Raw genomic sequence first — 288,358 nt, forward strand, 5'->3', positions numbered from 1 at the left:
TCGGCAAAAGTTTGTTGTTGTTTTGTGTCAGTTTTACGTCGCCACTTCCATTTTTCATCATTGTTCCACAATGTTTATCATATGTTATACTATACTTACACTGCTTACCGTTTTCATACTTTATATATCTTAGCATATTCATTCACACTGTGCATACTGCTCAAAGACTGCTGTGTATATCTAGTGTATTCATCATACCCCTCACTGTTTATTCATCATTCAATTCATTCTATATTTTATTCTGTAGATTGTGTACATTACTTTTCACTTTACTGCTTGTTGCACTCCTGGTTGGAAGCTAAACTGCATTTCGTTGTCTCAGTACCCGTAATATGTGCAATAACAAAAAAGTTGAATCTAATCTTGAGCAGGAACAAATGTATTTACTTAGTACATATCTGACATTAACGATTAAACACATGTGTGCATTCTTTATAAATGCAAACCGAGTCAAGCCGACTCCGGAGGTGGCGGTATGCACCTTAAAGTGGTTTGCAATCCGCCAAAAAACCGAGAGAAGAAGAAGGCGAAGAAGTAGAAGATGAAGAAGAAGCCGACTCGGAGCTGTCCGACTTCAGACGAGCTTTTTGAGACCTCCCCCGGCTGCGATCGGCTATTCTCGTCTACTTTCGAGGCGAGCCGCAACGCGTCTCAAACAAGCCTATTTAGCTTACGCAGCCCGTGGAGAGGAACTGCGCCGCCTCGCTCAAGGCTGCGGGCGTCTTTGTCCCGCGAGATTCCAACGTCTCATGTAGGCGAGCCTCCAGAGCAAGTCGGACAAAATGACGAACCATCATGCAACGCACTAGCAAGACGTTGATCGAAATTGCGCAGGTCTGCGCAGGTCTTGCTTGTCTCAAACAAGCCTACTAACTCGCAGAGACGAGCTTCTTTCATTTAACCCTTCACATTCAAACAGAAACTGAATAGGCAGATTCGAAGGATTTTTTTCTTTGGAAATGTTATTTTAAATACAATTAAATCAAGTTATTTTGGTAAAACTAATGAAAAATATAACTAAAAAAAGAAATTAAAAAAGAAATTAAAAAAAAATATTATTATTTTTTTTTAAATGTTTTTAAATATTATTTTGTAGAATATTTTAGGCTCGCCACTGCTACAGTGGGCCTATTGAGGCGTTTTGAGCGACGTGGGTCAAGCCCCGATCTAGCCCCTCTCTCTCACTGTCTAGTGAATGGGTGCTGTAAAAACTAGAGTATTTTTCTATTCAATGTGTGCGGCAAAAAAATAATCACTTACTACACTTAGGGGCACTGTGCTGGCATACCTACCAGACGTCCTCTCATAATTCAGAGAGCTGATTGGCTGTAAGTACGTGTGCCGCGAAAAGTGTAGTTTTCACCCTGTAGCGAAGAGGAGACGAGAGAGAGGAACGTATAACGATTAAAATCAGTAAAACGGTAAATAAATGAATGAAGTTGACCATCACTTCAGCTTTGATGAGTTCATTTTATGTCATATCTTTTGTTGATCTTCTGTGTTTTGCCTACAGCAGGCTATTGCTCTGCTGGATCGATTGATATTGTGATCTCGGTGATGAGTGTCTGTGTTTTCCTTATACCCACCCCCCTCTCTCTATTTGAACCATGGATAGCCTACAGCTATTTGTTTACGTGTTTAAAAAAGCTCCAGAAGCTTATACACATCGAAGTTGTTCGTGAAAAAACAGTAAAAATAATTGAGAAGGCTACATAGCCCTACACTATTTTTTTCTCCTTTATTCAATAACATATTAAGCTATGTAGCCTACATGTACACACAGAAATAAATATAAAGAAAATTGTGGGAAAAAAAACATGTGATGTAAGGTTTCCAATCTCCAATGTGCAATGTGTGACGTCAATTTTGTTTTATCACACCGGAAGTTACTTACTCATTACTCAGCAGATTGTTTTCCTCTTGTTCTGTCAGCCAATCACATGTGATGAAAGAAGGCTGCCGTTTAGTCAAAAGTAACGATTGTACTGTGGCTGCCTCGAGCTGTTGCTAGGCGACACGGTGCCCATGTCAAGTTCAGGCAGAGCAGATACATCTAAAATCCCGTTTGAACAACAATTTCAAAATAAAAGTCCCATTCAGCTCTCCTAAAACTATTAAAATCGGTGTACAATATTATAAAACGGTGTGCTCACAAGTCACAACATTATTATATAGACCTTTGCAAAAAATAGAAAACAGGTAGATTAGGCTACTCCCTACATTTTACTTTTATAAGAGCTAGCCTACATTAAAGCAAGGACCTTCCCATTTAACAATAAAAGGTCCCATAGCCTACTGTCAATGTGTTCCACCAATGATATGCGATAGAAATTGTGGATGGATGGTTTGTTATAGTGCCACATTCAATTCAATGTATTGCCATTACAAAAACACAATGCCATCATTCCAAGAACTTGTAAATATGATGAATATATATATCAATGTAAAGGATAAGATAAGATAAGATGAACCTTTATTAATCCCCAAGGGGAAATTCAGTTGTACAAAGCAGCAACAGGGTAAGCGTGAAAAAAAAAAAAAACAGTACAGCAAAGATTCACACAGATCAATAAAAATGTAAAATGTCATGACAAATTGACATAACTGTAATTCTCTGTACCCACTATACAACTGTCGACAGGGATATAATAACCACCCTTAATATTTATTCAGGCATATACAGTATGTTTCCCAGATGTCTAGATACAGCATTAGGCCTCTGTGAAATTCGAATTGTTCCCCTGTGACACAAGTGCAATTTAGAAAAGCGACAGACTGTGGCGCCAGTGTCCCAGTTTAAATGAAGGGTAAGCCTCAATCCAAGCAGAGGGTTCCGTCTCTCTGAAGTCATCAATGGCACTGTTTTATTAGGCCTACCTAGATTTACCTGCGTAAAAAAAAAATGTAGGCCCAATACTTCTTTTGTAAAATAATAGTGGTTTGGTTTCATTTTAGGACCAATTTTAGAACTTCCTGAACGTCTCCTTACCCACTGAGGTTGAATAGGCCTATATTGAATTAAGTGAATCTAATTATTTATCATAGATGAGCATAGCAAATTGCGTGGTTTTATTTTTTGTTGCGGACTCAGCAGTCACACAAATACAAATAGTAAACTGTCTTTTTTAAATTTATTTTTGAATCATGCGCCAGCAAGTTCCAGAATAATTTGGTAATATTAAAATGATCCAAAACACAGTGGAAGACCTTGATGTCAATCTCTTTTGGAATTGGAGCTCGACATTTGAACACACCATGCTTCCCCCATTTTTAAATCCACCTGTTCACGCGCATTCCTGTGCACGCGGCCGCTGATAGGTGTGTGAGGAAGCCGAATTTTTGAAGAGCTCGTGCAGGGAGACACATCATGCTGAGCTCCTCCCGCCGCCGCTGAATGGATTATCTTCAGTTCCACCTCTCCTCGATGCTTCTCAGCACACACTCCTAGCCTCACTCTGCCTTCCCATGATTCCATGACCAGCGCGTGGACACTGCTCGCGGACCATGTCAGTGATTTGAGCCCCGCTTTGACTCCCCATCCCCGCTGCTGCTGGCTGGACGCACGAGTCTTCATGCGGGGAGGTTTTCCTGCAACAATTTGTTTTCTGAGGGTCGAAATCATGGTGCCTGTACCGCATCGGCTCCAAATGGCACTGTGAGAACTTTCCTCCTCCTCCCCCCCCCCCCCCCCCCCCCCCCCTCCCCTTTATTTTTTTATTTTAGATGTTTGTCATTGGGATCGTGCTTCTTTGGGAAATTAGCCACCGTGTCCCCTTTCAATTATGTTCACTTTTGCTGCCTTCTGCTACATGCTGTCTCTGGTCCTCTGTGTGTCCCTGATCTTCTTTGCAATATGGCACGTAAGTACCTCAGCATGACTTTTGTTTGATGTCACCAGCTGATCGTATTGGATGCATGCTTTATCGCGTGCAGGTGTGATATTTGTGTGTAACAGTGCCACATAGTCCAGAGCCCTGGGCGTTTATTCATTCATTTCAAATGCATATGCTCCAGCTGTTACAAATGAAGGATATTTGTGGCTGATATTTCCTTTAATACGACAGGTACACCTGTGTCTTCAGCTCTTGCTCCATCATTCAGACGTGCATCCATCTTTTCCCCCAATTTGTCCCAATTTTACCCTTTTTCTAATCTTCATTCATGCTCACCCAATTTCATATGCAGAAAGGCTTGTCACATTAAATGGCCTTCCTTCTATATCATTTACAAAATCTAATACTGTTACCCCCAGCCCCCCCCTATCATTTCTCTGCTCTGCTTCCTCTGCCTTTAATCAAACCTCGGCTGAGCTGCTCACCAGTTTCAGTGTGACTGACTGCGTTATTGTATTTGAATATTCTAATTATTTGCTCGAGGAGCGACATCTCCATCATGCAGAGCCTTATGTAAAGACAGATTTGGGTCAGGTCTTACAGCCTACAGCCTATTGCCCCCCAATCTGCCTTTTGCATGGAAACAGAAACAGACCTGATGCACTTGGGATGAATGATCCTCCGGCAATTATAACTAATAGTCGGTCAGACTGTCTGTCAGATAGTGGCCCATGTGTTTGTTTACAGAGCAGAAATAAAGAGGCCAGGACAGTGAGAGGGCATGCAACCATGGAAGAACAGACACAACTGAGAAATCATGCAAAACTATATAACCCCTCAATGATGCTACTACTAAACTGATGAGGAAAGACCTCGCCGACTTGCTATAGATAGACAGAAACCCTTTCTATTCTGCCTTTTATGTAAAATTCAGCACTAGTGGAAGGATCACAATGAAACACATTATTCTGTAGCTTCAGCAATAATCCATGGCACCAAGCTTCATTTTGCATTCTGCTTAAGACAGCAGAAACGGTCGAGATGCCTCCACAGATGATTCCCAGTTGCGTTGAGGTACAGACGCGCAGAATAATAAGCTGGTGCTCCGTACCGTGAGGGAAAGTCATTACGAAGAGGTGGAGGTGAGAACGTGTGGAGCTGTGGAGGAACCGAGGCTGCACATTAACACCAGACACCTGCCAACTGCTGGGGAGAGGCTGGCGGTTACTCTTTCACTTATATCAGCCACTTTGGCAGGTAGCCATCTCTCCGTCAGTGATTTTCTTTCTTGGATTTCACAATCTCACCTAGTTTCAAAACCACTGCTGCCTGGACAAAAGGTTAGATTTGAATGCCTTGAGCTGCTGTGCATTGCTTAAAAGAGCAAGTGTGCTGAGTCCAACTACCCAGGGTGAAATCCAAGTACCCAGGGTAAAGTCAAGCTATAAATATAGTGAGTCAGGGTTCGGGAACATAAAAAGACAGAGGCAATGAAACAGGCCAAATTGAAAAGACAAAATTAATAATGAACTGCAATGACTCAAACATATTACCAGTCCGGTCGGCAGGTAACATGAGCGGCTGATTAATGGAAGTCAGGGAATGACAAATGACCGCACACAGTCAGACTTCTGTCTAATTAGCCACAATCAATCAAACCATATACTGCCAACACATTTAGCTTGTTATCTACTCCTCCACTCATTTTCAGGTAATGATCAATGTGACGTAAATGTATTTTGAAGTAGGAAACACACTGAGTCCTCTTCCATCCCATTTACACCCACATGAGGCTATTTAGCGAGACACCTGTAAGACAAATAAAGTAGTAGTCAGGATTCTTTTGGCATATTTCAAGACGGATCCCACACTTTAGTGATTTCAGACCCCTTTATTATGTAGGCCTATGTAATATTAAATGCCATCAACGTTAAAACGATAACGCTTGAGATAATCTGAAAACGATCAAGCGTTACAAAATCAACACAAACTAATCACATTGCCAAGTTGACCCGAAGTTATTCCCATAATACCACCACGGATGTTTACCATTTATTGCATGGCCGTGAAAAGGGTGGAATTGACCAAAAAGACATGTGTTGAACTGATTGGAGCCATCTTTACATCAGTTAGAACCATCACTACCTCATTGTAACGGCACACCTGCGCCCGTTCGCTTTAGTTGTGAAAACAGATAAAAAGGCATTTTTCTGAACCATGCGGCAGTTTCTTGAAGTTCCTCAGGAGTGTGAGAGAGAGGACAAAAACAGATAGTGATAGTGAACAGATAGTGGTTACAGTATAGCAGCAGAAAGAATGCCCTATGTAAGGGTGTGACACATTATACAGAGAGGTATCACTGTTCGTGACAGTGGCTTTCTCCATTCTTGGTCGAAAAATTGTCTGACTTTGTGGCATAAATTCAGAAAGCAGGTTATAATAAATATGCAACAAAGGCTATACTTGTTTATTCCCCCCCCCGCAAAAAAAAGAAGTCAAAACTAGTATTGAATCTTGAGCTCAATCATGATCAATCACAGATTATTATTGTGATTAACTTGATTAGACTTTTAAAATTGATTGACAGTACCAATACTGTTATATAAATAAAAGGGGGCTGGCATATTAAATATCTACTGTATATTCAGAGCAATTGACTGAAACTAATGATGATGCAGGAGAACTGGATCTGCTGTCACAAACTGAAGGTTTTAATTTAAAGGCAAACAGAAAGGTAACAAATAGGTGAATACAAGTATGGAGTCACATGTGCCAATATATATTCTTCCAACCGCTTTTCGGGTCTTCATATTTACCAAATTCTTGACCTGGTCATGAACATATTTGCGAAAAACAGAGGCAACACCAAAAGATTAAGATGGATGTCATCTCCCTGGTGTGACCTAGCGAAGACCTACCTAAATGATTTCTAATAAATCAAAAATATGCCTAAAATCTGATGTGTGAATATATACATTTAGGTATAGTAGTAGATAGGAATTAGCTAAAAGATTACGTGACACTTGAAGTTGACAACAATTAAATATGACATGCCTATGCTATGGATAATTAGCATGTTCCAGTATTATCCCTGTGGGGTATAATGATGATCCACTTCAGAAAAGATACAGCAATTGTCAGAATCATCCTGTTCATCAAATGAAGTTCAACAGCACCGTCACCCATGGGAGCACTCACTTAAGCGATTACGAAGGCATTTTAATTAACATACGAGGTGAACTGTGACCCCCCCCTGAGCTCTCCGGCTCATCGCTAAGACACTCGCACTCTGCTGGAGTGATTCTCCTCCCTTGGAACCGCGGCCCCTAATGTGCTCTAAGTGTCATTAAAGCTGGGAGCGAGCCACACACTCCACCGGTGCTCCTCGGATGGATGGGAAAGCCCCGCGGTGCCGATATGATGCAGAGGTTGTTCTGGCAGCGAGACAGAGGGCAGAATGTCAAAGAATCAGTTACGCTCCCAGATGGGCTTTCCATTATACTGCAGCAATGGCATGGAAGGGGCAGTGGGATTTGAAAGCATGATTTGTATTGATAATGCTGATTCACTGATGATACCTCTCCTCTATGCATGCTAACGAATGTGACCGTTAGCTTAGCTCTCCTGAGGTCCGTAAGAGGTTGGCACACAAACCCTGTAACAACAAACGTTCTTAAACTTTGGTTTTAAATGTGAAAAAAATGTTTTTAACAACGTTTTTAATATACTGTAGGCATATATTAAGTTTGCTGTTGTCTTTAATTGTGCGTAAAATGATAACGAGTTAAGATCTGATTGAGCTAACTAAGTCAAGCTAACCGTCCCTGGTATCTAGCTTTGTCATTAGACATGACGGTGGCAAGAAAGCTGAATGTATTACACACAAAATCAAACTTCATTATTCAAGTGATTGGTTATAACCTAAACATCTTTATTAAATTGGTGCCCTTTAAAAAAAATAGTATAGTCACTTTATTTTAATAATTGTTTTTGTTATAGGGAAGTAAAAAGGCAGTAAAAGTATCAGTACTGGAGATACTAGCATTCGTTAATTTATTTGATAAAATAAACACACTTGTGGTGTTGTAATAAATAAATGCATGACAAACTGTTAAGAGAAACCAAAGGGTTGTCATCAACATCATTTCTGAATTATTGGCATGAAGTTCCACAATTGTCTGACACTTAGCTAAAGCATCAACAAAGCAGCTGTCTCTGAGAGCTGCTATGATAATTTGTGATACAGGGCAAATTATCTCTACCACTATCATACATAGGATTATCCACTTTAAGAAACTGACAGCACATGGTTCAGCAAAATGCCTTTCTTTTGTTTTCAGCGAATGTGTACAGTTGTGCCGTAAAAGCAATTTTCTTAATGATGTTGAGTGGTCTCCAGTCAGTTCAATGCATGTCTCTTGGACTGATTCCTCCACTTTCTTTGCCTTTTCACTACCATTTGATTCATGGTCAACATCAGCCCTGGAATTACGGGAGCAGGGAATGTGATTAATATGCGTGAAATTGAATTGAATGCATTTAGGTTTCCAGATTAAGCGTGAGCACTAGCACGCTAATGTTGACAGCCCTAGATACTATGCTAATGCTTCAATACATATTTTCCAGTTATACAATGACAGGGCTCATTCTGACTGAGAATACATTACCTGTGTATACTTGTTGTAGGAGTAGATTGGCTGATACAAGTTTTGAATGCGGGATCTTTTGCGTTTGATTTAGTTGAGTGTAGTATCTAACTTTGCACAAGTAAATTAGTTTAATACTTTTTCACAACTGCCAATACGTTCTTAGAGACAGAAGGACATCTACACAATAAAGTGGTGCACGCATCTATCGATCATAAATCTATGGATTAGATTTATGATTCGAAAATTATAAAAGCAGGGTAGACATGTGGATATTATCCGGCTGAACAAAACGTGCATTTATCTAACAGGTTCGTTCCACAGACCTTATTTCGAGCTATTTTCCAAAATCCTATGGAGAAATCCCATTGCTTTTTTGTCGAGGGAACCCATGCGCAGCTTACTTCCGGGTTTTAGGACGCGTCACTGCAGCTCTCTATTGGACCCTCTTGTCGGTTAATATAGCCTGGCAATGAGGGTGTAATGTTTTTATTCCTGAGCTTTTCTTCTCTTTACCCTCTTCCTTCCACCCACTTTCCCTTTCTGTAAATAATCTCTGCAAAGTAAATGCTGGTTTAAACACCACAGATCATGATTGTATGCACAGTTCAGGATGGATTAGCAGGATAGCAGCTCTGCTAGCATCGCACTTGGCATCGCTTCCTCGCGAGCATGACTGTCCATCAGGCTGAGATATTGACGTGGCATTCCCAGGTTTAACAGAAGTGTCATGTGAATAACCATTCACACTGAGCCACCATAACTCCCCCTGATCTGTGTTTGTCTCTCTGGTGTTCTGATGTGCAGGAGGGAGAGAGAAGCTAAGGGTGTGTGAAAAGTGGAGAAGGACTTAGAAGGAAATGCATTGAGATGAAATGTAAAGGATTAGCGTTTTGAATGACAGGAGGTTTATTTAGCCTTAGACACAGATTTGAAAGTGTGGGAGAAAGATTGAAACTGAGAAGCCTACCATGCTTTGTGCTCATTTCACTCAAACTGCCAAAGACCTAAGAATGTTCCCTTGATCTGTGATGCTTATGAAAGCTACATGAGTGATGGTATGATAAGGTAGAACAGGGGGAAAGGCCAGAAAGACTTGCTTATTTGGAGTTTGCACAAGAGAAGATTTGACTGCTGGATAGATGACTGGAGCAAAATGATGATCAGGCATGAAGAAGCAGGAAAACAGCTGATTTGAAGATGCGCATGCAGCACTGCAGATCAAAGGAAGACAGGAGTAACACAATTAAACCTCTGTTTGGAGTATGAAGCTTCCTGGTGGGTTGAGACGGATCAAGCTTTTCTAAGAGACAATGTTGACAGCATGGGATAAAAACGCGGAATAGATGAAGAGAGATAAAGAGTGTAATAATGAACTAGAGACAGAAGAACAGACCACTTCACAAGTAACGCTTTGTGTTGTGGGGAGGGCACTCTAAGTTCCTACGGTCTTCATCTGGATTATTCATGTCTTAATAACAGCAATGAAATAAAGATGAAGTACCTCCAGCTCTCCCCTTAATGTAATTATTACAACTCTTTGCCGCTTTATCCAAAAATAATGCTCTCATTCAATATTTACGTTACAATACATAGGGATTCAATATAGGAGAAATGGAGGATTTTGAATCCTCTTTATATTCATGAGCTACTATACAAGGCCCAGGGAGCAGGGTGGGGGTGCGGTGAATATCTCAAGGGAACCTTCGACAGAGCCCTGGAGACAAACCGTCTCTCTGGTACCTGACCCAATGGAGATTCTAGACTAATTTTACTGGGGGGGGGGGGGGGGGGGGGGGGGAGTTCTATGCCTAGTTCAAGGACACCTTTGTCAGTTACCCTTCGTTTCCCAAGCCAAGTCCCCTATGAACTGAGCCACTTGACTACAGTCTTAGATTTCATACAGCATCTCAGATGGCAAGATAATTGTAGCTAGCCTTCAGTTAAAGACGGTAAGTTGTACATTTTCTAATGATTTGTGGATAGTTTGGGTCCACTTTATTGAGAATGGTCTTTAAATGACAATGCTGATTTATTAGAAACGCAGTCTTTGTTTAAAGTTCCCACCACAAATGATACTGGTTGATATTGTATTTATCAAAAGAACACACATGTTTACTGCATTCATTTCTGATAGGATCTTTTTTAGCATCCTATGTATTTTCATTATGCTCAATTGGTATTTTCTCTTATAACCATCAATGTAGCCGCATATGTGCTTTTTATTTGGCTTTGCTCCTTTGTACATCCAGTGGAGCCATAGATACAGAATTTTCTGGAAGGAAGATATTTTACGTAATTCGATCTTGTCACATTAAGAACGAGGTTACAGAAACTGTGCTAGCAGTCATTATTAGTCTTAGTTTGAAAGTTCCATCTATCATATCTACTGGTTAATATTTTATTTATCACAATAATTTCAAGGATTTTGGTACTTGGAGGCAATGCTCTCATAAAGCAGCCAGGTTCTAGTGTTAATGACAACTTCACCTTGTTCTGAAATTCAAAGATGTGTCGCGTGGTGCCAATTGAATTCTTTTTCAAAGAAAAAAACAAAGGCAATCAGAGATTTCAGGCAACATTGATACGACATTTTCTTGCGGAGCTTGATCTTTTTGCTAGAAAAAACCTTTGAAAATAGATACAGAAAAATGTTGTCAAAGGTATTTGAGATGGACTTAGCTGTTAAGATTGTTGTAAGCCAACTGTTGCAATAACAACTTACAAACTCCATTAAGCCTTTGTTTACAAGATAGGGACTAGAAATCTGAAATAAAAACTGTTGACATTCCCAGTTTTGCAGTGAATATATATTATATTAAATCTTATTATTTATTACATAAAAAAGGGGGGCAATAACAGTTTCATGTATTTTGACTGTAAACTGTGATGCAGGCTGGCTGAATTGCGTACTAATTAACGTCATAAACCTTGTGAAAAATCTGAAAATTGACTGTAAATGGTCAAATATTGAATACACAATAAAGAAAATAGCCAAACTACAATTGTTCATTAGTGTTTTTAGAATATATTATATCTTTATTATCCAACATGGGGGAATGCAGGTAGTAGATGACGAAGAGTAGCAGAAGAGGAGTGATATTAAGCTGCCCTGTATGTTGGCCAAAACATAACTGACAATTGACAAACTGGTCGGCTCTATGGCTTGAGCTTTCTTCCCATTTGAAATATTATTTCGTCTCACGGTCTTTGTTTAACACAATAAGAAACGTCTTCAGAAAACTGCAGTATTTGGTCGCCCTATAGGCTTCAACCGGAAGACACCAAATGTTGATATTAATCTCTTTCTGCAAACGTGTACAAGTACAGCAGGTCAAAGTTTTACCAGGAAGTCATTTTGAACACTGTTCACAACAGACAGTTTGACTAACCACTGAATTGTTCACCTTTTCTTATTCTTCCTAGTAAGTAAGTAACGTTTATTTATAAAGCGCTTTTCACAGACAAAGTCACAAAGTGCTTGACAAAACAAGTAAGAGTGATTAACAATTGTTAACCCACTAGGTAACCCTAATCTGTATGAACCTGTATATTACGTGTGCTTCCTGCCATGTCAGACAACTTTATAAGCAATATCACATACTTTTAGGGTAAAATATTATTTTTACCAAAACACTAGGAAATGTAAGCACTTCTTTGGAGGATGCTCTTCTGTGGCCTTGAAAATGCCATGATGTTTATTAAATACAAAGGAGGACAGAATTAATGCAAATAAAAGGGGTATTGACATTCAATAAAGGGCAATGGCTTATTTCTGAAAGCACAGTGTCATAATGAAAGGAAATTGGAGGGAATATAAAGAGGAAGAATGTGCTTTAAAGAGTAGGAAATGGCAAGAAGAGAAGTGGATTCCTGTCCTCTTTTGTTACACAGCATTTATCATAGTCGTAGTGATTATCCACCGTGCTCCCCTGAACGGTACAAACTAGGAAGTAGCTTGGGCTCAAGGTGCCCTAGTAAGACATCAGGGGGGAGAAATGCATTGCTGATACAATTGATCGTAATCTCAATGAAGCAAACAGTCAACATGGCTTCCTGGCACAAGGCACCTGAGGCTATAATGGAGGTGGTGTTCAGTGTATGGTTGGGCTGGCTCTGCATCGATCCACATGTTCATTAAGCCCTGCTGCATCCTCATCCATCATCCTGACTCCACGCTCTCTATTGTTCCAGAGAGGCAAAGAGTGTGGGATTATATCAATGATCCTAGTCATCACTTTCTTTTGCTCTTTTATTCCTATTTTAGTGTCATCGCACTAGCTCTTCACATTTAAAGAATGACGGATCATTGCCAATTTGGGTTGTGCTGGCTTTCCTTTTAATTTGTATTCATAGGCTGAATTATTATTATTAATTATTATTCATCACACTGATGATGTTACTAAAGACTTCTGGCAGTTTAAGAGAAACCACCGCGCAGGTCGTATCACATTTTGAATGGTGACTTTAGATGATCAGGTTCCCAAAGCCCTGACTGTTTCCATTAACCAACCTTATCACATATGCATTGCTTGGATGAATCACTATTCCACATTTTTCTTTTCTTTTCTTCTTTATATTTAGTCTTTTGGCCAACTGATCACAATTGACAATGTGATCAATTCAGGGATTTAGAGTGAACTGTATTAGCATTGATTTTCTTTGCGATTTAGACTGAAAAAAATACACTGTCTCTTTTCAGGTACAGTGGTTGATAATAGTCTGTGCTGACAGAAGGGCAAATGAATAACAGCATTGAAGCAGGTGGATTTACCGGAACATATATTGTTAGTTTATTCAATTGGCTAATTAAATCATTCATTCTTTCGATCCTATATATAAAAATGACCTTTTATGTCCTTATAGTTATGACATCAGGATAAGATTAACCATGTAAAAGGTTGATTTTTCAAATAGTACAGATAACTAAGGTGGCCGACGCAATAGCGCTACAACGGCCAAAAACACTTCCATAAGGAGAAAAGTGCTGCCCCTTTCAAAACGATGCAAAAAATAAGAACACAAATGGATAAAAAAAACATGCAAATAAAGAAACATCTTCACCAACTGAACAACACATGCGAAGCATTCATAAAAACAATCACCAACTTGATGAAACATGTGCAGTGTCTGTTGGCAGAGTTGTTATGTTTCATAATTGTAAATGTTTTGTCAGAATATTTGAAATGACTAGGCTAGCTACTAGGGCTATGCATCTTCACTGGTCTCACTATTCGATTACGATTATCCTGTCTTCGATTCGGTATACCGATGCATCACGATGCATAACAATATGTTGCATCCTCAATTTTCTATATTACTGCACATGGCTTCTTTTTCATCAATGAATACATGAATACATACAATGTTTCCATGGTAATGCAACTCCTGTCATTGCTTTTTGGACCCAAACAATGATCCTGCAGTAATGTCAATGCAGGACTATTTCTTGGACAGTATATGCTCAATTTAAATTCTGTCTAAGAACCATCACTGTAGCTGCATATGTGCTTATCATTTGGCTTTGCTGCCTTGCAGAGACAGCGGAATCATGCATACAGAATTTTCTGGAAGCGAGAGATTTCCTTTCATTTGATCTCGTCACAGTAAAGGAAGGGGGTTAACAGAAACTGTGCCGGCAGTGTTTATTAGCATCAGGGTACTGCCTTCTCCAGCTGTCTCCCCCTGCCAAGGTGTTCAGCACAGATACCGGCCGTTAGCGGTTTAAACACAAGCCAACCAGCGCATGGACAGCCGCCGGTGACCACTGCCAGCTAGAGGAAGCCTGTATTTCCATTGGACAAAAAGCACATTTTTACTTCCCGTTTGTCATGTGAGTTCGACTTTGTGTTTACCTGCTTCACTCAAACTAAACATGATAGAAAGTAGGTGGGGCTTATTTTATGTAGATACCAACCACATTTTCAATCAATTGATCAATCAATCAATCAAAAATACTTGAACCATATTAGAATAAAATAAACACATTATATAGATATAAGAAGTATAATTAAACATGTGCAATAAAAGTCCTTTTAGCCACAGGGACACAATGAACTAAGGGACTCTTAGGCACAGAAACGAGGCAGGACGTCCTCCACAGGACAGGGACCTTCTGAAGACTCGGGCTAATGGTGAAGACTTGGTGAAGCTCTTGGTGAAATCCTTGTCGGCCTAAACAGTACGGGAGTCATCAATGAAAACTTTAATGGAAAATGTTGTTGATGTAAACGTTGCTGATAGACACGTTTCCAGAACAGTCTGGAAGCCATCAATGGAAACGTTGTTGTCAGATATATTCTGGTGCAGCCATGTTTCCTGGAAGCACATTCAATTACAATCAAGATATTCCGTGTGACTTCTAGCTAACAGCATTAGCTCCTCCAATCCATTAGCTAATGAGCTTAGCTAGTTGCCAATGATCAGAGGGGGAAACACCCCTTATATGTCATTTTCTCCATACATCTGTGCCAAGCTCTCTTTCTTCCTCTCTTCTTTTAAAAAGCCTGTCCTGTGTGAAAACACCATAATACATGCAATGTGATTCATGCTTGATATAAACTCACATTTCTTCTGATTTCCCAACATTTGATTGCTGACAAAATAATTTATCACAAGCCATAAGGACCAACCCTGGCTTCTTCACTTTCAACCGACTTATTCCCACTCTTGATTACTCTCCACTTGAGATAACATGACTATTGTATGCCTCTCGTTGGGGAATTCGGCAGTCCATGTTGTAAATGTTGCATAATGCAGAGAAACAGAAAGACTGCATGTATTGAATGGAGTTGAAGATGAATGGTTGTTAAGAATATTTACTCTTATAGAGTAGGCTTAAAATCCCAATGAATAATTGAGACTTTAAATAATTAAAGTGGACCTTATAGTTGTTCACACTAGAGTGGAGGTTCCTCCGATTGCGGTTGTTGTTGGTATTTAATCTTTTCATTTCCATTTTAATGCCTTGAAGGTTGGAAGGAAAAGCTTGTCTTTGGTTGGTCATAGCTACAACTGATTAAATGACAGCAAAAATTAGCATACATTTACATAATTACAGTAAAAGATAACTAATAAGGCAACACTATGCTCCCCTATATTTCCCTCACAGACACACCGCAAGGTTTCAGTCCTGAAACACACTCCGTCATTTGCCAAGAAAGGAACGATGGTTCCAGCTTGTTCCTTAAATGTCTCATATGCAGGCCACTACTGTGATATATTATCTTCAGCAACTAAAAAAATATGCCTTTAGTACAAGGCGACGGGTTCATAGTAAAAAAGTACATTTATTAATAAGATAACTCTTAAATGTAGCACTTTCAGAGCGCTAATTATGTTTTAAATTCAGTCGGAATGAGCAGAGGGTGGCTCGTAGAAACTCAAGCAGCATTTAAATTTATCGGCAACACCTTACATTACTCAAAACAAACAGCGCTGGTTCAGAAACAAAACCCGTATTTACATTTTATAATGGTAGCATATTATCCTAGCAAATGTGCTTCTTGTTTTTCTGCTGCATAGTAAGCTGTTATTTTCAGGCTTTGGGAGTAACTGATTACATGTTGGATTACTAGAACATTTCTACCAATTTGGGATTACTAGCAGGAATTACAATGATACTTAAAAACTAAAAAGAGCATATAGTGTTTGTTGTAAAAGTGTTAGGGCTGGGTCAAAAGTTCAGGACCTACAATGGCAGAGACCAGATGGATTCAGTCTTTTAACAAAAGTTTAATAAAGGAAAAAAGGAGCAACTAAAAAAGAATCCACAAAATGAAGGTGGATCTAGTTCACGCTGGTGGCGGCAGCAGGACTCAGGCTGGCTCGAGCAGACACTGGAAAAACAGAGGGAAAAAAAGGTTACTCTTCAACAAAAACAGCAAGAGAAAATCACACTAAGCTAGGATACTACGACGTTCAGCTCTACCGAGTGAGACGGAATTATCTGGCACTGGAGTGTGAACATGACCAGGGTTTTATGGAGGAGTTGATTAGATGAGTACAGGTGCTCCTCATTGTGAACCAGCTGAGCCTTCTAACGATCACCACCCTGCACAGGAGCGAGAGAGAGAAGAAAGAGGGGAGGAGGAGAAAGCAAAACACCTAAACCATAACAAAAAGGATCGGATTTGACTACTTCTCTGTAAGCTGTGCTGTTCTGTAGGCTCATACTTTAAGTGTGAATCTATACGCTTTCTGCCTGAATCTGCTTTATGGTTTTCACTTTCTTTGGTTCATTTTTTTATTCAGCAGGTGAACCTTTATGTTCATAAAATAGTGTGTGAGAGCTTAACTGTGTGTATTAAACTAAGACGGAGCATTTTCTGTAGCTCAGATTTTATTTCTGCTTTTTTAAACTGTAGTATGTGCTCATATGTTTCAGTGTTGGTGTGTATAGTCTACTGCTAATATGCTTCACGAAAGGCATTCAATTATGAGTCTAAGGATAAAAAATGCTAATATTATTATAATAATAGTTTTCCTATAAATAAGATCATTTTTTATACTAAATACTTTTCTAAGGTCACATTGTTCTGTTCTCTTACATAATGCACTTTTTTTCTTGTATTTATTTGCATTGCAATTGATATTGTGGTAAAGAACAGTTATCAGGTTACATTACTTTTATATAAGTTGTTACTCAGATAACATTTTTTTTAGGTAACTTATTGTTACGGAGTATATTTTTAAAGTTATTATTTTGTTCATCCTGTGCTGTGCGTAATTGATGGTCAGTAGGTGCATGTTAGTGCAGTTAGAAACATAAAGTCTTCAGTGGTGTTTGAAACAAGAATAATGTGTTCAAATATTAGCAATTTTTTATCCTGAGCCTCATATATTGAAAAGTGAGCGCATTGATAGTCGTACTGAGATGAATGATCCTTTAAACCTGCTCAGCTTTACACTCCATTTAGTCTATGATGTTCTTCTCACGTGCTGCACATAAAGATATAGAGGCGTGATGTTTCTGCTGCACTTTAATGTGTGTGTCTATCGGAAGTGCAATAGAACGTACAGTTCTAGGCTGGGATTTACGCACTCATGAAGGCTGTTTGTGTGTTTGAGCGCTCCTGTCGGCCATAAAGAATGGCCCGAGGGAGGCTAACACACTGTAACAGAGCAAGCCAATGAGCCAGGATCACTGCCAGGATCCGTTGGGAAATAACATGTAAAGAACTGCTTGTCAGTGTGGGGGCGAGCCCAGGGAAATAACCTGGGATTGGTGCAAACCCCTGTCTTCTCTCTGATGTTAATTCCCCATACTGGGCTAATGTTCACATGTACAAACCCACATTCCACTTGTTGCCTCCGTTTCTTCCTCATATAGCACGGATAACATTTTCATAGCACACACACTATAATCTATATATCTATTTGTTCTTACTCACACACTCTGTAACACTCACGTTATACTGTTCCCCTGGGGGAGACACATTGTGTAGCTCATATGCAGATATATGACTGACACACTCATATCTCTCTCTCACACACTCACACACTCTCTCTCTCACACACACACACACACACACACACACACACACACACACACACACCTTCGGGACCAACTAGTCAAGCAATGACATTTGTCTTGTGCATTTGTAGTGCCATTGCCTTTATTGCAGCACCGATGGAACTGTTGCGTGTTTTATCTGCCGTTCATCATTACTTGTTCTGGTTATTACTTCCTTTAGTGCAGACGTGAGTGGGCGGCAGGATCAAATGAAGCCAATTCAAGATGTTTTGATTTATTGCGTGTAAATGTTGTGCATCTGGGCAGATTTGATGCAGCATTTTAATTGGAGCAGATGTTAATGATGAGGAGGATGAAAAGGTGATACTGTATACATGGGAAACTTAGATACAGCTATACATATGTAAAGGGCTGTTTTGCCCTTTTTATTAAGCTGACACTTTTTCATCCAAAGCAACTGACAATACGTGCAATAAACCATAAAGATACACTAAAAAAAAAAATACACCGGCTCTACTAAATAAATTGAGGTAACAATTTGCGTTGATCTTTTTAAGTATTTCCAATATAATCGATTATTAAATTAATCCGAGTACCCATTTATAATCTGATTACCTCAATTAGTTCAGTACTACAAACATAATTTGCTTTAATATAAATATATCTATACATAATATATTACAAATAATGAACTTTGACTGCATCTGTGAAACAAAGGATACAGGAGGACACAAACAGCTAGATAATCAGTATGCTATGCATGCTACAGTAGCTTAAAACAAGTCGCTAATGTACCTTAGAGCTTGTGTTACACTGTATATGCAGTAAGCAGCTGTTGTAAATCAAGCTGAACAAAAATGGCTACTTACCTGGTAACTTGATAGATTATTAGGTTAAAATCCTGTTATTCCACTGCTATCAAGTATTCCACTTCCAGGATGAACGCAGATTTATCCAACTAAACATGCAGTCAGCAAAGTCTGGGCAAGTCCAAGCGTGTGTTCAGTTTTGAAACTATACCGTTGAAACTCAATAGATATAAGTTACTCTAACTTAGTATATCCCTATAGTTGAGTTAATGCAGAAACATTTTTTTTCAAAATCATTAAATTTGTAAGTTACATTTCTTTTGTTCTTTTTCAGTTTGACTGACTTATTCAAATGAGTTGTAAACTAACTAAAATAAGTTGAGGTACAAAAACCAAAAATGTTATGTTGAAAAAGTATATATTTTTAAGTGGAATTTACTATCCCCATCAATCGTTTTTTAGAGTGTACAAACTCAGAACAACAAAAAATGCAGGTATACTGCTAGGGATGCAACGATGCATCGTGAATCGGTAAAAAATCGGTACAGATGCGTTAAGATTAAAATCGGTTGAGCTAAAAAAATGAATCGCGATGCAATTTTTTGAACAGCTCAGGGAGTGAACTCATTTTGATTTGATTCGCTGGAACAGCAGTCTGGACATGATTGAACATTATCTAGAACAACAACTTGCCATGGCAGCTGCTCTCCTCAGTGCAGACGTCCGACGAAATGCCCGTGAAATCGACACACTGGATAACACGGACATCCGTGATGCCGTGTAGTGCTGCCGGCAGAGGTCGCGTTAACCGAATATCAATGACGGATTTTTTCTAACGATGACGGAAAAATCTGAAAGCAGTCCGTCATTTTGACGGATTAGAACACAACTCGGAACAGCGCTAAAATGTCCACCAGCGGCCCACATTATATTACATCCTTAGTGGCCAGGTAGACTGAGGGCGATCTGTACTCTACTGTAGTCTGTAACTATTATGTAGTCATTCTCACCCCTGTCCAGTTGGTTGCGAGTGTGTGTGTACCGTAATTTAAGGACTATAAGCCGCACCTGAATATAAGCCGCAGCAGCGGCATACCACTCTCGGTTCCACTTTTACTTTTGCGCGCTACCTGTCTCACTCTTTCCGGCCTCCAGCTTTTCCTGCTGGAACCCGCCGCTTAAAGGTGGGGGTCCGCGGACCGCCCATAGAGTTAAAGGTGTTGGCCGTTAGCTGTAAAAATCCATAGATTAGCCGCACCGTTATATAAGCCGCAGCGTCGAAAAATAGGGAAAAAGGCGCGGCTTATAGTCCGAAAATTACGGTATATTAAGTAGCTATTGTCTAGTCTTGTTTTTGACCTCGTTGATTACCTCGTTGTTTAACCGGCTTTAGCAATCGCAAAATGTCACGGCAGCTGATCGTCCGAAGCTTTTTTTAATAAGCCCAGTAATTGTGATGGTGTGGATACACGAGGTGAAAAAAGAGGGATTGATGTGGTGGAGGATGAAGGACAAGCCAGTCAGACTAAAACTGACAATGTTCAGCCAGCTGCAGAGGGGCAAGCAAGTGGCAAGGAGTTCAAGCGGGAGCACTGGGTTCAGTGGGAGCAAGAGTTTAAGTGGCTGAGGAGGGAAGATGGCAAAGTGTTCTTCGATATCTGTAGAAAAGCTGAGATGAGTAACGGATTTGTCCAAGGGTGCACGGCGATGTAGAAATCAGCATTCAGGCTACAGCAGGTCAATTGAGTTGTTCTTGTAAATGTGTTGTTCATATTCTGATTGTAATTGTCTCATTTAAAACGATGGCATGGTTCATATTTGCCTGTTTAGGCACAATGGTCGTGGTGTTTTTTGCGGCCTCTGCCCTTCTCTGCTGTGCTGCCAGTGCAGGAACAAAAAAATCATTCATGTTCGTGTTGAAAAGTGACCGCACGGTCGGTGTCTCTGTTCATCTTTTTTTTCTCTCCATGCCCTTAAAAGCTCTGTATGAATCATAAAAAAAAAAGAATGAACATTTGCTGCTCAGTACCCAAACATAAATATTAAATATGTCTCATCTCATCATTAAAACATGAAAAATAAAATGACGGGTAATAATGGATTATGACGGAAATTTTACGATCCTGTCCGTCAAGATGACGGACAACGAAAAAGTCTAACGCAACCACTGGCTGCCGGAGCGCACAGGAACGCTGCTCCGGCACTTCAAACATTGCACTACCCATAAGGAGCTGTACACATGCTGCAGTGTTTGCGTGGCTGTGTCTTTATTTGAAAGCCCAGTAATGATCTATCATACTGATCATACAATAAAGCCATCGAAAATAATGATACAGTACTTATGGGTCTCTGTGTTTCATTCAATCTCGGCTCTGTGTGCGTGTGCGAGCGAGACTCGCAGGGGCGGTTTTTGGGGGGGGCCGACCAGTGCCCCCGTAACACTGACCAGGTGGCCCCCCTTAAAAAAAAGGTTAGAATATTACGATTCATTGGAACTAAATTAAATCAGAGACCCGGATGTACAGTATATAGGAGATTACACTGTTCATTACCTTTATAAAAGCAAATACTGTTTATGTTTTTTAACTAAATTGTCGCTTGAGAGCAGATGTGTGGACTCGAGTTACATGACTTGGACTCGAGTCAGACTCGAGTCACCAATTTGATGACTTTGGACTCGACTTGACAAAATCACAAAACACTTGCGACTCGACTTGGACTTGAACACCAATGACTCGGGACTTGACTTGGAAAAAACCAAAACTGTAAAAATAAAAGCAGCATCTGGCTGCATTTTAATGATATTGGAGAAAGCAAAGCTGAGTGCAGGATTTTTTTTGGGGTAACCACTCAGGATTTATTGTCAGAGGTGGGAGAAGTTCATATCTTGTACTTGAGTAAAGTACCAGAGTGTAGGAATACTCAGTTACAATAAAAAGTCCTGCATTCAAAATGTTACAAGTAAAAGTAGAAAAGTATTATCATCAAAATATACTTAAAGTACCACGTACAGAGGAATCTAGATTTGGGTGTTCTTTTCCCCATAGAGACCGCCTCGCTGCACATTATCACTTGCATAAAGATAGATTGTGGGTCCCTTATAACATGTTGTAAACAGTGGAAATAAACATTCTGGTTACCTCAACATCAGGGATCTTATACATTAAACTCCTTCTGAATCAAACCGTCACAGTAGCATTACCTTACTGATCCCTCTCTAAAATAGAAGAAAACACGTTACTTTACCAGCAGAGAGAAAATGGATTATTACAGTATTAATGTGACTAATAAAGAGCAGTTTGATTATTAAGTATTATTCTGTAGATCGATGTCATTACATTTGGTGAAAAGCACATAAAGACTTGTTGAATACTCGTTTTGTCAAAGTTTAGGACTTGGACTCGACTTGAGCAAAAAGACTTGAGACTTGATTCGGACCTGCAAAACAAGGACTTGGTCCCACCTCTGCTTGAGTGTTGAGAGCTGTATCCATAGATCTAGTCTCTTATACATACATCTCAAGCTGCACTTTATTTTTATTTATTTGAAGGGATTGTTACAGAAATATGTTTCAGTCATTTTAAAAATTAAAAATAAATCGTGAGAAAATCGCATCGTGAACTTAAAATCGTATCGAATCGTGAGTTGAGTGTATCGTTACATCCCTATATACTGTGTTGAGTTTAATAGTCAAGTACAACAGGTGGGTTTCCAAATGGAAGATTTGTATACTTTTTATTGCCCTGATAAATGGGGAGCTTGGTATCAATTTTGTGTTCGGCCAATTGGCTGATGTAGAGTGCACATGCTGCACTGTAAGGTTTAACCATGTCCTGGATATAGAAAGGGCCTGATCCATTTACATCAAGGTAGGCCAGGACCAGTGACTTGAAGTGGATTTGGGCAGCGAATGGTAGCCAGTGGGTGATGGTGAAAAAACAGCGAGGTTAAAGCCAGTCGTGCTGCTGCATTCTGGGAGATCTGTAGAGTTCGGATGGCACTTGCAGGTAGACCAGCCTGGAGGGAGCTGCAGTAGTGAAGGCGTGACACATGTTGAACCTGAAGTCACAGAGCAACAGGTTGGAGGAAACAAGTGATAAAGAGAACTGGAATGTGGAGAAAATCCAAATGTGGCTGTCTTTTTGTCAACAAATCATTTCAAAGAAACAAAAAGAGTTAGCACCTCTCTCAGTGCTTCTTCAGATACCTTCTCAAAGATTGAAATCTTTAAAAAAGGGTTAAAAATATTTTTGAATCATTTTAAAATTGCATGGAACTGCAGAAGAAGCAATGCTCTTATGGTCAGCGTCTGTCCGATGTACTAATTAGAAAAAGGGTACATGGTGAATGTATTATGGTCATGAAAACAGCCACATTCAGCTACTAGCATGACTGTTGACTCTTTTATTACTTAATTACATTTTAATAAAATGTAGTTAAGTCATTTTTGTCTATCTATTTCTTTTTGTTGGTAGCTCTTTGTATCATCTTATGGCTGTTGAAGAAATAAAACAGACATTGACAATAAATAGTGTATTATTTGTGTCGTATTATCTCAACATAAACACTAGCCATTTTGTTAAAGTATTGAAAAAAACCTGTCATCCTGGTAATATATTTATTTAAAACAATGAAGTGGCTCATTTATGTTAGTTTTTTGAACAAAGGAGGGCTAAAACAAGGGATAATAGGGATAATTGCACTTGTGGTGGTGTTTAAATATGCTATGATAACAAAGGATCATCTAGCTTCTGTGTGTAAATAATACCCTGCATTCTGAATGCTGGATTGCTGGTTGGGAGACATAAATCAAATTGTATTTATACAGCGGAATATCACAAATTTGCCTCAGGGGACTTTACAATATTTATAGCATACGACACCCAAAGAGAACCTCCACCCCCTGAAGACAATTAAAGGTTGAGAAGAGATATATCTCCAAGGACGGATATTTGTACGTGCGTAGAGAAAAAACAATTTCATAAAATTACAATATAGAAAAATGATAATGTGAACATATACGAACAAAGATTGATCCAGGTGGCGCACCAAATAATGACAGTGTCGTTAAGCAGGAGGCATGATGATGTGCTTCGACATTCCACGTGGTCTCTTTATTTGTACTGATTATAAAGTCCTCACTTCTTCTCCACTTTCCAGATCACAGCCTTTGATGAGCTCCAGGCCGACTTCAAGGTGCCGATCGATCAGGGCAATCCACTCCATGCGGTACGTTTCCCCCCCGATGTATTTTCACCAAACACTCTTTTTATTGTCTTGGTTTTATATGTGGATAGCAATTGTAGGCTTATATTGAAATCTACTTGCTAAGACAAACACACATTTCTCTGCCTCGCTATTTGTCTTCCCCAGTCTACATCCCCATGCTTTCTCTTTTTCCATTAATGTTGAATCAAGCAGCTGGCAACATGCTGGTTGTGTACGCCTTCCTCTCTTCTGTTCCTGGCTTAAAAGCAGACTCCTGTTATAGGACTTGAGGCTACAGCATGAAGTATGAATGATAAGGTTTTGCTAACATATTCTTGAATCCAAATATAGATGAAGTAAAGTGACAAACCAAATATAAACATCGGATCTACAGTTGGTTTCCAAGCCAATCCATCTCCACCCTCGCAGCTCAAGACTCAGTTCAGGACACAATTTCCCTAAAGCTGTCTATATTTTGGCAATCTGCATAAGCAGGGGTTAAATTGGGCCAGGGCTGTCTGGGTCTCAGCCTCGGCACATAGACAATCTCTCCTACATCATTAGGCTCACGTGTTGTAAATAAAATGCCTTTAAAATGTGTATTCCGCTACAGTGGCCGACCTGTGCAAACGTGCTACAACGGGCTAAACAACTTCCAATAAGGAGAAACACGCTGCACTTTAAAAAAAACAATCACAAATGTGCCAAAACACATGGAAATAAAGAAACATCTTCACCAACTTTATGGAACATGCAAAGCATTTAATACAATTGCTACATAAACTAAACGCTGCAAATAAAGAACACTGCAAGAAGTTCAAAACTCAACGGAAACGGGGACAATGCACACAGCTGGGACCGGAGCACTTGTTCACGTTTGAGTATTATAAAGTAAAATGTCCCCTGGTTTCTGTTTTGAGCTTATTGAGTGTTCTTTTTATTTGCAGTGTTTTGTTTATGCAGCACTTTTAGTAAAAGCTGCGCATTTTTCGTAAGTTGGTGAAGGTTTCCTAAATGCTGCGCATGCTTTGTCAAGTTAGTGAAGATTGCATGTGCACATTCATGTTTTTATATTTACGTTTTTGTAAGTACAGCGTGACTATCCAAATGGAAATATTTTGGGTTGTTGAAGCAAATTTGCACGGGTCGGGTATAATGGGCTTGTTCCCTGTTCTCCCCTCACTCGCATCTCGTTGCTGCACGGGGCGGTTGAGGGGGTTTGCTGTGATATCAGCAAACTATCCGACCCCGTTTGTAACACGGAGCTCCTCTCCTTTACCGTGCTTTCCGAGTATACGATAGCTTATGATCAGTGTCAACATCAAATGTGTTTACAATAGGGCATTCAATCGATTAAAAAAACATAATCTAGATTAATTGCTAATTTCCATAGTAAACTCATGTTTAAGTTTCAAATGTTCCTTAAAGGGATCTTTTTAAGATGTTGTACTCTCAACATAGAAGTATACAAATATGATTGCTTTAAACTAAAGGACTATTGTCTATTATTATCAGTGGCGTTTTTATATGTACAAAAGTGGTGGGGCATGAACAACTTAGATGTGTATAAGCTTCTGGTGCTTTTTTAAACACATAAACAAATAGCTGTAGGCCAGGGGTCTCCAACCTTTTTTAGGGTGAGAGCTACTTTCAAAAAATAAAACAAGTCGTGAGCTACTTTTACTCCTCTTTTTTTTGTTTTTTGCAGTGTATATATTTAGCACATTTTAACATTATATGCTTACCTTTAAACGTTGTGTTCTGTTTGGGTCTGTGGGACCCGTTCTCAGTGTTCACTAAAATAAAATGTATGCAATTTAATTATTTTAACCTGCTTTATTAGGGGGTGGACCTCACATCCTCTAGGGCAGTGGTCACCAACCTTTTTAAGCCCAAGATCACCGACCATTGCATGGATGATGTCCGTGAGCAGAAGGCAGGCGTTCACCCTCATCAAGCACCGCCGATCCCTCGATGGAGAGGGACATATTGGGAGGTGTGGCGTCTTCTTTTGCTGCACTTCATGGGGGACATGGATCTTCACGACACTCAGCATAGTCTTTTTTCCACGATATCTTTGGCTCCATTCTGTCAAACCATGTAAATCAGTGTTAACATACAATACTGTAAACCTTTCTGTGAATTTACTAAAAACTGATTGGGTTGAGTTAGCTATTTAATTTAGTGTTTAAGTAGCCATGTTCTTTTTAAGCAGAGGGGATGGGGTAAGCTTCAAAGGCTTTATTATCATATGCAGTAGCTACAGTGTGGATATGGGAATATATATTAATTCTTATTTGTTACGGTCAAAGTATGACCAAACGTAAGGAGGCTCAGTTCATTAAATGTTTGCCTTGTTCCCAACAGGAAGTAAACCTGATTAAATAATTGGGTTCTACGAGTTCAAACTATCAATTCTCCTGAAAAACACATTTTGAATCAGAATATAAATAATATATACAGTTAAATTAGATTCCAATGTACTTTATCTAAAGGTTAACTTAAAAACTGGAGACTGAAGAGGTTTTTCACATACTGGCAAGATGTAGCCTACTTACCTTTAGAGAATAGAGATATTCATGTACAAACAGAACAGCAGGCACATTTTAACACAAATCAAGCAGAACATTTACCTGGTTCTCTTTAATCAGCTCCTCTGCAGACTCTTTCAGAAGCTCCATCAGGCGGGACGTGGTGCTGTTTAACCAGGGTATATGCAGGAATCCTGAAGTCAAATTTAATATATTTTAAGACCTTTTTTAAGACCCTTTCCATACATTTTAAGACCTCATCGCAACTTTGAGTTCTAACCGGTTACATTGGCAACACACTTTACTATATTGATTGTAAGATAACAAAACTAAACAGAGTGCAGACAGACTACTGAAGCCTCCTTTCCACATGAACTTCAACCTCTCTGTGAAGGTCAGGTTTAAAGCAGTATGCTGCTTTTTTGCTTCTGTACTCTGTGCTCTTTCATTCCAGTAAAACTCCTCAGAAACCATTAGAAACCAGTATTTGACCAATAAACAAAACAATTGACAAAACTTTGAACTATGAAATATGTTAAACTTTGGTAAGCTTCAGCGTGGTAATGCCATATAGGAGCTCCCTCACAAATACGAGGGGGTTAAATTGGGATGGGGCTGTCCGGGGCTAAGCCCTGGCACATAGGACGATGCTCTGACGTCATCACCCTCACACATTTGTCATATGTTTACAAAAGAGGATATATATGTTAAGACTTGTCTCGTTCTTAATATAGACTATATTTAGGGTCTATATGTGTTGACTTTACTTTGAAATCGCAGATCTCTGTGACCGGATATAGTTTGGCTTAGACCCCGGCCCCATAAGGACGCATACGGTAAAACGCATACGCAAGCGCAAAAAAGGCTTCCGTTCACACGCATTCGATTCATTAACGTGTCCGTTCACACTAGACCACTGGAAATGCTGGAAACGATGTAGTACATATGTCAGGCCTGTAAGTGGCGCTGCTGCCGCCCGAAATACACCAAAAGCAGCGAAGAAGACCCCGGAGCATGGTTGCTCTTCTGTTTATTCTCCGCGGTGGAAGGCGTGTTCTCCTGCTGTATCTCTCAGGTAGTCCACCAGCAGATGAAAAACACCCACCTCTCCGCCTCTTCCAAGGAACGAGGGGACCGTGCGGGAGTTTCCGTAAAAAAAATGTTCCGCCGGTCAACATGTCTGTTAAAGTTTAAATCTTCCGTACAAAATTAGAAAAGTGCCGGTCAGAGGTCTTCTTTGTTATTTATTGAGCTTTAAAACAAATTGATAACGACTTTGTTCTCTGTATAATAATAAGAATATTTAATAAACAGTGACTGCCTCTCTTTTCCTCCCCCTCTTCTGACAGCCCAGCAGCAGCAGCAGGAGACGTGGGGAGAGGGACGCGGGCTATTTCATCGTTATCAGAAAATGATCATATAGGGCTTGCACACGGAGCCGTTGGACCCCCAGAGCGTTGCGTATGCCGGTCTACCCACCTTGGGACCAGTGGCGTTTTCTCCTGGAGGCCAAGGGAAGCCAGGCTTCCCCTGTTTTTTCGGATTGAAGTTATAATTTTAATAAATAAATAAAAACACTTCGTTTAGTTTCGGAAATTCTTTGTTGTGTGTTGCTGCCGGCCCGTCTCTCCCCCATTCTCATTGAGTATTTTACAAAGAGTGAAACAGTGCCCCTCTAGATGTTATGGTGAAACAGTAGATTGTACTCTCTGTTGCGAGAGGAGGCCAGCCGAAATTTGCTTCCCTTGGTGAAAAAAAATGGAGGGATTGCCCCTGCCAACCTGTGATTGGTCAGGGCCATGCCAAGGGAAGCCAGAGGCGGTTGGCTTCCTTTGCCTCACAATCCAATCAAATCGCATCAACTTAGTGGTGCAGTGACGCGTCCCAAAAAGCGGAATTAAGCTGCGCTCGGTTTCCCTCTACAAAATAGCAATGGGATTTCTCCATAGGATTTTGGAAAATAGCTCGAAAAAAGGTCAGTGGAAAACGAACCTGTTAGGTAAATGCACGTTTTGTTCAGTAGGATAATATCCACATGTCTACCCTACTTTTATAATTTTCGAATCATAAATCTAATCGATAGAAGATAGATAGCGTCACTGCACCACTATTACCGCCGTTAGAAAGTAGCAAGCAACGGAAGCAAGTGCAATTATGGAGGGTGGAGATTTGGAGTATTTAATCAAAAATAATTGTACTAAACTTCGGCTGCAGCAGCAACAACAAATACAATCTGATGACAGGCCAATGCCCAAACTGGAGCTGTGTACAGCGAGGAACAAAAGAGCGAACCGGACGTAAAACGTTAAAGGTCTCCTGATTTAGTTTGTGAATGAATGCTTATTAGAGTTTCGGCTGGAGAGTGCGTGCGGACCTGTCGGTCAGATAACAGGCGTGTGTAAGTCCTGCATCTGTATGATACAAATGTGTGTAAAATGATACTGGGCGCTGTAATCACTCATCTGGTTACGTTATTACATTGACCACCACACGCCCCCCCACCCCAAAAGAAAGGACGTATTATTGGCTTCCCCTAATTTTTCCCCCACGCCACGCTACTGCTTGGGACCTGTTACCGTAGTCGTTTAGTTCCCCCCCCCACAGAGCGGAGCAAGGCAACGAAACTTAGAATAATAAGCAGCATTTTACGGCGCGCTATGCATGGGGCCGCCTTGTGGGGTTTCCCGACATGTCGTTTCAGTAAATTAAAGGGTGTTTCATGTTGTCGTTGCTGTGAACCTTCTTAATACCTTGGAAAATGCCGTTTAATACTTTTTAAAAGCCTTAATTTTTGCTAAATTGATTTAGCAACTTTTAATACTTTTTAAGACCCCGCGGGCACCCTGTTAACAGACATGTCGATTATTGTAACGAAAACATATTACTGTAAATACAGAAAGATACTGGAGACAAAGAGTATACCTTAACTTCAATGTAACGCGCTACGGAAGGAGGCACCAACAGTTCAACTTCGCAGTAATCTTCCTGGATCACCCCTCTGGCCGCATCACAGACTGCCCCACAGAGCAGAGTCCATGGCAGTGAATGTGACATACCCTTCTTTAAGGAATCTGGTGCCGCTATCTGTCTCAGTGTACACAGGAAATAAAAGCACACATGTGCATAATACACAGTCGGATGCATGTGAGTGAACGGACTTGACTTCCACAGTAAAAGGAAAACTCAGTTTGGCAACACACTGCTAACTACCGAGCAGGATTTGAAAATGTAGCGCGAACACCATCAACAGAAAAATTCTTCTGAACTACTAGTGCGGTGCCCCACTGCCACATGTGTTTTATTCAAAACGGTGAATTTCGCCAACTGTTAACTAATTTGAAGCAACTACTAAACCTTACATGTTGTGTGTGCCTCGTCCATGACAGCAGGCTAAATTAGCAAGCACGCTAACTATCTAAATTGCTAAGCTGAAACACTGACGTTAGCTAACATTTGTTTGATATCCATATTAAGCTGACAAGCTAACGGGGATGTACAGAGTTAATAAAGTACAAAAATATACTTACATGATTCAAAATCCACGAGTATTCATATTAAACGAGGGTCGGTGCTTTCATCTCCTCTAATGGAACCGTCTGCATTTTTTCAAATATCTGTACCGTGCGCAAACTCCTCTGACGTCATCGGGGGCGTCGCCCAATTTTACTCGCATTGCCCAGATACATTTTACTAGCTTTTCGCAGGTTGTAGGTCAACACATTACTTTAGTTAACATTTACTTGGTGCTATGATTTAAATGTACTTATCAAAATGAAGATACAAAATTACTCCATAAATTCAAGTAACACATTAAATAATAGGAGATATTTTGAGTAAAAGAAAATTATTAGTAATTTCTTGTATAATTTAAACACATAATCATTTCGTTTTTATCAGTGTGTGTTGGTGTTTTGTTGTTTTGTTTCTTTCCGTTAACCGTCAAGTGGGAAATAAGTATTTTTTGTGTTTCTCTTAGTATCCTAAGACAGTGTTATGTTTGGCTGTGTAAAAAAAAGAAAATGTATTATGAAGGGCCATACATTTCAATTTATTTAGTTTTTTTTTTAGAAAGGGGCAGGTCATATAAGATTTGTTCTTCTCCCTGCTCCTTTTCGCTCAATGGTGTCTTGTAGAGACATGTTTTCTTGGCAATTATTGTCAGTGTTGGGACTAACGCGCTAAAAAGTAAATACTTGTTGCGGTAACTAATAGCGTTACTCGTTACCTATTCCCATTAAGTAACGCCGTTATAGTTACTGTGATTTAAATGGGTGCGTTACTGCGTTACATTATGTGATCCAACTGAACCGAATCTCCCTGCGGATGTAACTTACAGACGAATACAGTGATGTCCTCTCACAGTACCATGGAAAAGGGAACATTTCAGGGTAAGCCAATCAGAGACAGAGTTGGGCGGGTCTTGCCTTATGGGGAAAATACACAGACACACGAACACTTGCTAACACACACAGATACACGGCAACGCCCACCAGCACACACGCACACACAATGGCAGATGCAAGTATCAGCGAGAGCAGCAGCGCATTTACAACTTGGAGATATAACCACTATTTTCAATTTGTGGGGATAAAGGACGCAATTTTTTTTACGGTATATTAAATCAGTGCACTACTTAGAACTTGCTTGTTGAGGTTACAATAAAGATGCCTGTCAACATGTCTAAACCATAACATATATTTTGTGTTTTATTGTTCCACTACATTTCATTATGATAATTGCTACAATGATGGGGAGTTGTCTTTTCTCTTACTGTGCCACAGAACAACACAACAACTTGTATTTTTATTGTTATTATTTTTAAAGTAAAGTAAAGTAACGTGTTACTAGTTACTTTTATAATATAGTAACTAATAAAGTAACTAGTTACTTTTGAGAGCAGTAACTATAACTATTACTAGTTACTTTTTAAAAGTAACTTGCCCAACACTGATTATTGTATATTATTTGTTTTTATAATTAATTTATATTTTTAATATATTATAAATAAATAAATAATATTTTTATTTTTAAATTTTATAATAATATTATTTATATTATCTTTTATATGTATTCTTATTTATTTTTATTTATTTACTAGGGCCGGGACTCGATTAAAAAATTAATCTAATTAATTACAGGCTTTGTAATTAATTAATCGCAATTAATCTCATTTTTAATCACATATAAATATTTGACCTGAGAAAAGTGAGAAGCAATTTTTTTCACATGGATTTTAGTGTACCATTGAATAATGACTGAATACATAAGCTTAAGCAACAAAACATTGTTTATTTTTTTCAAGGTGGTACTTAACCAAGACCAACAGAAAAGTGCAATGTTTGCCATAAAGTGTAGCAATAGCATATTTAGGAATATAGTACATTTCAGAGATTCAGGTAGCCTATAGGTAGGTAGACCTTCTGTAAACTATAACACTTTGTTTTTTAAGTATAACACAATACTTTCAAGTACATTCAGAACATTGGAAACCCTGACTATTAGAAAACATCTCTCTGTTGCTTCAGAGGCCAAAACAGACTTTGTTGATTTACCAACAGTTGATTTAAAAAATCTAATACATTTCAGTCCAACTCTCTCAATAAACTTGGCCAAAACAATAAACAGTTCAACATAAAGTGCCAGTTGCACCAACAACATAATAAATAGTTCAACATAAAGTGTACTGTACCATTTAAAATAAAAATAAAAAAGTGCCAGTGATTGACCTCAATCCCTCCTATTCTTCCAATATCCTGATGAAAAATAAAATCTCTCTGTTGCATAGGCCAGTGGTTCCCAACCTTTTTTTTACCAAGGCACCCCTGAAAATATTTCTCGAACCCAAGGCACTCCAACTTTTTGTAGATTTAAAAACCACTTCAGAGCTTAAAATAAAAACCATAAATACACCATAAATTGGTTTTCAAATGTGTATTTAATTGAAGAGAACATTTTATAGAACAAATAATGTATTCACACATAATAACAAGAACCAGACTAAAAATGTCAACACCATTTCTATGATGAATTCAATATTATAAACAGGCCTACTAAGTAGGCTCTTTTGTTTTGGCTGAAAATAGTAGGCCTACCTGTGTAAAAACACGAATACATATCAATACAGTTATTATTTTACATTTGGATTTCAAAAGAGGCAGGTCTATGATCACTTAGATTAAATAATAACTTAATAGAATTGGAGGGATGAAACAATGCCCTCTGACCTGTGGTCATGTGACTCATCAACCACATCCCAAATATGAAACATTCTGCATTTCGCTATCCAGATAATACTGATTGACAAAATCATAAATCATACATTTATAAGAAAGGCACACAAATTAACATCCAAACATAAACATTTCTCAGACCGTTACACGGTGCTAGTGCGACACTTGTGCCTGCTTTTGTGAGCAGAGTCTCTTGATGCGTGGGGGGATAGTGGACAGCGCAACGCGGAGGTCCTGCTCCGCTGACAGCCGGGTCCGGGTCTTTTTTTTGACATATGCGAGTGAGGAAAACGCCAGCTCGCACAAGTAGGAGGTTGAAAACTGTAAAAGCACCTTGATGGCACTCTCTGAGAGGGATGGATACTCTTGTCCCACAAGCAGCCAACATATATCCAGACGTAGTTCCCCGTGCTTCAGTTTCAGGGAGCGGTCCATAGATAGCTCTGCGAGTTCATCCTGAGCTCTGCTGTTTAAACTTGTGGCTGATATTAATGTTATTTTAGACTTCTTTTGCACTGCTGTTCCATCATGTTCTGTCATCCCTGCCTGTATTGTTGAGGGCTGGGGTGCTTCTTTATTTATTGTCACTACGTAACGATCCATCTTGAAATTATTTGGCGCGAGGATAAAAAGCTGCTCTGCAAACCGTAAACAATGACGGCTGACGTAAATCTTGAGAACTTAAGCTGTTTAATATTTCTAAATCTGAGCAATATATGTTTTATTAGCTTATGAACTCCATTGTACATGTAATAAAATAAAGTGTATTTGAAGTGAAGTTTATCAAGTGAGAAAAAAATGTGGAACATAAAAATACGTTTTTTTGCGGCACACTTGGACAGTGCTCGCGGCCCAGTGTGCCGCGGAACACCGGTTGGGAACCACTGGCATAGGCCACTGTTTGATCAACGCGAATTGGGTGTGGGTCCTTGTACTCCGAGTCGGGCTAACGTCCACGCTAGCTTCCACGCTAGCTGCTATAGGTTTTGCATTGAGGTGATACTTGAGGCTTGATGTGCTGCGGTGATATGCAAATTCCTTTTTGCATAATTTGCAAACAACCGTGCTCTTATCGATGCTTCCATCCGTCCGTTTTTTAAAACAAAATGTCCCATCCACGGGGCCAACCAAAGCGGTCTCATCAGCTTGTTCGTTCATGTTTGACTATTGTTCACTGTGGTTTGTTGTTGTTTGAAATCATGAACGTTAGTTGGTGCTCCAGTATAATCGGTACCCCTGAAACTCATCCAGTGAGAAACGTTCCGCGGTGCAAAGATAAGTGCGATTAAAATGCTTAAATTTTTTTAACGCGTTAATTTTTGTGTAATTAGTTAATCTTAATTAACGCGTTAAAGTCCCGGCCCTATTATTTACATAATTGTACATTGAGTTTTGCGTACCATGAGCGGGACAAATACAAATGAAATTAAAATCATTTAAACTTGTTTATTCTTATCTTATGTTACCTAGTTAGGATTCTATCTTTTCATTTATGCATATTTTACTAATCAATCCCCTTTTAAACTGTTTTTTTGTTTTTTTACTGTCCTATAGTACACATTGGAATGATTTCTTACTTTATCTATATTAAATAGATAAAGGTGTGCTCTCTCTCTAATTCTCTCTTGTGGGGGACACAAACGGGATTTCGAAAAGTGCGGGGGACATGTCCCCCCTGTCCCACAGTGGAAATGGGGTAAAACTCTGCCCCTCATGTGCTGTATAGGCTGGCATGACTAGGCTGTTCAATGGGGCTGATGTGTTGAGTAGATTCTGCCAGAAGGAAAATCACGGTCACACTCCTTATGAAGCGGGGGAGGTGCTGCTCCACATTGCTTTTCTTCCCGACTGCAACGCTGGTCCCGCAAATCATGCAAGAACGTGATTGGTCGATATTCATTGTGGGGGTGGGGGGAGGAGGGGTGTTAGATAGATATAGAGTTGTAGTAAGTAGATAGAGTTTGCTATGATTGAGGTTTTGTTTATGCATAGGGTAGATTCTTTTAACTACATTTCCTTTTTTGTTTTGTGTATTTTTTACATTTTGGATTTGCTTGGCGAGCTATTTTTAGAACATGCCCGCGCCGTGTTGGCTACCCCTGCTGTAGGCTATCCATGGTTCCGATAGAGAGAGGGGGCAGGGGGGGTCCGGGTATAAGGAAAACACAGACACTCATCACCGAGGTCACAATATCAATCGATCCAGCAGAGCAATAGCCTGTAGGCAAAACACAGAAGATCAACAAAAAATATGACATAAAATGAACTCATCAAAGCTGAAGTGATGGTCAACTTCATTCATTTTCTTTCCGTTTTATTGATTTAATCGCTATACGTTCCTCTCTCTCGGCTCCTCTTCACTAAAACTACACTTTTCGCGGCACACATGCAAATCAGCTCTCTGAATTATGAGATGACGTTTGGTAGGTACGCCAGCACAGTGCCCCTATGGTGATTATTCTTTTGCTGCACACTATGAATAGAAAAATATTCTGAGCACAGGGACGGGAAGTCAGTCAGAGTTGGTGGTGCGGCGTGCGGATGCGATTTTTTTTTAAATATTGAAGTTAAAAGCATCAATCTGGTGCACTTTGAGGGAAAAATTAAGAGATCTATGGATACATCTCTCAACACCCATATGAAACAGAACTGTAAGCAGATTTTCTTTTTCTTATATTTTACAAATCACTCCCCTTTTAAACTCTATTCTTGTTTTATCATATAGTATTTCATAACTGTTTTTAATGTATTCTCTCTGTGTTACGACTGATTAAACGGGTATGAACTCAAATGCACAACTCACAGAATTTAACAAAAAAAAGGTTTTATTCAAACCAAAGCTCAACGATAGTGGTACAAAAACAAAATCACTCTTAAAGAGGAAAAACACTAGGAGCATGAACAACAAAAATACTTAAACAAGACGTGGCTCAAAGCTCTGCTTGGGGTTAATCCTGGATTGCTAATGCTGGTGGTAGTCACAAGGAACGAAACGAACTGGCACAGGACAAAGGGAGACGAGGACAATAAATACACCAGGTAATGGAGAACAGGTGGAAACAATCAGGGGCGGGGTCGACAATCACAGGAGTGGGAGACACACAAGGAAGGGAGGTCAGAGTATCTGAAACGAGAGGGAAGGTTACTATTAAAAAATAAAGGGGAAAATCACTAGACCCAGACAAAAACTAACTAACATAATTTGCGAGACATGACAGTACTCCCCCCTCTAGGGACGACTCTTGACGGCCCAGGAACCTGAGGGTGCTGGCGAAAAAAGTCATTCATGAGAGTTTGATCCTCAACAAATCTTGATGGGATCCAGGAGCGTTCCTCTGGTCCATAACCCTCCCAGTCAACCAGGAACTGTCTCCCTTTGCCTCTGTTCCGGACTGCCAACAGGCGCTTGACCGTATAGACCAGGCCACCGTCGAGCATTCGGGGGGGTGGAGGGGGTTTGGCCGCGGGAACCATGGGGCTTTCCTTTACCGGCTTCAGTCGTCCCACATGGAAGGTGGGATGAACCCTCAGAGACCTGGGGAGACAAAGGCGAACAGAGACAGGGTTAATTACTTTGGCCACTGGGAATGGGCCTACGAACCTAGGTGCCAATTTTCGTGACACCACATGAAGGGGAAGGTCCCTGGTAGAGAGCCAGACCCTCTGGCCGGGCCTGTACTCCGGAGCTGGCCGACGCTTCCGATCTGCCGCCACCTTCATGCGTTCCCCACTCCTTAGAAGAGCCCTGCGGGTGGCGGACCAGATCCGGTGACAACGTCGAACCAGGGCATGGGCGGACGGGACTGTGACTTCCTTCTCGAGGTCCGGGAAGGTAGGAGGTTGATACCCATAGGCAGCCTGGAAGGGAGTCAACCCAGTAGGGGCCGTGGGGAGCGTGTTGTGGGCGTACTCTACCCATGTGAGATGCCTGCTCCAGGAGGAAGGGTTCTGGAAGCTGAGGCAGCGGAGCCCAGTTTCTAATTCCCGATTAAGGCGTTCGGTCTGGCCATTGGACTCCGGATGGTACCCGGATGACAGGCTCACCGACGCCCCGATGAGGTTGCAGAACTCCCTCCAGAAGCGTGAGATGAACTGCGGACCCCGGTCTGAGACAATATCTTTGGGGAAACCATGGATACGGAACACATGAGTCATCATGATCTCTGCCGTCTCTTTGGCAGATGGCAGCTTGGGTAAGGCAATATAATGAACCATCTTAGAAAAACGGTCCACCACCGTGAGTACGGTGGTGTTACCTTCTGACATTGGGAGCCCAGTGACGAAATCCACGGAAATCTCAGACCAGGGCCGGCTGGGAACCGGAAGCGGCTGGAGCAGCCCCATCTGTGCCCTGGAGGATGTCTTGTTGCGGGCGCAGACAGGACAGGCCTCCACATACTCCCGGACCTCACGCTCCATGGATCTCCACCAAAAACGTTGCTTGATAAAGAATATGGTCCTCTTGACGCCAGGATGGCAGGTGAGCAGCGATGAGTGAGCCCAATGGACGACCTGTGGACGTACAGTAACAGGCACAAACAGACGGTTTGGCGGACAACCACTAGGTGCTGGGCTCTCACCGTTAGCTTGCTTCACCACAGATTATATTTGCCAAGTGACCGCCCCTACCACACGGTTCAGTGGCAGGATGGATTCAGGCTTCTTGGCAACCGGCTCGGGGTCAAACAAACGGGACAGGGCATCCGGCTTGGCATTCTGGGACCCCGGCCTGTAAGACAGAGTGAAGTTAAAACGGTTAAAAAACAGAGACCATCTTGATTGGCGAGAATTTAGTCTTTTAGCCTTCCTAATGTACTCGAGATTCTTGTGGTCGGTCCACACTATAAAAGGGAGCTGAGCCCCCTCCAACCAATGTCTCCATTCCTCCAGAGCAATCTTTACCGCCAACAACTCACGGTTCCCCACGTCGTAGTTCCGCTCTGCAGAGGAGAGTTTCTTGGAGAGAAAGGCACAAGGATGAAGTTTGTTGTCTTCCTTGGACCGCTGCGACAGGACAGCCCCCACCCCTTCATTTGAGGCGTCAACCTCTACAACGAAATGACGAGTTGGGTCGGGGATGATGAGGATGGGGGCTGAGGTGAACCTCTCCTTGAGACGGCGGAAAGCCTCCTCGGCCTGAGGAGACCATACAAAAGGCGCCTGAGGGGACGTGAGAACATGAAGGGGAGAAGCAATGGCGCTGAAACTTCTGATGAAGCGCCTGTAAAAGTTAGCAAAGCCTAGAAAACGTTGCATCCCCTTGCGGTTGTCTGGCGTAGGCCACTTAGCCACCGCACTGATTTTGGCCGGGTCCATCTGGATCAGACCAGGAGCTATGATAAAGCCTAGGAAGGATACAGTCTTAGCATGAAACTCACATTTCTCTGCCTTCACATACAGTTTGTTCTCCAGGAGTTTTTGGAGGACCTGACGTACATGGTGAACATGAGAGTCTTTGTCAGGTGAGTATATTAAAATATCGTCAAGATATACAAACACAAAACGGTTTAAAAACTCCCTTAAAACATCGTTAATGAGTGCTTGAAAAACTCCTGGAGCATTGGTGAGACCAAATGGCATGACGAGATACTCATAGTGCCCTGTGGGTGTGTTAAAACCAGTCTTCCACTCATCCCCCTCACGAATTCTCACCAGATGGTAGGCATTACGCAAGTCTAACTTGGTAAAAATGTTAGAGTCTTGAAGTTGTTCAAAAGCAGTAGCCATGAGGGGGAGAGGATACCTGTTCTTTACCGTAATGTCATTTAAAGGAGAATAATCAATGCATGGCCTAAGGGACCCGTCCTTTTTTCCCACAAAGAAAAAACCCGCCCCAGCCGGGGAGGAAGACGGGCGGATCAGACCTGCACGAAGAGAGGTGTCAATGTACTCCTTCATAGCCTCCTTCTCCGGACCCGAGATGGAGTATAACCTACCCTTCGGAATTGGAGCCCCAGGTAACAGATTGATGGCACAATCATACGGCCTATGAGGAGGAAGGGAGGTGGCGCTCACTTTACAAAATACCTTGGCCAGGTCATCGTAACAGGGGGGAACAGAAGTTAAATCTGGGGTTTGATTCTTGCGGTCCAGGCTATGTTGAGTATTAGTAACCCGATCGGTACTACATTCCCCAGAAACCCCTCCTACTGCCATGTTTCCCACACACTTAAAACAATCCTGTGAACACTCCTGCCCCCACCCCTTAATTTTACCTGACCGCCAATCAACATAGGGGTTATGCTTGGTTAGCCAGGGAAAACCTAGGATGAGAGGATGTTGAGCAGAATTAAACAGGTGAAACGACATGAGTTCACAATGATCATCAATCATGATAGTGACGGGTTCGGTCTTGTGTGTGACATGAAATAGAAGTTTGCCATCCAGAGCACTGGCTTTCAAAGGGGACGACAAAAGTTCAGTATTAAGTCTCAGTTCATGAGCTAATCCCCAATCCATCAGGCTTTCGTCAGCCCCAGAGTCAATTAACACTTTTTGAGAGTTACTTCTTTCATGGCAGATTACCTTTATGTTGGTCAACTTGCGGGGAGGAAAGTCTGCCGTGGAAAGACGGCTCACCAGTGCCCTCCCTTTCACTGGTGAGCCCCGTCTTTTACCGGGCATCCAGAGAGAAGATGACCTTGTTGACCGCAGTAAAAACATCTTCCCTCCAGCAGGCGGCGCCGCCGCTCCTCCGTGGACAGCTTGGCACGTCCCAGCTGCATTGGCTCCTCGGCCTTGTTGGGGGACGCTGATCTCTGGGATGGAAGGAAAGAGGAACGTGGCATGGCAGTCTCCTGAGAGTGAGAAGAGTAGGAGTGCCCTCTAGGGTGGAAATAGGGTAGCGCAGCCCTGTCCTTCTCCCGTTTCCTCTCAGCAAGTCTGTTATCAATCCTTATGGACATGGCAATGACAGAGTCTAGTTCCACTGGCAGATCCAAGGGTGCCAGCTGATCCTTAATAGGGTCAGAAAGCCCATTAATAAAGGCATCGAACAAAGCAGAAGAATTCCAGCCACTATCGGCCGCAATGGTGCGAAATTCCACTGCATAGTCTGACACACTGCGTCTTCCTTGACTTAACTTGTAAAGAGCCCGAGCTGCTTCCCTGCCTGGGGACGTGTGGTCAAAAATGTTCGTCAGGGAGTCCGTAAACTGTCCCAAAGACTCGCATATCGGCGAGTCACGTGACCATTCAGCCGTAGCCCACGCCGCCGCTCGTCCGGTGAGATGGGAAATCATAAAAGCCACCTTGGATCTCTCCGTGGGAAAGGCTGTCGGTAGTTGGCTATAATGTAAGCTGCAATTCACCAGGAATGGACGGCAGTCATGGGATTCCCCGGAAAACTTCTCAGGCGGAGCCAGGCGGATTGACAGGGTGTGGGAAGCGGGCGCCGGGTCCGCATTCGCTTCGGGTCCGGCCGGAGGTGGGTGTGAGGGCTCAGTCTTGAGGTGAGCGAGCAGGTGGTGGATCTGCCCCGCCAGGTGGTTAATCTGGTTTGTAACAGATGACTCGAACTCCCTCTGGCTGTCTGTGACGTGTGATACTCCCTGCTGGATGGCCGTTAACTGATCCTCCTGTTGAGCGAGGCGGCCTCCCTGAGAGCGAAGCGCTGCTCTCAGCTGTTCAGAGTCGGCTGGGTTCATGTTTAGGCCAGTTCGTACTGTTACGACTGATTAAACGGGTATGAACTCAAATGCACAACTCACAGAATTTAACAAAAAAAAGGTTTTATTCAAACCAAAGCTCAACGATAGTGGTACAAAAACAAAATCACTCTTAAAGAGGAAAAACACTAGGAGCATGAACAACAAAAATACTTAAACAAGACGTGGCTCAAAGCTCTGCTTGGGGTTAATCCTGGATTGCTAATGCTGGTGGTAGTCACAAGGAACGAAACGAACTGGCACAGGACAAAGGGAGACGAGGACAATAAATACACCAGGTAATGGAGAACAGGTGGAAACAATCAGGGGCGGGGTCGACAATCACAGGAGTGGGAGACGCACAAGGAAGGGAGGTCAGAGTATCTGAAACGAGAGGGAAGGTTACTATTCAAAAATAAAGGGGAAAATCACTAGACCCAGACAAAAACTAACTAACATAATTTGCGAGACATGACACTCTGGCTGTCCATCTCATAATGTTCACATAGAAACTAGCTGTCATTAGGAATATCATTCAGAAGAATTATAATTTCATGCAAAAATCTGTCTCAAAAAGAGGTTGCACATTTAAATTCAGGTGTTGTTATGGCAACGTCAGTGGCCAAACAGCCACATTTACAGCTCAAATACTTCAAACATGCTGTCGGCACGTAAAGCAGTGGCATGCCACCATTTCAGCTGACTTTTTCTCAGAAATACTGTCACATAACATCCATATATTTCAGTGCTAGGTTGATGCTTAGCTAAGCTAACTATGAAACACTTTAACTGACAGGACTCAGGATCAACTGTGTACTCTACTTTAGCTTCTAGCTTCATGTCGAACAGTAAGTCAACATTTTCCAGAGCTTTCTTTGAAATCATCAGGTAACGATAATAAATATTATTGTATGACAAAGTGTTTATTTAATATCTCTGGCTAGCTATAGCTACTTGCTAATGGTTTAACTTACCCCCGCGATTCAAAGTAACGTCAAAGTAGTTATTTATGCTTTGCTTACATGTTCGCATAAATTGGAAGTTTACTGACATTTACATACCTTGTTTACCTGGCACAAGTGGTGGCTCTTGGGTTGTTGTGTGAGCCACCACTTGAGAATTGTCGTATTTTTTAATATTTTTTTTCTTATGTCCATCTTCAAAAACTCTTGAGTCCGACTGACAGTTTAAACATTGTCACAGGATAGGTACCTGTCAGCCAATAAGACACGTTTATTTCCATGCAACTCTCTGGTTTGTCTGGTGTCTTGCCTCTGTTGCATTCACTGGACACGGGAAATTACAATTCTGCCGTCCTCTCATGATGTGGTTCAGGTAAAGAACGGTTAATGGATTATATTATTCAGGGAGAATTGTCCGGGGCTACAGAAAAAACATTCGGGGCTTTGGTCCTGTATAATAACGTCATATTAAATGCAGCCATTTGGTCTTTTGCAACAGCTTTTGAGAGCAGTGCATTCATCGGTGTTCGTTTTAATGCTGCCAGTTTGTTGACGGCCTGTGTGTTGATGGGACTTCTCATGCTCCCTAAATGTTTCCCCTGCCTTTCACCAGTTCTTAAATCCTCCTTTCACAAATCTCCCATCCCTGATCTTCTCTGCACTGACAAGCTTCCTTTCTATAGCAGAGCAACAGAAGAAGCACACCGCATTCCCCCGTCCCTGTCGGAGCATGTAGTTTTTACAGCACCCATTCACTTAGAGCAGGGGTTCCCAACCTTTTTTCGCAAGAGCCCCCCCAAATGACTCCTGTTGGAAGTTGCGCCCCCCCCCCCCCCCACACACACACACACACACACACACACAAGGGGGGGGGGGCGCAACAGCGGTAATTCAAGTTTAAAAGTCTAAAAAATGCTACAACTAGCGTCAAAAACTGGATGAATGTGAAGTATTTTGTTAAAGGAGGACAAAAGCGTAATTAAGGAGCACTATTGGAGTGACTTTGATGGTTATTGGACTCAGGATTAATTAATTTGGATTCCCGCTGTATGAAGAAATTAAAGGACGGCGCAAGTGGGAACAAATCACAAAGGGATTAAACTGTTTAAAACACATGCTCAAAGTAAACCGGATTTTGCCGATGTGTTTATGTGGATTCAAAAGTCGAGACCGATCTGATCGGAGCACCTGTGACAAATAATCCAACTGAAACCGGCATGGTTTGGACACTTTACGGACAGAAGAAACATTTCTATTAAAGAAAAAATTATACTTTTCTGTCTTTTTATGCCTTTATTAGCTAACTAATTTTTATTAAAATTAATTAATCAATTATTGTTTATATTTTATTGTAATGTAACTACAAGGCTTTTAGTGACAATCATGTATTGCCTTACAATTATATGTAAAAAAAAAGAAAATGTAAAAAAAAAAAAAGTCTAAATATGATATTTGGCCTCAAATCATCTGAGGCCCCCAGGTTGGGAACCACTGACTTAGAGAGTGAGAGAGAGGGGCTAGATCGGGGCTTGACCCACGCCGCTCAAAACGGCTCAATAGGCACACTGTAGCAGAGTCCTGCATCGGGTCAGGTACCCGCAGGACCCAATGCAGGACCCGCAAAAAAAGTGATTCGCGGGTGTTATTTTTTCAAATGCTTCTTCCGGGTTCGGTTCTGGGTAAAACAAAGATGATGCGAGTCGGGTCGCGGGTGTTGCATAATAAATATATTAAAATAATAATAATTTAGTTTAATGTTTAAATCCTCAGACCTCTCCCCCGCGGGACCGCGCATAATCATAACCTCTGCAGCGCGCCACATTCGAAATGGCTGAGGTGAAGTGGAGCTCGGAGAATACAGCATTGTCAATAACTTCCTCAAGAGCAGAATCCAACGTCTGGGAGGCTTTGGTGCCATCCTAGATGGAGAAAATAACCAACATCCCACGCTTTTTGAGCCAAATATACAACTGCGTGTGTTAATAATTGCACGTTTTCACTGCTCATATAGGATATGCGGGTTCGGGTCGGTTTGCAGATCTTGTGGCGACGGGTCGGGTCGGTTTGCGGAACTAATTGGCAATATGTGCGGGGGGCGGTTTCGGTATTGCACGTCGCGGGGGCGGGTCTTGAAAATCAGACCCGTGCAGGACTGCACTGTAGACCAGGGGTCTCCAACACGTCGATTGCGAGCTACCGGCAAGGTAGGATTTTCACCGTCGGCCATGACGGTCTGGCCGTGAAACCCCGAAAATAATTGTACGTCCTATGGCCACCATGGCCTGTGTGCCCCTGATACTGTTAAAATCTCGAAGTTGCTTTAAAAGTTTCAGAACAGTGGTTCTTAACTGCATTATGCTGCATTCACAATGGACGCGATGCAAACATTCTCATCGCTCTAACCGCTGGATTTTCACCGCGGCTTTCAGCTTTGTTTACTCCTGTCATTCAAACAGGAAGCGCTGGAGAGGGGGCGGGGCTTATATCCGTCTAAATACTGTGGTGGAAACCAACTACGACAAAATTAACCTATTTTACCATGATTTAATTGTAATACACGTTTCAAAAATGATGCCGAAGTAACTAAATACTGATAACGGTTAGTAAAAACCAGCGCCATATAGATAGAAGAGTTACGACAGCGGAAGTCCAAAAACGGTTATCGTCACGTGGTTCATGTAGACGAGGATTGTTCCCCGGAAGTTCATGGCTGGCAATGTGAATGCATTGATAACAGGAGATAGAACTACGAATTTTGGTAATTATTAGGGAATAAAGGTTTTGATTTGCAATATTTATACAACAAATCGATATGTGTATGTATTTACATCAATATGTTTTAAAAAATAAAATAGAATTTGCTAATATTAAGTGATAATATTAGGATTAGTCTGAACAACTAGTTTACATGTTAGGCTAACAGTGCCTTGGTTAAAGAGCCTGTTGCTGTTTATAGCTTTGAATTCTTTAAAACCAATATTATCTTCTTAAACTTGTATGGTAGTCAGGAGCATCACTTTCTAATGTTTATTGATATATTTAGAGGGAGGGGATCTAAAGGAATGCTTCAAAATTCAGATTAGATTAATTTCTAACATTTTCTTAAATTCATGGTAGTTTCAGTAATCCCATGGTAATTGAGGACACAAGTTATCTAAATGACTAATGTCATCTTTATGGCTTTCAGAAAGGAGAGGAGACCGACAGGTGACTATCAAAGGACTAGCAGCAGCAGCATGATGATGATGATGATGATGTTCAATGTGTTGTTTAAGGAACATCCATTGCAAATAAAGCGTCTTTGGGTCTAGAAAAGCGCTATATAAATCCCATTTATTATTATTATTATTAAATACATGGAATTCAATAAACATTGAATAGCATATCATGCGGTTTGACTGTGCCTTTTCCTCCGTGTTGTCCTGGTTTGCTGTGCTGCCTCCTAGTCGCCACCATGGTTTGCTGTGCTGCCTGGGGATGCTCAAATCGCTCCGAGAAAGGAGTACGAATGTACGGCTTCCCCACTGACACAGAGCGGAGGAAAAAATGGCTGGCTCAAGTCAGCAGGAGCAATTTCACGACCAACAGCAAAAAAATATGTGAGGTTATTATATACAAACACTGCATTTGCACTTTTTCACAAAACGAAAACCACACCATTGGGAAAGCTTAATGTTTTGTTTAATACAAAAAAACAGGAAAAGGCTTGAAAAACACAGAGTTGAGACTCAGGGTGCAGGGTGAGGGTCTCAATGCAGGTATTCAGGCTCCATTAAATCCCCCTCTGGTTCTTGTGCTGAAAGAGGGAGTAACAGACAGGAGAATGGGTTATACACACCTTTATAGCACCTATTGGATGGGAAATTGCCTTGGGGAGATAAGGTGTGGTCTTTGTTCCCAACTGAAGTTATGGAACTTTATTATTTGTGAGTTTAACAAAGTATGACAAATGGCATCAGTAACAGATGTGATATGAATTTCTATAAAGTTGTCTCACATTCTTGTTCATATTTTATATACAGTATGTAATGAGTATAACATGTCCAGTAAGTATAAAGTGTTTCCTAATACCGTGTATTCAAACACTATGGAATATGTATGTGGGCAGACAAAACTGAGTTGTTCTCTGTGTGAAGTAACCTCAAGTCACTCCGCAGGCACATTTTGATGCAGAACAGTTTGTCAAGACAAAAAAGGGCAAGACTAGGCTGAGAGCAGAGGCTATACCCACCATCTTCGTGCATCGCCCTGTGGTCAAAAAGAGAAGGGCAACTGCACCACGATTCACCCCGGGACCTGTATATACAAAGCCCATAGCTCATGATCACAGCTACAGTGTGAAAGGTGACACAGGTATAATAAGTATGAACTCTTAGTAACAAAAGTCATATTTCTTATTTTTAAGTGGTATAATATTTTAAATGTTCGAAAATCTACAGTGCCATGTCTTCTACTTACATTAGTCTCAAAGATTGAGGGAAGAAGGGATGAGGAGACTGAGAGAAAGGAAAGTGAGGGTGAAGAAAGAGAGGACATGGCTAGTGAGGAGAGACAGGGAGGGTGGACACCACCCACTCAACCAGCAGCCAGTCAGCATACGAGGGAACCAACAGCCAGTCAGCATACAAGGGAACCAGCAGCCAGTCATCATACGAGGGAACCAGCAGCCAGTCAGCATATGAGGGAACCAGCAGCCAGTCAGCATACGAGGGAACCAGCAGCCAGTCAGCATACGAGGGAACCAGCAGCCAATCAAACAGATCTATTAAAAATATTAAAGAGAAAATTAAAGAGCCAAGAAAGAATCACCAAAAAAACAAAGTCTGCACTAAGAAAAATCAGGAAGGAAAATGCAGCTCTCAAGAAAACAATGAAAATTAGGGACAACAAATATAAGAAAACGTTTTAAAAAGACCAACTTAAGGCATAAGGCAGACTCACCACAAAGGGGATGAAATGGAGCAATGAGACAATTAAGAAGGCTTTAAAAATGTGCTTTGCGTGCGGACCAACGGGTTACAAAACTCTGCAGGAATTGCAGATTCTCCTTCCAGGAATAAGGACACTGCAAAGAAGGATGCAATGTGTTAAGTTTGAGCCTGGTGTGTAACAGCTAACATCACTGCCCCTCCACCTGCCAACATCACTGCCCCTCTACCCGTAACATCACTGCCCCTCCACCCGTAACATCACTGCCCTCCACCTGCCAGCACCCAGCCAGAGGAGCGCAAACAACAAAAACAAGCAAGGTGTCCCGTCATGTACCTGGAAGTTTGGGTTGGCAAAATGGAGTAAGAGAGGGACTTGAAAAACCTTGGTGGCTCTCTACTCATGTTGTTACAGTTGTCTTGGTTACAGCTCTCAAGTTTTTTTTTTTGCCATTTCCACATCTTTAGAAAATATGAAATAAATGAAGTGAAATCAACCTCTTCTCTGGAGAACAAACTTTGATTTCTCTGTCTTGTGAGTTTCCAGTCTTGCTGTTTTGCTCCTCCACCTGTAACATCACTGCCCCTCCACCTGCCATACAGTAGGTTACTAACAAGATGACTTATATAATACAGTGATAGAATACATGTTTAGTATGCTTACTTATATAAAACAGTAGTATTAAACTTACCTTGTGTTTTCACTCTCACTTAAGTCCCTCTCCCTTTGCCATCAATCCAAAATCAGCTGAGCTGTAACATTATACAGACAGGTAATAATCAACATAATCACAAGGACACAATATGGCTCTGCTAAAAACACTCACTCTTACACGCACCAAAATTATATTTATCTAATATTTAACTCCCTCCACCCACGCATACTATCCCGTTTAGAAGCCCCTCTTCTCTAATTCAACAACGTTGGACAAAATGACATTAAGAGAACGGAATTTACAATCAAAAGGCTGTTCAACGTGTGTTGCTAACTTGATCCGTTATCCTAGCTTTATCTGTTATCTGTAAACGTTCCCTAAATCTACTAATTTAGGGATAATCCACTGACATCCTTTAATACACATGTTAATTTGAATCAGATGTACTGATAATATCCGCAATATAAATCTTTAAACTTCTTCTTACCTTTAAAAGTCCGTCACGAACGGTCTATTATGCTGCAACTCTACAGCTCTGCTAGCCTTGGCGCTAACTTCCGGGGAACGATTGAGAGGCTCCACGATCCGCCATTGCTGTAAAAAAGTGGTCCATTGGAGTGAACGGAGATGACATAACTCTCAGTCTATACGGCGCTGGTAAAAACCATGCTTTGACAAGTGTGCATGCAAGACGGCAGGCGAAAAACTTTTAAAATGCGCGTTCTCTGAATGGAGCGATCTCCATTCGATCTGAGGCCTGTACTACAAAGCCGGTTCAACATAACCTGGATATGTTTGAGTTAGCCGGTTGGCCTAATCCAAAACATACGCACTCTCGCTAAGCGGTCCTACAACGCTGGTTATCAAGTGGATTATTGATGTGTCGGTCGCGAACGAGCCGGCTCTTTTAAGTGAACGACGGGAGCCGGCTCACGCCCGCGAACGAGACGGTTTTTGTTTTTTTGTTGTTAAGTAGCCTAATACAAGACAGAATGATATGAACTCTCTGATACCACCCAATGAATGCACTCACTTGCATGTAGAACCACACTACACAAAGCAGATAGCAACACCTATAAAAACGTAAGCATAGACATTTAAAAAAAGGGGCTACTGTATCGACATTTTAAAATTATATTTAAAGAAAAGGCCCCAACAAAACAGCAGGGCTCTATTTCAGTATTAACCATAGAAAAAAAGACAGCAACAGCTTACGTCAAATCTTTCCTGAGCCAAAGGATAATCATAAATAAATAACAGTGAAAATAAATATATTGCAATGCTCAAAACAGCAGCATCCAACAGTCTCTAATCATAAAAAAACATAATACTAATAAATGTATTGCAATGCTCAAAACAGCAGCATCCAACAGTCTCTAATCCTTGGATATTACATGTCACTGCATGCATGCACGGAACAGCTGTAGCGCGGAGATCATCATATCATTCTGTCTTGTATTACTTAACAACAAAAAAACAAAAACCGGCTCTTTCGCGGGCGTGAGCTGGCTCCCGTCGTTCACTTAAAAGAGGCTCTTTGAGCCGGCTCGTTCGCGACCGACACATCACTAGTCTGCACTCACAGTGCCGCGGACTGTACTTAATGTTACTCTGATCCGGTTACTTATGTTGTGGCAGATATTTAAGTAAGCTTTCTTAACGCTAATATTATATTAGTCAGATTGCTCTGAATATGGGAGGTGATATTCTATTAATTTTCAAGTTCACACAGTCGGTGATTTTTGCCGGCCGTCTTTCCTGCAACAGCAGTTTTTCTGTATTTCCTTTCTCCTGTAATATGACTTGATCGCTTTAAACTCTGCACACTGAGCTCTGATTGGTCAGCAGGCAGTGCTTTCACTGAGTTTATCTCTTATCCTGCAACCTAACCTGGTCCGGAGCAGGTTATCCGCTCAGCATAAGTTACCATGGAGATCAAGCTCGCTAAAAAGAGAACCAGCGTCGTAGGACCGGAAACCCATAGTTTTCCCTGAAGTTAGCCCGCTAAGCGAAAATCCTGCTTCGTAGTACAGGCCTCAGATCAGGCTAAACTAACCTGTATCTGCTCTGTCCAAACTCACAACAACCTCCTAAAGAAAGAATTAAAGCAGCGACTGTATTCGCCATGACACAGACAGTCTGTGGTTTGTACGTGTTTAACTTTTGTCTAGTTTCTGAACAGATATGAGGAGCTTTGAGGAGTTGATTAAAGAGACTCTCACACACACACCGAACATATTGATAGAATTTTAGATTTTTTGATTTGATTTTGGATTTGTGAATGGGAGAAGTAGTAGATGGAAAACATACCAAACACTAATTATTCAAAGTAGAGTATTTCATTTTATACACGGTAATACTAAGGAGGCATAGGCCTATAATGATATAATGTTTGACATTATTGATAAAAGAAAGTGATTTGTTTTCCCTGTCATTCGTGTGTTTTTCTTATCAGAAAGTGAAGTGATTTATTTATTCGTATGCTCCAAATCCAAATGTTTCCCTCAATGGCCTCTGTGCCCTGGCATGTGGCCTTTGCGCCCTGAAAAAATGTGTGACACCAAAGGCCAAATGGCCTTGCCCCTAAAATTACGAAAATCCAAGCCTGGCTACCGGTAGCTCGCAAGCCCTCAATAAGTAGCTCGCCAAGCAAATCCAAAATGTAAAAAATACACCAAAAAAAAAGGGAATGTAATTAAAAGAATCTACCGAGTGCATAAATGAAACCTCAATCATAGCGAACTCTATCTACTTACTACAACTCTATATCTATCTAACACCCCTCCTCCCCCCCACAATGAATATTGACCAATCACGTTCCTGCAACAGTTTAAAAGGGGAGTGATTAGTAAAATATGCATAAATGGAAAGAATGCTGACTAGGTAACATAAGATAAGAATAAACAAGTTTAAATGATTTGTTATTGGGTGTGATCATATTGTAAAGATTTTTGGATTATTGAAAAGTATACAGCTCTCTTTCATATGAGTGTTGAGAGCTTTATCCATAAATTCATTTTGTGCTCAAAGTGGGGTGCATGCCCCCGGACCCCCCTAGAGATGGTGTCTCCCAACCTTTTTTCCCAAGAGCCCCCCCAAATGACTCCTGTTGGAAGTTGCGTCCCCCCCCCCCCACACACACACACAATTGGGGGGGGGGGGGGGGGGGGGGGGGGGGGGGGGGTAGTTAAAGTTTAAAAGTCTCAAAAATGCTACAACTGCTGTCACAAACTGGATGAATGTGAAGTGTTTGGTTAAAGGAGGATGAAAGCGTAATTAAGGATCACTATTGGAGTGACTTTGATGGTTATTGGAAGACACTTTGATGGTTATTGGAAGAAATTAAAGGACGGCGCAGCAGTGGAAACAATTCACAAAGGGATTAAACTGTTTAAAACACATGCTCAAAGTAAACCGGATTTTGCCGATGTGTTTATGTGGATTCAAAAGTCGTAAATAATCTAAAAAACATTTTTTTAAATGCTCTTATCCAGACAAGCCTGGTTTGGACACTTTACAGGCAGAAGAAACATTTATATTAAAGAAAGAATTATACATTTCTGTCTTTTTATGCCTCTAATAGCTACTAACTTGAATTTTTATTAAAATTAATTAATTATTTTTTTATATTGTATTGTAATGTAGAGACAAGGCTTTTAGTGACAATCATGTATTGCTTTACAATCATATGTAAAAAAAAACAAAAAACGAAAAAGTCTAAATATGATATTTGGCCTCAAATCATCTGAGGCCTGGCGCCCCCCCTGCGATCTTTGGCGCCCCCCCAGGTTGTTAACAACTGCCCTAGAGCATGTGAGGTCCACCGCCAAATAAAGCAGGTTAAAATATAATTAAATTGCAGCAAACAGCACACAAAGGTTAAAGGTAAGCATATCATAATGTTAAAATGTGCTAAATATATACACTGCAAAAAAACTAAGAAAAGGAGTAAAAGTAGCTCACGACTTGTTTTATTTTTTGAAAGTAGCTCTCATCCTAAAAAAGGTTGGAGACCCCTGCTGTAGACACTAATTAGAAGAACACAGACTAAAACAGCAATGTACAGACGAATCAGATGATTAAACATGATCTTAAAATATATTTTATGATGTGTTTTTTTAAAAATTTAATTTGCATTTTTTGGGAATTCTTATTTGAATCTTTCTGCTGACTGTACCTACCTGCCCCTAATGACCAGTCGCCACTGATTAATATTGCAACAATCAGGGACGTGCACAGACATTTTGGGGGGCGGGTGCTCAAGTGAGAAAAAGAAACTTCCCATAATATATAGGATTTCCTAAATACCGAGGTCCAAATATGTTAGGGGGGTTCGGGGGACACCCCCCGAGATTTTGGGGATTTTCATGATCTAGTTAGGTGCTTTTTAAGTCCTGTGGGGGGTCACAAATTGGATAATATATTGATTTCAAACCATGTCAGTGGGCTGCAGCATACATTAGTTTTGAAAGAATTAAGAATCAGTTGATTGTTGCTATTAATTATCTGGACATGCAGAAGAGGATAAAAATGATCACAAAACATTGTCAACATTCATTTTCCATGTCTCTCGCCTTTCCATAACCTGCATCCTCTCTTCCATCTTCTTTAGTCTCTCTGTCTTCTACCTGTTCATTACTCTCTCTGTCCTCTACTCTTTCTCTTTGTTCAATCTCTTCCTCGTTGTTCACTTTTTGCTCCTTCTCACTTGTCGCTCCTGCCAGTGAATTAAAAGCAATTCAGCAATTTAGTGAATTTCACTTGTTTGTTTTCATTCTTTTTTTCATTTAAATCTGTTTTGTTTGATTCTCAAAAGAGAACAAAGATGTAAGCAAATTGTGTTTTATACAATTGTATGTTATTAAGACATCATAACTTCAATAGATGTATGTTGTTTTACAATTATGCCTATTGTAAATTAAGACTATTGTTATAGATATATATATATAGATATATATATAGATAGATGGGTAGATGGGGTTATTAAGCCTACATTCTTTTTGTGTGACTGTGCAGTTCCTCCCTGACTTCCATCACTTTCTCTCTCTCTCTTTCTCTCTGCCTGTCCTGTCTCTTCCTTACCAAAGCTGAGCTTCGACTGACGTAGTCTTTTCATTATATCTGAGTCAGTGTAAAAAGAAAACAATACAATGTTATATCTCCATTGTTTTACTCAAATTTAAATGAAAGAAAAGCATTACAGCGTTTGTTAAAAGGTAATCCTTCTGACATTGGATGAATTATTAACTTTAGCTCTCTAGCTAGTTTATTCACGCAATTTAAACCAAAGTATAGCTGCAATATAAGTTAGTGTGCATGTTGTCGGACGTCCACTGACTAACGTAGAGCGTTCACACAGGATCTGCTGGTCATATGATGTCCTGATGAACAGAAACACAAGCAGCCCGCTGGACTCAGATCTCTAGATACCTCATAACTCCTCCGCTGCTCCGATTCAAGTCAGGGCTGCGGTGGTTTGTTGATACATGTCGTCTTCTTCTGTTTGCTTTAATCGAGGCTACGTAGTTATGCAGCGCCCCCATCGGCAGTAAATAGAAGTACTACAAAGAACCCCGTTTAGTGCAATTATTTCACAAGTTTTGTATACACAGCTCGAAAAATATTACCGAGGTCCGGACCTCGGTGACCTCAATGGTAGATACGGCCATGTTTATAAGAAAATGTTTTATAACAAAAACTTAAATATAGTTGCACATCTCTGACTTACTGACCAATTCATTTTAATACCTTCACACTCACGCAATTGTTTAATACTCAACAGAATTCTACAAAAAAAGACAATGGTCTTCTTTAGTATTCACAATGCACAAGAGCAGACAACAAACTTGTAAAATTAATAGTTATTAAATGAGCAGCCAACAATCAAAATTATGAAGTTACTGTTTAAGGACATTACAGGCAAAAAGATAGTTTTTTCATGTAGGCCCTACTTGTTATTTTGGTCTATTTTGCTTCCATGTTTTCTTTCACTCGAATGAAAATAAAACTTCCAAGAAACACATATAAATGGTGTTCGTTTTACTACCATGTCTCAATTTATCTACTGTATAGATTTAAAGCTAAACTGCATATTTAAACATGACATTTCAGGGGGAAATACTGACTTGATGTAAGTAACTATCTGGAGAAGTTGTGATCTGCTTGTGTTCTCATTCATAACACTCCGTTCGATGTCTCACTAAGGGCTGCCCCTCATCCGCGGAGCAAACAGAAGCATCAATCTCATTACGCCAATCCTGATTGGCAGGTGATCTTGACGTCAGCGTCAGGGAATCCACCCACTATAAGTAGCTTGCGCTACGCCGCATGCGTCATTCAAACACCTCTTCTCGCTTCAGAGCACATCTCTATATTGGTAGCTGGGCTAGCTCACACAGTCCACAGACGGAACCAAGCTAACCAAGCTAACTTCGGTCGACGGGCGCTCGCCGGCTACTTTTATACTTCTGCAAGAAGTCTGTCGGTACTAACATACCAGTTAGTACCACATTCGACCTCACCTTTTTTATTTTCTCCGGAAATCGAAAGGTAAGGTTTTGACTTCAAGCTAGCAGCACACCACATTGCTAGCTTGTCTCCCTCGCTATCGACACCACGACGGCGAGAACGTTTTTTCTTCTCTTCTCACACCAGAGAAGAAAGGAATTAAGAGACTATTAATTAACACACCAGTTAATACTCTTTGGAAATAAATCTACACCGTCGCTTTTCACCGGATTAAGGACGAGTTGGAAGATTTTTTCCTCGGCAACTTTCCTGTTGAGAGCGGGCCCTCTCCACGCCGTCACCAAGGCGGGCAAGATGGACGCCTCTCTCCCTCACATCAGAGGAGTCAGGAACTCGGTTGCTCGGCTCTGCGACTGCGGGTTAAAAATTTCAGGCACAGACACACACCAGGTCTGCTCGTCCTGCCTCGGGCTGGAACACGCCCAGGAGGCTATTAACAACCCCAGCTCGTGCGGACATTGCTCCGCTCTAGCGCGCCAAACTAGCTTGTCGAGAATGGACCTCCTCATGTACACTGATGCGCCGGATGGCTATCAGGACACGAGGGCGTCCACTGCTAAGATTGAACCCCGCACTGTGTCGGTCTGGGGCTCATCTACAGCGGCAGCTGCAAAACCAGAGTCCCGCCATGTGTCAGGTTGGAACTCGGTAGCGGCTAGAGACATGAGATTGGGGCCCCACGCTACACCAAGCTGGGGCCCCCGGCTGGACCTCACCATGGCTGCGCTCGCGGATGATATCCTGGAGTCGGAATGCGTGGAGAACAAAGAGGATTCCTCTGAGTTCCTAATCTCTGACTCGGATGAGCAGGAAGAGGATATCTTCAAGCCATCAGCTCAAGCTGCAATGCCGGGAGCGATTGCTGCTCCCCCGGGCGATAGCACACCAGCTTCGCCCTGTCTGGGTATGGACCTGCAGGGCGTGTGTCAACGTGCCGCGTCCAGGCTAGACATTCCATGGCCTGAAATGGCCAAGGAGACCTCTAGGTCCCGCTACGAGGGGGAAAATGTGCCCCAAGCAGCGAGGAGAAAGAGGCAACTCCTTCCAGTCTTTCCGGAGATGCTGGACGAGGTGTCGGTCTCCTGGAGAGACCGTCCCTTCAGCAATAAGGCCCCAATCCAGGGTGCCTCCTCCCTGGACTGTGACGGTATGGAGAGGCTCGGCCAGCTCCGCATACCGCCCATGGAACCGCTGGTAGCAGCCCACCTCCAACCGAGGCTGGCTCCGACACCAAGCAGGAACCCCATGCTACCGGTGAAGGCAGACCGATTGCAGTCCACGTTGGCTGATCGGGCCTACAAAGCCGCAGCGCTGTCCGCCAGGGCACTCAACATTTCCTCACTGCTAACTGCCTACCAGGCAGAGCTCTGCGGGGATCTGTTGAGCGAATCTGGGCCGGCCATATGGGAAGAGATCGCAGCGATCACGGACATTTGCCTCCGGGTGCAGCGCTGCACGGTCCAGGCCACGGGCAGAATAATGGGCATAATGGTGGTGCAGGAAAGAGCCAGGTGGGTCGACCTGACCAACCTCCCAGACCGGGAAAAGAAGGATGTAATGGACATGCCTATCGTTCCCGAGGGTATTTTCGGCTCCACTCTAGTCTCAATGCAGCGGAGACGCGAGTCGAAAAGGAGGGAAGACGAGGCCCTCCACCTCTGTCTCCCTCGAAGGGTCCAGCCGCTACCTGCAACGGTTTCACGGCAGTCCCTCGCCCGAGATGCCTCACACCCTGCCCGGTTCGACATACCGAGGCAGCAGAGGCCACAGCCCGCCCCGAGTCCCCAGCCCAGGCAGGAGACGAGGGGCGAGCTGGCCTAGCAGATCTCCGGTTATGGCAGCAGCCGTGCAGGCGCAGCCGACCCAGATCCTCAGCCACCTGACGGGAAGAAAGAAGCGGGCAAACCTCCTCTTCTCCCCTCTCTGACAGAGCTGCGTTCCCCAGCTCCAGATGTGTCCCGTTGCCTCGAGAGATGCATCAACGCCATCCTCAAGTGCACAAAACACATGTCTGTCACATATTGTTGTGTTTTTTCTGTATAAAGCATTTCCGCTGACGTATCCAGGCTCAGGCCGAGGGCGCAGCTCAGAAAATGAAAGAAAAAAAAACAATAAAACCAATAAACAGTCCGCCCATTGTTCCCTTTTGAGAGCAGCTACGGCCTCTCTCAAAAGGCGGACATTGGACGGGTCTGTGAAGGCACCTCCGCGACGCGCATGCGCAGTGACGACTGGGGTTGTGAAGCCACCATCGTCACGCACAGGCGCAGTGGCGACTGGGGCTATGAAGCCACCACCGTCACGTGCAGGCGCAGTGCCGGCTGGGATTGTAATAACACCACCGTCACGTGCATGCGCAGTGTCGGTGGGGATTGTCGAAATGGGGTACCACCGCGTTCAGACACTAGAGGGCCCCATAACACAATAAATAGAGACTCTGAGGGTAGGAGACGTGACATCTCCGCTGACTCTAAGGAGAAAATAGTGGAAGATGCTCACAATGTCCGCTTGGGTTTTCAAGAAAGTAACACAGGGCTACAGTCTCCAACCCACTGTCAATCCCCCCCCTCGCTTCTCGGGCATTGTGTATTCACAGGCCCGGGGAGAGTCAGCCCATATTCTGGAGAGAGAAATTCTCTCGCTCCTAGAAAACAAGGCTATATCTATAATACCCGCCGAGCGGAGTCAGAGCGGCTTTTATTCCAAGTATTTCCTCGTTCCCAAACGGGGAGGGAACGGAATTCGGCCAATACTAGATTTGAGGGCTCTGAACGCGTATCTAAAAAGATACAAACTCAGAATGCTCACTCACACATCTCTGCTGAGTCTCGTGCGACAAAACGACTGGCTCACATCAGTCGACCTGGAAGATGCGTATTTCCACATTCCAGCATATTACCCACACAGGGAATATCTGTGGTTCGCATCTCAGGGTGTCTGTTACGTGTACGAAGTACTTCCCTTCGGTCTGTTCTCAGTCCAAGAGGGTTTGTACGATGTACGGAAGCCGCGGTAACCCCGTTACGACAACAGGGTATTCGCCTGGCAACCTACCTGTACGACTGGTTGCTTCTCGCACAGTCAAAACAGGGGGTTATTACACGGACAAATGTCCTCGTAATACACCTGCTCGACCTGAGTTTCATAATAAACACAGAAAAGAGCATGTTGTCCCCAGCCCAGACTGTACTTCCCCTGAGGGGGTTTCAGCACTGGAAAGCTGCCCTCAGATTAAACCCCGCGCGTCATGGCGCGCAGAGTGTAATGGTCACTATGCGCTGCGTGAATGGCACTGCGCCACCGGCCGCACGCGACTCTTAACTAGTACGGGGCGTGCCTATGGGTGCTGTCTTTCGCAGAGGGCGGTCACCACGGACGCATGTCTGACGGGCTGGAAAGGTATTTACGAAGGTCGATCTGTGAGGGGTTTTCTGGAGCAGAGACCTCCAACGGTCGCACGTGAATTACCTGAAGCTTTTAGCGGTGTCCCTCACCCTAAAACGCCTTCTGCCTTTTCTCAGAGGACGCCATGTCGTGAGGATGGACAATACAAACACAATATCGTATGTAAACCACCAAGGAGGTTTTGCGTTCTCTCCAGTTAACATGCTGGCACGCAAACTGATCCTGTGGAGCTGCGGTCGCCTCCTCTCCCCGAGAGCGATGCACGCACCAGAAGTGACGAACCTCGGGGCAGACTTGCTATCCAGAGGTGTATCACCATATACAGACTAGACTTCACATCCAATGGTTGTGAGTCAGCTGTGGGGGTGTTGAGGCCGAGCCGCAATAGATCTATTCGCATCAAAAGAAAATGCTCATTGTCAGCTGTTCTTTTCAATGCGCAATCTAAACGCACCGTTTGGTGTGGGCGTGCTCGTGCACGTTTGGCCTCCGGTCCCCCTGTGCGCGTTCCCACCCCTGGCTCTGATAACCCCAACTCTGGCCGGAGGAAGGGAACATCACCACGCATTGATCCTGATAGTTCCGCACTGGCCTGCAATGTACTGGCTGGCGGAGATTTATCGGTTGCTGTGCGGTCAGTCGTGACAGCTCCCCCTACGCAGGGACATTCTGTCTGAGGCGGGAGGGACGATTTTTCACCCACACCCGGAGTGTCTCGTCCTGTGGACCTGGCCCGTGAGTGGTACAATCTGAATACAGTGGGTCTCCCGCAGAAGGTGATGAACACTATTCAGAGTGCGAAAGCTTCCTCCACTAGGTCTCTTTATGGCTGAATGTGGAGGGTGTTTTAGGAATGATGTCTTAGGAAGGACACACCTCTTTTCAATGCCCTGGCGGAGTGATTTTATCATTTCCACAGGACTTAATTGAAAACACAGGGTTTCCAGGTCACTGGTGACCTTGTGGGACTTGACAGTGGTTTTAGATGGGCTCGCTTGTACCCCATTTGAACCTCTGGAAGAAGCTGACATGAAGCACTTGTCACTGAAGACAGTGCGGTTACTGGCCCTGGCATCCGCCAAGCGAGTCAGTAACATTCATGCACTATCTGTACATCCTTCATGCACTTAGTTTGTCCCAGGGAAAACTAGAGTGTTGCTGAGGCCCAACCCTGCCTTTATCCTAAGGTTGTTGGTTCAGGTACCCCAATTGACATTAAGGCATTTCCTTCGCCGCTGTGTCCCTCCGGGGAACAGCAGCCGAATTTGCTATGTCCAGTCCGTGCTTTACGCAATTATATGGATAGATCAAAAGAGTTTCATCATAATGACCAACTCTTTGTGTCCTTGGCTGACCCTCAGAAGGGCAAGCCTGTTACTAAGCAACGGCTCTCTCACTGGATTGTGGAGGCAATTGCTTTGGCTTACAAGAGTCAGGGTCTGCAGGCACCTTCGGGTTTGCGTGCTCATTCGACTCGTGGTCTGGCTACATCCTGGGCTTTGTTCAAGGGTGTCTCCATCCAAGACATTTGTGCAGCGGCGAGTTGGTCCTCGCCGCTGACTTTTGTCCGCTTTTACAGGCAAGACGTCTCTGCTCCCAGTGTGGCCTGAGCAGTGTTGGGCACCCTGTTGAGTCAGAGCTCTACCTGTTAAGTTCTGGTTGGATTGGTGATTTTCGAGATAAGCTTGTCTGGCAATATGGGAGCTACAATATCCCATAGTGAGACATCGAACGGAGTGTTATGAATGAGAACTATAGGTTACTTGCGTAACCCCAGTTCTCAGAGTAACATGAAGTGAGATGTCTCACCAGACGGCCCTCCTTGCTATGGTGAAGCGAGAAGAGGTGCTTATTTTGAATGACGCATGCGGCGTAGCGCAAGCTACTTATAGGGGGTGGATTCCCTGACGCTGACGTCAAGATCACCTGCCAATCAGGATTGGCGTAATGAGATTGATGCTTCTGTTTGCTCCGCGGATGAGGCGCATCCCATAGTGAGACATCTCACTTCATGTTACTCTGAGAACTGGGGTTACGCAAGTAACGTATAGTTTTTTTGTTTTATTCTTTTCGTCTACAATGCCTCACTAACTGCATGCAAATTAGCGCATTTTCTCCAACTACACGACAACTTAATAACCTTCCACTACTTTGTCACTCTAAAACTCTCAAAGTGAGGAAACAGGCGAGTGTGTTCTGCTTCATCACACCTCAAAATTGCTGCAGCAGATATCAGGAGAAGTGGTGGAGAAAAATGTACATTAGCTTTGGCCAGCATCGAAGGCTGCCCCGGGTGAAGTTGTTTGAGGATTTGTTCCTTTTAATTCCCCCTCCCTCGAGTATTTGGGCTTTTAAGAACACGGTTGGCTGTTAATAATGCATGGCGGTATAGTAGAGCACGAGCAGTTAGTTTGGAGGTGACTTTGACTTAAGAGCTCCAGATCGTGCAGCTTGACTTCCACACGAGCAGAAGAGAGAAAAAAGTTGGATAAGGAGACGAAAAGATTGCAAGAGGAGGGTTATAGATGGAGATAGACAAGAGGTGAAGATGCAAATAAAGTAATTATTTAGCTTGAAAGTCATTTTGAAATCAGTGCATTAGGTTTCCCCACTTTCATATTTTGTGGTATTTGCGTATCATTATGCAATTGAGTGCATATGAAAGAATCCTGTAGGTCAAAGGGGTACAAAAGGTTCCATCTAATTTTCTCTTCCTGTTTCTTTCTTCTCCCATTGTTTCCTAAATCCATCCTTCCCCTTCTGTCTCCCGCCTTTAATATGAAATGCATAACTGCTGCCCAGTTCCAGATGGAAATGTGGACCTAAAATGGATGACTTCACCTCTGAAGATATTAATCTAAAATATTTGAATACGGTTTTTTTCTGGGTTCCACAAGCCCTAGACTTTTGTGTATTTGGAAAAATAATTATATTAATAAAACAGACATTTCTATATGGCCAGTGATGGCTATATCAGCAGGTGTCGTCAGAGGATCTGTTCCTTTTCATCTTCTCGCTGCGCGAGAGTACCGTGGCTACATTTTTGTAGCCTACAGCGTTCAGGTTTGAACGTTTGATCTGAGGGATTTCCCTGCAAGCAGCTGGCCGCGTGCAGCTTCGCGACTGACAGTCGGAGCTACGGGTTGTTAACGCGTCCTCCAGGAGCTGTGGCCGGCTGTGCGCTGTGCAGAACCTCGACAGACAGGTTTGTCTCAACTTGTTGCTGGTGATGGCTGTGTCCCCGCTCCCTCTCCCGGCTAAGTTATCCTGATTGCTGTCATATTTTTTGTTTGGCTTAGACTTTCTGGTGACGACAGTGTTCCCGCTTCCTCTCCCATAAAGTTGCCCTTATTATGCTCTTTTGAAAGTTCTGCTTGTGGCGTTGTGTCCGAGCTATCATTAGCGTTTGAGTCCCAGCTTTAGCTGCGTCTCTCATTCAATTTAGTATGGAAAGCCCAGGGTGCCATATTTTGCCCGTTTTTTGTTTAGATGCAGAGAGTAAGCTAAGTACAGGTCATAGTTACTACTGTATATACGATCCTAGGCCATGTAAGCACTGGCCATGGTTACTACTGTGACCATGGCCTACGGTTCTATGCGGGCTGTTCTATTCCATAGAAGCTAATTATCTGGTCTTAACATTGTGTTTTGACTTGGTCGCTTGATTGGCTAACACCTTGCATATACTGTTAAGCTTAATTATTTAACTCAGCCGGTGAGGGCAGTGCTGTCGCTCCCGGTCCCGGTAACGCATAGTTTTGATTGCAGTAGCGCTATATCGTTGTATTTACTGCTCCTAGTACTAGACTCCTCACACTAGGATGATATGCAGAGAAAAATCTTCACTGTGTGTGCTGTGTGCTCTGCATGTGTGGCCATTAAAGAGGACTTCATCTTCCCAATATTATAATATCTAGTGTGCAGCCGTTTGGCTAACACTTTTAGGCACCGGCCAAAGTTACTACTGTAACTACGGTTCTAAGCTGTGTAAGTACTGGCCATAGTTATTACTGTAACTACGGCTCTATGATGTCTAAGTGCTGGCCATAGTTACTACTGTAACTATGGCTCTATGCTTCATAAGTACTGGCCATAGTTACTACTGTAACTACGGTTCTAAGCCGTGTAAATACTGGCCATAGTTACTACTGTAACTACGGATCCAAGCCGTGTAAGTACTGGCCATAGTTACTACTGTAACTACGGCTCTATGCTGTGTAAGTACTGGCCATGGTTACTACTGTAACTACGGTTTTAAGCTGTGTAAATACTGGCCATAGTTACTACTACGGTTCTAAGCCGTGTAAGTACTGGCCATAGTTACTACTGTAACTAGGGTTCTAAGCCGTGTAAGCACTTTCCATGGTTACTGCTGTAACTACGGCTCTGTGCTGTTCTCTTCTTTAGAAGCTACTTATCTGGTCTTACACATGTGTGTTATTTTACTTGATCTCGCTTGATTGTTGGCAGCAGCCGCTTGGCTAACGTCTTGCGTGTACTGTGAAGCTTCTTTATGGGCTAGGCTAGGCCCTGAAGTTCCGGGGCCGGTTGTTGGCTGCTTTCCCAGCAGCAGCTGAGTTACTGGGCTGTCTGTATTTCCGGCCCTTGGGTGGTTTTCACCTTAACCCAGGGGTACGAACCGCAGTTCCGGCCCCTAGCCTTCGGCTGAGCCAAAATGACAGTCGTCAGCGATCCGGCAGAGGCCCTAGTTCTGAGCCAAGAGTTGTCCGTCCTTCTGTCCAAGGACGCAATCGAGCCAGTAGACCCTCTGCTTAGCCCAGGGGGTTCTACTCGGCGTACTTTCTCGCAAGAAAGTCGACGGATTTTGCCTGATCTTGGACCTCAGAGGAATCAACAGATTCCTGAAGGTGCTGCCATTCTATATGCTGACCACAGCACATGCACAGGTGGAGTGGTTCTCAACCGTGGACTTGAGGGATGCCTACTTCCACTTGGGCCGGGCAAGATGGTGCCTTATATTCAGTTCCTCCGGCCCTTGAGCAGACATAATGAACAGCCTTCACTTGGACGCCAAGTGGCACAGGCACATGGAAGTCAGGGTGTCACAGCGTTGCCTCCACTCTCTGTCACGCTGGAGGGGCCTATCTCCTGATGGGCGTGCCCATGGGCGCCATCCCACCCCGCCAGGAGACCATCACCATAGGTGCATGTCTCTCAGGGTGGGGTGCAGTGCGGCAGGGCAGGACCGTTCAGGGTCAGCGGTCTGCCCAGGAGGGTGCGCGCCATGTCAACGTGCTAGAGCTTCGGGCTGTGCAGCTTGCACTCATGCACTTTCTACCCAAATTGGGGGGCAAGAATGTGCGTGTTCCTTGGGACAGCACGTACGCTGTTGCCCAGACAACAGTCCCTTCTAGATAGTGGACGTTCTCACTCCACTCTGAATTTATGTGGCTGCTATTTCTGTCCGACATGTTCGGGTCGACGGCGCCATGGCGGGGTGCCACAGGTCGGTGTCCCTCTTTATGAGAGGGGCTTTACGGCAGCGTCCCTCTAGCACCCCGAGGGCTCCGGCTTGGGACCTGCCCCTGCTGCCGGATGCCCTATCATCTCCTCCCTTCGAGCCCCTGGGGCTTAGGTGGCTGCCCACGAAGGCAGCATTTCTGCTTGCCTCAGCCTCAGGGAAGCGAGTTGGGGAGTTGCATGTCCTCTCCATAAACGATACATGCCCGAGGTGGACCCTCAGGTGTCGCAAATGTGGCATTCCTGCACAGGGTCAAACCCACTTCAATCAGCCTGCCCAGCTGGCAAGCTTTGACATTCAGGAGTACGGCACGTCAAAGTTGCTGTGCCCTGTGAGTGCCCAAAGGGCGTATATCGAGGCTACTGCCTGTATACGGCAGTAGGAGCAACTCTTGATTTTGCCATGGCGGCACTAAAGGAGGTTATGCCCTCTAACCATTGGTTGCTCCACTGGGTTGTCGATACCATCTGACATGCCTACGGGACCAGTGCCTGCCCCCTGCCATCAGGGCTGAGATGCCACTCTACAAGGAGCATCTCAACATCTTGGGCTGCCCTTAGAGTGGTACTCCTGGAGACCATCTGCGCCACGGCGTGGTGGGCGTCTTCTGGCACATTCTCCGTGGTCCTTTTGCCGAGCTCTGTTGCTTCCAGTAGTGAGCAAGGGCTTGGATTCTTCATGACATGGTTGGTATTGGTCATCCAGTGCTAAAGCACCACCTCTGGCGGTCAGTAGGGACAAAATAGAACGATAGTTAAGGCTGTAACTACGGTTCTATTAACTCAGAATTCTTGTGTGCTCGCGGGAAGATTCTGGCAACAGATCCTCTGACGACACCGGCTGATATAGCCGGTGTCACGTGGGTCACAGGTGACTTTGTTGTTATTGGTACTTTGTTGTTATTGGCATGCGCGCGATGGACATATCCAGTGCTAAAGCACCGCCTCTGGCAGTCATCCAGGACTCATAGAACCGTAGTTACAGCCGTAAATATCGTTTTACTTACTTAATTAAAATTACTTTTTGCAAGGATTTTATTTTTCAAAGCAGATATTTAAACAATAATTGTGTATCAAAGAATTTCCAAATGTCATTTTTGTGTTAAAGACCAACTTCCAGGTTAAAGACACCTGTGAATAAATGTGTAGGAAAATGATGAATACATTAGATTTTCCAAAAAATATACAGAAATATACACTACAGTGACATCTGGCGTCGTTTTTGTAAGAAATGTTCACTTCCGCATAAAAAAGCCTCGGCACGTGACCTCCCGTTTCGACACAGAAGACACAGAAGAAGTTGAACATGAATATTCGAATGCATATGACGGACCACAACCTTATAATTATGAGCCTGCTAGGCGTCCAAGAGACCAGGAGCAGCCAAGGATTAGAAGAAATAACGGCCATCGGAGAGAAATTGAGCTGTGGTGTGAGGACAACCAGTGGTGAACTGGGCAGCTATCTTGGTGAGTGACCGGCGTTAGCTACAGAATGTTAGCTAACGTCACATCACAACATTGTGAAGTTAGCTATCATATATCAGGCTATAACTAACGTAGCATTGATAATATAGTAACGTTACTGGCAGGAGTGTTGATACTGATCCATAACAGAAACTAATGCGCAACTTTCAGCCGTATCTCGCGTTACCTAATGCAACTCCACACTACGGTGCTGTGTACCGGAGGGGAGACGCGAGATACGGCTGATACTTGACGATCTGGCGGAGAAAGGTTGTGTAGCCTCCGTTGATATGCCGTTGTAAATGGCTTGATGGAAAGCAGGTGTGTAGTCGGGGAGGGTGCACAGCTGATTGCAGCAGGTGAGTGGAGGTTGAGCCGGGAGCCAGGAGTGACAGCCACCACGCACACACAAACAACACAGACAGGGGGAAACAAACAAACACAAAGGAGATGGCTGGAGCAGTACAGCCACCACAGCGTTACCTAATGCAACTCCACACTACGTCTTACGGTGCCGAGAGTATGTGCTGCAGGGAGGTGGATGCACAACGGACCCAGGAACGAACGCTAGCTCCGGTCCTTTTCCCGTGAGGGAAACTGTGGACTCGATGTCCTGACAGGCTGGTATTTGTGCAACCTTCACAAACACAATACTGCACCATGATTACAAATGGTGAAATACAATGTAAAACTACCGAAAAATACCAGCTCACTAAAACACAACCGCTCAACTCAACGCAACTACTAACTATACCCGCGGTCAGAGAGCGGAGATGTTTACCCTTTGTGATGTAATATGACGCGTTTGACGTATGACCTTAAAAAAAAGCAGTTTTTAAGAGCAGAGCTCAAAATTGCTCCTTTCCTTCTGAATTCCTGCCCTTATGTCTCGTAAAACATATCAAATCCTACATTCACTTTTTTAATTGTAATTTTCAAGCAAGTTTAATCATAAATGTAGAAAAAAAAAAACCTGCAAGATGCTCTTTAAAGGATTTCTTAAAATAAATATACTTAAAGGTAGCATATATGTCCTTTTCTGTAGGATCATTAAATAACCTTTGTTTAAGGTTTGTTTTGAATAAAAACATGTGAGATTCCTCTGCAATAATCAAGTGATAAATCACAATTAATATTTGTCTTTGATTGACAGCCCCAGTAGGCTATATAGCAACTTCATTGTTGTTGGAATACTTTTGATACTTAACGCACTTGTTTGCTATCTTTCCCAAAGTAATATAAGAAAATAAATTAACGCCTCCCCCCCCCCACACACACACAAATCCACATTGTTGAGTCTGTTTTTGTGTGCCTCACCATCATGCATCGATAGATTTAGAGGTGTTAAGTTGTTGTTTTTGTCTTCACTTTTGGTATAGACCAAGGCCAGCTATCAAAGCAATTCTATCCATGACCTGATCTGATGACCATTTATCCTCTTGGGGCAACAGCTGATATTCAGTCCGCAAATATCAATACTAAGACCTAATCTTACGTGGGCTGGAGGTGTCCTTGTCAAAAGCTGACTCAAAACTACACCCCCGGCGCCAAAACATTACAATTCCTTTATTTATCCCGCAACGGGGAATTTCTATTATTATTACATGTTACATTACATGTTACATTACATGTTACTGTTAGACACTTTTATCCAAAGCGACTTACATACTCAATACTGTGGGCAATCCCCAGAGGAGTAATTTGGGGTGAAGTGTCTTGCCCAGGGACACAATTACATGCTGACTGCAGTGGGGTTTGACCCTGTGAACCCCCTGATCCCCAGAAGTGCAGACAAAGTAAAGAGAATAGACTGTCATATATTTATATTCATTAAAAAAATAACTAAGTATGCACACGTTATTATTAATTAAAAAATACGATACGTAAAAAAAACAAATAACAGATAAGTACACCATGGTCAAATAAAATGGTAGTATTTATTAAAAAAAATTAAATTGTGACCATGTAAAATTAAATAAGTACCGGTTACTGTTTTCCGATTGTAAATAAATTGAGAGAAAAGATTAAGCATATATTGCACAAACATGGCAGCGCCATCGCTCTGACACCTCTCCATCAATGCATATGTTTGTCTCATTAAACAGTAAACGATATCTTTAAAGCCCCTGTCACACCGTCCCGAAATTGACACCCGATGGACACACGATAAAGGAAATGTTCAAATTCGGCTCTGATCGTAACAACATCGGGCCATTCGTGAGGGCATTTTAAGCCATCGTATGACCGCCGGTTGAGTTTCTCAGGCTCCGGCAGCAACTTCGTGAGCGGAAACTTCGTAAGGCCCTCACGAATGGCCCGATGTTGCTACGATCAGAGCCGAATTTGAACATATCCTTTATCGTGTGTCCATCTGGTTGTTTTATTGCACAACAAAATCATGTAAACATATTATGTAAATAACCCAATTTGTGTTCTGTGAAACTAAAAAGGATATAATATATTATTTTGAAGGCGAGGAAGTTGTTGTTGCTATGGAAACAACATGACGGAGAAAACTTAATATCTTCTACATATAAAGATGGAGAAAGTAAAGAACAAAGTCGGAAAATATCAGTACAGTATCATAATACTTTAACATAATTGTTTGTGTTACTTTCGTTGCAGTTGTATGTCTTAAATGTAATGTAAATGTTGCCTTCGTGTGTGGTTCGGGGCCATCTTCGTGCAAAATTTACAATTCCATATTCGTGTGTCCATCGGGTGTCAATTTCGGGACAGTGTGACAGGGGCTTTATAGAGTGAATTTCCCCTAGGGGATTAAAACCAGTATATCTTCTAAGTTATTCTACAGTCAGTAGAATGGTGTTCCACCAATTTGGAGGTCGATTGTTTGACCTGCAGTCAACATGAGGAGTTGTCCTAGGGCAAGCGTGGTAACACTGATAAAGAGCTGTGTTAATGCAGTCCATTTACCATAAACAAGCTAAATTACAGGAAAAACCTCCACTGGATAATACAGTTTAAGGACACAAAGTTAGGTAATGTAATAACAAGTTGAGCTTTTTCATTACATGTTTCATTACGTTTTTTAGCAACAGCATAGTTTCTCCCAAGATACCAACCTTTTTGTTTGGAATCTAAAACTCTTTTTTTTTTTTTTTATCTTCAGATTTTAATCTTCTTCCTGTCTTTTGAATTCAGCAGTATGATTGCTGCTCCCTGAATACAGCTATTATCACAATTCTCCTTCCCTCTTTCTCTCACATGCACAATCACACATTTACAGTAATCATCCATATGATCCGCTTCTCACTAGCTCTTGCATAATGTCTCCCACCCAGCATTCGTTTCTTTTCTGTAGCTGTCTCTCTGTCTTGAAACCAGGCAGTCTAATTAGCACTTTCTGTCAGCTTGCCTCCTCGGGAAGGAAACCTCCCATTGAGAACACCATTTCCACACAAAACTTGTACATGCACACACAAGCTCAAAGGGGTAATCTAACTATTAGTCTTTCCACAGATTTGCAGTAAAATGAGAAAGATGTACAAGTTTCTCTTTCCATCTGTCTCTGCCGCTCATTCACAATCCATTCTATGTCCAACTTCTGTAGAAAATAGCACAGTACATTGGGTAGGCTGTTGTTTTTATCCTAGAAATTAGTCGATTCGAAGAAAAGTAGGGCTGCTGTTGCTGGAGGAACTGTGGCTCTGGTTGCTGATGTTTCAAAGGCTCATTGTGAGCCTCTCCGCTCACACAGGGTTTAAATCGGGACGGAAAGAGCAGGTTGGTGGAACACAGGCGTTTATTAACTCCAAACAATAATATGCGCGGGTCTCCAACGTTGCCCGGGTGGGAAACTTCACAGGTCCTTTGGCGACCTTCCAGGATCCCGCCTACTGCATAACAGAACAGAACCAGGTTATGACATGCTTTTCTTCCCGCACTGATTACCTGATTCCGATCAGCTGTCTGGCCTCCGGCCGAGCCACTCCCTTCACTCCAGCAGCCAGCGCCCAAACCACACCCCGCTGCCACATACCCCCATCGCCCGACTCAGGCTGGGATCCCGCCGGCCGCAAGCTGACTCTCCCACCCCCCCCCCTCCGCTGAGCGAGAGAGGAAATCAGCCACGACCATCCGGTTACCCGGCTTGTGGATCACCTTGAAGTTGAAAGGCTGTAACGCCAGATACCACCGAGTGATCCGAGCGTTGGCATCCTTCATACGGTGGAGCCACTGGAGCGGGGCATGGTCCGACCAGAGGGTGAAAGGGCGCCCCAGGAGGTAGTACCGCAGGGCGCCGACCGCCCACCGTATGGCGAGGCACTCCTTTTCCACCGTACTGTAGTTCACCTCCCTCTGGGCGAGCTTACGGCTAATGTACAGTACGGGGTGGTCGACCCCCTCTACGTGCTGGGACAAAACGGCCCCCACCCCACTTTTCGAGGCGTCGGTCTGCAACACAAAAGGGAGAGAGAAGTCAGGAGAATACAGAAGCGGCTTACCACAGAGGGCTTTGTTAACCCACTCAAACGCCAGCTGACACCGCTCTGTCCACTGGACCGGATCTGAAGCACCCTTTCGGGTCAGGTCGGTCAGGGGACTGGTCAGCTCCGAAAAGGACGGGATGAACCGCCTGTAGTAGCCGGCCAGCCCCATGAACCTCCTGACCTCTTTTTTCGTCTTGGGCGCCAGACAGGCTGAAATGGCAGTTGTTTTCTCTATCTGTGGCCGCACCTGCCCGCCACCCAAGTGGTACCCCAGATACCGTACCTCCCTCCGTCCAACCGCACACTTCTTCGGGTTGGCCGTGAGCCCCGCCTGCCTCAGGGACTCGAGCACCGCCCCCACCTGCTGCATATGCTGCTCCCATGTCTCACTGTGAATGATGACATCATCCAAGTAAGCAGCAGCATATGCAGAGTGGGGACGCAGCACCCGGTCCATGAGCCGCTGGAAGGTGGCTGGAGCTCCGAACAATCCGAAAGGAAGTGTGATGATTTGGTATAAACCATACGGAGTGGAGAAGGCCGTTTTTTCCTTAGACTCTGGAGAAAGGGGAATCTGCCAATAGCCTTTAGTTAAATCCAGCGGTGTGTAAAAGCGAGCAGTGCCTAGCCGATCCAGGAGTTCGTCGACCCGGGGCATTGGATAAGCATCAAATTTGGACACCTCGTTCACCCTGCGGTAGTCCACACAGAACCAGATTGACCCGTCAGACTTACGTACCAGCACGACGGGGCAACACCAGTCACTGGTGGACTCTTCTATCACTCCCATCTCTAGCATAGCCTGAAGCTCCGCCTGAACAATTTTCCTCCTGTGTTCAGCCAGCCGATAGGGCCGTGAACGAATGGCCACGCCCGGGGGCGTTTCTATGTGGTGGTGTATGAGAGAGGTGCGCCCTGGCAGCGTAGAGAACACGTCGGCAAACTGCCTTTGCAACGAAGCAACGTCTGCTCTCTCGCCCGGTGAGAGATTGTCGCCACAACAGACCGGAGCTACTTTGTTGCTTTTAATGACCTCCGGTCCCAACTCATCTCTCTCAATCACCGTGGTGGCCAGAGAAACCGACGCCACCTCCCTCCATGCTTTCAGGAGGTTAAGGTGGTAAATCTGTGTTGCTCCCCCCCTGTCAGAAAGCACCACCTCATAATCTACGTCCCCCACTCGTCGTGTGACCACGAAGGGTCCTTGCCACTTGGCGAGTAGTTTAGAGCTAGAGGATGGGAGTAATACAAGCACTTTATCTCCCGGTGAAAATTGTCTCAGTTTCGACCCTCTGTTGTACAGGCGCTGCTGACGTTCCTGAGCCTGGAGCAAATTCTCCCGTGATATCTGCCCCAGTGAGTGGAGTTTTGCTCGCAAGTCCATAACGTACTGTATTTCGTTCTTACTGGTGCTTGGACCCTCCTCCCAGTTTTCCTTAACTAGGTCCAAAACACCCCGGGGCTTCCTACCAAATAACAGCTCAAAGGGAGAAAATCCCGTGGAGGACTGGGGCACCTCCCGCACTGCAAACAACAGAGGATCTAGCCATTTATCCCAATTACGGCTATCTTCGTGAACGAACTTACGAACCATGTTCTTTAGTGTTTTGTTAAACCGTTCCACCAGGCCGTCGGTCTGCGGATGGTAAACACTAGTCCGTATTGAATGGACGCCCAATAGTTCATACAGCTCGCGTAGTGTGCGTGACATAAACTGTGTGCCCTGGTCAGTCAGCATCTCTTTCGGGATCCCGACTCGGGAGATAATGTGAAACAGTGCCTGCGCGACGCTCTTTGCGGAGATATTACGCAGCGGCACTGCCTCGGGATATCGCGTTGCATAATCCACTAGGACAAGTACAAAGCGATATCCCCGTGCACTCCGGTCTAATGGCCCGATGAGGTCCATTCCAACTCTCTCAAAAGGCACCTCAATCAATGGTAACGGGCGCAAAGGCGCTCTGGGGATGGCCGGCGGGTTAACCAGCTGAAATTCACGGCAAGATGCACACCACCGCTTCCCATCTGCGCGAATGCCCGGCCAATAAAATCGGGCCATTATCCGGTGTAGTGATTTGTCGTACCCTAGGTGACCTGACATGGGGTTATAATGAGCCGCCTGGAAAACCATTTCCCGAAGGCTTTTTGGCACCAACAACTGGGTATTTATCTCTCCTGTCTGTGTGTCACGGCTTACACGATACAGCCTGACCCTAACCACCGTAAAGTGTGGGTGAGTGACTGCTGCGTTTGGGTGTAGCTGGGAGCCATCAATACTCACCACCTGGCCGAAGGCGTGCTGAAGGGTCTCGTCCCTCGACTGTTCGAGGGGGAAATCTTCCACGGGAAACACCAGCGGGTCCAGAGGGACCTCCGCGGCCCCCTCCGTGTCCGTTTCCCCCTCGATGTCGTCAGCCGCCTCCGACTCTCCACTAAACACAGCACACAACTCACATTTCCCTGCCGTCCGTGAACGCACCCCCATAGCCCCCGCTAGCTTAGCAAACCCCGGCCAATTCGTTCCCAAAATCAGAGGGTGCGTAAGGCGAGTGCTAACTCCAGCCCTGACTCTATGCTTTTTCCCCTTATAAGAAATTTCCAGCGTCACCTCCGGGTACTGGTGAATATCCCCATGCACACACCTCACCTTCACCCACGTTGCTTCAATCAATGCCCCAGGCCGAACCAGGTGCTGATGGATCATCGTCTGATTACAGCCCGTGTCCATCAGAGCCTGGTGTGTACCCCCCTGTATACCTACCGGTATACGGTACGTCCCTTCCAAATCGGGGGCGGCAACTGGCGGTCCTGCAACCCGAACCAGCTGTCCGACCTCCATGAGAGGACACTCCCGTCGGAAGTGGCCGGGCTGCCCGCACTGCCAGCAATCCTGCCCTGACGTCTGAGGAGCCCCCTGTGGTGCCGGACGACCAGAAGCGTAGGCCGGACCCTGGGGAGAGATAAAAACAGGAGGGTAAGGTAGAGCTAGGGGGGAAAGTGTCGGGGCTGCGAGGTTGGGGCCGTGTGATGGTGGGGAGGGAAGGGCAGCTGCTCCAGGAAACCTCCTCCTCGGGGCTGGGACGGGTCTGCCCGCTGAGACGGCTGGTGGTCGGGGCTCCTCTTTCATGCTCCGCCGGGGAAGCGAGAGGTGGTCCTCCGCAAGGACAACGGCTGCTTCCAGGTTGGCGGGGCGATGGCACTGGACCCAATTCGCCGTCGAAGATGGCAGGCCGGCGATTAACTGCTCCAGCGCCACCTGCCCGACGACTTCCTCAGCGGAGCGCACCCCCGGCTGGAGCCAGCGGCTCGCTGCATCCAGGAGCCGCTGCGCGTAGGAGAAGGGCCGGTCAGCGTCCTCGAAGGGGAGGGCCCGGAACCGGCGGCGAAGTCCCTCTGGCGTGCTGCCAAGCCGGTCCAGGATGGCCTTCCTCAGATGCTTGCTCAAGGGCACCACGGCAGGGCAGGAGGTGCACTGGGACCTCTCCAAGTAGAAGTCCACACTCAAAATGTAGGTCTGGTCGGGGACTTGAACCGGCGATCCTACGGCTCACAGTCCAAGCCCCTAATGACTGCCATATATTTAGTCCCTAATTTTGCTCTCAAAGTGCACCAGATTGATGCATTTAACTTCAACATTTAAAACAAATCTTCCCGGGGGAGCTTGCCCCCGGACTCCCCTAGAAGAGGTGAGGTCCACCACCTGCCCACACCCCCTGTTAAATTGTCTCACCCACATTGAGGATGCTTCCTACGCCCATGTTTTATTCCATGTGTCAAGTCAGGCAAATTGGGTCAAAATGTTATTGCATCAATGATCTGTTAACATTAAAATCACTAAATATATGATGTAACTATTTTGCTCTAGGCAACTCAAGGGCTCAGGTAATGTGATTACTATATGAATAATTATCCAAAATAACATAAAATGCATAGGGTATTTTGTTAACTAACATACTTTCGTCGCCGGCCGGCCGATACATGCCGCGCATTAAGTGGGCCTGTCTGTCAATTAATCCCTGGGCCACTTTTTCCCCCCAGTCCGCCCCTGGCTCCACGCCTGTCTACCCCGCTTAGGTTCAAGTCTTACTTGAGATAGGGGGGGACATTTATCCCACAGTATTTAAACATACTTGATACAAGTGGAACATTAGCATTACAAACACCCTCTTTCACTCCACCTTTAGGGGTCAAATGCCAAATTAAACTTACCCCGTACACTTCCTTTTTGAAAATATTCTCTTAATTAGTCTTCATAATTATTTAAAGGTCAATGTAATGCCCTACACCCTTCAACTTCCCATCTCCCCTTCCTCCAACTCTTGTTTATACTTCCGCGCTGCTCTCGCTTGTCAAGCAAATTCTCGCTAAGTAACATTTCAAAGAGACATCAGCGTAATTGCTTGGTAATGAGTAGACAGTTGCCGGTTCGTGCACACACACATACTGACAAACACAGACACACAATGCTGTTCCAGCCGAATATATTTACGTGTCCTCGTTCAAACCCGACAGGATATGAAGCAGAGGGGTGATGTGAGTTGGCCCATCTCTTGATAAGGTGTGTGTCTCAACAGGAAATAGACATTAGCAGTTGAGATAATTGGCTGGGCCTTTCATGTGCGTGTTTGTAAGTATATATGGATAAAGGTGTGTGCAGGAGGTGTAGAATGAGGTCATATCAAGGGCAGAGGGAGGTTTGCAATTATGCGTTTGGAAGAACTTGAAAGACTTCCTGTACACGCAGCAGCAATCTTTAAAATACCACTATGAATACACGTTTTTAACCCAACCACACTATCCTGCCGTTACTCCTTCCAATAATGGATTCCCTTTTTTGCCTGTCATGCTGCCACCGTACATTGCACTTCAAAGTCTAACTTTTTTCAAATTAATTGGCTTTTTCTTTCACTTTGAGACATTTGAAATGATAAAAGGCGATGGCATATATTCTTCCAAATTTTTTCCCACGCTTCCTTCCGTTGTAGGTAACGTCCCATGAGGTATTTCCCGGAGATGAGAGCCAGAGTTGTGATATTGTAGTTCAAGTTTTTTGAAAATATAGCTATTTTCTTACTTTCCAAGAATTGGATAAGAAATGTGATACCACGTTTATATTTTGTGTGCATAAAAGCAGTATTCATTTCTTTTTTTGCTACTTGCGGGCTGCAGATTTGTTTTCCTGACATGCAGTAGCTTACTAGCGCCTTACGGAATTGCCAACAAGTACTCCAACTCATACGACCAAATTGGTCGATTGTTCAATCGCTTATTACGACCTATAATCGTTTTGAAGTTTTCGACCTCTAGTGCTCCTGTTGAATGCAAACGCTACGGAGGGTCGTATATTCACAAATAACCCTCTCTGGAAAATCCTAAATTGTAGGATAGTTTGGCCATTAAAATGCTTTTTGATTAGATTTCTAGCGAGATGTGTATATTGTACTTTTAGAATCCACGTCCAGTGGATGTGTAGGATCTATAGTTTGATAGATATTACGAAGATGATTTGAGGTCTCGCCAGGAGAAGCTGTAACGGCAGCGTCCATGTAAAGTTAGCGTCAACCCTCACGGGTTGAAAACAGTATTTCCGGCCTCGAAGTTTTCATAATAAAATCGTATTCCCCTCACTGTCAAAGGATTTAACAGTGATATCTGCCAAACTCATCCACTAAAAAACATCATTTTATCCTTGTTGACCTTTAAAAACGGAATTTTCCCTTGCCTGACTCTCCTGTATTTATTTGTTTCTCCTAACCTTTTCTAACCTTTCCTAGCAGTCAGCATCAAAGTGCCTTACCTCATTTGATTCAGGAGAACCTCAAGTTCAAGTTTGGTTAATTTAAAGTCCAATTCTTACCTTGACTGTGTGATAATAGCTGAATTTACCAGCACTTTTCAAAAACGCCAGTACAAATGTTGTTTTTTTTTACTGTTTACTCCGCCAGGATCATCGGGATTTTCTTTTTTATTATTTATAAAGCTGGATTTAGATGTTTTAAGCTTCCAAATTAAATTGAATCTGCATATTATGTTCCCTGAGCAAGTTACAGTAATTTATTACAATAATATCCTAGGCGTTTTTCACTGAAAAACACCAAGGATATTATGGAATAATAAAAACGAAATGCATTTGCATATTTAAATTATTGATCGTGTTTGTTCTGTCAAAAAAAGGTTGAGAGTAAAAAAAAAAGATATTAAACCATAAATTCTAAAAGTACAATATACACTTCTTGCTAGAAATCTAATCAAAAAGCATTTTAATGGCCAAATTATTTCACAATTTAGGATTTTCCAGAGAAGGTTATTTGTGAATAAACGACCCTCCGGAGCGTTTGCAATCAACCAGTAGAGGTGCTACACTTTAAAACGTTACTATGGGTCGTAATAAGCTGCTGAACAATCGACCTATTTGGTCGTTTTTTGTAGGAGGACAGGATGGGAATTGCATATTCATTTATGTATTTATTTCTTTCTGCCAATCTGGCCAGAAATTCAAATATTTACTCCTTTGCTTTACCAAGTTATTTTGGTTATTTGGCTTAGGGATGCACCGAATATTCGGCCACCGAAGATTATCGGCCGAAAATGGTTAAAAAGGCCCTTTCGGCTTATCACCGAATGTCAGAGAACAGAGTTACGTTTATCATACTCCGCATATTTGTCCGGGTGTTTTGATTTCAAGTGGTGGAGTAATCCCAAAGTGGTGAAAGTCTTTGCAGTTACACCCCCTCGAGAAATGTCAGCTGAACACGTTTTACAAATCGCAATCCGCGCCTCTTTCTCTGATATTTTGAAATATCTCCAAGCGGCAGACATGTTGGTTGTGAGCCAGCCGCGAGCATGGTCGCGCGCCGTGGTTGTTGTCGCCGCGTTTTGATTACGTAATCTCAACAACACGTTAGGTTACCAAACTTATAGGTGCATTTGTTGTTGTTGAAGGCCTGGCTGTTACAGTCTTTATTTACACTATTTGTTGTAGGTCTGCTGGCCTAGATGTTTATGCAGTTTTAAAGCACCTTGGCTTTGTTCTGAATGCACTTTGTTGTAGTTATCCTACAGAGAAAAGAAAATGCACTTGACTTGGAATTAATGTACTGTGTGCATTCAAAAGTGCTGAATAAATGTTTATTGACCCATAATAGTGATTATTATTTAAGTTAAGTTTTGCCATAATCATGTATTTTTCTATAATCAGGTAGCTGAACAACATTGGTAAAAAAGGATACATTATATATATATATATATATATATATATATATATATATATATATATATATATATTTCTATTAATCATTTTCGGCCTTTCGGCATTTGGTTTTTGGCCAACTGTTTCCTATTTTCGGTATCGGTTTCGGCCAAGAATTTCCCATTCGGTGCACCCCTAATTTGGCTCTTTAGTGACGATATGCTCCAGTTGGTTTACCAGGCACCTGCTGACTTTGTCTGCTGTGATGCTAGTATACAGTCATTTAGGACCATTGTCACAGAAAACATCAAATACACTGCTCAAACATAGTTAATAAAAGTGACAAGAAAAATAAAAAAAGTTGCTCTATCTATGGTAGGGCTAGCTTGCCAAGTCAAAAATACATGTATATTGTTCTCCATCTTTGGGTATGATGCTGTTGCCAAGGTAGGGGGCCTCACTGCCCATACAGTGAGTTAAACTCATTTATCATGGGTACTGTGTGTTTTAAATATGAATGCCAGTTGTGGTTGGGCGTATGTCTATTTTTGTTCATGCCTCTAGGACCTCTAGTAAGGGTATTTCCCTCAAGTGTTGTTCAGAAAGTTGGTCCCCAATGCAAATAAAAACCAGTCCGTGTGTACATTGTTCATACAGTCATTGTCATCACAGCTCTCTCCCTGTGCCACACACTCGCTCACACACACATTCTTTAATGTTCTGTGTGGGCATTAATGTTTTTTTATACACTTTGTCGTTCCCGTGGTGCCACAGTTGTTGACGTTTGCAGCCTGCTTATTAGAAGTAAAGTCAAACTGACTGTCCACAAACAGCAGGACGCTCAGATCAATTTATGATTTATAAGCAGCCAGAGTTATGCATCGCCCCCTGTTGAGCCAAGTCAAGACCTGAATGCGTCGCTATAGGAATTAGTTAATATTTGATGATTATGTTAAAAGCTTTGGTGAAGTGGCGGCTGTTAGAGTCAGCATTGTGGCAAGTGCTGATTTAAGCATTTCACAGCTTTTAACACAAGCTGAGAAACACTCAATACTCAATATATTATAGAAAGTTATATAAACACAATAACTAAAGTGACTTAAGGGCAAATGCACTCTAAATCCTCCAAATTTCTTATGCGTTAACTTCCTGCTGTCAAACCATATTACACATGTGGAATAAAAACTAAATGTAATGACCTCCTAAGCTGGTCCAGTGAGGTCTTCACTTGTCACACCTTTCAAAACACATTAAAGTGATATTAGGAAAGTCATATGTGACCCTTACAAACCAGGGGATGATTACACATGATCTTAAATGTATCGACCCCAAGACACCTTAAATGCATCACCAATACATGCATCTTTTTTATGCACCATTCAAAAATAAAATAAACTATAATGCTTTGCTCGCATCATTCCATTCACTTTTATGAGGAACAGTTACATATATTTAAGTTCCAGTTGTCTTTGAGTTGTCTTTGTGTTCAATGTCCAGTATGTGTTCACTGAACCTTGAAACAGTGCACCTATCCTAGTTTTACGACTTACAGTTTTATAGAAGTCAAGGAGAAATGACCCTACTCATAACTTGATTTCTTACCTCAGTAAACATTGTTAACATAAATTGATTCTCAATCTTAATTGCTACTTTCAAGTCTTCCTTAATACACTATGATGTTAGTTAGCTTTATTAGGATTTGATTTAGAGGAAATTAACGGTTAACGAGTGTATCCTTTAGGGTGGGGCTACCTTGTTATTGACAGGCTTTGTCGGGTCTGCTTTTCGTTTTCTCGTCTTATTTCAACCCTTTCACAATATTTCAGTTCATGAATTTTAAGGTTTTAGTTGCATCTTTCAGTCATAAGTAAGAAGATGTTCTATAAAAACTAGTGAATTGCAATCGTATCTTTTCTGTCTCCTCACAGAGGGAGAGGCTGCGGAACATTGAGAGGATCTGCAACTTGCTTAGGAAGGTAAGCAGAGAGGGACACACATTTTGGTTTTGAATTTGATTGGTACCTGTCTTGTCATAGAGCATATAACCCTTTTGCTTGGTATTGGATATACTCATCACTTTTAGGAAAATAAGGCTTCTGCTTGACAATTAAGAATTAGATTTCTGAATATGTGGGATTAAACTGCCGAACACGTGTGATTGCCAATTTATCTCTGCAATATTCCAAAATCCTGTTGCATTTTTGAGAGGAAGCCCTGGCGATGCTAACTTCGATTTGGCCTACAACAATCTGTCATCACTGCACCACTCTATTTAGAGCTACATATCAGTATTCTATAGGGGTGTAACGGTTCACAAACATTTCGGTACGTACCTCAGTTTTTAGGTCACGGTTCGGTTCGGTACTTTTTCCGTACAGCAGAAAAAATTATCACAAAACATAAAATGTTTTTGGGGTTTTTTAAATTAGTATTAAACTGTGAATAATGTATTCACTCAAATAAATACAAAATATAATAAAAATAAACATTAAGGTGCAGCATTTCGATGAACTGAAATAATCTGTATTTGAACTTTACTGTACTAGTACTCATAAAACATAAACTATTAGTTTTGGGTTTTTAATTATTATTAAACTGTGAATATTCACTCAAATAAATACAAAATATAATAAAATAAACATTAAGGTGCAGCATTTCGATGAACTGAAATAATCTGTATTTGAACTGTACTGTACGAGTACCTAAGCAGCCAGTTTGACATTATGACTTGCTTTTCATTGTATTTTCATGTTTTTTTTTAAAGATAAATTTACTTGTTCACATTGCTTGCAGAAAGGTGAAGGATTATTTGAATTATTTGAAGTATTAAAGTAACGGGGTATGACAGGAAAGTAAAATCTGGTATATTCATTTTGGTGTCACCTTATATATGTTCATGTGTGTTAAATTTGAAGGGACAAAGTATCCTTTCCTCCCCCAATATATTGAGGTGAATTCTGTGTGCTTAGAGAAGAGATGGGAGCATGGGACACCCTTATTTGGAGATAGTGCCGAGGCTCTGGAATGCTTCCCTCGTAAAAAAGGGGGTGCGTGACACAATCTTGTAGCAGATGTGTATGTGTTTTCATTGAAGTAAATATAAATGCTACATGATTACTGGTCAACTATACCTCTGTTCTTATTCTTTCATGTGTGGGTACTAAATGGCTACAAACATTGTGGAGAAATTAGCTTAAACATCTTTCATTACTCTATATGAAATGGAAGCAGTTTTTTATGACAGGGACGAGAGAGGTGGGGGAGGGACGCATTCCAGGAGTTTCAGCATGTCAATTGTCAGGGGAATCGACTTGTTTTCAATAGAGGTGTGTGGTTAGTTACTTTGTGTTAATAATAGCAGTATGTGTAAAGGAAGCTGGAAATATACAATGTGAAACCTTTTATTTGAAGTAAAGATGTGAACAATAGCTCAAACAAATGGAAGGGCCATAGGTAAGCCTGAGAAGTTTGACTATTTGGAAAGCATCTCTAATACTGCTTAAGAGCATAGGTAATGTGTTCCTCGTTGTTATTGATATGAAAGTAATTAACATGTATTACGTATATTTAGCCAACTATAACAACTATATCTTAAAACATACTTTTAACTTGTGTGTGGCAGTCAGGAGGCGGGAAGATGGACTCAGGGACACAGGGCCATAAAGGAGATGTGTGTGTGCTGGCTAAAAGCTGCTGTGTCGCACTGATTGGGTGCGACAGGCCATGTGTTGATCTCTGCCAATAAGATGACCTCTGGGGGAATGCACGTACACACCTCCTCCTGTGTTTTAGTATGAAAGCCTGTGTTTTCCTTTGGTTCGCGCTCTTGTTTTTCACCAGCCGTTCCTGAGACCTGTCTCACACGGGTGGTAGAACCTGAGCCCGGAGTACTCTGCAGAGTGCTTCGTGATTTCTTTGTATTTGTATCGTTACTGTATATCATTAAAAGCAGGATTATTGTTTAACTTGTATTCTGGTGTTTCTTAATCCCTCCCTTTTCCCGAATTCACCTAGCTTGTCAAACGACACGCGGAGACGAGGTTGGATTTGCAACATCCTCCAAATCTCCAACAAAGGGCAGATCTGCTGGCACTAACAATGTCTCCTGCTGTGGAGAACACCCTCTCGCTAGGGACAGAGGTAGCAGATACAGCCAGGTAGCGCTTTGCTAACATAGCAACATAAGGATATTTGGCGTTTGTAATAGCTTTTGCTCGGTCTGAACTTTTTGCGAGTGGTGGAGGCTTAAATGCTAGCGGGAGTTTGGTTTGCACTTCAATCTTTTTTCTTTTGGTACCGGTGATATTCCCGTTCGGGTGATGCCTTTTCAAATGACTTTGCAAGTTTGATGTATTGCCAGCCGCGTAACCAATTTTAGTTGAACAATGCAGACAAACAGCTTTGGTTCGGTCCACCTCTCTTTGTCCGTCATCCTTGTACGTAACTGCGAAACCAAAATGTTCCCAAACCGGAGATTTCAATGACGGTGGAGGATTTTTGAGCTCAACTTTATCTGCGTTCGCCATTTTGACAGTTCCTCAAATTACTGACTACATTTGAACGCATCCCTGTGACCAGCTCTCATAGTATGCCTCTCGTCGAATGAAATGACTTGCTCGCTCTATGACGCGTTGAACCCAATGTGAGGAAATTACTCTGAATGCTGCGACCCAGCACTTGAGATTACTTCCAAAAAGTTGTTCACGTTCTCAATTTTTTACGTTTAACTTTATATTGGTTCGGTACACTTCGGTACACACGTGTACCGAACCGAAGGGCCCGTACCGAATAATTTCGGTACCGTTACACCCCTAGTATTCTACAGGTCTAGATTCAGTAGTTCAGTATATAATGCATTTTTGATTCACTTCTCGTCCTGCCTCATGTTGACATCAAAAGGGAGACAGAGATGGAGAGCCATGCAGACTATGTTGTGTGTCTGTGTTTAGCCAGTTTTCCTTGAGGCTTAAAAGAGGCCTCCTCCCAGCGTCAATGTGACATCTGTTTCTCCCTCCACCTCACTAAAACTCACACTGTGCTGCACGTCTCATGCATGTGTGCACGCCAGTGTGTGTCTGTGTGTGTTTATGCATCGGTTGAACAGCTAATCTTGGTTATCAGTGTTGTCAACTCCAGCCCTCGGGCCCTCCGCTGGCCCCTGGGGGGGAACATCCCCCTGCAGTGCTTTTGCAGAAACAAATACATGCTTTGACATGCACGCACACACACACACACACACACACACACACACACACACACACACACACACACACACACACACACACACACACACACACACACACACACACACACACACACTTGCAGCTGTGACCTACTGTGCAGGGATCATGAGTGGTAACTGCACATGTGCTAACACAAGCAGCAGTTAAAGAAGTAGAGTATCACCCAGTTTATGTTTACTATATGGCTTTCCAATCAATATTCAATATATGAAAAAACGTATTCCAAAGCCAGAGACCCTCTAAACCTGTGATGTAATCAATATATCATTGGATTAGGCACCTCAGGGAATTTTGATTTCTGGCACAATTTCTTCCGTATCAGTTATGGTTTGATGTTTAATTTAAGCAGGGGTCACCATGCCTGATTAATTGCCTGAAAGATCAATGAACTGGCCCTTGGGTGATCGTATATATATCCTTTATTTAACCAGGTAAAAGACTCATTGAGATTAAAATCTCTTTTCCAAGAGTGACCTGGCCAAGAAGGGCAGCATGTACAAAGTTACAACAGATAAAACACAGACATGACAGGCAGACAAATACAGCTGTAAAACACAAATAAAATGGCACAATAGCCAGTCAATATGCGAAGTAAAACAAACTATTAAAAATCATTCAAAACTGGCAAAATTGTAAACGATTTTAGGATATACGAGCACTTACATCTACCAATGGTGTCGTGTTCTCTGACCTCTAAGATGGACCTGAATTCCCCCATAGTGATTAAATCTGAGAGTTTCAGCTCCTTCTGTACATTGTTCCAAGCTGTGGGAGCAGCATATCTAAAAGCTGTTTTACCCAGTTTTGTTCTCACTGTAGGTACCAGCATCTGAATGAAATCTTAGGAGCGCAGGCCATATAGACTTTCTCTTTGACACATATATGTGCAAATGTAGGAGGGAACCAACCCAAGCAGAGATTTATAAATAAAACCCATCCAATGGGAAAGTCTGCGAGCAGACAAAAATTGCTAATTAGCAGCAGCATATAAAGTGCAATGGTGTACTCGATATCCACATCCAGTGATAAATCGTAAGGCACAATGGTACACAGTATCCAAGCTCTTTAAGCATTGGTCAGAGGCATTCATGTATAGCAGGTCACCATAATCTAATACAGGTAAAAACGTTGCAGATATTAAATGTTTCCTTGTCTGAAAAGAGAAACAGGATTTATTTCTGTAAAAGAAACCTAATTTTATTTTTAGCTTTGAAACAACATTTTCCGTGTGTAACTTGAAAGACAAGTTCTGTTCAATAAGAAATCCCAGATATTTGTAAGTAGTGACCCTCTCAATGTCAGTCCCTTGTGCAGTACAAATATTGGGTAGAATAGATGGTAACTTTTTGCCATTCGAAAATATCATCACTTTGGATTTTTCAGCATTTAATACCAACTTTAGTTGATATAAATGGGTTTGTATGACATCAAAGGCAGACTGGAGGAAATCTAGACTTTGCTCTATAGAAGCGGAGGAACAATAAATAACAGTGTCATCTGCATAAAAATGGTAAGAAGCGTTTGCTAAATTATTACATAGATTATTTACATATATGGTAAAAAGAATGGGTCCTAATATGGAACCTTGTGGCACACCCTTTGCTATCAGGAGGAAGGAAGAAGAGGACCTAGAAAATTGGACGCATTGGGTTCTCGCTGATAAATAATTTAAAAACCAACCTAGAGTATGCCTAGATAAGCCGATACTGTGAAGTCTTTCCGCCAGGATGATATGATCAACTGTGTCAAATGCCTTTGACAAATCAATAAATAGAGCTGCACAATACTTTTTACAGTCCAATGCCTCAATGATGTTGTTCACCACTTTAATAGCAGCAGTTGTTGTGCCGTGTTGTTTTCTAAAACCGGATTGGTGCTCTGACAAAATATCATTTGTGTCCAAGAATAATTTAAGTTGTTCACTGAGAAGCTTTTCAAGGACCTTCGCTACAACAGTTAATTTTGAAATTGGCCTATAATTATTAACAGATGAGGGATCCCCTCCTTTCAGTAAAGGAAGAACATATGCAGATTTCCATATGTTAGGAATCTCATTGTTGGAAAGAATTAAATTAAAAAGATAAGTAAGCGGCTCAGCTATAGAGTCTGCTGCTAATTTAAGAAAATGAGGAGGAAGTTTGTCCGGACCTGCCGATTTGTGTGGATCCAGATTCTGCAATGCTTTATGGAACTCTATCGCCTCGATAAAAGTGAAATTGAATGGCTGAGCCATGGGGTGGGATGAAGGTGGTGAGGAATCAACGTTCTGTCCAGGGTCCGAATGTAGGGACTCAAACAAAGAACCAGATGAAATAAAATGTTCATTAAAGCAGTTGAGAATGGCCGATTTGTCAGTGAGGGTTTGCGAGTCTGTGACAATGCAGGCTGGTAATTCATTTTTAGTTTCTGTTCCAAATGAGTTTTTTATTACCTTCCAACATTTCTTTGGATCATTTAAGTTACTAGTAGTATTAGAAATGTAGTACTCAGATTTAGCCTTTTTAACTAGGAATGTGAAATGATTTCGGAGCTGTCTAAAAACAATCCAATCCACTTGGGATTTCGATTTTCTGGCCCTTGACCAGGCAATATCCCTTTCTTTTAGAATGCTGGCCAGTTGAGGACTAAACCAGGGATTTTTTTTCGCCCTTTCACACTAAATTTGCCAAAAGGAGCCTGTTTGTTTATAATTCTAGTAAAAGCCTCATGAAAATAATCCCATGCCAGTTCAATGTCACTAATGAGAGAGATCTTGTTCCAATCAAAATCCCACAGGTCATGAAAAAATGCTTGCTTGCAGAAATGTTTAAAGTCACGTTTAAAACTATTTGTGGTCTTGTTTTTGGAAGCTTAGCTTGCCTGATTGTAGCTATAGCGCAATGGTCACTCATATCATTTGGAAAAATACCAATATCCAAAAACTTATGAGGCGCATTTGTTAAAAATAAATCGATAAGAGACGATTTATCTTGGTGTTTAAGATTAGGACGAGTTGGGCTATTGATAAGTTGCGTAAGATTAAAAGAGTCACAGGTTGATTTAAAACTATCGGAGACAGAGGACAACCAGTCCCAATTAAAGTCTCCAGCAATTAAAATCTCATTAAAATAAAAGCAAGATAACTGATCACTCAGTGATGATAAAGCCTCAATGCTTGCTGAAGGGGGTCTATAGCACCCTACAACAGTGATAAACTGACCCTTAAGAAGTTCAAATTTCAGCGCAAGTAGTTCAAATTGTCTGCTAAGAGACACAGATGATTGGATGGTGGCATTACATTTTGTTTTTACATAAATTGCAACACAACCACCTTTTCTGGGACGGTCACAACAAAACACATTGTAACCCTTAATTGCAATGTCTTTGTCCGTGATAGATTTCTTTAGCCAAGTTTCAGATAAAATAAGAACATCATAATCAGAGGATTTTGCCCAGATTTTCATGTGGTCCATTTTAGGAAGTAGACTTCTGACATTTATGTGGATGATACCAAGACCCGACCTTGCTTAAAAATATATCAGGGGTACTCAAACAAGTAAAATCTGGTCCAGGGTTTGGATGAACATTTCCTGATAGGAGGAGCAGGATAACAATGAAACATTTCCTTTTCACCCAAGTTGTTGTTTGCATAGATTCATTATATAGGCCTATTACTCTCTTTCCACCATAGGAATATGAGTTAATTGAAAACAACCAGTTATAAGGAATAAAAAGACGAATAAGACAAGGTAGAGTCATGAGATCCTTGGAGATTAGAATGCTCCAATTTACAGAGCTCTTAAACAAAGTAGAATCCCAGTTTTTGTCTTTACTAGGGAAGACAAGACGAGGCACATTTTGGTCTTCACACCCTTCACGCACCTCATATGGATGGAGAATAGTCATTAGGAGAAACATGCTGGGTGACATGTGTCAGGAGGTAGAGAGGGCCTGCTGAAGAAATCCATAAATCAGCACAGGAACGCCGTCCACGTTTTCCGTCCTGCCGAAGTTGAGAAATGCCAGGTCAGCGAGCTGAGAATCCGGTCCGGACTTTCAGTCCTCCCGAGAACGAAGATGATGTTGTTTGACGTCTCATGTAAACAGGAACACAAGCCCAGTCATGCTATGCTTTAGTTTAGCTCAACGAACCCGTTCTTATTATACATCCATGAACGAACCCAGTCCACCAAAGTCCAAAATCAACCGCAACACAGGTGGCGTTTCAGCTCCGGGAAGTGAGCACAGGCTCCGCAGTCCAAGCGGATAGAGTGGTCCCAGGAACGGGGCAGTAATGTCAAATCAAATGGATTTCTGGCAGGTAAAAGTTTTTGGTTTTGCAGTTTGAGCAGTTCCACTGTCTGATTTCCCACATGGATACTTTCAATAATCCTGTAGTGTAGTGAACTTGAAATGTTACCGGAGTAGTATTTTACAATTTGGTGGCTAAAACTGTAGTTTTGACTGAAACGTTATTTGAAAATACTGCAGAAAAGACTGGTGCATTCCAATTAATGAATATTTAAAGGTCCCCTATCATACTCTTTTTCCCCAATATAGTGTAGGTCTCAAATATATACAAAACATGTCTCTGAAGTGTTTGGCTCGAAATACCAAACAGATCATTGCAGCATGCCATAAACCCCTCGTTTCAGCCCTGTTTCTAAAGTGTTGATTCTGTATCCGTAGCTTTAAATGCAAATGAACTGCCCTCCCCAGGCCCCTCTATGGAGTGATTGGTTTAAAAAAACAAAAACACAATGCTGTAGCAGGAGATTCAGGTGATAAGGTGGGTGGGTATTGCCTTGGTTGGTTATTGGCTAAAGGTTGCACAAGCCAATAAAAACATTACGTCGTCACAAAGTGACCAAAATCTGGTCAGCTCATTTGCAGACAGGTTTTTATGTAGATGGATCAGGATAGAACGTTTCCTGAAAGTTTCCCAATCTCTTAACACAGAGGGGACACTTATGTACTTTATGTATAGAAGACATGAAAACTGGACTTTGCATCATAGGTGACCTTTAAATTATTTACCACAAATACAATTCGAAGTACCCAGAGAGCCCTATTATGCTTTTTTGGGTTGTGTTATATACGTTTTTGTGCATGTAAATGATCTGCAAAGGCTCCTTTCCTTTACTTCTGTAGCATAGTGACATCATAATGTTACACTTGCACTTCTATTGGCTAACACATTGTACATGATAGACTAAGGGGCGGGACATCTGTAAACGGTTAACCAATCACATCATAGCTGGCCAGCTAACCAATCAGAGCAGACTGGGCTCTGGTTTCAGACAGGGGGTGAAAAGAGGTGCTGCAGCACAGGCAGTATGAGAACAATAAAGAGCTTTTTGAACATGAAAGCATGGAGACATGTCCCAGGAGAGACACACAATACAAATATGAACCTGAACATTACCAAAAAAGGACCCCTTTAATCACACTGATTAAAAACAATCTATAAATCCTGCCCACTGATTTGCATCATTGCCTCCAAAGCCCTCATACAACCACAGGTATCTATTTCAGAAGAGGTGGTATCGTAAGGTACGCTAAAAAAGGTCTCAAAAGTAATCTCCCAGTATTTATATATCATCATGTTGTCTAATGTTTGGCATGATTGACGATCAGTAGTTTCTAGTGATGCGAGAAAAACCGAAAGAAAGGACATCCCTGCCAAGTGCCTCAAGGGACATTTTACATTTTCTTACATGTATTCAAACTCATACATCTTCTCACAGTTTATAAACTTCATGAACACAATTTATGATGTATATTTCGAGTCTGCTGACTGTGCCTGTCAGCGGGAACGCCTGAGGTCCTGATGCAGGAGGATCTGCTGCATTGTAAAGCTTTTTTACACATTTCTCCAGCGCTGGTTCTTCCTTTGCTAAATGTATTCAGATCGCTCCAACTGGCACAGTCTCAGCACTTTGGTCCTGATTGATTTAGTTAAAAGCTTTGGCTGCTTTTCTTTTGTTGGCATACCTATTTGATAGTTTTTAATAAGGAGGCACTACACATGCAGACATATGGACTGATTCCATTTTTGTTCTCAATAAAGTGTGTTTTGATGGGTGTTGGACGCCTGTGAACCTATTGAAGGATTCAGCTTTAAGGGAACTGTTTTCTTTACTCTCAACTGTGTGTACGTGTGTGTTATTCATTGGATATGTACTCGTGTGGCTGGAAGCAATGAGCCGGCACGTTGTCACAGCAACTAAGCAAACCTGAGTGTACTTGTACTCATTAGCGCTCTTCCTGCCTTTATTTTTGGACCTGTCTTTCCCCTTTCCCTCTCTCTCCTCCTCTATTTCAGCAACTAAATCCATCCCTCTCTCTCTTCTCTCAATCCATCCATTCCTCTATCTACACCTTTCTAATTCTAGTAATGCGTAGGTGACGGAGGATGGGCTCGGCATGTCATTATTTAGGTTATTTTTAAGGTGCAGAGCGTATTTTCTTTATTAATCTGGAAACCTTAGCGTGTTTAATCAAATTAATGTACATTTATCGCTTCACCCTATCTTCCTTCAGCAATTCCAGCACACATTTCTACCACTAATTGCATGGTAGCATAACGGGTGCAAGCTACATGTATTGCACTGACTAGAAACCACATGACATCAGTAAGAACCATCACTAACTCGCTGCAAGGGCACGCCTAAACCATGATAAATGGCAGTCGTTCGATTTAGGTGTGATGTCGTGCTGTCTATAAACTCAACTTTAGCTGCCTTTCACCTCAGTTATAAATGGAGTAACAATAATGTTTGCATTGCTGTATTTTAATGCAGCCATGGAAGTAGTGAAGATGAAACACAGTCACAGTTTGGCGCTATCAAAAAATGACTAATATGTAATTTACAACACACAAACGTTTTGCCATTGATGTTTTTCCAATCACAATCCAACACGTCCACGGCTTGCCAAAAATACTTTTATTATGCCTTTGTCCTCCTTTAAGTGCAAGGTTTTTTTGGAACAAAAGGTCCTACAACATTCTATAGGTTGAGGTCGGTCTCTTTAAATCAAACTCTTAATGTTCTGGATCATTATATATATACATGCACATACGTCTAAAGCTGTCTTACCGGGAGTGACGGAGTGCCAAAGGGGTCCATTCTTGGTGCACTATTATCTACATTAAATAGCATATTTTCTTTAAATCGGTACTTTGATGACTATCTTTAAGCGGATGATGCTCTTTTGCACGTCCTTGGTTCCCCTTCACCCTTGATGTCCTTACTTGTTTGTAATAGACTTGTTTTGAATGCGGAATAAACTGGTTGGTGTTCTTAACATTTACCAGTTTTCCTGACTGCCCATTTAAGACTTGAAATCACCGCCTGCAATGGTTTTGAAATAATGGACACAGTGAACAATGGTTTGAATGGATCTTGTAAGTGTTTTGTTATTCATTCTGAACCTTTTGGCTGTAGATACAAGATACAAGATAGAACTGCTTCGGTTTCTCCTGACTAAGACCTCTTGTAAAACTGGTCTCCCTCCCCTCTCCTCCTTTTGCACCCCGCTATTTTCACTTCTGAGGCTCTTCTGACTTCCCACCCCTCTTATGTTCTCATTCATTTCATTGGGTTTTATGTTTTTCAGCTCTCTCTTTTTGCCCCCCCCCCCCCCCCCTTCCCCTCCCCCTCTCTCTCTTTCTCTCTCTGGCTCTGTGTGTGTCTCCTCACATTGGAAAGAGACGAGACAGGAGTCAGAAATTGAGTGGTGCTGAGCTGTGATCTCTGCTTCTGTTAGATACGCTGTGTGTCTGTGTTGTGTGTGTGTTGTGTGTTCTGTGTATGTGTTTGTGCGTGCTGTGTATGTGTTTGTGCGTGCTTTCACATCCCATGTGTTGGTTGTAGTGTACATGTTTGTTCCCATTGTTCTAGCACAGCTAACTCAGTGTAATTGTGTTTGTGTGTGTGCACACCAGTGATAGTGTAGATCCTAGTGAATAATAAACAAACCGGATGTTTTCGTTTTTTGAGTATTATGTATCGGAGGATTATGCTGATTGACTAATGGTGGTCACCATGGTAACACCCAACCTATTCTGGGTGCAGGAGACTTGCTAACTCCTAGATTTGTTCCAGTGCCCTTACAGTGGTGCACCATATGTCCAAACACAATGACCAGATAATGAAAATAAATAAATAAAATGCAGTACTTTGGATTGTATTACAAATGTTAAGCAGACGAAAGTTTGCCTCACTTTTAATACACAAAATCGTATCTGCTTGGTAGAGCCCTTTTATTACAGCCCGACAGTGACACTAGTATTGTTTCCTCCTTGTGAGTCAGTGTATGAGTCATCATGGCAAGTGATTATTTATATTACAACTTAAGTAAGCTCATACGGCTTGAATGAAAAAAAAATAAAGAATTAAAATGCTTGGAAACATGTAACCTATGTGCACATTTAAACATACCCACAAACGTCCTGCTAAATAACACATAATATCAAAGCCCTGAAGTAAAAGGGAGTGCTATCTGTTAAAATGTTTATTGCAGTCAGTGGCGAGCCGTCAGGGCCATCTAGGCCCTCTCTGAGGGCCTAAGATATTCTACAAAATAATATTTAAAAACATAAAAAAAAAAAAAAAAGATGTAATAGTTTTTTTTAGTTGTTATATTTTTCATTAGTTTTACCAAAATAACTTGATTTAATTGTATTTAAAATAACATTTCCAAAGAAATAAATCCTTCGAAATCTGCCTATTCAGTTTCTGTTTGAATGTGAAGGGTTAAATGAAAGAAGCTCGTCTCTGCGAGTTACTGTGAAGAGAGGAGCTGTTGGACGTCCAGGCGGTCCAACTATGAATTCACAGAGGGCCCAGCTATAGTAACTGAACGAGAGAGTAATGTCAAATGACAGTACAATTGACCAATCATATATTCCCTCTAAATGGGTCGGTGTTATAGAGAACCGGAGTGACGCGTCGTAAAACCAGGAAGTAAGTTAGCATTTTTAGCACTTCCGGTTCCTTCCTCAAAAAGCAATGCATTTTTTCCATAGGGTTTCGGAAAATAGCTCGAAATAAGGTCTGTGGTTGACACAAATTTAAGAGATAAGTCACGTTTTGTTCTACGACATTAAATACGTCAGCAGTGACCCCACTGGGGATTTTTGAAGAGTTTACGTGAAAAACGATGGTTGTTACCAAGTGGCTGAATAGGACTACAGAAATTGTCGAGGCCGTTGTACGTCATTACGTAGAACACGTAAACACTCCCGCTAAGTTTGTTTTCCCCTGTGTTCTGCTTGAAAGCAAGTACCTGCCTATCTTTAGTACCTGTATATCTATATCTGACCATTAGAATCTGTATTTTTGAAATTGTCGTTTTTAACACAGTAGTTTTACAAATTATAGAATAATTAATTACCAGTGTTTTCCAATTTTACTCGGCAGTTCGTTTCGTTAGCTAACGTTAGCTAAAGCTAGCGCTACTAGTTAGCTACGCAATGGTTTGTTGCTTTGCTCCGGGTTGCAGCCACAGGTCTTCGCATGAAACGTGCTTGTTCTATCGTTTCCCGGCCAATGTTTTCCAAAGGAGAGTCTGGATTCGTGCCATGAGGTAAGCTGACGTTACATGTTTGTCCATGTCACGGTGAAATGTAAATGATGGGTAGTGAGTGTATCGCCGTTTTAGAGATGGCGCTGCTGAAAAGACCGCAACATAAGTAAAGATAATGAATACATCCTATTAAAACCTGTGTGGCTTATATGATAATTCTAATTAGTACAAGCAGCATAACGTTTCACCATGTAACTAAAGATTGTAGTCAGGGAAATCAATTTGACATATTGAACTAATAACAAATCACCTCTGGCTGGCAGAGAACTCTCTGCTCCATAGCTTCTCTTGGACGTAAAATCACATGTACATTTTACATTTATATTCAATTTAATATTCCATCCCTCACATACTTTTGTATATATAATAACTTATATTTTGTTTTTCTTGTTATGCTGCTGCAACACAAACATTTCCCAAATTGGGATCAATACAGTAATATCTTATCTTAATTAATTAAGAAATATAACTATTATAATTAGTGTAGCAGCTGACACCTATTTTCAATATGGATTAATCTACCATTTATTTCTTTAGTTCAATTTTGATCTATAAAAATGTCAAAATAGTGAAAATATTCACGAGACTTATCAAAGTGCAAGGTTATATCTTTAGATGTTTTGTTTTAGCCTATGTACTGTATGTCTTAATGCTCTTACAGTATATGTGACGGTGTGACTTCCATGAAACTAATATTTTATATCTTCCCAACAGACGAGCTGACAGGAAACCTAACACTCTAACAACCACAACATTGCAAAGGCGAGTAAATGTAAATTAAAAACAATTCACAATTTTTTTATTTCTTCTTCCTTGCAGTGAGGTGAAGCTGACCTTGCACTTGGTGCCAGTAAGGATGTTCCTCACGCAGGCTGAATGTTTATCCTTCCTTACTGACACAGAAGCCCTTGATTTGCAATGCTTCACTAATTGTCATTTCCCTGGCTCCGTAGGGACACTTTACCTCCAGCACAGCGGAAGACCCTACCAGACCATCTGGAGATGCCCCCAACAATCCTGATAGGGAGAGCCACAAATCTGACTCAAGGACCTGCATCTGAGTTGCAGTGGTGAATGCCCTGACGCCCTCACATTCATTCATAGTCCCCCACTGTACAGACAAAACACCATCAAGGGCCTGTTGTTGTAGCACCCTGGCAATAAAGGAAGCAGTCACACGCTTTGACCTCAGGACAGCTCCAAAGTTGCTGGCAGTCAACCTTCCTTTCCTGAACAAATGCCAGTTTGGGTTGGTTCGCTGACCAGTGGTAGCCACCTGAATTGCCCTATGTTGCTCTTCAGACAATGCCATGCTTGCCACAATTGCCTCAGGTCCCTGATGCCCAACAGATTTGATAATTTCAGGAACATTAATTGTTTCCAAGCTGTAGTGTTCCTCTTCTGGCTCGGGGGAGAGAAGCCAAGAAATTCTTGAGAACCTGCCCCCGAGTCTGTCCCTCAGCCAGTCACGATCTTCGGAGGTGGGCTCTCTTGTCAGCGGGTTAAATTAATTATTGGTTTCAACAGTCACATTAAAACAGTTACTAAATCAGCTTGCTATCACCTAAAGAACATATCTAGGATTAAAAGACTAAAGTCACAGCAGGATTTGGAAAAACGTGTCCATGCTTTTATCTTCAGTAGACTGGACTACTGCAATGGTGTCTTCACAGGTCTCACTAAAAAATCTATTAGAAAGCTGCAGCTGATTCAGAACACCGCTGCTCGAGTCCTTACCAACAGTAAGAAAGTGGATCACATCGCTCCAGTTCTGAAGTCTTCACACTGGCTTCCTGTGTGTCAAAGAATAGATTTCAAAAATACTGCTGCTGTTTATAAAGCACTGAATGGTTTAGGACCAAAATGCATTTCTGACCTCCTGCTAAATGATGAACCATCCAGATCTCTCAGGTCTTCAGGGACTGGTCAGCTTTCTGTCCCCAGAGTCAGAACTAAACATGGTAAAGCAGCATACAGTTATTATGCTCCAAATATCTGGAACAAACTCCCAGAAACCTGCAGGTCCGCTGCAACTTACTACTTTTAAATCCAGGCTGAAGACTTTTCTTTTTGTCGCTGCTTTTAATTGAACTATTCATATCTTAGACTGCACTGTAACTTTTATCCATGTATTTTTTCTTTTAATGTTTCTTTTATTAGCTTTTCTTTTTAATGACTGATTTTAAATGCCATTTTCTTAATGTCTTTCATTTTTTGTAAAGCACTTTGAATTGCCTTGTGTTGAAAAGTGCTATATAAATAAACTTGCCTTGCCTTGCCTAATATAGATTTCATGTGACACATACAATTGATTTGTTGATGGGAATTAATGTGAATAAATTAACTCTAGGTTAACGGTACTCTTGCTATCACTACTCACCGACACTATAAACCTTGTCCCTCATGCTAGCCCTGACAACATCGGTAAGCACACCTTCATCTAGGCTGCACTGTTACGTGTCCTGACTTGTAGTGGTTCTCTCCTCTATCTACACTCTTCTTGTCATCTTTGTAAAACGATATCAGACTGGTAATTGACACAGCCATGACTTCTAGTTAAATTCAGTGTGGCTAAAATGAAAAGCTTTGTTAAAATATGCAAGCACGCGAAAGTCAAATTCAGCTTTATTGTCAAAAATTCTACATGTGTTATACATTCAGAAATATCGAAATATTGTTTCCCACAGTGTGACATGTATACATAAAACAAAAAGGGCCTAGATAAACGTGGTATACATTAAACAAAACGGGCCGAGATAACCGGGGTATACAGTTTAAAATGTTAATATATTTAAAGTGTTCAAAGTGCAGTTTCAGTGCAAGTCAGTTGAAACGATCTTAAGTTGGCGTGACGTTGAAGTCGTGCGACCCTGCTGCTGTACTGGCTTGTAGTTCGTTTATAGCATAACGTTAGCATTTCGCTTTTGGCGACTAGATTTAGGATTCAAAAATTATAAAAGTAGGGTTGACATGTGGAGATTATCCGGCTGAACAAAACGTGATCCCTCTCTTAAATGTGTGTCAACCACAGACCTTATTTCGAGCTATTTTCCAAAATCCTATGGAGAATTTGCATTGGTTTTTCGCGAAGGAACCGGAAGAAGTTTACTTCCGGGTTTTACGACGCGTCACTGCGGTTCTCTATTATCGCGGACTTTATGACAAGTTCCGCCCGCTGTGAAACTTTTCTTGTTTCCATAGCAACAACAACTTCCTGTCAACGGCGTTAACTCGCCTTCAAAATAAAAGCATGCCAAATTACACTTAAGACATACAACTGCAACGAAAGTAACAAACACAATGCAATCCTTTTCAATTTCAAAGAACACAAATAGGGTTATTTACAGGTGTTGTTTTGTGTGGTAGAGGGTCGCCTTCATTGATGCGTTTTGCACCCCGGGCCGTTGTTTTGATATTCCGCTGAAGTATACGCTGTGACATAATAACTCCAGGGAAGGGGTGGGGGTCAGAGGGCCTAGGTATAAAAGTCACGGCTCGCCACTGATTGCAGTTAATGCAACTCATTGTTGCTATGGTACAACGAGATCAACAGAAAGTGTCAATTTGTTGGCTAACTTTTACCAATATGTAATTTACTGATACAGACCATAAATAAACTAGTATCAGTTGTGTTAAGTGATAAACTAGTATTATAATTAATGCTTCATAATATGTGGTTTGCATTGGAGTAAAATGTATCATTTTTAAGTAGTCTGAAATGGAAATACATTTACAATACTTGTATAGTACAAGTATCTCATAATTGTAAGTACTTGAGTAAATGTACTTAGTTGTATTCTTCAGTGTATTTCAGTAGGTTTTTATGTTTTTGTGAAGCAAGTGCGATTGACTTGAAACAAGCAGGAAACAGGCCAGCAACCCAATGCAATGCAACCAACATCCTTCAGTGAAGTCTCTTGTCACACTCACTACACTGTTACATCGTTAATGGTTGTCATAGAGAAGTGATTGCTAACAAGGGCTCTGCACGCACCAACAGCACTCATTTCACAGATACTTTAAATGAGTGTAGCTGTGAGCTGATCTCAGTGTCCCTGTTTTAAGATCCCACAAGCTACATTTTCTTATTAGCATCTTATTTATTTATTTAATCGTTTATTTGGCAGGGACAATGCAATGAACACTTAAAACATTCAAATGTGTCAAGCATAACAGTGCCAGATTTAGCTTTGAGCTCATTTCCATCCGCAGTCCCTCACATAAAACATTTAAGAAGTTTACATTTTACAAACATTGCAAAAACAAAATACATGATATGCAAAAGGTCCAATCTTCTGGATGCAATACCAGAGGCGACTCAGCATCAGATTCAGTCAGTCAGTAGAGTAGGAGCAGAGATGGGGTCGTTACTAAAAAAAAAGTAATATATTACATATTACTTTAAAAAAAAGTAATATTTTACACTACTTCGTTACTTTCTACATAAAGTAACTCGTTACTTTACTAGTTACTTTACTCGTTACTTTACTTGCAGGGCCGGCCCGCACCTCCCTACAGGCAGATCACGCAGACTGCGGCGCACCTACAACAAATCTTTCTTTTTGCCCTTTAATAAAATAGGCTACCACCCTACCACAACAAGCTAACAGTCTGTGAAACGTAAAGACACTAATTAATGAAACTAGTTCAAGACGCATTATTCTTATTCTTATCATTCTTTATGAGCGCAGTAACGGTAAGGTATCTAATTACTTGTTTATTTAGTATTCCATAACTTAGTAACAGAGATGGTCAAACTAAAGTGGTAGAGACATGGCAGAAATCCTACAAAGAAGCGGGACATTGAACTGTTCACCCGTGAGAGGGCGATCAAGAAAAGAGAGCGAGCGGCCCCGTTGAGGGAGTTTACAGATGAAAAGACACAGAAAGACAGAAGCACAATAACAACAAGTAGGCTATATTTAGGTGTTTTTTTGTAAATAACCGACGGTATCAAGAGGAAGTAAAGTACCCTGGTTTGTCCCTTATACCCTAACTGCCATGAGACAACTCAAAATCAAGTTTCCAAAATGTGACACTGAGCGCAGACAAAGTGTGTTTCCCGCAGCGAGATGCTACAATAGTAATTGTGGGCTTATCATGTTGATTCGGCCACAACAGAAAAAAGAAAAACAAACTCTCGCTCTCTCCAAAGGGGCAGGTCAGCCAAAAAGGCCAAACGGGCCGTTGCCCGGGCAATATTAGCCCGTACCTGTGCACGTCCCTACAGTAGTGGAACAGCTTCTGGCCTGGACACAGTTTGCACCTCACTATGGAGTCAGATTTGGGTCAATATTCTAGTGCGCAAAACAAGCTACTCACGAGCGGAAAATGTGCTTTTAGACGCGCAAGAAATTACCCTCGCGCGCAGACAGCCCTCTTGCTCGCTCGCGGGAGTGTCAGCCTCACTCGCCCGCGGAGTCTGTCTGCGCGCGCGTGAAAAGTTTCTGACACTTTGGGGTGGAGCCACTGGACTTTGATTGACAGCTGCCAGGAAGCCCAGAGTTGCCAGGTTTGATAAATGCCTGAACTACCAAGAGCCGAGGAGTGACAGCAGCAATATCAGTTGGACGTGATTGAATGGTAAAGTTGTCCATAAAAAAACATTATATTCGTAAAGTGTACAGCTAATATATATATATATATATATCAATTAATTTGATATAAAAAAATACACATTCATTCTAGGAATGTAATGCTTTTACAAACACTATAGTAATAATTTGCATTAATTATGACAATATCATACTATTACTATAGGAGTGTTCTATAGTGTGTTCAAAAAACAACTACAGAAACGCTATATATTATACTATAGTAGTACTATTTAAAATAATATAGTCTTAATACGGAAACACCAAAAAAAAAACTACAGTAGTACTTTTACAAACACTATAGTAATAATATGCATTCACTATGACAATATCATGATATTACTAGGAGTGTTCTATAGTGTGTTTAAAAAACAACTATGAAACACTATATATTATACTATAGTTATACTATTTAAAATAATATAGGAATACCACATAGATCTAGATACATAGTATTGAAATAATATAGGGCTACTATAGCTAATAAAATGGCACTACAGAAAAAACTATAGTAATACGATAGCTGGTAAAAAATACTACAGAACTCTACAAACTTACTATAGGATACTATACAACTCTTACAGTATAGTAATACTATAGTTCATTTATAGTTCATTTCGTATGAGGTGCGTACAGCAGACAGTAGCTAGCAGTTTTCGACAGATACAGCCCACTCAAAAATATATTATTTTTAGGGCCGGGACTCGATTAAAAAAATTAATCTAATTAATTACAGGCTTTGTAATGAATTAATCGCAATTAATCGCATTTTTAATCACATATAAATATTTGACCTGAGAACAGTGAGAACTAATTTTTTTCACATGGATTTTAGTATACCATTGAATAATGACTGAATACTTAAGCTTAAGCAACAAAACATTGTTAATTTTTTTCAAGGTGGTACACTGGCCATAAAGTGTAGCAATAGCATATTTAGGAATATAGTACATTTCAGAGATTCAGGTAGCCTATAGGTAGGTAGACCTTCTGTAAACTATAACACTTTGTTTTTTAAGTAAAACACAATACTTTCAAGTACATTCAGAACATTGGAAACCCTGACTATTAGAAAACATCTCTCTGTTGCTTCAGAGGCCATAACAGACTTTGTTGATTTACCAACAGTTGATTTAAAAAATCTAATACATTTCAGTCCAACTCTCTCAATAACCTTGGCCAAAACAATAAACAGTTCAACATAAAGTGCCAGTTGCAACAACAACATAATAAATAGTTCAACATAAAGTGTACTGTACCATTTAAAATAAAATAAAAAAGTGCCAGTGATTGACCTCAATCCCTCCTATTCTTCCAATATCCTGATGAAAAATAAAATCTCTCTGTTGCATAGGCCACTGTTTGATCAACGCGAATTGGGTGTGGGTCCTTGTACTCCTAGTCGGGCTAACGTCCACGCTAGCTTCCACGCTAGCTGCTATAGGTTTTGCATTGAGGTGATACTTGTGGCTTGATGTGCTGCGGTGATATGCAAATTCCTTTTTGCATAATTTGCAAACAACCTTGCTTTATCGGCGCTTCCATCCGTCCGTTTTTTAAAACAAAATGTCCCATCCACGGGGCCAACCAAAGCGGTCTCATCAGCTTCTTTGTTCGAATATTGTTCACTGTGGTTTGTTGTTGTCTGAAGTCATGAACGTTAGTTGGTGCTCCAGTATAATCGGTACCCCTGAAACTCATCCAGTGAGAAACGTTCCGCGGTACAAAAATAAGTGCGATTAAAATGCGTTAATTTTTTTAACGCGTTAATTTTTGTGTAATTAATTAATCTTAATTAACGCGTTAAAGTCCCGGCCCTAATTATTTTATATAAAATGAATTAATATATATATATATATATATTAGCTGTACACTTTACGAATATAGGCCTAATGGTTTTTTATGGACATGTTTACCATTCAATCTCGTCCAACTGATATTGCTGATGTCACTCCTCGGCTCTTGGTAGTTCAGGCATTTATCAAACCTGGCAACTCCAGGTTTCCTGGCAGCTGCCAATCAGAGTCCAGTGGCTCCGCCCCAAAGTGTCAGAAACTTTTCACGCGCGCACAGACAGACTCCGCGAGCGAGTGAGGCTGACACTCCCGCGAGCGAGCAAGAGGGCTGTCTCTGCTCGTGGGGGTTTAATCTGCGCGCGAGGGTCATTTCATGCACGTCTAAAAGCACATTTTCCGCTCGTGAGTAGCTTGTTTTGCACGCTAGAATATTGACCCAAATCTGACTCCATACTCACCGTCGCATTCCTGTCTATTCTTCGGACGAACTAAAAATAATGGGCATACCTCCACCCCTCGAAAGTTATCGCTGACTCAGCCATGTTTATGCAGCACTGCACGTGGAGATGTGGACGCGCAGATTACGTAGCCTACATATAAACCTGATTATGACTGATTTTAGCTAAGTAACGGAGTAACGCGTGTCGGGGCAATGTTAGTAACTGTAGTGTGATTACTGAATTATGAAAGTAACGCGTTACACTACTCTGTTACCGTCAAAAGTAATATTATTACAGTAACGCGTTACTTTGTACGCGTTACAAAGTTACGCGTTACACCCAACTCTGAGTAGGAGTAATGGCACTTTTCACTGCAGTGTGCTCTAAGGTTAAACTAAAGTCACCTAGGATTCTGTCTGTCTGAGCAACACTCCTTAGGCTGCGGCACTCAAAGGAGCACACTTATTATATCTAATCAGGAAAGCTGAGCTGGAGAAAGCGTGACACACAAATATTAACTTGTTTTAAAGAAGACGTGGATGATTGGATTCATACGCACCTGATTTGATAGAACCAGAAGCACAATGTCATTAAAAATGAGTTTATTTGAAAAAAATCTTAAGCTGGTTATAGCTGTCATGATTCAAAGATGTCCCATACTACGGGTTGAAGCACTGTTGTCTTCATTATTTGAAACTAAACAGTACAAGCAACAAGATCATTATAATCCTGCCCTTTCGCCCTTCCTGTTTACCCCCTGTCTCTCTTACTGACTCTATCTGTCATAAGTCATAACCCACTGAGCATGACGGGGTTCAAAGCAGTGGGAAAATCAACAAACCACTCGTAAAGATAAAAACAAATACAGTATCTATGCTTGCTCAAATGAACTGTGACCTTGAAGGTGTGGACAGTCTTGAGGACTAACCTGGCCTCTGTACACCTAATGTATGCAAATTGTCGGGCTGTTATTCTCGCGATTCATCTGGAAACCATTTTTAAAAGAATGCAAATGAATCATATTACCGAGTTTGAGCGAAACCTCCTTCCGTAATTGAAGCGTGGATGTTGATTGCATGGCAGCGAAGGCAAAGAAAGCATGAAAGAAATTGGCTACATGCATTGCATGGATTGGAGACCACTGTACATCAATAAGCCGTAAACTTGATACATAATCCATGATGAATGGCAATTGCACTCGTTCGCTTCAGACGTGGTGAAAACTGAGGAGAAACATTTTGCCGAACCGTGCGCCAGTTTCTTTAAATTGCACAGGAGTGGGAGATATCACCAAGCTCACCTATCTAGGAACAGATGATGCTCCCAGTCTGATAGCAGCAACAAGAATACCATTATCCGAGCATATGCCCTGCAGCGCACATTGTACAGAGGGCGATCACAGTGGCTTTTGTATCGAAAAAATTGCCCTCAGATTTCATTTACCAAATTGGTCATGCATTTGTTTATCACAACAGCGTCTATCTGTTTAATTTCCCCCTAAAATACAAGTAAATAGTAACATTTCAAGATATTAAGTAATCTTTCATTTCATGAACAAGTGTTTTTTCATTAAATGTATTATCATCACTGAGGTAACAGATGGCAGTTAAATGTGCAAATGTGAAACTGTCATTGTTAGGCAGATGTAAGTAAGTCAGTTTAATGTCATTATTGTTCACTTCACATATAGTAATAGGTTGTTAATATTGTTTCTGAAATATATCTTCATTCAGTAGCAAAAACCTCATATAAAGCTGCATTACATTTAGCCAAAATATGATTTGAATCCACATATAAATTAATAAATGTGCCATCAAAGGTCAAATGTAATGTAATTGTTACAGTTTAAGGTCTACAGTAAAGTAATAATGTAAGGTTTTGGTGATTAAGGTTGTTCAGAGCCAATATATAATAAGCGTTCAGCAGCTTTAGCCTACTGTTGAGGACAAACTAATTCAACTTCTGAACCTAAATTATGATTCAGATTTACTTGCACAAGTGCAATAATCCCTGAATAAAATAACCCTCTGATTTATAAACCTTTTGCTCTCCAAACAGGCAACATACGACAATGAAGAACACGTATATCCACACTTAGTGTAGCTTAGCTTTAAAATGCATGAATACATACCGTGTACAAAACGGAGAAAAACATCTGTGCATCAGATTATATAAGGGAAATTTTGCAACCGCCAGACAGTAAGTAAACCAAAACAACAACAATGCCAACCTTTCTGCCGGAGAGAAAAGATTGTGTGTGTGTGTGTGTGTGTGTGTGTGTGTGTGTGTGTGTGTGTGTGTGTGTGTGTGTGTGTGTGTGTGTGTGTGTGTGTGTGTGTGTGTGTGTGTGTGTGTGTGTGTGTGTGTGTGTGTGTGTGTGTGTGTGTGTGTGTGTGTGTGTGTGTGTGTGTGTGTGTGTGTGTGTGTGTGTGTGTGTGTGTGTGTGTGTGTGTGTGTGTGTGTGTTTTCTTCTGTGCAATCCCTCATGCAGGAACAGTGTAAATTCCACGTCAGTCAGAATAATGAGTTTGCAAACCACAGTGCTACCTTGATCCCACACACTGTTACCAGCAGAGGAGACATAAGAGGTGGAGGCAGGGATGGGGAGGATGTGAGAGATAACAGTGAGAGAGAGGGGGGAGAAGGACATGAAGGAGAGAGAAATTAAGGAGGGATAATCAGGAGGAGGATAGAAAGAGAGGGAGAAGAGAGAGGGGGGATGGGGGAACTCCTCTTCGACAAGAAAATAGCAACCACTGTAAGGCTCAGCAGGAAATGAATATTAATAGTGCTGCATGACTTACACTGGAAACAACCTAGATGTCCATGGTTGTATCGCAGTACATACTGTACTCTGAGATCTTCTTCCATTCTGCACAAGAATTGTTCAACGGTCTGATCTGGTATTTCTTTTAGATGCTGCTTGTAATTGCTTGAGGGTTATATTTCGGTGAAAGGTTATCAAATTCTTGAGCAAGGACCATGCAACAACAATATGTCGGTTAAAGATGTATTTACAGGAGATATTGTATTTAAGGGAAAGAGGTGAAGAAGGATCAGGGGTGTTTTCTGTCAGGCTGGTCTGGAGAAAGAGCTGAAGTCCAGGCAGAGGGAGACTCTCAATATGAGCCCGTGGACTGTACCTAGAAGGAGATAAAAGGTATGCACCAGAGTATATAGAAAGGGAAAATGGGAGACAAGAAGAGTGGATGAAGGGGTATAGAGAAGCAGGGATGTAATGTATAAGGGAGGGAGTGATGAAGGTTAAAGGGATAGCATGAAGTAATGTAGGGAGCAAGGGATGAATAGATAAAGGGATAGATGAATGGATGAAGTGATGTAGGTGAATAAAGGTATGAGGGATAAGGGGATGAAGGGATGTGGCTGAAGATGAGGTAGAAATGTGAATGGACGTTGGGTCGGGTAATCGGAGACAAACGGAGCCGGGAGTGTTCCAAACCTAAATTAACAAATTAAATTAATCGGATCTCAATTTTAACTAAGGTCTTTCTGCCACAGAAACCCTTAACAACATTGTTGGCTATTGGTGAGTGATAGTGTCTCAAATATCCCGATTGACCTCAAACATCCTGATTCAGTCTAGTTAGTTTGTACCCACATAGTGTGATTTATCTGCTAAGTGACTGTTACCAAATACACTCAGTCAAATTGCAGTAATTGCAACATGCAATGTCATAATTATGCTCAAATCATTCTTTGAAATTATCACTTGGTACTAAAGTCCTTGTCTTCATTTGCTGCAGATCATTTTTAGAGTTTCAGTCATCATAATGTACTTAAATAATCGACATTGTTAGCTGGTGCCTCTCTACTTTAATCTGAATGAATTGGTATGTATTCCACTTAACCTAAACAAGTAATAATAAAGAGTGATGTAGGGCAGAAATCAGGGTTGATCGGTGTTTTCCTAAACATTAAGGATTTTTTCTTTAAATATAACCTTTTTGAAACTAGTTTCCAACTTGTGGCACATAATGCAATATTTCAAACCTGTATCACTGCAGTATCATGGTGTCAACACTGAATTTAAAGTCAGCCGGTCCGCCTGTCTGGAAGTTACCTCAGTATAGATTCAAGCCAAAGGCAAAACAGCACCCAATGCGTTCTGAACACTTCATAAGTAATCGTGAGGATTGCTTAGTTGACACGTCGGGCAGCTTTGTTCCCAACAACTTCCAATGGCAAATATCTAAAGCCTGCTCCAAAATAGGATGACTGTTGCTAGATTATGCATATCTGTGATATCATACATTTTAGTTTTTTTAAAAGCAAGCTTAACATAACCGTCTTTATCTACCTTCTTCATTAGCTATTATTATTTTCCAGATGCTATTATGGCATCAATACGGATCTAAAACTACCCCTTACTTGAAAAACCTCAAAGGCTGTTGTAAACTCTGTGGTAAGAGATTGTCATAAGTAAGAGTTCCAAACTCATTTTTTCTTCTCAAGAGAGGACCGTTTAGGTGTGCAAAACAAGTTGTTGCTCAGCTCTTTATTGACACAACGTTGCAAAAAGGGCTTGAATGACACTTCAGAATCTTGGCAGAAAGTTATTAAGCTGACAACAATGGTGTTGTAGTGGCTATTGGCATGGCTTGTTGGTGAACTACTAGCTAACAACCACTAGCTAGCAATCAAACTGCTAAAAGGCTAGTCAGCCAGAAATATGCTATTGAGTTAGAACAACCCCCCATATTTTCTCCTTTGCTTTTTGTTGGGCTGTTTAGTCTCACTTGGCATTCTTTGTTCATTAATTTACGTAATATATTTCAAATCAAAGCTACTCAAGGGAATGAAGGTTAGCTAAAGAACAATAGTGTCAAAGTATTGTCATGACGCTAACGAGACTGACGCAGATTATCTGTACTGTATGATGTGTTTTTTTTTTTGTCGTCTCATGAAAAATACAAAATAGAAATCTTGTCTTAGCAGTTACTCTGACAAGCTGGGTGAATCAAGCAGATGTCTCAACACTTATGAGACAGCTAATTAGCTACGTTAGCCATGCTATTTCTGGACTAGACTCTAAAGCACTCGAAGATCAGCACCGTCAAGACACCTTGTGATGGTCAACAGCACAAATTAGCATGTTAAAGATTTGTGTTCGTATTTACCTAAACCCCACTTAAACCCCATCTACTGACTAATGCGGTGTCATTTAAATCAGTTAGTTTCTTCTCAAAATCTAACATTTATTAAATTCTAGTGTGACCAAGACTTAGTGGTAAAAAAAAACACAGAAATATTTCCAATACTTTACAATGCGGTAGGGCAACTTCAAGCCTGAAATATATTTGAGATTAGCTGGGCACATACTCTGACCTGCTTCTCAGTCTCAACTCATCACTCTTCCCTTCCCTGCATCGCTGCAAGTCAGTGTCTCTGCTACTGTTATTGTAAAAAAAAATGACTGTAGGTTTCGGTTGCATAGCACATTGTCCTCACACATTGAAGACTGGTCCTAATACCAACAAAAATACACACAATAATATGTTGTAGGTTTTTAATCGAATAGAATTCAAGCTCAGTCTAAGTTAAAATGAAATGAAGCAATTTTTTGTCGAATTTGGATTTGAAACATGGATGGCTAATTTAGTCCCACTTCCCTGTTATACAAGTTACTGATGTTAAGGTGAAACCTACTCAAGGTTCCAATCATGGCCAATCAGATTTGAGGATACAATAGAGTCAAATGGGGAGAGATGGATATGAAGGGGGGTCCCCTGTGGTTACCATGTTGCTTTTGATGTTTTAGTACAAAGGTTATCTTCACCTCCCTCCCTCCTTCCCTTCCTCCCTCTCTATGACTCATTCTCATTTGCCTTGTCCGTCATACAGGTCACATCCATCTCCTGTTTGAACACATTCGGCATCCTCTGTTCATCTTTTATTTTCGTCTACAGACATGCACATACCATTTCAATCAGGAGAGACTTCATTTTGTTTAAATAACATTTATTGACACATGCCATATGATAAATGTTAAGTCTTTGACGATTATACCCCGATCCTGAAATCTTATATCTAAAGGGGGAAATGCAGCCGTGAGCATATAGGGAACCCCCCAGGGTCTAGACACTGGTGATGATGCTGAAGATCTGGATTGATGAAGAGATGGGATGAAGAGGAGGTGTGATGAGGTCTTTGGATTAGCTCTCCTGGCACTTGATATGATGAAAGGAGATGGATGGGGAGGAGGCGGGCGGCAGCATAAAAACCTGAAATCACAGCTGACTGCAGGAGAGAGGAGAACCATTTTAAAGTTTGGCTGCAGCACAGTGATTGGCTGCTGGAGATTAAGGTGAAATGTAATAGAGGTTAAGAGAACGCCCGTGATGAGCTGATTATATGCAGATGTGGAGTGAATGTACGGCTTCCTGAAAGAACTTGTGCTGAGCTTCATATAAACACAATATACAGTATGTATAACCCAGCAGCTGGGCAGGCAGGTGATGTAGTCTGTGTGAAGTGTTCTGTCTGATGTGGGGCCACTGAGGGTCTGTCCTGCATACTTTGATTAAACTCTTTGAAGTTTGCCAAGGCACAGGACACAAAGGGAAGCTGGCTGTACGGGTATTGTTCGGGGGATTATAGCCCTGAGTGTGTGGTGCATGAAAAACAGACTGCATGACTACGCAGAGGGATGCCTTTTGACTGTAACGGTCTGTTTAAGGTTGTGATGGTGAATGCCAGTCATGTGATTTTTGTATTCTTTTTATATAGATGTTTGTAAATCAACAGAGAAATGAGAGGTACACATTTTAACTGGTTAACTTTCCATGTAGGCAGTCATAACCTCTGTGGATGCTATAAATGTTAATATTAAATGCAGTAGGAATATCGCATTTTCTTTGCATGGTACAGCTCGACACAACTTTATTTCTCAGCATAGGCACCGTTATCAGCTGTCAAACCCAACAATTTGAACTTCTCTATAAACAAGAGAGTTACTGACTTCTTTTTTTGGCAAACAAGCATAGGTTCCTCTGCACTTTTTTTAAGGATTAACACAATTGTAGCAGCAGCAGCTGATCTCTCTCTCCCGTCAGATTAGACTTCACTCGCGTTTATGTCCATATTGATCAGATCTAGCTAGTTCTAGCTAATGAAAGGACTACCTGCTTATTAAAAGACACCTAAACAATAAGTGTCGCTATGCAACTGGGTGAGGCCACAAAGTATAGCGCAGCATTATGCATTTGTTTACATGCCCACCGGAAGCCCGAGGCATTACCAACAGATCAACGCACAATCAACCCATACAGGACATCTCTTTCTCCACATTAAGTGTTAGACATTAGAATTGACTATTCTTGTCTGTCACATACTCTTTTTGTCTGTCACATAAGTGGCGCAACTGAAGCGGTATTGTGCTAAAGGGAAATTATTGTGACCGAAGAGATTTAGATTTGCCGGCCAACGGGAACTCTGACGTCGCCATTTTGTATACTTCGCGGATGCGCTCGGCTCCTCTCGACTGCTGCTCGGGTCTGCTCGGTCAGCTTCCAGATGAGGAGGCATTCGTTCGACCAACTTACAGTAGATAACTTTACAAACATTTTTAACAGGGGCCATAATAGTGTAAATAATGTTTGTTTTGGCAGTTACAACTGAATGTAATGTTTTCTACTTTTTTACATCTGATGAAGGCATTTGCCTTCATCAGATGGAAAGTGTCTTGACCAACAACTTAAGTATTTCTTATAGCTATGCAGGGCATGCAAGCAAGCAAACACAAACAAGAACAAACAAACAAGTGAAATGAAGAATAACATTGAAATTGTACAATATAATATTGTGCTGGTTCATCTTATAATTCAGTCTAGAGAATGCACCAGACAGCATCTAAGACCTGCAAAAATCTAAATGTTCTAGGGGGAGGCCCCCCAAACCCTTCGTGGCATTTCGTCCGCACGCATTTTTCAGGGCAATCTCTATTGGGCTCAGGGCCATCTGTTAATTAGCTTAGATGGCTCACAAATCCCAAAATCCTTAATGTCATGCACTGGCGTACCATGCTGCGAATGGATCTGGCCCTTCCTACATCCAGGACATGGTTAAACCGTACACCCCAGCACGTGCACTCCGCTCTGCATCGGCCAAACAGCTAGCTGCTAGGGGGACCCAAGTTCCCATCAGCAAAAACTTGTGGGTTTGCTATCCTGGCTCCAAAATGGTGGAATGAGCTCCCCATTGAAATCAGGACAGCAGATAGCTTGCATATCTTCCGGCGCAGACTGAAAACTCATCTCTTTCGGCTCCACTTCGAGCGATAGAATTACTAACAAAGTACTTATATACTAATAAAGGGCTGGCTTATCTAAAGCCAGTTGAGTAGCACTTGAAATGTTTGGCTCTATGAAACCTGATGCACTTACCGTATATGATTCTGTTTTCTTCAAGGTTGTATCTTCCTGGTCGAATGCACTTATTGTAAGTCGCTTTGGATAAAAGCGTCAGCTAAATGCAATGTAATGTAATATAACAATCAATTTTGGCGATATGGTGGAAATAATAGAGTGGACTTCTATGTAGTCATTTTGAAGCTATGAAACCCATTTAAGAGAAAAATGTGCCATCAAATAGCTTGAGGGGATTGAAGAGGACCTTTCAAACTTTCTTGCTTTGAAACTGTTTTTTAATTTACCATAATAAATGCACTATAGTGCAAATAATTTGTGTAGTATTTGTTTATTCACAGTAAAAGTTACAAATGCTAGATTGCTTGTTTTTTAATATTACACACTTTGACCAAATGCGTGCAGTGCTTGTTTATGCTTTAAAGACTTTAGCTGAACAAAATATTGCCAATAATGATGTATATTTGTGTAATAAAAGGAAACAAGAGAATCCATCTGGGTGTAATGGGCCCACCAGGCTGTATTTATTTTTGTCAAAAACACTTTATCAAAACCTTCTTCTACAATTGACTTCTCTGTAGAACCCGACCACTTGCTTTCGGCAAGACATTTAACTTTGTGTCTCTGAATGGGTACTCAATGTCATAAATGTATTTTACTTGACAGTCCTCACTTTGACTCTCAGCTGAAGCCTTTCATTACAAAATGGGACATCCCACATTTGATTTGACACATACAATGTAGAACTGGAACATTCAGCTAGCAATTATTTTAGATAAAACAATCCCTTTTTTCGGGAGCAATCTTTAAACAAAATACAATGATTTGAATAACTCAATAACATGTATTCAATATTTATTTCTCCTAATGGTGTGTGTCCCAGTGACCATCATTTTATCCAAGCTGAAGTCAATATTGCACATGTCGCCATTCTCAAAACTCATCTTGAATGTATGAGGACTTTTATAATATACCAAGGCCTAGGGCATATGTCCTTAACAACTCATGTGGAAAGAGAATTTCATCAACTCAATTGCAAATTTAAGACATTTCCAATTTCATGCCTATCATTCCTGGCCCCAGGGTGAAAGGGTATCAGCAGAGTGCTGCTGCATACTGTAGTGAGCTCAGTTTATGATGAACAAGATAGGCTTTTGATGCTTCAGCTCAAGGACAGTAGCTTTTCAGCAGCTCAGCAATCAAGGAAAGCCGTTTTTGCGTATTTAATATATTACCACTGTTGTGTCAGATCCTTATACCATAAATATATCAATATCTGAGCATTTACGCAGCTAGGATTACAACGATGAACATAGCTATTAGATTAGAGGAAAGCTATGTTTTGTTTTTATTTGTATTTCAGGCGATCAGTGCTTGTTGAACTTTTAGTGACATCAACATTCTCCGAGATTTCAACAATGTATTTAAAACAGTCATGCCGAAAATATACCAACATGTTGATTTCCCTACAAGAGAAAACAACACCCTGGATCTGGTATACCAACCCAGTCTCACAAAAAAGTGTAATAACTACGTTGGTCCACAACGTAGGACGTAGTATTTCTACAAAAACCAATACAAATCAAAATCAATACATACAACTATTTTTTAAATCAATAAAATCATTTTCTAAATCCATAAAAGCATTTCAATTAATATTGGGAGTCATATCGTTACTTTGTTGAGAATGTGGCCATGTAATAAGCGGGATAATGTGCAGTGACTTGGTCATTATGGGGAAAAGAACACCTTCATGATGTATTGTGTGAAAATAAATGTAAGATGATGTTTAATTGCTGATATATTATATAGAGCCTTGATGAGAAGACTTCTAGACAAACATGAGGAACTGCCGCCAACACCGAAAACTAGGGGTGCTCCGAATGGGAAATTCTTGGCGGAAACCGATACCGAAAATAGGAAACAGTTGGCCGAAAACCGAAAGGCCGAAAATGATTAATAGAAATATATATATATATATATATATATATATATATAATGTATACATTTGTTACCAATGTTGTTCAGCTACCTGATTATGGAAAAAGACATGATTATGGCAAAACTTAACTTAAATAATAATCACTATTATGGGTCCATAAAACATTTATTCAGCACTTTTGAATGCATACAGTACATTAATTCCAAGTTAAGTGCATTTTCTTTTCTCTGCAGGATAACTACAACAAAGTGCATTCAGAACAAAGCCAAGGTGCTTTAAAACTGCATAAACATCTAGGCCAGTAGGCCTACAACAAAATAGTGTAAATAAAGACTGTAACAGCCAGGCCTTCAACAACAACAAATGCACCTATAAGTGCATGCATACAAATGTGCAAACTGAATAAATCCACATGAATGTAACTATTTACAAATGAAATTACAATTGAATTTCATGAATCTGTAAATAAGGCTGTCTGTCCTCATAAGCAAAGTAGTAAACATTGTATAAAGATACATAAAGTGAAAACTGGATACAAAATCCACAATCAATTACAAATTAAATTACAATTTCAAGAATCTGCAAATAAGGTGGTCTGTCCTCATGAGCAATATAAACAACATTGTATCATTTAGATACCGGAAGTACAATATATTGAACACTGTGCTGCTGTCATTTCCCCCTAATGATAACCTGAGATGGTGAATTATAACTCACAATGAAAATGGTTCAGGAAAGTGGGTATAGAGTAGACATGTAGAACTAGATAAGCTTATGATAAGCCAGCCTTGTCTACTTATTAAGGAAAAGTGGGAGGTTCTTTTTAATTAACATTAGCTTTTCTGCTTTATCAGCCATAAGTCTGTTCCTCTTCTCATCAAGCACATGAGAGGCAGCGCTGAACAGTCTCTCGCTGTCAGTGCTTTTGATTTGATCTTACTCCGCATATTTGTCCAGTTGTTTTGATTTCAAGTGGTGGAGTAATCCCGAAGTGGTGAAAGTCTTTGCAGTTACACCCCCTCGAGAAATGTCAGCTGAACACGTTTTACAAATCGCAATCTGCGCCTCTTTCTCTGATATTTTTAAATATCTCCAAGCGCCAGACATGTTGGCTGTGAGCCAGCCGCGAGCATGGTCGCGCGCCGTGCTTGTCGCCGCGTTTTAATTACGTCATCACAACAACACGTTAGCTTACCAACGTAACCCTGTTCTCGGACATTCGGTGAGCCGAAAGGGCCTTTTTAACCATTTTCGGCCGATAATTTTCGGGGGCCGAATATTCGGTGCATCCCTACTGAAAACGTGACGTGGATCATAAATATATCAGCAATTAAACAACATCTTACATTTATTTTCACACAATACGTCTCTTTGCAGGATCAACACTAATTCGGCTGACTTTTATATTTGATCCAATTGGTAGATGGGCTGTATTTACACCATAAACGTGCACAGCTGATAGAAAGGGACACCTGGTGGTTAAAGCATGTTATTGAATTTCATTATTTTTATTATTAGATATTAATAGGATCCCTATAAAGTATATTCATTACTCGTTATTCTCTACTAACAGTTAATTAAATACTGTATATAATGACTATTTTGCACATCCCTTTCAAGATTTCAAGATTTTCTAAGGTTTATTGACATATACACAAACGGTGTAGTTATGCAATGAATGAAAAACGTTGTGTATACCTGCAGCAATGTTAACTATGTTGAAGCACTTATTTTAACTGATATTATACATATGTATTATACTCTTATATAAGATGTATGTAGATAGTATAAGAAATGTGCAGAATATGACAGTTTAATGGTGGAGGTATACACACATATTGATAGATGTCTTGTGATGCACTGTTGAGGAACCTGCGACCCGAGTTTTTCATCTCCGGCCTTGTCAGGTCTTGAACAATCAATAAATAAAGAACACAGAATTATTAAATAGGAAACACAGACTTTGTGTGATTATACTAAATGATTTACAAATAAACACCACTGCATATTTACAACTGTTACACATGCTGATGTAACGCAAATGTTTCCAACTTGGGATCAATAAAGTATATCTTATCTTAAGATGATCGATGGCTCCTGCCATATTTGCGAAATGTGCCTCTGAACCTTGACAAGTGCATGTTTCAGGCTTATCAATTAACAACAGGAGGGGTCACAGACATAAGACCAGCTGTTAAATAAAGCTCTTCTGACCTTAGCTGGCATGTGGGTATATATTAATGCTGCCCATTATGGGCACAAGCCATTTTCACCCATTTATTAATTATATGTTTTAAATTTGAATGTTTCCTATCCCCTAAACCTCCAGGGATGTACACAGTTTAATACTGGCAACTTCTTATTATGGGAAATATGAAAACGTCTTTTAAAACTACAACTCCCAGTAGAGACGTGCCATAGATAGAGAACATGTTGCGAAACACGATAACCAGCATGTATAGTTCTGGGGACGGAGTGGGGGAGGGGGGACGGGGTGGACCAGTTTTGGACAGTCTGCCGTGGTTCCATCCCATTTCAAAGTGCTGTTCGGCGCTCGGCGTAACCCTGGGAGCGCACTCTCCAATCACAGAGCTGAGGACTATCACGGGGTTTGCCAAGCAAAGCGGAGAGAATACTTACTTCCGGCTGTAATATTCTGTTAAGCAAATGAGCTGCTCAGACCTGACGGACTCCAACTTGTGTTTATTAATCAAACAAATAAATAAACACAAGGATAATTATGTGTTATTGTTGAGTAAATTGAGAATTGCACAGGGGAAAATAACGTATCTATTGTGGTGATTGACATTATTCACCCACGGATCTATGGGTTAGGGTATTGTTCTGCACGGACATTTTAGTGAGCCGGAATTCCTGTCTCCGCCGGTCTGTTTTTGCTAAATAAAAGTCTAGCTTGTACCTTTGATACCCCGCCTCCGACTCCCATCTCTCGGCACCACACTATGCCACAATCGCGGATTTTGTTAAACTAATATGTTTGCGCTGTGGACCAACATTGACGGGGAAGGGGGTAGCAATAAAGATAACACCATTTTACACAACATAACAGAAATAATATTGATAGCAGCGTCCCTAGCAACCACCTTGGTAACAATGAAAACGTTGTATAGACACAATTTCCTGAAGTAATCTTCATAATAACTAGCCAACTAAAGATCATGTACATCCACTGCACACATAATCTGAAATAACAACTCATATTTCTCGCATCAAATGACATCAAAACGCATTTTAATGGCCAAACTAACTTTAAAAGAAGCATTTTACAACGATAATAAAACGAAGTTCGGCCATGTTTTTTTTTTCTGCAGGGAGAAATGTGAAGATCACGTGACATAGACGCCAGCCATTGGAATGAATGGTGAAAAAAAACGTACGGATCTTACAATTTCAGATGCGTTTTTGTAGAAATACTACGTCCTACGTTGTGGACCAACGCAGTTATTACACGTTTTTTTGTGAGACTGGGTTGGGTATATCACCATCAAGGGAGCTTACAAGGCTTTTCCCCTCCCCCCCCCACATCGCACTCTCTGATCACCTCACTGTTATGCTAAAACCAGCATACAGACCTCGGGTGAAAGTCAGAAAACCTGTTTCCAAGAAGATACGTGTGTGATCAGAGGACAGCACAGCTGCACTCCAAGACTGCTTTGACACTACAAACTGGGGAATGTTCAAGCAGGCAGCCACATACAACAACACAACCAACATCCAGGAATACACAGAGTCAGTAACATGCTACATCACCAAATGCATTGATGATATGACCCACACAAGATTTATCACCATCAGAGCCAACCAGAAGCCATGGCTGACAGGTGAGGTCCACGGGCTGCTGAGGGCCCGCAACATTTCCTTCAGAGTGGGCAATCCAGCTGGTCTCAGAGCAGCCAGGACCGACCTATCCCGTGGCACCCGGAAAGCCAAACGACAGTATGGTATTAGGACCATCACGGACTACAAACCTCCAACACAGACCTGTGACAGTAACACCTCGCTGAACAATCTCAACGGCTTCTTCGCACGGTTTGAAGCACAGAACCGCAGTCTGTCCCCAGGCAGTGTGAGGAGCACACTGTTAAGGATTAACACCGAAAAGCCTCTGGTCCCGACAACATTCCTGGTCGTGTGCTAAAGGACTGCGCAGCTGAGCTCACAGATGTCCTCACAGACATCTTCAACATCTCACTGAGCCAGGCTGTTGCCCCCTCTGCTTCAAGGTATCAACCATCATACCAGTGCCGAAGAAGTCATCTCCATCCAGCTTCGATGACTACCGCCCCGTAGTGCTGACCTCCACCATCATGAAGTGCTTCGACAATCAATGGTGCTGCAGTGGAGCAGGTGAGCAGCACCAAATTCCTGGGGGTGAACATCACTGAGGACCTCTCCTGGAGACACCACGTCACTCGCCAAGAAAGCCCAGCAGCGCCTCTACTTAGTCCGCAAACTGAAGAAAGCAGGAGCTCCCACGCCCATCATGCACACCTTCTACCGAGGCGCCATCGAGAGCATCCTCAGCAGCTGCATCACCTTGTGGTTCGGAAGCTGCACAGCATCCAACCGCAAGACCCTGCAGCGCATCGTGAACACTGCTGAGAGGATCATCGGTGCCTCACTCCCATCACTCCTGGACATTTATAACAGCCGCCTCACCCGCAAAGCACTCAGCATTGTGGGTGACCCCTTCCATCCCTCCAACAGCCTCTTCAGCCTCCTGCCTTCAGGGAGAAGGTTCCGCAGCCTGAGGTCGAGCACAACCGGACTGAAAAACAGCTTCGTCCACCAGGCTGTCAGGAGGCTGAACTTTCTCCCCCCCCATCCTACCTCTCCGCTCTCTCCCCTCTCTCCCCTCTCTGCCCTCTCTCCCTTCTCTCCCTTCTCTCCCCTCTATCTCACCTCTCCACCCTGCCTCAACTGGACCGGGACTTAGCACCCTCCCCACACACACAGACACAAACAAATCCAGCACCAGTCACTTTTACGCTGCTATGGAAATGTTTGCACTCTCATTTGCACTATGTACATCATCTTTTGTATATATATATATATATATATATATATATATACTGTATATATATCCTGCTTACTTGAAGTAAATGGTTATGTTGTGTTTTTTTGCAATTATTGAGTGTTCTTTAATATTTTAATGTGTATTTTTTATACCTCGGGACTGCGGGAAACAGTATTTCGATATTTCTGTGTACAAACATATTTTGAGATTGACAATAAAGTTGACTTTGACTTTGACTGACTTTGAATTTGAGCATCTCTGACATTGTCATCCTTATTTTAAGTTCAACATATAAATAATAAATACATTTGCCTTCCCGTTACGTGTGTCTCCCTTTTAAACAAGCATCTGACATTTCCTGTAGTTTCCTTTAATGGCCAAAGTGGCTTTCTTTAAATCATATTGTCAATATGTAGAATTTATACTTTTTTGTTGAAAGTATTCTGATGTTAGTGGGCGGTTTTATATGGGAAAATAAAACTAAATGTGTCGAGATCTTACTAATTTATGCTTTAAATTAGTTGGTATTTGTGGCCAACTAATCTAGTATTGGTGAATTTACTTCTCACTATCTCAAATTTAATTTAATTTTTTTTAATGTAACTTCAAACTTAACTGCATCAAAGTAAGGATAATCTCTCTCACCTAACAGAATAAGCTTTTGTTTCATCTAAATTCTGTTAGAACAACTAAATGAACCATGTGGGCCCCTACTCCACGGCATATCAGAGGAATATTAATCATTTAAAGGCCATCAAATATTTATAATTATTTTTTGCCAACTTAATTACAGTTGACTGATCTGGAGGGATTTGAGACACTTTTTTTTATCTTAAACCGAGGAGGAAAAGCTGCTGCCGCTAAAAGAAACATACAAGCCCGATCTAGATTGGAGGCGTGAACCCAAATTAATTAGGTGTAGAAGAGCATGGTGTACTTAATGAGGACGAGTTTTTTCGAGATTTAACAAGGAGAGAATTCCATGTTTCGACAAGGTAGCTCTGGTACATCTGTTTCATCAGCTTGTTGCCTTTCCACCCTGTAATAGTTGTGTGTTTGATTGAAGCTAGTAGTTCTACATTCTGTTTGTGTTTTAAAATTGGTATGCTGCTTCTACTTCTGCTGATCTCTGCATCTTTTTTTCATACAATAAACAGTATAATATGCACAGTGATGGACTGAGATGCTGCTTGTATACCCTTGTGAGGCTCACTAGATTCCTTGTGAATCTTGTATGTTGTAGAAATGGCACCTATATGACTGAAATAGATTACAAATGGACTCCCATATCAGGCTAATTAAACTGAACACACAGTTGGAAAGCAAGCCCCCGGTTTTACTTCTATTGGTGGCATAGCTGCCGAGCCTCACACCATTGACACTTTTCTCGCAATCCCACGCAACATGTTTTTCTCATAAAGAGGAAAACAAATGTACAACTATTATTTAGTTGTCGATTTAGTCTATGTTAAGCTAGCAAGGTGCCTTGCGCTGGAGTCAGGAGAAATAATCAAGCTTTAACTTTGTTAATTTTGTTGACATTTCAGGCTCCAATTGTTGTATGTCTCCAAAGGGGCTTTGAATTATATATTATGTGACAAAATGGGACTGCTAAACGCCATCACACCAAACATTAGCCCCTGTAAGCTTAGCAGTTGTGATGCGTGGCCATGCGATTGAGAAGAAGTGTTAGCTTTTTACTTCTGCTGATTGCATTTATGTTAAAAAATCATTAAAAGGGGTGTTATTATGTGGAGACTCCTGCTAAACAAAATATGTAAGTATTACAAACTTGTGTTTGCCCCAAATATTATTTTCTGCAATATTGTGAAATCTAATGGAAAAATCCCATAGCTTTTTATCAAGGGACCTGACCCGATCGTAACTTCTGAGTCGGCCTACAAAAGTACGTCATCACTGAAGAACTCTTTTGTATTGATTAAATTAGGTTTTCAAAAATATCTGATAGCTAAAAGTGTGTGAGAGAAATATAAAAGGATTCAGCTTAACCAGGGTGAGATTGGAGCATAGAGTTGAAGGCTTTAGATTTAGTTTGCTTGCTCAGCTGCACACAGAAAACATCACATATTTTCTCTGTCCGGTTCTCATGTCTTTCCTTTTCCATTCATTCCCCTTATTAGATGTGAGCGTTGCTCAGTGTTTTTACCCTGTGTCTCTCAGAGCAATCCTGCCTGAAACATATTTGAAAAGCTCTCCGGCCTCTTTACAGCTGAGAGTGAGCACACTCCGTGGCCTCACTAATTGGACCTGGAGAGGTTGAGGCAAAGTTGAGGCGGTCCTGTCAGGTTGCACTTGAGCTCAGAAAAGCGTGGACAGGAGCTCTCATTTACCATGTCTGATGGTGATTTGCTATAAGAGGGAGCTTTGAGCCTCAGCAGAGGGGTTATGGAGGGAAATAGAGCAAGTGGAAGTGAATCATTAGAAACACTTCATTCTGGAGAGGGTGGATGAAAATACAGGTTGGATTGAGTAATCCTGCAACCTTGTACAATGAACACATCTTTACTTTTGTACATATTACAGAGAGGAGGGGTCAAATCTAATCGTTCAGATCATTGACTCATAAGCTGCGGTTTTGGAACAAAAAGGTACATTATTTGTTGCCTGTAGATGTGAGAGGCAATTTAAATGTTCTTACTATACAATGCTTTTTCAAAACTGATTTTCCATATTGGTCATGCAAATAAAGCTTTTAGAATTATAATCAACTTGTTAACGCGTTCTTTCATTTTGTTACAATAGCTTATGTTATTGTTTTTAGTCTATCCTACGCTATCAGCAAGATGCAGATTACATTTTATATACTGAATTATTAATTGGTGGTTTTTTATACCAAACTAAGCTATATTTCATAGTGCATTAGGAGAAACCAAGCAATTGTATCTAAAATGTGGCATTCAGCGGCCTTATATGAACTGAATGGGATCATCGTTTCAAAATGACACTTTCCAGATTATTTGACTATTTATATCTTCTGAGACTACAGCTATCACCTTTTTTGTTGTATATTGTCACTATAATTACAAATTAATGTACACTTCTATTGCACGGATAGTGGAAACGGCTAAAGTGGAGAGTGTGATCGATCTCAGCAAAATAGAGAATACTCTTATTTCCCCCTAATGTAAAACTACTGATCACAAGTTTAACAAATTCAGCTTTTTTAACAGCAGAATTGAATTACGCTCATGGAATAAAAGATGAGTTGATACATTACTCCAGGGACTCCTGGTTTTACTGACCTTGGATTTCTATGAGCCTTACATTGTCACTATAGTGTTTAGTGCTTCTATTGGATTAATCAATCAATGGAAATGAAATCATTTTGCCATTTATCAAGCATCACCACCAAACATTTGCTTGTCCTGCATTACAACATAATGAGTTGCAACGAAAGCGAATTGTCTTGGTTTGTCGGACAAATCAAGCAATGATAAGATTTCCTTTTCTTTTTTCGGACATAGCATAATCAATCACTTGTTGACTTACAAAAAAATCTGACATTTGTTTTATTTTACATTGAGGATAGCCCTATTTTTATTGTAAGCTTTGCAACACTATTTGTTCTAAATATACAGAAAAAGTCTGGAGGCAATAAGCCAAGTTAGCACAAAGACTGGAAGCAGAGGAAACAGTCTGGCTCTTTCTGAAGTCTAAAGATATGCCAACCAGCACCTCTAAAATATTTGTTGTCAACACAAAGCATTATCTGGTTTGTTTAATACATACACAAACAAAAGTCTAACAACACCAATTCAGATTTTAGAAAGAGTTTGTTGCTATTGCTATATCTGCCCGGGTAATATACTGGATTCTTGCTCTTACTGTGAGATTTGTCAAGACTCCAGAAAGTGTGCCTGGCCGCAACAAGAGCCTCAGAAACAGCATGCAGTTCCCCTTAAAGGCCCTTACACACCAAACAAACATCAAAGAACTGGTTGCAACGGAGCCGACTGTTGGGTCGCCTCAGGCTGCCTGCATCTTGGCCGGTTTGAACACAGAGCAAAGACTGCAGCCGAAAGCCAACTAGCACATACTCTCTGGTCTGTATTCGTCATAAAAAAACAGGGAGATTCTTAAACTTAGGACTCTAGATATACAAAACAAAAGCAGCATTTGCCGACCATTGTCACACCACTCTCACTCACCACGTACATTTATTCCAGATGGCCATGTCTTTATATACAGTATGTCATGTATCATAACATGTAATGTAATGATCAGATAAGATGAAGACTCAAGATAAAAAAAGCCATACTTGCTTGAGTTGTTTGAATGCTTCTCATGTCAGTTTCTGTACAGATTGTAATGTGTAGTAGGGTATACAGGTTGAAATGGCTCAGTAAACTACAGTACATTTAAATTCTTGTTTTTGTGGAATTTATTGGGTAGGCGTCACCTGTGGTATGTGACTGTGCATCAAACATGAAAAGGGTCTGAAATGGCAATATTGACAGAATCATTATTTGGCTATTTGGTTATTTTCAATTCAGTTGTTTTACTCTAGATAGCGGTTCAAACCTTCTAAAACTAGCTGTTAACAATGGTTGATAAGATACGATTAACTTGTGGCTGTGGTTCAAGAGTTAGAGTTGTCATCTACCAATAGGAAGGTCGGTCGATTGATTGATTGATGTTCTGTAGTTCATCTGGTTCCGGCGCAGACTGAAAACTCATCTCTTTCGACCCTACTTCAAGCACTTATATACTAACTAAGCACTCATATGTGACCTGCTCTATTGAAATCAGTCGCTTTGACCCGAAGACACATTTTGAGTTGTATACACTGTTGGAAAGAGGAGATTCCTAGCTTTCTAATTTTATCAGGATTGTTGTTTTACTCCAAATATTAAGCAAAATATGTCTCATTATATAATGACTGTCACCGAGTCATCATTTTGAGAAAAAGGCCTTCAAAGTTTCCTCTTCTCTGGAATCCATCGATCTGATTGATTATTAGCGGAGCAAATTAGCAAATTATCAAAATACAACGGAGGGAAAATATTTTGATTTGGATTACTGGTCTGGGGGAAGCTCGTGAGTGTGTGTGTGTGTTTGTGTATTTTTGCATTTATGTGTATTGTTTGTTTCCCGGGGAAAACAGTCACGAGAAACACCGGCTGTTGTTATGCCTGCTGTGACGTCAAGTTACTCCGTTCTCCGCTTGTAATTATGATGTTTCAAGCTTCAAAGTTGTATTTATCAATCAATCAATCAATCAATCAATCAATGTTTATTTATATAGCCCAATATCACAAATGTTACATTTGTCTCAGTGGACTTCACAGTTTGTACAGAATATCAGTATGACAATACGACACCCTCTGTCCTTAGACCCTCACATCGTACAAGGAAAGACTTCCAGAGAAAACCCACAGTTTAAAGGGGGACATGGGAGAAACCTCAGGGAGAGCAACAGAGGAGGGATCCCTCTCCCAGGACGGACAGACGTGCAATAGATGCCGTGTGTAAATTGAAAAGATAATACATTTGCAGCATAGTTAGACCAAATGTTTGGAAATGCATGTGTGTATAATAGGAAGATGAATCCACGAGGATATCCATCCGGGACTTATGATCCAGGACCACAGCCACGATTCAAGATCCAGGGCTTGCGATCCATGACACAGGACCGCAGGATCATCCATGACTCCGGATCCCGGCGTATATAGACACCAAAAAGGAAGACATTTGGGGAAGCTGGGTTAATCGGAACATGAGAGTACACAGGTACAGACAGACAGAAGGAAGAAGTAAGATGTCCCCCGACAAACTAAGCCTATATCAGCAAAACTAGGGGCTGAATCTAATCAGCCCTAACTATAAGCTTTATCAAAAAGGAAGGTCTTAAGCGCACTCTTTAAAACGGATAGGGTGTCTGCCGCCCGAACACAAACTGGAAGCTGATTCCACAAAAGTGGAGCTTGATAAGAAAAGGCTCTGGCTCCCATTGTACTTTTAGAGACTCTAGGAACAACCAACAACCCTGCATTCTTGGAACGCAATGCCCTAGTAGGAGAGTAGGGTATAATGAGTTCTTTAAGGGAAGATGGCGCCTGCCCATTAAGGGCTTTGTAGGCGAGAAGAAGAATTTTAAACAAGTTTAATATTCTGAAAGCCAAGACTTTGTTTATTTGAAATCAGATGAAAACAAACTGTAACGGACCCTGCCGTGTTATCTATGATTACTACACGCTTACATTCATAATTTCAGCCGGAGGGAGGGGGAGCAGCGCTGCGGAACAGCAGAGTGGCGAGTGAGAGCTGTCTTCTTCCCTTTACAAGCTTCAAAAATGTATTTATTGTGTGATTTTGGAAATAAAAGTTTCTGAAAGCCAAGACTTTGTTTATTTAAAATCAGACAAGACACCCGAACCCCGAAAAACAATTTTTACGCAAATCCACAGTTATTTTGAAATGAGCCGTTGCGACTTCCAGCTGATTTCGATAGAGCGGGTCACATAAATAAGCATTTATATACTAACTAAGCACTGTCTTATCTAAAGTCAGTTGAGTAGCACTTGAAATGTTTTGGCTCTATGAAACCTGATGTACTTGATTCTGTTTTCTTCAAGTTTGTATCTTCTTGGTGGAATGCACTTATTGTAAATTGCATTCCACTTATATAAAGGTGTCAGCTAAATGCAATGTAATGTAATGTAATCCCCAGCCCTTGCAGTCAATGTTGATTTGTCTCCCGGGCAAAATACTTAACCCCACATAGATCCTGATGGCAAAGGGTGTGTTAGTGTGTGTAAATGTTAGCTTTCTTTTGTTATGTTGCACCTTGTACGCTATCCTAACCCTAACCCTGTTCCTTTAAACACATTTCAATCAGGAGAGACTTAGTATTGCCGTATGCACAATAGTGTTTTTGGAGATTAGACCCCATCATACTGTGATGAATTAGGGGGGAGGGGAAGCCCACTAGAAAGAGAACCCCCCCCCCCCCCCCCCCGGGGTTTAGACACTGGTGGTGGTGAAATACTAAGGGAAAAGTTGAAAAGAATAGTTGAAAAGTAACGTACATTCAATCATGCAACATAAGTTATTTTATGGATGTATACTGTACATCCAGCATTCTAACATCCACAGTCTTGTTAGTTCTGTCCGTTTGGCAGACATCACAAAGTTCACAAAGTTTTGAGAAGTGCACTGATGCAGTGTATCATGGTAGACTTGTAGTGAGGGCGGCCCCCCGGGCAACACAGCCAGATAAACAGATCTCCAGTCCCATCCAGGCACATTCCCAGATGGGTCCCTCTGTCAACACACACACACACACACACACACACACACACACACACACACACACACACACACACACACACACACACACACACACACACACACACACACACACACACACACACACACACACACACACACACACACACACACACACACACACACACTCTCTCTCTCTCTCTCTCTCTCTCTCTCTCTCTCTCTCTCTCTCTCTCTCTCTCTCTCTCTCTCTCTCTCTCTCTCTCTCTCACACACACAAATCATAGACAGTCTGCAATTGATTGCAAAAAATAACATGAAAAATGAATACATGTGTACATGTTTACCGAATGCAAAGGCAGGGTTTCCATCAGTGAACAATGCAGTTGTATATCATTTGAATGATGCATGTGTGTGCTAGATTTTTGTCCCAGCAACAAATATTCTCGTCACACTTACTGAGCTGTGAACTAAAAGAAAAACAGAATGCTCAGGAGGATTGCAGGGTCGGGTCTGGACCTGGCATGGCTTCGGTTATGATGGAAAGAAAAATACAACCAGTTCATTTGTGACAAAGGCACTCTTTGTCGATGGTAAATGTAATTAAAAAATGATAGGATATAACAAACACAGCTGTTCATACAAATTGACCTGACTGCTTACTGGACCTTGACTGAAGAGTTTGTGGTCAGAACATTGGAATAAAGGTGCAAATAGGACTTTGTGCTGTCTGCTTATATTGTTAAAAGCAGAAAGGACATTTTGACCACCCACGGTAATATGTCCAACCAACCACATCTGCCAGACAAAATGACAACCATGGCCGAGCAGTTGCGAAAGTAGATTGCAGTGTAGGGGGCTAAAGTGATCCAGCAAGGACCTCAAGCCTAATTCCACTACCCAGCCAAATCTTGGTGTGCAATCCCAGAAGAATAGGATAGGAGATTCAGAAACCTAGCAAATGGAGATCATTTTGCCCACATTGTGGAATCCTATACCTCATTCACACCAACGCAACTCCGGTTCAAGCTCCGTGCTAGAGCTTTTCAGGTTCAGAGCCGGTTCTTCGGTTTAGCTCCGGCTCTTTTCACACTGCCCAGAGTCCGACTGTTGCTGCGTCATTGTGTCATCGTTTGCATCATGACGTAACCGTTTGCGTGCCTGCTTCATAAAGCCAAACCGCAGAAACCCCTCACAGCTGACACCAACAACAACAACAACAATGGCTGATTGCGCTCCAGCTTCCTCTGTACTTCTTCGGAAGTCCAGATTCCCAGTAGGTAGCTGGTCTCTTCAGTGGACCAAAGCTGCTTGTTAAGTTTCTCCATCGTTGTGTACAAACTGGATAAAACACCAGCTTTTTGTTGTTGTTCAGGAGTTGATCCCGCCCCTGCCCCCGCCTCGACGTAAGCGTGACGTATGTGGTGCTTTTGCTCTGGCCGGGCAATTTTTTGGTGCTCGAAATGAACCGGATTCCGGAGCTAACCCCCAGTTTCCACCGGGTCCGTCTGTGCCTTGCCGCGTTACAGCTGCGCCGCGGCGGTCGTAAGGATCGCGGCCACTCTAGTCAATGGGTGCTATTCCACCACACGCGCCGCGTTACGGCTCAGACGCGTCCCAGAAGCGTCCCAGAAAAGGCTCGGCGCAGCGCTTCTCTAAAATTAGGATGAATTCTATTTTTGCCGCGGCACAGCCGTAACGTAAGGTCGGGCAGGCAGCCCCCCCTCGCAGGAAGTGAAAAGGTGAGCATCCGGGCCAGGCCCATCCCCCACATATACTAATTTAGCACACTTCATCACAACACCTCCACTACGATACGCACAATGGACGACGAGGTTTTCATCATGGAAGTGGAAAAACACACTATTTTATATGATTATTATTAATTGAATTAAATATGAATGATTAAATAATTAATTATTATTAACTGGAAATTTATAACAACAATAAACACGATTTAAACAGACACAAAAATAAAACATTTAACTACATAGCCTAGTTACTTTCTTGTAGAAGTACAAATTTCCAGGATGCCCGAATTAATAACAAAACTGCGAGCCTGCACGCACGACGCTACGCTTCTGAAACGCTTCTGGGACACGTCCGGTGGGTTATGGCGCTAGAGGAGGTCGGACCAAAACCGTGGCGCAGCCGTAACGCAGCGTAACGCGGCGTAACGCGGCGTAACGCGGCGCAGCGCGGCGCAGACGGACCCAGTGGAAACTGGGAGTAAGAGGCTGCTCCGCTGCGCTGTGAAGAGGAAAACACGGTGCTTTTCAAGCTCCAGCTCCGAACCGGCCCTGAAACACCGTTGGTGTGAATGAGGTACTAGATGAAGCTGCAACCGCACAAAGTGTGGGAATAATGCTTGGTGCTCAAATATAGTCAAAGTTAATGGACAATTATTGGTATTGAGTTTTTCATATTAAGATACCGGCGGTATTATCTGCCAAGATGGAAAATTGTGTTTCCATTGCTGTTTTTTGCTTTCCTTTTAGCTGAACTAAAATAAATGTTTCTTGAATACGTGACTTCTTCGACAAACTCCATGAAAGGTAGGTGGTTATCCTCCAATCAGAAGGTCACTGGTTCCTTGTATTCAAGTATAAATCCTCTTTTTTACAATCCAACCAGTAAAAGTAATATTGTCCCTCACTGTCTTCCCACCAGCAAACCATCATGTATAAAAAAATAGATCACCTTTTATTCTCTGATTTTTGGAGCTTAAATGCAATGACTAGAAGCAAAAAGGTTACGTTACAAGTGAGCAGACTACATCACAGTGGCATGGCTGCGCATCACCACCGCTAAGCTAAAGGCGGCTAATATTCAGCGTGATGACTTTTAGTAACCTCCGTTTTTTGGACACATAGAAGCTTAAGAGTTGGTTAGTTACTGATATATTTTATGTTTTTGAACAAAACCTGAATGGAAACCACAGGTCTTATATCAGGCATCTAATCAAAATGCATTAAAAAAAGGTTGACTTCCATACGAGGGAACCGAAAGTGCTTAAATGCTAACTTATTTCCAGGTTGTAGGACTCATTCCTGCACCATTCTAGTGCTTTCAGACATGTAATGCTGGTGGTCTAAACCCTGTAAATAACTGAAGGCTAGCATTTATATCTTACATGCTTCCGTGCAACACATATTAAACATTGTTATTTTGCATACAAGCCCACTTAGGAACAAAAGGCTGTTCTCATGTTTTCAGTAAAGTTTCATGTTTTCTCTAGTGCTGCGTAGTTGCGTGTCATGCTTGTACCTCCATCTGAGTGCTGCCAGCCAACATGCATTAGGGATTTGAACAAGAAGGGGACAGAAAAGGGAGAATGTAAAGCTCAGTGTGACTATTTGTTTTTAATGAGCTTTTTGCCTGTGTGGGGAGGGGAGAGCTATTGTGAGTTTGTGTGTGTGTGTGTGTGTGTGTGTGTGTGTGTGTGTGTGTGTGTGTGTGTGTGTGTGTGTGTGTGTGTGTGTGTGTGTGTGTGTGTGTGTGTGTGTGTGTGTGTGTGTGTGTGTGTGTGTATTTTTGAGTGAGTGTGTGTGTGTATTTTTGAGTGAGTGTGTGTGCATGTGTATGTGTTCAGGCGCCCTGCTGTACGTGTCAAAGCAAATGGATATATTTAAAAGTAGTCTTAGCAGCAGTTTTCCTGTCTCCCGCTGTTAAAGACATATTCAGTGAAAAAGTGTTTCTGTTATGAGGCATGTAGCCATCTGAATTATGCATCCTGAACACCGCCGAGTTATGGCAGCATATACGGTAATGTTCGAGGCCAGGCGGTCCTGAATGGCACCGTAATGGGTCGCCCTGTATGCTGTTAAATATACATGAGAAATGAAGTGGCTTTCTTCGTGAATAACATTAACAAAGTCGTTGGAAAGCAAATTTCAGTGGACTAAGGCATTTTGGTTATCCAGGTGTTCACAATGTTTTGCATGGCAAGCAATTTCAAATGCAGAGTCTGATTGGCCAAATATCACTGTAGGTTGGAAAGCCAAGCTTCATAGCTTGCATGCTAAATCGTAAAATGGTTGCAATCTGCCATACAACCAAAAAAGGACTAAGGCAAGGCAAGGCAATGCAAGTTTATTTATATAGCACATGTCAACACAAGGCAATTCAAAGTGCTTTACAAAAATGAAAGACATTAAGAGCATTAAGAAACATATTTAAAAACACTCATTTTAAAGCAACGATATAAAGTGGCATTTAAAAATAAAAGTTACAATGCAGTGTCAGATACACACATTTGGAATGTTTAGGCCTGACTCTCAATCCTTGCTAACTTTTTAGCAGTAATAGTTTTATATCACCTCCCATTCTTTCTACTTTCTTGTTTAACTTGTCCTTTAGTTATTTCAAGTGTTTCATGCTAATCGAAACCCCCTTTGGAAAATTCTAATCTGACCCCATTGTACCTTTTAGTTGGACTAAGTGATGATGAAGCTGAGGGAGGAGTGGTCCTGTGGGTGGAGCGGGGTAAACACTGCTTCAAAACAGCTGCAAAATAGTGAGTAAGTTAAATAAAACCACAAGGCTTAATTCTAATTTGTGATTTAGGATGTAGTATTAACGTCATTCCATTTGAGAACATAAATGTGGGGTAGGTAAGTTTGAGAAACCGGCTCGAGATACACTTTTTGTTATATTCCATGGAATGCTCTTAACATCCCGATAGCAATGAATATCTTTGTGCTTTGACAAAAAATCCATTAAAAAAAGTCATCTGTGCAGCCGTGGTACTGTAAAAAGCACGACGAATCAATTTGGGCCGGCCCGGCTAAAGTAACTGGATGGCCTACCTGCCTGTCAGCCTTCCATCTGTGCACAAACTTATCTCGTGCCCTCATTGGTCAGGTGTGCGTTTGTGTGTGTTGGAGGAGGGGCTCTGTAAGGAAGTGGCCACCTTTAAATGTGAAATGTGAAAGGTTTGATACAATGTGCCACCGTTTTGCTTTTAAAATGACAATACAGTTGTTGAATCTTGATTAGATTTAGTTGTTTAGTTGCATATTATTATAGACATGATAGACTTTTTTGATCCAACTTTAATGAAAACCAGAGCAGAGCGACTTCCCTAAACTTTTGCTGCGATCCAATTGTTAAAACCAATCAGGTCCTATATCTTTACCTAACCACTTTTTCTTAAACTCAGTGAACAATGTCATTGGGTTAAGGAAAGATAACCGTGGTGGACAACGTAAATGATAAGCCAGTGGATGTTATTGATATGCATTGGCTGTTGGAAAACGAACATTTGTATCTGTAAATGGACTACTAAAAGTGCATCTAAACACACACGTGCACAACAGTAAATAATATGATTTCATTACGATGCTTTGGGTTATGCTTACCCCTAACTGTAATTTGCGTAAAGTTCATGGTTCATCTTTCAGTTTAACCTTGTCTTTAAGGTTCTAAGTATCAACAACAAAGCACTTTGACAAAATCTGGTATAAGTTGGAAAATGCACCGTATTTTGACATGATAGTGTAGTATTGGATGGTGCTTCACTTTAAATGTAGCTGCCGCAAAGTCTTGTGGGACAGCATTATTTCCTATCAGAAAGGACGGTCCAGTGTATCCTAAACTAAAGGAGATTATATAAAGGAAGCATTGTAGCTCCTTTCCTATCTTCTAGAGAATTCAGCTCTTATCACGGAGGTACTTCTGGGTCTTTTTGCTGTGTTAGGAGCCTACAACTTTGCATGTCTAATCAAGAGATCAGACTCACAAATGGTGTTTAGTTTTTGTCGGATGGTGTATGTGGGTAAATACCGCAGAAAAGAGTTCAGAGCATCACTGTAATGCATAGCCGAAATGCCTGTGCTTTTCTCTCAGCTGATATTCAGGTTCCCAGATTTACTCCAGCTGCTGCTTCATATTGACTCATACATCATATACCTGGTTTAATTTGTTTGGATAATAGGATTAGTTGCCTATAGGTGAAACCTGAGACTAATTTGAAACATCACTGCTCTAATCTGTTTACAACAACTTTAAAGTATTAAAATGTCCAATATTTTTCTCATCAAATTATGACTTTTGAGCAGATGATGTTGCATATCCATAATATGAAGATTTCTAATTTGTAAATGTTCCACATGAGAGGAGTCACTGTGAGGGAAAGCTAATATAAGACTGATTGTTATATCTTTTGTCGGGTACGTTTAGCCCTTTTTCTAAATGTTCCACGTGAGAGGAGTCATTGTGAGGGAAAGCTAATATTAGACTGATTGTTATATCTTTTGTCAGATTGTCAGTAATAACACGGAGATCGTCAAAACTGTATGCTGACTCGGGTCATCCATGAACAACGCAAAACACAACGCAGAGACCGCTTAACGACACCGGTTACATATATAATAGCTTGTAAAACAAAAGTCGAAAACCTGCAGTTAATAGATCTAGTATAGTGTAGATCTTATAGCAAATATCGTATGTAAACGTAAATGCACTAATCATTATAATTAACAGTTGACACAGAAGGGAGAGTTAAAAGGCAGTTAATATTGCTACTACATTTGTAACATCAATAGAAAAAGGAGAAATACATTCAGATGTTGCTCTGTATATGCTGGATGTGTTCATTCGAGACGGTTTGCTAAGGGCATACAAAATCAAATAGTACACTATAAAGCTTTACCAATTTAGGATATAGTCACATTGACACATATCACAAATAGGCAGGTTTGCTTCTCTAACCCTTACCTTAGCCCTACATCAGTAGTCCAGAGTCTTCCAGTTATTATGATCATTTGAAGCTATGCCATCACTATGTGCCTCTCATTGCGAAGTTAAGCCCTCCATAACATAGATTGGGGACATTAAGCCATTTGGAATACTTGCAGATGGACATATTTTCAGTGGTAAAATTCAAGGTAATGTTAGGTCTTAAATGCTAATGATGATATTTGTTACTTGTTGGTGTTTTCTTACACCTGGGGGCATTCAAATGATCATGTGGCATCTGCTTACCAACTGCCCTTTCACTAAGTGTTGGTTTATTCATGTTGGTCAGTTCATTTTATTATAATGGCATAAATGTCAGTGTATCTACATTTAACAAATAAACGAGTGGAAGAATAACGAGACAAACTCAAGTGTTGGTGTCTGATTTTCTGCTTCATCAGTGATTTATTGTATGTCTGAATAATCGGTTGTTCTTTGCTCCCCTCTTCTTCCCTCTGACTCTTCCCCCTCTTCCTCCTGTTTCTTGCATCCTTGGTCCTAGTTGGTGCTGCCAGAGTACTCCATCCATGGACTCTTCTGCATCATGTTCCTGTGTGCCCAGGAGTGGCTGACCGTGGGCCTCAACATCCCCCTGCTCTTCTACAACACATGGAGGTGACTATACAATTCATACGTTTGTGTGTGGATGGATGGATGGTGTGCTCTCAAGTTAGGGTTAGGCTTGTCCTTGTTGAATGTATAATATATTCAAATTTACTGAAAATTAAATTAAACTTGAATTTGTGTTGGAAAGTAGGCTTGCTTTTTGTCTGTTGGCAAGTGGCTACGATTCTAGTATACCCAGGAATTATGTGCCTATTAGATACAAACGTACATTCCTATAGCGAGAACTGTAAAAACATTTGAATAGAAAGTCATCTGGGTTTTTGCTTAATATTTCCAATAACAACTTTTTGTCTAGGACAATAATGGAGTTATGCAGTTCAGATTTGAATTACAGACAATTATAGGACCAATTCATGTTGGTTTCGGTTTTAATGGGATTTATTTACAACAAATACAGAATAATTGAGGAACACATTACTTCTTTGGGGGGGTTTTTCCCCAAAAAACGTTTTGTTTGTTTAGAATATTCTGCTGATTTTAAATCACATCCAGATACCTCCCCACATTTATACTATGAAGATGTCTGGCGTTATTTTCAGAGGACGTATAGACAAATGTTTATGAGAAAATGCACGGTTACAAGCAAGTAAATCAGTGTTATAACACAAGATTCTGAAAGGCAATTTCTCAAAAACTGGGTCTTAAGATTTCTTTAGTTGCTTCTTCTTTGTCTCTGTTCCTTTTCTTTCCTCAAATGTGTGTTAGATGTAGTCTGCTGGCAGTGTGATTCGGTCTAGTTCATGCGCTCAGCTGGTTGAAGTTACAGACTGAGTGGAGAGGAGAGCCAGAGAGAGAAACACATCTTGCTGTCTCATTAATTGGAGGCTGTGCCAGATGCCCAGCGGCTACAGAGGCAGCTTCCTGCACAGCTGAGAGATGAGAGGAGAAGGAAAAGAAGGGAGACATAGATTGAGTAGGGTGCAAAATGACGGAGGGAAGTGGCAGGAGAAAGGACGGTGTGAGTCGAGTGAATGATAGGGTAGAGATCTGATATTGACAAGGTGATTTAGAGGAGAGGGAGGGAAGGAAACACTGATGATCACACCAACTTATATGGATGCGTTTGTGTGTACGTGTGTGTATGTAAGTGTAGCTTCTCGCTTGTGAGTCCATATGCAGATGTGACTCGCAGATGTTGCTGAGAGGGCTACTTTAAAAGGCTAGATTGACAAAGTTGCTTTCAGCAAAGCTTGATGACTTTAAAACTTGATTTGAAAGATGTAGTGCCTATAATAACAGGCCTAAATGCCAAATTGTGCGACCACATTTGTATCCGTGAAGCATAAACTTGGAATCATGGAAAAAAATACCCTACCTATAACTAATAAAACAAAGTAATACAATAAAGCAACCAGTTATCGGTTCATCCACGAGTTCATCGAAATCATGTCCTTATATGCTCACATACATTGCATTATCATTACATCATTTTCCTGTTATGGTTTTATGGAATTGTTTTTCAGACGTCTGTTTCAGCACGTCTCCTAGTTGTCCAGAAATTCAACAATGGTTATACAATTGTACATGAGCTATTCTTTTTGCTGTTTTTTCATTCCAAATGACTCCCTCTTAATTCTCAGAAATAAAACCACGGTTCCAAATTACACAGCAGTGTAAATGCTATTTTTACTGAAGTGAAGTTCATGCAGACTTAACTCTGTGCTTAACTCTAAATAGCTGCATATAATATGTATACGTACTGTATATAACTTTATCAACTTTTACAAAGTAAGGCAATATAACCTTAGACGTAAATTCAGAAGTAAACAGTAGAATATTTAGACTGAGGATACCCCTACTTCAGGAACCAATTTACATATGAACACTGAAATAAAAATACTTATAGATGTATTCACTCTCTAATTGGGGTTGGCAAAATCCACAGTCTCTGGTATTCCAAAGTCTTTGTGTTTAAAAGTAATAGATACAGTCTTTCTGTACGGAATTGGCTCTTACTGAAAAAGACTGTGAATGTTTTCCCCATCCCTTCCATTGGAAACACATTAAAACCTATCCTTACAAACTAGTTGTAAACAAACCAAAATGTCTCCAATGACACTTCAATCATCATCATCATCATCATCATCATCATCATCATCATCATCATCATCATCATCATCATCATCATCAGCATCGTGAAAATCGGTAGACCTTGCACAACTCTATCAGAATTTTTGGTTGCCCATTGCAATTCCAAGATGTTCGAGGCTGAAACCAGTGTCCCTCTCCAGGAAATCCGTAAAGATTAGCTTTTCACCCCTCAAAGGATTCCATGGGATAAGATCTCAAATGAGTTCACAATTGGCACGGAAACAGTGGCCAGCAAACCTAGAACCCCATTGGATTAGGAGCTTACCTTATCTGCTGTATTGTTGGATGATTCTTCCAGGATATATTTGGTATCCTGCGAAGGAGTTTGGTGTAGCACCCACCGAGACGATGATGGAATCGAGCATTAATTGTCCTCAGAGCCAAACATGAGGATGGTCGTCGTGAACAGTTACATTTTCATTTCATTCAGCCGGTCAGATAGCAATATTTTGTCCTGCAGGCTTTTGGGCTTTTCCGACCTTCAGATATGAACATTACCTTTGTTTAACGAGCAACATGCAGGCAGACGGACAATGTGCCAGACTTCAGTCGAGAAGCCTGACTGGTCCACTCATGAGGGACATTTCCATGTTTATGAATACAAATACTTTTTGCACAACTAAAAGCTTTCCATATGTGTGTGTGGGTGTGTAAAGGGAAATTCCAAGAGAGGCTGGCCATGCTGTGCTTTCGTTTCTTCAAATGCTTTGGTTGCCAGCTGAATCCTTTTCAAAGTCTGTGTGTGTGTGTGTTCTTATGTGAGTGCGTGCGTGTGTATGTGTGTTTCTATGAGGGGCCGTACAGGCCGTAATTCATACTGGTCCTCTCACACACATACATTCTCCTTTTACATACATACATTTTCACTGACACACACGTATATATTTACACTCACACATTCATACATTTTGCTCTCATATTATCATATTTCAATGCACACATTCATATATTGTCACTCACATATTTATAGATTTTTCACTCACACACATATACATTTTGCTCTCATATTCCTATATTTTAACACTCATATTTATACAGTTTGTTATACATTATGTTTACATTTCATATTATACATAATAGATGCACATCTGAAGACAATATATGTACAGTATATAAATGGTCCGTAGATACACGGATTTATCTCCCATCCATCATGTTGATTTGAATCCGAAGTTCTGAACATGAGCCAGACCCTCTCGACCTTCTGAGCCAATCACAGCGCGAGAATTACCTGCCTTCCGTTTCAACCATACTCCTTCCGTTTCCACTATACTTTCTCTCACACATACATGCATTCTTCTCTTGCATACATATATTGTCTTCAGACATACATACATTCTTCTCTTGCATACATATATTGTCTTCAGACATACATACATTCTTCTCTTGCATACATATATTGTCTTCGGACATGCATATAATATTTATAATATTAAATGTAAACATTGAATGAATGTGCATGAGAGCAAAATGTATAAATATGAGCGTTAAAATATAGGAATATGAGAGCAAAATTATGTGTAAGAGTAAAAATATATGTAAGTAAAAGGAGAATGTATGTGCGTGAGAGGACCAGTATAAATTACGGCCTGTACCGCCCTTCTTATGTTTCTTTGTTTTTCATACTCTGGAAGGTTGTCCACATAAATGTATCTATATGTTTAGGCAAGAAGTGGTCTCAACATGAACATGTTTTATTGTCTTTTCTGTTACCTTTACCCAGAGGAGTTGTAGTTATTTTTATTTTTAACAATTGATGAGCTAAATGTATATTGTAGTATGTAATGTGTTACCTCGTCATCAGTCATTTATTCATGTATCTTCTGTACATGTGGATTACGCTGAATACATCAAGATTCATTTTCAAATGCATTGTTGAAAATGTCATACATGCATGAGTCATCAATGGACAAATGGAAATGTGAACTACATTGTAATTCATGAATGACAATCAAATGTATGATCATTTCACAGCTTTGAACAACCAATATAAGTGAATTAACACACAATATGGACAGGCATAAACCATCTGTTAGCAAGTTATATGACCCAACAGACCACATGCATAATGATGGTAGCTTCCTGGTTGAACTGATCATACCCTCCCAAATTGTATTTGAATTCTCCGTCATGGGCTCTGTGGACTTACCAGAAGAGAATCAAACTATCTTAATGCAACTGGTCTATTACATTAACATACAATATTTGTTTGTTACAGCATCCTGTTCATTTGTGTCAGTTCTAGGGTGAATGAAAGGCTAATCCCCCCAATAAAAAGTAACGAGGCAATCATGAATAAGTACATAAACAGTTCTCTCTAAACTAACAGGCAGCAGTTGTACAGTAACCTTCTTTCTATGTCTACGTATATATTATCATAATGACTTTCTTTGAGTGCTCATTTTTTGTATGACATATTTCCTGTGTAATTATAAGAGCCCCGCAGAAGTAAGTCTCACTGGGATGTAAAAGCTACAGGAAAAACCTCTCAATTCCCAAACCCGCCCTGCTATTAATCACGGCCAGGTTTTCTCTTTTGGTTATTTAGCACATTTTCAACTTTCACTGCTTTATGAGAGAGCTGTTTGTGTTTACAAATATTGATCATGCTAAACATGTAGCATTAAAACATGTTTATTCTATTATAGGGTGGATTTCCCTTCAGGTTTTGAGTCATCAGGTGATAGATGTTAAATAGTGAGAATATCTTAAATTGAAGATTCAATATAAACTAATTTGTTATGCACCACAGTTGTAATTTAATAACTGAGCTTATTGACTAAGAATAAACCCCCGCCCTGATACTACAAACCTGAACTGGTTGAAGATATGTAATCATACTTCGTCTTGTTGGGAACTTTAGCTTGTTCCACCACAGGATAAGTTAACCCCCTATTGAGATATTCACACACCATAAATAAGGGGAATACATTTTACCCATATCCCCTTATTTACTGTTACCCCAAGCTTTGCACTTAAACATTTTGTCAGCTTAAACGGTCCAAGCTAATGTGTTGAAATGGCAGTCTGCAGGAATATTGTATTTAACTTTGGTCCCTGCACAGGTAGACAAAGCTAACGTTCCAGGCAAACAGTAGGCATCTGTGAAATAACAAAAACACCTTTAAACCGATGCTGGATAACATTTAAATTGAATCTTAACTTCATCATAACCAAATCATGAAATAGAAAGCAGGCTAGAGGTCTTTTTGGATATTAAATGTACAATAACACTCTTGGACCAACCCAGTCTCACAGCATTTCATGTTATAGCCACGACATTTAATCTATTGATTCGTGTTCACCAACACGATTTTCCTCTTTTTTTCGTGTCACACGAGCAATGTATTTCTATTGGTAGTGTAATTTTTCGTGCATGCACCATGTCTTTTTGTCCGGTCGTAAATTACATGCCAGTGTTTTATCTTTTTGTTACTTATATTTTTAAGAGTTATATCTTAAGCAAATTATAGAAATAGTATAGCAATATCCTGTAAAATTATGTAAAATCATGAATAAAACTAAATATCTTCAGATGTTATACATACTAGGGATGCCAGCGATTATTCGATTATTTGAATATTCGTTACAGTCTCCATAATCGAAAATAATTTTTAAAATTCGATTTTATTTATATATATTTTTATTATTATTTATGTTTTAATTTTTTTCCTGGCTTAGTTTCAACCAAAATATAGACTAATGCTAATAATAGTAATAGTATTAATAATTGTAAATGGCCATTGGTCACACCACCAGTTTGTTTTACTGTAAACTTGGAGGAAGCCAGCACTCTGCGCAGCCCTTCGCTGCGCTGCTACACACCGACCCCCCCTCCCTCTCCGTCACACGTGCGATTGATTTATTGGAGTGAGAACACAACTAAAGATGAAAAAAGGAAAGAAGAGTTCCTCGTGCAACTACTTCAAACTGACAAGTGCAAATGAGGTCAAATGCAAGAGTTTTCTTTTTTTTTCTCCCGCGGGGGGGGGGGGGGGGTGGAGGGGGCGCGGTCGGTGAGCGTCGAATAATCGATTATTATTCGCCAGGACTGTCCGATTTTCGATTTTGATCATGGTCAGTTTCTGGCATCCCTAATACATACATAAGTGTCCTACACTAATAATACAAAGTTATTATTAGTATGCTGTGTGTACCTTGTGTGCACCGCCTAGTGGTTAAAACACGTTATTGAGTACATACTTTCATGGGGGGAAACTAGATGGTCAATGATAGAAATATAGAATATACAAAATCAAGAAGATACTGTAAGTCAGTGGTTCCCAAACTTTTTCAGTCGGGCCCCCCTTGGGTAATTGGAAATATGTTCGGGACCCCCCCCCCAACCCGGTTCCCATCTATATTGGTTGGATTAATTGTATATTGTTGTAAAAACATTACATTTTCTCTACTAATAATAAGAAGATACAAAGATCCAACTATCATTTTATATTTTATTATGGATTACACATGAACAAAAGTGCTTGTAATAGACACTGTGAATTAATTTAGCCTAATTAAAACTGGTTGGCCTTCTTCCCTGAGTAGTAGATTTCTAAATTCAAATTTCTTTAAGGAAAATATATTAATTAACTACTATTTCTACTGCAGGTGGCAAACGATCACATCACTTTACCATTCCTATTCCACACATAGTTTATCAATTACTTGTGTGTGCTTGCTTTCCCTTGCAGATCTTCTCAAACCGGGCTGTTGTTTTGAGACTGCCACTCTCAGTTCATTCTCAATGTTCAGCTTTGATCTGTATTTCGTTTTGATGGCAGCAACAGCAGAAAAGCCTATCTCACACAAGTAGGATGTTGCAAAAGGCAGCATTATGCCCACATTTCTCTGACCAATGAGATATTTTCGAGCAGTGCTTGATTATAATTGAATAATAATAATAATACATTTGATTTATATAGCAGAATTTAAAAACAACGTAATCTCAAGGTGCTTCACAAAGCTAAAAGGAAAGAAAGATAAAATAAAAAAATCTTCCCGCACCCCCCCTGCAGTACCTCCGCGACCCACCAGGGGTCGCGCCCCACAGTTTGAAAACCACTGCTATAAGTGATCTCTACAATAAAACAGTTTAGTGCCGGATGTACAAATATATTAATATGAGGATGTGCAAAACAGAAAAATTAATTAACCTTTATTCAAACATTAAATAATACTTGAGATTAAGGTCTTCTTTTAAATAAGAAAAAAGCTTTGGGGGTATCTACATATAAATATTAAGCCTGACAATTTACTTACTTAACGTCTAATATATTGCTTTCCTGCAATGTTAACTACTGTATGTTGAAGCACTTATTTTAACTGATATTATACACATTAATTATACTCTTATGTATGTAGATAGTATAAGAAATGTGCATCATTTCACAGTTTAATGGTGGAGGTATACACACATATTGATAGATGTCTTGTAATGCGCTGTTGAGGAACCTGCGACCCAAGTTTTTCATTCACTGCATAACAACACCGTAGTTGTGTATGATATGTCAATAAACCTTTGAAAATCTCGAAATCTTGAAAGAGATGTGCAAAATAGCAATTAAATAACGTTTTTAATTAACTATTATTAGAGAATAACGATTAATGAATATACTTTATCGAGATCTGCAGATAAATGTTTAGTCTTCTCAAGCACCAACTATCAAATATCTCTCCTAATTGTTGGCAGTTGACAATCACCTTCCCTGAATTTTACTCAGGTGTAACTAAAGTCTGCTTTAAGGGTTGTTTATATTTCACATCATTAATCAGAATCTGCAAAGTAACTAAAATACATGTAGTGGAGTAAAAATACCAGGTTAATCTCTGAATTGTAGTGGAGTAGAATTACAAAGTAACAATGAGCTGTCATGTGGGTATATATTAATGCTGCCCACTATGGATACAAGCGATTTTCACCCATTTATTAATTATATGTTTTAAATTTGTACACACCAATGTGTTTCCTATCGCCTAAACCTCCAGGGCTGTACACAGTTTAATACTGTAAACTTCTCATTTTGGAAAAAACGTCTTTTAAAACTACAATTCCCAGTAGAGACGTGGCAGAGAGAACATGTTGCAAAACACAATAGCCAGCATGTGTAGTTCTGGGGGGGCATTCGAGTCCAGTTTTGAATAGTCTGCCAAGGTTTCGTTCCATTTCAAAGAGCTTGACGCTCGGCGTAACCTTGGCGCACTGCCCCTCCAACATCCAATCCCAGAGCTTGAAGATTAATCACAGGGTTTGTCGCAAAGCGGACAGGCGTCGTCACAACAATAGCTGGGGATTTTGGGTAGTGTAGTCTCTTTGGTGCTCCACATTTCAGAGAAAACAAGTTGTTTCTCAGAATTGAAGGGGAAAAACACAAAAGCATTGTACACAATTTAAACCTATCAATGTTGTTTAATTAACAAAGGTAATCTGGTGTTTTTGAGTCGATGAGTAGTGCAGATATCACTGTCAAATCAATCGACAGTAAGGAGAATACTTACTTCCGGGTGTACAATTCTCCGTTATCCAATGGGAATGGACGCTCACATTGCCTTTAAGAACTGCCGACATAAACGGGTGAGGTGCTTCCATGAGCGTCAAATACCGCCGCCGATGGGAATACATTGCAATCCGTTGAAAGCTCTTTGCGTCCATTTATGAAGCTGAAGGAGCCTCGGCGCCTCCCAACTGGACGCCACGGGACCCACCAAGCGTCGCTTAAACCATGGACTATTGGAAGTGTTCTGGAAAGGGAGTTACGAACAGATTCAACTTCATTTTCACCATGTCTGCTGCATGATGGTAAATCCATAACTCATCATGCCATCTTTCTCCATACTATCTCCTTCCCCATTTCCTCCCATCATCTCCCCCGCCTACCTCCAACCTCCTATCTTCCCCACTTCCCCCCCTCCCTGGGGTCTGGAACGGGTCAACTACCCGCGATGTGGTCTTTGCCCTCTGTGGTAGGTACTTCCATTCGCCAACGGACACTAAGGAGCTGCTCTACGACCCAGCGTCCGTGATGAACGGAGACACGCTCAAGTTCTGCATAAAGGAGGCCTGGTGCAAGCTGTCCTTCTTCGTCCTATCCTTCTTCTACTATCTCTACTGGTGAGCATGTGGCGGGCGGTGTTGGACGATAATTGGATTACATGTAAAGACATTACATTAATCTTAATTATTACAGCTAGAGTAAAACATCTATGAAACGGTGATAAAGAGCACTCAAATGTTTGTTTTTTTCAAACCCTATTTATATTTCACTTGGTTTGTTTTCCCAGCTCTGATAAAGCAAAGTGAGTGCAAATCATTGAATAAGGCAATCATTTCTCTGACAATCACATGCAAGTTATTTCACATACTGTAGCTCTGTCAGGCTAACTAGGTTTACTATATGGCCCACTACTGCTAATGCATGTGATGTTACGAGAATTGGATTCTTTACTTCATTGAGAAACACTACCAGAGGGTTAAAACTACTATACACTGGTAAAAAATGGTTGCACTAATGTTTTTTGATGAAGTGTTCGATGATAATAGTGCATAATGTTCCTGTTTCTTGTCTAATACTGCTGTTATTAATCACTCCGGATTCTTGTTCCTTGTGTCATGTGGTTGCTGCAGTGTGTGGAACCTGGATATATCCGTCTAATAGAACTTTACAATGGAAACACTTAAAGGTACAATCCTTTTTTTTACCTTTTATTCTGTGGTAGTAAAGACAGAATGGCTTTATTCTCAACAAAAAAATATTAAACCAAATGATCTTCCATATGGACACAGTTGATCTTGATCTGTATAAGCTTACATGTCTAAGCTTACATGTATATTGTAATTGTGTAATTGTGTACATGTATAAGCTTACATGTCATGAAAGGCTGCTGTGATTATATGGATACAAGATTTAAGTGGATTTTTGTGGAGCCGTGTTGGTTACAGATTATATATGGTAGTGGCCAAACATGGCAACATCAGCACAAAATTCTTGAAGACTAATTATCCCAAAAAGGATTGCAACTTTAACATGGAGTTGTTCTTTTTATATGCGTGATAAGGCTGTGAGTAAACACTTGAAACATGCTGGCCAGTCCTATCCTTGCAAATGTGCTGTTGCTGTCTTTTTATGTAGGTAGGTACTTTGTAAATAGTGATGTCAATAGGTTTATCACAGCTTTACCACGCAGGTAGAAAAGCAACATCATGAGCAATGGAGCCAGTGTTTGGTTTGAATTACAAGTAGATCAAGATATGCCAGGGAGACGAGGTGCTGTTTCTTGATAATAGCTACACTTTCTGAGATATTTTCAGAATAATTCCAATTTTTTCTTTATTGCAATATACCCAAATCATATCCCCCTGGTAAAAACACATTGTTGTCACAGCTATATTAACGTGTTCAGTTTCCAATATTTCTGGAAATCCCCTTTTTAATCAAAAGGCATATTTTTCTTTAACATTTCTTTAAGGAATCATAAAAAGTACAGACATGGAGTTTATCATATGCTTCCTCCTGGCATGATATAGAGATATAAGAGTGGAAAACATTGAAGAGCTTGTTTAATACCGATATGTATTTAATCCATTTTCATACCAATGCCTGCATGAATCAGGAGATAGTCTCCTGTTTAGTAGGTTCAAAACAAAATACACTTTTAAGGTGAAGTTAAAGGTGGATTTCTACAAAACTACAAATTATACTTAACATAACTTGCCTATAAGCATTTCAAAATTGTTTTGAGAATATTTCATTGAACATCTTGACATGGGTGTATGTAGTTGTAAACCATACTCTTTAACTTGTTCCATCTTGCTTCTCCATCTCACTTCATCCTGTCGGCTCTAGCTTATGCTGTGCTAGAGAACCCTGGCCACAGCAGCAGCAGCAGCGAGGTACAGTACTCTACAAAGCAGGGCGATGGTTCATTCACTTTCATTTCACTATCAGAGTAAAATATACTATAACCACGAAATTATTTTGAAAATATTGGCTTGTTTAACAAAGGATACCTGGCTTTCATAGTGTAGTGCTGATGCTTGTACCTCTTTTTCTATTATAGTTTACTTTATATTTATATTATATATCTTCAACTGAGGTGATATCTTGTAAAAATGCAATGGTGTCATAAATCCAGATTTTTTAAAGCAATTGCATTGGTGATTTAAATGATCATAACTAACAGAAAATGTACACAATCACATCTCAGGTTGTAGGAAAATCTTAAAACAGTAACATGTTCAGTTGTTTGCTAAATTAGGCTCTTATGACCTTATGTATGGTCCTAACATGGTCATTCTATTGACACGCAATGGCTGAAAAGCAACATCAATTTGGTATAGATCTTGGTGGTCAGTATAAACAGTAAACTAATATTAAATTGTGGATGAGTACAGTACACTGATGTATAGAAACTGGTAATAATGAAAGCGAATTGGCCTGAAACCTGCTTATTGCCTTGTCACACTGACCCTTCTACACTCCTCTAACCTGCATCTGTGTTCTAAATATCCTTTGGAAAACTGTGCACACCAAATACAAACAGACCCACAAGGGCACACAACCTCTTGTATACACATTATGAACGTGTGCATGCCCTCTCAGGCACACAGATGAACACACAGTTCCACCTGAGCACTCTTCCAGTTTCTTCAAACATATTTTTGGTTAGATGCCTGAAATAAAGTCTGTGATTACCAAAACCTGGATGATATATATATATGGATGAAGATATTGGTCTTCCTGATTGAACTTGCGCTGAGTTTCATTAAATTGTTATCAGAATATCTGAAATAAAGTGAAATGGTATTGACACACTTTCAAATTAGCTTACTGTTCAACAATAATTGTATGGAATGGAAGATATATTCAAAATGGATTTTATTGTTCTTCTTTTAGCCTTTGGTGTACGGAAGAAAATGCAAATGTGACATAAGTCTTTGAAAAAGAATAATATATTTTTCTGAAGAACGTTATAGCTTTTACTAATATAAAAATGTACGGTATGTGCAAAAGCGAAAACAAATAATCAGGAATATTTAGCAAATTAAACAGCTTTATTTTTCCCCTTAAGTGTCACTTTTCCTCTTTTATGCAGGATCTCATATAAAGGTTAATATCTTAGCATACATTATGTTTAGCTAATGTCTAATTAGGCTGCGGAAGTAAAAGAGCTGTAATTTAAAGAGCTACAAGTCCATCTACTAATGATGAAGCCAGTTCTCGGAGGAGGTCAGGTCTCTGAGGAGCCGTTCACTCTTGATCTCTCTCTCCCTCCCCTCTCATATACCCTCTCCCCTCGTCCTCTCTATCCATGGATACTTGTGAGTCAACAGAATACATTTTCAGGCTCCTCAGCAGCAGAGATTATCAGAGGTGTTAAGAGCGCGGAAAGACCTCAGGGATGAATACAAATGTTTGGAATCATCAGTTACTGTCAGCGAAGTGCTGATCTGTTCTGATCAAGTCTCAGCTCAGTGACACAAGTGTTGGATCCCCAATCTGTGCTTTATGCTGTTGGTAATTGTTTCATGCAGTCCTGCAATCAATCTCTTTTTCAGGTGAACTTCACAGTCTGTGTTATTAGTAATACAAAAACAACAGTATTATATTGACCCTATTAGGAGTCAATGGAACTAAGCTCATCTCTGTCAATGGCTAAAATTATGTATTTGTCACTTTGCAGCGAGGTGTGCTTCACAGCTTGCTTTGCACATGCTCATTGCATTACATAATGTTCATCAGCTTTTTCTTTGCATTCAGTGTCAACTTTTCCACAGTGACAGTCTTTCAGGGTTGAATGCAGGGCTTTTACTTGTATTTTTCCAATTTAGTACTGCTACATTTACGTAAGTTTAAAATCTGATTACTTCTTCCATTGGATGTCCTTGTTTCATTAGTACTCTTAAACTAACCCAACAAACACAGCAGCCCCCTGATCTAAATAACGAAGCAACATTACTCTGAAAATGCAGATCATGACAGAAAAGCTTTAAAGGAAAATCAAATATAAAGGTTTTCTGTCAGCAGCTAAAATAAATAAATCCGCTCCGGAGCTTCGAACTTCTAAGGACATAAACAGACGTTCCGTTAAATCTGAGCCTGCAGTGTTGAGATGAATCAGCAGGAATACTAACTATGGATCAATGAAATGTTTGAATACACACACGCACACACGCACGCACGCACGCACGCACGCACGCACGCACACAGTAGTCAAGTGTTTTAATCTTAATTCAGGTTGTGAGATTATTTTAATTGTTAATTACCACTTTGTCCCCTTCTGTCTGCCTGGGCGTTTATTTACTTGGCATTTCCTGTTTGCTCTTCTTCTTGTGTTTCAGTATGATCTACTCCTTGGTTACCTCAACATAACAACTGATTTATCAGCAACTGGAGAGAAGGGAACATGCCTCTGGAAATACAGACCACAACTGTTTCGGTCTACAATCGAAAGACAGGAAATAGAAGATAGAAAAATGTTTTTTGCTGCATAGCCAATAAAGGAACTCAATGGGGGCGAAGCTTTTTCTCTGCTTTGTCCCCTTAAGAAGGAAGGTTTCATGCTTGTCTGTAAATACAAACTGAAGTCTTGTTTACAGTTAGACCGGTCGTAGCTAGACCCAAGTAAATCACTGCCTGGCCAACATTTGAACCAAACACACACATACATCCACAGCCTCCTCTGAAGTGGTACCGTACATACTGTAAAGTTGCAGCGCTGGTAGCCCAAGAGGATAAAGAGCACAGTAGCGTTTGCACAGTTTGTCTCAGGCACAGCATGGTGAAGCACTGTCCGGCCCAGCACGGCTCACCCCCCCTCAGTCATCCCCTCTCGATGCCTCGCCAACCGTAGCTTCACTGGTGAGTCAGAAACGAGGGATACATGGACGCCTGCATGGACAGATAACACTGTACATAAAGCAGAATGCTTTGGTTGGAAACACTCGAGCAGACGATATTTTCCACTGAATGGCACACACTGTCCATGGCCTGTGGGTTTTTCTTTCGAACATTACAGTATGTGAATGGCTTTTGTGACGTGTGCATTTTGGTGTATTATTTAACTAAAGGAATTTCTAATAGAAGCAAAAGGTATCCTATACAGCAAATGCCTTCTTTGTGTCATCCTAGTGTTGTTCTATTGTGGGAAAACTTTTCTAAAACTCAAAAGCTAACACCTGTCCAATTTTTTGATAGTAGAGGAGCACATATTCTTTGCACAAATAGAGTCTTGCACAATATTTGCAATATTTGGCTATATATAAATATATAATAGAGATAAATTATTATAGTCTAGCCACACAGGTGAAGGTCTTCCAATATGTAAATAATTAATCCAGCCCCGTTTGAATATGGGGAGAAAATGTGAATCTTTTTTAGCTCGATTTACACCATGGACCAACATGTTTATCTTTCAGTATTGAAATGTATTTATTATTATCTATTTGTGAGATACTGATGGTTTTCCTCCTTTATCTACCTTAAATGAAATATGATATTCTAAAATAACCACAACATGATAAGGGCCTGTGTCCACACACCTTTTTTCTGGCAGAGCCTCCTCCCTGCGTTTTAAAAATAAAAAAGGTTCTTACCGTTCTTCTGTGGCAACAATATCTTCACAACGTAGCATGACTAGCATCGCCCATTTGTATTTTATTATCTGTGCTTATAAATATGTGTTTCATATTGTTTTCTCCATAAATTGGTGCAGTGAGGATGTTTTTCTGTTAGCACCTGGAAGTTAGCATTGCATGTGCTCCCTTGAGAAAAAACAATTGGATATCCCCATTTTATTTGGGTATAATGCAGGAAGTAAATATTGTGGCCAACACACGTTTATAATAATTTTTTGTTCACCAGGATAATTTCCACATAATAACACCACTTTGTGATTTTTGAAGCATAAATACAGTCGGCAGAAGTCAAAAGCTATAGGCTATAAACAAACTACTTCCTTGTTGCATGGCATCACCACCGCTAAGCTAAAGGCTGCTCATGTTTAGCGTGATGACATTTAGTAGTCTTATTTAGTCCCTTGTTAGCAACTGCTTTTTTTATGACATAGAAGCTTCAGATATTCAAGAGTGGAGTATTTACTTAAATATTTCATGTCTTAGAACATAACGTACACATCTCTTCAGCTTGTGTTTACGACAGACCTTATAGACTTCTAACCACAAACACTTTTAAAAAAACATTGATTTCTAGACGAGGGAACCGGAAGTGGAAACCTGCTAAGTCTTTTCCAGTTCGACATTGAACAGTTGAAACATTACAACTCGAAGCGTTCGTAGCGGCCGCACACACGGCGGACAATCAGGAAAAACGCTTTTTCACGAGGCGTTGCATGCAATGGCAAACTCTCGCTACCTTAATAGAAACATTTGGAAAAGATGCAGGCGCTCAGAAAAATACACTCTGTGGACACAGGCCCTAAGACAGCATGTGTAGTAAAGAGGAAGTTGCGAAAAGTTACGAGCATTGATCCGTCTTTCTCTGTGATTTGAATAAAAGCAACTGTAGCAGGGGATACATGAGATCTGTCTGAGTATATTGAGGAATAACTGTATGATGAAAGTACCTCAGAGGACAAACTCACCTACAGATCATCATCCCCGCAGCTGGAACACATTCAGAGTCTTGCTCAGAGACACCTCGGCAGGGCAGGAGCTTGAACCTGAATCTTCCATGTGTAGCACAGTTTTCTAACTACCAGGCCACTCTGTAGATCATCAACATCATCTTCACTCAATGAGCTCACTTTGTAAACTGCCCTTCAAAGAGCAGAAAGGAATGCCCAGTTCTTGTTGTTTTCTCTTATTCTAATTCAAGCATTTTCTATCCTTATTGTGTATGTGACCGACCGAGTTGAATTTAGATATTGTTTATGAAATAAAGTATTTTAAAATCAAATGGGGTTTTCTTTTTTCAACGTACCCACCCGTATCATACTATTGCATATATTGTGTTATAATATGTTCCTTGAGCAAGAAACACATTAAACAACACGTGGAAACAACGAAAGAAGAAGGTGGGGGTAGATTTGACTGATAATGCATAATTGACTATAGCTGTAAAAAATAATGAACGCAAATAGACCACATTACCAATTTTCACCGCAACTTCCTCTCGTAATTCCTGCGTGGATGTTGTTGGAGATTTGGAGGATGTTTAAAACCAACCTCGTCTCCGCGTGTCGTTTGATAAGCTGGGTAAATTCGTAAAAAGGAAGGGATTAAGAAACACCAGAATGCAAGTGAAAAAATAATCTTGTTTTAATGATACAAGGTAACAATACAAATACAAAGGAATCACGAAGCACTCTGCAGAGTACTCCGGGCTCAGGCTCTACCACGTGTGAGACAGGTCTCAGGAACGGCCGGTCAAAAACAAGAGCGCGAACCAAAGGAAAACACAGTGTTTCATACTAAAAACACAGGAGGAGGTGTGTGCGTGCTTTCCCCCAGAGGTCATCTTATTGGCAGAGACCAACACATGGCCTGTCGCACCCAATCAGCGCGACACTGCAGAAGAAACCCGGAAACAAAAAGTCTCTTTCAGTTTGACGAAAACCAGATACCTTTTGGTGTCTGGTACGAACCTGCTCTCAACAACAAGTTTCCTTATCTTATTTCACATCTTGCAGCCAGCACACACACATCCCCTTTATGGCCCTTTGTCCCTGTGTCCATCTTCCCGCCTCAGGTTACCACACACAAGTTAAAAGTATGTTTTAAGATATAGTTGTTATAGTTGGCTAACTATACGTAATACATGTAAATCACTTTCATATCAATAATAACGAAGAACACATTACCTATGCTCTTAAGCAGTATTAGAGATGCTTTTCAAATAGTCAAACTTCACACAGGCCCAATATAGAGAACACACTAATTTGTCTTACCGCCTTTCCATTTGTTTGAGCTATTGTTCACACCTTTACTTCAAATAAAAAGGTTTCACATTGTATATTTCCAGCTTCCTTTACACATACTGTTATTATTAATACAAAGTAATTAACCACACACATCTATTGAAAACAAGTAGATTTCCCTGATAATTGACATGCTGAAAATGCTCTCTCGTCCCTATCATAAAAGCTGCTTCCATTTCATAGAGTAATAAAACATGTTTAAGCTCATTTCTCCACAATGTTTGTAGCCATTTAGTACCCACACATGAAAGAATAAAAACAGAGGTATAGTTGAACAGTAATCATGTAGCACATATATTTACTGCAATGAAAACACACACACATTTGCCCTAAGCATGTGTAACGCACACTCTTCTTTTATGAGGGAAACATTCCAGAGTTTTGGAGCTATCCCCAAATTAGGATGTCCCCTGCTCCCATCCTTCTCTAAACACAAAGACTTCACCTCAATATATTGGGGAGGGAAAATATACTTTGTCCCTTCAAATTTAACACACATGAATATATATAAGGTGACATTAAAATGAATATACCAGACTTAACTTTCCTGCCATAACACGTTACTTTAATCCTTCAAATAATTCAAATAATCCTTCAATGTTTACCAAGAATCGCATGTCAGCAAAAAGGCGATGCAGAGACCACTGCCTGGATTCAGCTATACATCTATAACAGGGTCCCTGCGGATCCTTAAAATGCTAAAAAGTATTACATTTATTTTTTTCTAAAAAGGTCTGGAATTTTAGGAGGGAGGTATTACATTTGATCTGGGGCAGAATGAATGAGTCTGTCTATTTTGTGTTAAATGTGTACGTTTTATTTTACCAGTAATGTTATTTAAACATTTTACATTTAAATAACCTAACACCTAAAACAAGGGGGGGGGGGGGGGGGTTGGCATGAGCACTTAAAGATTGGCACAAGACAGGCAGGGAAAGGAGAGACGGACGTCCCATATCAGTTATACTACACAGGCACACATTTTGACACTGACTAATTGCTGACAGATAAACATAGAATGGGGACCATGAGGCATGAGCAGACAACCTGCTGTCTGTAACATTGTGCTGTGTCTCATGGTCATTTCTCGCAAGGCATCCACTGAGGCAGCATTCTCAATCTGAAGATTATAAAATGGACATAAACAATCCAGTCAATAACTTCATGTACTTTATATTCTTGCCATTTTCTGCCATTTTCATTCTCCATTGCAAGATTTATATATTACTATTACTACTATCCTTGTGCAATATATACCTGGCTGCTAAATCCTCTATTACAGGATGTGTTTTTTGTAAATTGTGTTTGTGTATCTTTAATAGTTTTTAATCATTCTTCTTAGGTAACATTAAGCTGTCTTTGGCTCTATTCTGCTCCAACAATGTAAATGTCCCCTCTGTGAGATTAATAAGGGTATTCTGATTCTGATCACAAAACAAAAAATGAAGCCAATTCGGTGTATGTGATAAAGGTAAAGTAAAGATGTCTCAAAACACTGCAGGAACTACATAATAATCCACCCTACCACACTGTTGCTGTATGCAATTCTCACCTCTTGTAAAGCTTTCCCTACTTCTTCATCAGTTATTAAATCAACTGTTGCTTTGAGTGAAGGCTGGCCTGCAAGATAATGTACAAGATCTTCTGACAGGAAATGTGGCCCTGGACCTCCATGCACAACTGACACTGCAATCATCTTTCCTGCCAAGTAGTATTCATCCTCCCTAACAGCTGTGAATAAATGTATTCATATTGCAAAATTAAAACATTATTTATTATATACTTTAATGTACTGTAATGAAACTCAACGTTTTGGAAAAATTGTTCAAGCAACAAATCATATGTCATGTGATATATATGGTTAATGATCATTAACAATTGTACTAGTACATTTATAACGTATGCATACCATTTGCATTGTAGACCAAGAAGCGGCGTCCGTCTGGTCCATCAAAAATGGGCCGGTCTTTCAGATTCTTCATCAGTAGAGATAACAACTCTCTCCTGGGACCACCTGAGTCAATTCCATCTTCGAAAACACCAGCATCATCAGTGAATTTTACCAGCATGTCACAGTTTTCTGAATACGATGTACGCTTGAAACCTCTGACTGCTCCATCCCAAACATTAGCCCTTGAAATGTTGAACCGGCTGACTCTTCCATGATCAATAGGCTGTGATAGGTTAGCAATAATGGCAGGTAATGTAACGTTCATCTCCTCCCTGTAAAGGAAAAAAAGTGACCTTATTAGTGGATATTCCAGAGAGTGCAAAAACAGTTTTAAAAAATAATTTTTGTACCAGAAATATTGTACAGGGGAAAAATATGTAATGCCACTGTAATAGCTGTCCGTTTACATTTCAGTGTCCAATAAACTCGTCATGTTGACTGCAACCAGCTCCTTGGCCTCTTCTTCAACACATGGTGCATACAGGTCAGAACACACACACACACACACACACACGCGCGAATGCATACACTCACAATCAGTAGGGGTGGGCGATACCACAAAATCTGGATTCGATCCGATACCAAGTATTTCAGGGCTAGTATCGCCGATACCGATATCGATACCGATACTTTTTTAAATGAAAAGCGCCATATGTAGGCTACTTTCATATAGGGGGGAGCTGCATGACATGATTTTTGAGCTGAAAGCATCACAGACTAAATCTGAATTCATTTTCATTAATAAAGACAGGACAGTTTTTATAGACAAATAAACGTTTTACTTTTGCAAATTTAAAGTGCAAACATGAAAAATAACAATACAAAGTGGCCAGAGTAGCAAACTGTCTTCTTGCACACATCACAGTTCGCTAAGTTTTAATTGCCAGTTGTGAAATTGCTCCACACAACGCTGCTCTTTCTCTCAGCCATCATGCGCGTTTGTGTGTTGCACTCGCGAGTCGCTGGCTGCTGCTGTCCTGCCTTGCCGGCTGCTGTCAGTCAGCTTGATAATCGGCGTTCAGGCAGGGAGCGCGCTGCGCGTGCTCGAGCCTCGAGAAGCGGAGGACAGCAGTGGAGAGAGAAGAAAAGAGCAAAATATACTTGTGTTCGTCTGCACATAGTTTTTCTGAAGAAATTGACGAGTAGAGGAGACGGGAAAAAAAGTATAAAAGTATCGATCCTATTAGCTCTAGTATTGATATTTTGAAACGTAACGTAATATCGGAAATATCGATATTTTGGGATCGATCCGCCCACCCCTAACAATCAGAGACAAGAGCGGAGGAAAGTGGGAGAACAACAGCTCTGCTGTCTGCCCGTTTGTGTCCCCCCCCCCGTTTCAAATTTGTTTATTATTATTTTTCAACCGCAAGCCGTTATCGTCACGGGAAAAGGACACACACAGCCTGCCCAGGTGGACGCGCGCGAACGCGACAACGAACGTAGGTTGCGCATTCTAAAAATAGCTCACAGACAGTTAGCAGCAGTGGCGTTTTCTCCTGGAGGCCAAGGGAAGCCAGGCTTCCCCTGTTTTTTCGGATTGTAGTTATAATTTTAATAAATAAATAAAAACACTTCGTTTAGTTTCGGAAATTCTTTGTTGTGTGTTGCTGCCGGCCCTTCTCTCCTCCATTCTCATTGAGTATTTTACAAAGAGTGAAACAGCGCCCCTCTAGATGTTATGGTGAAACAGTAGATTGCACTCTCTGTTGCGAGAGGAGGCCAGCCGAAATTTCCTTCCCTTGGTGAAAAAAAATGGAGGGATTGACCAATCCGATGAGGCTCACGTCATGCCCCTGCCAACCTATGATTGGTCAGGGCCATGCTAAGGGAAGCCAGAGGCGGCTGGCTTCCTGCCTCACAGTCCAATCAAATCGCATCAACTTAGTGGTGCAGTGACGCGTCCCAAAAAGCGGAAGTAAGCTGCACCCGGTTTCCCTCGACAAAATAGCAATGGGATTTCTCCATAGGATTTTGGAAAATAGCTCGAAAAAAGGTCAGTGGAAAACGAATCTGTTAGGTAAATGCACGTTTTGTTCAGTCGGATAATATCCACATGTCTACTCTACTTTTATAATTTTTAAATCATAAATCTAATCGATAGAAGATAGATAGCGTCACTGCACCACTCTCACCGCCGTTAGAAAGTAGCAAGCAACTGAAGCAAGTGCAATTATGGAGGGTGGAGATTTGGAGTATTTAATCAAAAAATAATTGTACTAAACTTCCGCTGCAGCAGCAACAACAAATACAATCTGATAACAGGCCAATGCCCAAACTGGAGCTGTGTACAGCGAGGAACAAAGGAGAGAACCGGACGTAAAACGTTAAAGGTCTCCTGATTTAGTTTGTGAATGAATGCTTATTAAGAGTTTGGGCTGGAGAGTGCGGACCTGTCGGTCAGATAACAGGCGTGTGTAAGTCCTGCATCTGTATGATACAAATGTGTGTAAAATGATACCGGGCGCTGTAATCACTCACCTGGTTACGTTATTACATTGAGAATAAATACATTACAACATTTCATCTGTGGAAGCCGTAGTACTGTAAAAAGCACGACAATCATCTGAGCCGGCCCGGCTAAAATAACTGGATGGCCTACCTGCCTGTCAGCCTTCCATCTGTGCACAAACTTATCTCGTGCCCTCATTGGTCATGGGCACGTCCGTGTGTGTTGGAGGAGGGGCTCTGTAAGGAAGTCTGAAGGAAGGGGCAGATTTTTTCCGGTTGTGTATTTTCAAATTCTAGCGCACTCAAGCTAGTTTCTCTATTCTTACCAACCCTACCTTTAAGTAATCATTCACCACAACGGTTTCTCATTGTTTTGTTATTGTCAATTCTAGTGGTGCAATGACGATGTATTTTTGTAAAGCAACCCAAAGTTAGCATTCCAAGGGTTCCCTCGACAAAAAGCAATGGGGATTTCCCCATAGGATTCTTTGAATATAGCAGAAAATAATATCTGTGGCAAACACATTTGATACTTCCTATTTTTGTTCAGAATTATTTTTCTTCTTACCACTATTAGGATTTTTGGAGGCAGAAGAAAACATTTTTAGAACAGCTATAAACAAACATGCGTGTCACCAAGTTAAGGCAGCTAATGTTCAGCGTCATGTTTAGCTTCTCATTTCTTCACTTGCTAGCAACAGCTGTTTTTATGACACATAGATGTTTTGAACATATTGACACCACGTCTACAATGGTTGAAACATTAATGCAATTGCCAGAAATAAATGGCTAACGCAGGGCTGCCACGTTTCAGTAAAAAGTAGGAGTGAGACTTTCGGGGAAGATGCACATTTTTTTTGGCCTTTTTTAACGTCGGTTTAGAGGAATATCTCAATCTAACATTAAGACTGTTGTGTTGTCTTCACCCCGATGCCAGCTGCTCTCCTTGCACTGTCGGCCTCCTCATGCTTATATAGTGTTAATAATTGACCAGCACAAGTAGAAATTAAAACAATTGTAACAAGAAAAAGTTTGACAAATAAAATACATTTATTTATAAAATGTCAATATAAAGAAAACATAGCAGCCTTTTAAGAAACAATAGCAGCCTTTTCCTTTAGTGCATTTTTTTTTTTAAGTGTAACAAAATTAGAACCAGAATAATATATATATATATATAATAGGGGTGTAACAATATCCGTATTCGTCCCGTACCATCACGGTTCGGACATCACGGTTCGGACGTCACGGTTCGGCACATGCAGTCACATGACGAATACGCCTTTTTTTTACGAGTGGAAAAAAGGTCTGTCATTCAGGGCAGTATCCATTACACTATATATAATCCAGGGGGCGGTATTGCGTCTAAAAGCTGTTTGCCATCCGCCCTTAAACAACAAATGAAGAACAAGAAGAAAATACAACAAATCGAACAAAATACAAGAAGAAGAAAAGTTAGTATGGCGATTTCAGATAACAAACAGGAGCTAGAACCTAGCTGCTTCTTTTAAATCGGCTGTGTGGGAACACTTCGGGTTCCCTGTGGACTACAATAACGATGGAGTGGTGGATCGGACGAGGACGGTGTGTCGGCGTTGTTAGACAGCCGTGCGGTATGCTAATGGTGACACACGCCAAACATGCTAAATCATATCAGAAGGCATCACCCAGATTTGCCAATCACTGGAGCCCGGCAGAAGACTACAACAGTTCAGCTTATCCCCGCTGTTTTTAAGAAGCCGTGAGACCAAAATAAATAATGGAAGCTATTGGCATATATATTTCAACGGCTATGCGCTCTTGAAACACTTTCTTATTATTTATGATGTAATATTTTCAAGACATTCTTTTTAGTTTTACAGTTTATTGAACCTTTTTGTTTGACATCAGCCATTATATAATCTGGGCATCTGAGTGTGTGTGGTACTGTTTGTGGTTTGTTTAATACAGTTAATTATTCAACATGTTAGTGTCCCTTATTTTTAAACTGAAACTTGCACGACTGTTCAAAATAAATAAAAAACAAACCTGGAATTATGCATTTGGGACTTTTTTTGTGCTTTTTCTTGTTGTACCGAACCCGTACCGAACCGTGACCCCCAAATCGAGGTACGTACCGAACCGTGAATTCTGTGAACCGTTACACCCCTAATATATAATATATATTATAAAGCATCAGCATTTGAATGTGGAAGTACCAACACAAACTTGGCAATACGAGAGAGCCTCCTAAATCTGCTCATACCGGTCACCTTTGAAAAATGTACATAGGAAGCCTAATTACTCTCAAGTATTTTTGTATAGAATTAAGTTGATTACGTCAATGGGTATTTCAAAGGGTGCAGAATAATTCTTACCTTATTCTTCATTGATGCCATGTTCCCCCAAAAGCTCTCATTGTCGAACGTGGCTGGGTCTTCGGGCATGGCAATGTCTCCTCACTCAGTTTGTCACGCTCGTCAGGTCCGTTGTATGGGAGAAGTTCAGGAAACCTAAAAAGAACACAATGTGCACTGATCTGGTAAAGTAATGTAGCTGAAACGGGTTGTTTTTTCAGATGTGGTCATTAAACTTATTAAGCATATTGAGATAACATATTGAGCACCAATAGTAGGAGGTGGTGGTCCCTAGAGTGATGAATGGCCATTCTGCTGTCCACTCCCTTTTAAAAGTGCACCTGTAGGTGGCTGCTCCACTCTTAGTACTCTGCTTTTTCCCTGTTTCTACTCTCATCTCCACCGTTTCCTCTGCTGGCTCTTCTGTCTCATCCTCTGTGTCCTCTGGAGCCTCAATGTCTTCTACATCATCATCTTCTGTCTCCTCTGCAGTCTCATTCTCTGTGCCCTCTGGACTCTCATTTTCCTCCGCTCTGTCATCCACTGAGAGATCCAAAGCCTCCTCCACTGTTTCCTCTGACCTGGCAAGTTTGGCAGGGGGTGGTTGACCCTCCACTGCCCAGAATGACAGCAGATCTCTCTGCTGCTTCTTCTTCTTACCTGACATAATTCAGACTTTCAAACTAATAGACAAACATCAGACAGACATCAAAATATACAGTTAAGGAATGAATGATCCAGTCTCAAAAGATAGCTACATGTTACATTGATTGATTGAATATTTTATTCGACAGAAATGCAAACAGCACAGGTACAGTACTGTAAATTCCCTTAGTTCATAGTACGTATCCATTAACTCACACACGCAAATAAGTGATGTTTTAACTAACACTGCTATTAGTCACGGTTGTTTGTCGTTAAACCCACCGCAGCAACCTGCCACACTGCTCACCAGCAGCCTGTGTAAAGTTAAGTCTCACTTAGTCAGACTCACCGTTGACTTCATCAAAAATAAAAATATTTGTAAAATAATGTGTTTGTAAAAATGAAGTAGTTACCTACCGTTTGACCTCCCGCTTGACCTCCTGCTTCCAATGAAAATGTCAGTCACGGCATTATTGAGGGGCTGACACAGACGTTTCACGTTTGCTTTTCGATTTCTCCGCCATAAGTGTTGTTCTCAGAGTTAGGTTGTTCTTCATAGATAGAGACGCAATGACCCGCCCTAAACTGCCTCTGATTGGTTTGTATACGTGGTGCCTTTCGTTGGGTTGGTTAGATTTAGCCTCGAGGGCTGATGATTGGTTATCACATATCTCGGTCAGCCAATCGGGGGCAGAATAGGGCGGGCTCACCCTGTCCCTGACTCGAACTATGGATAGCCTCAAGCAACAAGTTATGGAAATATATCATTAAATAAAAAAATAATTATAAAGTAGTGAGAGGGGAAAAAAAGGGTGTGAAATGGCAAGTGTGGCGTGAGGCGTGTGAAGAGGTTAAATTGCGTGACTCTCACTCTCAAAGGGTGAGACAAAGGGTGATCAAAACTGCCAAAAAGAATTTCATCAATGTCAAAGCTGAGGAAAACAAAAATAAACCCCGTGAACTTTGGAAATTACTCAATAACCAGCTTGGGTTTAAACATAAAGACAGATAACAGGCTCATCACAGACAAACTGGACGTGGCCAAGTACTTGAACATTTTTTTCACAAACATAGCCACAACTCTTGTAAATAAATTACCCTCCCACTCAGGGCTTTTTGGAGTAGATCACATCATGACCTACTACAAAAACCTAGGGGTACGCCAAGATGATTTCAGTCTAGCGAGGGTAACATCAGCAGAGGTACTCATTAAACTGAGCGCCCTCCAACCTAACAAGGCCACTGGCCACGACAATATCCCCTCCAAATTCCTCACAGACACAGCAACCGCCATCTCACCAGTCATAGCTCACATAATTAACCTCTCCATAAAGCAGGGAAAAGTACCCAAAGACTTCAAAATTGCAAGGGTAACCCCCCTGCACAAAAAGGGCAGCAAATTGGACCCAGGCAACTACCGCTCTGTTTCTATACTTACCTCCATCTCGAAAGTCATGGAACAAATAGTATATGAACAGGTCGAAAAGTACCTCGCGGACAAGAAACTAATCTATGAATTTCAATCTGGCTTTAGAACATCCCACTCCACTGACACATGCCTTCTTTATTTAAACGACCACATCAAACAAGAGGTGGAAGAGGGCAAATACTGCGGCATGGTGATGCTGGACCTGCAAAAGGCTTTCGACACTGTCAATCACCCCATTCTGATTGACAAGCTAAAAGCAATTTGTTTTGATAAACTATCGGTGAGCTGGATGCAATCCTACCTGGAGGGGAGAGAACAGATGGTGGAGGTAAACGGTACTCTGTCCCCCCCCCTCCCAGTGAGCTGTGGTGTTCCACAAGGAAGCATATTAGGTCCGTTACTGTTCCTAATTTATGCAAATGACATGTCATCAGCATGTGACTGCAACTTGTTCCTTTTCGCGGACGACTCAGCCCTGCTGGTCTGTGACAGGAGCAGATTGCAGGTTGAAAAAACCCTCAGCTCCGAGCTCGGCAGAATCTGCACCTGGCTCGCCGATAATAAATTATCATTAGACCTGGGTAAAACAGAGTCCATTCTCTTCGGTTCTAAACATAATCTCAGCAAATCCGACGACTTCTCAGTTGCAGTGGGTGACATTATTGTCACAAGTAAGAAGGAAATTACATACCTAGGATCTATTCTTGAGGCAAACCTCTCCTGTGACAAAATGGCATCCAATGTAATAAAAAAAGTCAATCAAAGAACTAGATTCCTATACCGGATCTCCTCTCTGGTAAACAACAACACCCTGAAGTCTCTGGCAGGAGCACTCATTCAAGGGTACTATGACTATGCTTGCACGTCATGGTACCATAGCACTTCCAAGGCGCTAAAAATAAAACTTCAAACATCACAAAATAAACTGGTCAGACTACTGCTTGACCTTTCATCTAGAACCCACCTCACCTCTGCCCACTTTGACAACCTAGGATGGCTTAGAGTAGACGACAGAGTACAGCTACTTGCAATGGGCCTGGTCTACAACATCCAATACACCTCTATGGTACCCATGTACATGTCAAAATTCTTCCCAAAGGTCAACGAATATCATGATCATAACACCAGAGGGAGCTCCACAAATCATGTAAAACCCAGATTTGGCACAAAAAAAGGGGAATACACGTTTCGCAATTATGCCACATCAAGGTGGAACGCTCTTCCCACTACTGTAAAGGAAAGTAAAACTATACTTACCTTCAAAACCTCTCTTAAAGAGCACCTTCGGGGGAGAGCATTGCAAAACTGGCTCCGGTAATGGTACAAATCTCAACCTGTCGTACAATGGACAGCTTCCCCCCCATCTATGTATATACTCACATTTTAGACTCTGTTACTAACTGTATATCTGTAGACTTGGTATGTCTTAAATGTCCGGTTAGGATGTATTAGAACGAAATCTAAAATGAAATTTGTAAGTAAGCCATCTGTATTTAAAAAAACACCTGTATGTAAATTGTAAATAAGCCATCTGTATGTCAAATATGTCTTGTATGTCTTAAATGATATGATGAATTGGAAATGGGGGACCCTGATGTAAACAAGACGAAAGTCTTTCTCTAGTCTGCATCCCCTTAACAATTGTATGTTTTGAGCTGTACTGTACTGTACCCAATATACAAGCTGTTAATAAACTTTTCAATCAATCAATCAATCAGACTTGGCACTTCTGGGTGTCAAGGAGTGAACTCTGAGGCATGAACTCAATTGCACGACTCAAACTCAGACTCGGATAGTGTTTCAAAATAAAGACTTTACTGGGATTTGCACAGTAATGAAAACAAGGAAAACAAAAACACTCTTTTGAGGAAAACTAGAACAGTGATCAATAACATAGATCCGTGAGAAGTCCGTGAGGTAAGGTCATAGAAAGACAACGAACTGACAACGAACAGGAGGGAGCTAACACAATATATACACAGGTAAAGGGGACACAGGTGGAAACAATCAGGGTGGGGAAAATAATCAAGGACGCAGGAGACAGAAGGGGGCGGGGAGCGTGGAGGCCTGAAATGAGAGGGAGAATTAATTAAGGGAATAAACATAAAGCACAGGACAAAGGGACATGACAAAACTAACATAAAGAATAAACTTTCACTATAAGTTTCTTTGACATGACACTGGGCTAACGTGAGACAATCTACATGACGGTAACATGCCTTCACTTCAACACCGCTAAGCTAAAGGTGGCTAATGTTTGGCATGATGATGTTTAGCAGTCTAATTTCATCACCTACTAGCAACCACTGTTTTTATCACACATTAAATAACTTCAGATATTCTCCATTTGGGTATTCACTGACATTATGTTGTCCTATTGTTCCACATTCTCACTCAGCTACACTGGCTTCCTGTACGCTACCGTATTGACTACAAAAACATTCTACTCACATACAAAGCTCTCCATAACCTTGCCCCCATCTACATCACCGACCTCCTTCAGGAGTACACCCCCTCCCGCACCCTCCACTCTTCGTCCGTAGGACTTCTCACCGTCCCAAGCAATCGCCTCAAAACCATGGGTGCTCAAGCTTTCAGCTGCTCGGCTCCCAGACTCTGGGACTCCCTGCCACTACACATCCGACAGTCTGATTCCATAACAACATTCAAAACCCACCTGTTCAAACTGGCATTTTCTTTATAATCTGTACCCTGTGTCATTTTGTGTCCTTTTCAATTTCCTGTTGTTTGTCTTGTCTCACCCCGGCTGATACTTCACTAAATCCACTGTTTTAATTGTTCCCTATATTGCCCCTATGCCCTGTAAGGTGTCCTTGGGAGTTATGAAAGGCGCCCCCCAAAATAAATCTATTATTATTATTTATTATTATTATAAAACGTGAACATGTTGTAAGCTTGTGTTAACCACATACCTTATTTCCCTGTGCAGGTGAGTAACTGTGTTAGTCCAAACTGTGGTAGACAGGCACTGACAGATTGGTGTCGGCCTGTCTTCCCAACATGCACCTGGGTGCTGCCACATCACTGCCGTATATTAATCATAATTAAAGCGGGCACACACTGCTGAGCTCTTGGCCCCTCATCATGTGTGTGTGCTTGTGCAGACTGGCAGGGATGTATTTAGATCCGCCCCCCCGCCGTACATCCACCTCTCAGCCCCCTCTCAGCCCCCTCTATTTCTGTTCTCCTCCTGAGATCCCTGCCGGGATCCAGCCCTCCTCTTAAAGCTGTGAGGTGACATTGAGCTCTTCGCCTGCGGCTGTGGCACACTGCGCTCAGCCGTCTGGAACCCTAGGTTTGTCTGTGAGACTCTTCTTCTTCAACTTTTAACAGCAAGGGAGCTCATTTTAATCTGGCTCTACATGGCACTGAACCTTACTGATGCATATTGGAACGTTTCTATGTGAAGGCCCCAGCAGAAAGGGTGACTGAGACCGGGGGTTAGATTGGGACTTTTTATGTTTGGGGGGGCTCTGTGTAGATGTGTCATTGTATAATATTACAACATACACACCTTTTAAACATCCATTCCTTTGTTTGACCTTAACAGGTGATGATTTCAATTGCCATTTCTTTGCAAAGACAACTACATGTGTACTCACTGAATACACATTACCGTGCATTATAATGGCCAAAATTAAAAAATTAAAAAAATATAATATTTATGAATATTGACAATTATCTGAGTTTTTATTATTGAGATCTACTGCTTATTTATAGAAACTCTTATTTATTGGTGTGAGACTTGTGATATTTTAACATAATATAAAATTACTTTCTTATATATTTTCATACGATTCAATATCGTTTTTTCTGTTAATTTTACAGTTGTTTTTTCTCATATTTTGCTCATGTGAAAAAACATTTTTATTGTAGTTTTACATTTGAATGAACAGAGCTTAGTTGACAAAAATGCTCATTTTTGTCAACTTTAATGTGGTCATTCTTGTTGTCTGGAGAGGACTTTGAAACTCAAATTACTGAAAAGGTACACAGTAAAAGTAGTTCATATTATGTGTGCAAGTAGTCTAAGAAATACTAAGTACAAACATGGCAGACTCATAAACTACTTTTGGAAGAAATGTTTTTTAGACCACATTGAAGTTGACAAAAATGCTCATTTTTGTTCTCTGGAGAGGACTTTGAAACTCAAATTACTGAAAAAGTACACAGTAGAAGTAGTTCATATTATGTTTGCAAGTAGTCTAAGAAGTACTAAGTAAAAACATGGCAGTTTCATAAACTACTTATGGAAGAAATGTTTTTTAGACCACATTAAAGTTGACAAAAATGCTCATTCTTGTTATCTGGAGAGGACTTTGAAACTCAAATTAATGAAAAAGTACACATTAAAAGTAGTTATGTTTGCAAGTAGTCTTAAGAAGTACTAAGTACAAACATGGCAGTTTCATAAACTACTTATGGAAGAAATGTTTTTTAGACCACATTAAAGTTGACAAAAATGCTCATTTTTGTTCTCTGGAGAGGACTTTGAAACTCAAATTACTCAAAAAGTACACAGTAAAAGTAGTTCATATTATGTTTGCAAGTAGTCCTATAAGTATTAAGTACAAACATGGCAGTTTCATAAACTACTTATGGAAGAAATGTTTTTTATCCCACGTCAAAGTTAGACAAAAATGCTCCTTGTTCTCTGGAGGGAATTTTGCCATTCTCAAAAAGTACACAGTAAAAGTAGTTCATAGTATTTGTGCAACAAGTTTATGAAGCATTAAGTCCTACAATTATGCTCATAAATTACCCTGTTCCTCAATCGCAAATAATAGAAATGAACCACATGCCATCCTTTACTTTGAAATCCAGCTTCCCAGAGTTGTTTTATTGCATTACCGTAAACCTGTAACTAATCGCGCACTCAAAATACAGGGACGGCTGGTTTGACCACGCAAAAGTGAAAGACGGCTGGCTTGACCGCAGTCGAAGGTCTGGGTGCACTTTAAAAGAATGTAGTGGCGATAGTGCAAGGTGCAATCTATGTACTTAATTAATTGCTTGTAAAGGGGGTAACACAAGCAACTTAATAAAGCATTTGCAAACAAGACACTCATTGAATCTAAAACGGTGCTAGCGATACTGCTAGTGCTAGCGGGCTTCAGCCGCGCCGTGTGTAAATGTTACCTGAGCGAAGGCTGGGAGGCAGGTTAGTTGCTGCGCACGGGTAATATGTATTATTTACCTGAGTGCAGTCTTGCAAGCACATCGCCTTGTCTTTTTTTTTGTTTATTAACACTGACAGTGTATTAATGTGAGCTCCGACACCTATAATAATTTGGCCTTTCATTGAATGCTTTATAAACCAGTTAAACTTACAGATGTCATTGTGAATTGCAAAACTGCATTTAAATGTTGTTAAAGGTCAATGTATGGTTCAGCCATTGTTGATCGTTTACTAGGAATTGACATATTTCAAGCTCAAACACGTTGTTCTATGTTTAAACCTTCAGACACATTTTGACGTGTTTCAGTTCAGCACATCATTTATTTTGTGATGATTTAAAAGTACAATCCAGAATAATATATGTAGATAACCCAATTTGTGTTATTTGAGACTGAAGGGGATGTTGCATTGTTTTTGTTGCTTTCGTTGCAGTTTTATATATGTCTTATAATGTAATTTAGGTGAACTTCCTGTTTCATTTGTATGCTTTCATTTTGAAGGCAAGTTGACGTGGCTGACAGGAAGTTGTTGTGGCATTAGAAACAACGTGACGGAGAAAGTAATATCTTCTATGTAACGGTGGAGAAAGAGAAGAACGGACTGTGTTTAAATATTTGCACCCCCCGAAGAGGCTCAAGCTCTTACGTTGGGTCTGGAGTTACAAATTAATTCTAATTCATCAGTAAAGTAAAGCCTACGACCATTATTCGGAGGGAAATGCTACAGTAAGAGCTTCACCTTCACCAGCTACAAGCTACACCACGCTGCCTGTGGATTGAAGGAACGGCACGGCACGCAGATCAGCGAGCTGCAGCATCTAGCATGAACAGTAACGGCCCGTCTACACTACAGGCATGAAAAAATCTTGAAGCTGGGCGTGTCTGAAGCTTGGCGATTTTTTGCGAGCAACCAATCACATGAATCTCCCGCCCCCGACATACAAAGCAATAGCAATGTTAAAACGAAGTAAACTGGATATAAACTTTCCAAACAGGCGAAAAACCTACCAGTTTCACCCACTGTCTCTGCCACCTCCCTCCATGCTTGGTTCCTCCGGTTTGTATCCCGGTAAATAGTTCTGGTTGTAAAGAACCGGGTGATTTGCTACCGTAATATCTCGTTTGGAATATGAGGAAATGAACTGCGGTCTGGCTCTCCCAGCTTGCACGCGGTTTGATTGGCTGCGCTTGCGCTGGCGGGATTTGCATAAACGGGATTTGATTGGCTGACGCCAAGCATCGAGCCTCAAAAGTTGAACATTGTTCAACTTTTGATGCCGATAGATGCTCGTGATGCTTGCAAAGCCATGCCATGCTCCCCACAATGCAGTTCGGCAAAGATTAAAAATCTTCTACGTCACCCCATTCAAGTGAATGGGCGAAGCGTTGAAAGCATTTTTTGATGCCTGTAGTGTAGACGTACCGTAAGAGCTTCACCTAGCTACAAGCTACACCACGCTGCCTGTGGATCGAAGGAACGGCACGGCACAAAGATCAGCGAGCTGCAGCATCTAGCGTGAACTAAGAAGGTAAAGAATACGGCTAAACTCAAAATGGATGACATAAAGGAACAGATAATTAAGCTACAAACGGAAATAAAGGAAAAGATAGGTTTATTACATCAGGAAGATTGTGAAGGCATGTCAAGGCAGGAATTAAAGGAGGAAATTGAATATAAAGAAAAACAACTAGCTGAGCTTCAACTCAAAATGGATGAAACTGGCGGGTTAGCCCCACTGTGCAGACAGAGAAAATGCTTGCCTACTAGAGATGTTAAGATTCACCGATTCGCATCGGTGCACCGGCATAAACGTTCAAGATGCGAGTGCACCGGTTGAAAGAGTGCGCATCGGCTACAGTTTGGGTTGAACCGGGTTGAACTCGCGATGCATCGATTGCGTAGCGTCTTTGCATCGGTAAAAAAACGATTCATTCATATAAAATCCCCTCATCTTGTCAACGCTCAGCAGAGACGATCTTTGATATTTGCTTCGCCACTACGGAGGCCGAGACTCTCAGTTATCAACACACAATGAAGTTAAGGAGAAAGAGAAACACAGCGCACCGAAAAATACCTACAAATCAAACGTTTGGCAACACTTCGGATTGTTCAAGAAAGACAGTGTAATAGTCCTTTATGCTATATAGTTGACCGCAGGTCATGGAGAGTAATAAGGTATCCGCAGACCTTTGTATGAGGTATCTTTATTACTTAACAGGTCTACAGCCATGATACATAGATGCGGACTTGCATACACACAGTATCACTCCGCAGCCGCACCCCATCAGTAACGTCCTTATGGTATATGTGCGCGGCACTATTTACTACAGACGGTCAACTTGAAAAATCGCTCGCAAATTGTTAACGATGCCGAGCCGCTTTAAAGTACAAAAGTAGTTTGAGGAACTTAGCGACGCACATAAAGAGGCGACGTGGGGTCTGCGGCTGAAAAGAGAAACCTGAAAGTTAGACATACGAGTTAAATCACTCAGTGAGGTGTTCTGTCAGAGAGAGTGGTGTTTAGTTTACAGCAGCCTGTGATGGCCAATAATAATTTAAATGTCTTTCTTACTGTAAGCAGTTATGAAATACCTGTTTGTGAAAGGTTATTTGTATTCTTTATTGATCATATAGAACCCACTGCTTTCTGCTCACTGGTGAGTAAGCCTATGAATCAGTGTTCAGCACATCAGGCTGGCAGCTGTATGGGCATTGCTCTATGGTAGCTGTTATTTGCACATTGTTAATCATGAGCAATGCATCCTTACATTGTTTAACTGTGTGGTGTTATACAATTGTACTGTACTCTGGAGAGCTTTTAAAGGTAAAAAAAATAAACGGCATTATGGGATGTGTTAGAAATTAAATCAATGTTTTAATGGGGAAATGTAGTTTAAACATGTCGTCAGTTTTAATGCTCTTTTATACTGAAAAACCAGAAATTATTGTGCACAAGCAGTTAAGCTTTTATTCTGAAAATCCTTCATCTACGGTTAGCATTTAGCATGTGGCTAATATACGATTTCCTAAAGAGGTGAATTTAGTAGCGAAATGATATGGAGTGGTGCAAACCGAAGCCTACTGATTTAACACTACAACTATAGATGTCGAGATACTACCATGCTGAATATTAAATGAAGGTACAGTTTATTTGAATACATTATTGTTTACAGACGAGAGTAGCATGTGACAACATCCGGAATGACCGGAAACCAAACGAGCCGAGAAGTATTTTTTAGAGTATTGATTACAGCGTTTAGAATGTGTTAAATGAAAAGTGATGAAAGAGAATATGAGGAGAAAAGGCGTGTTAAGCATATATTGAATGTGAAAAGAACCAATCCTCTGTTTAAATGCAACAACGGACATTGGAGCCCAGCAGAGGATATATAACAGCACCGGAGGAGAGATCCACCTCTTCTCTTCCCTAACGAGGAGCGGATCACAGCTGTTTGTCTGACTGAACAATATCATGCTTGTGACCAACCCGTGCCTTTTTAAATTAAAGTACCCAATCGAACTTTCACAGAGACTCCATTTAGTCTCCTTTTAAAGCTTCTCTCCTGGACGGGAGAATAACGAACACAGTTTACAATCTGGTGAGTTCCCCGACGTGATCCCGCTGACCGAGGAGAGAAAACCAACCGGCTGTTTCCTGGAGACGCTTGCAGCCATTCGACACACAAGAGCTCAAATCAATCGGTACGAAGATGCCTGTTATGACAAAGATTCTTCACTAGTTAAACTAGGCAATGTTAGATTTGTGTGCTTGACGGCAGCCGGCGGATCCTGAAAATAGCTGTGCATTTTAATGTTAAAACAACCCAAATTGATCAAATAATCACTCTAAAACCACGAGGCGTTGTTTTGTCACAAGCAGGGTGAGTTCACACTTTCTTTTGTTCCATTAACCCTGCATGCTATTAACCATGTGTGGGTGTTACATTTTAAATATAAATGTGTGTGGACATTGTACTTCGGATAGGTGCCTTGCTGTTTTCACGTAGGTGTCTCTTGTTACGCTCGTAGTTAGTTAGCCTATGACGTAAGGGTATATAGCCCATTTGACGATTTTTGTTAAGATCTGGAGACATAGCGAATCGGTTAAGGGCCGAGTAAGTGAAAACCAGCAGGGCATAGTGAATCAACTCAGGGTTAAGTAACCGAAGTCAGTGCTTTAAAGAAAGTCCTTTTCAAGAAAAGGCTTGGTTAAGGTCTAAGCCTTTATCAGTGGTTAAAACTGTTCTGTTTTAAACAAGATATTGCAGGTGGGTTACGGTAATCGGAATTACAACAGCAGTGCAGTAATAAGACGACTGTCTATTATTAGTTGCTGATAGGTCTCCATATTGGTCCCGGTTTGGCGTGTCCAAATAGCAACAGTTAACCATAGTCGACTATAAAGTCAAATATTACGTGAACAGGTTTATAGCTAGTGCGTAAGGGTTCCTAACTAAAATAAGTTTCTCCTTGTTAAAAACAACTCAGTTTTGCAACAGCTATTCCCTAGTGGATTAAGCTAGGAAATTAAAATAGCGCACTCTGGTGGTAGTACAGAGTTATTACACAAATAGAAGAAACACCATACCATGTGAAGTATAATTTTAAGTGTTATAAATAAACATAAGCTTGATCGCCAGAATAGAATTGCAAAGTGGTTTCTAATTATAAGATGAGAAACTTTACATAATAACATAACCTAGACTGTAGAATATTCAAACACCACTTTATTGAAGCTAACACAAGTTGAGACATTTGCATAATTGCATACACTTCGGTATGCACTGTACACAGTGGATTTAGATTTTTACCACAGATTTCTATTTTCATATTTCAAAGTCAAAACCATACTGTACACTGTACAATTCTTATTTTTAACAATTTAAAATGTGCACAAATTTTATATTTTAATTTACTTTAATAATATTGAACTTTCTAAAAAACAAAAAAAACAAAAAAACAACAACCCTGATTTAAAGTTAAGATCGGATGACATAGGATATTATTTATCAGGAACAAAGGTGCTAGTCGGAGGATTAGTGCTTCAATCTTTGATAACTTCATAATTTCATTCGAATAGGAAGAGAACATGCCACTTAAAGAAACTAAGTTGAGACTAGACGCAGAGCCAGGCTCAACAGCAGATATCAAGGGAAGGATAAAAATCAGATCAGATGCTATAACAGTTCCAAATCTTAGACAAAAGACATGGAACCACATGGAGAAACTGTTGGAACAGTGGCAAACGAGAGGACTGTTTCCAGCAGATGATCAGCCTGGACCAACGAAAGCCCATAGAAAAGCTGTAGTTGAACATGAGAATGCTGAATACCTACAACAGGAAAAAGCATGGATAAAAGCCGGACAACCCTCTTGGTATGGACCTGAAAACATTGCTATGAACAGGGCTGAAAAAAGAAAATCTAGAGTTACAAGTCTGGTACTCCATCTAAAATATGTCAGCCAAGAATCAACGAACAGCATGTATGTGGCTCAAGGAGCAGAGCTCACAGCAAAGGAAGATAAGAAAGAAAAGACAGAAGAAGCTCCAGTAATCCAACCTTCAAAGCTCCTTCCAAGCCTGACAAATGCGCCTCCTCCCTACATGACAGAAGAATACAGTTTCTTTCAACCCCCAATACAAGCTCCAACTCTAGGTGTTTTAGGAGGAGTATTGGAGTTGGACGGTCTCCCCACAGCTACACGTGTCAAAGACTTGGAGTATGAGGTAAGACTCCTATCTGGTGAGCTCAACAGAAGATTGGAAGAACTAGGCATAAGAATGGAAGAGGAGCTCAACAGAAAGATGGAAGACCTCAGCAAAAGTATGGAAGCACAACTCAAGAGAAGAGAAGGCGAAAGTTCTCCAGACACCACAACCGTAACTGAAGCTGGAAGACTCAGGAACTGCTCAACACTCATGCTACCGCTGATAGCGGCTGGAGAAGGAGGATTGAAATCAGTGTTGAAAGTGTGCCGGTCCTACCCGGTCCTTAGTACCGGTAAGAGATTTCCAGGCGGTCCGGAGGACCGGGAAGAATTGATAGCTCCACCCGTGGAATTTATACTACGAAGGGCAGATATTTTGGTTTGGATTACTGGTCTGGTCGCGTGTGTGTGTGTGTGTGTGTGTGTGTGTGTGTGTGTGTGTGTGTGTGTGTGTGTGTGTGTGTGTGTGTGTGTGTGTGTGTGTGTGTGTGTGTGTGTGTGTGTGTGTGTGTGTGTGTGTGTGTGTGTGTGTGTGTGTGTGTGTGTGTGTGTGTGTGTGTGTGTGTGTGTGTGTGTGTGTGTGTGTGTGTGTGTGTGTGTGTGTGTGTGTGTGTGTGTGTGTGTGTGTGTGTGTATTTTTGCGTTTTTGCGTATTGTGTTTGTGTCCCGGGGAAAACACTAACGAGAAACACCGGCTGCTGTTATGCCTGCTGTGACCTCAAGTTACTCCGTTCTTCGCTTGTAATTATGCCGTTACAAGCTTCTAAGTTGTATTTATCATCTGAATTTGCCGAAACAAGTTTCATATTCTGAAAGCCAAGACTTTGTTTATTAAACAAAACACCCGAACCCCGAAAAACAATTTTTTTTACGCAAATCCACGTTTATTTTGAAATGAGCCGTTGCGACTTCCGACTGATTTCGATAGAGCGGGTCACATATTAGCTTTTTCCCACTTGATCAGAATAGCGGGAGGAGAAAAGAATGGAGTGACTGAATGACAGCTAGAAAATTAGGCTACGTGGTAATTAAAGCAAAAATGCAAACGACGACTCTTTAGATGTTTAAGAGAAAGGAGAGAGATGAAGAAACTCAGAATGTGCTTAAAATTTGAAAAACAACGCCCACAGATGACACAGGTGATGATGCTTATTTAGCCCAGAGAATGGACATGAACATGGCCATGATGAATATAATAAGTTAGCTAACTAGCAAACTGTATCTCTATATGGGGTGCCCAACCAGTCGATCCCCAGTCGATCTCGAGATGTCTAAAAGTAGAACAACAATATTCAGTTAATGTCCTACAACAGGGGTGGCCAAACTTTTTGGTTCAGGGGCCACAATGATGTATCAATGTGACAGCCGGGCCGGGGGGCATTGTTTGGTTCCGTCTTGATTCATGTCGGGCTGAGGGTTGTTTTAATCTCATTCTCCCGCGCGCGGGGTGACGTCCACGCGCAGCTGCGACGACCAGGGAGGAAGGGACTTTTCGCGGCGCGCGCGGCGTGTGGACAGTGGGGGATAACATAAATAAAAATTGGATCGTTGTATTTTAGACTTTAAGGCTTTTTAAGATCAGCGCGGGAACCCTGGCTCATTTATACCAATATTGGACGGGCCACATTAAACACATCAACGGGGCGCATGTGGCCCGCGGGCCGTAGTTTGGCCACCTCCAGGCCCGGTTCTACGGGGGTGCATAAGGGTCCCAGTTGAATGTTAAGCACCCTCACTTGAAAAAGAGAAGGGAGTGAAAAATATTACATATACAATAACAATAATAATAATAATAATAGTAGTAGTAGTAATATGAAGAAGAAGAAGAAGAATATAGTTGAAAATAAAATAAACTGTAATTGTGTTCAAATATTGTGGTCAAATAACTATAGTTAATAACCCCCCCCCGTCAACGATCGCCGCCGTCTTGGTTAAAAAAAGGTTGGGCACCCCTGCTCTATATAGTCAATGGCTATTTTACTCAGAACACAACATGTACACAGCATACTATTTTAACATTAAATATTTTTGCTTTGATATCTTCTATTTTAATCTGCACATTGTGGCATACATTTTATTTTATTAGTATTTTAATTTATGTAACCAATATTCTGAAAATTCAAAGAAAGACAGAGACTTGTACATTTTTGACTGTCTGCTGAATTTAGTTATACATCTTTATTCTAATTTATAACAGTTGAGGCCCAGAGGGAGGAAGAGGAGACTCAGCCAGAAGAAGTGGCAGCAGGTCCCTCAGAAGCCACCATAGGTGATGCTAGCCCTACTGCATACCCTTCTATATGGAAAGAAGAACAATATGAACAGTTCAAACAGAAAAATGAATGGATGTATGCTCACAATGGAAGGCTAGGCTGTACCCCATGCCATGATGTGAAGGATCTGGGTGTCATGGCCTCCCGTGGTGTTAATATTGCTATTCAGTAGGCTGATGGAAAGATAATCCCAGCTGGTCCATCAAGGGATGTCCAGCTTTCATCACTGCGCAAAAAAATCCGTGAACACAAGAACTCTGCAGCACATAATGAAGCAGTCAAGATTATTCAGACAGCAAATAAAGATATTCTTCTGAACATGAACGCGAGTAGTCAGGAGTCTGTGTTTGAGTCTACTGCCAAGGTATTCATGACAACCTATTATGTGGCCAAGAACAACAAGCCTTTCACAGACTTTGAGATTCTGATTGACCTGCAGCATGCAAATTCTGCTGATTTGGGGCGTGTTTTGCATAGCAAAACTGTCTGTTGACATAATTGAGCATGTGTCATCACAGATGAAAAAGGAACTTCTAAAAAAGATAATAGAGACCAAAAGCAAAATCACAGTATTGGCTGATGAGTCAACCAGTGTTGGGCACAAATCAACACTAATTGTGTTCCTGAAGGCTAGTGTTGATGGAGACATGGAGCCCATTGCCTTTCCGTTGTACCTGGTTGAGCTGGATAGTATGTCTGCTCCTCATATCAAGGAACAGATTATGGGTTGCTTGCTTAAAAATGGCTTTACTGTTGAGTTGCTGAGAGAAATCCTCATTGGATTTTGCAGTGATGGGGCCAGTGTCATGCTGGGAGTGAAGTCAGGTGTTGGGAAGTTGCTCCAGGATGACTTCCCAGGCATCATACTATGGCACTGCCTTAATCACAGACTGGAGCTTGCTGTTGACCAGGCACTGGATGTGACAGGGGGAACAAAGGACTTCCAGGCATTCATGGACAGCCTATATTCATTATATAGCCAGTCACCAAAAAACATGCGGCAGCTGAGTGAATTTGCTCACAACCTGGACATCGCCCTCAGGAGGATTGGAAAAGTGTTCAGTGTTCGCTGGGTAGCTTCTTCATGGAGGGCAGTCTCTGCAGTTTGGTAGTCTTATCCAGTCTTGGCACAACATTTCCGTGAGGCATCAGAGGATGATACAAGGGACAGCAGAGAGAGGGCCAAATTCAAAGGTCTGCTTTCTAAGTTGTGCTGCATCAACTTCCTGAAAAGTCTTGCACTGATGGCAGATGTTCTGACTGAACTTAAGAACTTGTCAGAAATTCTTCAGAACAGGAAGACCACACTCCCAAAGGCCCATGACATCATGACGACGTATGTCAAACGCATAGAAAGTTTCAATTGCTACCCAGGACAACATGCAGTTGATGCCAGTCAGGCAGAGGAAGTGATGGAATTCAAGGGAGAGGATTTAAGAGTTGGCAGGTCTCCCATCATTGACTCTGCTCAGTTCATCCAAGCAGTGGCAGACAATATGAAAGAAAGACTCTTCACAACCACAGCAAACAGAGCACAGGCCAGTGTTGCAGCCAACCGAAAAGAGGCTTATAACAGCCTTATCAATCAAATGGCAGTCCTCAACCCTGACAACTGGGACCATGACAATCCTCGATTTGGAGATAATGAGGTGAGGGCTTTGTGTGATGTCCTACATGTGAACCAACAATAGGCCCATCTTGGATTCACAGAATACAAGGCCAGTGGAGGAAGAAACATTCCCAACAAAATGAAGAAGTTGCTCATGGCAGTGGCACTGTCTCCAAGCAATGCTGACTGTGAACGGGGGTTCAGCACAATGAATAACATCATAACTGAGTATAGGAGCAAACTTACAACAACAAATGCAGCAAATCTCCTCTTCATCAGCTCTGTGGGACCACCATGCAGACAGTGGGATCCACTGCCTTATGTGAAGACCTGGCTGGGCAAAGGAAGAAGAGCAGCCCACTCAACAAGCTGCATGGCTCGCCGGTACACAGAAGAGGAGAGCTACTTCAGCCCTCTGTGGAAAATGTGGAAAAGTGTGTAGTTTACCTCCCTCAACATGCCTTGCTAATGGTCTGTTAAGTTTTGACACAAGTTGTATGCACAATTGAAAATAAATAATTGACTATACATATTGTCAAGTGTTTCTAATTTCTACCCCATAAAGACATTACAAATTTGAAGTTTGTGTTCAGGGATGCATGAAGCTGGGGGCGGGAGGAGAACAATATGAACCAATGAAGGTCGGGGTAGCATTATAGTACCTGCAAGAAATTCAAACCACTTTCACCCCTGATTGAAATACCAATCATGGACTCACAGAGACATGGAAGCATTAGCGGCAAAACTACCTCCACTTACACAAGGAGGTCAGAAGTGGGGGAATGATCTGGAAAAATACACAGTCCAAGACCACCTGTGCTTGGGAGACAGACATGAGGGCACTGCTTGGACGGATAGAAGGAAGACTAGAGGCAAGAGCAGTGGATTCCAAGGCCAAATGCACCAACTCTCCAGATTACATTTTCTTCAACAAAGTCAGGTCGAGGTATTGGGCTGCCATTTGTCAAATCTACCCAACAACACGGAGTTTACAGGCCCTCAACAGCCTGAGAAAAGAACCGGGGGAAGATATGTATGCCTTCCTGAAGAGATGTGAAGGAGTGTGGAAGGACTGCACTGGAGAACGACATGATGTTTCACCGTTTGTCGTAATGCTGTGGAAGAACGCGGTCATTAACGCCCTTCCCCAATCAGTGCAGGCAAGCCTGGGAGATGTGGTGGCATTAGATGCTATACCCATTGAAGAATGGAGAAAACATCTCATTTACCACGATATGAAATACCAAGCAACCCAGAGGGAAAAAGACGAAGAAATTAAAACATTACAACTAAGACTCTTGAAGATACAAATGGCTGAGAAAGATACCGAAGCTAATAAAAACAAGAAAGCGACAAGGCAAATGGCAGCTACATCAGAGAAGGCAGGGCAGATTCCTCCAACAATTCAAGCTCAGGAAGAACCAGAGAATGCAGTGCAGACATCTCAAACAGTTGAATCTCAGATAGTGCCAGAGAATCAGATGGAGAACCAACAACCAGGAGGTTTCCGAGGAGGCAGAGGCAGAGGAAAAGTTCTCCGGTTCGAGGGATGCTACATATGCAATCAGCTGGGCCATTGGGCTAGAGATTGTCCACAACAACAAATGAAATACCCACCACATGCACCAAACAACGGCCCACCATGCAGTTTCCATGATGACGACGGAGGCAGGGGGTCCCAGAGATGTCAAAGACGCACAGGATTTCCAAACATGAACCAAATGCCGCAGACAGCCTGGTATCATCCACAACAATGAGGAAGCTTAGAGGACCAGACCATCAGGTGATGCATCTTCAGCACTAGAGTATTTAGAAAACCAGCTACATAGAGCCACATATGTCACCACAGGAGGGAGAGGTTGAATGTTATTTAAAAGATAGTGAGTAGAATATTGCATTTACACAGAGCATCCACCAATTAGAAGTAGCAGAGTAGAACATTTAGCAGACTATTTTTGTAATTATGAGAAGGAAAATACATGACGAGTGATGTTGTTCCCCCTCACATAAAACTATTGTGTCCACACAACTAGTGAGGTCAAGAAGACGGGCTTCCACCCAAAATATGCAAGGGGCGGCAATACACCTGACGTGAAGCTGTCCAGAACTGAAAACAGAAACTCGATTCTGCTGTGGTGAAGTCTGGCTACAAAGGGAGGTGTCCGATAGGGTCGCTTGTCTCAAACCAGTGAAGAAGTCAACAAGAACCCAGCAGAACTAGAGAGTGACTGTTAGTGGGAGAACTGTGACGGAGCGACAGAGACTGGCCCAACATTTTCCAGCCAGTACATAGATAGACCCCGTCAGAAGACCGGGGCTGTGTTTAAAGGGGAACTTCATTTATTCTTAGCCAGAAGTGCAGTTTTTAATCAAACAATTATGTGATTTATGGAGTCGGATTACATTTTTCTCATAAACACAATTTTATAATCGGTCTGAAGTATCTGTTTTAAGGCATGAGCCGCAGATTAAATAACATAACACTGATTAAGAGCTTGGATGAAGAAGTTGTAGGGTTTTTACAACAGTTTCAATAATCAGTTTTTATTATTATTTATTTATTCTTGAGTAACTTTACTGATTTATAGTGTAGTGCGTAAGGCAATATCTCATTTGAGTGAGGGGCACCAGCCCTTCATGCAGGTTACTCTCTGTGAGAATAGTTCATATTTTCCCTCCAGTTTGGAGAAAGATTATTTTATCATATGTTCAGCAGTGTCAACCAATCCTCTAATCCTAGAATTATTGAGACGCATTAGCAACACCAGGGGTATTGTTTTTCGCAGCAACGATGATGCATAATACCATGACAAAAGCCATTATTGAAACAAGTACACTATTAGAAGTGCTAATGGTAAATGTTTTGTGAATATGCATTTATGCCATCAGAAAGCCATACATCATGTGATATTTTTGTACGCCTTGTGGGTACACGGAGAATTTATATTTATTTAATGCAACGTTATGGGTTTTACATGTCCTGTTCATAATACGGTAATCATTGCAATATTAATTGAGCATTTTATGCTCAAAGGAGGGAGTGTCATGATTATACAGATATGTTGATTCGGTGACGTTGTAGTTAATAAATAATCAAATGTAGTCAACAATAGGTCTCATAACAACAAGAGGTATGCCGAAGCTTGGGCCTTCTCCAAGGAGGGAGTGGTCCAGTTTTAGATATTAGACAAATAGAAGTGGATGAATATGTCAGAACTCTGAGTAATATTATGCAAGTTTTGTCTACACAGCAGGCTAGGAAAACTACAGAGATACCAGACGAGACACCAGAAGAGACTCCTGTTCGGCCAGGTGATTGGGTGAGGGTGAAGGTTCACAAAAGACAGTGGGCTCATCCCCGGTGGAAGGAAGCGTGAAAAGTTGTAACGAACTTCAAACGCGCTCCGGTTTAAAGGTAAAGAAAAAGGAGCAAATTGACACCACCTCACACATTGTCACCCTTCACTGGCAACTTCCAGAACATTATTGGGAGTTAGGACTGATTTGGCAGAGCTGGAACAAAACAATAAATAGAAATAAGATAAAGATAGAAACAGCTCAAAAGACAAATTGTCTATAGATTTTTATAGATTGTACATTAATGTGAAAACCTATTTTTTTGTTTTACATCTGAAAAAGAGTCCAATTTTTTGTATGTCATTTTTGGACTCATTATTTAAATTCTGTAACGGACACAACCAGGGATAAAATAGAGATGATGACGAGAACAAAGCCAAACCAATTGTTTGTTCCCCTAGGGATAAGAGTCAGAATAGCATTGTTGATTGTGCTCATTACACTTGGCACCTTGTTGGTTGGATGGGGAGTACAATATCAAGTAAGACATGGAACCATTAGTTCACTCATAGAGACTGCCCACATCACTAACAAGACTCCAGCTGTGTTTCACAGACTTTCACTTATCCCCAGAGCCAAAAGATCAGCTGAGCAAAAAGAGGAGGAGTTAGAAATACTCGGTCCCAAACAAGAGGCGGTTATAATCAAGATGATTCACCCCCCCTATATGCAGTTCTTGTATCAAATGATGAGATGGGTTTAAGTGATCGGGATATGTAAGTAATGGGGATTTACAGATTAGGGGAATCTCTAAATACACTGGATCCATGTTTTAGTCTGTACCAGAAACACCCCCTGTTAAGTTTATGAACAACCGACCGGTGACCTGAGTAGAATCATTGAAAATGATTACAGTTGAAACAGGCTACTAACCCAAAAGTACAGCTTTGTACCTACAAACTCTATGAACAAAATTTCCCAGCAGATAGTGGCGACATTGCAGATATGTCCAGTCACCAAAGTTACTTATGTTCTAAATAACAGTGAGATTTAAAGTGATGGAGAAAATATGGAGACGTTCCTTTATAGCAGGGGTGTCCAAACTTTTTTCACTGAGGGCCACATACAGAAAAATATGCGAAAGGTTGGGCCACTCACTAAAGTTAAGGTATATCGCCTCACCTCTAGTGTATTAACAGTAATAAAAATCAATCAATCAAATGTAGGTAAATCATTCTTGATAATTTATTATACTCAAAGAAAAAACTTTATACATCACATCTTTCTATGTATGGGTATTCATTTATCTATTTTCAAATAAAATCAATCAAAAGTAGGTAAATTATTCTTGATAATTTATTATACTTAAAGAAAAAACTTTATACATCACATCTTTCTATGTATGGGTTTTAATTTTTTTTACAAAAAGGGTTGGCAGCTCATTCTCAAAACTGCAGCCTCAGATTGCTTCTTTGTCAGGATGGGGACCCCCTTCACAGCCCTGTATAAAGAGGGAATAATAACAGGACAAGGGAAAGGGTAGGCTTTATTTAACCTAGTTATGCAAATAATTTATTGCGGTTGTTAACACATCAGCTAACGTTTTTTAGAAAAATGTTATCAACTTTAATTGACTGAATTTATTAAGTAATTGGGCTTTTGAACACATGAATACTGTGTAATATATTTTAACTCACCTACAATGGGAACAGCGTTGCACTTAATGGGAGCAGTGATGCTGCGCTCTGGACTGAAGGATGGCTGGCAGGTCAGGAGTAAGTTTGGTGGTTGAGATGCGAAGGACATCACAGAGATGGCTGTCGGTCATTTTGGTTCTCAATCTGCTTTTGTTCAGAGTTAACAGAGAAAATGTTTGCTCGCATATGTATGTTGTGCCAAACAGACTCGTCATTCTTTTTGCGTGGCGTCGCATCAGAGGAAACTTGGCCTTTTCCAAGCTCTGGTAGAAGTCGGGTAGGGAGAGGAGCTGATGTTGATTCTTCAGAGAATCATCACACTGCATTTCGATGAGTTCTAATTGCAGACTCTCTTCCACTTCTTCTGCATCCATCAGGAAGGGAGTTGAGAACAGCTTGATTTCTTTCTCAATGACAGAAAAATCTTGGAAGCGCTGATTGAATTCTGTCATAAGAGTTGTGATCACAGACACATATTTCCCCTTTTTAGCAGAGAGGTCGGCCTTTGGATGAGCACATTTGATTTCGGACAGCGTAGGGAAGTGCGCAAGGTTGAAGTTGCGTAGTTGTGTCTCAAAAAGACGAAGCTTCGCACAGAATGCTTTCATGTGTGCATAAAGTTGTGGTACAAGCTGGTCTTTGCCTTGTAGGCTCTTGTTCAGTGAGTTAAGATGACCAGTAAGATCAACTAGAAAGGCCATGTCTGCCAACCATAGAGGATCACTCAGTTCATGAAGAGGTCGGTCCTTCTCTTTCAAAAACTGGTCAATTTCTGATCTCAGGGAATAAAACCGCTTCAGCACGGAGCCGCGACTAAGCCAGCACACATCACAATGATAGAGTACGTCCCCGTATTCAGCATCGACATCAGATAGGAAAGCTTGAAATTCTCTGTGGTAGAGCCCTCGTGCTCGAATTATGTTGACAGTTTTCACAACTGTGGTCATCACATCGCCAAGCTGGACTGTCTTGGCACAGAGAGCTTCTTGGTGGATGATACAGTGCAATTTTACAGCCTCGCCTCCACTCTCTCGCACCTTGGCGCACACCATAGATGCCATTCCTTTGCGCTCGCCTGTCATAGCGGGAGCCCCGTCCGTTGCAACTCCACACAGCTTGTCCCATTTAAGTTGCATCTTGTTAATTGCACCTGACACGGCTTCAAAAATGTCCTTACCCGTTGTTGTGCCCTTTAGACTCCGAAGATCAAGCAGCTCCTCCGTAATGCAAAAGTTATCGTCAACTCCCCGCAAAAAAATTAACAGTTGTTTGGTGTCTGTGGCATCTGTGCTTTCATCACATGCAATCGAGTAAAAATCAAAAGCACAAGCTTTATGTGACACTTGATTTTGTATGTTAGCTGACAAGTCTTCGATTCGCCGCACAATTGTGTTTCTGGACATGCTCACGTTGTTGAATTCCTGCATCTTTTCCGGGCACATTATTCCAGCGACTTTAATGAGGCACTGTTTAACGAAGTCACCGTCTGAGAAAGCTTTCCCGTGGCGCGCTATGAGTTGAGCTACCTCATAGCTAGCTATTGTAGCATTTTCTTGTGTTTTGTTAGCACGGTAAAAGTACTGTTGTTGAGCCTGCAGGTTAGCTACCATTTGCTTGACTTTCTCCTCTCGCTCAGCAGCAGTGTAGGACGTGAAGGTCGGATGCTTGGTTTCGTAGTGTCGTCGTACATTGTACTCTTTCATCACTGCAACCGTTTCATTGCAAATCAAACAGACACATTTCCCCCTGACTTCTTTGAAGAAATATTCATTTTCCCACTGTGTTTGAAATTTTCTGCATTCACTTGCTATCTTGCGTTTCTTTGGTTCTGCCATTTTGTCGTCGCGGATTTTTTTTATTCGAAACTTTTTTTTGTGGAGAAGCTGCATTAGGACTGCAGCTAGTGAGTAGCTCCACCTACTGGTCAAACTAAGAACTACAATACAGTCAAGTGCAAGTTTCATGTGTGGGCCACATTCTATTCTATTTTTATAATTTGCTGCGGGCCAATAAAAAATGGATCCCGGGCCGCAGTTGGCCCGCGGGCCGTACTTTGGACACCCCTGCTTTATAGTGTGTGAAATATGTGGTGCTTGAAACATCTAGTTATTTAAATTTATGGAAGAAAATGGTTTCCTGAAAGAGTTAATTGGAGTAAACATGTTACAGTAGGTGAAAACAATGTTTAGGGATATGGTACAATTATTAGAAAACATAAACTGGGCTTAGATGACATTTAACATCAAAGAAAGATAGTATGGTTAGGAAAATGGAGTGGGAAAGATTGCATTTATTTTACCTCAGTGTGTTAGAATTAACTATAGATAATGCGTCCCGAGATCTCTCTCTCTCTATCTCTCCGCCTGTCAGAACGCTACGACCCCAACTTCCAAGCAGACAAAAGACCTCACCACGGAAGACTCCTCCTCCTCCATCGAACAGACAGAGAAGCAGAGCTGAACCAACAATGACAAGACTTTATCCAGAACCATCTCCACCTGAGGAATCCAGAACTACAGGTGACATAAAAAGGCACACTCTCATCGGTCCCCCACAGGACATGAAGTTCCAAGCTGAGCCACAAGATTTGGACACAAGAGCAGAGTGTGGGACATGAGAGCAGAATACGCCCTCGATGCAACCAGTAGAGACTGTAAAGGAGGAGATGAAAAGCAAAGCAGATGGGACACTGAAGAGAGTTACAGCGGAAGGATCCAAGAGCGGATGGACTGAGGAGAAGGTGGACGGAGAAGAGGACAGGACGGAGGAGTTGGCATGGTCCGGCAGAACGTGAGGGGGTCGTGGCTTGACAACAAGAGGGGGAGAGAAGGAAAACGGGAGTGAGTGAGTTTACACATAAACACACTTATTCACCAACGAGAAATACGTAAAGAAAAAGATTTATTAGCCATGAATTAATCAATTGGTTAATTTATAAAGAAAGAAAGAGGAAACTATTAAATAACCCTAAAAACACACTGAGGGTAGAACATATTATTCAATCTTTTCATCATATGAACAAATTATTCTTTAGGAGTTTTTTTTATTCATGTGTGAATTTGGGTAAGATTTAATTTGTTACAGTATAGACCTACAGTTTAAAGGGATGGTTTTAGTAACCACTCTATAAAAGCAGACAAATCTTTATTTATATGGAAAATGTTAAAGGTAGAACTAGTACCAAGCCAAAGATAGTTTCCAATCTAGAGTATTGATTTCTCCATTATAGCATGGTTATTACCTCAGGAGGGAAGATTAAGGTGGAAATAACATTTGTTTTTCGTCCAAGATGTAGAGTTTAAAAAAGACACTGGGCAAAGAGAGATTGCACATTTTAATTAAAAAAAAACTAATATAATTGGGAGTAATACATGCGGGGCCTTGGATCACTCATTGTGATGGTGCATATTTTACAACAAATATCGTTCAGGGAGAAGGGGTCGCTCGACCCACCCTGCAGATGTTTTAAATCTTACTTGCAGCTTCAGAGGGAGCGCACGGCACCAGAATATGAGTTTTAAAAGACACCATTCAATCAGTGATGACCTGACATTTAGAGATGTTATTTAAAGGAGAAACATATCTGCCATAAGTGTAAATTCCTGAATTGAACTACAAACCATTAATGAAATGACTTCTGTTTTTAAAATCCTTGTTAAAGGAGGAAGTAATTATCACATGCTCGGGCACCCAAGGTTCCACACACTGTAAAAGGGGTTAGCATAGCTATTTAAGTAGACCATAATTGAAGATAAATTAGTACAATGCGTTATTGATATTCCACCGGTTTTCCCACCATTTCAGGGACTTTATCACTGCATTAGAACAGACCACCCAAAGGTACTGAGTAGGAACTTTTAAGTGATGAGATTCTACAACTGTTGTAACTGACCAAAATCTTCTCCCTGAAATGACGGTAGAACGTACCGATTGATCACGACGGCCCCTTCTAGAGAACATATTACTTTCATACCTTATGTACCTTATACCTAATGGTATGAAAGGAGGGAGGGTACATTTCTCATGAGGAGACAGTTACAAATGCTAGCAGAACAAGACGACCCACCCCATATACAGATGTTGATGACAATGATGAGTTAGTTTAAATGATATGGATGTTCGGAGATGAGATTGATCAATGAATGTCCAGCTGATGTGATTCTTTAAATTATGAAATCATGTGAAGAAGTGAGCAAAATAAAATGCTAAAATGGAGTGAATCCATTTCAATTTACTTTACACTATTCCAAGATAGTTTATTTTTATTTTTCAATTTACTTTGCCAATCCAAGATATTTTATTTTATTCTTTATTACTTTATATTATTCTAATATGGTATATCTCATGTTGTAAAAATCATTGCTGTTCTAAAATGGTTTGTTTCTTTTCACTTTGTAAAAACAAGTGCCTTAACACTGAGCGTGGTATGAGAACGGTTTCTGTGAAAGGAGGGACGAAGAAATGTTCTGATACCAAGCCATTGCTGCTATTTTGAAGAATGGTATTGAATGTAAACACTAGAAGTTATGCACAAGGGAAAACTTTTATGTTTGAACACAGACAATAATTTATTTTGTATTTTTGTAAAGCCGGCTGTAAAACCATTCCATTAGATTGTATGTTTGTTAATATGAGATATGTAATATGCAAAGTTCAGATGAACTCATGGATTTCAGTATTATACACACCTTTTAGGTGTGTAAGGAGGGACTTTTAGAAATTAAAATCAATGTTTTAATGGGGAAATGTAGTTTAAACATGCGGTCAGTTTTAATCCTCTTTTATACTGAAAAACCAGAAATTCTTGTGCACAAGCAGTTAAGCTTTTATTCTGAAAATCCTTCATCTACGGTTAGCATTTAGCATGTGGCTAATATACGATTTCCTAAAGAGTTGAATTTAGTAGCGAAATGATATGGAGTGGTCCAAACCGAAGCCTACTGATTTAACACTACAACTATAGATGTCGAGATACTACCATGCTGAATATTAAATGAAGGTACAGTTTATTTGAATACATTATTGTTTAAAGACGAGAGTAGCATGTGACAACATCCGGAATGACCGGAAACCAAACGAGCCGAGAAGTATTTTTTAGAGTATTGATTACAGCGTTTAGAATGTGTTAAATGAAAAGTGATGAAAGAGAATATGAGGAGAAAAGGTGTGTTAAGCATATATTGAATGTGAAAAGAACCAATCCTCTGTTTAAATGCAACAACGGACATTGGAGACGAGGCGAGCCGGCAGGCGGGGAGGAGCCAGCAGAGGATATATAACAGCACCGGAGGAGAGATCCACCTCTTCTCTTCCCTAACGAGGAGCGGATCACAGCTGTTTGTCTGACTGAACAATATCATGCTTGTGACCAACCCGCGCCTTTTTTTAATTAAAGTACCCAATTGAACTTTCACAGAGACTCCATTTAGTCTCCTTTTAAAGCTTCTCTCCTGGACGGGAGAATAACGAACACAGTTTACAGATGTGCAGTACCAAATATGTAAAGCACTTTTTTGTTAATGTATGATTTGCTGCATATAAGGAATAAAACAAAAATCCTCTGTCGTACCATATTGAAGTATCATTATTTTTGCATCGTGTTGAATCGCATCGTATCGCCCCGAATCGCATAATGTCGAATCAAATCGTATCGAACTGTATCGCAACAGGGGTGAATCGTATCGCATCGCCTGGTGTTTCAAATGTATCGTTAATGTATCGTATCGTGGCAACGTATCGAGATGCGCATCGCATCGGCCACAGTGATGGAGATGCACATCCCTATTGCCTACCAACAGGAGGAATTGTATAAAAAGGAAACAAGACTGCTTAGCCTGTATGAATAGTGGAAATACCAAGTCAGAAAAGCCAAAGAAATATTAAAGACTGACATATCAAAAAGGGAATTGGCTGAAATGGCAGACGCAATTGAAGATGGAATGATTGGTGTGATGAGAGCTTACAGCGAAATAAGAGACCGAACCACATAGGGGTCGACCGATTATCGGCCTGGCCGATTATCGGGGCCGATATTCCGCATTTGACAGATTATCGGTATCGGCCTTTGTTTTATCAAATTGCCGATAAAACTTTGGCTCTGATGCGGCCGTTTCTCTGGCTGCAGTCACCACTCTCTGTACACGAGGAATGTCCCGCCCACAGCGCTATCTGATAGGCTATTAATGAAGTGTCAATCAACACTGAAGATTTTCCGAGCGGGAGCCAGCCAGAGAGGCGGGACCTCCTCAGATTACAGGCAGGTGCGAAGAACGCAGACACAGACACAGGCATGCAGCAGCGCTGAGCGGCAGAGCCATACATGTGTTTCGAAGGTAAATCAGTTGAAAGCCGAAGTTCAATAAACATCCCAATCCCCTATGCTGAAGTTGCAAAAACACCACGATCTTATGATCCAATTCTATCAGTTTCCCAGTTACACAGGGACGCAGGAAGTCAGTCAGAGTTGGGGGTGCGTGCAGCGTCTCGCAGCGGAGTAACTGGTGTGGAGGGGGGGGGGGGGGGGGGGGCTCCGAGTGGAGCCTCGCAGTTTTTCAGGTTGATATGTGAAACTCATTAGCTAGCCAACATGTATCTAGCAAATGTTTAGCAACATATTAGAAGTGAGGCTACTAGACTAACGTTAGGTCTACTGTAATAGCCTCACTTTTAATAGTTTGCAAAACATTAGCTAGCTCTAGTGTTTTGCAGTTGCTAGCAGCTTATTGGGATTTTATGCTAGCTAGACAAGCATTGTTTTGATATAATAAATTAAGCATTATTGTTAGTTAAGCATGTCAGCCTGCAGCCCCACTTTTAACTCTCTGTCTCTCTCTAAGTCATTGCAGATGGCTGCACTAAAAAAAAGGAAACCAGTTGTAAGATGATTAAAGTTCATTGAACATAATATATGCTATGCATTTCAAAGAAGTTGTGTTGGAGTTTGTGTTATTCTACATTTTGGCACCAAGATTTTCTGATTTTACTGCAAATGTATATCGGTTCCAAATATCGGTTATCGGTCTCCTTGATTACTAATAATCGGTATCGGTATCGGCCTTGAAAAAGCAATATCGGTCGATCCCTAGAACCACACCCTCCGCTGAACTAAGACGCAGGATTGACGCATGTGAGGCTGTAACGAAAGACATTAGGAAAATTATCAATGACCACTTAACGGAAATAGATGGCGATTTTAATGCGGAGCGTGAAAGGCACTGTCTTCGCCAGCTATCAGCCCATGACTACGCGTACTCCATTTATGGCACTGCCTCTCATTCAAGTGCCAGTCACCATTCTGAAACCTCTCATTATTTATTGAGCAGTATACTCTTTCACATTGAATCATAACAAGTCATACTGAATGTAAATACAACTGACTCTAAAGTAAGTCCCAGTCTTTGACGTTGGACATTTTGAAGACTCAAAGTTCCAAGCAGTAGGTAGAATATTAGCTAGTCTATGTAATGTGCACAGAAAATAAATAGTTAACTGAATATTGGGATGGAAATTAATAATAATAATAATAATAAATGGGATTTATAAAGCGCTTTTCTTGACCCAAAGATGCTTTACATTACGAGTAAGGTCGACAAACAAAACAAGAACAAAAACACAAACAAAAACAAAACAAAAACAGAAAAGCAGTCAGGAGGATGTTGGTTCAGAGGGGGGAGGGGCGGGTTTAAGGATAAGCAGAGTTGAAGAGGTGGGTTTTGAGACGGGACTGAAACAGGGTGAGGGAATCAGACTCACGGAGATCTTGGGGGAGGGAGTTCCAGAGCTTATAAGCACTCAGTAAAACATAAACACATACAAAAATCTTCTGAATGATAAGAAGTATAATTAAAACATAATGCACATTACCGTTTTGAGAGAGAGTACAGAAGTTAAAGAACTCAGAAAATAATCTCTTATCGAACTGAGGCTCCAGTAAAACACGCTGCATCTCTACATGGACATCATGGTGTTTACATGAGCACAGAGAGATCGGGTTATTCATGTTCCCTGTTTACCGGTGGCGAACCCTCAGGGCCTTCAAGGTATTCAGAGAATACCCTGGAACACTCAGATAAAACAAACAAAAAATCGATTTAATTATATAAATAACATGTAATAAAATGTATATAAAATGAATAAATGAGAATCGTATCTGTGTTGTTGATCTGTAATATCACAGTGTTACGTTGATTTGTTTCTCCTTCTCGGACCATGCACTACGCATTTCAGTGGTTTTGTGTTAGAAAAGAAAGCAACCAATCAGGGGCCGTATTCACAAAGCATTTTATCTTACCGCTAGGAGTGCTCCTAACTCGCGCTAAAACATTTTACGTAGGAGTTTTTTCTTAAAAGTTATTCACAAAGCCGCTGAGACCTACTCATACTAAGGATAAATCACTAAGAGTGACGCGCCGTTGCTATGGATTACGTCGATTCTCGTGCATGAGTTTAGAAGCGGTCAGTACGGTGATTGGTTGTTCAGAGCAGGCGGTCTTGGTGAAACTCATCCGCAACATCCCACAAACGAGCCCACTAAATCACCGAAAAACAAGGAAATAGCCTAGGCTAGAAATGTATTCCTATCAAATAGTTATGGACAGTGCAGTTAGCAGAATACACGCATGATGACAAGTTTGTGCAGACCACGATAATGACGTTGTATATGCACGTTAAAGAGAGAGAGCAAACAATAAAAATACGTAAATTGCATTAAATCAAGGAGGCAATTAAAAGCACCCTGCAAACTATTATCCATTTCCAATGAGCATATTTCCAGCACTTAAACTCTTTCAATAACAGCCCATACCGCCGTTCAAGTCCCCCTATTATGATGAATGAAAACAATCTGCATGTTGATTGAATGTACTTTCTTTCTATTGACTAACATGTCCTCATCTTTTGATGGCGCAATTATTTTTATGTGCGTCCCGTCAATAGCACCGACCACACCGGGCATACCTGCAATTGCCATGAAGTTGGCTTTGATCCTGTGTAGTTGTTGATTGTCCAAAGGAAACCGGATAAACTGTTGGATGATATGTGGTCTAGAGAGCGCGTTGATGGTTTGGTTTATGGCACGGCTGACTGATGGTTGCGATATTCCTAAATCGTCGGCAAAGCAAAGTTGCATTTTCCCTGTTGCTAAATATCGTAGTGTTGCCAAACATTTTATTTCCGGACTAATCGGGTTATTCCTGTTAGTCGGGGATGTTATTGCATCCCGCACTAATTCCACAACAAGTGTGATACCCTCACGATTTAGCTTATATCTCTTGATCAATTCACAGTCTTCCATTGTCTCCAAAACATTTCGTCTCGCAGCCATTTTCAAATTCTTTGTGAATAGGTCTTACTGAGTTAGGAGTCCTCTCGAGGACTTTTAAGCTCTCCTAAACTTAGGTGCTACTTTTAGGCCTAAAATACTTTGTGAATTGCTCTTAGTGAATACAATTAGGAGTCCTAAATTTAAGAATGACACGCCCATTATGTTTAGGAGTTTATCCTAAATTCGCCAGTTAGGAGCTACTTTTAGCCCTAAGATCCTTTTTGAATACGGCCCCAGATCTTGTTCTGGGTCTCTGGGTATCCTTCAACCAAGGTATTCTATATCCTTGATAGAATGCCCTGGCCGTTGCACTGAATGAGAGCGTACGTTTGGACTGACAGTTTGATCAACCAATCATACAGGACTGTCTCAGAAAATTAGAATATTGTGATAAAGTTCTTTATTTTCTGTAATGCAATTAAAAAAACAAAAATGTCATACATTCTGGATTCATTACAAATCAACTGAAATATTGCAAGCCTTTTATTATTTTAATATTGCTGATTATGGCATACAGCTTAAGAAAACTCAAAAATCCTATCTCAAAAAATTAGAATAGTTCCTCAGACCAAGTAAAAAAAAAAGATTTATAACAGCAAAACACAATCAAACATTTGAAAATGTCCATTAATGCACTCAGTACTTGGTTGGGAATCCTTTTGCACGGATTACTGCATCAATGCGGCGTGGCATGGAGGCAATCAGCCTGTGGCATTGCTGAGGTGTTATGGATGCCCAGGATGCTTCAATAGCGGCCTTTAGCTCATTAGCATTGTTGGGTCTGGTGTCTTTCAGCTTCTTCTTCACAATACCCCACATATTCTCTATGGGGTTCAGGTCAGGGGAATTTGCAGGCCAATCGAGGACAGTAATGCCATGGTCAGTACACCAGTTACTGGTGGTTTTGGCACTGTGGGCAGGTGCCAGATCATGCTGGAAAATGAATTCCTCATCTCCATAGAGCTTTTCAGCAGACGGAAGCATGTAGTGCTCTAAAATCTCTTGGTACACAGCTGCATTTACTCTGGGCTTGATGAAACACAGTGGACCAACACCAGCAGCTGACATGGCTCCCCAAACCATCGCTGACTGTGGGAACTTCACACTGGATTTCAAGCAACTTGGATTTTGCTCCTCTCCAGCCTTTCTCCAGACTCTGGCGCCTTGACTTCCAAATGAAATACAAAACTTGCTTTCGTCTGAAAAGAGGACTTTGGACCACTGTGCAACTGTCCAGTGCTTCTTTTCCTTAGCCCAAGTCAGACGCCTCTTCCGTTGTCTTGAGTTCAGAAGTGGCTTGACCATGGGAATACGGCTATTGTAGCCCATTTCCCGGACACGTCTGTGAACAGTGACTTTTGATACCTGGACTCCAGCTTCAGTCCACTGTCTTTGAAGCTCCTCCAAATTCTGGAAGCGACTCTTCTTCACAATGCTGTTAAGGCTGCGGTCATCTCTCTTGGTTGTGCAGCGTTTCCTGCCACATTTCCCCCTTCCAACAGACTTTTTGTGGATGTGCTTTGAAACTGCACTCTGTGAACAGCTTGCTCTTTGAGAAATTTCTTTTTGTGTCTTACCCTCCTGATGGAGGGTGTCAATGACGGTCCTCTGGACAGCAGTCAGATCAGCAGTCTTCCCCATACTTGTGATTTAGTTTACTGAACCAAGCTGAGTGTTTTTCAAGGCTCAGGAAACCCTTGCAGGTGTTTCGAGTTAATTAGACGATTCAAGTGATTCGTTGAACACCCTACTAGTATACTTTTTCATGATATTCTAATATTTAGAGATAGGATATTTGAGTTTTCTTAAGCTGTATGCCATAATCAGCAATATTAAAATAATAAAAGGCTTGCAATATTTCAGTTGATTTGTAATGAATCCAGAATGTATGACATTTTTGTTTTTTTAATTGCATTACAGAAAATAAAGAACTTTATCACAATATTCTAATTTTCTGAGACAGTCCTGTATATGTCAAGGAGTGAACTCTGAGGCATGAACTCAATTGCACGACTCAAACTCAGACTCAGATAGTGTTTCAAAATAAAGACTTTACTGGGATTTGCAAAGTAATGAAAACAAAAACACTCTTTCGAGGAAAACTAGAACAGTGATCAGTAACATAGATCCGTGAGAAGTCCGTGATGTAAGCAGGAACGTAGGTCATAGAGAGACAACGAACTGACAATGAACAGGAGGGAGCTAACACAATATATACACAGGTAAAGGGGACAATAATCAAGGAAGCAGGAGACAGAAGGGGGTGGGGAGCGTGGAGGCCTGAAATGAGAGGGAGAATTAATTAAGGGAATAAACATAAAGCACAGGACAAAGGGACATGACAAAACTAACATAAAGAATAAACTTTCACTATAAGTTTCTTAGACATGACAGAACCCCCCCCTCTAGGGACGGCTCCTGACGGCCCAGGCTCCTCTGAGTTGAGGCGGTCAAAATCCTCAATGAGGCTTTTATATCTATGACGAAGCGGGAAGGAATCCATTGCCGCTCCTCAGGACCTTAACCCTTCCAGTAGACCAGTAGCTGTCGCCCTCTACCCCTTTTCCGACTAGCCAATAGTGTCTTGACTGTGTAAACCGGACCTCCATCGATCATCCGGGGGGGCGGGGGGGGGGTTTGGCGGTGGGAACCATAGCGCTCTCCTTCAATGGTTTTAGTTTCCCTACATGGAAGGTGGGATGTACCTTCATGGCCCTGGGAAGCCGTCGTCTCACTGAAACCGGGTTGATGACCATGGTGATGGGAAAAGGACCCACAAATCGGGGAGCCAATTTTCGGGAGAGTACGTGGAGGGGAAGGTCTCGTGTAGAGAGTGTTGGAGCAAACACCACAGTGGTGGTGGCTTAAAGCCCACCTCTGCTCCGCGCCGTCCGTTAGATGAGCCTGGTCACAATAATAAGAGAAGGAGTTCAAAACACCGGCATAAAAGTTATAACAATAATCTGATTTTAATGGTAAAAAAACACACAATACGAAATACAGAGTACTCTGGACTTCCAGTTCTACTGCCGTGCGATAGAGGTATAGGGACCAGCCAGTCAGAAACAGGAAGCCCCGTGCATGAATAAACATCAGTATACATAGACAGATTTGGAGGCAGTCGATTTCACTCCTAAGCGAATCAGAGTTCTGGGGAAATGTATTTTACTTCTGAACCGAGCGTGAGAGCTTCGGAACTACCCAAGGACAGAGTCAATCTTTTATCTTGCAACTGAATTCACTCCTTTACTTTCCCAAGGAATATTTCACACAAACTATTCTTTCCCAGACAATCAAACATTGTACACAGATATATTGGTGCCCACTGTCATTCTTTTCTACTGTGTCTGTCCCCCAACATTTATATAAATCCATCAGAAGCTGGGATTTAGAGCACTTTAAACCTTTAGGAACAGTCCACCATAACAACTTCTTATGACAGTGGAGGGAGACCAAAATAAGTAAAAATGCGTCCTTGTCGGCTGAGTCATCGTGCTCGTCCTCCTCCGACGCGTAAGCCAACAAGGGCATTTGGTACGAAGGGGAAGGGGCAGCTTTTCCCTCAAAAAATAGGTTATTAAAACAAAGTTCCACAAAAAATGGGTTATTAAAACAAAGTCTCTCAAAAAATGGGTTTTTAAAACCAAGTTCCACACCGGCTATATCAACCTGTTTCAGCGGAAAGTGGAGTCCCCTGTGCCGTCTTGGCTTGCCGTGTCTTTGTCCCCCCAGCCCGCTGACGGCGGCTTCTGGCCTGCCTGCTAGAGAGATGTCTTCTGGATCCTCCTCCTCCGGCCCACTGATGGCAGCTTCCTAGTCGTCTGCTCTAGGGATGTCCTCGAGGTCCTTCTCCTCCAGTCCGCTGATGGCCGCTTCCGAGTCGACCTCCTTGACGATAGCCAGGTCCGTCCTGATGTCGTCCAAGGTCCCAGCCGGAGGATTCCCCGCCACACACTGGCTCCAGTGGTACCAGCTGTCCCCCTTTCCTCCTAGGCGGACGGCATGAGAGGTCCTCTGGGTCACTCAGTGGGGACCGGCGAACCTGGGGTTGAGCCACCTAGACCTCATGACCTTCAGCCAGACGAACTCCGCTGTGTCGGCCTCGTGCTCCTCGGGTCCCCCTTTGGCATCAGCAACCTGTGTGGAGAAATCTGATACCCACCCCTCAATTTGCTCAGGGCTCCTGGGCCCCCAGGTGTTTGACCCACTACTGTGTAGGCCGCTTGGAGCCTGTTGGTGGGGTCTCTTAACACAACAGCCGTCTGTGAACAGGTTTTCTAGATTAATTGTAGACCTCCTATCTGCCAGTGCAGCTTCAGAATCTTAATACTTGGCCTGTGCCAACACAATAAAACCCCAACATCTTTAGGTGAACTAAATAACATATTTCAATAGCTCTGAATTTCTGACAAGCATCTGTGTTATTCTTAAATGAAATCCTTGAGATCCTATTTAACATCTAAATATGATATGAACTGCTAATGTTTCTGGTAAATAAACACACTAATGCTATGGATTCAAATCCAACTAAAATCATGATACTGACAAAGTGAATGATTTCCTGGTGATACTGCTTCTACCTGTCTATTATCAAGCTGAAAAATGAATACATAAATCCAACATACTTTCATCAAATGTCTTTCTATTATGAATTTAAATTAAATGTATATCCCCATAATGACCTAAACAATAGAGTCTATGGCTTCTCCTTCTTTACCAGGCTAGTTACAAGATGTTGTCTAAATTAAATTCTGTCTCATTACATTACTATGTTTTAACTTAACTGTAATATTTTCTTTCTACATTTCAAACCTCAGGTACTCTAATATCTGTTGAAATATTACAAAATTGTTTCATTAACTCATGTGTAACAAAATCCTGTATGGGAAGAAAACCTTCAGGTAACCAGTGGTTATAAGAAAATACCAAACATTATTCACAAATGTACATCCATTATTTTCCACAGGAAACACTCCAGTGAAAATAAGTGTTTATCTCCCTCTTGCAGTCCTAAAAGAAACATAATCTTTAGATTTTAGTTTGAGCTTCACATCCTGTCAACCGCCACTGACTGTGGGAGTACAATAGAATCAAGTAGATTAGAAACGGGTCACATGTACGGTTTCCCAATTTTGAGGAATTGTAGGAAACCTCCCTTTGCCCACAGAGCCCCAGAATAATATGTTAGTTAAAAAACATGCTTTGTTAGTCATTGTTTTAAATCATGCAGTTGCACTGATCACATGCATACATTCACACTCACTCTGTCAGGTTGTAAAGTCTTGGTCAAGTTCTCCCCAGAGTCAGTCATTGACAGTGCTTTTGTCACACTGTCAGTCAGGGTCAAAGGTCATTTGGTCTCAGTCTTTTTGGCCATGTGTCATGCTCTGCAGAGACTTTGATATTTCAGCATAGGCCAGTATCCTTTGTCTACAAAAATCAGTCATATATGGAGCGCCATCATTTATTACTTCACGATTACCACCTTAATTGTCAGATATCTCTAACTTTTGATTGGGACAGCTGCTTCCCACATTTCCTGAAATTTGTTTGCCAAAAATGTAACTTCCTTATAGTACTACTACTGCTGTTTATTGACACCTAATCTATATTAAAATGTCTAATAGATCTATTTCAGAAACGTGTGCATATCATTATCTTCTTGTATCAAAACATTATTAGGATCTGTAAAGCTCTACCATGTATTTCTTAACTCATTATATTGCTTTTCCAAAATTAAATTAGCTGTTTTTTATTTTATTTTAAACTCTACATATTGGACTACAAACAACAGTTATTTCCCCATAAAAAGCTCTCTTGTAGTAATATATGCCACAATGGTGAAACCGATACCTCAAATTGAAATACTATATTTTGTTTAGCTAGCTTTCCCTTCAACATGACCTATATAAATAAATATTCGTCTGATTTTATTGAGTGGTTACCAAAACTCTCCCTTTAGTCCAGCAGATATGTGAAATATCTGAAATAATTGTGCTTCTGATGATAAAAGCATGAAATTTGGCACACTGTTAGAGCATGCCCTAAGGAAGATTTTTGGCTATAGGGCCATTGCAAATTTGTCCAATGGCGCCAATGGCCATTGGTTGTTATTTTACCAGTAGTTTAGGATATAGACCACCTAGGATCTTGATTCTGGTGGCTAATCCTACATTTTCAAGGATGGGGAATGCATTGGTACTATTTACAACATGCTAGAATGTAGCTAACTATATGCATCTGGTATTCAGGGAACAAAATACACATTAAACCATTAACATATTTATTATGGTGAAGTCATACATGTTACATAATATATATGAAATATTACAGGTTTTCAACTAAATGCAGAGTTAATTCTGAAAACACAGTCCACCACAGTGGCAAAGGGCACTGCACTGAATTGCTGCCTTGACACATTTGCATTGTCCACTGCAACCCTTTTTGCATCCACAGCGGAGGAGTTCACAACAGGCCTGGTAATGTGGTCCAGTAAACTTCCCATCCACCTGTGGCCTTCCTCTTCCACCCCCAGTCACCAGGGGATGGGAGTTCAGGGGCTGCAAACATCATCTGTCCCCAGCAGTGACCAGCTTGGAAGGCAGCTCTCTTTGTGTGCTGAATCGATGCTCACTTCTCTACTTCCCAGCTTCTACGACCAGGCCAAATATGTGGCCATGATTCGTCATTCCATCGATGAGGTAAGTCAGGCATTAGAGATTCTGAATCCTGGTCAGATCACTCTGGATCAACCTCTATACGCTGTGGCAAAACAAACCCAGTGGAGCTGGCCAGCAACTCACAGTGAAGATCATTTTATTGTGATGTTTGTTGGGATGGCAGCACTCAAGGTACTTGGCGACCTCCTGGAGGGGTAGCGGGTGGACAAGAGCAGTGTCATGTTCCCAGTTTCACTTCTGGTCTATCATCCTGCAGCTGGAAATAGAGTTGATGATCTATGTGCGATCAATAAGAGAGGCCGACTTCCTACTCTACATAAATGCCTTGACCAAGATTGTGCCTTGGTTAATTTAATTTCATTTCAAACCTTTATTTATGCAGGTGAATCCCATTGAGATCATTGATCTCTTTTTCAAGGGTGACCTGAAGGGTCCTTTCCCTGGGACACACCCAATATGCCGGATGGATACCAGTCCACTTACGTGACATGATTGTGCTAAAAGATAACCATCCTGATGTCCATCAACAGTTTCTGAAAGGAAACTTTGCTGTTAAGAAGACGACAAGCAGCTTCTCTGCTATTGTCATTGACCAGGCCAACAAGCAGAACAATGCCTCTGTGAAAGGTGATGGTGGTGCTGTAGGCCTGACAGAGAACCCTTCAGCTCTGTGATGCTGGATGGTGTCTGGCCCCGAGATGGCACGTGTGGTTGGGGAGTTTAAGGCCTCCACTGAGAAGAGAAAGAAGACTGACACCCTGCACCATGAGCAGACCAAACATGCACAAATGGCATTTGCACAAGATGTTAAAGCACTATAATTGGTGCTACATAAGACATGGGCAATCCATTCTGTGAAATAAGCAGTGAATATCTTCTTGTACTGGATACTAGAGACCTTGCAGATGCAGCAGTCATTGACACTGTGAACCAGATTGAGAAACTCGGACAGGACGGGTATGACACCTACAGTGGAGGAAATAAGTATTTTATCCCTTGCCGATTTTGTAAATTCACCCACTTACAAAGAAATGAACAGTCTATCATTTTAATGGTAGGTTTATTTTAACAGTGAGAGTAAGAATATCAAAAAGAAAAACCAGAAAATGAAATTATATAAAAGATAAACAATTATTTGCATTTAACTGTGGAATATAAGTATTTGATCCCCTTGCAAAAAACAAGGATTCTGGCTCCCACAGACCGGTTACATAAGTCCATTTCCTTTAGGAAAGTACCCCTCATATCAACTTGTTACCTGTATAAAAGACACCAGTCCACAGAATCAATCAATCAGATTCCAACCTCTCCACCATGGCCAAGACTAAAGAGCTGTCTAAGGACCTCAGGGACAAGATTGTAGACCTGCACTTGGCTGGGGTTGGCTACAAAACCATCAGCAAGCAGCTTGGGGAGAAGGTGACAACTGTTGGTGCGATTATTCGGAAATGGAAGGGAAAAAAATGGACATCAATCAACAATCAATCACCCTCGGTCTGGGAATCCACACAAGATCTCGCCCCTTGGGGTATTGATGATCATGAGAAAGGTGAGGTATCAGCCAAGAACTACAAGGGAGGAACTTGTTAATGATCTCAAGGCAGCTGGGACCACAGACCCAAGACAACTATTGGTAACACACTACACCATAATGGATCAAACCCTGCAGCACCCGCAAGGTCCCCTGCTCAAGAAGAACATGAAAGGCCCTTCTGAAATTTGACAATGAATATCTGAATGATTAACACGAGAACCGCCAACGGGTACATTTTACCCGCAGCTGTTTTTTTATTGTATGTAACTTTTTTTCAATAAAATATTAAAGTCTCCCAGTCCGTGACTTTTCCTGAAAGTGTGTTATGTAACACCCTGTGTTGTTAAAAATTGTCAATATGAAGTCAGATTGAAAACATCGCCAAAAGAATTGCTATTTATACCTATTTCCGCCAGCGGGTAATATTTACCTCATAGAAATGCAGCGCTCCTCGCGCTATTGATTTCGCGCGTAAACATAAACATGACGTGTTGCTATAGCAACGCCTTTTGTCTACTGCTGTAGATAGAGAGAGAGATTGAGAGATAGATAGATATATTGATAGAGAGATAGAAAGATATATAGATTAATAGATAGATAGATAGAGAGAGATAGATAGAGAGAGCCGGTTATATTTCCAAAATGGACAAAAGAAAGAGACTCATGAACGTACAGGAGGCACTAGCGTTGCTAAACCGTCTGAGCGAAGCAGAGTCTGATGGTGGGGAAGTATCAGGACTGAGTGATGTGTCCTGGGTTTGTTCTGCCTCTGATGGGTCATCTGACAGCGATCCTGAGCCTCCGCGGAACGTGAGGCCGTCCCATCCTGATCCCCCGCTTGCAGATGGGCCTACTGTACCAGCCCATGCAGAAGGTATGATGATTCTTGTTTTTTATTTCCTACTTTTCTACAAATCGTAGGCTATAAGATATCAAGGCATATAGATAATGCCTTTTCTTTTTACAAATGATCTTTTCATTGCCTTTCGAGGATGTAATATGATCAAATAAACATTTATGAAATATAGTTTAGTCTAAAGTAGTGTTTTCCTCTCTCCTATTTAGTGTGGGCCGTCACCAGCCCAAGAGATCGGGAACGATGGCACAGTGTGGGCGGTCATGGAGCCTTGCGGAGATGCAGGGAGACGGCAGATACAGAACATCCTCACGGAGTCTACTGGCCCCACACCACACGCACCTCACAACATTACTGACAAACTCACAGCATTTATGTGTCTGTGTGATAATGTAATGTTGGAGGAAATCCGTGATTGCATAATTGCTGAAGCGCGGAGAGACAAAGCCACCTGGGATGTCTCTATTATGGAGCTGAAGGCCTTTATTGCGCTTCTCCATGTGAGAAGTGCATATTATGGGAAGAACATTGAGATGGAGAGTTTCTGGTCCGAGCAGTGGGGCAACGCGTTCTACAACGCAACACTGTCGAGGAACAGGTTCCGGGAAATCATGCGCTACCTGCGCTTTGATAAAAAGGAGACCCGCCGGTGCCGGTTGACCACCGACAAGTTTACGCACGTGAGGAAGGTGTGGGATCGTTGTGTCGCAAATTCAATTGCGTCCTACAGGCCAGGGTCCGACATCACTGTGGATGAACAGCTATTCCCGACCAAATCAAGATGTCCATTCACACAGTACATGCTCAACAAGCCGGACAAATTTGGCATCAAGTTTTGGCTGGCAGCTGACGTTGACAGCAAATACATGCTGAATGGCTTCCCTTACCTGGGAAAAGATACCAGCAGGCCAGCAACACAACGGCTAGGAGAGAACGTGGTGCTGAGGCTGGTGGAGCCCTTTGTTGGTAAGGGAAGAAATATAACCACAGACAATTTCTTTACCTCCCTCCCTCTCGCCAAAGAGCTTCTCGCCAAAAATACCAGCCTAGTGGGAACCATCAAGCGCAACAAGCGGGAGCTCCCACCCTCTGTGCAAGGGAGATCTGAGCTGTTCAGCACCAAGGTGCTAAAGAGCGACAAAATGGTGCTCTCAGTCTACCAGTGCAAGCCGAGGAGAAACGTGACAATACTCAGCACGCAACACCAGCATGTGGCCATCTCCACAGAAAGAAAGAAAAAGCCAGAGACTGTGGAATACTACAACCACTCAAAAGTGGGGGTTGACGTGCTCGATCAAATAATATTCGGTGAAAGGTAGGCTATTATTGTTATTGTTATTATTATTATTATTATTATTATTATTATTATTATTATTATTATTTTAGGCCTATAGAAAACACTGCATTGGTCTATCGTTTTTACTAAATCCTATGTTTCTCTCAGATGGCACACGTAGATGGCCCGTTGCTGTCTTTTATAATGTGCTGGATCTCGCTGCCATCAATGCCTGGGTGCTGTACAGGAGCTGCATGAGCCAGGAGAACATACCGAGAAGGGACTTCATGCTCCAGCTGGCACACAAGCTGCGCGTTGAGTGGATGGCATCAAAAGCGCCACCACTTGCGGACCTGCCCTTCAGCGGTTCTGGTGCAGAAGAGCGCAGGAGAATGACCTGCATGGTGAAGGCGCACTGCATGCAGAATAAAACGTTCTGCAAATGTGTCAAGTGTGGGGATGCTGTGTGTGGCAAATGCACAGCCAAGGTGCTCAGTGTTTGCAACAATTGTGTTTGAGTGTTTGTGAAGCGTTGTGATCGATGTGTTCGTTCTTATTGTTCTTCTTCTCTGATGTTTTTTGTTATTTGTATTCGTTCTGTGTTATCTGCTGTTCAATTATATAACAAATACATTATTATATTAATTTATATTATTGTCATGTTGTTGTTTTTTTATGAGTAGAAGGCTATCAGACGATATGAAGCATTTTTACCTTTACGAAACACAAGCCTAACATCAAGCGTTTATTAGCGAGAGTGGATAATATTTCTACCATAGATTATGCAGCGATCCTCGCGCTGTTGATTTTGCGCGTAAACATAAACATGACGTGTTGCTACAGCAACGCCTTTTGTCTACTGCTGTTCCTATAGAGAGAGAGAGATAGATAGATAGATGGATATATATATATATATATAGATAGATAGATAGATAGATATATAGATAGAGAGATAGACAAATAGATAGTTATAGATAGATGGAGAGAGAGATAGAGATATATACCTAAACAAAACACAAGTCTAACACCAAGCATTTAAATCAGCACTGTAGCGATATTTTATACTTCATGCTATCTGTACAAACTATATAATATGAAAAGCTGAAAGTCCACAGATTATATTGGTATACATTTCATCCCTGTGCGATCAAAACTCACTGTTCTGTATGGTACATTGTACCTTGGAAATCAATAGCGGGTAAACTTTACCCGCCGGCGGTTTTAGGTATACAGCGACCTCTGGCAGTTCTAGTGTTAAGAGAAGGCTTGGTAGAAGGTGATGTGGTCAGATGACACCAAAATGGAGGTGGAAACATTATAATTTTGGGGTGTTTCTCTGCTAAGGGGACAGGACGACTTCCCTGCATCGAGGAGAGGCTGGACGGGGCCATATACTGTAACATCTTGGCCAATAGCCTCCTTCCCTCAGCCAGGACACTGAAAAGGGTCATGGATGGGTCTTCCAGCAGGACAATACACCTGAACATACGGCCAAGGCAACACAGGAGCTGCTAAAGAAGAAGCACATTTAGGTGATGGATGGGCCTAGCCAGTCTCCAGACCTTAATCCCATAGAACATCTGTGGAGGGAGCTGAAGTTTTGAGATGCCAAGAATCAGCCTCAACACCTTAAGGATTTGGAGAGGATCTTCAGAGAGAAGTGGACCAAAATCCTTCCTGAGATGTGCACAAACCTGGAGACCAACTACAAGAAGTGTCTGACCTCTGTGCTGTCCAACAAGGGTTTCTCCACCAAGTACTAACACATGTTTTGCAAAGGGATCAAATACTTATTTCCCACAGTTTAATGCATATTAAATTGTATCTTTTATATAATGTACATTTCTGGATTTTCTTTTTGATATTCTTACTCTCACTGATAAATTAAACCTACCATTACAATTATAGACTCTTCATTTATTTGTGGGCAAACTTACAACATCTGCAAGGGATCAAATACATATTTCCTCCACTGTATGTCAGTGAGCGCCTGGTCGAACAGAAAAAGCCCATCAAAGATCCCATTAAAAGGAAAAACCTCCCTCTATTCAGCCAGCCTCCAGTCCAAGATAAGTCCAGGTCCCAACAACAGCTCTCATCTCTGAAGAATGACTGTTCTCTGTTCTCTAGGCTGTACATTGTATCTGAGATATGTGATGGAAGTCTGGATGAGTTTTTTTACGTGAAATATAATAAACTTGAAAACCAGGCATGTCCATCATCATTGTCACAAATTGGCTAACTCAGAACTGGTACCAAGTCAGACTTGGTGGGCTGTTTGGAGGACCTGATTTATTTACAAGAGAATGCATCCCACCACACAGTTAATGCCTCATCCTTGATGGAGCTACTCTTGTGAACATGCTACGACCTGGTGTTGCCAAGACGTTTTTTTATTATGCGCAGAAAGCGTTCTCACCATACATCCTGTCTCAGCTGGAGCATGTCAGCAGAATTGATATCGTGTGGGATGAATATTTCCCCGAAAGTCTGAAGGTTGAAACACGCAGCAAGAGAGGGAAGGGAGTTCATAGACGCGTTGAGCCATCCAGTGTCATTCCTGGAAACTGGCCAGAGTTTCTGCGCATTGAAGATAAGAAGGCTGAACTGTTCTTCTTCCTGGCAACCAGTGTGACAGCCCTCAACACTGGCAAACAAATAATCAGTACTTGCAACATGCACACATGAGGAGGCTGATACCCGCATCCTACTGCACCTAGGAGATGCTGTGAAGGAAGGGTATAGCAAGGTGTCAATACGCACAGTTGACACGGATGTGGTAGTAGCCTACTGGCAATCACAGCAGCCCAATCGACCCAGGCCTGTCATGAACTCCTCCTGAATGTGTCAAGGTAGCAATTCAGTACACTGCCCTTTGCCACTGTGGTAGACTGTGTTTTCAGAACTAACTCTGCATTTAGTTGAAAACCTGTAATATTTATATATTAGTTAGCTACATTCTAGCATGTTGTAAATAGTACCAATGCATTCCCCATCCTTGAAAATGTAGGATTAGCCACCAGAATCAAGATCCTAGGTGGTCTAGATCCTAAATTACTGGTAAAATAACAACCAATGGACAAATTTGCGACGGCCCTATAGCCAATAATCTTCCTTTGGACATTGTGCCAAATTTCATGCTTTTATCATCAAAAGCACAATTCTTTCACATATCTGCTGGACTACTTTAAACTGTAGATGAATACTGTGTAACCACTTAAAACACTACCCAATTCTCACATGAATAAAAACTCGAAAAGAATAATTTGTAAACATGATGAAAAGATTGAAGAGTCTGTTCTACTCTGTACTCCTAATTCCAAAATACCCACTGCTGAAAGTGTAGTGAATATTTCCATCATCTCTCCCCCTTTATCCCACAGTACCTTCAGTGTGTTTAGGATTATTTTCTCCTTTTACTTTAATAGTTTCTTCTTTACTGCTATTTTTATTTACCAATTGACTAGTTCGTGGGAAATATAACTTGTCTATCATTACTTATTCATCAAATCCTCCTTCTTGACTCTAAAATTACGTTTCAAATAGGAATATTAGAAATGGAATAAATATTAAATCTTCAGAAATATTCTTAACAAATGTCTATCTAGTGAATAGGCAACATGTTTCAAAAATGTCAGATGTCTAAAAATGTAATCCTAAAACCTCCTTAAATATCAAAGTCCAAAGCTAGACCTAAGGTGAACAGTTTTTGTAATGGACCATTTCATCTAAAAACAAAACAAAACTGGACTTGTGTTCTTGTTATTTGTTCTTCAAAATACAATAGTGAATACCTTGTGAAGTATTCACAATATAGCTAACCCTCTCTAGGATATGAAATCCATTAATCTTTAACCAGATACTATTTCCCTATTTATGTTTAGTTCATGATAACAATTGTATAACCACCGCACGTTTTACCCATAGCTAGTTTCTATGTCAAGATTATTATGTGTGACATAATAATCAGATGTCTTGTTTGCTAAACAAGGATATTTAAACTCTAATCTTTTCAGTATTCCAGACCATCGTTAAACAATCAGCCTCCTTTCCTAAACACTAAGCATATCGTTCTACACCACCCCCCGGGAAACTTTTGCACAATTATGCTGTAAAATCATTGCATCATTCCTTCAGAGACTGAACAGTCTGAGACAAGCATGTCTCAAGATCTTGTCATAATGAGAACAGTCAGTGATTCGTTGTCCTCAGCAGCTGTAGTCAGTGGCAGGGTCCCCAAAAAGCTAGAACCGGTCCTGGTCCTTGAAAGGAAACTCTCTCTGGCATTGGGATGAGGGAAGGAATCACTTGGCAGACACACGTTGTCCTCTGTACAGCAGAAATCTCCCCAACACTGCAGTACCTCTTCACACCACTGTTGCCTTGACAACGAGGCACAAGCAAAATGTCAATACCTCCTCAGAGATGCGTTCTTTGCACAGTTCTTCTGTTTCTATAGTGAGCAACTCTTCACCAGCACACGGATTCAGAGTACAACCCAAAGGTGGCGCACAACTATCTGTAATCACAGCAAATCAGCTACTAGAGAAAGACTCAATTTAAATCTCTCCCGCAACGGGTTACAAAATAAAATGGCTGAGTGTATATGGTCAGGAATGCTGAAAGATGTGAATGTTAACACAAACTAACGGTGGCAGTCCACCTATTCTTCATTACTTCAGTTCTAAGTTAATAGGCAAAACAAAGACACCCTCCTTAACCACTATGGATTCATCTCTAATCTTCTTACATTTGAAACCCAAAAGGTATTAATTCTCCACCGTGATCCATTTCTACATCAAAGTCCATAACAACTGATGATTTATTTCAAAAACATGAACGATGACAGTTCTCATAAAACATTATTCTCTTTACTCCAGTACTAAGTCGGATGAGCAAAACAAGGAAACTCTCCCTAACCACTATAGATTAATCTTTTATCTACTTGGTTATTCTATTCATTTTCAAATTGTCCACCCAAGTTGTGTTACAAGCATGGTGAGGTTGTAACAGAACACAAAAATAACTGTATTTAGCGCTACATTTTAAAAAACAAGTAATCTGATCACAGTTAATGAATATATTTTTGGAACACTTAAAGGAATTATTACAAAATGTAATCTTCATTATTACTAAAGCTGAAACCTAAATAAATCATCACGGAACAGCTTTCTGTCCTTATCACTTATTGTTTAAATAAAAACTAAAGAGCGGGGCTTCCGGTTACGTAATGCCAAGAGCAGACGCTTGATTTCCCAGCTCCGTCAGACCCGTGATTAAAATAGCTAAAACCCAAGAGATATCCGACAAATGTACAGTAGACTGAATGATAGAATCCCCAACTCAATGAACCAGGGCAAGAGAGAAACCAAGAAGAACGCTAAAACAGGAAAACAGGAAGAAATGAAAGCTAGCCAAAAGCAGCTAATGCTAACGGACAGCATGCGTAGCATGAGCAGCGAACCAACAGGTGGTGAATCAGAGATGCTAGCGGAGTTGAGAAAACTCAGACAAGAAAACAGTGAGTCCTTTAAGGACACTAAGCTGTCACTTAACAGACTGGAATCGTCCATGACTGAGATAAAACAGCAAATAGTACAACTGGATGAAAGAATAACAACGGCAGAGAATAGAGTGAGCGCCACGGAAGACAGAAGCATACGTCAAGAAAGGGCTGTGGGCTACTTACTCAGGAGAGAGGCTAGTTTAGCAGCAAAATGCGATGACATGGAAAACCGACTTCGGCACAATAATATCAGGATGTACGGAACAAGAGAGGGAGCTGAGAAGGACGACATGTCGTTCATAACCGCTCTCTTACCCTTGAAGCTAAAGGTACTGGGAGATACGGAAATTAAACTCGAAAGAGCGCACAGAGCCCTTGCTCCTAAGCCAAAAGAGACATCAGCACCGCCGAGATCCATCATTGTGCGATTCCTGGATTTCAGTGTCAAACAAATAATACTGCAACAGGCATGGAAACAACGAGACATTGAATTTGAGGGCCAGAGGGTGTACTTTGATCAGAATTACTCCCCGGACTTGCAAGGAAAAAGGAAGAGAGTACGAGAGGTGATTAAGCAACTGAAGGAGAAGAATATCAAGGCTCAGTCACCATACCCTGCACAGCTGAAGCTTTTCCTGGCCACGGGAGTGAGGGTGTTCCAAACACTGGTAGAGGCATAATCGACTCTGAAAGAGCTTTGAGTCGACGCAAGAGTTGAGGAACGAGACATACTGGAGAGGGAGTTGACGCAGGACAAGTGGTCGACCCAGGAGAATCGGAGGAGGAACCAGATGCATTTGAACCCCACAGACGTGAGAGCTATCATCCGCGGAGACAACGGAATGAATGACTGAAGGGCCGTGAGTAAAGTGATAATTCACAAATACAGGGGGTATAACATAGACTGTGGGGTTGATTGACTCATGATAATAATTTTGTCGGACATGGATAATTTGATTAGAGAAGTGAAGATGGCAAGGATAATATGTGTATATGAATAGGGTCTGAACGGGGAGTGGGGGAGCAAACACCGCAAACTCTGGCTAGAGTATTGCAGTCAAGGCGACAAGGACTACAAACCAGGGCAACCTGGTGTACCGTTGCATGCGCACTACTGGAGGCATTCTACCAGGCACTTGGAAGTTCATCATTGTTTATTGCAAAGTGTAATACTGTTCTATCATCTTTTGGTTATTATTGTTCAATGTTGTTCGGCAAACATATGTATAAGGAGGATAAGCACCTGGATTTCAATTTACTGTTGCCAAAACACTGAAGTGGGGTTTGAAACAAAGAACAAGACACAATGCAGGTTTAATAGTTCATTTAAATTACTGGTCATAATATGAATACATTGAATTTCATTAGTTATAATGTAAAAGGAATCAACCACCCCATAAAGAGGAAGAAAATTATCAGTCAATTGAAGAGATTGAATTGCTCAGTAGCACTACTGCAGGAGACCCATTTGAGTGCAGATGAACACAAAAAGCTGAGAAGGGAATGGGTGGGGCAAGTGTTCAGTGCCTCATGTGGAGGAGGAAAAAAAAGTGTCATAAGTCGTTATGTTTTGTTCCAGAGAAAGTACATGAAGACAAAAAGGGACGCCATGTTTTGGTGGTGGGGACAATTGGGAATGTAAATATAACTATTTTGAATTTATATGCTCCAAATGAAGAAGATCCCGGCTTCTTTAAAGAAATTGCAACACTTCTAGCAGAAAACGCAAATAGAATAATCATAGTCGGGGGGGATTTTAATTGTGTTATGAACCAAAGAATAGACAAACATCCACCTGTACTAGGACCACAAACACGAAAAGCTAAGGTATTATGTAACATGATAGAGGAACTTGGGCTCACAGATATATGGCGCTTACAACATCCTAGAGACATGGACTTTACATTTTTTTCAAAAGTGCACAAGAGTTACTCCCGAATTGACCTCTTCTGTGTCTCCAAACAGGATGCCCTTAAAGTCACAGATTGTCACATTGAACCCACTACCATCTCAGATCATGGACCAGTGGTAATGTCAATCAAGTTGGAAGAGGAGAAGTATTATAGATACTGGAGGTTGAATGTTTCATTATTAAATAACCCAGAGGTGGTACAAAGTATAAGAGAAGAATTTAATAATTATCTGGAACATAATGATAATGGAGAAGTTTCGGTATCAACAGTATGGGAGGCAGCTAAAGCAGTTCTTAGGGGAAAAATAATTGACCTTTCCTCGAGATTGAAAAAAGAACGTGAAAATAAACAATTATATTTAGAAACTTGCATACGAGAGTTGGAGCGAGAACACATAAGGACACAAAAAGAATCCACCCTGAAAGCTCTTGACCGGTGCAGGCGAGATTTGAGTGTGTTATTGACATATAAAGCCGAAGGTGCTTTACGATTTGCCAATCAGAGATATTATGAATCAGGAAACAGAGCGAGTCGGCTATTAGCTTTTCAGTTACGTAAAACACAAGCAACCAGGATAGTTCCGAAGATTATGAGTCCCTCCAAGAAAAAAATGGTGACTCACCCTAAAGAAGTAGCGGAAGCCTTTTCTATTTATTATAAAGCACTCTATGACTCGCCAGTGGTAGAGGATAAAGCAGGAACATTTAGAACCTTCCTTGGTGGATTGAATTTACCTAAATTAAGTGAACAGTAAAAAACGATGGTGGAACCAATCACAAAGGAGGAAATTGAAGAAGTTTCAAAGAAGTTGAACAAAAAAAAATCACCAGGGATAGACGGGTACCCGGGGGAGTTTTACAAATGTTTTAAGAAGGAGATCACACCACTTTTGCAAAGAGTATTTAATTATGCTCTTAAGGAGAACCAACCTCCCAAAACATGGGCTGAATAAATAATATCTGTAATTCCCAAGGAGGGGAAAGACCCTACAAATTGTGCGTCGTTCAGACCTATAAGTTTGCTCTGCAGTGACGGAAAAATGTTAAGTACAATAATAGCTCAAAGAATCCAGAAATATATCACTAAATTAATTAATCCAGATCAGAGAGGATTCATACCTGGAAGACAGGGAAAGAATAACATTAGACGAACCCTAAATATAATGTCAATGGCACGGAAAAGTAAGCGATCTTCAATGCTTCTCAGCTTAGATGCTGAGAAAGCATTTGATAGGATAGACTGGCTATATTCGGAATGTACACTAGAGAAGATGGGATTTCATTCAGATTTGATTAATTGGGTTAGAGTTCTGAATTCCGATCCGGTGTCAAGGGTCCGCGTTAATGGTTACACATCTGAACAATTTAAATTATACAGAGGGACCAGACAGGGATCGCCTCTCTCCCCACTGCTATTTGCGATTAGTATAGAGCCACTGGCAGAAATGATAAGGGAGAACCCTAGAATCCATGGAATATCAGAGGGGGGAGGAACACACAAACTATCGTTGTACGCGGACGATGTGATATTATATATTAGTGATCCTCTAACCTCAATTCCAACCCTATGGAGTTGCCTGGATGAGTTTGGTGAAGTGTCAGGGTATAAAGTTAATGAATCCAAATCGGAGGCTATGATGTTAGTGGGTGATTGGCCATCTCAATTAGAAAAGGAGGTTTCATTTAAATGGTCAGCACAAGGCTTCAGGTATCTGGGAATCATTATCACTCCAAAAACTTCACAGTTATACAAGGCAAATTATGGTAGATTAATAACGGAAATAAAATTAGATATGGCTAGATGGGAGATTCTCCCACATTCATTATTTGGTAGAATTGACACTCTAAGAATGAATATACTTCCCAGATTATTATACCTGTTTCAGTCTCTCCCCCTCTATGTTCCAGTCTCTGTCTTTAAAATGATAGACAAGTTGATTTCCACATTTATATGGCAAAAGAAGAAGCCTAGGATTAAATTGAAGCTGTTAACATATTCAAAGAATGAAGGAGGCATCCATCTTCCCAATTTGAAGTTGTACTACTGGGCAGCACAATTGTGTGGTATGGTTGAATGGCTTACACAAAATGGGGAGACGACTTGGTTGGAATTAGAGAAGGAATCATGCCCATTAATGCCTCTTGAGATGCTGCCATTTCTGGGACAAAAGTGTGGTCAATAGTGAGAAAAAAAGTGGAAGCACCGCTAACAATTTCAAGGGTGATGGAGATTGCAAAGAATGGGGACTTTAGGCCCGGTAAACTGGATACAGGATTTAGGAATTGGGCGCGGAAGGGACTTATTATAATAGACCAAATGTTTGAGGGTGACATTTTTTGTTCATTTAAACAATTACAAGATAAATTTGGCTTAGGTTCTCATGATTTCTATAGATACTTGCAATTGAGAAATTATTTAATGTCACATAGAGAATGGAACACACTTAAGCGAACACCCACTTCCGTAGAATTGTTACTAATAAGGATTATGAAAGAAAAGAGCGTCACAAAACTGGTATCACAAACATAAAAATGTCTGCAAGGACACATGTCAGGGAATACTTTGGATATTAAGGAAAAATGGGAGATGGAGATGAATGTTATTAATGATGACGACTCATGGGAAGATGGGTGTGAAAGGGGACATAAAATAACAAATAGCCCTTCATGGAAATAATTTAATTGGAAAATAAAAATGAGATATTTTAGGACTCCTCTTATTGTTTCAAAATATAACGGAGCGTTAACAAATTTGTGTTGGAGGGACTGTAAACAGATTGGAGATCACACTCACATTTTTTGGGACTGCCCGAAGCTGAAGTCATTCTGTGAAGGGATTCGTACAGAAATATTGGCCATCTTGAATATTAATTTACCACTAGACGCTAGGGGTTTCACCAACTAATTGACTAGTAGACTAGTCGACTACCTTTACCACTAGTCGGCGCTGTAGGCCCTAGTCAACTAGTCGTTAAAAAAATGGAGGTAAACGAGGTGCTGCAAAATGCTCCAAAACACGTCCGACATTCTTATGTATGGCAGAACTTCAACGAAGATGTAACCAACTCCACAGTGAAGTGTCAGTTGTGTACAGCTGTACTGAAGTACAATACAAATGCATCTGCTATGCGCAACCATCTGAAGATGAAACACCCGCTGCCGACAGCTAGCACTAGCAGTAATGCTAGCACCCGTGAGCAACGGACCGGTGTCAGCACTGAACAGAGGCGGACGAGCAGCAAGAAAACCCGGGTCAACAGTGATGCGGATGATGAGCTACGGGATTAATGCCAGTGGACACCGCATATCCCCACAATGGATAATCCACTGGAGTGGTGGGCAAAAAACGTGCACCGCTTCCCCCGCTTTCGAGGAGCTACCTGGCTATTCCAGCCACAAGCATCCCGAGTGAGAGGGTTTTTTCCCTGGCAGGCAACACTGTCACCCGAAAGCGGTCAAGCCTCCTTCCCTCACATGTCGATGCGTTGGTGTTCAAACCAAACCAAAAATATGGAAAGGTGGACGTTATCGTGGAGGACAGCGAAGTGTTGCGCAATGCGCTGTTGCGCACTGGATTTACGTGGCATTTATGTAAACAAGAGTTTTTTGCTGTCGATTTTGGTGAGTCCAGTTACTGTTTGTTATTTACTCAGCCATGTAACACAAATTAAAATGCAGTGTTTAATGTTACTGTATGAGTTCCAATATAAAATACAGTTGTACACCTCTCTTTGTGTGTCTTTATTATGACGTAACGACTAGTCGACTGCTATTTTGAAAAACGTGTCGACTAGTAAATATTGGTAGTTGTGAAACCCCTACTAGATGCACGATATTACATTTTAGGAGTAATCCCAGAAGGGGCTATGGATAAGACAAAGGGTTATTTACTGCATATCCTTCTCTTGGTTGCAAGAAAGATGATAACGATATCTTGGCTTAAACCACTGCCACCCACCCTACGTCAGTGGCGAGACAGGCTACTGATGGTGTTCTCAATGGAAAATATAACAGCAAGACTCCAGATGAAGTCAGATGTGTTTGTAAATAGATGGACTCCTGTAATTGATCATTTTGGACTACAATTGTGAAAAGGTGCTGTAACGATATAGGGTTGGACTTGAACAAAACTAAGTCTAGTTTATTTGAATTTATTTGTGTGTTGCCGATTCAATATTCTCTCATTCCTCTTTGTTTGGATGTAACTTTTAAGATACCATGGTGTATAATTATCTGTGTTTGCCGAACTGTAAGTAATTGTTTGTTTGTTTTTCTATCTCAACAATGTAAAATTGATCTGCATATGGTTGAATAAACATTTAGTTAAAAAAAAAAAAAAAAAAAAAAAGCATTGTGAAAACTCCCACTCTTGAGAACATCTCAACACTTTTCCTGTCTCTCTCTCTTTCCTCTTTTCCTGCAGCTGCTCCTGTCCAAAAGCCTCTCATAAATCACACTCTGACGTAACTGTATCCTATAAAAACTAGAATAGTTTCTTATTTATTTCAATATATCTACTACATCAAATCACACATTGATCTATTCATTTTCAATGTATTCAGTCCAACTTCAGATCACTCAATCTTTCACTCCTTATTTTAAATTCGCTCCGCAGCCTTCTTTCAGGCAAAGACGAAAGAACAGGGAGACACACTCCGGGCTGCTGCTCTTCGAGAGAGAAGAGGGGGCTTCTTTCAACAATTGACGACTATGGTATTACCAAAACATTTATCAACATAAAACAAGACCTTTACTAATCAACAATGATAACCAACAGACAGAACAATCAACAAACAGATTTCCGAATGTCCCGTCGGCTCCTACTCTGTCTTCTGCTATCATTTTATTGTGAAGGCATCTCTGGTGAACAGCGGCCTGTGGCTTTTATTTTGAAAGGCCGTTCCGGAAATATACTCCGTAATATGAACAGTGAGTTTTACTTCTAGAAACACGGAAAGTTACGATAACAATCGTTCTAATGCATTTAATAATGTCATGAAAGAGACAAGGAGGAGAAAAAGTGTGTGGAAGTAAGCAATGAACTGAAAATGCCACCAATCCTCTGTTTTAACGTGATGGCGGACATTGAAAACCGAAGCGGGCATACAGCCCTGTCATACATACACATTAATAGATTCCTTCTGACTGACAAGCGTTCCAAAACCCTTCTGCTTATCACTTACTACTTTTTGTTTTATTCATAACCTAAAAATACAATCGTGGTGAATAGCTTGCGTTTTCCTACTTTAAACAACCATCTAATGAGAGTCACTATTGTATGATAAATACTACTCCCAAATAACATTTATAATATATATATATTTCTTACAGTGAGTTCGTTATTTCATGTCTAACAAATTCTCCTTCCATTATGACTTCGTATCTATTATCTGACTAGGTTGATATGTTTTCACTCGTATTTATTAATATACTGGACAATTCTTGTCGTTACTCTTAATGTCCTTATAGAGAGGCGAAGTCCCTCCCCTTCCGGGAGTCTCTATGGGACCCCGGAAGCGGAAAATTATATATTGAAGTCAATGGAGAGAGAAAAGTTATCTTTTGATCCCGTTTGAATTGTGCCACGAATGACACATATGATGTTTGTCAATCTTAAACAATCATTTCCATGCAAAAAAAAGTCACAATTTGTCGTAAAAATGCTGAAATATAAGACTATGAATAATACGCAACTAGAAAGACTACAAATCCCAAATGCATTCTGGGTCGCGTAAGTGATGTCATAGGCGATAATGCTCCAAGACTGGTTGTGACTCGCAAAGCAAAGAGGAAGAAGAAGACTGATTTATTCCCTCCAATAAATATAAGAGATTGCTCCAATAAATTCACTTTTACAAGATGCCTGTGTGCTTTGTACCAGGTTGTAATCACAAAGGAGTCATACCACTTGCTCGTTCTATCGCTTCCCGTCTTATGAAAGGACCAGGAGTCGTCGGACCAAACATATCAGGTAATATACATGTTTTGCATGGAACATAGTCAAGTTAGCTACCTAGCTAGTAGCGAGCATGTTAGTTAGCATTATATTACATTACTTAGCCTTGTCATTTGTATTAGCCTTAACATTAAGTAAACCAAAATGTTAAACAGTAAGAGTAGTCATGATCGTAAGTATTTTGTGAAACATTTGAAGAGTAGCCTATCGCCCCCTCCACCAGGTGCTAAGGGGGCGGGAGGTAGGCTAACGCCACATTAGTATCAGCGATCTTTTCTACTTAATGCTATCTGCACAAATGGTTAACATTGACCATTAAAAGATCAGGAAGTTCAGGGAGAGTCGAAGGAAGGAAGGCAGGCAGCTTTGCATGACATTCTTCTGGACGTGTTTCATTGTGATGATAGTGAGAGTGAGTCAATCTGTTTGTTGGAAAGACAGTAGTTGAGTGATTACTGAGAGAAAATTATTAAAAGAGATAATTATTCAGTGTTGTTACTTTAAAGTGTTGTTACTGACCTTTTTCTCTTTTATTTTCTTTACCTCACCTGTAACTGCTGAGACCCTGAGGAACATGCACACTGGTCTGACCTGCTCTGGCAACCTGATTTCCACTGTACGTAATAGTATTTGGTTATGGTATATTATTTATATACATCAAAGGCACAATGCACCCCTCAGAGACACACATGTATTGAGTGGGATATTTTGCATTGGTCATGTGAAATCATCTTTACATACTAGAAAACTGTAGGAGCGGCAACTTGTTTTGAAATTGAATTTTTAATATCCGATAATAAAGTTGATCTGTTTTCTTTATTCTTCTTTCTTCCCAGCTCCATCCATCACCATTCTCTGTTCCTGCAGGTCCTGCTTGCTAATCAATATTCATATTTTTTTACACAATTACAAATAAAGTCAATGTATTGTATGACATGAAGTTGTGCTTCATTCTGAGTCAATAATAAATTCATTCTGCCTTCAGCTGCAAAATTATTGTGGACTGCACCGACATCCATGTAGCTGCCCCCCAGTAAGATGAACCAAGCAAAGTTGACATACTCAACATACAGCTGTACTCTTAAGTTTACATGAAGAATTTGTGAAATATTGGTAATAACAGGTTTAAATGATTATTAGTAATTAATTATATAATTTTCTCATCGTAGATGAGCAGACAGGGAGCAGATGAGAAAAGCAGAATATGCAGCTGCCATTTTCCACATGGAAAAGAGAAAGGGCCAAGTGTATTTGAGTGGACAAAAGAGAAATCCCAAATACGAAAAATAAAATTATACAATTTACAGATATGTATACAAATAAATATATATCCTATATACACCATCATGTATAATGATGGTGTATGATGTAGAAGGAAGTGTGGTAGATAACAAGTAAATATAGAGTTACATACAGATCCATGTTACAGCAAAAGATGGAATAACTAAGAAGCACGCAGTATAATAATAATTACACGCAACAATTAAATAACTGCTCAGCATCTCCACCAAAATCCCAATCTGCTGTGTCCTGTTTTCCTCCCCTCTGCATAACACCCCATCACACATACGAAACACAACGCAGAGTCCGAGGGTGTTAAGAGTATGTTTATTGAAATGTCCTCCTCTCTACTGGCCAACACAGGGAGCATATGCTGGGTGTAGAATTGTTCCAGGAGGAGGAGATTTCCATGCCATGCAGGGTCTTTGGGGATGGGGAGGATGATCCCCTCCTTCGTGGTCCACAGTAGCAGAGACTCCGGTCTGTGATGTGCAGCTGTTATATAATATACAATACATTTTTTTGAAAAACATTTGATCAAAAAATAAGGATTTGGTCAGGATCTAGAGTCAGTGTGTAGTTTATTAATTAATCAATGCTCTCTACATTAGGAAAACACATACCAGTGTACCAGAGGGAGTCACACACAGCTGTGCCTAGATAACCAAACAAATTGACAACAGGGATGCAAACTCATCAGGTATGAAAAAGGTGACAAGGATCCGAGCCCCCTGACCCCACAGAATATCGGCTTTAAAATGAGGAATAACAGAGGATTTTAGCAGTCAGAACAACTAAAGCAGCAGTGTTAATATTAACAGAAACGCCATAGAGTCACATCTAATAGAAATATATAAAAAGCATTTATTTTAATTGTGTAGCAGTCAGTTTATAATTTTGGCAGCACTGTTGAGCATTTTGAAAATGTATTTTCATGCCTCTGTGCAAGGCTTAGTCTTTCTATCTTTATAGCCACTGGTGTAAAGTAACTAAGTTCATAAACTCAACAAGTACTATACTTGGGCACAATTTTGAGATACTTGTACTTTACTTAAGTATTTCAATGTTTTGCTACTTTGTACTTCTACTCCACTACAGTTCAGAGGTAAATGGTGTACTTTTACTCCACTACATGTATGTAATACCTTTAGTTACTTTACAGATGTGGATGAATGATGTGAAATATAATCAAGTGTTAAATCAGACTTTAGTTCCACCTGGAGTAAATCCAAAAGCTACCCTGCAGTATACAAAGTCATTCAGACTAGCTGCACCTTTAACAGCTTTGATAACACTTTAATGATCAGTCATTATAAAACATATCATATTATTCTGAAATGGACCAATCTGCAAAATGACTACTTTTACTGTCGCTACTTTCACTATATTTTGATAATAATACTTTTCTACTTTTACTTGAGGAACATTTGGAATGCAGGACTTTTACTGTAACAGAGTATTCCTACACTCTGGTACTTCTACTTTTACTCAAGTACAAGAACTGAGTACTTCTACTTTTAATCAATTACAAGATATATACTTATACCACCGCTGTTTATAGCCTATGAAAAAAACGATTAGAAAACGAAGGCTAAAGCTAACGTTAGCAGATAGTGACAATGTATGCTAGTTGGCTAGCTCAACGATAATATTGGAGAGACAGCAAGCGCATTTCGTGGCATCTGCGGGCAGTGGCAAGTACTTCCGGCATCTGCCACGGAGGCCGCTACTCCGTGGTATCTGTGGCAAGTATATGCCACAGATGTGGTATCTGTGGCAAGTATATGCCACAGATGCCACAACTTGCCGTGGCAAGTATATGCCACAACCATGCCACAACTTGCCGTGGCAAGTATATGCCACAACTTATATATGCCACAACTTGCCGTGGCAAGTAAATGCCACAAGTTAAGAGTTAAGAGAAGGTTTACGGTAGCTGCCACTCGCCTTCCGTGGCAAATGCTGATATTTAAACTCGTATTTATCGTGTAAAATGTCGCTGGACTATCACAGGACTGATGTGCGATCTCTATTTTTCAAAAAGATAATAAATTATCATTTATATTCAATTTTACTTGGAATAGCCTACTTGGTTTGCTAAAATAAACAAACGTGCTATATCTATGATAGTAGGCTAAACATAGGCCTATATTGTAATAAAAAAAGAAATATTGGCAAGTGAGCGTTGCAACGCAAGCCCTTGGCAATTGTCGCTTCTTGAGGGGAGTTTCCACTGCTTGCTACGATAACCAGTGCTTGAATTGGGCCGGTACTCACCGGTACGCAGTACCGGCACTTCTGATTTTTACCCATGTGGTACCGGCACTTCTTACTGAGTACCGGCAAGGTGCCGGTACTCAGTAAAATGCCGGTACTCAGCCGCCGGCAATATACGTATATATTGTAAACGCAACGCAGCGCAAATGTGGGTCTGACTCTGCCTCACAGAGGGTGACTGGCTGTCTACATGACGTGGCCTGCCGACATTGCCACTTTCATACAGATCATACTAATGCCCTCGATTGGTCTCTGTGTGTCATTCAAGCTCGGGAGGGTGTGTGTTGGTGTATGTCTGGCGCGAGCGAGCGAGAAAGCGCGCGCACCGGTTACGTGTATTGTTGTTAGCATGATGCTAGCTAGCTGCGCTAACGGATATAAGGAGCTACAGCTCTGGTGAGGTAAATTAATCTCTGAGTCTTTAGATAGTTAACTTAGTTTAAGTTATCTCAGTGGGTCTCAAACGGTTCGGTCACCATTTATGTAAACACATATTTCCATTTGAGGGGGTAGTGATTAGTAAAATATGCATGAATAATACAAACAAAATGTTAACTAGGTGAAAAAAGGTAAGATAAACTTGTTGAGAGCTAAAACTAGTCTTTGCTGTTGCCTCAAAGAGGAGCAGGGGGAGAGGAGGGAGACAGGAGAGGCCGATTCAGGAGCCCAGACACACTCACAACTATAAATGAACCAAAAACAAATAAATAAACAAGTTTCAATGTTTTTTCATATTGGATATTGTATGTTATTGGTTATGGCCATGTACTTATGATTTTATGATTATTTGAATGTATACATTTTTGTTTCATATGGGTGTAGTCTCTTTATTTCCCCCTCAAAATTCACCAGATTGATGCATTTAAGTCCAACATTTAAAAAAAAATCTTACCGGGGGAGCATGCCCCCGGACCCCCTATAGGATTTGAGGCCCGGCCCCACTGTTCCCAAATAGATTTGCAATTTTTTTTAAATAGTAACCCATCTCCATATGTTTCTTTTTGGGTAGTAGATTTAAACTAGAGGGCTATCACTTTGTGCAGCAACGCTATTGACAAATAAATCCAGCAAAATGGCACAAAAAACTGGTAGTGGCCTCAGGGACGAGGAGTCATTTAACCAGCCAGTAGGAGTCAAGCTTTACTTTCTTTTATATCGATAAAGAAAAAGTAAATCTGTTTACAGTTGTTTCCTTATGGATGTTGAGAGGTATCCATATATCTCTTCATTTTGCTCTCAAATTGCACCAGATTGATGCATCTAACTTCAATATTAGCACTTTACCACTGCACCCCCTCTAATCTCAGATGCACCCTGAGTCATTTTGTTTAAGTACAGTGAGCCTTTCTAAAATATACAGTAAAGAGACAAACCCACCAGCATTATAGGATATACTATGACTTTGTGCCAAATACTTGTTGCTGATTTAGAGTACTGGCACCTTTTTTATTCCAATTCAAGCACTGACGATAACCAGGTGTATTGTTACTGGTAAAGACAAATAATTAAAAAATAAATATCTGTATTGACACAGCAACGTGTACAATGGTGTTATTAGACTTGGCTACAGACTTAGGGCAGCTGTAACTGATTGCATTTGCCACTGCTAGTGAGATGCTAAGATTTATATTTTATAAATGAGGCAAAGGACAGTTATATTTGATTGTACACATGTATAAATGTGTTATTTTAAATCCAGGCATATGTACTTAATTTGTATTATTTTCGTTGTTAATAAACAGATTAATGTCATTGTATCTGTTTTGTTATTTAATATTTTAATTCTGGTTGAACATTTTTATTTAAATGCTTAAGATTATTCTTATTAGATATTGATATCAGTGAATCTAAACAAACCATGTTATTCCGTTAAGACAATCATGACAGTATATTAAAAATCGAGACACAATGCATGCTTTTTTATCCACCCTTTTATTGCGTTTTGAAACTGGCGAACAATTTATATTGTTCGAGTTCTTGACAGAACGCTGAGTCATGCTCATCCGTCTCCCCTTGCCAGCTTTTCAGTGCTTGTAGGCTTTGCGCTTGGTTGTCCTTATCCTTATAGCACAAGTAGGCTATTTCTAAATCACAAGTACAGTAGGCTACTTGAGTATACAAGTTAGCCTATTTCCCACCTCTGGTCAACAATGTTAGATCGCGTGGCAGCTACCATAAACCTTCTCTTAACTTGTGGCATTTACTTGCCACGGCAAGTTGTGGCATATACTTGCCACGGCAAGTTGTGGCATGGTTGTGGCATATAGTTGCCACGGCAAGTTGTGGCATATACTTGCCACAGATACCACATCTGTGGCATATACTTGCCACAGATACCACGGAGTAGCGGCCTCTGTGGCAGATGCCGGAAGTACTTGCCACTGCCTGCAGATGCCACAAAATGAGCCAGGCCCTACTGTAATATTGCGACGGGAAAAAAAAACTTTTCAGTGCACATCATGCTCTGCCGCTCCGACAGGGAGCTCTACTGTGAACACCTGAACGGCCCGTTCTAACAGCTGTTCACCAGCGGTCCAGTCTGTGCCACAGTGACTCCGGACGCACAGTTAATATTAACGAACGCACCGTAGGTAATGTAGCTGCTGAAGCTAGACCATCATCGCCGAGCAGCAGATGCTTATTATACATCATGAGCAGAGCCGACAGGCAGGAAGACTCGAGCACACAGCTCGCGCTTCATTATAATATATAAAAAAAAGCTCGCGGCCGCACATTAATCCGGGTCCCAGACCCCCTCCCATACCCCAAAAATATTTTTATTGCAGATCTACAGGAATCACAAAAACGACCTATTTTGGATTCAAAACGGAGAATTTCGCCGAAAGGTGACAAGTTTGCATCCCTGGACAAGATAACCAAAATCCTTGAATCTACACACAGCAAATAAACTCAAATGACACAACGAGATGTAAAAAGGAGATCACACATATAGTCGATATAGAACTGGCCGCTTCAATCTGAAGAGCAACTAAAACAAAACACGGGAGTGTATCTTGTTCTTGTGAACACTAATGTTATCCACAGCATACACAGACACCACAAAGTTCTTAAGGAGAAAACTAGTTGCTAAAACAAAACACGTTAGTGTACCTTGTTAGCTAGCTGACATTATCCTTAAACATTGCACTCATATTACTCACTGAAACCTTGTAAAGCCGGTCCCGCATGCTGGCTCTTACAGAACCGCTCCCTTTCGTGTATGTACAGCTCTCAACATGCCCAGACTTGTAGTGATTTTCACCTCGTTTTATACTTTTTCGCCTCATTCTGAAAGAAACAGGTGAAATTTACTAACGTGACAGCCATCTTTGTGATGGTGACGCGTATTGTGCGAGACCAGAGACCTGTAGTTCACTGAGCGGTTTCACACAAAAAAAATTGTAACTTCACAGTTTTACGACACATTTTTATTTTTTTGACTTGCAAAATGTTATTTTAATTTGACAAACATCATATGTGTCATTCGTGGCACAATTCAAACGGGATCGAAAGATGACTTTTCTCTCTCCATTGACGTCAATGTATAATTTTCCGCTTCCGGGGTCCCATGGGTCGGAAGTAGATGGGCGGGACTTCGCCTCTCTATTCTATTTATTCGAATGCCCTGTCCTTAATTCAGACAGATACAACAAATAATATTGTTACACACCCTGTTCGCCAGCAGAGGGCAGCAGCTGACCACGAATGAACTTCCTCTGTCTGGTGAAGCTCAGCTCTGCACACTTTGTCTCCACTCAACCCTACTTCTGCTATTTCCTCTCAATTATTACACAGCTTTGACGTAAAAAATCACACAGAGTTTATTCCCTTATACATTCTGTCCGGCTTTTTATGCGATGTTTATTCCAACAGATAATTGCAGTTTTTAAGCGCGCTTCAACAACCCTCTTTAGAGATGCGACGCTCACATGGAGTTTAATCCCAAACCACAAAAATCCTTTATCGTCACATTCAGCCTTCCAGATTAACCCCACAGCAAGAGTTTGCGGGATCCGGTCACTTCAAATTGATTTTGAAAGTCGGGTATCTCCTCCTGGAATACCCACTTATTAAATTGACTTCAGCTTTTTATTAGCCTAAAGTCTATAGAGTTTCCCCAGCGAGTCAGCCGTGCAGGACTAGACTACCTCACGGGGTCCTCGCTGGTCCACTTATTAGCCTAAAGTCTACAGAGTTTCCCCAGCGAGTCAGCCGTGCAGGACTAGACTACCTCACGGGGTCCTCGCTGGTCCACTTATTAGCCTAAAGTCTACAGAGTTTCCCCAGCGAGTCAGCCGTGCAGGACTAGACTACCTCACGGGGTCCTCGCTGGTCCACTTTACTTTCTTTAGTGAGTTAAGGTACGGGATTTAACTACCCAACTCTTACAAACACCTAATAATCTTATAACTGTCTTGGTGCCTTAGGTCCAGACTGTTCTACCTGACTCTAAGCACCTTCTACAGTATGTATTTTTTTTTTTTTTACCGTGACTAAGAACACAGAACGCCACTGACAACTGTAACATTTTGTAGCAAAGCCAAATCACAGATTTTGGTAATCAACAGTTATCTGTTTTTACCTTTGTATTATGTAGGACGCCCTGGTGTAGTTGTCAGTGGTGTCCAGGTGTCCTCCCCTGGACTGAATTCCGTCCGCTGGCTGTCGGTAGTCCTTCTGGAGACCAGCACTCATCATGTCGGGAGTCACCAAAATTGTTGGAGCAAACACCACAGTGGCATAAAAGTTATAACAATAATCTGATTTTAATGGTAAAAAAACACACAATACAAAATACAGAGTACTCTGGACTTCCAGTTCTACTGCCGTGCGATACAGGTATCGGGACCAGCCAGTCAGAAACAGGAAGCCCCGTGCATGAATAAACATCAGTTTACATAGACAGATTTGGAGGCAGTCGATTTCACTCCGAAGCGAATCAGAGTTCTGGGGAAAATGTATTTTACTTCTGAACAGAGCGTGAATGCGACAGACTTAATCTTTTATCTTGCACTAGCCGCAGCCCACACGCGCCGACAACGCCTGACCAGAGCGTGGGCAGACGGGACCGTGACCTCTCTCTCCGTGGCTGGGAACAGTAGCGGCTGGTAGCCATAAACACAGTGAAACGAGGACAGGCCTGTGGCAGAAGTAGGGAGGATGTTGTGTGCATACTCAACCCAGGTGAGGTGCTCGCTCCAGGAGGATGGATTCTGGGACACCAGGCAGCGCAGGCAGGTCTCCAGTTCTTGATTTAGGTGCTCTGTCTGGCCGTTAGACTCCGGATGGTATCCAGACGAGAGACTGACCGTGGCACCGATGAGGCTGCAAAAGTCCTTCCAGAAGCGTGACACAAACTGGGGGCCCCGGTCGGAGACAATATCCTTTGGGAAACCATGAAGCCGAAACACATTATGCATCATGACCTCAGCCGTTTCCTTAGCTGAGGGCATCTTGGGCAGAGCAATGAAATGTGTCATTTTAGAAAACCGGTCCACTACCGTGAGAACTGTGGTTTTGCCTCTAGAGAGGGGTAGGCCAGTGACAAAGTCCATGGAGATCTCTGACCAGGGTCTGTTGGGAATAGGCATTGGTTGTAATAGTCCTATTCGCGCCCTGGAAGGGGTCTTGTTTCGAGCACAGACAGGGCACGCCTCCACATACTCCTTCACCTCTTTCTCCATGGATGTCCACCAGAAACGTTGTTTTATAATGAACATAGTTCTCTTGACTCCGGGGTGACAGGTGAGCAGCGAAGTGTGAGCCCAGTGGATCACCTGTGGTCGCTCGGCCTCCTGAACGAAAAGCTGGTTAGGCGGGCAACCCCGGTGCAGGAGCTCCAGCATTGGCTCGTATTACCTCCTTCTCTACTGACCAAGTCAGCGCTCCTACCACCCGGTTTAATGGGATGATGGGTTCCGGCTCCTTGACTGCACGCACAGGGTCAAACAGACGGGATAGATCGTCAGGCTTGACATTCTGAGACCCCGGCCTGTAGGAAAGAACAAAGTCAAAACGGTTAAAAAACAAAGTCCACCTAGCCTGGCGGGAGTTCAATCTTTTGGCTTTTCTTATATACTCCAGGTTTTTGTGATCGGTCCAGACCACAAAAGGATGCTGGGCTCCCTCCAACCAATGCCTCCACTCTTCCAGTGCCAGCTTCACGGCCAGCAACTCACGGTTTCCCACGTCGTAATTTCTCTCTGCTGGGGAGAGCTTCCTGGACAGGAAAGCACAGGGGTGAAGTTTGTTGTCCTTCTGTAGTCGCTGGGAGAGGACCGCTCCCACCCCTTCGTTGGAGGCATCCACTTCTACCACAAACTGACGAGTGGTGTCCGGCAGGGTGAGTATCGGAGCAGAGGTGAACATTCTTTTAAGCCGAGAAAAAGCCTCCTCAGCCTCAGGAGACCACAAAAAGGGCACTTGAGGGGACGTGAGGACATGAAGAGGGGCTGCAATAGCACTGAAACTCCGCACAAAACGTCTATAAAAATGTGCAAAGCCTAAAAACTGCTGCACTTTCTTACGAGAGTCAGGGGTAGGCCAACAAGCTACTGCGCTAACCTTCTCTGGGTCCATCCTAACCTGACCTGGAGAAATGATGAAGCCCAAAAAAGTGACTTTTCTGCATGGAATTCTCATTTTTCTGCTTTGACAAACAACCTATTCTGAAGCAGCTCTTGTAGGACCTGGCGGACATGTTGTTTATGAGTGTCAAGGTCAGGGGAGTAGATCAGAATGTCGTCAAAATAGACAAAAACAAAACGGTTCAGAAATTCCCTCAACACGTCGTTGATCATAGCCTGGAAAACCGCAGGAGCGTTTGATAATCCAAATGGCATTACAAGGTATTCATAGTGGCCTGACAGGATGTTAAAACCCGTCTTCCATTCATCGCCCTCCCTGATCCTGACCAAATGATAAGCGTTACGCAGGTCTAACTTGGTGAAAACCTTGGCATCCTGAAGCTGCTCGAAGGCTGACGAGATGAGAGGAATGGGGTACCGGTTTTTAACCGTAATGTCATTGAGAGGTGAGTAGTCAATACATGGCCTAAGAGACCCATCCTTTTTGCCAACAAAAAAAACCCCACTCCTGCTGGTGATGAGGAAGGGCGACTAAGGCCTGTTTTGAGGGAGGCATCAATATAGTCCTTCATGGCCTCTTTCTCAGGTCCTGAAATAGCATATAGTCGACCCTTAGGAATTGGAGACCCAGCAATCAGGTCAACAGCACAGTCATAGGGGCGGTGAGGAGGAAGAGTCAGAGCCTTGGATTTACTGAATACTTCACTTAAATCGTGGTAGCAGGAAGGGACTGAAAGTACATCAGGAAAATATATTTCTGTGATAGTTCCCTGCCTAACACTCCCAGTGTTACATCTCCTGTCAATCTCCGCTACCTGCTTAACACAATGATCTATGCAATTCTTTCCCCACCCCTCCACCGTCCCAGATTGCCAATCATTGTGAGGGTTATGAAGCTTCCACCAAGGAAACCCCAACATGAGTGGATGTTGTGCTGAGTTAAATAAGTGAAATGACATTGTCTCGTGATGATCATTACATCTTATTTCTAAAGGCTCTGTTTGGTGAGTCACTTTAAACAACAGCCGCCCATCGAGTGCACTCGCTTCAAGAGGCTGGGGTAGAGGTTTAGCTTTTATGTCCATTTTTTAACTACCCCAATCCATAAGACTTTCATCTGCCCCTGAATCAATGAGAGCACCATGAGTAACCACATTGTCTCTGATTTTTACCTGGATGCGGATCAGGGTGCGAGGAGGAAAGTCAGAGGAAGACATCTGGCTCACCAACGTACTCCTCTTTATTGGTGAGCCTCCTCTTTTACCGGACAAGCCGCTTGTGGATGTCCGCGCTGCCCGCAGTAGAAGCACAGACCCTCCTTTAAACGACGCTGACGTTCTGCCATCGAAAGCTTGGCGCGGCCCAACTGCATTGGCTCCTCCACGGAGCCAGGGGGCACTGTTGTCCGGAACGCAAGTGGTGAGGGGTGACGGGGCCTCCAAGAAGAAGTAGTATCCAGCGGCGAGCGTCTCCTCTGGAGAGGCGGATCAACCGCATCCTTGGATTTATTCCTTCTCCTCTCCGTCAAAAGATTGTCTATCCTTATTGCCATGGATATGACAGAGTCCAAGTCAGCGGGCAGATCGAGAGGCGCCAGCTGGTCTTGTAGGGGATCCGAGAGACCGCTGACGAAAGCATCAAACAATGCAGCGGAGTTCCAGCCGCTGTCGGCTGCCATAGTCCGGAACTCGATGGCGTAGTCAGTCACACTCCGCTGATGTTGTCGCAGCTTAATAAGAGACCGAGCTGCTTCCCTGCCCGGCATGGGTTGATCGAAGATCTTTCTCATAGTGTCTATGAAGTTTTCCAGAGACCCGCAGATGGGGGAGCCTCGGGACCACTCTGCTGTAGCCCACGCTGCTGCTCGGCCGGAGAGATGGGAGATCATGAAAGCCACCTTGGAATTGTCCGTGGGAAAAGCAGCCGGTTAGTGGTGATAGTGTAGCTCACACTTCACGATGAACGGCCGGCAGCCTTCCGAGTCTCCGGAGTACTTTTCGGGTGGAGCCAGACGCATGGAAGTACTGTGCGGCTCAGTAGCCCGGTTGGGGTCGGATCCGGTCGCCGCTGGAACCGGAGGAGTCGTAGGAGGAGAAACAGCCTGCGGGTGAGTGAGCACTCACTGAACCTCTGCTGCCAGTAGATCTACTTGGGTTGTCACCGATGTTTGTAGTTCCCCATGGCTATTGGTTAGATTCTGCACTCCCTGCTGCATGGTGGCCATATGCTCCTCTTGTTGCCCAAGACGTTGGCCCTGAGAGCGGATGGCGTTTTTTATCTGATCTGAGTCGGCTGAGTTAATTTTGTAGTTCACTTTACTGGGATTTGCACAGTAATGAAAACAAAAATACTCTTTCAAGGAGGAAGGGTTTTGGGCTGACAGCCCACGAGCACAGCGGAGGACCCGGAAGGGATCTCGGAAGGACGGCCCGGGGGCAAGGCAGAGTCCAAGGTGGGGGACTCGGGCGGACGGCCCGGGGGCAAGTCAGAGTCCATGGAGGGGCGAAGACCACAACGTGCAAACTCAGGGGGCCGAGCATGAGGGTGAAGGCGGCGGCAGGAAGAGTCAGGGGGCCGGGCTCGAGGGCAAGGACCGCGGCAGGAAGAGTCTGGGGGCCGCGCCCGAGGGCGAAGACCGCGGCACTCAGGGGGTCGGGCTCAAGGGCGAAGACCTCGGCTCTCAGGGGGCTGGGCTCGAGGGCGAAGACCGCGGCTCTCAGGGGACCAGGCTGGACCCGGTGTCAGCCGGACAGGAACCGGAGCCGTTGGGACAGGCTTTGGCAGGATCCCCCACGGAAGAGGACCAGGAGTTGGCAGGGCCCCCGGCAAGACAGGTGACGGCGAGACGTCCAACGGAACAAGATATGGGATTGGCAGGACTCTCAGCAGGTCCTCCAACGGAACAGGACATAGGGTTGGCAGGACCCCCGGCAGAAGAGTAGTCGGCAGGACCCCCAATGGGACAGGACACAGGGTTGGAAGGACCCCCCGGCAGAAGAGTAGTCGGCGGGACCCCCAACGGGACAGGACATAGAGTTAGCAGGACCCCCAGCGGAACCTCCAACGGCACAGGACATAAGGTTGGCAGGACCCCCGGCAGAAGAGTAGTCGGCGGGGAATCCAACGGCACAGGACACAGGGTTGGCAGGACCCCCGGCAGAAGAGCAGTTGGCGGGACCCCCAACGGGAAAGGAAATGGAGTTGGCAGGACCCCCAGCGGAACCTCCAGCGGCACTGGAGTAGGGACTTGAGAGTGGACTCGAGAGGGAGCTCGAGAGGGGACTCGAGAGGTCACTCGAAAGGAGACTTGAGAGGGAACTCGAGAGGTGACTCGAGAGTGGACTCGACAGGTGACTTGAAAGGAGGCTTGAGAGGGAACTCGAGAGGAAACTTGAGAGGGAATTCGAGAGGTGACTTGAGAGGGGACTCGAGAGGGGACTCGAGAGGGGATTCGAGAGGGAGCTGGAGATGTGGCTTGAGAAGGGACTTGAGAAGGAACTTGAGAGGAGACTTGAGACGGTCGGTTTGCCAACAGAACACGGGGGGCTGGAGTCGGCCAGAATGCCGACAGGACACAGGGAGCTGGCGTCGGCCGGAGACGAGGGGCTGGAGTCGAAACTATGGCTGCTGGGGCCAGGACTGAGGCTGGAACCATGGCTGCTGGGGCCGGAACCATGGCTACGGGGGCCAGAACTGGGGCTGGAACCATGGCAGCTGGGGCCAGAACTGGGTCTGGAACCATGGCTGTTGGGGCCAGAACTGGGGCTGGAACCATGGCTGCTGGGGCCAGAACTGGGTCTGGAACCATGGCTGCTGGGGCCGGAACCAAGCCCGGAAACATGGCCGCTGGGGCCGGAACTGGGGCCGGAACCATGGCTGCTGGGGCCAGAACTGGGTCTGGAAACATGGCTCCTGGGGCTCGGGATGCTAGCCTGGACTTGCGACTCCTTCTTTTAGGAGCCGTTTGGAGGCTCCGTGTACGTCCGAAAGCCAGACGAGTTCCAGACAACGACTCCTGGACAGGAGCAGGAACTGGGGCAGAAGCAAGGGTTGACTCCAAACGGAACACACCGATGCGTGTGGTGTCATAATGGGAATTGGGAGGAAGGTAGCCAGCAGACCTGGAGCTAGCAGGTCGGGAATCACCCACCGAGAGGAAGTCCAAAATCCAGCCAGGTAAGAATTTCACTAAACCTGGTTTCTCCGTTGCCAACCGGTGCGCCTCTACCAGAGCGGCCTTCTTCTGCCGAACACTGGACGCTCCCTTCTACCAATCATAGCAGCAAGCAAAAATAAAAGGTAAAATGATGTAATTCCACCTCAAATGGATCATCTGCTGGGTCCATTTCTTGGTTGGTTCGTACTGTTACGGTTGAGTGGAGGAAGCAGGACCCAAATGCAGATAACGCTGAAAATGCCTTTATTTCAAGGATAACGAAAAATACTAGGACAAAACAGAACACTCACCGGTGAACTCAGTCAGAAACAAAAGACGAACCAACACTGAACACAGGAAGGGACAAGACTAAATACAGGGAGGGGTAATCTCAAGACGAGAAACAGCCGGGCAGGGGAGGAGAAACACAAGGGCGACAGGTGAACACAATCAGACAATTAGACACACCAGGGAAACTAACGACAGGAGGAAAAACACAGGGAAAAGGACCAGACAATATACAAGGAAGAAAACATGACAGGGAGAACAGCAAAACACCCAAAACAAGACATACAAAACGTGACATAAAACAATAATCGTAATATCTCATCTAAACTATTCAGTATTTGTATCTCTCTATCGCAATTTTTTTCACATGGATTTTAGTATAGTCCTCTCCAGTCAGACTGAGAGACTGATAACTACAGCTCAGATCCTGTTACAGCGTAACGGTTACGCTGCATCTCACACGGTTGCTGCTGAGAGCCGGCGGTTGGAAGAATGGAACATTGATCTGTGGAGGATCTGCCGCGGTTTGAGGGCCTGCCGTCCACCCATTTCTGCTTCTGCTGGTGGTGGTTGCCACGGCTGAAGGCCGCTATCCACCTGCTGTTAGAGGCCTACTCCCACCTGTTTGGTGCTACTGTGTGGGGGAGGCCTGGTCTGGAGATACCGCGAAGAAACCGGAGTGTTGCCACACTGCTGCTTGCCTATTTCCTTGCTGCTGTCCTGACGTGGTTTTGCTTTGGGAACATCGTGGATGCTGTTGAGCTGGACTGGGAAAATGGCAAATGTTGTGTTTCTGCTGTGCCTTTTTTTGACTGTGCTGGACAAGGAGAGGTCCGCTAGTCATCCTGAAAATTCTGCTGGATTCGGGTCTGTTCTGCCGCCCGCAGTGGACATCCCCTGTACAGGTTCGGATGGGTTGCACAAACAATTGCTAGTTGCACTGTCGCGGACATTCATTTCGTCAAATGTCTGTATTTCTCATATGCCTGCCACAATGGTCCTTCAGAATTGTTTTTTGAACTCTAATCTCACTTTCGCGAAGTTTGCTGGTGACTCTAGAACAGCTGACAATGTATGTGTGTTGATTAAGAGGAAAAGGTGCTTGGTATTTTTATTGTTGTTACTATCAGGAAATGTACAGCCAAATCCGGGTCCACCTAGTAGTTTTAGTCAAATAGCTACTCCTGCTGATTTTATTTCTAGATCGGGGTTAGGTTTAATTCATTTAAATGTGCGCAGTCTGTTACCTAAATTAGATTTTGTCCGTATTTGGGCGAGTTCAACTGATGCTGATGTCATTGTCTTATCAGAAACGTGGATAGACAAATCCATCTTGGCCTCTGACATTTACATAAATGGTTACAATGTATATCGCACCGACCGTCCTAAAAAAGGTGGTGGCGTTGCCATTTATGTGAAAAATAAGTTTTGTGTAACAAATATGGTTTCCAAATCTGTTAGTAAACAACTAGAGTTTTTAGCTGTGAATGTCGAAGTAACAAAGGGTCAACAGGTCATGGTGGTGGGTTGCTACAGGGCCTCCTCGGCTGTCAAGGACTCCTTATCTTCATTGGCAAAACTGTTATCTCAACTTTCCTACAAGGAAATAGTACTGCTTGGTGATTTTAATTGGGACTGGTTAACTTCTGTGTCAGAGGATTTTAAAAACCTGTGTACCTCTTTGAACATTACTCAGATTATAGACAGTCCTACTCGCCCAAATATTAAGTCCCCAAATAAATCCTCCTTAATTGATCTAATTTTAACAAATGTTCCATATAAATACTCATCTGTGGGAGTATTTGCTAATGATGTGAGTGACCACTGTGTTGTAGCCACAATTAGGGACACTAAGGTCCAAAAAGTTAAACCACGCATCATCACAAAGAGAGATAAAAAACACTTAGTGGAGCAGGGTTTTTTTACATGATCTGTTTGATTTTGATTGGGGAAAAATCGATCTGTGTGCTGATGTAGAAACTGCATGGTCTTATTTTTATCTTGGTTTTATGAAAATTATAGATAAACATGCACCTCTGCGTAAATTTAGAGTGAAGGGACGAAACAATCCCTGGTTTTCTGCTGAACTGTCCAGTCTCCTTCATGAGAGAAACAATGCCTGGGCAAAGGCTAGGAAATCCGGCTCAGAGGTAGAATGGCTACGCTTTAGGCAGCTAAGGAATAGCTTTACTTCACATTTCAAAAGTGCTAAGTCAAAGTACTATTTGTCAGTTAGCACAGAAAACCTGAATAATCCTAGGAAATTTTGGAAAGCCATAACATCGATTTCCACTAGTGATATCCCAAATGAGCTACCTCCGTGCCTCACCACAGCATCTGGCATTATATCAGACAGGGCTACTATGCTAAATTGCTTTAATAAGCATTTTGTCTCTTGTGGCTCTCTGTTTGATTCTGTCACTGACTGTGCTTCTGCTTCTGTGAACGCTCCAGTCCTTGACTCTGAACATTGTGGTCTGGAAAACCCTTTCAGTTTTACTCCTTTAACTGTTGGTATTGTCCATGAAGCTTTATCCAAGTTAGATCCTAGGAAACCGGCTGGCCCGGACAACGTAGAACCTTTCTTTTTAAAGATAGCTGCAGATTTTATTGCTCCACCTCTTACTTCTCTTTTTAACCTCTCCCTCAGCACAAATACAATTCCTAAAGTATGGAAGTCTGCTTATATCCTGCCTCTACTGAAAGGAGGGGAGGCAACTATTTTAAATAACTATAGGCCAATCTCTAAATTGTCAGTTCTGGCTAAGGTGCTCGAACGACTTGTGAGTGAACAAGTAAAGGAGTTTTTATGTATAAATGATATCATGTCTAAACATCAGTCAGGCTTCAGGAAGAAACATAGCACCATCACTGCAACAATGAAAGTGGTAAATGATATTACTAGTATGCTAGATAATAAACAGAGTTGTGCAGCTCTGTTTATTGACCTTTCCAAAGCGTTTGACACCGTTGATCATCGCGTTTTAAAACAGAAGCTAGTCAGTATTGGCATATCCAGCCATGCAGTGGGGTGGTTTGTGAACTACCTCTCTGAAAGGTCCCAATGTGTTCACTTTGATGGGCTGTCTTCTGAGTGATTAAACATTGCTAATGGTGTTCCTCAAGGTTCTGTTTTAGGTCCACTTTTATTCTCCATATATATCAACAGTTTAGGTGAAAATGTGGATGAAGCTACTTTACATTTTTATGCGGACGATACGGTGATGTACTGTGCAGGTCCCTCCATTCAGGAGGCGGTTGTTAAATTACAGGCTGTTTTTAACATTATTCAGACTCAGCTCTCTGAACTAAAGCTTCTTTTAAATGTGGATAAAACCAAGATAATGCTCTTTTCAAAAGCTAAAAAGACACCAGAGCCTGTTTTAGATATTGTATCAACGCAAGGAACAAAACTTGAAGTTGTTGCCTGTTACAAATACCTTGGTATCTTGCTTGATGACTGTCTCTCTTTTAAACTTCATGTCAATAACCTGCTTAAAAAACTGAGGGTTAGGCTAGGTTTCTTTTTCAGGAATAAGTCCTGTTTCTCGCTTGAGGCCAGGAAAAGGCTAGTCACTGTGACTTTTTTACCTGTGCTGGACTATGGTGATCTGATGTATATGAATGCACCTGCCAACTACCTGAGCAAACTAGATGCTGCGTATCATAGTGCTCTGAGATTTGTCACAAATTGTAAAGCACTTACTCATCACTGTACACTGTATACCAAGGCAGGTTTACCATCACTCACTGTACGGAGGCTCAGTCACTGGTACACTTGTATCTATAAAGCTATGTTGGGCAAACTCCCGTATTATATCTGTTCATTGATAAAGCAGAAAGTTGCAAGCAGCTATTGTCTGCGATCGCAGGATATAGTCTTGTTAGATGTGCCAAGAGTAAGGACTGTCTTAGGGAAGACAGCTTTTATGTGCGCAGCTCCACTTGCTTGGAACAGTCTACAGGCAAAATTGAAATTGAGCATTTTTATTTCTCTGAATGTATTTAAGGCACGTCTAAATGAAATGCTTTCTGACACTCTGGGTATTTGTAAATGTTGAATATGTAAATATGATATCCTCTGTTGTTTGTTGTTTTTATGTTTCATGTGGAACTAAATGATGCAGGTCTCCCTTGTAAATGAGATCGATGATCTCAAGGGACCAATCTGTCTAAATAAAGGTTTGAAATGAAATGAAATGAATGACATAAAGACGAAACTCCTCTCCAGAAGTGAGACGCTTTTGCCGCCGCCGCCATCACTGTTAACTGATTAACTGCTAAAAGCTGAAGACTTTGAATTTTTTTTTCTTATGTCCATGTTGTCTGGGGGAGAAAACATATCAAACCAAGAGATCGTCAGCTTTGATTTTCGCTGTATTAACAATGTCCTGAACATTTGGTGTGTGTGCCTTACCTCCGCTACCGGCATCACTTCATACAACAGATTTGAGCTGTCCAACTATGGCAACACTCCTTGAACATGCACCCGCTATGTGAGAATCTGCCTTGGTACAAAGTAGCAGTGAAAACATGGTACGGAGTTTTATTGATTTGGGCATTCTCTCAATAAGCAAGTGGAATGGATTTGATAGTGAAGCACTGACACAGCGCTCTACAAAGTGCGGCGAGTGGATAGACCGATTCACAGACTTTCCACATGGTAAAAGTGGGGGGGGTCTAAATTAATCACTTGAAAAAGTGGGGGGGACTTGTCCCACCCTCATATAATGGCTGCGGCGCCCATGGTACCGGTACCGGTATCGATAAAATCCTAACGATACCCATCCCTAATCAGCATTGGTATTACCAATGCTTATTATTTATTTGATGCCAATTTGTTAATACAATTAATAAAAAGAACAAGGTTTGGGTTCGTTCTTCAGATATGACTTTGACGTTAACGTGTAAGCTCAATAATGAACTCCAGCTCAACCAACCATATTGTAATATCTAGGTAATCATCTTGAAAAATATGACATTATTATTTGTAATATACACACATCTTATTGTGAGGTTGATTTAACATACACTACGCTGCTCTTCAACACTACTTTGACGTTAGCTTGTCTACTGAATCGATCATAGTGAATTTTAATTAACCTTAGCAACGCATAAAGTTACCTACCTAATAAAATATCTCTCTAACTTACAAGGATGACCTTATTTTACCAACCTCAAACAGAAGACGTTTATTCTACAGTATTATCCCACTTAATGCTTAACACTTCTCTATTACGTTTTAACTTGGAGGCCACGATTAGCATCGTTAGCACAGATGTAGCTACCACTTGCTTACATGCTAACCCAAGCCTTAACATTCATTAACGTTAGCTGACTCAAAACATAAGCAACACATAAATAAAGTAGGGCTGTGCAATTAATCGTATTTTAATCTCGATTACGGTTTTGGCTTGCAACGATTACGAAAACAACGTAATCGTAATAAAACTATTACTATAATTTTTGTGTCGGTTTTTCAGTATTTTTTTCAATAAATTGATGTCTTCAAAATAAATGGATAATCATTTTTAACAATCGTGATATGAATTATTGACCAACATAATCGTGATTATGATTTTTGCCATAATCGCACAGCCCTAAAATAAAGTAGCCCTACTCGAATTTCACCTACCGCAAACCGTATTCATGCACCGTCTGTTTTAAAGAGATGCCAAGAAACATCAAGATGGATGGGGCGAGAATCAACTCAGTGAACAACAGATACCAAGGATGCTGGCTGATGAAGAAGACGAACTAAGCTAGTGCCAATATAAAGGCCCGGACACACCAATCTGACAACAAAGAACTGACACAGACGGACCCCGGCAGTTGCGTCGCCTCGCGTCTCTGCGTTTTGGCCATGTGTCGCACTGCAACACACTGCAAAGACTTCAGCCGACGGCCAAGACGCACGAAGGAACTGCGCATGCGTGAGTGGCAATAACTCTCCTTACCAGCAGGCGGCGGTAGTGTGTATTCGTCATTCAAAAGAGGCAACAACCGGAAGACAGACTGCGTGATAACCGAGAGAAGAAGAACAGACTGCGCGATATAAACAAACAACAAATCAGGGACGTGCACAGGTACGGGCTAATGTTGCCCGGGCAATGGCCCGTTTGGCCTTTTTGGCTGACTTGCCCTTCTGGAGAGAGCGAGAGTTTGTTTTTCTTTTTTCTGTTGTGGCCGAATCAACATGATGAGCCCACAGTTAGTATTGTAGCCTCTCGCTGCGGGAAACCCACTTTGTCAGCGCTGTCATCTGCCGGTGCGTTAAGACCACCTCAGTGTCGGATTTTGGAAACTTGATTTTGAGTTGTCTCATGGCAGTTAGGGTATAAGGGACAAACCAGGGGACTTTACTTCCTCTTGATACCGTCGGTTATTTACAAAAAAACACCTAAATATAGCCTGTTGTTATTGAGCTTCTGTCTTTCTGTGTCTTTCCATCTGTAAACTCCCTCAATGGGGCCGCTCACTCTCTTTTCTTGATTGCCCTCTCAAGGGTGAACAGTTCACTGTCCTGCTTCATTGTAGGATTTCTGTTTATTTAAGGTAATTAGTTAGAGGCCCTATTTTATGTCTGGACTGCACAGCAATTACAATGGTCTTGTCAAACTACATTAGAACATAATTGTCCCCATGTTGTCTTTAATAGTTACTAAAATTAGATATTTTTGATGAGATATGGACCGCAAAACAAAAAATGTCACTGGTTTGCATTTTTAAAAACAAGTTACCGAATGAAATAGTCGCCTTAGCTTATTTTGTTATGAGATGTTAATTACTGTTCAATTTAGTTGATGTAATAATCGTTTGGTTTCTTTTACATTAAAAACAAGTTACAATTTTCAAAAGGTCTTATGTTTTTTATCGGGGGGAGGCCCTTTTTCCAGTTTAGAGCAATAGCTCTTCAAAATGTCTGTGCACGTCCCTGCAACAAATAGCATGTGCGTTCCATTTTCATTCTACAACGAGAAGCTCATGGGGCTTTCCCGAACCTGTGTCGAGAGCTGGAGTTAAATTAAATCTCAGATTTGCCTTCTTAATAGTTTGTTTGGGTCCCTCACTTCCGTTTCGCTTCTCATGCACTGATTCGCTAGCTTAACAGCCAATCGGAGTGATTTATTTTGCCGACCGCCTTTGGCCGACTGCCCTTTTTGGCCGAAAAGGCGTCGGCCCGGTTGAAAAGCCCCGACGGTGCGGGACACACCAATCTGAGTAGGGCGTGTTGACGCTCATCGTCGGCCAGACGCCCACCGACGCCGATAATCGGCCTGGTGTATCCAGGCCTTAAGGCTTAGTCATCTGCCAAATAGTGAGCTTGTGTTGATGTTTCTATGTTAGAACTGGTTTATAAATTGTTCCTAATGATTAATAAAGTCTTTACAACCTAATTCATAACCTAATTATAAACCCTTTATGAATCCTTTATAAGGGTAGTCTTATTGTAAAGTGATACCAACATTTCCAATGAGGAGTGAGAGTGATGCACACGTGTGACACTTGGGTCCTGCTTTGCTGTTGCTTTCTTGTACTTCACCAGAGTCAGTTTGAGATATCAATCAGCTTTTATTCTGCAAACCATGGAATAGACACACAGATCCACAGTTTAGCCACAGTACAGTGAGATGTTGCTCCAAAGCTAAGAATCCTCTAACACTTTTAAAGTGATTGTATAGTGGTATCATTTGTTTAGAGAAAAGGGATTCTACATACAAATATAAAGAAACCCAATAACATTTATTACAAACATAAAACAATTTAGTTTGTAATTGTGGCAACAAAGATTAATCAAATTACTTAGATGAACAGTATTCAATAAAACATTTAACAGCTCAAAATAAACATACCTGCAAACCTTGGAATAGACACACAAATCCACAGTTTAGCCACAGTACAGTGAGATGTTGCTCTACAAAGGAAAGTTTCACATTAGTGACGTAAATGCCACATGCACTCCTCCACAGTGTTAATTTCGTCAACGAAAACTATGATGAAAAATGTTCGTCAACGACCTTATTTACATGACTAAGACGAGACGATGACGGGCTAAAAATAGATTCTTGATAACAAAAACTATGACGAAATGTATATTTAGTTTTCGTTGACGAGACGAGACGGGACTAAGGTGTTAATGGTGGACTATCGGACATTCAAAATGCAGCATATTTTCCCTCAAGTGTCCATCTTGTCTGTCAAAATGCATCTTACGTTTCTAACTTGCAACATCATTATTTCCGCTCTCTTCACTCCAGAAGAGCGATCTCCCTGTGTCTCTCTGTGTGCGGCGGTCGGGGCCTAACAGACATGCTGCAGCGGACACAGAGATCTGCCGGGGAAGGAGCGTTCAAAGAGTATAGAGGCACATTTTGACTAAGAGTTGACTAAAATGTAATTTTTCATCGACTTAAAAGTTGACTAAAACGTTTTGAGTTTTCGTCGACTAAAACTAGACTAAAACTACGAAGGATAGGAATGACTAAAATGTGAATAAAACTAATAACCATTTTCGTCTAAAGACTAAGACTAAGACTAAATCAAAAACAGCTGCCAAAATTAACACTGCTCCTCCACAACGTTAGCGGCTAACTAGTTAGCTGGAAAACGGCTCACTCTCAGTTTATGTACAATTCTTTTAAAAAAGTGATACACTACGAAATCTAAAGACATTTAGCTAAACATAAAATATAACCAATAAATGCAGATAGATTATATACAGAATAGTACACGTAGATCACAATTATTATTATATTTACAACTGAGTGAACAGAGCAACGACTCACCCAAAGCTAAGAATTCTCTTACACTGACGGATTCCCAAAATGCACCACATTCAGCGCAAAACTAGCTTCGGGCTGCGGCTTTTCAAAATAAAATAAAATGACAAAACTATGGCTGTAGTCCCAGTTTAACAGGATTTAATAAAACAAACAATCATTATTTACACTGTTACACACGCAGTTTGCACAAAACGGGAAGCTGGCTCTAATAGTGCTAATATGAAATCTGTTTTTTACAAAAATTGAATGATGATCAGTTATAATTTCAAAGTGACACAGACACATTGGATTAACTTTCAGCAACGTTTTTCTCGTTTTAATACCATTGAACACAACTTTTGATCAGAAACAGCAAAAAGGTAAGACTTATTTTGCCGAGTTTTGTGATGATACTTATACCAATTGAATCCGTGGATTCTCAGCTTTCAGATGATATCTTGTTCGTGCAGATCTGATGAAATATAAAAGATTGCTAACGTGCGTTCTGTGCTAAGTGTGTTAGCATTTTTTCACTTAGTGCTAATTCAGAAGCTCGGCATTAGACTTGTGTTTTGTTTCGGTACATTTTTTTCATATTCTCAGTTAGCTGAGTTTCTTTCCGTTAGGTGGGTATGACACATTAATAGGTTGTTAAATGTTAAGAGGCCCTGAGACACGGTTTCGTGAAAAAAAAGTTAAGAGGCTCCGAGACACAGTTTTGGGGGGAAAAAAAGCCTGTAGCCCTGCGGGGGCTATGGGGCATGACAGGTGTTGCAGACATCTTTAGTTATTTGAGAACAACTATAGACAGTAAATGGAAATCCTATGAAAAAATGGTAGAGGGACTCCTTGCTATTGTGGCAGCGGCCGCAGATGAAATGTATTTAGTAGTTTGGTTAAACCACTAAATCCGAGAACGCCACCCCGGGAATTTCACCCAGGGAAATATAACGAGTTTAAAGTCACTAGGACACACAGGTTTGGTTACTCATGGAACAAGAGACGTGTTTGAATTGTCAAAAATAGAACAGTTTATTTTGTACAATAGTAAAAATACAATTTAAAAACAGTCACACAGGGCTATATCCACAAGGGGAAACTAACAAGGGGGCTGAGGCTTACCAGTGGGGGAGAGGGTCAACCAATGAGTGGATGGATCCCGCAAAAACAAACCTAAGTCACCCCGGTCACACGTGTTCCACACTCACACAATCACATGGAAAAAAGATCCAGAAACCCAGGGGAAGCACAGTACACGGAAAGGGAGAAGCCACCACCCCGGACACCAACACCACCACCTTCAGCTCCATCCATCCATCCATCCATCTTCTCCCGCTTATCCGTGGTCGGGTCGCGGAGGTAGCAGTTCCAGCAGAGAGCCCCAAACTTTCTTTTCCCTGGCCACATCAACCAGCTCTGACTGGGGGATCCCAAGGCGCTCCCAGGCCAGAGAAGAGATATAATCCCTCCATCTGGTTCTAGGTCTACCCCTTGGTCTCTTCCCAGCTGGACGTGCCTGGAACACCTCCCTAGGGAGGCGCCCAGGTGGCATCCTAACTAGGTGCCCGAACCACCTCAACTGGCTCCTTTCGACGCGAAGGAGGAGCGGTTCAACTCCGAGTCCCTCCCGGATGACCGAACTTCTCACCTTATCCCTAAGGGAGACACCAGCCACCCTGCGGAGAAAACCCATCTCGGCCGCGATCTCGTTCTTTCGGTCATGACCCATCCTTCATGACCATAGGTGAGGGTAGGAACGAAAATGGCCCGGTAGACAGAGAGCTTTGCCTTCTGGCTCAGCTCCCTTTTCGTCACAACGGTGCGGTAAAGAGACTGCAGTACCGCTCCCGCTGCTCCGATTCTCCGACCCATCTCACGCTCCATTGTTCCCTCACTCGAGAACAAGACCCCGAGATACTTGAACTCCTTCACTTGGGGTAAGGACTCATTCCCTACTTGGAGTGGACAGTCCATCGGTTTCCTGCTGAGAACCATGGCCTCAGATTTGGAGGTGCTGATCCTCATCCCAGCCGCTTCACACTCGGTTGCGAACCGATCCAGTGAGTGCTGAAGGTCGCAGACCGATGAAGCCATCAGAACCACATCATCTGCAAAAAGCAGTGGTGCAATCCTTAGTCCACCGAACTGCAGACCCCCTCCCCCACGACTACGCCTCGAAATCCGATCCATGTATATTACAAACAGGATTGGTGACAAAGCGCAGCCCTGGCGGAGGCCAACCCTCACCTGAAATGGGTCCGACTTACTGCCGAGGACACGGACACAGCTCTCGCTTTGGGAGTACAGAGATTGGATGGCCCTGAGTAGAGACCCCCTCACCCCATACTCCCGCAGCACCTCCCACAGTGACTCCCTGGGAACCCGGTCATACGCCTTCTCCAAGTCTACAAAACACATGTAGACTGGATAAGCATACTCCCAGGCCCCCTCCAGGATCCTTGCGAGAGTAAAAAGCTGATCCGTCGTTCCACGACCAGGACGGAATCCGCATTGTTCCTCCTCAATCTGAGGTTCGACAATCGGCCTGACCCTCCTTTCGAGTACCTTAGAGTAAACTTTCCCGGGGAGGCTGAGTAGTGTGATGCCTCGGTAATTGGCACACACCCTCTGATCCCCCTTTTTGAAAAGGGGAACCACCACTCCGGTCTGCCACTCCTTCGGTACTGTTTCCGACTTCCACGCAACGTTGATGAGACGTGTCAACCATGACAGTCCCTCAACACCCAGAGCCTTCAGCATTTCTGGGCGGATCTCATCCACCCCCGGGGCTTTGCCACTGTGAAGTTGTTTGACGACCTCAGTGACCTCCCCCCGGGAGATTGGTGTCGATCCCCCTTCATACTCCAGCTCTGCCTCTAACATAGAGGGCGGAGTTGTCGGGTTCAGGAGTTCCTCAAAGTGCTCCTTCCAACGCCCTAACACTCCATCAGTTGAGGTCAACAACGTCCCATCCTTACTGTACACAGCTTGGATGGTTCCCTGCTTCCCCCTCCTGAGGTGTCGGACAGTTTTCCAGAACAACTTTGGTGCCGCCCGAAAGTCTTTTTCCATGTCTTCTCCGAACTTCTCCCACACCCGCTGCTTTGCCTCGGCCACGGCTGAGGCTGCTGCCCTTCGGGCCTGTCGGTACCTTGCAACTGCCTCGGGAGTCCCCCGAGATAACAAATCCCTGAAGGCCTCCTTCTTCAGTCGGACGGCTTCCCTGACCACCGGTGTCCACCAGGAGGTTCGAGGGTTACCGCCCCTTGAGGCACCTAGGACCTTGAGACCACAGCTCCCCGCCGCGGCTTCGGCAATAGAGGCTTTGAACACCGACCACTCTGGTTCAATGTCCCCAACCTCCACAGGAATGCCCGAAAAGCTCCGCCGGAGGTGTGAGTTGAAGGCCTCCTGAACTTGGGCCTCCTCCAGACGTTCCCAGTTCACCCGAACTACACGTTTGGGCTTACCAGGTCTATCCAGAGGCTTCCCCCGCCACTCGACCCAACTCACCACCAGATGGTGATCAGTTGACAACTCCGCCCCTCTCTTTACCCGAGTGTCCAAAACATACGGCCTCAGGTCCGATGATACGATAACCAAATCGATCATGGACCTTCTGCCTAGGGTGCTCTGGTACCACGTACACTTATGAGCATCCTTATGTTCGAACATGGTGTTTGTTATGGCCAATCCATGACTAGCACAGAAGTCCAGTAACAAACCACCACTCCGGTTCAGATCAGGGGGGCCGTTCCTCCCAATCACTCCCCTCCAAGTGTCTCCATCATTGCCCACATGTGCGTTGAAGTCTCCCAGCAAGATTAAAGAGTCCCCTTCAGGAGCCCCATACAGGACTCTTTCCAGGGTCTCCAAGAAGGCCGTATACTCTGAACTGCTGTTGGGTGCATAAGCACACACAACAGTCAGAGTTTTCCCCCCCATAACCCGCAGGCGTAGGGAGGCAACCCTCTCGTCCACTGGGGTAGACTCCAACAACGAAGCACCCAACCGGGGACTTGTGAGTATCCCCACACCCGCCCGGCGCCTCACACCTTGAGCAACTCCGGAGAAGAATAGAGTCCAACCCCTATCCAGAAGTAAGGTTCCAGAGCCGACGCTGTGCGTAGAGGTGAGCCCAACCAGATCCAACTGGTAACGCTCCACCTCCCGCACAAGCTCCGACTCCTTCCCCCCCAGAGAGGTGACGTTCCACGTCCCCAAAGCCAGCTTCTGTCGCCCGGGTCTGGTCCGTCGAGACCCTCTGCCTTCACTGCCACCCTTCTGGCAGCGCACCCGACCCCATCGCTGTTTCCCGTAGGTGGTGGGCCCGCGGGACGGAGAAGCGGAGGTGTTGCCCACGTCGCCTTTTCGGGCTGTGCCCGGCCGGGCTCCGTGGCAAGCCCGGCCACCAGACGCTCGCCGACGAGTCCTCCTTCTGGGCCTGGCTCCAGAAGGGGACCCCGGGCTTCCTCCGGGCCGGGTATCCTCACTTCGTGTGTCGTCTTTCATGAGGTCTTTTGAACCAATCTTAGTCTGGCCCCTTGCCTGAGACCAATTTGCCATGGGAGACCCTACCAGGAACACAAGGTTCCAGACAACACAGCCCCCAGGTTCATCAGGGCACACAAACCTCTCTACCACGGTAAGGTGCTGGTTCTTCAGAGAGGACCTTCAGCTCTCAGTAACTAAAACAGAAAAAAAGGGAAAACACAATAAGTAGGGGCAAAAGCACAGAATAACTCAAAATGAAATAAACCAACATTAGCCGCAGCCATACAGGCAATCATGTGGCATAAACAAAACTATGCAAAAAGCAAAGAAAGAAAACCTAAACATAAACAGTTTTCATCAATAAACAAAAATGAATTAACCAAAGATATATCGACACTAGATGTAAATAAGCCAAAAGTAAAGAAAGAAAATAACGAAAGAAAATAGGTATAAACTAAATAAACTATTAATGAAAAAGAACTAGGTAAACAAAATAGTTTAAATCCAGTGAAGGAAAAAATAACTAAACTGAGGGAGTTAGCCCGGCAGTCCAAGCACTAAAATCCCACTAGGGGAGCGGACCTACCGAGTAGGCAACGCTAAACGCGCCCAACCACAGTAACCAAAAGCGAACAATTGAGGTAGCGTTTAGCAGCACAGGATCAGTAGGACAGGTGATGATACTAGTGCCGATCCGGCGCAGACACGATAGCCAGAAGCTGACAATTGATTAGCACTTATTGCTCTATACGTTATGGCTACTTGACAGGCATCGCCAGGAAGACCCTCCGCTACGCCGGTGGCGGAAGCAAAACACGGCAAGAATGGAAGTGGTTAGGTCTGGGCAGTGGTGTAGTGGGCGTTGGACGCGGGGGTACGCCGTACCCCCACTTATTTGGAGCATGATCTTTTTTTTAATAGTCTAATAAATATAAAATCATTGCCAGTGTTATCAGTTGCACGTGTGTATTTGTTGTAATAATGACAAAAACATAATACATTTCACAGTAATTATAATTTAAAAAATTAAAACGATTTCCTTAAAAAATGGATTCGTCATCACGCTTGTGACCCCGCGGCGAGCTGGGGGTGTGTCAGTGCACACCCACTGGGGGACACACCCACGGCGAGCCATCTCGCCGCCCGCCGATTTTGCGGCAGCTCTTTCCCTCAAGAACGCTAACGAAAAAGCTCTATAGTGGCAGTCAAACATTTTTACTTGACTTCTTTTCTAAAAAGAATATAATTCACAAGAAGAAAGAGGCTAGCAGCACCGGAGCTACAAGTGAAGCTGCTACTAGTAGGCTACTACATAATCAGAAGAGCCGCCTAAAGACGTGGATAATGCTAGCACTAACGTTAACGTTAGCTGCGCCAGCAACGTTCCCCTGGCTAGCTCAAGCTCACCTTTCCTAGAGGTATGGACGGAGGAGATGTGGCGGAGGAAACAAGAGGCATACCCGTGGATAGACTGCAAAGCTGGGAAACTGGGCTGCAAAGTTTGTTCATCCATTCCGGATTTATCAGTCTTCAAAACGCAAGGTGTCTCTCTCACACACAGACAAGCGCACACACACACACACACACACACACACACACACACACACACACACACACACACACACACACACACACACACACACACACACACACACACACACATGCAGCGCTGTCTGCTTATTTGCAATGTAGGCTAAGCCTAATCAGAATAATTTCAAATCCAGATTCAATGTTGTTTGCGTAAGTAGTATGCTATATTTTTCGTTTCGTTTATTTAATAAGTTAATTTCAGGACAACTTTGGGAGTTTCGTTTGTTTGTTATGAGTTTTAAATAGAGAGAGAGAGAGAGAGAGAAGCAGCGCTGATAGGCCTATACATTCTTTATGTAACTTGTGTGCCAGTGTGTCCATGCTTTTGAGTCTGTGTGTGTCGAGCGCAGCGCCGTCTGCTTTTTGCAGTAAGCTACAGTAACTAAAGTAGGACTAAGCATACCAGTAGTTTCTTTGGACCTGTCTGCCCGTTTTGTGAGTGCACTGCGCGCGTGCGCACTTTTGTGGCATTGTTTGGCACACTATATATATAGAAGAGTTACGGAATCTCCGTTCACTCCAATGGACCAGTTTTTTTACAGCAATGGCGGATCGTGGAGCTCTCAATAGTTCCCCGGAAGTTAGCTTGCCGCTGACTTGCGGGGCTATCTGCGGTTAGCAACGCAGTAGAGTTGCAGCATAATAGACCGTTCGTGTTGGACTTTTAAAGGTAAGAAGACGTTTAAAGATTTATATTGCGGATATTATCAGCACATCTGAGTCAAATTAACATGTGTATTAAAGGATGTTAGTGGATTCCGTGAAGATTATCCCTAAATCAGTAGATTTAGGGAACGTTTACAGATTAGGCTAGGATTCCGGATAAAGTTAGGAACACACGTTAACCATGAACAGCCTATTAATCCGTTCTCCTAATGCTATTTCAACCCAACGTTGTGGAATTAGAGAAAAGGGGCTTCTTATCGTGCTTTTATCCGGGGTGGAGGGAGTAAAATATAACATTGGGACGTGTGATTGTAGTGGGTGGAGGTGGTGAAATGAGGATATCCATTTTAGAGTTCAAGCTAGTATAATATAGTTCATGTTACACAATAATATGTAAGGGAGCTAATTGTGTGATACATCGCTATTGATATGGATTTAGAGTGCATATTTGAGACTTCCAAACAGTAAACAAAAAACGTAACTTATGGGTGAGTGTTTTTAGCAGAGCCATATGATGTCCTTGTGATTCCAATGATTATTACTTGTCTGTATTATGTTGCAGCTCAGCTGATTTTGGATTGATGGCAAAGGGGGAGGGACTTAAGTGAGAGTGAAAACACAAGGTAAGTTTCAAATAGGTCAGCAATTTCCCATCCTATAGGTTGCTATATGTATTTAACCCTTTCTCCTGTCTCCCTCTCTCAGCACAAGAACCCCAAGGGGATTCAGCGGAGCCTGAAGACCTGCAATGGGACCCTCACCCTGCACCTGAGTCTCAACTCCCAGAGTTTTACAAGCCTCTCCCTGTTCCTTATTTTGATTAAACAGACGTTAAACTTCCCAATGGTGTGGTCTTCGTTTTGTGAAAAATATGATTAACTCACATACAGTATGTTGTTGCTGTTGTTGTCTTTTGTGATGGTTAAATTGCTCCTGCTGACTTGAGCCAGCCATTCTTTCCTCCTCTCTGTGTCAGTGGGGAAACTTTACATGTGTAGGCCTACTCCTTTCTCTGAGCGCTTGGAGCATCCCCAGGCAGCACAGCAAACCATGGGGGAGACGATATGCCAGGACAACACAGAGGAAAAGGCACAGACAAACTGCATGATATGCTATTCAAGTTTTATTGAATTCCATTTATTTACAATGGATGTTCCTAAAACAACACATTTAACATCAACATCATGCTGCTGCTGCTAGTGCTTTGACTCAGTTGACAATCATTGATAGGCACCTGTGGGTCTCCTGTCCTTTCTGAAAGTCATAAAGATTACATTAGTACTTTAGATTACTTGTGTCCTCAATTACCAGGGGATTACTGAAACCACCATGAATTAAAGAAATGGTAAAAATGTATCTAATCTGAATTTTGAAGGATTCCTTCCCATCCCCTCCCTCTAAATATATCAATAAACATTAGGATGTGATGCTCCTGACTACCATACGGGTTTAAGAAGATAATATTTGTTTTAAAGAATTCAAAGCAATAAACAACAGGCTCTTTAACCAAGGCAACGTTAGCCTAACATGTTAACAGGTAAGATAGCTGTTCACACTATGTATATTTTTCTACTTTTTGTAATGCTATTTTATTTCTATTTAAGATGTTTACATTTGTGATTGTTTAATTATAGTCTTTTAACTGTCTAATGTACAATGCCACGTCTTTTGCTGCTGCAGCGTAAACATTTCCCCAATTGGTATCAATAAAGTACTTCTTATTTTATCTTAATCCTCAAATATTAACAAATGTTACTTTAAAAAAAAAAAAACATTGATGTAACTACATACACATATCGATATGTTGTATAAATATTGCAAATCAAAACCTTTATTGACCACTAATTACCAAAATCAAATCGTGATTCAAATGGCCCGCCACAAACTTCCGGGGAACTATTGAGTCTCCCTGAACCACGTGACGATCAAGCATTCATCCCACAACCCATCAGAGACTGCACCGACCTCACCACCTTCAAAAAACTCACAAAAACTCACCTCTTCAATCTGGCTTTTCATGTGTGATAGTTTTTTGTATTATTTGACTTTAACTTTAACTATATATGTATTTGTTGTCCCTTTCTTCTCTTTTCTTTTTTTCTTCACTATTATCTGTAAAGCGTCTTTGAGCACCTGTAAAAGCGCTAACAAATTAAATCTATTATTATTATTATTATTATTATTATTATTTTGGACCTCCGTTGTCGAAACTCTTCTCTCTATATGGCGCTGGGATGACCTAATTAAAATAGCGTCCCCCCAGTAAAAAAATCCCCACTCCACCACTGGGTCTGGGCACCAACGAACAAGAGTCCGCCAGCTAGAAGCCTCTGCCCCTTTATTGGGTGCCCCCTGGTGGTGATAGGCTTAGAAGAAGATGCCTTACAACAGCATTTAATACTCATCCTGCTACAATATGCCATCTTCCGGGTCAGCCTAAAAAAATACAACATCACTGCACCTCTCTATCCCTTCTGACATTCTACAGTATAGTGTCACAATATCAAGTGTAATGTTTGTCAGTGTAAAATCTGAAATATTTTTTGTTTTGTTGCTTCAACCAGGAGCGCAGTAACGGCTCCTACACACGGCGGCGTACGTTGTCGCTTGCCGGCGGGGGGGGCTGAAACTCGACCAACAACCAATCGAATGAATCTCCCGCCCCAGACACACAAGCACGCGGTTTGATTGGCTAGAGCTTGCACTGGCATATGATTCGATTGACGCCTCCATCGAGGCGTCAAAAGTAAAACATTGCTCTACTTTTGCAGCGAGCACCGCGAGAGAAGCTACGCTTTGCTCCCACAATGCAGTTTGGCGAATCGTTACGTCACCCCATTCAAAGTGAATGGGCAGAAGCGTTGAAGCGGCAACGCACGCCGCCGGGTGTAGGGGCCAAGGGGGTGAAAAGTTAGGACGATTCTAAGGGCCCGTGACTAACAGGGGCCCAAACTATTGTAACTAAGTAACCTTACATCATTCATCAATAATTAACATTAATAGAACGTTAAATTGAGAATGTACTCACTAAACCTGCCTCCAAACACGGTGCAGCACCAGCACTTTTTAGCAGAGAGTGAGAGCATTTGAGGAAGGATGCTAGTAGGCTACTAGTGTACCATCCATGTCTCAACGACTAACAAAGTCAGGCTTTAAAAAAATAAAAGAAAGGAGAGAAAGACAAGAGAGAGGGGCTAAAGGGCCATCGACCATCAGACCCGGCGTCATGGGGCCCATCCAGGATTTGGGCCCGCTGTTTTAATCAGGACTGAATACAACATTTTAATTGTTTTATTATTATGTTCAGTGGCGGCGCCAGGGTATACTGGGGTAGGCTACAGCCATACCAAGAAATGGCTTAGCCCCATCATGAAAAATGATTTTAAAGTAAGCAAAATAAAGTCCGTGAACTCACGCGGAGTAAATTGCACAGACAGCAGTTAGTAAGATTGATTTCAGCAGTTACTTGTCTGGAAATACCGAAGACTAGAAACGGTTTGAAAACTTATGTCACGTAGTGATCGTCTTCTCAATAGAACATCTTTGATAATGTCTTCTGGCCAATCAGAATCAAGATAACGACGTGGTGTTGTTGCAGGAAGTCCCGACGGAGAATACTTTTGCTGTAGTAAATCTCTATATACATCGATATAATCGAAATAAGACCCCACGGTTTGATGATTGATAGGTGAAGAAACACACTCCTCAATGTCAGTTTCTGTAATTTATTGACAAGGATGACGACACCCTGAAACAGAGTAATGCAGCAAGATAAGCTGACAAAGTATTACATCCATGCAATTTAATCAACACAAATATATACCACGAAACAGAGTATAGTAGTATAATAGTATAATATATATATAGTATAATATATAGTATAATATAATAGTGGAAACAGTCTTACATGAATGAGTGGACGAACGTCTCAACTCAAGGCGGAGTGAATGAACAATGCTTGAACTAAAATGGCCGCTCGGCACTACCGGGTCAGATCACGGCATAACCGGGCAGCGACAGCAGTGACACTGCCCTCTAGTGGCCGGCAATAAACTCTTCATCCTCCCCAGACCGGAAAGCTATGGGCCGGAATAGTTTAATGGTCTAAATCCCGTATCCAGCTGCCAGACTCGGGCTCGTAACGTGCAGGCGGCCTCCTCACGCGGCCCGGCCGAGTCGGCTGGGGCAGCGTCGGTGGCGACTGCGGCACCGGGAGCGGTGCACCCAGGAAGGCACCCGTAGGAACAGTGAGGTCAGAGGACGCCTCATCAGCAGGCGTCGGTGGGGAAGCGCCAATAGCCGAGTCGCGGGGCCCGACAGCCGGCCGCTGAGCAATCCCCTGGGGCGACGCCCAGCCCGGGTGGATAGGTGGGGGCTGATGACCCAGGGCAGCGGGTGGCGGCGACGGCGCAGCCGACTGCTCACGGGCGCAGGGTGTGGCCGGCGTGTAGGCACGGAGGAACCGCCGGTTGCGCAGTGTCAGACGTCCCGAACCGTCAACCCTGACCCTATTTAGGGGCAATGGATGTCCACTTGCGGGAGACGACAGACAGTGGTGCGGTTAGCCAAAGTGACAATGGATGTCCACTTGCGGGAGACGACAGACAGTGGTGCGGTTAGCCAAAGTGACAGACCTAATGTTAGACCAATTTACAGGCAATGGACGTCCACTCTCGGGAGAGAGACCTCCAGCATGTGTCCCTGACATGGAGACTCTGTTTATTTCACTCATCCAGGACAGAGACCGGGGAAATCTCCTCTCTGTGGCCCCTCCAAGACCCCCAAAGGACGGACCACAGACCTCCAGCATGTGTCCCTGACATGGGCACCTCCATAACCTTGCACACCGTGAGTCCCCGGACTCCCGGACTTAAGCACTCCCCCACGGACTAAACCCAGATGTTCACACCCTACAGAACTCCATGCCCCTGGTTAACCTAAAGGGGGTGGATTTTGCGGTGCTTTACCGTCCGCACATCGGTATCCATATTCGGCCTTATTCACGGCACCACCACCCCTTCTGTGGAGGATATTCTCATGCTCCTGGTAACCCTTTAAATAGTCTGATACTGTCAGGGCTCATCACCGCACTTTACAAGCCATAAATAATGTTTAAATGGTCGGGGAAAGTGTTTTTAAACGTCTGGAAGAGAGTTGTAGCCTGTCATTTTGCAGGATATCATTTAACATGGAACCTCTCCTGGAAATGCGCAGAGTATGTCCATTTCCAGGAGAGGTTCCATGTTAAATTATATCCTGCAAAATGACAGGCTATAAGCCAGGAACAAGTGTTTGAAAGGCGGGGAAAAGTTGTTTAAAATAGTCGGAAAAGTGTTTTTAAACGTCTGGAAGAGAGTTGTTGCCTGTCATTTTGCAGGATATAATTTAACATGGAACCTCTCCTGGAAATGCGCAGAGTATGTCCATTTCCAGGAGAGGTTCCATGTTAAATTATATCCTGCAAAATGACAGGCTATAAGCCAGGAACAAGTGTTTGAAAGGCGGGGAAAAGTTGTTTAAAATAGTCGGAAAAGTGTTTTTAAACGTCTGGAAGAGAGTTGTTGCCTGTCATTTTGCAGGATATAATTTAACATGGAACCTCTCCTGGAAATGCGCAGAGTATGTCCATTTCCAGGAGAGGTTCCATGTTAAATTATATCCTGCAAAATGACAGGCTATAAGCCAGGAACAAGTGTTTGAAAGGCGGGGAAAAGTTGTTTAAAATAGTCTGATACCTCCAGGGCGCATCACCGCATTTTACAAGCCAGGGAAGGTGTCGGAATCCTGGGTAAACATTGTTTAAATAGTCTGACACCTGGCACTGTATTTGCCCCTGGGAGAGGTTCCATGTTAAATTATATCCTGCAAAATGACAGGCTATAAGCCAGGAACAAGTGTTTGAAAGGCGGGGAAAAGTTGTTTAAAATAGTCTGATACCTCCAGGGCGCATCACCGCATTTTACAAGCCAGAGAAGGTGTCGGAATCCTGGGTAAACATTGTTTAAATAGTCTGACACCTGGCACTGTATTTGCCCCTGGGAGAGGTTCCATGTTAAATTATATCCTGCAAAATGACAGGCTATAAGCCAGGAACAAGTGTTTGAAAGGCGGGGAAAAGTTGTTTAAAATAGTCTGATACCTCCAGGGCGCATCACCGCATTTTACAAGCCAGGGAAGGTGTCGGAATCCTGGGTAAACATTGTTTAAATAGTCTGACACCTGGCACTGTATTTGCCCCTGGGAGAGGTTCCATGTTAAATTATATCCTGCAAAATGACAGGCTATAAGCCAGGAACAAGTGTTTGAAAGGCGGGGAAAAGTTGTTTAAAATAGTCTGATACCTCCAGGGCGCATCACCGCATTTTACAAGCCAGGGAAGGTGTCGGAATCCTGGGTAAACATTGTTTAAATAGTCTGACACCTGGCACTGTATTTGCCCCTGGGAGAGGTTCCATGTTAAATTATATCCTGCAAAATGACAGGCTATAAGCCAGGAACAAGTGTTTGAAAGGCGGGGAAAAGTTGTTTAAAATAGTCTGATACCTCCAGGGCGCATCACCGCATTTTACAAGCCAGGGAAGGTGTCGGAATCCTGGGTAAACATTGTTTAAATAGTCTGACACCTGGCACTGTATTTGCCCCTGGGAGAGGTTCCATGTTAAATTATATCCTGCAAAATGACAGGCTATAAGCCAGGAACAAGTGTTTGAAAGGCGGGGAAAAGTTGTTTAAAATAGTCTGATACCTCCAGGGCGCATCACCGCATTTTACAAGCCAGGGAAGGTGTCGGAATCCTGGGTAAACATTGTTTAAATAGTCTGACACCTGGCACTGTATTTGCCCCTGGGAAACTTCAAGGTTATATTCATGTTTTATTATGTATTTAATAATCACATGATTTTTACAAAAACAGTATACATATATACAATAATAATAATAATAATAATATAACAATATACATAATAAAAACATGAAAAGTGGTGAAAATGAGAAAATGTATCCGAAAATAGTGCCTCCTAATGCGGGCATGTGGACAGTAGCCACAGACTCACAGGCACACACACACATGCAGAGATCCAGGGGGCGGAGCACATGGCTTTTTTTACCCAGAAATAAGTCTATGAGAGGCGGGGAGACTCAGAGGACAGGCTGCGTCACCTCACTTTGTAACCCAGGAAAAGAGCAGGAATTCTGGCTGCGTGAGTGTTAAAAGTGCATTCATCTGTGTTAATCCGACAGCCGCAGAGGTGCTGACGCAAAGCAGGCGGAACAAATTGATTATTTGAACCAGGAATAAATGTTTGCAAGGCGGGGAAAGTGTTCCTGCAGCCCCTCCATAACGGTAATAATGATTAGAAATGATTTCCAGGGCAGAAAGCGTTTTTTAAATGTGGAAAAAAATATGTTAAACTCTTTAAAAAGCACAAAGTGATTTGAGTGCAGTTCTCATGTGTCCCCACAGGAGGGCGCGTCGTCCCAGGGAGCACAGTGCATGGTGACAAGGTACGATTTATACCCTAAAATAGCATGCTAAGTGTGGGTGGATTAGTTTCAAAGCATGCACACTCTGCTCGTGTCAGACTTCCATCAAATAGACCGGGAAAACCACCTCTCTGTAGCCCCTGACAGAGCCCCAAAGGACGGACTAAGGACCTCCGGCAACAGTGGCACTTCCATAACCTCGTGCACCGTGAGACCCCGGGCCCCCGGACTTAAGCACTCCCCCACGGACTAAACCCAGATGTTCACACCCTGCAGAATCTCATGCCCCTGGTCACCTTTAAGGGGGGGTGGATTTTGCGGTGCTTTACCGTCCGAACACAAGCATCAATATTCGTCCTCCTTCACAGCAGCAGCAGCAGCAGCAGCAGCAGCAGCAGCAGCACCTGCCCTGCTGCACTTCCATAACCTCGTGCACCGTGAGACCCCGGGCCCCCGGACTTAAGCACTCCCCCACGGACTAAACCCAGATGTTCACACCCTGCAGAATCTCATGCCCCTGGTCACCTTTAAGGGGGGGTGGATTTTGCGGTGCTTTACCGTCCGAACACAAGCATCAATATTCGTCCTCCTTCACAGCAGCAGCAGCAGCAGCAGCAGCAGCAGCAGCAGCAGCAGCAGCAGCAGCAGCAGCAGCACCTGCCCTGCTGGACGTTCACACTTTAACTTATTTGTATTCGTTTTTTTTTGTTCCCCTCCTCTGCCTTACACATCCTCCCACGCTCGAGCACTCCTCACTCGGACTAAACCCCTCCATGCACACCGCCAGAACCAGAACCTCACGCCCCTGGTGACCTTAAAGGTGTTTGTCTTTGTTTGTTTTTGTACTCCACATAGACAGGCAGGTGTTCAGCACCACGGACAGAGCGGGCCCGCTGCTGCTGCTGCTGGAAGGTGGAACACTTTGAGTCTTTTTATTTTCTCTTTTCTCCCTGCTCCTGCACACACCTTTTGTTCCCCTCCTCTGCATTACACATCCTCCCACGCTCGAGCACTCCTCACTCGGACTAAACCCAGATGTTCACACCCTACAGAACTTCATGCCCCTGGTTACCCTAAAGGGGTGGATTTTGCGGTGCTTTACCGTCCGCACATCGGCATACATATTCGGCCTTATTCATGACACTACCACCCCTTCTTTGGAGGATATTGCAGGATATAATTTAACATGGAACCTCTCCTGGAAATGCACAGAGTATGTCCATTTCCAGGAGAGGTTACATGTTAAATTATATCCTGCAAAATGACAGGCACTGTATTTGCCCCTGGGAACCTTCAAGGTTATACTAATGTTTTTTTTTTATTTTTTATTTAATTATCACACCACTTTTACAAAAACAGTATACAAAATAAACATAATAACAACATGATTAACAGGGGCCTGGGGGCCATATTAGCCGTCTAACTTGTACAGTGCACCGGGGAAAAAAGGTTGAGTCCACGGCCCCTTTCCCCTCATCAGGAGTACCAATCGGTCCTGAAGAAGAGGTATCGCTGCTCTCCGCCCCTGAATCCTCTTCGGAGGTAGCTGACGGTGGTAGACCTCCTTCTGATGATGATGCTGCTGCAGCTGCTGCCGCCGCCCTGAACATGGAGCGGATCTTCAATGCCTCCTTTATTCCAGGCGTATTCGCGTAGAACCGGTCTGCAGTGCTTACGTCGTGGCACATAAACCTAGCCAGAATCGACCTGCTTTCTGGATCTTGGTAATGCTTGATATTGTCAGCCAGGGCAGTGCGCAAGATGGTGAAGGTGACGGCTGTTTCTAGCCCAGCATCAGCCCAAGCCCTCTTCAAGTGAGCGTTCAGGTTCTTGGAAGCCTGCTTCCCCGATGTGAAAAGGAAGAATTCATTCTGAGGACCCGACAAGCCCTCTTTTATCCCCATCCACCGCATGACCCAGCTAAACTCCTTTATTGTAAGCACCAGCTGTGCTTCACCAAATGTCTTGGCAGTCTTGTGATCCTGCACGTGGATGATGTAGCCCTCAGCAGTGCCCCTTCTGTCCGCCTCAAAGACCTCCGTGTTGGTCATGTTTGCATACACACCCGGACGGTGGCCATACAGGAGGCTCCAATGGAGGGTTAGATAGCCATATAGCAGGTACTGGGTGATTGAGGTCGGATTGCTAGCCATCAGGTCAAGGAGATCAGGGATGCGCTTCTCAGCGGCCGCCATGGCGGCGAGAAGCTCCGCCTGGCTCGGCAGACGATCCAGCTTGTCCCTCTTCACCTTAAACTGGTGGAGAGTGACAGACTTTTTCAAATCGTCAATGTTGGCTTTCACCTCTCTGATGATGTTGGTCATATCAGACTGGGTGAGCCTGCACCCCCGGAGCTTTGATGCAGACAAGTACCTCAGGAAATGGTTCACAGTCTTCAGGAACAACAGCGATGTTGTGACTGTCCGGCCCGACTCTGAAATATACTTGCTCCAGCCACGGACCCTCTTTGTGTCTTTTAGAAACAGCCAGTCTGACAGCCGGTCAAAACCATGGGCCATGAATACTATGAAGTTCTTTATCCGGCTGACATTGGACATACAATTCTCTTTCCGTTTTACTGTCGGTGCAAGACCCTCACAATGACCTCTGTATGTCTGAATGTACGTCTCCATGCTTTTAGGCAACGTGATTTCACGCATGGTATTCCGCAGTCCCTTCCCAGTGCACCATTGATTTTGGGAAGAGGGCCAGTCCTTAGCCAGATTAGCTTTCAGCTTATTGGAGACAGACGCACGGGTCTTCTGGCATACAGGGGTCTCACTACAGGAGGCTTCTACGGACCGCATGACAGTCTGCATCGGGGTCTTGCTTCCGGAGGCTTCTGGGGACCGCATCACAGACTTGAGAGGGATCTCACTCGCAGAGGCTTCTATGGACCGCATGACAGTCTTCACTGGGGTCTCACTACCGGAGGCTTCTGGGGACCACATGACAGTCTTCACTGGGGTCTTGCTTCCGGAGGCTTCTGGGGACCGCATCACAGACTTGAGAGGGGTCTCTCTACCGGAGGCTTTGTCGGACCGCATGACAGTCTTCACCGGGGTCTTGCTTCCGGAGGCTTCTGGGGACCGCATGACAGTCTTCACCGGGGTCTCACTACCGGAGGCTTTGTCGGACCGCATGACAGTCTTCACCGGGGTCTTGCTTCCGGAGGCTTCTGGGGACCGCATCACAGACTTGAGGGGGGTCTCACTCGCAGAGGCTTCTATGGACCGCATGACAGTCTTCACCGGGGTCTTGAGAGGGGTATTGCTGCCGGAGGCTACTGAGTTCATGTCGGGGGTACTTGGGATTGCTACGCCCTTAAATCGTATACATTCTTCGTCTTCCTCAAGCAGAGCAGCAGTGGCATTCTGCTTCCTGGGTTTTAGACCCTGTTTTAGCCTGGAGCGCAGGGTCTTCACCTCATCAATGAGGGCATCCTTCTGAGCCCTCAATGCCACATTGTCCAGCCTCACCTGCATGCAGTCCTCTTCGTCACACTCGGTATGTGGGGAGAAGGGTGGAGGGTGCACCGGGTATTCCTCCTCATTGTCTATATCCAATGATGTAGCCATTCCAATGATGGGATTAGTCTCTCGGAGGTCATGGAGCAACTGCAGGGCCACACTATGCTTCAGCCTTGCCATGACCTGATGTGCCTCATCTCGGGAGAACTCAGGGTGGTCACGAGTTACATGACGGTGTAGTTTCCTCCCAGCATACGAACACCCTGTGATGGGACAGGGTTTGGTCCGAACATTTATTCTACCACTGGCCATTTTAAGAATGATGCCTCTTTCATCCAGGTTCCGCACTGCATGTTTGTGCTTAAGGTGCTTATTCAAAGCCAGATAGCAGAGGCTGCACACCGGGCATTCGGTCAACATCCTTCCAAAAACACACACAATGAATTCTATTTAAATGGTTTTCTGTTTCTCCGTTTATATGCGTTAGCCAACTGCTGATTGCAACCATGGGTCCGATGCTTAAATGCAGGGAACACGGACCAAGGGGAGGACTTGGGTTACCACCTGGTTAAAATGGTCCCACCTCTGCACCAACGCGACTGGCGATGGGTCCGATACATTGATTTTTTTTGTTTCATGGTTCTGCCACGAACTCACAAGACAGTTTTGGGTACAAAACGTGGGGGTAACAGTACCTCCGGGCGCTCCGTCCCGCTCCGGCTTTCGCCGCAGCGGGGGGAGGAGGCATTGAACCCCTCGCACCTGCCCCCGGAGGAGGCAAGGGAGTCAGGTACCCGGAGGCGCACGGTGGACGGCCAGGGCGAGACCGCCACACCGCACTGGAGTCAGAGTTCCGAGTTTTTCGAGCCAGGTCCCGGTGAAACGCAGTACGGAGCACCCGGCAGGAACCTCCAGCAGACCCCCCCGCGCGGTTCCCTCGTCCCTCGGAAGAGGCGGAGAGGTGGGTGTTTTTCATCTGCTGGCGGACTGCCGGGGAGAACGTGCTGCTCGGGAGCCAGGCTCAGAGTTAGTGGAAGTGAGAGCCCGTGCACCTGCCTTTTACAGCAGGCACGCGCTGGTATCGGGGTGGTGAGAGAAGGTAGATGCAGAGGCTGCAGAAACAGCCAGAGCCTTTCCCCTCTAACACACCCCTCATTTGGTTCATGAGCACTGGGCAGAGTCCCCTGTCAACTCTCCTTATATTCCTCCGGAGACCAGTTGGGAAATGGCAGCATCCCACTTCACCTGGTAGACCATATCGTTAAATGAGCTCAGTAATGTACTGCACAACATCACATGGGTAAAATGAGCTATATCATGCACTGCAAAATCACATTTGGTTTATTTCCAAAAAGCCTGGAAAAAACACATATCCATCATGTCCTGTAAAATATCATTATTTGTTTATGTCCGCTCCAGGATTACCCGTAGTTTGGATGAACCGACCGCCAAGCACCGGAAGCTGGACCCGGGGGAGGAGGCCCTCCGATGGCGGGTCAAAGTTGATGATACCGCAGCTGGCTGGACACTAGCCGTAGAAGAACACCTGGGCGGGACCAGGCATGTCCCTCTTTGCAGACAAGCATATGCGCTCCCAGGAGCAGAGTCAATCCCACAGTTTGGAGGAACCGACCGCCAAGCACCGGAAGCTGGACCCGGGGGAGGAGGCCCTCCGATGGCGGGTCAAATTTGATGATACCGCAGCTGGCTGGACACTAGCCGTAGAAGAACACCTGGGCGGGACCAGGCATGTCCCTCTTTGCAGACAAGCATATGTGCTCCCAGGAGCAGAGTCAATCCCACAGTTTGGAGGAACCGACCGCCAAGCACCGGAAGCTGGACCCGGGGAGGAGGCCCTCCGATGGCGGGTCAAATTTGATGATACCGCAGCTGGCTGGACACTAGCCGTAGAAGAACACCTGGGCGGGACCAGGCATGTCCCTCTTTGCAGACAAGCATATGCGCTCCCAGGAGCAGAGTCAATCCCACAGTTTGGAGGAACCGACCGCCAAGCACCGGAAGCTGGACCCGGGGAGGAGGCCCTCCGATGGCGGGTCAAAGTTGATGATACCGCAGCTGGCTGGACACTAGCCGTAGAAGAACACCTGGGCGGGACCAGGCATGTCCCTCTTTGCAGACAAGCATATGTGCTCCCAGGAGCAGAGTCAATCCCACCGTTTGGAGGAACCGACCGCCAAGCACCGGAAGCTGGACCCGGGGGAGGAGGCCCTCCGATGGCGGGTCAAATTTGATGATACCGCAGCTGGCTGGACACTAGCCGTAGAAGAACACCTGGGCGGGACCAGGCATGTCCCTCTTTGCAGACAAGCATATGTGCTCCCAGGAGCAGAGTCAAACCCGCAGTTTGGAAGAACCGACCGCCAGAGCACCGGCACGAAGCCGGGCCGGCGGAGGCCTTCCGATGGCGGGTCACGTTTGCCATTCGATCAATGTCTTTGCAGACAAGCATATATGTGGTTGTTACGCAGGATCAAATAGGTAGTTTGATGAAGTAGGGTCCTGTGCCCGGAGCAAGGCCAATTGCTGAATGCCGCAGCCGACTAAGGCCGCTATGCCACAGTGGAGGATGAGAGAAACAAGTGTTTGTTTTGCATTCCGCGGCAAAGAGGGGAGGTGGAACTTCCACCCCGCTACGGAACCTGTGGTGGGACCCCTGAGTCAGACGGTTCGTCTTGGAAACGCTTCATATCGGTCGGCCTGGGAGGTAAGAGACACGCAGGGTAACGGACACGCAGGGTTACCCCCACGCAGCCCACGCAACACGGAGGAGGCAGGGGAGTCTGGTACCCGGAGGCGCATGGCCGCAACACCGCACTGGAGTCAGGGTTTCGAGTTTTTCGAGCCAGGTCCCAGTGAACGCAAGACTCCAGCAGGAGCCTCCAGCAGACCCCCCCGACGTTTCCCTCGTCCCTCCCGGCCATCAGAGTCGAACCCGCAGTTCGGAGGAACCGACCGCCAGAGCACCGGCACGAGGCCGGGCCGGCGGAGGCCCTCCGATGGCGGGTCGCGTTTGCCATTCGATCAGTGAGAAATCAGAAGAGGAAGGGGGAAGAAAAAAGACTAACTTGTCTTTTTGGAGAACCATCAAAAATGGGTGAAAATGAAAAAATGTATCCGAGAATAGTGCCCCATAAGGCGGGTAAAGTCCCCTGTCAACTCCCCTCACCTTCCTCCACACTCTGAAAAAGTCAGAGTTATTTTTTGGAGTTCCATCAAAAATGGGTGAAAATGAAAAAATGTATCCGAGAATAGTGCCCCATAAGGCGGGTAAAGTCCCCTGTCAACTCCCCTCACCTTCCTCCACACTCTGAAAAAGTCAGAGTTATTTTTTGGAGTTCCATCAAAAATGGGTGAAAATGAAAAAATGTATCCGAGAATAGTGCCCCATAAGGCGGGTAAAGTGCACATACAGCGGATGAATTCCTCCATGAAGTTACACAGCCGTTTTTTTTCTGAGTCCTCTCAAAAACCGGGTTTCCGATTTCGTGCAGAAGGTAGCTTGTAAAACATGAACGGTTTTTTACAACGGAGGAGGGGAAGTCTGGATTCCCCTCTCCGTTGTACCTTGCAACGGGGGAGGGGAAAAGTGTTCGGCGCTTCGTCCCGAAGCGCCGAACACTTTTCCCCTTCTCCAATTTTTCAGATCCCCTCTCCCATGTAATTTTAAAAGTTCATTTTTTGATTATTTTAACATATAATTGACCGTTTTCTTTCATTTTTTTTTCATTCCACGGGTGGGGGCCTATGGCAGGCTGCCTATGAGCTCCCAAATTTGGCCCGGATCATCCGGGATTTGTGGGATAAGCTCCATAAACTGACAAAGTCATCCAAATATGTCGCTTTTATCGCCCAAAGATATATCATGCAAATACATTAAAATAGTAAAAGGTACGATTGTGCTCGGCATTAACCGGAATTTGATTTATATAGCCCCCAAAAAATGATTAAAAATCGTTTTCGTGGGGAAAAGTGTTAAAACGCCCGATTAAAGCATTTGCGGGACACCAGCGAGCTCCAGACTATGTTCATTGTGTCGTGGACCCTGGAGAACGATAAGACCCATCATTTAAATACAAAAAACACCATTAAAAGTCACTTTTAGGGGCAAAAAACAGCCTCTGTCCACTTCGTTAACAAACTGATGGGGAAATGGACAAAAGTGTGATTAAAGCATTTGCGGGACCCCAGCGAGCTCCAGACTATGTGCATTGTGTCGGGGACCCTGGAGAATGATAAAACCCATCATTTAAATGCCAAAAACACCATTAAAAGTCACTTTTAGGGGCAAAAAACAGCCTCTGTCCACTTCGTTAACAAACTGATGGGCAAATGGACAAAATCGTGATTAAAGCATTTGCGGGACCCCAGCGAGCTCCAGACTAGTTGCATTGTGTCGGGGACCCTGGAGAATGATAAAACCCATCATTTAAATGCCAAAAACACCATTAAAAGTCACTTTTAGGGGCAAAAAACAGCCTCTGTCCACTTCGTTAACAAACTGATGGGCAAATGGACAAAAGTGTGATTAAAGCATTTGCGGGACCCCAGCGAGCTCCAGACTAGTTGCATTGTCTTGGGGACCCTCCACAAGGATAAGACCCATCATTTAAATACAAAAAACACCATTAAAAGTCACTTTTAAAGGCAAAAAACAGCCTCTGTCCACTTCGTTAACAAACTGATGGGGAAATGGACAAAATCGTGATTAAAGCATTTTGCGGGACCCCAGCGAGCTCCAGACTAGTTGCATTGTGTCGGGGACCCTCCGCAATGATAAGACCAATCATTTAAATACAAAAAACACCATTAAAAGTCACTTTTAAGGGCAAAAAACAGCCTCTGTCCACTTCGTTAACAAACTGATGGGGAAATGGACAAAATCGTGATTAAAGCATTTTGCGGGACCCCAGCGAGCTCCAGACTAGTTTCATTGTGTCGGGGACCCTGGAGAACGATAAGACCCATCATTTAAATACAAAAAACACCATTAAAAGTCACTTTTAGGGGCAAAAAACAGCCTCTGTCCACTTCGTTAACAAACTGATGGGCAAATGGACAAAAGTGTGATTAAAGCATTTGCGGGACCCCAGCGAGCTCCAGACTAGTTGCATTGTCTTGGGGACCCTCCACAAGGATAAGACCCATCATTTAAATACAAAAAACACCATTAAAAGTCACTTTTAGGGGCAAAAAACAGCCTCTGTCCACTTCGTTAACAAACTGATGGGCAAATGGACAAAATCGTGATTAAAGCATTTGCGGGACCCCAGCGAGCTCCAGACTAGTTGCATTGTGTCGGGGACCCTGGAGAATGATAAAACCCATCATTTAAATGCCAAAAACACCATTAAAAGTCACTTTTAGGGGCAAAAAACAGCCTCTGTCCACTTCGTTAACAAACTGATGGGCAAATGGACAAAAGTGTGATTAAAGCATTTGCGGGACCCCAGCGAGCTCCAGACTAGTTGCATTGTCTTGGGGACCCTCCACAAGGATAAGACCCATCATTTAAATACAAAAAACACCATTAAAAGTCACTTTTAAAGGCAAAAAACAGCCTCTGTCCACTTCGTTAACAAACTGATGGGGAAATGGACAAAATCGTGATTAAAGCATTTTGCGGGACCCCAGCGAGCTCCAGACTAGTTGCATTGTGTCGGGGACCCTCCGCAATGATAAGACCAATCATTTAAATACAAAAAACACCATTAAAAGTCACTTTTAAGGGCAAAAAACAGCCTCTGTCCACTTCGTTAACAAACTGATGGGGAAATGGACAAAATCGTGATTAAAGCATTTTGCGGGACCCCAGCGAGCTCCAGACTAGTTTCATTGTGTCGGGGACCCTGGAGAACGATAAGACCCATCATTTAAATACAAAAAACACCATTAAAAGTCACTTTTAGGGGCAAAAAACAGCCTCTGTCCACTTCGTTAACAAACTGATGGGCAAATGGACAAAAGTGTGATTAAAGCATTTGCGGGACCCCAGCGAGCTCCAGACTAGTTGCATTGTCTTGGGGACCCTCCACAAGGATAAGACCCATCATTTAAATACAAAAAACACCATTAAAAGTCACTTTTAAGGGCAAAAAACAGCCTCTGTCCACTTCGTTAACAAACTGATGGGGAAATGGACAAAATCGTGATTAAAGCATTTTGCGGGACCCCAGCGAGCTCCAGACTAGTTTCATTGTGTCGGGGACCCTGGAGAACGATAAGACCCATCATTTAAATACAAAAAACACCATTAAAAGTCACTTTTAGGGGCGAAAAACAGCCTCTGTCCACTTCGTTAACAAACTGATAGGCAAATGGACAGAAGGGGGAACACGGCCCAGCCGCTGCTCCGCTGCTCCAGACTATGTGCATTGTGTCGGGGAGCCAGGTCAAACCCCTCCATGCACACCGCCAGAACCAGAACCTCACGACCCTGGTGACCTTAAAGGTGTTTGTCTTTGTTTGTTTTTGTACTCCACATAGACAGGCAGGTGTTCAGCACCGCGGGCCCGCTGCTGCTGCTGCTGGAAGGTGGAACACTTTGAGTCTTTTTATTTTCTCTTTTCTCCCTGCTCCTGCACACACCTTTTGTTCCCCTCCTCTGCCTTACACATCCTCCCACGCTCGAGCACTCCTCACTCGGACTAAACCCCTCCATGCACACCGCCAGAACCAGAACCTCACGACCCTGGTGACCTTAAAGGTGTTGTCTTTGTTTGTTTTTGTATTCCACATAGACAGGCTGGGGTTCAGCACCACGCACAGAGCCTACCCGCTACCTCCAGGGCGCATCACCACATTTTACAAGCCAGGAAAGGTGCATGGATCCTGGGTAAACATTGATTAAGTGTTTTTAAATGTGTGGAACAGTGTTTTGTCACTTTCAAAACTCTCCTGTCATTGACCGGAGAATTTGGGTCGATGTTGTATTCAATCTGGCCATTAATATTCCAGTGAGACGAAGTACGTACATTGACCGGAGTGATCCCATGTTAATGTTGTCCAAATACCGGAACATTCCCTAACCCGCTACTGGTCGTGGCCCGGCGACTCCACCACGATCCCTGACCTGTCCCATTTGTGGGGGCTCGGGCCTTGCTGGTTCTGGAGGAATACCCTTTCGCCGAGTGCCAATGGGCGGAGCGGTCTCGAGTGAGTCCCCAGAGACTCGGTGGTACGGGACATACGGGTCCGAAGGGCGTCCTCCTTCGCCGCCCATGCCTCGCGCCATAGCAGGCGGATATGCGGGTTCGAGAACTTCTCGAGGCAGTTCACGAAGGAGAGCGAGCCACGAAGGGGGCGGCCGAAGATGATCTGTGCTGGCGAGAGGTCGCAGTCGGGGTCAGGCGTGTTACGCAACTGCAGCATAGCGCGCAGGAAGCGGTCCTGATCAAGGCTTCCCGACGGGCCGGTGTTGGACATCAAGAGGCGCTTAGCAGTCTTAACCGCAACCTCCGCCCTCCCATTCGACTGCGGAAAGCTAACGGAAGACACGCGGTGTTTGACGTGCCATAAGCGAAGAAAGTCCTCAGTGTGGCTCGCCTTGAATTCCGGACCACCGTCGCTCGAGAGCTCCTCCGGTACGCCGAAGGTGGCGAAGAACGACCGGAGGTGTTGGACCAGGCCAGCTGAGCCCGCCAGGGCAGTACCCGCCGTAGAGCTCAGGACCTCTACCCAGCCCGAGAGCCGATCCCCGACAACTAGGTAGTGACGGCCCCCATAGTCGAAGAAGTCAGCAAACACCGCCTCGAATGGCGTGGACGGGGGTGAGGACGGCCGGGGGGGTGTAGCGGCCTGTGACGGGGCATTGCGGTTGCAGTCTGCACACCCGTCCCTGGTGGCCTGAATGTCCCCGGACATCCCGGGCCGGTAAACTATGGCTCGGGCATGCTGCCCCAGAGCTGAGGTCCCCTGGTGAGCGGCATGGAGATGCTGAAGGACCCTCCCACGGAGGGACGGGGGAACCACGACGCGGTCCCGATAGAGCAGGACGCCGTCCTGGGCGTAGACGGACTCACAGACCGATGACAGACTCGCCAGGGCAGGGTCGTTAACGTCAATCCCACCCTCCTGCTCGATGAGTTGGAGGAGGTGGCCGAGGCATCCATCAGCCGCTGTTTCCCCTGCGAGGAGGGGCCAAGAGACGGCTCCGAGCTCCAGTGCGTCGTCGCGGATGGAGGCCATGAGTGCTGACTCCACGGCGTCAGGCCCGCTCGGCAGCCCCAATGAGAGGCCGTTCGCTGAACCCGAGGGGGAAGGATGCCTCGACGTGGCATCAGCGGCAGAGTTGCTCTTGCCAGGCAGATGCACAATGTCGAAGCGCCATGGGAGGGTGCGCTGCTTGAGTCTAAACAGACGCGAGTTTGTGATCTCATCCAGCGTACGGTCGCCAAAGATTTTCACCAACGGCTTATGGTCGGTGACCACGACGAGGTTGTCGGACCCCTGCGCGAAGTACCGCGTCTGTTCCAGGCCCCAGACCACAGCTAGGGCCTCTCCTTCGACGGCCGCATAGCGCTGCTCCGCAGGGGACAGGAAACGCGAGCCCGCGAGGGTGATCCTCCACCCTCCTGGACAGCAGTCCGGTATGCCCGAGGCACAGTGACAATGTTGCTGGAGCAGGAAGTAGCCAATGCCACGCATGGACCAGTCAGGGGGGAGGCAGGTACGCTTCTGCATGTCGTAGATCTCCACGCCCTCGCGGATGGCCTCCATTATGGCTTGCTTGGACGTCTGGAAGGCCTCCTCCAGAACGGGGGACCATAGGAACACACAGCGTGGGCTGAGGAACGGCTTAAATGGAGCCATCGTGTCACGCAACTGGGCGTAGTTAGCCACCTGGTTGACAAGGCCGAACCAACTCCTGATGTCCGTCGTGGAGCCTCGGGTGGGGAAGTCCCGGACGGCGTCCAAGTATTTTGGGAGTGGTTCGATGGTAGATTCCGACACCCTGAAGCCAGCGAAGTCGACGCACCTCTCCGCGAACTGAAGCTTGTCCGGATTCGACACGATGCCCGACCGGCCGACACGCGTCAGGAAGTCGATGGTCCTCCACCAGTGTTGCTCCAGGTCGGTGTCATAGTGGATGGTGTCATCCACACAACGTTCCTTGCGTTCATAGTCCGAGAGGACGGCGTCAAACCGACGGTTGTAGCCATCCCCTGACGACAGGAAACCCTGTGGTGCCCTGGTGTAGCGCCAACGGCCGAAGGGCGTGATGAAGGTAGTGAGGTGGCGATCCGACTCACGCAGGGGAACACTGTGGTAGCCGTTCCAGGCGTCCGTGATGGTCTTCCAGGTGCCCTTCGGGACGCGGCGTGCAAGGTGGAACGGGGACTCAGTGGCGAATGTCTCACGTTGGCAGAACTTGTTGAGGGGGGAGAGGTCCACGGTCCTGCGGGGGGAACCGTCGTGCTTCCGAGTGACTACCATACGATGGCACCACGCCACCGGCTCGCCGTATGGCACGCGTTCAATGACCCCAAGGGCTTCGTCCCGCAGGAGGTCATCGTGAACCCTCCGCTGCCAGTGTAGAGGCACCGTAGCCGCGGTGTGGCATGCCTTAGGCGTAGCTGCGGGGTCCACGTGCATCTCGATAGGTGGCCCCTCCATGCATGGTAGTGCCCGATGGGGGCAAGTATTGAATGTCGACGAGGCATATCTCCCGAGTAGCCAACCTTTCATCCGGTTATTGTTCTCTGGCGTACAAGGGAACGGCAGTGCTGCGGGGCGCGCCGGGGGGACCGTGCGCTGAGGACATGAGCACTGGGCATCTCGGGCTGTCCTGGTTGACCTCGTCGCATTGATGGACAGGGGCTGGACTGGCGTGTCAGCCGTGTCAGGGCTACGCCTGTCCTTGGGCCCCCTTGCAGCGTCGTCCGACGGGAAGTTAACAGGCAAGAGGCCGAGGTTGAGCAACGACTCGTAGGAGAGGTACATGGCCCGGACTGAGCTGCTCACGTATACCATGGAACGGCAGGATTTAGTACGCCCCCCGCTGCAGGTCGTCGAGAGCCTAGCGAAGAACGCTCCCTCGATGGCTAAAGGGGAGCGGTTGGTGGCCGACAGGCTGAGGCTGACGGGTCGCAGGTCGTCCCGCGCGAAACCGCAGGCCAGGAACTCTTCCAGAGACCAAAGGTCCGACTGCGCGCCAGTGTCCGTGACGGCGGATATTTGAGCTCCGTCGGCCGAGCCCCGGTTGCTGGTGCCATCCCTCAGCCCGACTGGCATGTCCATCGAGATGGTGATTAATGCCCGGGGGTGGTCTCTCAGCCTGGCTCGCCTCCATTCGCCCTTGGAGAAGATGTGGTGCTCGAGTCTGATGGTGCAGGCCTGTCGACACAGTCGTGCGACGTAGGGGCGCGGCGTCGGCAAAGGCTCCCGCGACGGCCAGGGCGGGCTCCAGCTTGCACCGACGAGACCTGGGATACCAGCTCCGACCCCTTGGCGGCCTGTTGACTGTCGGATGACGGCTGTTGACGCCTCTGTCGTCGGCGGGCCCTGTAGCAGCCGATGCACACCTGGTGAGGCTTAGGATTCCACCCGCGAGGCCCCTCCGTGAAGACGTTAAAGACGCTCTTACATTCCGGGCACGAGGCACGTTTAGCCTCGTCCGCAGGGCTCGGGGCGGGGCTCGTCTGTGGAGTCTTCTTCAGGCGCCGGAATGACGACATGGCTGATAGGGGGGACGACGGGAGAGCATTACGGGCCATCTCTTTGTTCTCGACGAGTACAATCACGTCGTTAACTGGCTTGACCAGGACGTCAGTTGTCCCCAGCGTTTCGCGGCGTATGTCCGAGTCATAGATGCCATTGAGCAGCACATCGCGGATAATGTGGTCGGTATAGTCCACGTCCTTACCACACTCGCAATGGACTGGGATTGATTTTACAGTGATATCTACACTACTCATCGACTAAAAAACACCAGATTATCCTTGTTAATTACACAACATTGATTGGTTTAAATTGTGTGCAATGCTTTTGTATTTTTCACCTTCGATTTGGAGAAACAAATAGTTTTTCGGAGTAAAGGATGGCAGAAGACACTACACTACCCAGAATCTCCAGCTATCGTTTAGGAATACACCTTGTGCTCTGTTTGATAAACCCCGGGGTTTGTTTTTTAGTCGATGAGTAGTGCAGATATCACTGTAAAATCAATCGACAGTAAGGGGAATACTTACTTCCGGGTGTACAATTCTCCGTTATCCAATGGGAATGGACGCTCACATTGCCTTTAAGGGCAGCCGACACAAATGAATGCCGTGATTCCATGAGCGTCAAATCCCGCCGCAGATGGGAATACATTGCAATCAGTTGAAAGCTATTTGCGTCCCTTTATGAAGCTGAAGGAGCCTAGGAGCGTCACAACTGCACGACACGGGAACCTGACCAAACGTCGCTCCTGGGCGATTATGGAGTGAGAGTGTGTTGGTGTTTCTTAACAGTCTCTTTTTGTTAGCTTATACCCCCTTGACAGTGAGGGTTGTTTTGTTGCTTTCGTTTAGTATCTATTTCCTTGTATTTTACTAGGCTCCTTTTGTTGGTTCCTCATTTAACCCTGCGCCCTGTTTGGCCTTTGTTTGGGCCAGGCTGCACGCCTTTATTATTTTGTTTCCTCTATTATATATATAAATACATATTTATTATTATACCAATTCCATACTGGTGTATGTTGTTTTCCTCTACCCTAGAGGGGGACGTAACACAAATAAACAGCTTTTTAGAGATTTAAAGCAAGGTAACATGTCAAGGTAGAAAATAAGAATATGTTCTCTTTATATTGTATTTCAAATTTTCAGTCACAGCTCTTATACTTTAGCTGCCTGATCAGGGCTTTGTCTTGTCTTTTTTTAACAACTTTTTTAATATTGCCTTTTGGTTATTTCAATAAAGTTACGTTTATTATAAGTATTACATTATTATTCACTTTTTTGATCAACCTTTAAAGGTCATCTTTCTAATTAGAGTATGTCTTTGAGCTGCGTGGTAATAATAAAAGAGTGGAGGTTTGATAAAAGAGGAGATCATTAGTTATTAATCCTTTCACAACACCATTCATCTACCTGCCGACAACAAGAAGAAGGCAAATAGGCATCATGGGATCCTGCAGCAAGTGTTTGCTTTTATCATCTGGACCCCCTGGAAAGAACCCAACACTAAATTCACTGGTGTATTACTGCCCACCTGCCTGATGTAAATGCAGCTAAAAAAGTCTCTATGTTGTCAAGATGAGCTTTCAGAAATAGATACATCTCATTATCCTTTGCTACTAAAGGTACTTAACAATCAAACATAAAATCGAATCATTCATAATAACCAAACTGGAACATTGTTCCACTGAGATTCCAAGAGTCCCTTTTTCACAATAATTAATTTTGCGTGTTGAATTGTTGTCTCACTTATAAGATGGTAGTCTTGATCACAGGTGATGTGTTTGATAAGCAGGGTTTCGAGCAGCATTGGTTTAGCTTAATTAAAACTGATTAATTATTTAAATGAAGAGGCAAACTGTTACCACGTTAGCCCGTTAGCCTCTTAGCATATTGTTTTTTCAAATGGCTTGCAACTTTGTAGTTTTTATTTTTTATTTTACATTGAACACACATCTATGTATGTTGCTAAACAGACAACTGATTGCTTACACATTGTACAAATACTTTATAATATGTGTTGTGTTCACAGCTGATTGCTATGCCCCTAAGTGGCCTAAAAATAAAAGAAATTCCAGTATTGATTATTGATTCAGTGGTAGGAATAAATCTGGTTAATGTGTGATTGAACATCACTGTAAGCAGGTAAAAGTCCTTACTAAACCAACCAAGTAAATGTTATACACATAATGAACCTTTCTAGAAAGTATCACACAGCTTAACTCACTATAATATAGGCATCACAAATCGAAGGTGTATTATTTTATGCTGAAGAGGTCTGCAATTTAACCCTCTTCTGAAGAGCAGTACATTCACAGCCTCTGGCCAAGACTCCAGTGATACATAATAATTAGCCTTTACTTCCATTTATTTAAAAGCTCTGTTCCTTTAATGGAACAGAGAAGAGCTTTTAAGTGTGTCTCTTTCATGAGTTTCTTGTACTGAATGATAGTGAGCACCATTTTACATCACTGGTTTTGAGGTGTGTGTGGATCTGGGATGGACCATTGGCTGAACAGTCAGACAGTGCTCCTTGTCAGATATCTGAATCATAAATTCTGTATTTTTTTACACAGCAGGAGCATTTACATTGTTACAGCAATGGGACAGTGCCGATCTAAATAAAATAAATTAAAGCTTATATATAAAAATGAAAAGGCAGTAGGCCTACACACCCAAGGTACAAAAGTTATTATACCATATATTCCTTTCAATTCCCTATGATGCTTTTGGGGTTCACTTTAGTAACGTAGTGACGTCCCTGTAACACTTGCGCTTCTATTGGCTAGCACTTCAACACATTATACGGGGCGGGACATTTCCGACATATCGCTAAGCGGTTGAGCAATCACAACAGATGTGGCCAGCTAACCAATCAGAGCAGACTGGGCTCTGGTTTCAGACATAGGGTGAAAAGAGGTGCTGCAGCACAGGCAGTATGAGAACAATAAAGAGCTTTCTGAACATTAAAGCATGAAGACATGTCATTTGTTGGGGCAGAACCTCTGCTCCGCACCGTTCCTATATGAGCGGGTTCTCAAAAGAAGGAAAAACTCAAAGCAACCAGGATAAGGGTTAAACAATAATATTTGTAATGGTAAAAGATACAATACATCACCTAATCACCTAATCACGAAGCACTCCGCAACAGCAGCTTCAAAATGCAGAGTACTCCGGGCTCAGGTTCTACCACCGCGTGAGACACGTCTCAGGAACGGCCAGGCAAAACAAGAGCGCTGAGCACCAAAATCATCACAACATTTATACACAGGTGGGGAGGAGTTTTGTCGCTTGCTCATCCCTAGTTATTTGTTATTGGCGAGTTCACTTCTGAGCGAGCTAGCCAGTGAGTTGGCAGTGTTCCATTGGCCAGTTTCACTCCTGGGCGGGACCCCAGGCAGTGAGTCAGCAGTTTGTCGATTCCATCTGTTGCTTCTTACAGTGTATGTGTGTGTTTGTTTCTGTCCCTCTGCCCTCAGGCAGTCCCCCAATCAATGTTTTGGAGTCATGACAGAGGACTCTTTGACAGAACGCACACACATTATATCATACAAAGGACACATGTTTTCCTCTATGAAAGCCACAATTCATATGTTTTAAACGTCCTGGTCTCATGACATCCATAGGATTGGCTAACTAACTAAGGTTCACTGTTTTCATAACCTAAGGCCATCTTCTGAACTTCCCTCCACCCCAAAGTCAGCTCACTCAAAATAATACATCTATTTATAAGTGTCAGAAGAACCATTGTCTCTTTAACTGCGTGTGACTTAATCGTCTCCTGCTCTGTTAAGAGTCTGGCAGGAAACACACATACATTTCAACACACCAACATCCTTATCGTTTCTTAACTAATGCAGGCTGGATATGAAACACTAATTAACAAACTATATATATAAAAAACCTCTCTATAATTAAGAGGAAAAAATAGACTCGTCCTTTCACGTTTAACACACATTCTATATATCAGGTGACATTAAAATGAATATACCAGAAATATGCTATATATAACTTTCTGCTATAATACGTTACTTTAATCCTTCAAATAATTCAAATAATACTTCGCACTGTAGAGACACAGAATACAAATACTGAAAATGAGCATAATATGTCCTCTTTATATTGTATTTCAAATGTGTTATTGATTGGTCCTTTTGCAGTCACGGTTCTTATATAATTTTTTAACAACTTTTTTAATATTGCCTTTTGTTTATCTCAATAAAGTTAAGTTTATTCTTTGCAATGTTAGATGGAAGAGCTTTTTGAACTTTAAAACATTGAAACATGTCACAGTAGAGACACAAAATACAAATATGAACCTGGAAATGAGCAGAATATGCCCTTTTAATATTTTTGCTGTGGTATTTGAGAGAGTCAACCTCCCAGTCTTAAGGAAATTACCAAAAACTGGAATAACACTTTAAATAATAATTGAGTAGTTATATAAGACCTAAACCCAAATTAGTCAAGCAGTGCCATATTGAAATATAATATCTGAATCTAATAAACTATCTATCAAAAAAGGAACAGAGGAGCAAAATAATGCTGCATGGTTTCACAATGTAAATCCAAAACCAATTGCCTAATGCAATCAAGGACAGTATGTACAAATCAAACTGCATGACTGTACTGTACATGTCGTGCTGTACATGTTGTTTTTGCATCTATATTGACACAAAGATAAAGAAAACTCAAACAATTAATACTTTGTCTTTTACTTAAAGATTACAGTAAATTAAGGACCTATTTTGAAAGTGTGTAAGTGCCAATGATAGAGTGTGTAGCTTGGTTAGACACAGATGCTGGGCTCTCCGTGGGAGTGCTAATTACCAAAGATATGTTCCTCGCCTTTACACTGAGCTGACCTTCAACAAGGCTGGCCGAGCTCCACAAGCTCCCACACACTCTTTGACACACACATGCTGCTGAGAAACACTGTTACTCTCCTGCAATGCTGAAGGAGCTGTTGGCCTTTAACTAATGAAAACAGCTTTACAGAATAAGTCCTTTCTCTCCATCTGCTCAAGGCTGAAGATTCACAAGAGAAAATAATGGGTGAACCCCATACTCAAAAACTGTGCACAAATCTTTCTTAAAAGATGCGCTAGTCAATATTTTACATCGTAGTCCAACACAATGTCTCTCTTATCTAATGTGTAGCATTTATGTTTTGGTTTTACAGACTGCAATTTGTCTCACTGCTGTTATTGCCCGGCTCATAGGCCGCAACAAAAATGGGAGACGAGAAGCCTATTTATTTACAATTGAACAATACTTGACCGAACCTTAAACTAACGTGAAAGTCAGTAATCAGTAATGTACAGTACATGGATGTGTGAAAATGTGCAACAATCAAAACAGGAGCTGTGTCCCAAAAGAAGGGTTAGCCTCCACTATGGGATGGGGTTTGGCTTTTATCTAAGTGTGGCTCATCAGGCTGATGACCTCGATCACCTGAAAGACAAACAAAGAGCCAGCAAGCAAGACCACCGATCGAGACCCCAAGTGGAGCGGATTGGGCCATACAACTAGTTTAATTAACCAAATTGTTACATGCAGCAGGCAGCTGTTTTTGTTAAAAGGCTCTGTGGTCCAAAAGTCGGCCCATGCCACAGATACGTTTCCAGTGGATTTCAAGACTTTGTATATGACATGTTTTTTTTTTTAGTACTGCTCTTTGTTCCGCTCTCCAGAAGTGCTACTTCATCCAACTTGATGGTAGAAGTAGCATATCAATCCTGGCCCACACCATGTCTGGGTTTTTACCTTGGGTGAGGATATATTTTAACCAGGTTACACTGGTTGGGAACCACTGCTTAAAAGGAAACTAAAGAGTAGAGCTGTAAAGATAGTAAACGCTCCCCGTACCATAATATCAATATAAAATGCCCGATATATGATTGTAACGGAGGTGGGGCCATAGATCTTGGCCTCCGTTACGGATTGTATAGCTTCGTTGGTGTTTTAGTTTGAAAAGTGTTCCCCCTCCTGTCTTGTCTGTTGCTTCTGATTGTGTTCACCTGGTGCCCTGTGTTGTCTCCTCCCCCTTCACCTGTGTCTTGTTGGTTTGATTAGTCCTGTGTGTATTTAGGTTCTGTTTTCCTGTGGGTGTGGGTGTGAGATCCTTGTTGCTGGTGACGGTGTTCACATGGACAGTCATATTGAGGCTGTGTCATGTACCACAATGAGAAACAAATGCCCACACCGGGTTATATTTGGGACGTTCTGCCTCTGCCTCCTTGTTTGGCTGGTCAGCTTCACAATGATATTTATGAAAATATTAGAGAAATTATCTGACACAAACTACCATCATTTAATAAGGAATCTGATGTGTTTGCCTTTTTTATCAGTATAAACTTCTGCTTTCCTTCTGTATATTAAATGTGACATGTTTTCACCCCCAATAAAAATAACCATTCGACACCAGTAAAAAAAGCCATTAGTTATCAGTTTTATAACACCATCACATAGTGTTTGGCATTCCACTTGTGTTTAATGACCCTCAAGTGGAGGTGAAACACTGTGTTCCTGAAAGATTGAAATTATATATGATATTATGGTGTTTTATGAGTCTAGTTACTGGATGGCTTTAACGGTATATCATGGAGGATGTGTTGTCGGTATTGTTTGCACTGAGTGATCTAAAATGAAATGGCAATATAATTAAACGATACATTAGCATGTAATGCCTTGGAAAATGTTTGTTTTTCATCCCATAAAATAGGAGCATCTTTTTTATCATGATTTAAAATATCATTGGATTTAACAAAGCAATAAGACCTCAGTGTTTGGGAGCATTATGTGCCCACCAGAGGCCTGTGCTACGAAGCTGGATTTTCCTAACCTGGATATGTTTGAGTTAGCCGGTTGGCCTAATCCAAAACATACGCGCTGTCGCTAAACGGTACTATGACGCTGGTTATCAAGTGGATCGCTCAAGCCAGCCCTATCTAGTTAGGTGCGCGTTCACATGAAAGGGGTGGTATTTGGAGCATTCGACCAATCACAAACATGGAGAAGCGCACTGACAGCACAGCGTCATACTTCCTGAATGAAATGTCAACCATAATATTAGACAAATATGAAGAAGTTAAACTTTAAACATCCATGACTTAAACACTGTATCCAGGATAAAAGCCTGCAAGGTGAATACAGCTGGTAAAAGAAAAAGTGTTTGAATGCGTACATTAACAGGTTTATGATATCACTGCCCCATCTAAGACACGAGTGGATTTTACTTTAATTACATTTGTCTCGAGTGTTTCGTCAACTTAATGGATTGCTTAAAATAATACTTCTGCATACAGTATGTGACACTGTGAGTGTTGCACGGCCATATACGGCTCAGCTGACTCAGATAAGGAAATATATGATACATTATGATGTGATATGCCGCGGACTGTACTTAATGTTACTTTGATCAGGATACTTATGTTGTGGCAGATATTTAAAGGTTGGGTAGGTAAGTTTGAGAAACCGGCGCGAGATACACTTTTTGTTATATTCCATGGAATGCTCTTAACATCCCGATAGCAATGAATATCTTAAGTGCTTTGACAAAAAATCCATTAAAAAATGTCATCTGTGGAAGCCGTAGGACTGTAAAAAGCACGACCAACCATTTTACCCGGCCCGGCTAAAATAACTGGATGGCCTATCTGCCTCTCAGCCTTCCATCTGTGCATAAACTTATCTAATGCCCTCATTGGTCATGTGCGCGTTCGTGTGTGTTGAAGGAGGGGCTCTGTAAGGAAGTGGCAGATTTTTTCCGGCTGTGTATTTTCAAATTCTAGCGCACTGGAGCTGGTTTCTCCAAAATTACCTACCCCACCTTTAAGTAAGCTTTCTTAACGCTAATGTTATAATAGTCAGATTGCTCTGAAGATGGGTGGTGATATTCTATTAATGTTCACGTTCACATAGTCGGAGATTTTTGCCGGCCGTCTTTCTTGCAACGGCAGCTTTTCTGTATTTCCTTTCTCCTGTAATATGACTTGATCGCTTTAAACTCCGCACACTGAGCTCTGATTGGTCAGCAGGCAGTGCTTTCACTGAGTTGAGCTCTTAGCCTGCAACCTAACCTGCTCCGGGGCAGGTTAGCCGCAACAGCATAAGTTACCATGGAGATCTAGCCTGCTAAAAAGAGAACCAGCGTCGTAGGACCGGAAAGCCCGAGCTTTCCCTGAAGTTAGCCGGCTAAGCGAAAATCCAACTTCGTAGTACAGGCCTCAGGCGTCTTTCATGTTGCTACAAAGAAGAAATCCAAAATAAGTGACACTGAATCTGCAGATTTGAACGAAGTACTGTTATGGAAGTCTTTTTGACTTGTACTCCCAAGGCTGCACATCTGTCTACTACTCTGCACACAGCTTTATTTTGGGCTCCAGAAAGGTAATTTAAAATCCTAATGTGATATGTGTACCTCTCATTCACACAGAAAACAGTAGAGGTGGGTAGGAGTGTTGTGGAGGTTGAGTTGTTAACAAAGAGTCCTGGGGCTGATTCAGAAACATGCAGTCCCAAAATAGACCCTACAACCCAGACTACAACAGTGAAGTTCTCCTTAGCTAGAGGGAAAGCTAACGACTGGGCCTGAAACTCTGATTGTGGGTGACTCTGCTGTAAGAGATGTAAAAAGTCTGTGTAGTAAGAACAGTGTTGGGACTAACGCGTTACAAAGTAACGTGTCACTGTAACGCAACTATGTTTTCGGTAACTAATGGCGTTACTAGTTACATATCCCCATTAAGTAACGCCGTTATAGTTACTTTAATTTAAATGGGTGCGTTACTGCGTTACAATATGTGATGGAACTGAACCGAATCTTCCTGCGGATGTAACTTACAGGCGAATACAGCGATGTCCTCTCACAGCACCATGGAACAGTGAAAGTAACCAGAGAGGAGTGATGATTGGTTAACGCGGGGTAACATTTCAGGGTAAGCCAATCAGAGACAGAGTTGGGCGGGTCTTGCCTTATGGGGAAAATACACACACACGAACACTTGCTAATGCTAATGTCGCCAGTAGGGATGGGATTTTTGTATGTCAAATGAGGATGCATTGTGTGTGTATATATACTGTGTGCATATGTATTTTAATCGGAAGTGGTGACAAATGTGTGTTTCCATTCATAAAAAGAGTTAGCCTGTCAGGCGGGAGGAGATGTGTGTTTTCGCAGCTGGTGTGAATCAGCTGGATGGGGGCAGCTGATTGGCTGCTGCCTGCCCAGCCTACCAGGGAGCTACGTTGATTGGCCGGTGGTTGGTTAAAGCAAGGAGCCGGGGGAACGGGAAGAGAGGCGCTGGACGGATCTACGAGGAAGCGACCGGGAGGCGAAGGTCCACTGTGGAAGTTCTGCTACGCTGCGACGTGCTGCACGGGTGCCAGCTGCTGATCGACGGGTCGGTTGAAGGCAGAATTGCCACGCACTCAAGTTCCTGTTTATTGCAACGCACTCAAGTTCCTGTTTATTGCAACGCACTCAAGTTCCTGTTTATTGCAACGCACTCAAGTTCCTGTCTGTCGCAACCGCGCGCTGGTTCCTATCAGGGCAGTGCGTTTAAGGAAGGGTGAGCGAAATAACTTTTAACTCCTCTCGGTCTGAGGTGTTCCTGACCGAGAGCGGACCCATAACTATTTTAACTCGGGCCATGTCTTGGCGGGCTGTCACTGGTTAAAAGCACAGGGAAAGTATGGAGTGCCAATAGTGCCACTCATTGTCATTTGCCCACCAGTGCCAGTGACTGTTCCATTTTTACTCCTGAGCAGCCAGTGAGTGGGAGAGCATGTTCATTGTGTGATGTGTGTAGTGTTTTCTTTAAATAGATGTGTCATGTGTGTAGTGATTCCATAAATAGAAGTGCCCTGTGTTCGCGTTGTTTGCATGCTTTGGATATTTTACTGTTAATTGTACCATTGATAGTCCCTCCGGCCAGCAGGGGGTGGGGTAGAGCAGTAACAGCCTGAATGACGGGGTGGTCGATAGGCACGGCATTACTTGGCCCTGTGTAACGTGTCCATGTGAGAAGCTTGACTGATATGGTCCCCGACTATTAACTTAATTTATAATAAAGATCATTTTGTTACCTGATATCTGCCTGCTCCTCGTGTGTGTGTGAGTTCATTGGGGGATTAAAAGAACTGGGTGCCAGCAAGTGGGCCATTACATAGAGGGCTCACTCGCGACACCTTAATTTTGGCATTGTCGGCAGGATCTCCCTTACACACACGGTCAGCATGTCGGTTGAGGGTAACGATGGACTCGCTGGCGCTGTTAATCCAGCTCCCAGTGTTGTAAATCACATTATGTTACCTTGGTACATGGGGGGGCCATGGCTTCCTATGTTTGAAGGGAAAGCCGGAGAGAAGGTTGGGGAGTGGCGGGCAAAAATTGAAATGTTTGTACGGGCTCAGGGTCTTTTGAACGAACAAATAGTTGACTTTATCTTAAGTGCTCTGGGTGATGAAGCAAAACGGGAAATTGCACTATTACCCCTTAGTGAGCGGGACACTGGGAAGAAAATATTAGATCGTCTGACTTCATTGTATGCGGGAAGTCAGTCACTGGCAACACTGAGGGCTCAGTTCTATGAATGCAGGCAGGGCGCAGAGGAGGGAATAGGAACTTTCATTCTACGCTTTCGTGAGCTTTATCACAAGTGGCAAGCGAGGGAACCACCAGCTGAGGACATTGAAGATGAGCTTCTAAAGACACAGTTCATCAGGGGACTACAAGAAAGCCTGGTGAAACAAGAATTGAAACGACTTCTTCGTCGCACGCCGGGAATGACCTTTCCTGCTATCTGCACCGAGGCCAAAGCGCTTGAAAGAGAGCAGGCTAAAGATGGAACTGAGACATGGGCCTGTCGCACTTATGCCCCCAGGCCTCCACCAACCCAACCGCCTGCCACGCCTTCATGTTCCTTAGTACCCCCACCTGCCCAGGACAGCCAAGCATTATGGGACTCCCTGCGGGCAGAGCTCCAGCAGGACCTTAAAGACCAGATGTTAACACTGGGCAAGTCTCTCATGGAAGAGATGCGTGGTCAAATTGCTAACCTCTCTCTGGGGCCTGTTGACTCGACTGTACGGAGGCAAAACCCACAAGCAGGGCCCGCATTTCAGCCTCGTCAACCACCCCCGGGCACAGCCAGGACTCAGTTCCAGTGGGACCCCCAAGGTCGGCCAATCTGTTTGGAGTGTGGGCAGGCGGGCCACACCCGCAGGTTCTGTTCCAAACGACGCTCTGGACCTTCGGATTTTTAGTCTCCTCGGTTGCTGCCGGGCAAGCGGTCGAGGAGGGGACCCAGACCACGCCCCCAACAAAGCCTGCATTGATTGGTACCTGTCCAGAGGTGGATGTAATTATAAGCGGTGAACATATTCCTTGTATATTGGACACTGGTTCGCAAGTCACTCTGTTCAGTTACACTCTGTTTCAGGAGAAGTTTGGAGAAAGATTGGTCCGAGGAGACATCCCCTGGCTCACTCTGAAGGCTGCAAATGGACTTCATATCCCATACATTGGATATGCGCTTTTGGACTTTGAGATCAATGGGGTGAAGGTAATGGGGAAGGGTGTGGTGGTGGTAGAAGATTCCTGGCTGCAACAGGAATGTGCCTTATTGGGGATCAATGTGATCGGGGACTGTTGGCAAACTATCTTCCAGGATGGCCACCAAGGAGAGGTGGCCTTCAGGTCAACACTGCCACCTACGGTCAGCACAGCCTGGGGAAAGGCTTTTGCTGTTTGTCGACGAGTGGGCCGTGTTGGATCCCCCACCGAACTGCATGGGGTTGCTAAACTGCCCCGTCAGTCCGCTGTGTTGGTTCCCCCAGAGACAGAAATGATTATCTGGACCCAGGTGCCTCAAGCAGTTGGCACCCCAGACTGCTGTGTTATGGTGGAAAACCTCCAGAATGATGACCAGGAGTGGCGGGTGGCGAGGACACTGAGCTGGGTAAGGAGTGGAAGAGTGCCGATAAGAGTGTGTAACCCCCATCCCTTCTCCATAGAGATCCCCCAGCGTCGTGCCCTGGCTGCAGTGTCTCAGGTGGATCCTCAAGCTGTGAAGACCGAGGAGGAGTTGGTGTTGACCCACACGGGGCCATCTGCGGTGGAGGTAGAGGTGAGGAGTATAAGCAGCACTCCAGTCCCGAATGCTACTGTACCTCCAGATCATCCGGCCCTGGCATTGCAGGGAGAAGACCTCAACCATAACGAGCAGCAGCGGTTAAGTGATCTACTTCGGAGGTGGACCAAGGTTTTTGCAGCCAATGAAGATGATTTTGGCCACACAAGTGCAGTCTTGCATCAGATCCCTACCGGTGATGCACCTCCCATCCGACAGAGACACAGGCCAGTTCCACCAACACTCTATGCTGAGCTGCGAGGCCTACTAGAAGGTATGTTGGAAAATGGGGTTGTAAGGGAAAGTTCCAGCCCCTGGGCAGCACCTGTAGTGTTGGTAAGGAAGAAGGATGGATCGTGGCGTTTTTGTGTAGATTACCGGAAACTGAATGCCATAACTCACAAAGATGCTTTTCCTTTGCCCAGAGTCGAAGAGTCGCTCACCCACCTCAAGGAGTCAGCTTGGTACTCCACACTGGATCTGGCTAGCGGGTACTGGCAGGTTGCGGTGGACCCCCGAGACCAGGAGAAAACCGCCTTCACAACACCAGTGGGCCTTTTCCAGTTTGAGCGGATGCCGTTTGGTCTGTGCAATGCTCCAGCCACATTCCAGCGGCTCATGCAACGCTGTCTGGGAGGGCAAGTAAATGACTTTCTATTGATATATCTGGATGATATCATTGTGTATTCTCCCTGCTTTGATAGTCATCTCAAGCACCTGGAACAAGTGTTTGGTAGACTGCACCAGCACGGCCTAAAGCTCCAGCCCCACAAATGTCACCTGTTCCAGAAGGAAGTGAAATACTTGGGACATGTGGTCAGCAAGACAGGGGTGGCCACGGACCCAGAAAAAACTGCAGCTGTGCAGGAATGGCCGGTCCCCAAGACAGTCACTCAAGTCCGTTCTTTCTTGGGCTTTGCGGGCTACTACCGCCGATTCATCCCTGCCTTTTCCCGGCTGGCAGCTCCCCTGAATGTTCTGCTCAGGGGTACTGCAGGGGTTAAATCAACAACAGTTAAGTGGTCTCAAGAGTGCCAGGGTGCGTTTGAGGAACTGAAGCGAGCTCTATTACAGGCGCCTGTGTTGGCGTATGCAGATTTCAAATTACCCTTCCTGTTGTATACAGATGCCAGTTTGGATGGGCTGGGTGCAGTACTATCACAGGTTCAGCAGGGGAGGGAACGAGTGATTGCATATGCCAGCCGTAGTCTAAGCCCTAGTGAAAAGAATGACCAGAACTACAGTTCTTTTAAGTTAGAGTTTCTGGCGCTATTTTGGGCAATCGCAGAGAAGTTCAAACACTACTTGTGGGGCACAGAATTCACAGTGTCTACAGACAACAATCCCCTGGTACACCTGGGGACAGCTAAACTGGGGGCCGTGGAACAGAGGTGGGCAGCCCAGCTGGCAAACTTCACCTTTACAGTCAAGTATCGACCCGGTGTGGAAAACCGGAATGCAGATGCCTTGTCCCGGCTCCCAGGGGAAGTAGATGTCAAAACAGTCTACAACGTGCCCGGAGCTCAGGGAGGTCTAAGAGTGAAGGATCCACTAGCTGGACAGGACTGTGATCCAGGGTCTTGGCTGGAGCGCCAACAGGGAGACCCGGAGTTGGACATGGTGAGACAATTGATAAACCAAGGGTTAAATGTGTCTCAGGTGCGACGGTCTGAGTGCCCCCAAGTGGACGGGTGGTTGCAGACATGGGGTCGGCTGGAACTTCGTGACGGAATCTTGGGGCGCTGCATTCAGGAACCCGATACGGGCCAGCAGGCTTTCCAGTTGATTGTCCCAACCCAACACGCCCGGGAGCTGTGGGAGGATTACCACAAAGCGGCTGGACATGCCAACAGCGAAAAAGTCTTGAGTATCCTGCAGCGCAGATTCTACTGGCTGGGGATGGCTAAGGACATAAAGTCCTGGACCGTAGTATGCCCACAATGTGTGACAGGGAAGGCTGGTCCCAAGGTGAGGGCCCCTCTTCAGCCCATTGTATCCAGTTACCCATGGGAGGTTGTAGCCCTGGACTATTTATCATTGGGACGGCCAACCGACACCCACCAGTATATCCTGGTTATGACAGATCTGTTTTCCAGATATGCTGTGGCAGTGCCCACCAAGGACCAGACAGCCCAGACTACGGCGAGACATTTGTGGACCGCTCTCATCCAGCCTTTCGGGTGCCCAGAACGGTTCTTGACGGACCGAGGAGGTGCCTTTGAGTCTGAGGTAATGCGGCAGCTCTGTGAACTGTATGGCTGTACAAAGAGCCGCACTACCCCATACCATCCCCAGGGAAATGGGGCCTGTGAGCGTTTCAACAGAACTTTGCTGTCATTATTGGGCACACTAGAGGCAGAGGACCAGGTACGGTGGAGGGAAAAGCTGCCAGCTTTAGTTCAAGCTTACAATAACACTGTACATTGTAGCACTAAATTGACTCCCTACTTTGTACTGTTTGGCCGTCACGCCAGATTGCCTGTTGATCTGTGTGTAGGTGTTGTCCCCCCACAGAAAAAGGGAACAATTAATGGCTGGGTGAGAACACACCATCAGACACTGCTTGAAGCGTATAGCCGGGTACGAGCTCATACCAAGCAAAGGCAGAACTGGGACCAGGCACGGTATGATAAGAAGGCCCATGCTATCCCCTTGTTGCCCGGAGGGAGGGTGCTGGTCAGGAACTTTAGACGGAGAGCCAGAGGCAAGTTGGAACCACATTGGGTGCCGTCTCCCTATGTTGTTGTCTCACAGGTACGGCCTTGCCATCCGGTGTATAGTATCCGGCCCGAGGGGAAGGAAGGACCGATACGGACGATGCACCGCAACAACCTGCGTCCCTGCCCAGCAGGATTATGGACTGAGTCTCAGGTGTGTCCTCAAGAAATGTATTCCCAGCCTAAACAGCCTGTATTCTTGTTGCCTTTTGCCCCTGTAGCTAGGTGGAACTCTCGGCCTACTCCGGTCATACCAGGCCTAGTGCCTGAGCCAGAGCAGTTGGGGGAACTAGAGCAGGTCCCAGCCCAGTTGGACCCTGAGCCTCAATTGGAAGGTGGGTTTGTGCCAGGGGAGGGACAGAGCCCTGTGAGAAGGTCGCAGCGTCGACATTTTGGGGTGCCTCCACAAAGGTACCAGGTCTAAGGGGTAGTCGGGACGACCACCAATATCGGGGGGGGGAAATGTCGCCAGTAGGGATGGGATTTTTGTATGTCAAATGAGGATGCATTGTGTGTGTATATATACTGTGTGCATATGTATTTTAATCGGAAGTGGTGACAAATGTGTGTTTCCATTCATAAAAAGAGTTAGCCTGTCAGGCGGGAGGAGATGTGTGTTTTCGCAGCTGGTGTGAATCAGCTGGATGGGGGCAGCTGATTGGCTGCTGCCTGCCCAGCCTACCAGGGAGCTACGTTGATTGGCCGGTGGTTGGTTAAAGCAAGGAGCCGGGGGAACGGGAAGAGAGGCGCTGGACGGATCTACGAGGAAGCGACCGGGAGGCGAAGGTCCACTGTGGAAGTTCTGCTACGCTGCGACGTGCTGCACGGGTGCCAGCTGCTGATCGACGGGTCGGTTGAAGGCAGAATTGCCACGCACTCAAGTTCCTGTTTATTGCAACGCACTCAAGTTCCTGTTTATTGCAACGCACTCAAGTTCCTGTTTATTGCAACGCACTCAAGTTCCTGTCTGTCGCAACCGCGCGCTGGTTCCTATCAGGGCAGTGCGTTTAAGGAAGGGTGAGCGAAATAACTTTTAACTCCTCTCGGTCTGAGGTGTTCCTGACCGAGAGCGGACCCATAACTATTTTAACTCGGGCCATGTCTTGGCGGGCTGTCACTGGTTAAAAGCACAGGGAAAGTATGGAGTGCCAATAGTGCCACTCATTGTCATTTGCCCACCAGTGCCAGTGACTGTTCCATTTTTACTCCTGAGCAGCCAGTGAGTGGGAGAGCATGTTCATTGTGTGATGTGTGTAGTGTTTTCTTTAAATAGATGTGTCATGTGTGTAGTGATTCCATAAATAGAAGTGCCCTGTGTTCGCGTTGTTTGCATGCTTTGGATATTTTACTGTTAATTGTACCATTGATAGTCCCTCCGGCCAGCAGGGGGTGGGGTAGAGCAGTAACAGCCTGAATGACGGGGTGGTCGATAGGCACGGCATTACTTGGCCCTGTGTAACGTGTCCATGTGAGAAGCTTGACTGATATGGTCCCCGACTATTAACTTAATTTATAATAAAGATCATTTTGTTACCTGATATCTGCCTGCTCCTCGTGTGTGTGTGAGTTCATTGGGGGATTAAAAGAACTGGGTGCCAGCAAGTGGGCCATTACATAGAGGGCTCACTCGCGACACTAACACACACACACACGGCAACGCTCACCACCAGCACACACACACACAATGGCAGATGCAAGTATCAGCGAGAGCAGCAGCGCATTTGCAACTTGGAAATATAACCACTATTTTCAATTTGTGGGGATAAAGGACGCAAAACATATTACGGTAAAATGTAAACTGTGTGCAGGACAGAAAGCATTGTCCACAGCGAAAAACAGCAATGCCAATCTCCTGAAGCACCTAAGTAATGTAGCCTACATGGGGCTATAAAACTAGTCGCCAAAGACCCCACCGTCTCAACCACCGGCAGTGACCCAGATGGAGCAACACCATCTAAACAGCCACGACGATTTTTTTAAATCACCACATGTCACCCAGAGTCAACTAAATAGATTGATTGCCAGGTATGTTGTTGAGGACATGCTTCCCAATTGCAACGGTCAAGTCTGTTGCCTTCAGAGAACTAGTCAGCAAAAAACAACACAAAAACTTGTATTTTTATTGTTATTATTTTTAAAGTAAAGAAATGTATTACTAGTTATTTTTATAATTGAGTAACTAATAAAGTAACTAGTTACTTTTTTGAGAGCAGTAACTATAACTACTACTAGTTACTTTTTAAAAGTAACTTGCCCAACACTGAGTAAGAACAACACCAAAGCACTCTGTTTTCCCAAGGATATGGTCTCTGACTTGGCTGAGAAGATCTTGTATATTGGGGCTGCACATCAGACAGATTGATATATGCTGGGTCCTGGCTCAAGGGCGTATGGCACTCTCAACTCTTTCCAGGACATGCCGGGGCCCTGCCTGCCTTGAGCTTTGCCGATATCTGTGTTGATAGTTAATAGATTAAGAGCGGTGAATCGGCTTGGAAACAGGAAGTGCTCAAACGTTTGTGTGAGTTTATCAAATTTAGAAATGATTCCATGTCAGCCACAGCTTGCAACAACAAATCTGACTGATAGTGTATTCAACAAACTAGCTTTATTAAATGTCAGGTCTTTTGGCAGGAAAAACATTTTTAATCAATGATTTTATCACTGAGCACAATCTCGATTTTATGTATTTAACGGAAACATGGATTGAAATAAATAACAGTGCAGCTGTTCTTATCGAATCAACTTTAGTTTTATGAGTCAGGAAAGAATGCATAAGAAAGGGGGTGGAGTTGCTATTTTGTTCAATTATTCCATTAAATGCAGGAAGACGTCTTATGGGAACTTTGCTTCTTTTGAATATGTGGCCCTTCAGCTGAAATGCTCCTCTTGAGCTCTGTTCCTAAATACCTATAGACCACCCAAATACTGTGCAAGCTTTTTTGATGATTTTACAGAACTGCTGTCTATAGTGTGTATTGATTTTGACAGTCTAGTCATTGTTGGTGATTTTAACATCCATGTTGACCACCCCCAGGACAGAGGGGCTAAAGAACTGTTTTGTGTTCTTGATAACTATGAACTGACTCAGCATGTGACGGAGCCCACGCACAATAAGGGGCACACTCTGGACTTAATTATCTCAAAGGGTCTGAATATCTCTAAGGTTGTGGTGACTGATGTTGCACTCTTATCATTTCTGTGTTTTCTTTGAGAGCTCTATTTCTGTTCACAAAAATGTTCAAAAAGAGGTAACCACAAAGCGATATTTAACTGAAAACACTAGGGAAATGTTTACTCAGAATTTGTCTTCCACACTTGCCCCTGCTAACATCTCAGTAAATGAGCTAGTAGATCATTTTAATTCAAAAATTAAAAATGTTATAGATGCCATTGCTCCAACTAGGGTCAAGGAAGTGACTGGGAAGAAAATGTCTCCATGGAGAAAGGCCATGAACGTGAGAACAGAGAAAAAAGAGTGTCAAAAAGCTGAACGCAGGTGGCGAAAAAGAAATCTCCAGGTGCACTTTGAAATCTATAAAGAGAGACTTGGCCTTTATAATTTGGAATTGTAAAACGCACGACAGTCTTTCTTCTCTGAAATCATTAGCAAAAACAAAAACAACGCATGTGCCTTGTTTGCTACCGTTGACAGGCTAACTAACCCCCCAGTGTCAGTAGCCACTGAATTTCTATCCATGCAACGGTTTTGCCTCCTTCTTCACTGACAAAATTCAGAAAATCAGACAAGCAGTCAGTGTCTCTGCATCAGGTACAGCAAATGTGTTGTCCCTATGTCCACCTAATATCAATTCACACCTTGACACAATTCCATCAGATTAATGATAAAAACCTAGAGGACATTATACAACTTCTGAAATCCTGCTGCCTTGATATTATTCCAAGAGGATTTTTCAAAGATGTTTTTCGTGGAATGGCCTCAGATCTACTTCATATCGTAAACAAATCTCTTCACTCAGGTGTTTTTCCACAGGCCCTGAAAACTGCAGTCATTAAACCGCTCTTAAAAAATAATAATCTAGACGCTTTAGTAATGAACAATTACAGGCCCATATCAAACCTGCCATTTCTAGGTAAAATCATTGAAAAAGTAGTTTTTCAACAATTGAGTAATTTCTTGCATTTAAATAACTGTTTTGATGTGTTCCAGTCAGAATTTCGTCCAAACCACAGTACTTAGACTGCTCTTATAAAGGTCTTCAATGACATCCACTTAAAAACAGACAGTGGCAGAACTTCAGTGTTAGTATTATTAGATCTCAGTGCTGCGTTTGACACTGTTGACCACAACATATTACTAGACCGACTAGAAAACTGGGTGGGACTTTCATCAACAGTTCTGAACTGGTTTGAATCCTACTTAAAGGACAGAAACAACTTTGTTTCTATAGGTTATTATAGGGCTGGGCGATATGGTCTCTAAATGATATCGCGATATTTACTGACTATATCGCGATATACGATATAAACCGCGATAATCTGAAATGTCCTCTAAAACACATATATATTTTTTATTTAATCCCTTGATGTTTACAGTATGATGATTCTAGTAGTCCCTGCAACATATGTCTGCATTAAAAAAATCGACGAATGAAGAAAATTAACACATTTGTTGCAATAGTAATTTATGCACTAACTACATTACTACTTGTACTACAACATTTGAATCATCAGTTCTTCCTTATTTTTCTCAATTGTTCATATTTGGTTTATTAAAATAATGATATTGTGGTCATTGTTCAAAAATGTCTGCTATTATTATGAGTAGTATTATTATTATTAGTATAATGCGCTCTCTGTCTTCCTGTCATTATCAGGAGTTAGACATGTAATGGCTATGTATTAGATTAGATTAGAACCTTCATTCTCCTAAACTGCTGGGACATTTCCCTATTGCCAATACCTTTTATATTGTCTACTCTTCACTTACTTGTCAGCAACGGTCGGCATTGATGTACAGAGCCGACAGAAGACCTTGTTTATATTGGCATCATATTGAGAGGTGCAGTGACGCGTCCTAAAACCAGGAAGTAAGCTGCTGGTTCCCTCGACAAAAAAGCAATGGGATTTCTCCATGGGGTTTTGGAAAATAGCTGGAAATGAGGTCTTTGGAAAACAAACCTGTTTGATAAATGCACGTTTTGTTCAGCCGGATAATATTCACATGTCTACCCTACTTTTATAATTTTCGAATCATAAATCTAATCGATAGATCATAAAAGGGTTTTAGGACGCGTCACCGCACCACTAGAAAACAACTCCATCGATCAAACTGGCTGAAACTTTCTCTCCCTCTTCTTCTCATGCTACCTGTCACTCTCCTTTAACTCCTCCGGTGACTTTCTTTTATTTGAAGATAGTTTTTTGCCCGGCGCTCACGGGCAAACGGGAGCCTGCTCGCACTGGCTCCGGAGTAGACAGCTGTTTGCTTTTCACCCAACAACGACAACCGCCTCACGAAACGCTATGTTGTAGCGTTAATAAACTAAACAATTTAACAACATTGCTTGTCAAAATACCTATACCACTGGACAATTTTTTTTTTTTCAAGCAATATTTTTAGTGGCCCCAGCGGGCAAGTGGAAAGTACGTTATGCTGGCCCGGGGTGTCTAAATAGTGCTTCCGAGCCAGCGGGCCATTTATAATGTCGAGCCCTGCTCTCTCATGTGTGTAATGTTTGTGTGCAAGTTAGACGGGGCCTGCGTGTGTGCCTGCGTGTGTGACTGTGTCTATGAGGGAGAAAAGAAAGCTCATTTTGGCCGCGGCGGGAAATTGATTTGACAACATAATACTCGATGTTCACGATGTGGTCATTTACGACATCGCATGTAGTGCAATCCACGATGTATAGTGTAAACTCGATATATCGCCCAGCCCTAGGTTATTACAAATCTGAGTTGACAAATATGACATGTAGGCAGAACCTATAAAAGTTAGCGCTGAGCTTCAGTCTGCAATGTTCAAAACAACAGATAAAGCTAGAAATCTAGGTGTAGTCATGGACTCTGACCTGAGTTTCAACAGTCACATTAAAACAATTACTAAATCAGCTTACTATCACCTAAAGAACATATCTAGGATAGTCTTTTTTTTTAAATACTTTTTTTTTGCTAAACCTTTATTTAACCAGATGGTCCCATTGAGATCATCGATCTCTTTTTCAAGGGAGACCTGTCCAACATGGCAGCAAGTAGGTTACAACATGAACATAAAACAACAGATAACACAAAAGGACATCGTATTTACAGGGCTACATGTACATACCTAGAGACATTGACAAGTACCAACAGTATATTTATATCTCCACCCCTGTCAATAAGCCTCACCTTCTTGGCAACAACTGTATTGTTTTTGAAGTGGTGGAGAGACAATGCACAGTTTTACCCACTGCTGTCACCCATGGCCAAAGCATCTCTCTGTCCCAGCAACATCAGTACCAAGCAAGAGAGTTTTTTCCACAGCAGGGGATATTGTAAACGCCCAAACATCCCAGCTTCTACCTGGAAATGTGGACATACTCATATTTCTAAAAGATAACCTTGATGATGCTGAGTTAGTGAGTTAGAGTTGAGTTACTTGAAAAACTAAACAAACTTAAATTATACCTCCTTTGAAAGCCTTGTTTTTAGTCTTACGCATCCGACCTGGAAAACTTTGCAGCCAACCTTATTTGTTACAGTGTACCGTGTGCACCAGGTCCTTATTCAGAATTCTTATCAGAATTCTCTGAGTTTTTATCAGCTTTGGTACTTAAAACAGATCAAGTAATTATCGTAGGTGACTTTAATATTCAAGTTGACGATGATAAAAATAGCCTTACTGTTGCATTTAACTCTATATTAGATTCTGTTGGTTTCTGTCAGAGTGTAAATAAACCAACCCACTGCTATAATCACACTCTCGACCTTGTTCTGACTTATGGTATTGAAATTGAGCAACTATTAGTCGAACCGCATAATCCTGCTTTATCCGACCATTTCTTAGTAACTTTTGAAGTACTGTTACTAGACTACAAAGCATTAGTCAAAAGCTCCTGCAGCAGAAACCTATCTGTTAGTGCTATAGCCAAATTTAAGGAAGAGATTCCACCAATACTTAACTCGATAGCATGTCTGCATGTAAGGGAGGAAACTTATAAAAGATGTACACCACCCCAAATTGATCATGTTGTTGATAGTGCTACAGATGCGCTGCGAATAAAATTAGACTCTCTTGCTCCTTTGAAAAAGAAGAAAATAAAACAACATAGATTAGCTCCATGGCATAATACCGAAACCCGCAAAATAAAGCAAAAGTCGAGACAACTTGAAAGGATATGGCGTTCCACTAAACTTGAAGAATCTCGTTTAATTTGGCATATTACTCTCAACGAATATAAGAAAGCACTGCGTAAAGCGAGAGCAGCCTACTACTCTTCATTAATAGATGAGAATAAGAATAATGCAAGATTTCTTTTCAGCACTGTAGCCAGGCTGACAGAGAGCCACAGCTCGACTGAGCCTTCTATTCCCATAGCACTCAGTAGTAATGATTTTATGTGCTTTTTTAACGATAAAATTGTTACTCTTAGAAACAAAATCAATGACCTCTTGCCTTTGACCAGTATAGTGTTATCAACAGCTCCCGGAAACGTAAGTTCTAATATTACACTAGATAGTAAACTAGAATGCTTTTCAGCCATAAACCTTGAACAATTAAATTCAATGATTCTCTCTTCTAAACCATCAACGTGTATCTTAGACCCGATTCCAACTAAGCTGTTAAAAGAAGTTTTTCCATTAATTAGCACTTCTTTATTAAATATTATGAATATGTCTTTATTATCAGGCTGTGTTCCACAATCATTCAAAGTAGCAGTGATAAAACCGCTTCTTAAAAAGCACAACCTCGATCCAGAGGTTTTAGCCAACTATAGACCTATTTCTAATCTTCCGTTCCTCTCAAAAATTCTTGAGAAAGCAGTCGCAAAACAGCTGTGTGATTACTTAAAAAACTATGATTTATTTGAAGATTTTCAGTCTGGCTTTAGAACACATCATAGCATAGAGACAGCTCCGGTTAAAGTCACAAATGACATTCTAATAGCATCAGACAAGGGACTTGTCTCTATTCTTGTCTTGCTCGATCTTAGTGCTGCATTTGATACTATCGACCATGATATCCTATTGCAAAGACTAGAGCACTTAGTTGGCATACAGGGAACTGCTTTAGGCTGGTTTAGGTCCCATCTATCTGAACGCTCTCAGTTTGTACGTGTCAACGAAGAATCTTCTATGCAAACCAAAGTTAGCCATGGAGTGCCACAGGGCTCAGTGCTTGGACCTATTTTGTTCACACTATATATGCTTCCGTTAGGCAATATTATAAGGAATCATTCTGTAAACTTTCATTGTTATGCGGATGATACTCAACTATATTTATCAATCAAGCCTGATGAAATGAATCATCTAAATAAAATTCAAGACTGCCTCAAGGACTTAAAAACGTGGATGACCTTACATTTTTTGATGTTAAACACGACCAAAACTGAAGATATTGTACTTGGCCCGAAGAATCTACGAAACAAATTATCTAAAGATATACTAACTATCGATGGCATTAATTTGGCCTCCAGTGAGACTGTAAGGAATCTTGGTGTTATATTTGATCAGGATTTATCCTTTAACACCCACATAAAATCAATTTCAAGGACCGCCTACTTCCATCTACGTAACATTGCAAAGATCAGGCATATCTTGCCTCAAAACGATGCAGAGAAACTAGTCCATGCATTTGTTACTTCAAGGCTGGATTATTGTAACTCCTTATTATCAGGGTGTACCAAGAAGTCAGTCAAGTCGCTTCAGTTGATTCAAAATGCTGCAGCTCGTGTACTAACCAGAGTTAGGAAAAGGGACCACATTACTCCTGTTCTGGCTGCCTTACACTGGCTCCCTATAGAACACAGGATAGAATTTAAAATTCTTCTTCTCGCCTACAAAGCCCTTAATGGGCAGGCGCCATCTTACCTTAAAGAACTCATTATACCCTATTGTCTTACTAGGGCATTGCGTTCCAAGAATGCAGGGTTGTTGGTTGTTCCTAGAGTCTCTAAAAGTACAATGGGAGCCAGAGCCTTTTCTTATCAAGCTCCACTTTTGTGGAATCAGCTTCCAGTTTGTGTTCCGGCGGCAGACACCCTATCCGTTTTTAAGAGTGCGCTTAAGACCTTCCTTTTTGATAAAGCTTATAGTTAGGGCTGATTAGATTCAGCCCCTAGTTTTGCTGATATAGGCTTAGTTTGTCGGGGGACATCTTACTTCTTCCTTCTCTCTGTCTATACCTGTGTACTCTCATGTTCCGATTAAGCCAGCTTCCCCAAATTTCTTTCTTTTTGGTGTCTATATACGCCGGGATCCGGAGTCATGGATGATCCTGCGGTCCTGTGTCATGGATGGTGAGTCCTGGATCTTGAGTCATGGCTGTGGTCCTGGATCATAAGTCCTGGATGGATATCCTCGTGGATTCATCTTCCTATTATACACACATGCATTTCCAAACATTTGGACTACCTATGTTGCAAATGTATTATCTTTTCAATTTACACACGGCATCTATTGCACGTCTGTCCGTCCTGGGAGAGGGATCCCTCCTCTGTTGCTCTCCCTGAGGTTTCTCCCATTTTTCCCTTTAAACTGTGGGTTTTCTCTGGAAGTTTTTCCTTGTACGATGTGAGGGTCTAAGGACAGAGGGTGTCGTATTGTCATACTGATATTCTGTACAAACTGTGAAGTCCACTGAGACAAATGTAACATTTGTGATATTGGGCTATATAAATAAACATTGATTGATTGATTGATAAAGTGAAACTTGATTTATTCTATTGCAAGGTCTGATTATAATATTGTTGACACTTTTTAAAAGACTACTATCCTACTAAAATGCTGTACAAATCAAATGTATCATTTAATAAAGAAAAAAAATTCAAGTAAATTTTCTTTTATAAAAAATAAATTCACATGTTTTTCCCTTTATTTTTCAATATCGCGATAAATATCGTACCGTGGACTTTTTATCGCGATATTATTGTACCGTGAGTTTTGGGTATCGTTACATCCCTAGTTATTATGCTCCAAATATCTGGAACAAACTCCCAGAAACCTGCAGCTCCGCTGCAACTCTTATTACTTTTAAATATAGGCTGAAGACTTATCTTTTTGTCGCTGCTTTTAATTGAAACTGAGCCGTTGTGTTCATCAGTAAAGTGGAACTTCTGTGTGAACTATTCATATCTTAAACTGCACTGTAACTTTATATTCATGTACTTTTTATTCATGTAATTGTAATGTTTGTTTTATTATCTTTTCTTTGTAATGACTGTTTTTAAATGCCTTTGTCTGAATGTCTTTCATTTTTGTAAAGCACCTTGAATTGCTTTGTGTTGAAAGGTGCTATATAAATAAACTTGCCTTGCCTTGCCTTGCCTTACGTGAGCATGTTTCTGCTTGTGAGTTTTGGGTTGCAGTCGAATAGTCCATTTAGCTTAGGAACCTTCCTAACGGAGTGAAATGACCCGGAAGTACCTCAGTGGCAGCCGTGATAAGTGCCGTTAGAATTCTCTAGATCAGGGGTATTCAACTAAAATTCAACAATGTCCAGTTAGAGAAAATGTCCCCATGCAAAGGTCCGGAACATCAAAAAGGTCTAACTTGCTTTATGAATTACTGTGATATATATTTAAGTAGCCTGTAGCTTTATCAACGTCTGCATGTAATCAACAACTGGCTGCCAATCAAATAAAGAAAATACAATTCAAAAATAACAATATTTATTGTCAATTAACATTGAACTATACAGATATACAGTAAATACTGTAGATATGTGTAATGTTCCTCTCGGGCTGCATTTAAAAATAAAATAGAGAAAATAAATAAAATAGCTTTTGAAAATATGTGCATCTCAAAAGTGCTTAATTTTAGATAAATAAAATAAAGTGTAGCAGCAGCTTGAGTTTCCCTTTTTCTTTATTAACCGTTTAACTTCATGACCTAACTGTTTCAGCCGATTATAGAACAATATCAGTCTTTATACATCATAATAATTGAACAGTTTTAAAGTTCAATTGTAATTCAGTGCGAGAATTGAGCTTGAGCTTTGCATATGTATTTATTTATTTCAGAAATAACAAAAAGGCTTCAACATAGTTTTTTGATATTCACAACAGGAGACTTGCTTCAAGGTTGTTTTGATTTTCTGTATTGTAGGAAACCAAAATGACTTCCTTACGGTTCAATGCCAATGCCAGAAAGTTGGGTTGCAATTTGCATTCATGTCCGTCTAAAATTCCATTCCCACCTTATTTTTTTCTATTATTTTTTTTAAATGTGCATAACTTGCATGTATTTTTGAGGTATAGCCAAAAAGGGTTTTGTGACATACTGACTTTGCCATATTTTTAAATATTCCTTTCTTAGTCTTCACGAGGATGGGGTGGACGTGAGGTCAGTAACTCAGAGCTTTGACTATATATATATATATATATATATATATATATATATATATATATATATATATATATATAATTTGTTCATCCTTCAGTTCAACTGGGCTCTGTGCCAAACTGTGAAGTAATTCCCTCCGGGCTTTGTGAAATGTTGTTTGCACCAGAATGGGATGTACGTAAAATTAGGAACGCCTCAGCCCCAGCCCAGGAATAAAAGAAAAGTCTTGCCATCAAGGTGGCCTTTGCCCTGAAAAACATATCTGGTATATCTGAGGGACTTACCAATGTTCAAAAATTGCTTACAAACTGCACCTCTGTTAAGTAACTGTGGACTTGTTTGAGAACTTAAGTTGACTATTGCTACTGTGAACAAATTATACTCATATTAATCTTCAAATTATTATTTTAATGCTTGCCCACAACCCACAACCCTGAGATTAAAGCCCCTGTCACACTGTCCCGAAATTGACACCAGATGGACACACAAATATGGAATTGTGCATTTCGCACGAAGATGGCCCCGAACCACACACAAAGGCAACATTTACAAAAATATTTAACTGCAATGAAAGTAACAAAAACAATTATGTTAAAGTGCTATGATACTGTACTGATATTTTCAGACTTTGTTCTTGACTTTCTGTCTTTATATGTAGAAGAAATTAAGTTTTCTCCGTCATGTTGTTTCCATAGCAACAATAACTTCCTGTCATCTCGCCTTCAAAATAAAAGCATCTAAAGTTAACCTAAATTACATTTAAGACATACAACTACAACGAAAGTAACAAAAACAATGTGATATCCTTTTCAGTTTCACAGAACACAAATTGGGTTATTTACATAATATGTTTACATGATTTTGTTGTGCAATAAAACAACCAGATGGACACACAATGCCATCGGGCATTTTTCGCCCCGATGGAACTGATGATCAGACGAAGATGACACGATTTGACAAGATGCCCTCACGGGTGTCGTACGAAGGGCAAAATGGACACACAAATTCAACATGAAAATGAACCTTCGCAAGGTCCTTCGTCAATTTGTTGGCATGCCAAAGATTTTGCCACAGCTCGCAAAGTTGCTGCCGGAGCCTGAGAAACTCCACCGGCGTTCATACACTGGCTTAACGGCCCGTCCACACAGCGGCGTGCGTTGAAGCTTCAACGCTTCTGCCCATTTACTTTGAATGGGGTGACGTCACGCTTCGCTGAACTGCATTGTGGGGAGCGTAGCTACGCGTTGCTCGCGTCAAAAGTTGAATCATGTTCAACTTTTAAAGCTTCGACGGAAGCGTCAGCCAATCGAATCCCGTTTATGAAAATCTGCCAGTACAACTGCTAGCCAATCAAACCACGTATATGCTGCGAGAGCCATACCGCAGGTCATTTCTATGTTCCATAAAATGGAGGAGAAAATGATCATCGCGGTAGTGAATCACCCGGTGCTGTATGATCAGTCTCTGTTCATCTACCGGGATACAAACCGGAGGACCCAGGCATGGGGGGAGGTGGCAGAGATAGTGGGTGAAACTGGTAGGTTTTCGCCTGTTTGGGGAGTTTATATCCAGTGTACCTCTTTTAAACATTGAATGGACAGCTAGCAGGCATAGACAGTATAGCTAGCATGGAATGTTTTTTGCTTTGTATGTTGGGGGCGGGAGATTCATGTGATTGGTTGTTGGTCGCGTTGCTCGCGTTGACTCCCCAAGCTTCAGACACGCCCACCGCCAAGCTTCAACGAACGCTGCTGTGTGGACGCTCCGTAAGATGCCCTCACGAATGACCCGATGTTGTTACGATCAGAGCCGAATTTCAACATTTCCTTTATCGTGTGTCCATTTGGTGTCAATTTCGGGACAGTGTGGCAGGGGCTTAAGAGACTCATGCTCTACCAACTGAGATACTGAAACCTGGCTATTTTTGACCAAACATTTTATTTTTTCTAAAACATGGACCAGTAACTTATTGACTTGGTCAGAAAACACACACATATTTTACCTTTTTGGGGCTTTCCAATTTGTTCGCCACTATCCCTCTGTCTTTTTATATACAACTCTCTCCTAAATACACACACACACACACACACACACACACACACACACACACACACACACACACACACACACACACACACACACACACACACACACACACACACACACACACACACACACACACACACACACACATACAGTACACACACCACACACACACAGTCCCTTTAACATGGATACTGTACATGTGACACAGTCATGTTCAAACAGTCTCTGTTCAGAATTGTATTCCCTTGGAGCTTTGAATCTGTTCTTACAGTAGGTCACCTATTTTGTATGGGGATGGACGTATGTGAAGGTGTCAATGGTGTGTTTGTGTTTCTAATGACTCAATGACTATCTTACATTACATGTTTACAGTGTGAGCCAGACCTCAGCATTTACTAAAACAGCAGGTTAATACGTAGTGGGTGTGATGTGATGTGGTATTACAGTAATCTAATACTAACAACTAACAATAAAATGCAAAATAATGCAAACAAATAATAAAACCTTGTGAGGAGAAGATTTTTGACCCCCAAAATAACTAATTTAGCAACGTTTCTGCTGAACTACATTGAAAGTTATTTGAGATACGTATGAGTGTATGTAACTGGTCAGGGCTTGTTTAATTCAGTTGTATTTTGGCTATAACTGTGTCTTATTGTATTGTGTTAATAAAAAGACAACAAAAGGAAAATATATATAGGCTACATATTCGTTTTCCTACTATTTCAACCAAAGTACTTGGCATAGTTTTATTAATTACCCTTTTTAAAACCACAGCTATAGAGAGGCGAAGTCACGCCCATCTACTTCCGGTCCATGGGACCCCGGAAGCGAAAAATTATACATTGAATTCAATGGAGAGAGAAAACGTATCTTTTGATCCCGTTTGAATTGTGCCACGAACTACACATATGATGTTTGTCAATCTTAAACAATCATTTCCATGTCAAAAAAGTCACATTTTCTCGTAAAACTGTTGAAATATAAGACTATGAAAGATACGCGACTACAAAGACTACAAATCCCAAATCCCATTCTGGGTCGCGTATGTGATGTCACAGGCGATAATGCTCCAAGTGGTTGAGACTCGTAATTAAAGCGAAGAAGAAGATTTCATAACTGATTTATTACCTCCAATAAATATAAGAGATTGCTCCAATAAATTCACTTTTACAAGATGCCTGTGTGCTTTGTACCATGTTGTAATCACAAAAGTGATCATACCACTTGCTCGTTCTATCGCTTCCCGTCTGATGAAAGGACCAGGAGTCGCTGGATCAGACATATCAGGTAAAATCATAGGTAATATACATGTTGTGCATGGAACATAGTCAAGTTAGCTACCTAGCTAGTAGCGACGAGTAGCGAGCACATTAGTTAGCATTACATTACTTAGCCTTCTCCTTTTTAGTAGCCTTACCATGAAGTTATTATTTTATTACATGAAGTACACCAAAATGTTAAACAGTAAGAGTAGTCATCATGGTAAGTATTTCGTGAAA

General features: G+C 42.5%; 1 protein-coding gene and 3 long non-coding RNA genes across 10 annotated transcripts; 2 read left to right on the forward strand and 2 right to left on the reverse strand.

The window, feature by feature from the left end:
- The first annotated feature begins 3,678 nt into the window (after positions 1-3,678).
- On the forward strand, positions 3,679-144,057 carry cnih3 (cornichon family AMPA receptor auxiliary protein 3). Of its 3 annotated transcripts, none has more exons than XM_079644275.1 (8): positions 3,679-3,860; positions 23,924-23,992; positions 77,373-77,420; positions 127,940-128,052; positions 137,123-137,266; positions 137,780-137,835; positions 138,999-139,045; positions 141,494-144,057. In XM_079644275.1, the coding sequence occupies exons 1-6, from the start codon at positions 3,783-3,785 to the stop codon at positions 137,805-137,807; spliced, it is 480 nt and encodes a 159-aa protein (XP_079500401.1). In that variant the 5' UTR covers positions 3,679-3,782; the 3' UTR covers positions 137,808-137,835; positions 138,999-139,045; positions 141,494-144,057. The 3 variants fall into 3 exon arrangements, with proteins under 3 accessions (XP_079500401.1, XP_079500399.1, XP_079500400.1); XM_079644273.1 differs by having other exon boundaries at positions 127,940-128,051; positions 137,119-137,266; XM_079644274.1 differs by lacking the exon at positions 138,999-139,045 and having other exon boundaries at positions 127,940-128,051; positions 137,119-137,266.
- LOC307015578 lies at positions 16,194-30,251 on the reverse strand. 2 transcript variants are annotated; one of them, XR_013801593.1, is made up of 7 exons: positions 30,030-30,251; positions 29,425-29,586; positions 26,605-26,696; positions 25,854-26,059; positions 25,717-25,767; positions 16,410-22,822; positions 16,194-16,317 (listed from the first exon to the last, which is right to left on the reverse strand). It is a non-coding gene; the product is annotated as an uncharacterized lncRNA (long non-coding RNA). The 2 variants fall into 2 exon arrangements; XR_013801594.1 differs by lacking the exon at positions 25,717-25,767 and having other exon boundaries at positions 30,030-30,249.
- On the reverse strand, positions 45,005-47,888 carry LOC307015579. 4 transcript variants are annotated; one of them, XR_013801595.1, is made up of 5 exons: positions 47,412-47,888; positions 46,544-47,021; positions 46,282-46,474; positions 45,572-46,102; positions 45,005-45,136 (listed from the first exon to the last, which is right to left on the reverse strand). It is a non-coding gene; the product is annotated as an uncharacterized lncRNA (long non-coding RNA). The 4 variants fall into 4 exon arrangements; XR_013801596.1 differs by having other exon boundaries at positions 45,572-45,636; positions 45,799-46,102; positions 46,282-47,021; XR_013801597.1 differs by having other exon boundaries at positions 46,522-47,021; positions 47,412-47,887.
- Positions 144,058-206,320: 62,263 nt separating the features above from the next.
- Positions 206,321-207,664, forward strand: LOC307015984. Its single transcript, XR_013801703.1, has 2 exons — positions 206,321-207,344; positions 207,565-207,664. It is a non-coding gene; the product is annotated as an uncharacterized lncRNA (long non-coding RNA).
- Positions 207,665-288,358: the final 80,694 nt, after the last annotated feature.

This window comes from Notothenia rossii (genome assembly GCF_949606895.1).
Source record: "Notothenia rossii genome assembly, chromosome: 8".
Classification (NCBI taxonomy): domain Eukaryota; kingdom Metazoa; phylum Chordata; class Actinopteri; order Perciformes; family Nototheniidae; genus Notothenia; species Notothenia rossii.

Excerpts from the sequence above, each read along its gene's own strand:
- cnih3 (XM_079644273.1), top strand. The coding sequence starts at position 3,783 with ATGTTCACTTTTGCTGCCTTCTGCTACATGCTGTCTCTGGTCCTCTGT. Across the intron at positions 3,861-23,923 it reads TCTTCTTTGCAATATGGCAC|ATCACAGCCTTTGATGAGCT; the intron begins GTAAGTACCTCA and ends TCCACTTTCCAG. Across the intron at positions 137,267-137,779 it reads TTCTTCTACTATCTCTACTG|TGTGTGGAACCTGGATATAT; the intron begins GTGAGCATGTGG and ends TGGTTGCTGCAG.